Below are 288,358 nucleotides of genomic sequence, written 5' to 3' on the forward strand. Positions count from 1 at the left end.
TGATCTGCAATATGACAGTAATCAGGGCTTCTTAACCTGTTTCCTCATGGTAATATATTAATCATTTCCCTCAGCAACTCTGCTGTGAAAATTAATGTAGCCAAGTATGTTTTCCCTTTAGGCTGCACTTTGATTAATGAGCCAGGTTCATTCTAGGCTTCTCCGCTTTGACGGGGGGGGGGGGGAAGAAAAAAACACACACACACATCCCAATAAAGCAAAAGTTCACAAACTACCCACGTCCATCAATTCCACACAAGTTGACGGCAGAAAGTGAAGCTGTCAAGCGGAGTTAGTGGTGATATACAGGGCTATGGTGGAAGAAAGAGTACGAGATAATCTTTTTGAGGTAATAATGATTCAAACTCGGGAGGCAACACAGTGGAAGCCCCAAGGAAAACAAAGTTTAGAAGAGGGTGGGAGATAAATCCCAGCAGAAGACAAAGCCTATGTTTCTGTGTCCCTGCAGTTTCGCTATAATCTGTCTCTCTCAGCCCCTGTAAGCTATTAAAGGCCAGACAAAGGTGGTCCACTGTTAGGCACCCTGTGGGGAGATTTTCTTTACAGTGTAACTGCCACTTTAACTGGCTGCCACCTCTGTCTTTCCTCGTTTTTCCCCTTCCACCCCCCTTTTCATTCTTCTCCACTTCCATCTGCCGCTGTGGGTTTTTAATCTCAAGTAGGTGAAATTCCATCTTTCAGCTCGGCTTTGAAATGCAACTTCTTGTTTCTGACTCCGCTGCTTAATGGCGGTATTGTTCCGTCCAAGGCCTATCCCATTAGGGGAGGCCAAGAGTGGTATGAAATACAAGTAATAGGAGACCGCTCCGGCCATTTCTTTCACACTTGCCACCATTTCAAAGGCATTTTTCCTCCCCAGCAAAACGACTTTGCAGCAAATTTAGAGACAAGCTTGGAGCTTTGGCACAACTTGATTGAAACTGCCAAACCTTGTGTTCTGTATGTGTTTCTCCCATGGACTGCATATAAAAGTTGTAAGGGGTGGAGGGGGAAAAAAATAAGTTCTCTCCCAGAATAGTGATATTTCTAATAGCTTGTTTAACATAAACTGGTAGCAATTGCCAGCCATGTTCATTTGAAGGCTGTATCATCAGCTAAATGTAGTAGTTGATTATATTATGACCACTCTTCCGTTTAATTTAGATTGATATTTGGTTGAAGGAGGGGGGGGGAATGTAATTATTGATATGATCAAATTGTAACACTTATTATGATATAATAAAAAACATATTTTCACAGCCCTAAAAAAAATTGGTGTAGTCATTTGGTTGCAAAATTCACAAATGTCACTTGCATGCAGACACCTGCCTTACTTCCTGCGCTTCACTTTTTCACACCGAAACACTATGTCCCTTTTTAAATACGGTCTATGAACGCACCTACCTTGTCTTCATCAGCAACCACCTAATAGAGTTTTACTTTATGCTGTCTGGCGGTGAGAATGACTGCAGGTACTTATTTAAGAAATATTCCCCAAGTCCTATGCTTTTAGTTAAAGTACCTACAAGGAAGAAAAATAGTTCCAGCCAAAGCCAGGAGGGAAAAAAGGAAAGAAAAAAAAAAATCAATGTTCTGACACTGAGCTTTTCTCCAAACTGTCAGCAAGAAAATATACCCGGGGAAGAATTCATCATTTGCATAGTGTGGTACCTTAAAACTGCCTGACACAAGTAATAAAAATGTATTAGCCTGGCAGGACATGGGGAGGGAGGCTGTGTTGTGCTGAGTGTGTTGCCTTGCAGTGCTGAATAAGCTCAGGCTACAAAACTTTCCCCCTGGGTTCACGGCATAATTCTACCAGGAACTGATCTTACAATTGTCAAAGTGACACCTCGTGTGCGGTCTTACTGCCAACACATTGAACACCCGGGTGCCTCATGTGTTGCAAGCCTGAAATCGTTTTGTTGCCATTGCACCTCGGGCTACAAGCGCATTGGTAAACAGTCACATTTCACTTATTACTGGGAGAAAAAAAAACTGTCAGGTAGCAGCACTTGGCAGGTAAGAATGTTAAAATGTGCTTTGTGTGTTATAGAGTCGCTCCCTACGGTAAAGTATGAGCACCAAAATAAAAACAGTAATCAGCACTTAGGGCTGTGTCCGCCGACGTGCTTGTTATCAGTGGGCGTGAATAAGTCAGTTAGCATTCAGGCTATCAACGTCATGGTTTCATTATATTTCCATTCTTGCTCAAATAATAGCTAATAAGCATATTTTGAGGCAACGCACACATCAAATTGGCCGAAAGCACAATGCGTGCTGGTGATTTTGTGGCATGAATAGTCAGGAGTATATTTATAGTTGAAATAGGTTGGGAATAAAGATTTTGTGTTTACTTGTTGCTCCACTTCCTTGAAACTGGGAGTATTTCATTGAATTATGCATACACAAAAAAGCTGCAGCATCCATTACACAAACTGTACAAACACTTATTGCTTTGGTGAAGACACATGTGAGCTGATCAAAGGAGGACACTGATGAAGTCATGAAGCGAACATCTGTAAACTAAAAATTCTGTACGATGGGTTGAAAAATATAATTGTACTATAGAGAGCAAATTCTACATCTGGATATCCATTAAAACAAATAATTACTTTTGTAAAGTGCAAACTCGGATCTATCAAGCTCACCAATGTGCATCATTCCTGTAAGTCAATGGCAGAAAGATAGAACAACGTATTCCAGATCCAGCCTTTTGCCCAGATCTATACCTAATTTTAACCAATTGCTTCACTAGCACAGATAGAATTGGGACAACTATGACATATCACAATAAAAAGTCGCTCACAATAAGTTCTATTAATAATCATAAATACATCAAAATTCCATGTGACTCACATACAGTGCTTCATGTGGTTTATTTGTATAAGTGCTACAGGCGAGAGCTTGCATTTGTCCAGCAATACCAGAAGCTCATGTTTGACTTATTTTGTACAACACTTGACACTTTTCTCTATATCTGTAAGCTTTCAGAAAATACTTCTTTTTTTTGGAAGGTCACAGTTACAAATCAAATGAAGGCAGCTGCCCACATGTATAAATCTTTCAAAATAGACATCTTAAGTGACTTTTTTTTAAAAGTATTTGTGAAATATCATCCCACACAGGCCTTAAACAAGAGTAATTTTGACCCAATAGACACAGGGGAGGAGCTAATGATCCAACTCCCAATGATACAACAAAAAAGAAGCTGAAGAAAAAAAAAAAGAAAAAAGGGACCATGGCGCTCTTTTGCTCCCGTCTGTGCCTGCGACATTCATGATGGGCAAGGTCACTAACTGCTTAAACATCAATCACTCAAAATGGCTGTCAACTACACACGGCACCGCTCCTTTATTCTCTCTTTTTTTGGTCTGTATGACAGGAGATCAAAAGGTTGGAAGGGTGCAATACGACAGGTGAATGTGTTATTTTTAACACCAGTGGGTGTGTTTGGACAATGATTTGAAATTAAAATGGTTAAAATGGCAGCAGTGGCACAGTACGCCATATGTTTGCTGCGAAAAAGATTTAAACAAAGCAGAAAATGGAGGACTAACTACATACTGAGTGATTTATGAAGAGGTCAAATGATAGGGAGGCTGGAAAAGCCTCATTTCACTCAAACGATGCCCTGGCTGGTTAAACAATTATTTTATCATTGATGCAATGCCAAACTATGATGATGAAAAGCACAATTCACAAGGAATTATGTGTGAGGGGGCACAGCAATGCACTTGTGTTTCTTTGCTGTATTGATTTAAGGCAAATCAAAACGGGCAAGGACACAAATGGTTTTACTCATTATCAAATAATATGTTCATGGAGTGAACAGAGTGCTGGAAGTCATAGATTAAATGTGATGTCAGTAGACAAATAACTGAAAATATCCTTTATGGAAATGTAATTTTCAGCATTTCATCCTGGAGACGGCTACCACAAAAACTACTAGAGAAAACTCTCAAAAAGAAACTCTTTTAGTTTCCCACAGTGTTAAAACACTCCACTGTCTTATTTGTTTCTTTACGAGCAACAAAATCCCATAATTTCGTCCTTGGGCCATAACCTCCATCTCAAGAACATGTAATCCAAATCAGTTCTTTACTTTGAGTTATGCAGCCAAGTGTGGCCAAATCCACCATTTTCAAGACTTACAAGGACCTATGCCGGAGGCATTTTCCTTATTGATATTTATCTCACCAGGCATCATACAGCATAATCACAACTTGTTCAACATTCATGGAATAAACTGCAGCAAGCAACGCAAGATTGACAGCTTCAGACATGAGCTCAGTCACAGCGTAGGGGTGGAAAGAAGGCAAACGTGGCACGGCGGAGGAAAAGGGCATCATATACGTAAAGATTTGCCTCGCTCTTTTTTTTTTTTTTTTTTTAAATGACTCTTGCCTTTCGTAGGCCGACCTGAAAAAGAAGGTAACGCAGCAGTGCATACATAAACAAAAATGAGCAACAAAGTGAGCAGTTTGTCAGAAAGCTGAAAAAGGAAGCTTTTAAATATGTATTGTTACATTCAAAACCTTGTCTAATTAGTTGGCGCAGTGTTAAGAGCTTGTTTCACTTGACATTCCCACACTGTACACAGGAAGTTATTCATTTAATGTTGCCGCAAACTAAAATTTCTAAATTTTAGCACTAGTAAAATTGAAAGCACTAAGAAGTTCAACCCTTGTCCCCGTCCGTCCCTGCTCTCCTGCTGTATACAAACAAACCTCCATTTTCGGTTCGAGGTACACCACACACAAATGACGTCACGTCATTTCTCTTTACAAAAACCCAACGGAGGCGGACCGAGTCAGAGCTGTCACACAGACACTCACACGGTGTCAGTTCGGTGAAGTCTATGGCGTGGCATCGCACACAAATTAATGGCACATACTGTAATATTGCAACGGGTTCAGTAGGAAAAAAACAACACCTGAAGGGGTCACACAAGCTCAGACTCGAGCCATTTGCACCACAGCACAAAACAGCTCAGGTTAACCAACTAGCTAGCATGTACACAGTGGCCACTAAAACACACACCAACACAAGTATCAGTCTTCACATCAAGCAGAAACACAGCAGCAAAGACAAACAGGGCTCTTGAGGCACGGCAGCCGACGTGTTATAAGCAGAAAACTTAAAAAAAACAAACTTACTTTTGTAGCTCGACTTGAAATCTTTTCACCTTGCCTGTAGGAGTCCTTTTTTTTCACACCACGATCCTCCTTGACAGGTCCAGCTGTTTATTTCCAGGAAAGTTTAAATCCACAAAAAAGAGAATAAACCACACTGCTCACACTGTCAGGTTTGGTCCGTAACTCCTGGTTACTTTGTAGCTCAAAATGTTGACCGTGTCTCTTCCGAATGTTTGTCTTCAGGTTTCCTTCACTCGAGTTAAGTCGATATGAATTATTGACAACAAATCAATGTGGAAACTTTGTAAAACAAGAGTCTGACCCCGTCTCCTACTCGTGTGGTGCACATGTCAAACACAAGCCTTCTCTGCATGCCTCACCTCACTTCCTGTTTGAACAGGAAGTGGACTCATCATCACAGCTGAGGCTGCAATCAAGCAATATGCAAAACACCTGTGGAAGAGAAACCAGTCAATTAAACTTGATTTCATTTCAAAGGAGTTTGAATGCGACCAGGAACACATTTCAGGAGGAATTGCCATTTGATTTATCTCCAGTTTAGCAAATGTTGAGAAATCCTCCAGAGATTAATGCATTTATTCACGGTTTATATTAAATAAAGCTCATTTACCTGATTTACCTGTCTTTGGAGGCAAGAGTGCGCTTTGGTAAATTATTGTGACTACGCCTTTGAGAGATTGTGGGTGAAATGTATTACATCTCATCTCACAGTTCAGCATTTAAAAGAAGTTTTATCACAAAACAAACTTGTAATTGGCCTGTAAATTTGTTGCTTTGGTATTTCATCATGGATGAAGCACTAAGCTTCCTGTGAACATTAAAAATTGCAAGTATTTTAACCGAGGAGACAGTTGGCATGGAAACTGTTCATTGGGAGGTCAATATTACAGCTTAAAAAAAAGAGTCTATTTTTCCCATAATTGTTGATGTAAAATATGGTTATTTTTAATTTTGTAAGTAACAAAAAAGAAAGAAAACAACCCGAGTGAATGTTGGTTTCAGGTAAACACAAAAATACAGATATCTGAAAAACCTTTTTGACAGATATAAATCCTGGCAGTTGATGGGAAGCAATTACTTATATAAATGATATTGTATATGATATATATGCGTATTTCATTTACTCTGAATGGAATTATGTCATTTTTCAGTTTTCCATTAAACGAATCTGATGTTTAATTACAGCCTTAATACTCTCTGTATAAGAATTTTATGAACATCATTAGAGACATTGAATGGGAAATGTACTTGGAGATTGCTTTGTCCTTACAGTAAGCAATCATAAGAAGTGTGCCTTTTGTGGAGCGCAAATTGTAAGAAAAGTTTAGTTTATGAATATAAATTTGCATGTGCTTTTTTTGCAATACACACATTTTTTAATTATTGAGAAAAATCATATTGTTTTGATTATGAAAAATGTGACTCATGATTACTCATGTACGTATTATTGTTGAAATGGAGACAAACTGCACATTTCGCCAGGAACTTTGTCGTATTTATTTCGCAACTGAAATCACAGAAGAAGTGAAAATGCAGACGTTAAATGAAGAATTTAAACCTCGCCTCTATCATTTCCTACACGTCTTCCTACTTTCTTCCATTATATATACCTCTCTAGGTCTCTCTAGGTCCAAACTTGGAAGGATCTGCCGTACTGAGGAAGGATCTTTGACCTTGCGGAACACTAAGGCTGCTTTCACACTGTAGCTGTTGGGTCGGCTTTAAACGGACCAGAGTTTGTTTCCTCCGATAGTCTAGATACTTTTTTTGGGCAAGTGTGACAGAAATCCGGTGCCCCTGACTATCCTGGTGTGAATGCCTTTACATTACCTTTACAGACATGCACACAAACCAGAGGGAAAGCTCCTCCTTGTGGCCGCGTGGAGTGACGTTATCCCACTCTGATGTGAACAGGCATTATGGACCTCTCCGTGTGGTGATAAAAACCCTCCATGCGCGGTAGGGACTGGGGTCGGTGTCAGGAGAGAGGGTGAATGCATATTGTGATGCCACGTTTGCCTTTTTTCTCACAATAAACGTCCTGCTGCACCGGTGCAGATGTCGCTTCGTACATTAGCTGTGGTTGTGCGTCGCACATCTGCTGCGGCTCTTACAAAAGCACTCACACTTTGTTTCGGTCCAACAGCCTCTTTAGAGAAGATAAAAATCCACCTCATCCCGATCCAGTGCTTGATTTTGGACAGATATGAAGACATAAATCAAAGTGTATTACTGATGGGAATTATCTTTTTTTTTTATTTATTTTTTTTTTTTTAACGCTGAACTTCACATCCAGACTATTGTTGGTTAATAGGTTGCATTAAGCCCATCAAATGGTGTGGTGTGTGATAAGCAGTCTCGTGGGCCCAGTAGGGGCCTGAAAAAGCTCTTGTAATGAATGGTTGGAGCACTGCTGATGCACAGCAATCATTAACAGCCTGATAATTACTCTGGATACCTCGGTGGATTGAGAGAATGTGTGTGTGCGAGCGTGTGCACGAAGCAGATAGAGCCATTTTCGATGTGTGAGGCCTCAGAGAGAAACAGATAAGCGCCCGTGTTTGTGTGTGTGGCCTAAAATTGTCCTGCCCTGGCTTTGTATTTATATTCCTGCTTACAATTGCAAATAGGAGCATATTTCCCCTCTGCTTAGTGTGGAGGTATTTTACATCGTCTCTGGTGATGCTGCCCTTTATACAAAATGACGCCAGTCTGATTAGGGAGGAATGATGGATGAAGAAATAACATTTAAGAAAAAAACAATCCTCACTTTTAGCACAAATTAAAACCACTCACTGGAGTCTAATTTCCCCCAGCGCGGGTGTGTGTGTGTGTGTGTGTGTGTGTCTATGATCAAGACAAATGTTTTGATTCAGTGTGTTGATTATTATTCACTTGCTTTTTGTATCACTGATCGAGTGATGTCTCTATGGAAACAAGCCCATCACCCAGCCTAAGTGACAGCGCAGCTTTACAGAAGAAGCAACAATTCTGAGTGCTTCTGTATTGTGTAATGTGATTTCCCGCTTTACTTCTTTATGATAGCACGGCTATTGAGCATCATTTTTCTATTTTTCTTTTGTATATGTGTATACATAATTGAAGGAAAGTTGTTCACATTTGACAGCTTTTGACTGACATTTAAGAAGTTCACCGTGTAGTCTACAAATGTTTTCCACAACCATAAAGGGAAAAAAATAACAATTCTTTTTTTTTTTTACTTTCTTTATGGCTAAATTACACTGCTACATTTGGAAAGTAGCATAGAAGAGGGAATTATGACTATACTGTACCCAACCACTAGGGGGCAGATAGTTTGGCTTTAATTTGTCTTTAATTCTCTTCATCATCAAGTCATATTATTTGTACCTGTATCCTTTGACAAACATTTTACAGCACAGTAAAAAATAAAAAAATATGCAAAACATAGTGTAGTTATTATTATTATAATAATAATAATAATAATATGATTACATTTAAAAAATATACATTTTAAAACTACTTAAAAAGGCTAACATAAAAGTGCTCAAGGCTCCACTAATCACCACTTAAAATACAACGTAAATAACTGAACCAGTGGACCAACACTCGAATAAATACATACAGCAAGAATTCAAATATCTGAATAAACATCTCAATTACTACATACATAAATAACATTCATTTGTTTCACTTTCAACTAATAACTTCATTCAGAACAGTCTCTATGGTTACTGTACACACACACACACACACATATACATATATGTATATATATATATATATATATATATATATATATATGTATATATATATATATATATATATATATATATATATATATATAGTTAAATCTCTCTTGGATACAGATCTGGTGACCTAAATTAACCAGACTGTCCAACCTCACAGCAACAGGTCTCCCCTGTAACCCAAGCACTCGGCACAGTGCCCCATAATTATCATAACAATGTGTAGTAAGTGTCTGAATAACACAAGGAGTGCTTAAATCAATAGGCCAAAGGCAACTGGCTGATGAGGTGTTTGGCTTTTGTAAGCGATATTATAACCCCTTTGAAATGTCGGCAGTATATAGACACTTAACCACTTAATATACAGAACTAACACAGTGTGTTTCAATAGCTTGACTTAACTGTAGATGTTTAATTTGACTACTGTCCTTGTCCCAGTATACAAGCGCTAACTGTAAATCAATTATTTAGCTTACATTTATTTATCAGCTACAGTAGGTGGCATTGAACTATTTACACTTTCACTGGTGGCTGGTTGGTTGGTACATTTTGCCGATGCTGTGTGGTCTTCTTTTCAATCCAAACGTTCACCAGTCTGCATGGTTTTCTCTTGGTCTTCTTCTTCTTCTTCTGTGTGCTTCTTTTACTTTATCCGGGTCCAAGCTTAAGAGTCGGAACTGTGAAATATGCACAGGGCACCAGTTGAACTTAAAGATGCAATAGTAATTTCATTCCCAACCACATGATCCGGAGTATTAGGGTCACAGGAAAAAATAAAAAATAAATCACAGACTTCAAGAATAAAGTCTTAATTTACAAGAATAAAGTCGTAAATTAAGACTTTATTCTCATAAATTTACGACATTATTCTTGTAAATTCACTACTTTAATCTCGTCTGTGATTTCTTTTTTTCTCAATGTGGCCAAAATACTCCAATCGTAATCCGGGTGTGTTAGTCTGATGTTGGGAAATATATAAACAAAATAATTAAACAAAATAAATAAAATAGATTTTCTCCAGTGTCACGTTAACATACAGATTGCCAGTCTTAACTCAACACAAGCGTTGGCTTGTTCACAAGTTAACACAAACTTGTGTACCTGTGTACCTGGGGACACGCTACACAACGTTTACAGTCTTTACCTACATTATTTACATGATCCGTCAAACTGAAGCCAAGTGAACACATCACACCTTCGCGGAAAACTCATGCGAGAGTCTACGAGAGCGACAGTGCGAAGGGTAAACAACAACAATGGACGACAAAAGGCTCGCTGTTGCCGTTGTTAGTGCAGCCATCTGCTATGATCAATCGAAGGAGAGAAGACGAGTTGACGTTAGCATTGTTGTTGAGATATTCCTGCTACTTCCTACTGAGAATTGTGGGTAAAATTGGGCAAAATGGTCTAGTAGTGTGTCCCCAGCTGTGTGTGTCAGTCTCCTACATCGGCTTCAACTTTAACAGACATTTTTTAACGTTGTGAATTTTTATGTACCGACTTAGATTGGGTTTTCTATTTATTACCGCAGAACAACTAAATCAATAGATTGTCATAGTGCACAGCAGTTTTCCCTTTTTCATTCACCTCAAGTTCAGATCAACATCACTGCAATGTTTGATCTGTCTCGACATCGGTGTTTGGCCACTGTCCAGACAGAGGGGCGTGCCACTGACGAAGAGTCCAAACAGTCCCTGCTCCGTTTAGTCTACCAAGGGGTAATTGAATAGCACAAGGCTGCAATAGAACACTGGGCTGGAGAAATGGCTGAGCTGCTGAGCTGCAGGGGGAACATGGAGATGGTTTGAGCCAGCAGCAATTAAACTGAGAAATGATGCATGAAATAGCAAGGAGGAAGGGGTGTTAGTGAAGGAAGAGTAAAAGCACAGAGACTGGAAATGATCATCTAAAGCACATGATGGAGAAAAGAGATTAAAGATGACTAAAACAGAAAAAAGACAAAAGGAAAGAAGAGTGACACACAAAAAAAAAATGCAGCACAAGTCTGTTTTGTTTGTGTCATGTGACAACATATCAGATGAGCTGCGAAATGTGAAAGGATATGTCACACCTGCAATCCTGCGGAACATAAGACCGCAATGAGACCATGAGGGGAAAATATGATCCGTAACTGGCATTTCTAAAAGTCTGGCACAACAACAAAAAAACAGCCGCATCTCAGAACAATGGTTTAGAAACTTTTATTTTCTCTCAGATCAATATTTTCTCAAAAGCTGACCCGTCTATTTGGCAAGAAGCCTAGTGTATTGTAACAGAAACCCTTTTGTTGAGTCTGGGGGAAAAAAAAGACTCAGAGCAACATGAAATTGATAGCTCAAGTTTTTAAGGCTCTGTCTGTTTGCACAGAAGATATATACCACCACCAGATGTTTGTGTTTTTAAATTTAATTTTCTAATAACCATGCTCATAATATTCTTTTTTTTATTCCGACATCAAACTCACCAGACCAGCTAACCTAAAGCATGACCTTCATACTGTATGCGTTTGTTTGTTTTTTTTAAAGGAACAAATAGGGAGTTAATATATACTCATTTCATTTGTTGTTTTCCTGTTTCATTTGTTGGTACAAATTCAATTTCAAGTCACATATGGCAACAAAAAGACATTGTCCATTCTTGTTTGTGAAAATAGTATTGTTGCAAATTACTTTGCAGTGATGGGTGACCATTAGGGGCCGTATCCAGATGTTAGAGACATCTGTGAAGTTGCTATAGGCAAATGTAATTAAGTAAAAGGCATAAATGTACTTTGTTTGCATACTGACCAAATTAGAGACATTGTTTTTGTGAACTTCTGTTGTTTTTTTAGTTTCATTTATTTCGACAAATAAATGTTGTGAAAAGTGGCAACATGATAATGTATTTTAATCTCTTTTTAGGGTCATCATTGTAGTGTTGGAGTTAAGATCAGGAGTTAAGGTAGGTTATTACCCTTATCTAGAAATGAGCCAGACCTATTACCTTTATTTTTATTCTATTTATTCTAAATAAAGCAGTTTTTGGACGGACAAACAATACATCAATTACTTACAATTCAAAACCAAGTTTGGTACAAGCTGTCAGGCCTTGGTGGATGAAAGTTAACATCTGATCCTTGATTGCGGACCCTTGCAGGATGCGGAAGGAGTCAGAATGTTCCAGGTCTTTCTCAATATCAAGAAAGGATCCTCATATGGCTCACTCGTCTTCTGCTGCTTTATCCTGCGAATCCCAGCTGACATACGGTGAAAGGTGGGGTACACCCTGGAAAGGTCCAGGGCCAGGGCCTCAATTTAGTTAGTGTGCAATTTGCCTCATCCCCTCTTCCAATGGCTACATTTCAAAAATATAACATCCATGTCCAAAGACTGTTCCTTGATGCTTCAAATTTCTACAATAGCCTGCTCCACTGATATTCTCCCAGAATGCTCGGAGGTAGTCATCCTCATCTCTGTAGGGTCCTTTAAATTCTAGGTGGTGGGCGGGCCTTATACTTGGTGTCTATCTGAGGTTCGCATAGCAGTGTCATCATAAGAGTGATGTCGCTAACGTTACTAAAGTGACAGTGCCATGGTTGGGTGCACTTTGTCCGACATCGGGGCAACGGGGCGAACAACCTTGTACAACGCCACAGTATTCTAATAGAATACGACTCATTTCAGTTAGCGCCTCCACTGCGTGCGCGGGAATCAGCCATATCGAAGTATCACCGTCAGTGAGAGACATAAATGAAGGAGGTGAGAGCACACAAACTGGAAGCTAGGAGCAGATGGAGAGGGATTCGGTGTCCTGATAAAGGGTTAAAACACTCGGTGATGATTGTGTTTGAGGTGACACCATCTGCTGTGGTTCCCTCATATGGTATAGCTCGAAAATACACGTCATCAGGTAAATGTCACAGATAAACTTCGCAATAGCCTCTCATTTTACCGTGGCTGCCTGTGAGACCTTGACTAGTTTCCACACAAGACGCGCACTTATTACAGGCCCTATTGGTAATTAAGCCCCCAGTCAGCTTTCATCTCTCATTATTAAAGGTTTTAAGCCTGACCACATTTTATGGTAATGGCTCTTGAAACAAATTAACGGTGCAAGTGCTTTCTAAAATGTCATGGTTTCCTACGTCTGGAAAAAAAAAAGTGCGCTCGTTTCGGTTTCGCTGGAAATATTTGGAGCAGCCTGTTGCTCAGAGTTTTGACACTCAAAGGTTGAGTTTCAACAGATGCCAGAGGTTGGAGGAAATGCCTATGAGATGAGAAGCTTCACAAAAAGCTCCTCATCTCTCGCCTCTTCTTGCATATTTGCGCACAGGCATGTTAAAAGTTCATCCAAGCTTCTATCAGCAGCCACAGCTGGAGATCTACTGGGAGCTCTCTATACGCACAACAGCAAGGGATTCAGGGAATTTCAACGGGGGAGAGGTTTTTAAAAGGCATAATGTGGAAACTCTTGAAGTACATTCGAATGTTGGTGACCGGAGCAATGTTCAAGACCTGGATGACTTCTGCAGGGCACTGTAGCTGAGCTTGTGCCGTACATGGGGCCTAATCTGTGAGCCTGCACTGTGGAGAATTCTAAAATTGGGTCTTCAACTCTGAAAATGTTACATGGGCGAGAGGAGACTGTGGCTGTAAATCAAGTTCACACTTCTTTTTTTTTTTTCCACGAGGCCAAAACCTGACTGTTCGTTTTATATACACATACACATTCATGAATCCCAACTTTGAACGCTGACCCCGTTCAGACCTGGTATTAAAATCCACCCCGAGGGATCAGATCCTGTGCAGATCAAGAGCAAGTCTAAACTATTCCTATTATGTCCTGAATATCTTGTGAGATCAGATCACAATAACCTTCCAACGCAATCCGTTCTCAGACTTAAAGGTGACATAGACCGGAAGCTCCAATTAACGCTGCGTTTTTGTGTGTATCTGCGTCATTACCTCGTTTATGAAACCCTAAAGTTTCGGAACAAACAGTTCAGCCACTGCTGAGAAAATAGTGTTGTATTGTTTTCCTGGGCTCTGCGAAGCGGATCGACACTTCCTTAATTTGATGTCGTCATCAGAAATCCTCACCACCGTAGCGCCTCCCGGTGCGGGCACTAGTCCGGGCACATCCGGTTGCGTACATTCAACCGCAGAAGAAGAAGAAGAACTAGTCTCGTTGTAGCTGCTGAGATGCAGAGCATCCACCGTGCCAGAGGGGGAGCTGTGTATCTGAGCGCTGGCCTATCTATTACGTCACTTCCAGGTACCTGGCCAATCACAGGACAGTAGGAAAGCTCTTGTTGGCTGGCCAATCACAGCAACTGTTTGGTCTGAAACAGCGCGGCTGACGAGAGCGTCAGCGAGGAGATATTTTGATCGGCTCGTTTGCAGCGATTAGGAGGTTTTTAATCATGAAAACAAGTTAATATATGTAAGTAGACCTCCATAACTAACATATATGTGTGATACAAGCATTCTATGTCGCCTTTAAAAACTCTTTCTTTCCCACTACCATCAGACTCCTAAACAGCTGACAGGAGACAGGAGACAGGAGTCATTTTGCACATGTTAAGTTGCACATTTTTGCACAATATGCACAGGTTCCATTTGTATCTGTACAGTACAGTTCACCGTTATATTTCTATTACATTGTATAGATTTTTTATTGTATTCTATTGTATATTGTTACATGCTGCCTACTGCCCTTATTGTGTGTTCTTTTTTCATTATTATTATTTAACTATATACTGTACTGTATATACAGTTTTTGTTTGTTTTGTTCTCTCGGCCTTCGTGTGGACAGCAAAGAAAGACTTTTTCGCTGCACAGAGAAACATGTTTTCTTACTCTACACACGACAACCCACACTTTGAATCTTTTTTTTTATTTACACTAATCACTTCTCATCCTGGCCACACGGTGGTGTAGTGGTTAGCACTCTCGCCTTGCAGCGAGAAGACCCGGGTTCGAGCCCCGGTTGGAACAAGGGCCTTTCTGCATGGAGTTTGCATGTTCTCCCCGTGTGTGCGTGGGTTCTCTCCGGGTACTCCGGCTTCCTCCCACAGTCCAAAAACATGCAATGTGGGGATAGGTAAATTGGACACTCCAAATTGACCATAGGAGTGAGTGTGAGAGTGAATGGTTGTTTGTCTCTATCTGTGTGTGGCCCTGCGATGGACTGGCGAACTGTCCAGGGTGTACCCCGCCTATCGCCCGATGTAGCTGAGATTGGCACAGCACCCCCCGCGACCCTCTGGTTGAGGATAAAGCGGTAGATGATGACTGACTGACTTCTCATCCTTCAATTTATATGTAGCCACCAACACAATATCAGCACTCATGCTTAAGACTCTCTTTCTCTTTTTCTCTCTCTCTCTCTCTCACTCACACACACAAACGCACTCGGATTGCATGTCAACACACAGGAGACTCATCAAGGACGCGTTTTAGTGCCAGGTGTGAACAGTCCTACTTAAGGCCGTCCACATGTGATCGGACCACTGAGGATGCATGTTAATACCGAGTCTGAACGGGGCCCTTCTGACACGTGTACAAGCCAAATCCGCAGCACACGTCACAGCTCCCCATTGGACAAATATCTGAAAGGAAAGTAAAACATGCAATTAAACTGAATAAAAGCTGAAATGGTATGGCGTTACAGTGGATCCATGACCTCTGTGAGCAGGAGCTGTCCAGCTGCCCCCACATACTCATCTAGCTACCCCTCCTGCCTTCTCCTTCCTCTCCATCTAATCCTGCCAGAGGAGTTTAATTTACTGCCCAGAGTTCCCCCTCACACAATTTCTTTAAAAGTACATTTAATGAGACTGCAGTTCCATTTCGTCGGGAGGCCTGTACAGTAAATCCTATTTGCGAAGCGTCACGCCCGGTCACATTAACATGACAAAAGCGCCAGTGTGCAGTCCTGTGCTCTGCTCTCGCACATATTATCACCTGCTGAAGCATTTTATAGGATGCCGGAGTGCCAACTTGTGTCCATCAGAGAGGCCGTAGTGGCCACCGCCGGGATATAAGTGTCAGCGGGACGGGAGATAAAAGCAGCTCCGCTGCACAAACAGCAGCAGAAACATAATATGAATCAATAATATCACGGCTCTATCTCCTCCAAACTATCTGCGGCTTAAATGTTGTTTTAGCAAAGTTCAGTGGGATCACAGGAGATTGAGGAGAGAGTACATTTATACAGTGCTTTTGGAATACAAAAAGAAAAGAAAAAAGAAATAAAGAGAAAAAGGTGATCCAGACTGTTTATTCCATTTTCATCAGCCTCAGTGTATATGCACTTAAAGCTTCTGTAATGCAGAATTTGCTCAATGTCAAGTCTGTTGTAAATACAAGTTTTCAAGCTGTAAATCATTTCTGACATCTCGCACCTGCAGGCAATTACAAAGATGTTGTTTTGTTTTGTTTTCTCTCCCACCAAACTTTTTTCTCCACACTGAGCCTCAGCCATCCAAGTTCAGTTAAAATAAGTAACGAGATGTCATTTGACTCCTCTAAATCTTTTCATTAAAACGCCATTACCATATGCCTTTTAAACAGAATCCGTGTGTGGCAAGGTGACAAGGAGCGCAAATCAAATCTGTTCAGTAGCAAACGCAGCAGTGTTTCCCATTAATTATCTAGACCCGCCATCATCTCAATTCGTTGTGAAACAGTTTCATAACATCACACTCTTTTCTGTTGCTCATTGTAGAGCTCGGGCATGTGTTATCTTCTATACAGTCCACACAGACAGCCGTAACTCATAGTTTCATTTCAGTGGCATGTGTATGCGTGCGTGTTATATGGATTATAACGTGGGGTGATTTTTGACCTTTTCATCAAGGTCAGAAGTCGTTTCAGGCCCAGTGGCAAATACAATAAAGGTAAGATTGTCCCTTTATTTTGGAGCGGCCGCAGCTGCCTATAGTGTTCTGTGCAGGTACTGCAGGTGGGTAATGATAGGTCACGGATATAAACAAAAGGAAGAAAAAGTCTATTTTGGAATTAAAACTGCAGTGACTACATTGTAAATACATAAAAAGAAAACATTAACCCATCGGCTCCTGTTTCTCTTGTATAGCTGTGACTAGATCTCATTTTGCTGTGTTACATTTCAGCACTGTGCACAGGAAATGATTCATTTTTATTGGCAAGATGGGTAGATGCAATAACAGCATTACGCTATAGAAAAGCAGGACACCTGCAGACAGGCTGGAGTATAAAGAAGCGCGCACACGAAAGGTTTCAAAAGTGAGGTGCACTGCAGTTTTTCAGCTTGAAATGACCGGAAAATGTGAATAAATAATTTGTAAAAGCTGCTTTGCCAATTGTAACAACAATATAACAATATGCACTGACTAACATGCATCATTTGAAATACAATTTGATAATTATACAGAGCACTCTGGTTTACTTTTGTTTATACTAGATATGAAGAGGCACATTTCCAAGTTCACGTGTGACTTCCTGCTTGTTTTTTCAAATAAGGAAAATCTGCCCCTATATGTTGATCAGAGTTATGATTTATGTTTTTAGTGGGCCAATTTAAAAAGAACAGCAACATTCTTGAGATTGAGAATCAGAATTGTCTGACATTAATTTAAAATTTACATGATATTTCATATGTTTTTTTTGTATTATTATCATTATCATTATCATTATCATCATTATTATTATTATTATTATTATCATTAGTATTATTATTATTACGTTTAAACACATTACTCAGCTTTTCTGGACCTAAATTTAGCATGATGACCAGAGGTAAGGGGAAAGAGCAAATTGGGGACAGTTGGGGTTTAAAGGTCCAGTGCCTAGTAAGCTGAAATAATATATTGTCTTTTAAATAGTCCATACTTAACAGAAGTATCCAATCAGTAGTTTGTGCTTCTGCTTGGAATAATGTTGCAGATTGTTCTGCAGACAAGTTAAATAAAACAACCTTTCACTCTCACACAGACGTGGGGGCCCGTTTCAGACAGCAGGTTTAACAAACTCTGAGGTAAAACCTTAACTCTAGGTAGACCAACTCTGAGCTGTCAAACTCTGAGTTATCGGTTTCAGAACAGCTGATCAGCATTGAGTATGTTAACTCTGAGTTAAGTGTGTGCGTTGGGAATGAAAAAAAGCCATCATCAATGGAGCTCTGATACTACGATTCACCATGGCAACGGGTAAACAAAGAGCACAGCCTCCATTTTAATCCAGTTGAGCAGAAACATTAACGCATGCCAGTGACCATGACATTTATCTTCAAAAACAGGAGTGAAGAGACGAGTCAATAAATGAACACTATTACATTTTATACAGTGTAATCCACTCATTCATCATTTAACAGACTTCATTAATGGATGATGAATGCTGCAGTCCTATCATATGTTACAGTTGATTTGATATTTATTCAGCTATAACCTGACGGGGACAAATGCATGAGACAGAAACTGAAGATGAGAATATGGATCAAACTGAGAAAACAAAGTTTACTTATGGACCTATAATTATAACCAGGCTTCAAGATCCACTTTTTGCTGCGAGGCAACATTGCTGGCCACGATTCCACCTTGTGGCCCAAATAAGCTTATTACTTTTAAATGTTGTGATTTGAATCACTATTATCATGAGTTATTGGCTCACAATTTATAATATCTGCTAACACTGGAAACAGGAATGGACCATCAGTTTTTGCGAGAGAAAACATTTTGTCTCTGCTTTGGATACTATGTGGATAGCTCATCCAAAATATCCATCATCATCAAAAACATGCAGATTAATGTCCAGAAGAGAAATCTGATGGTTTTCACCAAACAAAAAACATCTACCCTTGTGCAGTTTGCTGTCTGGTAATTGAAATGTAGACGTGCAGAGCAACTATTCAATATAATCGATGCCCTCACATGCAAAACAATATATGATCTTGGCCAAAAAAGGTTTGGTATTATTTTAGCTTGGTTTAGCAGAAGGCAGAGGAAAAAACATGGCACGCTAAGCCAGCAATCAAAAGTTCAAAAAGTGCTGCCTGTGCAAGTTTACAATGGTAACCTTCCGATGTGTGACAGTATTTACATAAAGGATTCAGGCTTGGTTGGAATATTAATTATTGATGTGAACTGTAATGAATGATTTATAACCAAAGCCAATCAGAAGCTGCTGTCTCCCGGTGCCAGCTGAAGGATATTATATATTTATAACTCAAGGACATGCTGTCATTGTTTAGACCCGCCTACTTACTCATGGGTTACAATGGAGCAAAGCTTTTGTTTCCCCCCTTCCATTGTACTTCGCCTTCAAAGAAAGTTGCTATTGGCTGTTCACCAGAAAATGTACTCAGGAGACAACTTGTAACCTTTCTTTCAAGTGCGCTCTTGTAGGGTTGTGCACATACAAATTAAGTCGACGCTCTTTTCCTCAGGCTGCACTAGTCCCGAACCCTTTTTTTCCCGGCAAAAACAAAAAAAAAAATACGATTTCACACAATCACCGGTGACCTTTACTTCTGAGAGGTGTGGACTGTGCTTTATATTTTCATTTTCTCGGCACATTTGAATGGAAATGTTAGTATTTTGTGGTGCAATGAGTCACGGGCACATTTGGTTGTGATAATTTGCAGTGAAGGGAAACGTTCTGATCGAGACCGTACCAAGGATAAACACCCCCACATTGGTGAGCAAACGCATATCAAGTCAGCACAGGACCATCTACCAGTCATAGTGCATTTAGCAGCGTGCTATCAACACTGCATTTAGAGACAAAAGTCGTTCATTTAATGTATTCTATTAAGAGAGACAGTAAAACAAGCCACTGTGTTGATGTGGGCAGGATGGAAACACATTTGCATGCAACTCAGTGACTCATTCACCCATGGGAGCCGAACAAAATGATTGGGCCAAATTGATTGTCGCTTGGAATTAACCCCACTCTGATTGGTGCTATTGTAATTTGAGGTCAGGTGGGTTACTGTAATACAGGACGTACAATTGATAATTAGGAGCCTTCTGATATACGGAGAGTAAATTAATTCCTATGAATGAGTTCCCACAAAGTGCAGGTTCATAGGTGGATAATGAGGCCAGGCTCTCCTTGTATGGAGGCTGAAGAACATACCGCACGGATGATTAACTCTAAACAAAGTCAATTAATATTTCCAAAGAATCAATTTTACAATATTCCCACAGCAAAAACAGCAAAACGGTTCACAATTCAGGAAAGAAAGTGTTCAATTGCTAACACTCATTTCCTTTAGTTGGAATTAACGTTTCTAGTTGTGACTGAGCTATAGTGGATTAAATGCATCATTTGACTTAGTTTCAGTAGTTTCAATTTATCATAATATAACCACTTGTAAATTCTAGCTTTTGCAATCAAAAATAAGGTGTTTTTTTTTAAAAAAAATTTATTTAAAAAAACAGAAAACAAAAAAACCATTTTGCTAGTAAGGTTGGTTTCAGGTTTTATTTTGAATTAACCTGTATTCAATTCAGTTTTAATAATAATAATAAAAAACACTCTTGTAAGGAAATGGCTGACACACATCAAAATGTGGGTGTCACTGCTGGAAGGACATTTTTAAGTGGGTACTAGTTTCCATTGTACAGTGCAGAAAAACTCATTTAAATGTGTTGAAAACAAAACAAGGATAAAAAAAAGGGAATACTGAATGATTGTCATAGGAAATCCTGCCAGAACTCAAAGGTCCCGTTTGCCTTCTATCCCTAGTGTGTGAGAAAATTCTAATCTTCAGCCAACTTCAAGTTTAATTACTCACATATTCTTATAATCAAACCTGGTGTTCAATATACACAGCCATAACTTAGGATAAGACACAAACTAAGCCCCTTTCAAGGTTTCTCTCACTCGATACCAAGGCGCCAGGCATCTGGACATGATACACAATCTCAAGGCTTTTACTAACTATATGTATCAGACCTGGCACTCTCAGTGCTCCTCGTATCCGAGCTGTCTTCAATAAATTCTTTCAACTTAACTCATCACTGACTCTCACCTGACAATCTCCTAGAATTCTCGATTTTTTTTATTTATTTTTTCCTGTGAGGCAACAGCCACATGCACCACCGTGTGGCCCCAGTCACTACCGTGTGGCCCCCGTCACTACCAATGCTGATAAAATATGACTTCACAGGAGTTCTACAGAAGGGGGGGGGTGGGTGTTCGCACACTTGAGTGACAGCCATCTGGTCACCACATGATTTTAATTGAACCAAAACACCTCAAAAAAGTAACCAATCTCCTCTGGGAAGGCGAAAAGATGAAAAGGAAACTATAGCTGTTCATGAGTATCAATATTTTCCACAATTAGCCAAATGTATAACCTTTTCATGGCTGGTGTTTTGGAGGTCACGTCTTCAAACTTCATCTCCAGCTCTGCAAAGACTGCACCGTGGGTGCTATAATTGATAGTTGTATTGTCGAGCACTGAATGCAAACACCTGATCCTGACCCAGGTTTTTAAGACAGCTGAGGACAGTAGAGACTATTTCTTTCGACAGACCTATTTGGATTTTCAACACAATCTGCCAACTTGTTGATGTCAAACTGAGAAGCCAAGGGAAACATCTTTGTGAGTGTCCTTGTTTGAGGCATCTGTTTGTATGGAGAATACAATTCTCAGCACATTTTTGTTTTTTTTTTTCCCTCCACATTTTTGTTTATCACCTCCTTTCACTGCCTTTGGAGCAAGGACATTTGTGACCACTGCCTCAGCTTTTGTCTTCTCTGACAGCTTCTTGGCAGTGCAGCGGTCGCTCAGTGTTCAGCGAGTCAGCTTAAGTGCACAGTCAGAACTGTCTTAGCCGAAGTGACGCCTCACAGCGTGATAGTTTTGTGCTAACTCAGCAGCTGTCACCTGTAAAGACAAAAGGATGCAGCTTTACCGTATAAATTACGCATATATTGTTATATATTATATAATATGCATTACTGGTAGTGTAGTTGTTTGGACTTGGCTCAATCCCATTTTACCCCTTGCCTCTTCCACTTAGCCCTACCCCTCTGTTTTGTGCGTCCTGGTTGCTAAACACTGGGCTCACTCATACATGTCGTTTTAATGCTTGATGATGGGCAGTTAATCTGATGGTTGATGTTAGGGGTAGTTATCAAAGTTTAGTAGTGCAGTGACGTGGCTAACGATGTGTAAAAAAACTTGCTAAAGTGATAGTGATGTGAGCCACCATGCCTGCAACAGCTGGGTACACTTATGGCATGTTTCCACCGAGTGGAATGGTTCAGTTTGGTACGGTACGATTACGTATTTTTAGCACCAAAATAACCGGCCCCAACTGTTCCATATTGTGGTACCATTCCCTTGGTGTACCAGAGTAATGGTATGGTACGGTACACAAACAGCCGCAAACCAAGCAGAAATTTGAACTGCTCCGTTGTCATCTGTCACTTCGCGCTACATATCGCACTCACACGGCGATCGGGCACAGCGCACAGGTACTGTTCTCAGTTGAAACGCAAGTCTGACCGAGTGCCAAACCGTATACTGTACCAAACTGAACAGTAACACGAGGGAAACAGTCAGACAAAAAAACATTACTGACTTATGGGAGCTCTGGTCGCGCTGTGTAGTGTTGCTTTGGCTAAAGCCTGCTGGGATATTTGCATAGTGTGATCTGGTTGGCTGACGCTCCATCTACTGCTGCTGCGAGCAAATCAAAGCAATGGACCCACAATGCAGTTCGGTGACCTGCACTTGACACTGCTCTTTGAAATTAAACTTTTTCAGGGGCACACTTCAAATGGAAGGTGGTACAGTCTTTTCTCAGATAAACAGAATCCAAGGAAACTACCAGATATGAGCATATAACTGGTCTACTAGTATGCCCGGGTGAGGAAGATATTTTTTTTTGCTTTGCTACAGACAAGTGCTTATTAATGCTTATCGCCCATGATTTATTTATTTACTTTGAATGACGGCATGTTGAATCTCTGACAAAACACGTCACATCTGCTTATGTGATGACATACAACAGCCTCTTGAGATGTGTGTCAAGGACAAGGAACTTTGAGTGTCCTCCCTCTGTGTCCAACGCGGCTTCTTGCTCCCCATTTGATTTTCTTCCCGATGCATGTTGTTTGGCGTTACATATTCTGCCATGACTAATGGAGAAAAATGATATGGTTGGCCTTGCACACGTTCTCATTCACATATCCCAGCCAGGAGAAAATAATTTCCCCCTTCCCCTCTGAAATGCTGTAATCTCTTCCCTGTTTCTGCCAGTGGACTACACTAATATACATTGCCATGTTTTTTGTAAATCTTGCACCACTGCCAGGCAATTTGTGGCAATGCTGACAGCAGGTCTTATTAATCTTGAGTCACGACCAATTCTATATTTTGGCTAGAGGAACATAATATGACATAAAGGGTGAAGGGGAGCAGAGGGATTTCTTCCTTGTCAGTCTTTTAAGTCTGACTTACTTTTCTTTTCCATGGACGTGCAAAGAATTGATTCTCAGTGATAAAGTATAAAAAAATATCTCTTTTTATTTCAATAAAAAAAAAATATACCTTATAGGACGGTAAAGCTAACTTTCAAGGCTATGACTACCGTCAACAATTATATGTATCTTTACTATTGTGTGTCAACAGTATACTTGAGGACATTTATTCAGTTTCTGTTGCAGTGTTTGTTTTCTCAACCTTGGGCTTCTCATTTTTCAGGTTTTCAGTTTTGTTAGTTTCCTGTTTTACTTTGTAGTTCTTTCCATAGTGTGTACTAGAGTGTCACTATTGGTGCATCTTTTTGTTTCCATGCATTATTGATCCCTGCTTTCCATTTGTTTTTGTTCAAGTCCTCCTGTCTTGGATTGTGTTGTAATTTATTTGAGTTTAGTTTGACTCATGAAATACTCTTTTAGTTAATTTTACATCCTGCATTTGGGTCCTCACTTTTGTAAAAACCTGATATGGCATTTTGTTCCCCATTGTACACTACTGTTTTTAAAGAGAAGTCAATGAAGAGCATTGCTTGATTGCAAAAAGAGTGTTAACGTCTTAGTTTGTAGAAGTTAGTTTTAGTGTGGTTTCTTACACATAAGATGTAAAGCAAGAATTCAAAGGATTAAATAGAAGTAAATAGTGCAAAACAGTTAATATATAAGTTTTATATAACTTTTAGCTCTCAAAAGCCCTTAAAGGGATATACTGTCAAAGACCTTTCATTTTATCAACTCCAACTTTATTTGTTAACCGCAGTGGACCAAAACAGAATAAATAAAATACATAATAAGTAAAAGATTCAAAATGACCAAGATGATTGAAACAAGTTGATTAAACACTTTTTTCCCACATACGCTTAAACTTAAAATTGCACCAATATTTGTGATTTAAAAAAACCCAGGAGTATCAGGAAGATGACTGCAATTTATTTTCTATTTTACATTTTTGCCTAAAGTAGACACAGATATACCATACATATTCAGAGATGTGTGATATAGCAGGAGAAGACCATGTCATTTAATTTTCAGTTGGATTTCTATGAACAGTACAAGCACTATTGTCCAGTATCATAATTTCCTCCTCTGCCTTTTCACTAATCTTAAATTTACTGTGAGGATTTAATGACTTTTTTTTTAACCAAGGCATCCTGAGCCATAGCATACATAAATAAATCTATGGTACACGCTCTATGTTGAAATGATGCCCACTTCACTTTGGCTGTTGCACAATAAGCCCACACAAATGCTGCCGCCAGTGTATAATCCTCCCTCAAACCCACACACACATACAGCACCCTGTCATTGAGGGGCATACTTTCTTTTCCTTTTCAAGGATTCAGTCCAGAGGAAAGTTCAAGAACGAAAATCAACATCTTCAAAAAGGAGCGGCATTCGCTCCATTTCTGCAACGTTACACATACACTTGTTCGCTTTTGTTGCACTTGTCGTCCCGTGCAGCATCCAGCGAGTTGTTCGTCAGTGTTACACACCAGATGGGCCTGAGCTGCTCGTGAGAAGAAAGCATAAGGGCTGAGATGACACACTAAGACATCGTCACATCAATCTCTTTCAAGAGTCCCATTCATAAATCAATAATCTCCCATCACACAGCAAACTGCAGAGCTGCATGTTTTTCAGCATACAGTGGAGTTCAAAGGCTTTGCATATTTGTGAGAATTATGCAAGCTACACCCTCTCATGGCTAAGCCTTAGTCTCATGATGGTGCTCGAACCTATTGTAAAGGATTCTGCCTGTAGTGGGGGGGTGGGGGAGATTTGGAGTGGCTTTGGCACCAGCTGCTGCAGCTAGGTACCCATTGAAGAAGATCGGCTGGCCCATTGTTGAAAAGCTAGCCAACGAGTTCTTTCTGTATTCGTTTGGACGCTCTGTGGACACGACCATCCTTCTCAACTAGCATGTATGTCCATGGCAACAAGATAAGCCATTGGTGACAAAATTATGGACAGGATAGATGCAACGACGTCCTGCAAGGCAACGGCGAATTTTGCATCGGGTCAGGTCTGACGTGACATTGCAGGGCATTAATGGCAAGAGCCACGTTCAGGTTTTTGCGAAACGGACGTTTCACAGCTATCAACTGCAAGTATGTACTGTACCTATCACAATAACAATCCCAGCTGTCAGTCACACTAGTGTCAAGTCATTATGCTCTGTATTTGCCTCCAATCAGAAACATAATTCAATAAATTTGACAACATATAATATCATATTCTATGATGAAGGTCAAAAATACTGATGTTATAAATCATGCGGGAAATAGGTTCATTTTACCATCGATTTCCATTCAAATGAAGCAGTCAGCCGCCCCCTAGTGGCTGCGCAACATATTCCTATTTCCTTGTTGGTCTTCATGAGGACATATTTACTTTGACAAAATCAATGAAGTGGTCTACATAACATTTAGAATGAGATGGAAATGTGACTTTTTCTGTTGGTTTGTCAAGCCAGGATGTGCTTCATTCCTGACATACTGTGTTATTATTTTAAAAGTGTTAAAAGGATTAAGAGACTCTGCAAACCAGAAGCTACTTCTGAACATGTTTACACTTGATTTATTATGCGCTAAACACTTCTTAATTATATTTGTCTACAAGGAAAGTGGAAGTCACAAGGCTAGCTAGGCTAACTACAGCCCACACTCAAAGTGGAGGGTAACAGGGTTGCAGAGACTTAACAGTATGTTTGTTTGACATTCTGCAGGAATAAATGGATGGAGGACTTTTTACAGGGATATTGTTACAGTAAAGCAGTAACATAGGACATTGTATAGGCTGCCCTCCTTGGAAGTGTCCGATATAGCCTTCCTAAATGATTGAATTTGGCTTTTTGGCCAGTTTTGCTTCATCGCCTGTCACTGTCTATGTAATATGCCAGTCATAGTGTGTATGACGTCAATAAAAACAAATTAATTAATAAATAAAAGTTTGATTTAGTTTGAAGGATATCCATAAATGTCTTTGGATACTCACGACAGTGGGATTATACAGAGGAATTGTCAGTTGATGCAATCACAGAAAGGAGTTTGGCTGCAGCTTTGCTATTGTTGAAACGCAAATTCAATGAAATAAACACATTTGCATTGTAATGAGTCCAATACCTCTGATAATGCTCAACTGAAGTACCATTAGGCTTAGTATTGGCCTTCCTTTAGAAAGACTGTGTGGATTATCATGGTTTACAGAGCCGCTGTCTGCCCTCTTTCTCTGGCATATGTTATCTACAGTCACAGCTGCATGGCACCGAGTACAGAATATCCCCCATCTGCTGATCCAGCCATGCTCTCCTTTATTTCATCCCTCTCGTTCTCCAAAGCCCACCTGATAGACCCAGCAGAGAGGCTGACCTGCTATGAACATGGCATCTCCACAGCGCTGGCAAGATTAAACCCTTCCCATTCCCGAAAGAGGCTTCGCTGTACTGATGTGCCATTGCAATCTGTGTGGACTGGCTGATGGTCACACTAGTTCCACTGCTCTGCGCCAACATTAACGGCTTTTACTGGAACTGCTGAAGACTGTATGCCAGTGCTCCCACTATCCCTAGAATGGCCATGAGGGTATTGTGCCAAAATTGCAGTTTGCCGTTTTGGAATATGCAAATAGCAGCTCTGTTGTTTAAACCAACATCTGCTGCAAATGAGCAAGACTTTAAACTCTTTGATATTTGCTCGATTTCTCTAATATTAACAGCTTTCAATTAGCGACCAGATACAGACAGATGGCAGCAATCAAAATCCTACATTAAAAACACTCACAGAAATATTCTCTTTCTCGTGCCATTTCTGGAATTGTTCTTTGTATTTCTTTGCTTTCAGACTCGTAACAATTGCCATGTAATAATTGTCAGAATATGTAAAATCCCCCTTTAAATACTAATTGTTGAACACAGCAACACAATATCATCTATAGGGGATTTCAACACAATATTGCTGATTAGCAGGGCTATGGAGGTTTCAATTCATTTTTGCATTTGTGCGCTCATCCAAATGCAACACTTGAGCCACAGAACATACCAGAAAATATTTATTTGTTTGCTTTCATGTACTACAATAAGCCATGTTAAAAATAGAGCAATTGTCGTGTCCCATTTCTAAAAAAAAAAAAGGACTGTACAGTAAAATGTTACAAGTTAAGCAAGATAAAAGGGCTGCTATTCCTGTTTGATTAAGTAACTTTCTTTGCCACAGATAAATGTGCAGCATCGACAAAAAAAAACAAAAAAAACTATACGTGGACTATATGTGAAGTTAAAGGGAACACAAGGGACCTATGGTGAGGAGGAAGTCATTGTGCTTTGGCCTGATTAATCAAGCTGAAGTTCAGGCTCTATAACCAGCAAGATATTGTTCTATTAGCATTGTTTAACAAGAAATAAAGCGTTCAGGAAGGATGGGGACGCGAAAGGGTCAAAATGACACGAGGGGGAGTGGGGAAAGAGGGGCAAGGGGGAAGTTGAAGGTCCTGGGCGTCTTTTGAGAAGCCAAAGCCTTTGGGGAGCAAGTGCATACAAGGCAGCAATTATACTTGATGAAGTGCCTCCCTCCGCAGCCGCCTTCAGCAGTCATTTCCCACCAGTGCGCACCACGCCAGAGACACATACATCTTCCTGTTGCAAAAGATCTCATTAACAACAACCAGTGGATGGGACATCACTTATCTTTAACAAAGATATGCATAAGTGCCCCCTTATGATTCGCTTCTCCCTCTATAGCCTCCTCTCCCTCTCTCTCTGCCTCAAACTTGGAACTCATTGTCTTTAAGACAAATCAGCTCCACTTTTCAAAATAAAGGCACATGGAGCGGAGTCCACTGAAATGGAACAACTTTTCTTACAGACAAAATGACAGAGTTTGTATTTCTCCAATGAAGACGGGTGGAGTGGGGATCAGTGACACTGTAATGGGTACACGCGAAGAAGAATGCTGATTTCAGTTGCATACATTTCTCCTTATATATATTAATATGATTAGTTGTTTCTGGTAGTGGCTGGACTCTGGCATAGAAACTCTAGCATGCTCAATTCCACTAAAAAGGTTAATTCATTTTTTTGCAAATCACATGAACATATGACCTTTAGGATCACAAGAGCAAGTAAAAAAAAAAAAAGTGAGAGAGTAGGCAATCTGATGACACAATCAAATGAAACACCATTCTACCCACAGTACGGTGCAGATTTTAAAAGGTGGCAGACCTGCTTAATTACAGTTTCATCCTGCGAATAGATGTACGTTATTCAGCATGTTCGAAATGGTATTAGCATGAGCCAAAAGTGAAATGTCTGCCATCACTCACAGAGTATAAGCCAAAAAAGGAAGGTGTGACGAGACCTGTTTGTTCTGCGTGCCACTTTACACTTCCTCAGGTAACCATCTTTCTTCTGAGGCTCAAACAATAAAGACATTTTCCCCATTTAGATGTCACGGACTGTCTTCTGTGGACCATAATTTTTTTGCTGCCATTGTAGCAGATTAAGGAATCCTGGATGATAACGGTCTTGCCGAGAAGCCCATGTATTTACAGTCTGTCTTCAAGGTAAACAAAAACCTCCATTTCTTGTAGGTAACAAGAACAACTCTCCTTTTTGCTCTTATTCACACATAATGCTATTGCTTTGCTGTGTGCCCCTCATTGCTCGTATGGACGGGAATATGGAGAACTGGCACCGGTGCTGTAAGATTAAAAAGTAATTTTTCCATGAAACACCAAACACTTGTTTTTCTTGAACAAACTAATGGCACAACTTCATTTCCCCTTGTCACTAACCAGTATTCTTTTCCATCTTTTCTCCCATTCCATCCACCTCTCTTCTCTTTTGACTTCAACTACAAAGGTGCCCAGATGCCTCAAATCTCCAGCACTGATCTCCTCCAGCTAAAGGGTGACCCATGTGAGATCCCTCTCACTAATCACTGCCAGAAACCACTCTGGGCTCACAGGCCGAGAGATAAAGACAGCCGTGAGCTTTACTCAGCTTTAGCAGGCCTCAGTGGCTGTCTCTTTTGGGACTGACAAGCAAGAATGTTTCTGAGGTGAAAAATCGCCGCCGGCCAGCCTACTGCGAGCCTCCTTTCCATCTTACCATCCAAAAAGTTCCAGCACAATCAGTGAGACAAGCACAAAGGAATGTCACCTCTGAGCTGATGTAACGCACGGTGCACAGCAGGTTAATGCGGCGCTTACTGGTCCACGTGCATAGTAATTGTTGTGTTCATCGGTTTTTAATGTTTGTTGTCATTATTATTTGTCTCTTTCTTTTCCTCCCTTAAACTCTCAAGAGGCATTTGTGTGATAAACGACAAAAACAGCAAAGGCCTAGAGAGTGAGCTTTGCATGGTTGCACAGAATCTACAATTAGCCATTTCATTAACATCCATTAACATTTCATTTTATTGTGTATATGGGAGCAACAGTAGAGCAGGTGAGAGCAGATGCTGCGTTTTCCCACTGACCCATGAATACACAAGAATGCGCTCTGGTGGCACAGCGGCTCCTGCTTATGCAAATGATGACTGAGAACCAAGTGGAGGCCATTAAGTAACTTTTGAGTAACTTTTTGAAATAGTTGAGAATTAGACCACCAGATTTAATCAACTAATCATATGGCAGCAAAGGAAGGGAAGAAAGGTAAAAGCAGGGGATTTTGAATATTGCATGGATGAGTATTGCCGAAACTGTACATTTTACTGGGATTTTTATGCACAACCATCTCTAGAATGGTTCAAAACTGAGAAAATATCCAGTGAGTTGTACTTCACTCACTCATTGTATCCCACTTTACGCTCCACATGAAGGATATGTTTTTGCGGAGCTGGAGACAATCAGTGTACATCCTGGACAGGTTTGCCACCCCATTGCAGGGCCAACGTACAGAGGTAAACACCTACTGTCAATTTAGAGTGTACAATTAAATGGTCTGCATGTTTTTGGACTGAAGGGAGGCCACAAAGAAAGGCCCTTGGTCCAACCGGGATTTGAACTGCGACCTTATTGCTGCGAGGCAAAATGCTAGCCACACACACAAAGTCTATTTGGTGCCAGAGGTTAGAGGAGAATGGCCACACTGGCAGGAGAAGATGGAGTAGACTAATTACATGATCCAAGTTACGCAGAAGATCACCTGTGACTGTGCATCTTCAAACATAGTCTGGAGACCTTCAAATGAAAAGTTTCCGTAAAAACTGCAGTCATTCTACATTTCAGTGTTGTCAGTGTTTGAAGTTTTGGGTGCAGCAAAACTGCACATTTGGTTAGGTTATAGGGATAAAGGGACATGTTTATGTGAGTGTGTCTGTCTGTGTGGTGTAGTGGTGTAGTGGTAGTTTCAGAGTCTCATCCCGACAGTTTGAAGACACTCATCTACAGAGACAAGCTCAAGGATCTATTAATTTTAGTGAACGCTTGGTCATTACAAAAGGTAAATGCTGACATTTCAGGCAGCGTGTTACTTTGACTGACTGCCTGTTAGGCGGTGTAATGCAGCGCGCAAATGTATACGTCAAGCCTCACTGAGTTAGCAATGAACGGGGAGAGCGGATGACTCAATCTACTGGTCTTTATTTAGCAAGGTCATTCAGGACATTAGTAGGTTTGGACACGGCCACTGCATCAGCCCATTCACACTCCCGACACAGACTTGCAATGACAACGTCGCCGGCAGAACTCTTCCCTCCAAAGAGCAAGATTAAAAGCCTGTCTCCATTTACACTCTATCGGTTGTGTTTGTAGGAAAAGGGACACATAAATCCACTCTTATAGCTTTTTGTCAGCCTCAAGCTTAGGGTAAAGCTCTGAAGTGACAATTTCTGATCATTGATCCTCCCCTCCACCACCTGACAGCTTTTACAGACTGCTTGCTTTTATCGTAAAATGACCAATTGTTGAACACAGAGCTGTGAAATGGAAATCTTTAACCTGCAACTTTACCACCCCAAGAAATGCAAACAATCATGGCTGTGCTTATTTAAAGGAAGGAAGGACTACGATCAAATAATCGGCCTCTCTCTTGAGATGCACCAGGCCCTGTAATTTTGAAAATGCGTATGCTGTGCACTTCACTGCCTGTGTTTTGATAAACCTTCCAATTGTCACCAACTGTGTTCAATTGGTGTTTTCAGTTTCTCAGCCTCTGAGTGAACTTTGTAAGTCAGAGACACTGCAGTTTGCAAAGCAGACAGATTTGTTTTTCCACTGAGAACTAAACGGTCATCGTTGGTTCCTCACAAGTGTCACCCTTTGGGGCATCTCCTCATTCTGAAGTGATTCCCCATCATCTTGCTTTGATAGGAGGGTTTTTTATATCAAGCGATTGGTCTGGGCAGACCCCTCATGAAGCTCACGGATCAGGGAAAATTGAATACTTTCTTACACAGCTAATTGGAACATGACATTGCAGCTATGGTGGCTATTGGATGGGATTAACCCAATGGCTCAGTTGGCTGATTCCGGATGGTACACTATGGACCCAACACAGACACTGCCCTTGTTATCCTGGAGGGAGAGAGAGATGGTGTCTGTGTGTGTGTGTGTGTGTATACGCTCATTCTTATGTGTGTTGCGAGCGTGGGCATGGGTTGGTGGCAGGAGGCAAGAGCCTTGCTCCAAAGTGATTTGTCTCAGCCAGAAGGTTCCCTTGTCCTTCACGGATGGTTGGGCATGCAACTCCTATTAGAGGAAGAAGAGCAAAGGGAACACAGAGGCGAAGACACACCTGTGTGTCTGCTTCCCAAATAAACTTTTGGGGGTGATCCATGTGGAATATTATTTACACTTGAGCACAGACAAGGACACATCGTGGAATACATCCAATGCTGGATCTGGGGGAGAAACATTACAGAGGCAAGCAGAATCCCATGACTCCTTTCATAGAATTAGCAATTTCAGACCGCAGAGAAAAAATGACAAAGCAAGACAGACGGGAGAAGGGAGAAGGACAAAGAAGTGAATAGCGAGAAATTAGATTTCTACAGACTCCATTATGGTTTAGTGTTATAAAATGTTACAAACGCATTCATATGCAATTTTCTTATCCAAAGAGAAGACAAAATGTAGTTGGGCAGTCATCAAAGTGCTTTTTTTGTCTTTCTTCACTCTTCTTTCAGATACTGTATGGTGGATCCGGAAGGGTTGAAACATGTCAATTTGGCACAGTTTCCATCATGTGTTATTTATTGTGGGGGGAACAGTTGGTCACTGGTGTAAAGAGTTCAGAGAGTGTGAGGGGAAGCTCCGAGCAATTTCTTGTGCATCTCACCTCTTTTGCACTCACTCCGACTATTTTCAGCCTTGCCCACAGCCCCCTCTGATGGAGCCCTTCTGTGTATAAATGTACAGTAAAGTCTCATAAGTCTTAATAAAAGATACGGTGAATCTATATTTCAAGGCATGAACACAACTTGATTTAGGTAGATCTCTCAAAGCATTATTATTTTACAAATGGATGACTTTAGGACATTTGAATACCGTATGAAGGCTGCACATTTGTGAGAGTTGCTTTTGTGTGTATTTTCTATATAAATTAAGTTGTAAGAAAAACGACTGTTCACTTTATAACATTGCTACGATTTTTATATTATTGCCATTTAGTCAAGTCACATTTTCTAAATATTTCTCCCAAGTGTTCATTATTAATGGCAGAAATGAGTGTGCTGATTGTGTTTGAGTGCATGATTCCTGTTGAGGTTTGAATCTGTCTTGGTTATTTCTTCATATACAATACGTATACCATTGAGGTTTGCAGTATAAAGTACTTACTAACATAATGACTCTTGGACTATCGCGCAAAAGAGGCAATGAGAAAGGAGAGCGCTCCACAGTCGAGGACATAATTTCATTCAGAAAGTTGTATGAATCGCGAAAGCTAGGAAAGATCACTGATGACCTCACACAACAAAATGTTCCGGAAACTCTCCTTTGGGAAAATATAGAGTTTTATCAGCAACTTTTCTTGCTCTAATTTCTGCCTAAATGCAACCTCTGCTCAAAAAGACACCTGCTCCAATTCTCTGCATGAACTGAGAAACTGCTCCTCCATTTATGTGAGCACAAAGTACCAGTCAGTAAACAGCGTACCACCAGAAATAAAGCCCCAATGTCATGCTTGACCTTATATGAGAAGAACTAATGTAAGTGAAGTGCATGACAGAGAGCCATGGGCTGTGATGGTCCTTAAGTAGATGATAATCGAGAGCTCCCCAGTGGGGCTTTTAAAGGCCATCAGCACCCAACCATAGAGACCATAGATGTACAATGGCAATCATGGTTGACACCTCTTAACTGCACAGGTCAGTGCGGCTAATGGCCTTCACAAAGAGCACTAAAACCACAGAACAAACCGTATATCTAAGTTCACATTCTGGCTTTAAGTCATTTCAGAATAAAAACATGGTGTACTTTTTTATATATTGTATTTTTTTTGGACGTGAGTGGGCCATTTCACTATTTACCGATCCAGTCAAACGGAATTGTGTTCTCTGAGCAAAGTGCTGCAACAGAAAGAGAACAACGTTGTGGGGAGGAAAAATCAGTTGGACATGTTTGGTCAAAGTTTTGTTGGGTAACACTTGAAAGGTGGTGTGCACATTTTTTTTTAATCAATATTTGACTCTTAAAAGAGGCACACTTGCAGTTACCCCCAGTGGCCGTGTGAACAAACAAACATGTAATTTGAGATACTGAAGCTAAAACTCCCTTTCATTGTATCCCCCAACTTTGTTTATCGGATTTTCACAGTTAATAATGTCATCATTAACAGTCAAAAGTTGACAAAACATTTTTTTAGAACTCAACCTAACCAAAAAACTCCCACCCTTCACTGAATGATATACACCCCCACCGACAGTAAAACATTTAGATTAATTGGGTTCATAACTCAGACAGTGAGCGGAAAAGTAATGGCGACAGTGCATCATAATGTCACATTGTCATTACAGCAGTACCGTATACACTTATTAGATCTGGGTTTCCATCAGACATTAGTTCCATAGGGGAATATATTGCATTTACCAAAAAATAAACAAAATGCTTTAACAAACATGCTAATTTGCAATAATCCAGAAAAAGAAGAAGAATACATTTATTTTCACATGGAAAGCTTATCTTGTTAATTCTCAGAAAACAGCTACTATCATCTATTTTTCCCCCCCAGTTCAATTCAATACACCTCTGTAGTTCCGTACTACGGTGGCCCTGAAGTGCAAATCATTAACACAAATAAGACAACACAACATTATTAACTGAACCACAACAACATAAACTAAAACACAACGGCATTAACATCAAACTGGATGGAGCTGGGAAGAAATGACGGCTGAATGTTGGGAAGAACGACGGAACCTTAAGGTCACCGTGCATTTCATCCACTGTCAATCACACCATGGCCACATCCGGGAAGCAATCCTTGTTTTATTGTCTATCTTACTCAAAATGGGACCATAGTTCACAAAGTGGATAGCAGAAATGAACCCAAAAAAGGATTCAGTTTCAGTTGCACAGCAACACGACAATAACTCCTGTAAGTATAATCAGTTTTGTCAGGACTGTGCCAGAATGATGTCGATTTTATTCTGTCATTTTATTACTTCTGTAGTGGGAAACTGCAGAGTGTGATAATAACTACTTTTAAGATGATTAGCTCTCACATTGTACGGGGTCATTTGAGTATGTGCAACTTTAAATTGAACATCTAATTTTCACACACAGCCATGAACCGTCATCAAAGTGTGATTTTGGTAGAATTATAATCAGGTCTGTGTGAAATGCAGCTGCTGTGGTGCGAGTTTCAGCCTCGTCATCAACAGCAGCTAATATCTGTATTTTTTTTTTCTTACTTGAAAAGTCAGAACTTTATTTGTTCTTAGACTTTACTCTTATAGATTTTTTTTTTAAATGATTTTCTTGTACTTGTTTCCTGTTTTGCTTGAGTAGTATAACATGAGTAAAAAGCTTCCAAATATTAAAGTTCATACTTCTTTACTGTCACTGTGCTTTCAGATACAGAATATTTGGGTTCTTATACATTTTATTTTGTGGGTGATTCAGTTGAATTTATATCTCTTCATATATGTTGTGATGCTGCAAATGCTTAGACTATTTTCATCTTCTTATCTTCATTTGTACTTTTCGAAGGCTTTTCTTTTCATTTGACTGTATGAATCCATTATGAATCCATTATTTTTCTCATTCTGCACCTCTGCAACTCGTTCTGCTAATACCCGCTGAGCAATAAAACAGATTTGGGTTGTTTTTGTGAATTTGAAACACAATGAAACACACTGAAAATGAACTTCCAGCATGTTCCTGGAGAAGTGTTCCGGTTGTAACAGTGGTACGGAGATGCTCTCAGCTGTGTTTATATTTCAAGACAAACCAAAGCATGAATACATTATTGGTAATGATGGTTAATTTCCTTCATCCTTTTAATTGCTTACATGTATATTAGTTTGATCTGCATAGCGTTCAATTATCATTGGAAGTCTGCTTCATTAGTTTAATGTTAGAGCGGAATTTAATCAGAATTTATAATAGAGTTAATGAAGTGCGTTCTGTTTCATTTAGGGCAAAAATGATTTGACATGTTTATTTGTTGCAGAGATAGCGTGACCCTCTGATGATTTTTAAGAAATTGTTTGCGCGTAGAGAAACTGTGCAAATTTCCATGTCAGACTGTCCAAACACAATAAAAAAAAATGTCCAAGTCATTACATATTCTCCTCTCAGATAAACCCTAATTAACAGCCTAATAAAGTCATAATTGCTTTTCTTTTTTGTTAATTAATCTGTTTCTTGGGGCAAGACAAGAAGCACACAATTTCTATGAAACTATTGCAAGTGGAATTTCTGAAAAATAAAACTTCTTGAATGTTTTCTGTGATGTGATATTTTTAAAATAAAACTTTTTTTGTTGTATTTGGCATTCAAGTGCATCTTATGTCACATTTAATTGTCAAATGGAAATAGCTTAGTTGATTTTCCTCTGTTTTAGGTTTGGCTAGCACCAGTTGACACCAATAACAATGTTTTGAACAATTCAAATTCTCTTTCAAGACTTTTGCAAATCAGTTGTTTTGTAATATCTGTAGAGTCACCTAGATGTTGTCATTACAACATGAGGCCGCGTAATTTTGAGGCGCTAACAATGGCTGCACTGACGGAGGAATAGTATGGGTGTGTGTGATTATAAAGAATAGAATTCACAGAGCTTAGAATTGGAGGTAAATATCTGATCGATGATGTGATTCAATACTTTAGTTAGATGTTATTGAATGTTCTGTCTCTCCCTTACGTAGTTATTTGTTCATATTTCATGTTATTGAATAATCATCCATCTAGATGGATTCTTGTTTGGTTTATTTCTATTAGATCATTATTATTATATATTTTATAATTATCTGTAGTTTTATGTCTCGCTTTGCTTTATTTATCTCTCTAACAATATCGGCCTTTGTCCTGTTTACACTACATTGTTGAAAATGGGGCTTTTAAAAGGTACTGGCCGTATGTTATTATAATCCCATGTGTCACCATCAAGAGTTATGACATCATTAAAGCATTTATCATACTGTCACGCTGTATGTTTTAACCATAATACATTAAATGATTTCCTATCTATGTAACGATTTGCTCTAAATTACACCAAATGAGAGGAGCGGTGATTTTTTGCAAGTATATTATTTTCATTCACATACTGTATGTGTTGCATTTACATGGGGCCAAGCAACAAACTTGTCCCTTTAGTGTCAGGAGAATCATAAGATAAGCAGCAGCCAGAAAAAACAAGTCAGATTGGCAGAGGAGAGTGTTTTGAGCAGCCAAGGAAGAGAGAGAAGGAACTGCAGAAGCAAGCGTGTAGAGTCCCACACCTGACCTTTAGCTGACCTTTAACAGTGGGTAAACATAGACCAGGAAAGTGGGAAGGGGAAAAAAAAAAAGGATGCAGTGACGACTTCAATGAACAGTTTCGCCAAATTGACATGTTTCTCCCACAGGAAAGGCAAGGCACGCAGAGATCAAATAAAATTGGCCACAATACTTAGGTGAACCTGGCAGGAGGGATTAAATAAGGTAAACATATGTACAACTATTGCGACTCACCCAGCGGCTGAGTAGACCTGCTACTGACACCCAGGCTCCATCTGCGCCGGGACAATTGCAGACAGCCTGTCTGCCTGCAGTGTGAATCGCCTGAGCAATTCTGACAGAATTACCTCCAGCATCAACAAAGCCTGTCTTTTTTAAACCCGAAGGCCTTGCTACTGTAGAACATGTGGATAAACTAGCCGAGTGTGGAGACCAAAGCTGGAGAACGGTAGATGAGAGCTCACACTGAGGTTTTTTACTAATAGTAGCAAACTTCATGGATATTTTTTCTGCCACAAATATCATGACCAATATCATTGCAATTCACAACATCATTAGGGCTGTAAAGTCCCAGTCGACTGGTCGATTTATGAGTCGATACGTTCTGATTTGACTCAAATTCTGATTGGTCGACTTTTTGCCGTGTTCATTTCATACAGTCTATGGTTAATTTGATTTCATCTGGAGCAATGTACCAAGTGCTAATGGTGTTTTCAGAGCACCCCTCTTCTTCAGAGAACACCCCCCTTGTTTTCAGTATTTTGGATTAGCCCAACCCACAAGAGACAAATATATTAAAGAACGTCCGTTAATTTTGAGCATTTTGTTTTAGGCGATAGTCACTCTTCTAACATCCATGTCAAAGACCTCGGCAGTGTGGCAGCATTTTACAAAAATAGAGGGAGGGAAAAAGTCGAATGCAAAGTTTGCATATTACAGCTGGACTACAAACATGGTATATCATATAAAAACAGTAAGCTAACTTGTCTGCTACCTTGTTCAGCCAACATTTCCAGGAGCTAGCTGCCAAGTGTCGGAATTATTACACAACATGGCAGATTAAAAGCCTCTGTAAGGCTCTCAAACAGTCTTCATCAGAGGAGAAGTAAAACAAGAGTCTACCATGAAGACGGGTTATAATATAGATGGCAGAAAGTGGAGAGGAAGTTGTTGACGGACCACGTTGGACATGCCAGTGGACTTTTCTCCCAGACAAGGAAGCAAAAACACACTTTCAATCTCCTTCTGTTGCCGACAGTCTTTCCAAATAGGTTCAGTGTTTATAAGAAATAAAACAGATGGTGTAGCAGATATGTACAGTATGTAAATATGTTTGTGCATAAACACAGTTTAAGTCTGGGTATAAGTGCAGCATCTTATTTTTGTAATGAGTCAAATCTGGCAACACACTTGAACTGGCATTGCCGTAGAGGTTTTACACATTAAAGGATGCTGTTGTTTTTTATTTTACATATGAAATTTAACGTGAAAAACTACATTGCTAAAAACTGACTTTGTTACAAATTAAATATTGCAATATCACAGAAGTTACTAGTAAGTGTTACAAAATGTTATAATGAATATGGTTGAATATGGTTGGTCTGTTGAAATTGTTCTGTTTTGTCTGACAGTAACGGATTATCAGTCCATCAAAAATGTATTCCTAACGTAATAATATGTGTTGTGAAAATTGTTACTTACTTTAGAAATAATTACTAGAGATATCGCGGAGTGTAATGCGACAAATGTGTGCTCCAAAATCTCGCAATATTACAAATACATTTCACTAAAAATGCTACGCATTAAAAACTTACAAAAATGATACATATGAGGCATATTTTATTGTAAAAAAAAACAAACCACAATCTTAAATTAAATGAGATCATTTTAAATCACAAATCCCTTGTAGCACCCAATAATGGAAATCCACTATAATGCTATTTATAGCAATGCAAGATAATGTCATATGTTGTACCATCGCTAATGAATAGCCTGAAAAGTAAGGTAAACATACAATATTGCAAGGAGCTTGCATGCGCGTTATTTCCCCCTCTTAGATTACATTTTTAATTTGTGCCTTCTTACTATGCAGTCTGTTTAGCAGCGCCTCAAGAACTTAAAATAAAACTTCACTAAAAATTGCATAGTGATGTTAGTGTGTGTGTGTGAGTGTGAAGGATGGCCACGAGCAAGTAACAGCTTATGAAAGATGAACTCTTCACCCAAATGAACCGACAGATATGAACTATAGCTCCTTCGTGTTTGAAATTCAAGACAACTTCAGGGGATGCGAAGAAAACTGTTCAGACAGATAATGCATCTCTGCTACTGCAAATCTTTAATCCACAGAGCAAAGGAGTGTTGGGTTGTGACCAAGTTTAAGCTGTTTTTTTTTTTTTTTTGCCACATCTCACTCAGTACAAACAGGCAGAAAAAAAATAGATGACGTGTTCATCTTCAGGTAATCTGGCTGGCAGCCACAGCTGATGATTTAAGTCCCCAGCAGGGGCTGCAAAATGGGATGCAAATGCCGCATCAATTGAGTGTTTTTAATTGTCTGAGATCCAAAAAGATAAGCAAAAAATATATATATATATATTGAGTTCTGAAAAATCCTAAATGGATGCTTCATCATTTCCGCTGCCAGCTCAGAGTTCAAAATCTGGCCGGAATATGACGACACGTAGCTTCTATTTTGGTAGACTTAACCGTCATGCTACGAGAGCTAGGTATAAGTGAATGCTATTACTTGGCTTACAACGTTTTGTGTAGACACTCGTGGTGAGGACTGATGCACTGTTAGTTTCAACTGTAGACTGTATAGCTCACCATAAGTAGAGCCACCGTACCTATATTGCCCTGCCCCACGCCCCCCGGTGGCTGGCTGCAGTCACTTACAGTCGATGATGTAATAAGACGGGACGTGGGCCAAAGGAAAAAAAAAAACATTAAAGTACTGCAGAAGTGTATTGCTGCCACGCCAGAAAAAAAAAAAATGCAAATGAATCACTGTCACATTATAAAGTGCCAAGTTTCACATTATAACAACTTCTTTTTTTGTACCACCCTACGGTATTATGACCTTATCACATCAGAACAAGAAACTGTCAATTATCTCATATTGTGAAATGTTTCACATTATAATGAGGTGAGTTCATCTTGCAGAGGTGGATTCTCATCATTCTAACTTGGGGTTTTGCAATGAAAGAAGTGGCGTCACCATGGACCAAAACATGAACATCCCAGCAAATCAAAGAACTAAAGTTAATTCATTCATTCATCCATTCTCCACACAAGGTTTCCCCCATTTAAACATTTAAGTTGAACATTTCTGCATTAAAAAAAAGGAAAATGTTGTTACTTGTGATAAGATAATTAGGTTGTATGTCATAATAATGTGAAAATATCTTGATATAACGTGAAACTGTTCATGTCATTCTGTGACAGAGAATTGTAGCAAGTCCTTGTAATGTGTCTTAAGGTATTTTAATTAAGTATTTGATGCTGTAAAAACGGGGTGAAACGTTTTAATTAATGGGCCGCTTTGACTCGAAACAAAACTTGTTAATGGTGTTGTTTGATTATCAAGGAGACCCTGTCTTCATCATTTTTAAAACAAAAATCCACAGTCTTTTATGAGAGTAAAAAGCATAATATTTATTCTTTAGGTGCAAATTCAATATTGTTTGTTTTCCCTAGATGAATAAAATCAAGCAGCCTGTAAGCACTGTATTAAGCACTGTGTTAAATTAACATTGCAATATTGAAATACTTTCCCTCCGTTTGGTCTTTCTGAACAGAAACAATGTAAATCTAAAAAATGGTCGCCGTCGAACCTGACTTCCTGTGTGTGCAGCACGGGAACTTCGCCAGGGGACACGAGAACAAAACACTGCTATGCCGAGAATCACGGATATCGCTTTTACACTGGCTGGCACCACATCATCATCATCATCATCATCATCATCTACCGCTTTATCCTCTGCCAGAGGGTCGCGGGGGGTGCTGTGCCAATCTCAGCTACATCGGGCGATAGGCGGGGTACACCCTGGACAGTTCACCAGTCCATCACAGGGCCACACACACATAGAGACAAACAACCATTCACTATCACACTCACTCCTATGGTCAATTTAGAGTGTCCAATTTACCCAATCCCCACATTGCATGTTTTTGGACTGTGGGAGGAAGCCAGAGAACCCGGAGAGAACCCACGCACACACGGGGAAGAACATGCAAACTCCATGCAGAAAGGCCCTTGTTCCAACCGGGGCTCGAACCCGGGTCTTCTCGCTGCAAGGCGAGAGTGCTAACCACTACACGACCGTGTGGCCCCTGGCTGGCACATTCACACTGAAAATAAATGGGTTCAGAACCTGAGAAGAATAATGGAATAATAATAAGTTGTAGATGAGAGGACGAAGGAAAGACAACCAGTGGTGTTTGCTCTAAGACAGGGCTGACAAACTCAATTACAGATAGGGGCCGAAATTAAAAACTGTGTCCAAGTCGAGGGTCAAATAACAAAAATTTCACAACAGATGATTTTCCATTGTCCATTTCCAACACATACAGGCCTGTAGTATGCATGTGTCTTTGCTTCTTAGTAACTGGCTGTACTTAATAATGTTTGCTAGATGTATGAAGCCGAAAGAGGCTTCATACAGGCTATTCATACTGAGCCTCCCCATAACACCCCCCGGTTACGGCTCTGTGTTTTCAAAGTCCACATCTAATTATTTTACTTGTGAGGTAACTTAATAAGTGTGGTACTAACTGGGGAGTCAGTGGAGAAAAAAAACCCTCTATGCTCTAAGATTTTGCCAAAAATCATCTTATGTGATTTCCAACCTGTCCTCCAACTGAAATGTACATATAGGCTGTTTTTTCCAACCCCTGAATATGAAGTAAAGGTATGTTTTTACTAGTATATTTCAACTTGAATACGCACAGGTGTTACTGAGGTTAGGGGTAGGGCAAAAAGGTGGTATAGTTAGGAATCGAACCCTTGTCGACCGCACTCGGGCGCAGTGTTCTTGTCACTGAGCGGACTGCCGGTGGCAAAATCAGCAAAGCTACTAGATACCAGTTCCAAGGTGGAAATGGCTGCTGTCATGTATACAACCGCTAGGGGGCGCTGGTTTTGAAAATGTAAACAAAGGTCGTAATTCCTGCAAACGACCTATATGTACGTTTCATTGGAGGACAGTCTCGTGATTTCCTTATTCCCGTAGCAGGCCGACATTAAGACACTTCAACTGTTCTCTATGGGATGGCACAGAAGCAGAGCCCTAATGGCACTTGCATTTGTGAGAGTATGTGAGCTCATTTCACAATGGTTTCTTACATTTCAAAACGACATAATGCAGTTTTAACATAAAGATAACAGAGTGCAAAACAATCTCTTCCCAGCAGCGTGTGCCTGCCTTACTGCAGCTCATCCCGGGCCTCACTCCCCTTTAAATAAAAGCGGCTCCGTAGTTTCAGCGCGTCACGAACATCTGAACATGACCAGGAAGATGTGGAGTAATCCGGGGGTTAACGTGTGCGGTCAGGTGGAAATCCCGCTCAGATTGCAAAGCAGCATGGGTGCCGATCTGCCTGTCTGTCTGCAACACGAGACAAGCTGCCAAACACGGTTAAGATCACTGGTATACATCAGGTCCAATATAACATCACAGCAGAGTGTGATTATGGACGACAGCTGTGTACAGGTACGCTCGTCCTCTGCTTGCACAGCTGCAGCGCTCTCAAGCCTCTCGTCTTGTTTGGATGTGTGACACCAAAGACCCGCGTTACCTCAGGAGCACAGAAGCTACGCACACCTGGCAGGAGAAGCATTCAGAGCTCTTAATATTTCCTTACCAGTGGGGAGGAGGCGGGGGGGAGAAACGTGACAGTTAATTACAATGGAGGGAATGAGTCTCCTCAATCTTATCTTTGCCGCGGGGCGTTTCAGTGCTCCCCGACTCCATCGCTGGAAAGAGACACAAATGAGAGAGTTGGGACGAAAACAACATCGCACAAAAGGCGGCTGAACGCCCCCGCTGCGGTGGCACGTGAGCCCATAGTGATAATTCACTCTTAAGTCACTGGTTGTGTAAACTCTGTTACCTGTTAAGTGTGACAAATTGCTCCGTGGGTTGCTCAGAGAGCCTTCATATATTTAAAAGGTATTTACATTGTGTGAGGAAGTCTTTTTCCCAGTATGATTTCTACAAAGACACAGTTTATATTCTTGCACTCATGAAACAAACAATCTGGTCGATAAGTGAACTCTGAGGTGCCGACAGTGGGTTCCGTTCGTTTTGGAGAGGTGCAGGCCAAATATTTCCTCTGCTTTAACCACTTTAACCTTTTTATGAAGCAGATACACAGGAGAATTATCTCATTCAGCGTTATGTTTCCTTACAGTAGCATGCTAACAGCTTTTCACTCCTGAGGTTGGTTCATTTTCATTTTGACCTTAACTTTTTGGGATTTTATTATTATTATTATTCTGCCTCTGTTTGGACTTTGTGAAGAGAATGAAGAGAATGCTGCGCCCGGCAGCTGCGAACAGGCGCTGTCATGCATTACTCTCAGACCTGACTGAGGGTGTGTGTGTGTGTGTGTGTATTAGGGCTGTTGGAACGAAATTGCAGGAGTCAAATATAATTGGAATATTAAAAAAATCAATAATCAAATGCTGTAACTGCTGTTCGTATGTGTAGTTTTTTTTACACATAATACACATAAGGTGGCGACTCTTTCCTCTGCCTCTTTCCGTGTGAAAAACAAAATGCTTCGGTCATGTATGGAGGCCCGTTCTTAAAGGGTGCCACCCTAGCAGTCTCATGTAAAGAAGAAGATAGGAATCATCTAAAATAATTTACATGTTGTATAGTCCGTGACTTCCGTGTGTAACCTGCATTCAAATGTAGTTTAAAAACACTAACTTCTCTCACTCATTTACAGCAAGAGAGAAGAATATTACGACTTTATTCTCATAAATTAAAGACTTTATTTAGTTTTAAATATTCATATTTTATTTATTTTAACTTGAATTTTAGATTTACAATAAAGTCGCAGTGCGAGACCACGGCCGAGCGGACATGGCCTGGTGCCGGCGGAAAGTTGTGTAAGTTGTGCTAACTAAAAACTAAAACAAAAACTTTTTGTTGTATTTGTATTTTTATTTATGGTGTCATTTAAGTGAATCTTTTAAAATAATGGTATCAGACATGAGAATAGCAGAAGCACAGCGGTGGACGGGGACAAGAAGCGGACAGGATTCACTTCTTAAAAGTTCCAGGGACGGTTCGTTTATGTACTAAATGGTCGTTTTCTAGTCTTGATGACCACTCAACGCTGCTTTACACTATAGTTTTTGCCAATCACTCAAACATTCTTACAGTACATCTATGTGCAGCTTTTTTCTATCACATCTTTCACACACTGCCAGCACAGTCACCAAAAAAAAAAATTGGGCCAAAAATGATGTAAAGGTACATTGAAAACAATGTCTATGTGTCTATAAATGGTGTAAACTGCACAGTATCTGACAAATGCACTTGACTGAAGAACTTAAATATACTTCATTACATGCAATTTACCCTCACATGTACAGGTTGACCGTTTACTTCAAGGGCGTTTGTTGAAAACAGATTCACACCTCTGAGAGTTGTGTGGGCATCTCTCTGGACGACGCAGCCCCAAAATAAGTGGAACATTTTGGGGCTTGGGTGCTTAATGAATTCTTTGGGCGTCAAATCCGGAGCAGGGACAAACCTACGGGGAGCCAGGGCCCTTTATTCTGGCCAATTCCTTAGGTGGCTGAAACTCTGCCGGCGGCGCGACACCTACGCCGGGCTGGAGCAAAGTCACAGGGAACACCGGGGCAACTCTTGATGTTCCGAGTGACTGGAGAGAACAAGAGCAACACGGAGTCGGCTGTGCCAATACATTCATCATACTCTGGTGTCCCCCTGTGCCCCCCCATCCCCCCCACACACACACACACGGACCGAGTTCACTCCCACAGATTTTTGTACTGTGGCCATTGGAGCACAACCAGAATATCAACTTAAACTTTATTCCTTCTTGTCGCTCGTGTCACTTTTCCCCCCCCCCCAACTTTGACGAAAATGCTAACAGGGTTTTTAGATGTATTAACAAATACCGCACATATTTCCCATTATCTTGCCTTATTTTCTTCAATTGCATATATCCTGGCAAATATACGGCCACTTAATGAATGTCTATTTTAGTAGCGCGCACTTGCATTGCCCCCATTACAGTGGTATTATGTCAAACTGCTCCACTTGCCTATATGGAGTGTAAAAAAGAATGTCTAAGCCAATTTTCTGTGGAACAGGAGCCTCAAGAACATGTCTCTGTTAGATAAGTTAATTACCTCGTATCCTACGGCAACACACCATTCTTCCTCCTCCCTCCTCCCACCTCCCTCCTCCTCCTCCCCTCGCTTCATATGGGAGGAATGAAAAACACCATAACAGGGTCCAGGCGTACTACACGTTAATGCTAATTCACTTTGGCACAATTATCTTCAACACGTAACATGTGTCGGCGATTGCACGCGATCATCAACTCCCGGGTCTCACTGGTGTGAGATACCGTATATCACGGGCCTCATTTACTTCACAGAGGTTCAGCAGAGGATTTAAGGATGCAAAGGGGGGATTTGCGTGTGCGCACGTGCGCTCACAAAGCTCAATAATAATAGAATTTTAATTCCAGTGTTTTCACAAGCCGGTTAATGGTCTTCATTTCCACATTACAATCCACAATGGGGAAAAATCAAGCCGGTATCTGTACAGGAAACAAGACATTGAATGTCTTTGCCAAAGGAACTAACTAAAATGACTTTGTTCCTGTACTTAAGTAGATTGTTCAGTAGCTGTCGTTTACTTTTTTAGTTCCGCTCCCTACATTTGAACACAAATATCTGTTCTTTTCACGCTTATATTCTGAAAACAGGCTCATTACTTTGGTCGTGTGTACACAAAGGGGAACTATCAATCGTTTTTATTTTGGTCTCGGCATGCCACCTTCCACGTGTTACCAACAGCAACAGCGAAACGAGACTTTTCCAACTGTGCAGGTTGTTAATAATCAAATAATCTATTTTGCACATCTTCGCCTTGAACTGTGTTCTTGATTTTGCCGAATTTAAAAAAGACGTATCATGTGAAAGGCTGACTCACGACTTCTACTTTCACCAGAGTCTCATTGAAGTAAAGAATGAAATTGTGTGATTTCGCCATCTTTGTTTTATCCCGTCTGTAATTATGAACATTTTCCAGTGTATTGTAGAAGTTTCATCAACTAAAAACCTGCACAACGATAGGTCAACCTTGAATCGGCCCGACTATAAAACGAGTGTCTGTGATTCAAACCATGTTTCGCGTTCTGAATATGAACTATTACCATCAAGCCACAGACACAGGGTGCCGTGATTTAATATGGACAGATTAAAGCTCATAAATTCATCCTAAAAACCTAATGAAAAACTTCAGTCAAGGTCAAATACACAAAGACTTTTTCTTTTCTTTTTTTTTGTCATTGCTGTGATTGTTTTGTGTGGTTCATTGCGACGTGTCTAATTCATTTTTGTCGTTTTATGTTGTTATCACTTGGAGCGAATGGAGCTCAATAACATTTTCGACATTTGTCTCACCATCTTTGTGACATATGACCTTGACAGTGAAAGTGGCTTAACGTCCTTGGAAGGCTTAATTAAATGTTATTGTTTTTGCGAAAATTATGAAGGATCTCCATGATCCCCTTAATAAAAAGACAACTAATATCTATCGTTGCAGCAAATAATGAAACTGCAGATGTTAAGGACGACTGCCTCGGTGCAATAGTTTATGTTATTTCATGTCTTGCATATCCCTGTCATTGTAAATGAATTGTATGTTAAAGTTATAGCCACAATACACATTATAATCAGGTCATTCTATGAAAAAAAAAAAATGTTACTGCTCATTTTTTATGATCTCTTTGAAAAATGGATATCTTTGAGAGGAAGAAATGGGCTGGAGGGAGATTTATTGGGAGTACGGTCAACATTTATTTAACTTGTGGTCTTTGTTTTTAATTGGACTTGCTGACGATAACTAAAATAAAATATTGTAACAATAACGTTCGCTTGTGTGTATAGGCTCAAACGCAGAGCGGCTGTAACTGGGATCATTAAGAGTCAGTGTGGAAACGCCTCGGCTGTGCTGCAAGAGGCTTATGTATCCGAGTGTTGGACATAAGCACAGTGCAAGATAGTGGTCTCTGGTTGTTATGGAAACGACTCCATCTGTTTAGTGCTTTTTTTGACAAAAGAAAATAAATAAATAAACACAAATAAATCAGTCCTTGACAAGAAAGTGTTTGGTTTTATCACTTAAGAATTCGGCATGTTGCATAAACACACTCAATCCAGCAAAAAAAACAAAAAAAAAACATAATCCAAAGTCTAAATATTGAGAATTGACATATTTACTGAGCAGCATTTCAAATGTTTTTAAATGTTTTCAGCTGAAGTGTTGATACCTGACTTAGAGCGGCACATAATCCTGTGTGTCAGTGCTGCTTTGCTTGGAAGCTGTCTGGTAGGACGCCGCTGTTTTGCACTCCAGTTGCTCTGCAAATACACCCAGAACCCTTTCTGTACACACACACACGTCTACTGAGGAGGAAAGTCGGCGTGACGCCTCAGCATGGCCTCGTGTTTTTTGACTGGATTATCCCAGGCTCCACCTCACCTCTCCAAAAAAAAGCTTGTGGAAAAATACTTCCCCTTCTCCCTTGATATCTTGTTCGCTTAATGACCCTTAAACCCTCTCGCTGCAGCTCAAAAATCAAAGTTGAAAATGAATAGTGCTAAATGAAACCCTTAGAAGCCACAAGTGAAAAGGCTTGAAGAGCACAAAAGGGCACATGGTTATTTTTTATTTTTTTTTTTAACTGATAATTAAAATAAAGGGTATTTTTTTTGGTGGAATGCAGCTGGAAATCAGCCTCTGCCTCTTCAGTGTATCTTTACTCCCCTCTGCTGGTGAACGGAGGCACCTGTGAGCTCCACACACACACACACACACACACACACAGGGGAAGTGTATTTAAAACATCTTCACCACCTCATTGCTACAACCCAAACACATTCTGCCGCGGTGTCAAACAAACAGGCGGAACCGTCCAACATGTGCTGAGAGATTTTATTATTCGAGCGCAGAGATGTGTCAGCCGCCGCCGTTTCAGTGTGTGCGTGTGATGTGCCGTTCCTCCGAGTGTGAATCCGTTCCTCCTCCTCCCTCTCTCTCTCTTTCTTTCTTTCTTTCTTTCTTTCCCTCACCCTACTTCTCACTCATTCATTGGCAGCTAAATGCATTAGCTTTGACGCCGTGCTGCAAATGTGTGAAGGGACAAATTGTGGTGGCAGAACAGTTACCAACAGACTAACAACGACAGTGACGGTATCAGGCCGGGAAACATAATATTCAAAAACCTGGTCCAGACGCACTTCTTCTCTCTCTTATAGTTATAGCTTCTCATTCCATCCTCCTTCCCCATGGCTCTTCTGTACCTCCGTCACACTTGGCCTCCTCCGGCACCATTATGCTTTGTTTTGTGTCAAGCCCGTGGTGAATGGATCATTTTAATCCGTCTCAGGAACCACATCCACCTCTCCTCCGGCCTTTGCATCACACAGACATCTGGGTGATCTTGTTTATCTCCATTATCGCTTAGTTTTCAAACCTCCACCTCTGCTAATACACCAACAGCTGGACTAAAACCACAATGGTATGTATTCAAAACTTATTTTCACCTGGTGTTAACATCCAATCTACTAAGCACTGGTCAATAACCAGCTTCAAGGCCGTGTTGGTATTTGCATTAAACTCAAATAAATTGGGTATGGGTGAACAAATCTGGCCCACGTCAACTTCCACCGTCTCCAATGATTTTATGTACAAATTCAATTCAGTTCAACAACATACAATATATCAAGCCACCTTTAACACAACACCGTAATTATGCAACGGTTTCTGAAAGCTGAGAAGTTGCGCGTCACGTGGTTATTACGGTAATTTCACTGTCGCTGTTGAAGGAAGCCGGGGAATCACCACCGTCTTTGTCACCAGAGAGAGAGTTGGAAAAACGCCTATAAATATACAGTAGTTTCCATTTTTGGACATTGAGACAAAGACTCAAACATATGTTACTTTAAATATGTGTTATACTGTTCAAATTTCTAATTTCTAACACGCAAAATCTGGTGTTCATGTACAACTAAAGTGTGTTTTTTTCTGAATAAAACTTTGTTGCTGTTGTTTTTCAATTTAAATTGTTAATACACTATTTCAACATGCCGGAAATTGTAAATGTCTGCCAGATATTGAAAGTTATTCTGGAAAAATGCACAAAAGCACTTACTCACAGGACATTTTCTGGTCCTTTTATGGTTAAATAAGCGAGTCCATTTGAGGGTAAGGTGTTAAAGGGTTAACATAGCAAGGTCAAGACCGGATGTTGCCGTCTGGTTGACAGAAAAACCTCAGTTTGAATGAAAGTCTGTGTGAAAGTTACCTTTTACTTCCCCCTTGATTTATAATGTCAATAAACATTTCCAGAGTTAATGGTCTGTATCGCTAGAAAATGTCAATTTTGTAAACTATACTTTCATTTAGAGGAAAATAAACAATAATGCATGACACACACCAGTGGACACCAGCGTGATTGACAGCTGATGTCATTCATTAGGAGCCACGAGGCGAACAAGAAGACCTCCTTAAGGGAAGTCTTTACTGGCATACAAGCTCCGTCTACCCTTATGAAGAGGGATCACATGTCAATACCAGGTGTAGATTGGGTGGGAGTGATTGAGATCGGGAACTTGCTCACCTGAATTGACTGCATGGAAAACGTTAAATAATGAACACATTTGTGACTAACGAGTGACTCATGAATGTTCTCTCCGCGGGAACCTCATGAGCGTTTGTCAGCGCGTCTCGCACGTGGACGCCGATGCTCCCCGGTTTCTCCATCTCTCTCGTGCTTTTGTCGTCGAGCACCGGTTGCTCTGGCTGCATGGCTTTGCCTTCTCCTGAGAGATTTAACTTCCCTCCGCATCCTCCCTCCCCCTCTGCCTCCTCCACCCAGTCTCAGGAATCAGACACAGGTTTGCCACTGCTGAGGAAGCAACCATGATAATCCTCAGGCTCAACTTCAAAAAGAACCTCTAAAGACTACACTCTCTATGGCTCTGGCAACTCAGCCTGTTACCTCTGCTGAGAGAGGGAGAAAAACACACACACACACACACACACACTTTCCCCTCTCACCTGTCTGTTTCTCCTCTTTCCAGATACTTCACTCAACTCGCTTCTTCTTTATCAGCACTAAATGTTCTCCAGCTCAACTCCTCAACTCCCCTCGCAACGTATGCTCCCATTTCCCCCCCCCCCAGCCCTTATCAGCACACATCTCTGCAAGGCAAGGGAAGGGGGGGCAAGTGGAAGGGAAATGAAAACTGAAAGCAGGAGTAAAATAATAGGGTGGCGGGGCGGGAACTGTGGAGGACAATGCAAAGCAGACGGCTGGCAGAGAGGAAAAAGCAGCTGGTGAGGAGCGAAAGAGACTGATAGAGAGAGAGAGAGAGCGAAGGGAATGAGAGAGAAGATAGAGTCCCCAGTTCTGCGCGGGGTCTCGGAGGGGGAACTGGCTTGTTGTCAGCAGATCTTTATACAGCTCTGCTGTGCAGGAACAGCAGCAGTCGGTTATGAGAGCAGTCGTCACCATTCAGTCCTTCCTGAAGAAAGATTTGCTACAACATGTACACGGTTAACGCTGAAGTGCGGATGCGAGAGGGATTCAAAGGTTCCAGTATGTAGGGTAACATTTTAAGGTTTATGGAAAGACATGGAATAAATATCCCACATGTATGTTTTGCTTGGTGGCCCTTTTATGTCAACTTCAGGCAAGGGCCTTGCCAAGTGTTACAGTAAAAGATATCAATTCAAGAATAAGTAAGGTTAAAGGGCTAGTGCAAATTCCAGAACTGGATTTCTGCCCACAGCTTTTACCTCATCCTGGTCTCTGATTGGCTGCAGGTGGCTTGAATTGTCACCAAAGCTGAAGTAACAACATGAGAGGTTCATCATAAAAAACTAAACATAAGGCAAGCACAGTGTAACATAAAAGTAGACATGTTCAAAATACCTGTGGAACGTGAGGAGCAGGAGCCGGGAACCAAGCAGAGCAGAGGAGAGCAGGAACGATCGGTCACAGGTGAGACACATCAGGCGATCAACACAGAGAGAAGCAAGACAGGAAGTAAAACAAGACACGACAAAATAAAACAGGAAACTGAGAAGACGGTAACCTGAAGTCCATAAAAACAACAAAAAAAAACGATACAATACACCTTATTGTCCCCATAGGGAAATTAACTTTGGGCTCAGCGATGCATCACGATCAATAATAGCTACTCATATCACAGTTCATAATTAATGATATAAGATAAGAAGAATTATATACATTAGAAGAAGTAACTCTCTGCTGTCTAGCATGCATATCTTTTGATCCTTCTAATAATATACCCATATGTGTGTGTGTGTGTGTTTGTGCTAATTCTGTGGATTTTACCTGGAGTTATAACTGTACTGCGGGCTGCGCCCGGTTGCCAGGAAGGAAATGCAACTCCACTCCCCCCCCCCCCGGTCTTACAATCACCCATCGCTTATGTGTCATTAACTTAATCTGTCCCCGTAGATGGTATGCTCCAACAGTATGAATTATTTATTTCATTACCACAAGTCTTGCTCGCCCTGCTGAATAAAACAGCCATGAATTAAGTTGGCGCTTTGATTCTGCTGATGGCACAACACAGGGCCTCCTTCCCCGAGAAAGCTGGGAAGGTTTTATTTTCTGCTTTCACTGGGGAGGAGGAGGAGGAGGAGGAGGAGGAGGCGGCGGTAACTTTCGGAGGCGGAAGAACTCAAACAGGCACTGCTTAAACATTTAAAATGGAGGAGGCCAACTTCAAAGGAATGGCCCTGCACAATCAGTGTAGCCCCCCCTCCCTTCTTTCTTTTCTTTTCTTTTTTTTCAAATAGTACACAGTGTGCCAGGCTGGCATGCTCACCTGAGGGTCAGGCTAAGCCTGTGGAATATTGATGGCTGCTTCTTCTAGGAAGTGAGGGGAATGCGTTATGCTTCTTTCCCCTGGGCAAGTTTATGTATTTAGGGCTTTTTTTTGATGGCAGCCAACAGAACTTTTTTTTTTTTTATCGTAACTGCTTTTATGAAAACTATTCTTTGCAGGACCATTTGAAAACTTTGTTATGTAGGAAATGCATTATATTAAGTCATCCGATATGTCATCAGAAATGAAGGGCAGTTTGGTACAGCCAGCCAATTCACCATTTCACTTTTGTTTATTTGTGGGCCTCAAACTCTATTAATATTTTTGGTTTGGCATATTTCGGTTGTTGCGCCACCCAAGCAATAACGCAGCTCATAAACCCTCTGTACTGGGATGCGATAAGAGATGACAACTATGGGTCGGTAATGCCCGAATGTTACTACCCCTTTAAAAAGTCTCACTACTGCTCTCAAAAATGTCTTGACTAGATGAGAAAAGGTTTGTATTCGCCTCGCAGCTTGTGAACGCAGGCTATAAGCAGTGCTACCGCTAAATAAAACAGACTCCTCTGTTAAATGATGAGATTTGAGACATTTCTTTGCTAAATGTTGCCGATTTTTTTTAACTGATCTACAGTTTGTTATTGCTCAGTTCAGTTTGATTCTTCTTTGATTCTTCCTGTGACGGCAATGAGTGCACGACAGGCTGACAACGTAACGTACTTTCCCTGGTTATGACGTCACAAGTCGAGCAAGTGGAAACACGCCATATTTCACTTAAGCCACTACAATAATAATAACAACAATAATAACAATAAGCCCATTATGCAGGGCCATGTTCAGGGCCTAAATAAATCACACTGTTTGGCACCTTACTTGAATGCCTTATTGAATGTTTCTTAACAATGAACATTTCGATATGTGAAAGAATCGTGCCAAAAACATTTTTTTCCAGAATTATTCTGCCCTCGATTGCAGTAACTATTTTAACCCTTCTGTTACCAATCCTGTCGTCGGATTTGGCATGCGTGCTTCTCATTACCGTAACTAAGACCTATAAAATTCAAAAACTATGGACTGGCGATCTGTCCAGGGTGTGACCCCTCCTTTCGCCCTTTGTTAGCTGAGACTGGCACAGCACCCCGTGTGACCCTCATGTGGAGGATAAAGCGGTAGAAGATGGATGGATGGATGGATGGATGGATAACGGTAAAGCAGAGAAATAGATCTTGGTGCCCATATACCTGTCATTACGGTAACCCTCAGGACTTCCGCGGAATGACCGTCCAATCACAGACAAGATTCACCGGATATCGAAACTTATCTTGAAAAATGGAGCAGAAGCACTCACTCATTGGACACATTGTTGATAATACTACAGCCATAAAATCAATAAAAATCCATGCAGCGTGATTATCATGATGGTCATAAGAGGGTTAAATGCTAAAGGTACATATTTGTACTTCCGCATACATATTTTATACTATAAAAGGTTTACAATTTGCTTGTATTCTTGTATTAATTCTTTATATATGTTGCTGCACAGCACCTTGAATCTGTGTATGAAAAGTGCTCTATAAATATAAACTGCCTTGCCTTAAACAGGTGATTTGTTTGTGAGACACACTGGTGGTGGATCACTCAACAATTCAATCACAAAAATCTAACTCAGCAACACAACAACTTAACTCATTGTTCATTTAAAAGAGAATGAATCCCATCGCTCCCTCTCTCACCTCCTCTTTCCTCAGCCTGAGAACGATATTTGGTTATTTTCTGCAGTATTTAAAAAAAAAAAGAATTAAAAGAAAAAGAAATCTAAATAAATCAATCCTCGGTGTTCCACCTTTCTAAATTGTAAATTCAGAGAGGGCAACTTTCATAGGAATCAAAGCTCTATCGCCTGTAATCGCTGCTAAACAAGACCTCATTATTTTTGACTGTGTGATCCTGCAATCACTGGGGATGCACAGCAGACATCTGCACTGGTTAATTGCACTGGCTCATCTGTTCAGCACTCTAACATTGGAAAATTGTTCATCTTAACATGTCGAAAATTGTTATACTTTGGTCTTGATTTCTGGTTTTTTTCGTGTCTGTTTAGTTATCGTTGCGAAGTGTTTTAGGAGGTTTTGTGATTAACTTTGGATTTGGTTTTTTTCTCTCCTCCTCGCTAACAAACGTTTAAAGTCGAGTGTTTATTGATCTCGATGACATGCCACAGAGCTTTGTCAGAGTTTGAAGGCCTCAGGGGGAGAGAGGATGTAAATGAATTAACCCAAAAATAAGTGAAATGCTCAGTTCTGACTTGTCAGCACATGCAAAAGTACAAATTGGCCTTTTCCGAACTCTGACATGCATCATACTTCTACAAAGACATCCTCCCTTTTTCTTTTTTTTTCCAGGATATGGGGCTGAAGACTCCGATTGAATGTGATATTGGTTCAGGGTGAGGCGAGTGGAGATGTTTTATACTTAGTCATACAATGACATCGCTCCTAATGGGCCAGAGAAGCGATGCACTGATATCCTTAATTGATGGATTAGAAGCGTGTAAGTCCCTGCAGAGAGAGGATGATCAAGAGTAGAGAAGGAGAGGAGGTTGAGTAGGCATGGGGAGGCAAGAACATGACCTGAACGGATAATTGAATAGGGAAGTACTGAATAGGGATATTTTATTTAAATGAGGCTAAAAAGAACAAATGAGGAAGAGCAAGAGGGGAAAGGGAGATGAAGAGAAGAGCAATTTGAAGGTTTAAATGGGAAAACAAGCAGTAAATAAGAGACTAGTTGCACAAATTGTGTTGGAAAGAAGACCTGGTGCTAACATCCATCCAGAGTGGTTCGATCATGTGCACATTGTGCGACACTCAGGTCTGAACGTATGTGTCCACAGTATTTAAAAAATAATGACACTAATCCAAGTTTATACATTGATTTATTTAAAGCCACCACCCATAATATCATTTTTTTTTTCTAATGCAACTCAGAAGAATTCAGCACAAGCAGATAAAGCTTCCTGTGTTTTATTTCCAGAATAAAAGCCCCCATGTTGACACCATATTTGGTATTTTGCTTAACCACGTCAACAACACTCTTGTAAATCCAGTGTCCTCTTCGCCAGACCAACACACCCGGATAATACAAGGCCTGGGCCTTCTGTGCATGTTCCAGAAGGCCCATAATAATAATAATAAGAGGCTGAATAAGACAACAGTGAGAAAAACCTGGCGTAATCCAGGGAGCAGTGCATTTTTGGACGAAACGAGAGCAAATGTACACTCTGTCAGCATTGAGATGGCAGAGACGTGTTAATGACAAGCTGCCAGTTAAAGCTGCTGTCATCTGCGGCAGAGAACGTTCCATTCTCACATCCGGTGGAGCCGAGTTGGACGCACGTTGTTCAATAAATCGATTCCCTGTTAGTGCTTTCATACTGAGGCGAGGACAGTCGTCCAATTAAATGGCACAGTCAAGACACATCTGTACAGTCAGATTTGTTGGAATCAACATTTTCTCCTCTGTGACAGACACGCTGTCAGCCTGCGTTTGAGTCAAGGGTGGGGAGGACCAGATCTGATCTCATGCGGTCACAGGAGACACATGCAGGACAGACACACATACTTTGTGCTTTCCACATGCTATCGGATCACACATGACAGATGTTAATGCTTGATCTGAATGGGGCTTATAAGTAATAGCACTGTTAATGGGGACAAAGCTCAAGGGAGGTGGCTTTTGTTCAATGACTAGCCATGTTGATGGATGATGGACAGCATAACGCAACGGAGAAAAAGGACCTGGAAGTGAATAAACACCGTAGCATGACATTTATACATCGAAAGTGAAAGGTAGATCCACAGTGGAGACATGGATGGATGGGTGGAGGAGAGGGAAGAGACCTCTCTGGAGGAAAGCAGCAGATCCCTGTCTAAACTCCACCTTTCATCTGGCCCACACAGTGCCAGATCAATCTCAACGCCCGCCCATCATTAGGCATCAAAGGCTTGTAGGAGGGAGATCCTGTCTGCACACGGCTAATCCCCTTTAAATGCGCTGTTTCTCAAGGAACAAAGCCGCCATTACACCCACAATGCATTTCTCGAGGAGCTACACTTTCTTACTTGTGATGATCATCAAAGCAAGGGAGGTGGTGGAAAAGTTGGTGGGGAAGACTCTGAATTTCAGTGGGAATGTGTTTAATCGCAAGCACTCTGGGGCAAAATGGTCAGAAATCATGTATTGTGCCAGCTCAGTTTTTAAAAAATAGAAAATTCACACACTGGTGTCCACACATATGTGTCATACTTTACTTTGTCACCTATGTTCCTCAAAAGGGGAACAAAATGAACTAAATCAATGTCATCTTCTGGTAAAGAAGACTTGCAACTAGTGATTGAATAACTCTTTGGGAAAATGTTTACTGCCATAATAAATTAAGGCACTCACGCTGAGTTATATTTGCAGCCAGCTGTATTTACCCCTGGTGATTATTCAGTAAATTGTAACTCACACTGCAAACTGGAGGACCACACATTCTATTTCTATACTAATGCAAGACCTGGATGAAGACGTTACTCTCCTCTTCACACATTCATTTTCATCCTATTAGCATAGCTGTTACCTATGAGTGATTGTCGCCCAACCTTACTTTTTAACACTTGGGATCATGCTTAATATTTTTGCATCATCATCGTCACCATTAAACAGATCAATTAAAAGATTATTTGAAGCAGGGATTAGGAGAAAAGACACAGAGGAGTTACAAAATCCCAGGAATACACTCATTTTAGTGTGAAAGAGCCTATAAGCATCTCCGGAGAGGTAGTCCCTGTATGTAAACGTCTCCATTTTTAGCCCAGAACACTTGGATCACATTGATAAATGTTCTTGCACAGACTTGGGGGACATGTAAAACAAAGGTCAGCCCATGTTCACTTCGAGTCAAATCATTTCCACGGCAACACATGACAAATGGAGTCGGTTTCTTGCGTTATTGCCAGGGGACGTTGCTTTTGGAGTCCTCTCGTTCTGTGTCCCACTGTTCCTCCCTGAAATCCATGAATAAATAATTCAAGCCACAGATTTCTCTCATTTTATGACTTGAATATCATATTCATCGTGTACCCGAACTCTCCGCCGAGTCGCCTCTGTGAAGGAGTGCATAAAACTCTTGAGTCTCTTCACCTGATACTCAAATATGACTTTGTAAAAGCTCTATTGCAGCTCCACGGTCATCTCGTGAGCCCCAGAGTGTTGTCTCAGCCCCACCTGAGTTGCTTTATTGTCCTCTTAAGTATCCACTTCGTCTCATCCCCACCCTCTCGTCCCTGCGTTGCCCTCGTCTCGGGAACCGTGCCGTGAATCTGAGACAGTTACAAACTCTGACAAGAACAGCCCCACGACCTTAATACCTCTCTTTGCATCTCAATTACAGAGCAGCTTGATATGAAAACCTTGTTATCAGGGCCCTCGTGGCTCAGTCCATGTTGTAGCCCATTCGTCATTTGACAAAAGGGGGGGGCGAAAGAAACGAGGGGAACGCAAGTGAGGAGAAGGAAAGAAGAGGGCTATGGTTCGGTTATCACAGCAGTGGGATTAATGGATGTGTGGGGTTTAAATTGGCTCTTGATGACTGCAGAGGCCTCACCGTGTCTCTATCAGTTATCGGCAGGTTTCCTCCCTCATTACTCAGTCTCTTTCTCTCCGTCTCGTTCCACCTCTCGTACCATTCCTGTCTGAACCTCGACACACGTGAAACATCAGCCCCCCCCCGACAGCATGATGTCCAAATTAAAGAATGAGACGGTCGCCAGTTACAGAACGTGGTGCAATGCGACAGCTGCGCGTGTGGACTGAATTAACGGTTTCGATATAGGATGGCATAAAACGTAACAAAACATTTTTATATTATACTGAGTCAGGGAATAATGTACTACACTTTCATTCATTTTACATAAATGTGATGTCTATTGAGCCAGAAACAAAGGAAGGAAGAAGAAAACAACAACTTAATGGAGCTCGCTGACAGTTTTACAGCTGGGCTATTCTGTATATTCTACTTCATTCCCTCATTCAAGGAGAATGAACATTTTTTAATTCACTAATAAAGTGAAATGAGATTAAGTAAGAAAAGACAAACTATTGAGTGCTGGAGCAAAGTTGTAAAATGTATGGTTTGCTAAAAACATTCAGGGATAACAACTATGATAACGCATCTCTGCATGTCAATAAAGCTCTGCTAATGCCATCCCATCATGCAACAGTCACAAACAAGGTATGATGTAAGTATGTTTAAAACATTTTAGTGAAAAAACAAAGGTGTTAACTTTCTTTTGATTGACAGGGATCTGTCAGCTGTTTCCAAATCCTGCCTCAAGCTGAAAGTTGACCTGGCTTTTGCGGTCAAGTCTCCTCAGAAGCGGAGGATCTGAGGCTTGAAGAGGCAGCCACCTTTTTTTTAAAAAAATGACCACTTATTACACATAATATTGTCTCTGTTATTGTTTTCCTTTAAAAATAAATGTTGCATTGTTTTTAATCTTTGATCTACTTTAACTTAAACTTGTTTTTTGTTAAATAACACTATTTATTGTTGTCCTTGTGAGTGCGGAGGGCATTTTGAGGCTCTATTTCCCCTTTGGAGTTATACGTAATTCCTACAAACCTGCTGCACAACAGAGGAAAAAAAACATGTATATATTGCATATTACCTTTACCCATCAGCGCTATTTATCATTAGCTGTAAAATTGCAGCTGTTAATCCACTGCATTTAGCCCCAACAAACTATTTCAGCCATTTAATCATTATTTTGACCTTACATATTTCAGAGCATTGCCTTTAGGTGACTACTTCCAAGCATTTCACTATTATTAATTACACTTGCCTCAGTCCATGACATGTTGTTAATCACTGTTCGTTGGCTAATGAATTTACTTTTACTCAACTATTTTAACTATTCTGCTCACTATTTAGATCTCATGCAGTCTCACGGGCAGAACAAGCCCATATGTGGCTGGTAAACTCCTGCATGTGTGATAAGACGCTGATCAGAAGTCATTAACTGGATTAAAGTGGCAGATCGATGCATTTTCGTCTTATAGAAGGCAATGGGAAAATAACTGAAACTATGAACTTTAAATCAAATCATGGGTGGGTCAGAATAAGCAATTTCAAAGCTGCAGAGACACCAATAAGTCACAACTTTAAAAATCTGTTTTAATATTTTAATTTAGCTCAGCTGCTCCACATTCTTCCACTTGCCACTGCACAAGTTTCCCCCAGGAACCAATATTTCTCAATGAAAACAGAACCAGGGCACACATTACTTCCACAACCGCTGAATAGACACAAACCCAGCAGGTGCAGTTCCATATTATTTCACTTTAAACTTTTACACTGAAGCCGGTCTTACACTTCTTCCAAGTGCTTGCTGTATCTATTAGCAAGAAGGACTTTGACGGAGATTTTCATTCATTACTCACTTTGGTTCAAAAAGGTTTATTCAACTGAAAGGAAGTCACGCTCACGGAGCAGATGGGCTCGGAAGGAAGAAACGCCATGATCAAAATTAAAATAAATAAATAAAAATATCAGATTACTTCTCACTCATGTCAGTGTTTTACAATAAGAGAATGGGAGGAAGAGGCTTTAACATGGAAAAATAAAGCTCATAAAATACAGTCATTTTTCCTGCCACTGATTTGGCTCACAGTGACAGAAGCTGCAAACTATGAGACATCCTCAATCGTCACAGAGGGCCCGTGTTGATCATCTCGGTCCTCCTTTTGTGATGCCTGCTTTCTTTATGTCCCACATCCTCTCTGTCGCAAAGGTCCCCCGTAGGTTTCCATTATCCCTTTTGCTGAACCCTATCAGTTCCAAAACACGACCGGGTTATTGCATAAAGATGTTTGGAAGTGCGCACTGATTCAATTTTCTTCATTTTCATGGCAAATACTGTGAGTAGGGTGTGTCATTCAGACATGCATGTGGATTCACTAACATCTGCTGCAGCTGATGGAAAGGATATCCACAGGAGGAGGTCGGCCAACAGTAGATTTTTAAAGACCAGTAGAATAACTGGCAATTTACTGGCAAACTGCCCCTAACCCCCATAAAACCTTAATCAGAAACAAAACCAATTCCAAGAAAATTAGCAAATAAAAATATTCATACTGTAAGTGTATTTGCACTCTTCTCCAGAGACCTAATGACTATGTCCCCAGTGTGGGATCACTAAAGTCTAGGCTAATCAATTTCTAGTGCATCTATGTCATCAAGTATTTTGTTACTGAACTACATGTAAGTTTGCAGGGGTGTTGATATTTGTGATGGTCATTGACTGCACCTCATAGAAGCTCATCTCAGCTTAACACACTGTGGAGCCTGAATTATTCTGAAGAAGAAATTGCACTGCATTACGCAAGCAATTAACATGCACACACATTAATGAATGCACCCCACTGTAAGTCACTGTCCAGGCCTTTACAGCACCATGGACAGCAACCCCCTAGTTTTGTAATAAGTAGAGCAGTATCTTCAGAACCATGGACAGCCACATCATTGTACTCATGTATCTAAAGAGAGGGGGTGTCTTCAGCACCATGGACAGCAACCTCACTAAATCACAGTATACAAAATGAGTGACTATCTTCAGCACCATGGACAGCAACCTCCCCGAATCACAGTATATAAAATGAGTGAATATGTTCAGCACCATGGACAGCAACCTGAATACAACCCAGTTTATACTACAGTGAAGGAATGCCTTCAGCACCATGGACATCGACTCGATTGGAAGACTGAGCCTACAGTGATTGAGTGTTTTCAGCACCATGGACAGCAACCTCGTTATATCAGGGTATATACGGTGAAGGAGTGTCTTCAGGACCATGGACAGTGAACCCTTTCTATACGGTTCTGATTATTTCAGAAACTGCTGTCCTCGTGGGATTTTCACTCACTACCATCTCTCGGATTTACAGAGAATGGTAAGAAAAGGAAGAAAATATCCAGTGATAAAATATCCACAACTTCTCTGGGATAAAATACCTTGTTGATGCCAGAGGTCAGAGGACAATGGACAGACTGAAATGAAACCTCAATAGGTGTCCCCTGTACCGAATAAAGTGGCCAGTGATTGTACAGCATATTTCAGAACTATGGACACGGACTGTACTTCAAATGACATATAATAATTATGTTATCATTATCATTATTATTATTATTATTATTATAACAATAATAATAATAATAACAATAATAATGGTGTCTGGAAAACAGTGACCAATATTCAGAGATTTATGTTGCAAAGGAAAAAAAATCACCAACAACATATTTCTCTGGACACAGAAGGGAGAGCCCTCTGTTATCTATTTTCCTTTAAGCAAAAAAGTTCCAAGTAAATTATCTAAACTTCAGCAAACAGCCGAAGATGTATTTTATCGCCTCCATCTTTTATTTTTGTTTGTGGATTTAATTCTCTCTGTCACCCCCTTCATCCCCCTCTGATGATTTGTTGCGATTTCAGGAGACAAAACATGGAAATTGCACAGAGGGGATCAGGATTTTACTTCTTGATAGCATCTGCTGCTAACTATTCTGCTCAGCATGCAGAATCCATTCTCTCTGTGGACCCGTTTTTCCCCTTTATCTTATTTATTTGTAGAAAGGCTTATATTGTCTCGTACACCACAAGGTGCACCTAGGAACCTCTTTGCATGGCTAAACGGGAACTTTTATAGCCGTCCCTACCCAGAATGGCAATTAGCCACGGTAAACTGGGGGGAAAAAACACAGAGCGGAGTTGGTATGCAGAGAGCTCTGCAAAGTTAATGGACTTTTAAATCGACACTGTGAGTTAAATTCCCTCATTAATGCCGTCCCCAGTCCCTGCCTACGCCACTGTTTGATTCCAAAGGTCAATTCTCAAATGTCAACATCGGAACGGTAAATAGAGTAAACCTTTATGATGCGAGCACTGTGTGTTCAATGTATATGGAATAAAGGAGAAGTGGAGTGAAGCGGAGAGGAGACCTATTGACATTTCTTTTTAATTTCCTATTTCACACGTATTTATCTTGCCACACATGGCATGGTTTTTAATCTTCGCTGATCTACTGTCACTGAGCTACATCACTGCAGAAGTGCCTTGCTCAAAGGCCCCTTAAAGCTGAAGAACTCGTTTGGCAATGGTTTGGATGTAACTGACATTACACTATGGTTTTAATTGTACAGCTTTTGGTTGGGTTGTATTGACATCAAATTCAATTTATGTCCTTTTTCTGAACACAGTCAATGTAAATGTCAGAATCATTCAGATTCCATGAATGATGCTGGACAATAACAGCTCAGGTTGTCATAAAAAAAAAAAGACAGAGAGAGAGAGGAATCACGATGATGGACATCTTGTGACATCGCCCTCGGTGAAGGAAGGCTGCGCCACACTGCACATCTTTGCGTGCAGCCTGCGGCTATCTGCTGCGAGTTTTGACCCTTAGACCACAGAGCAAGTAATGCCACGGGCGATAGTTGCCGGACACACAGAGAATAGAGTCATATAATGGAAATGCCACATTATTTTTGGCTTAAAAAAAAAAAAGAAGAAACCCACCCAGACAGACACGGATCCATTAATCTGTTGAAGATGTGCTGCTGTGGACACATTTTCTCCGTATCGATTGCACTGATGTCACTCGAGGTGCAGCGGGACACATGAATTAAAAGAGTAAAAAGAATAAGAAATAAAAGGATAGTGGGGAGGCAGAATTACAAAATGGCCTCCAGCAAACACACTGTGTCTGCCTATTTTAATTTGCTTTCATAATTATCTGATTGCCCCCTGTGTTTGTGGATCCATTCCTTTCTCTAAATATAGGCCTCAGTTGATCCAAAACTCGGCTCAAAAATTCTCTTTGATTGTTCAGTGTTGAAAAGCTTCCATGCAGTGATTGGCCCCCCACTGCAGGAGCCCCTTACTCAATACTTTTCTTTTTTTATACGCCTTGAAGGCAAAATCATTTTAATCTCCTGCCATTTAAACTACTTGCTCTGTTGTCAACAAAACAGCTTAGTCAGGTATTTGTCCCATTAATTGTTTGCTGTCCATCTTCATGTGATGATTTTGACTCAGATGCAGTGTCCATACGTTCGTACAAATAAGAGCTAGAAGTAAGTAAGAGCTTCAAGTAAATCAAACTATGAAGTGCTAGTCATAAGTGCGATATATAGTTGTTTTTTTTTTGTGTCGTCGTCGTTATCGTCTTAGTCGAGGTAGAGTCGGAAGAAATGTGTTTTTAGTCGGCGGCGGAAGATGTGGAGGCTTTCTGCTGTGGACCTAAATGCACAGTGTGTCATTCCTGTCTCTCTTTCTCTAAATCTGAACAATAACAAAAGACCAAGTTTGATTATGTCAGGGCGGAGCGCGGGCTCATGAGCTTCGGCTCACTCGCTGATGAAGTGACCGATCGTCTCGGGCTTTTTCCTCCAAAGTCGTTTTTTCAAAGTTACATACACCCCATGAACAGGATCAGCTGTTTTATTTTATAAAGTTTGACACTGACCGACTCCTCTCTCTCTCTTTCTCATGTGTCACAAACACAAACGTCCGGTGACCCTTTCAAAATAAAAGCATTCAGGCATTTTTGTTCCGTTTTCTAAACACATCCAAACCCTATGACATTTTTTAACATGTTTAACAACACAAAGACTACACTAATTGTGTCTTTAGTGATGAGCACTGTGAGTGTGTCAGCGGCAGCTAAGAAACACGGAGTCCGTGGTTCCTGGACATATCACTGTGGTCATGAAAGTGTGAAAATCCACACGTCTGAGATTATACATGTGGCAGATTGTGCTAAATGTTTGCCTGCACATTGATTTCCTGTTCCTCCCGTGTTGATTGATAATCCCGGCGGCATACATTTATTAGTTTTGATCCTCACAAGCAACTACTCAAGAAGTGTGTGTGTGTGTGTGTGTGTACTTGTATTTATATCTTTGTGAGGTCCAAACAAACCTATCTTTGTGGGGACATTGGGCTTTTTCAGGGTTATGACCTGGTCTCAGGGTTAGGGTTAGTGTGTGATGGTTAAGATTAGGGTAAGGGACCATGGGGGATGTATGATGTCTATGATGTGTCCTCACTGAAATATAAAACCAAGTTTGTGTGTGCGTGCTGCCTGTCCACTATTGTCTAGACAGAATCATGTGCCTGCATACTGAGCGGAGAGGTGACACGCCGAAAGCTGCCCGCGCTGATCATTCTCCACGACACTCCTTAGTTGCAGAACTTTGTGAAAATTAATAAATAAAGCTTTACAGGGATTTTCAAGCAAAAATGGCCTTTTCCTTCGCATAAATTACTAAAGAAACAGGCAGTCAGTAAAAGGGGATTATGACTCTAAGGTTCAACACAGTTCTATCAACAGTGTGCACACCCTGCTGTGTCTTGTTTGGATATTTTCCAGCAACATGAGGCAGAACGGATGTGAGGAACTAGCACGGCATATTAAATTCACCTGATTATTATTTTAAATTTTTTTTTTTTAAATCAAGAAAATTATTAATTAATTGATTAATTAATCAATGAATTCATTGTTTTTTTTCTTTTGTAATTTAACACATTTAAGTTGTAATGAGTTACCTTAAATGGTCTTTAAAAGCAGTATGCCATTGCTGCCACTAGGGGTCTCTCAATCAAAAAAATTACACATATTCTACACTTAAAACTCCGATATTTACGCTTTAATTCACCTCTACGCAGCTCAGTTTGACGGCGGCTAACGTGTGACGCTTCATTAGTTCAATCTACTTTTACTTTGTTTTGGACCACTGCCTAACTTCGATATAACTCTGGAAAGAAAATTCACCGGTTCCACTTTTATTCCGATCGATAAACTCATTCAAATTGAAAAGAAGCCAAAAACACAAACAAGGCCTCGCTCTCACTGTGACAACAAGCTGCAACAATTATCTTATTAAATCAGTCAACAAGTGAGCTCTTTAATGTTATAATAAGTTTCTGTAACACACTCATGCTCATTATTCACTGTATGAAAAAACCCAGTCGACACACTGTCGACGTTTCTGCACGGAAAAAAAAGAACGAAAAAAGTCGGAGACACTTTCCTCTCTGCGTTTCCTCTCCATCTTTAATGGAAGCGCCACACATGCCATCACTAGTCAGCCCCCATAATGCCTTGCTGCCTGCGTGCCCCCCGGTTATGACTGTGCCGCGCTATAATGGTCCTCCCCTTATCTGACACACAGTTATGCAAATATTAGGTTCCACCCTGAATATCTGGTGACAGGAGTTTCGCTCACTCTTTCCCCCCGCTGATTATGCGGCGATAGACTCGCTCGGCCTGGAATAGACTCCCTCGCGTATAATCGTGATTAGTCATATCTGGTGTTCGCAGTGATGTAAAAACCCATCGTCGCCTGGGTTTTATTGTGTCCCTCTCTCTCTCTCTCTCTCTCTCCATTTGTGTGTCAGAGACACACTGATGGACAGTCAGAGACACGTGGAAAATGGTTTTCATGCTGCTCAGATGTTGGATGTAATATGCTTTTCGCCGCTAATGGTGACTTGTTGATGCGGCCATTTCCACATTCAGGTGAGCAGATAATTAGCTCCATAAGCTTCTCTGTAGATACATTTTTTTTTTCTTCTTCTTCTTTGCTCCGCTCTGGTCATAATGTAATATTTAAGACACTGATGCACCCCTGCACAGGCAGAACTGCTACTGTATGGACTGTAGAGGTAAAGGAGAAACTGAAACCCTGTATTCAAACCGCACGCCTCAGCGGGCTTTCAGTCAGCAGCAGCTGCGTGTAATACACACCGACATGCCGCTGCTGCCTGTGACAGCATGAGGTGACTGTAAGTCACAAATATTGGTTGACAGTATCACCAGAAAAAAAAAAAGGGTATCCTGATTCGGTTCACACAATAATTTGTCAACATAATTTAAATTAAATCTATTATAGCTTGTTGTGGTTTCTTTGTAAAGTGAACATCTTTGATTCTTGGGCAAGAAAAGTTTTCCTTCCATTCGGTTTTTGGGCAGGACCAGTGAGTTTATTATCTTCTTGAAAAGAAGGATAGTTAAACAATGCTAAATGCTAAAGCTATTATATGAGCTTGACATTGGGTCTGGCAGTGATACTCTGAATGTGCCAGTAGAATCAAAGTTTACATCTGATCGTGAACTGGGCTTTCCACTGCGGCTGAGAATGAAATCAAGCAAACAAACAAGCAAGCAGTGTATAGAAATGACAGCGGAGAGGTCACGACCCTGCACTCAGCAGCACAGACAGCGAGTCAGACGCCAAGCTGAAATACCCATTTTGGAAACAGTCCGGTTTGTGGTCAGTCGACAGCCTTGAGAACACGTTGCTATGGAAGCGAAGCACATTCAGCTTATTACTACTCCAATGCTGAGGCAGTGTCTCGGAAACAAACTAAATAGATCTGCAGTGAACAAATACTGTCAAAAAGTAAACCCAGCATTTTGAGTGGTTAAACATTCTAATGCCACTTGAGTTAAAGCTGTAGTGTGTAAGTTTCAATCAAATATTCATTCATTTCCTTTGTGCACACAGAGTGATGCAGTTTACGTTACGACAGTATAGTAAAGCGAAAAGACAGTTTTACTGTGGCCAAAATGCCAAGAAGCTCTCATTTAAAAAAAAAAAATCAGAAGTGGATTCTACTCCTAAAAACCTGGACGTTCAGTAGGACTTTGAAGTTGCATTTTATTCACAATCAACTTTTTTCAAGTCAAGCTTGGATTCAACAATCACTGAGTGGTATATTTTCAATAGATTTTAAAGAGATTGCGACGCATCGCCACTAAACATCATGAAAACGGCAACTTCAAATAACAAAAATAAAGATTTCTTTCCAACATGTATGATATATATTATTTTCTTTTCCATTTGCACTAAACAGGTTAAACAAATCAGAATCAGAATCGTCGGAATGGAAATACTCTATGTAAGATACAGTTGCAAGAAAGAAAGTACCACATTTTACAAAAAATAGAAGTAATTACATATATATATACACATACTGTATATGTATATATATATATATATAAGTATGTAAGTAAGTATGTAAGTATCAATATAATAAGTATCAATAAGAACATGAGTAGCAGTGCATCACTTACTAAAAATTTGTGTCATTGTTTGTGCAAAAATTCCAACAGTTCCTGAAAACTAAGAAGTTGCACGTCAAAGCCAAACATGTGGTTATTACGGTAATTGTACTTGCGCTGTTGCAGGAAGTCGTCTCTGTCGCCACAGAGGAGAGAGTTGGAAAAATGACTGTGCATAGTTTCCATAGTTTTTTTGGCCTGTTTTTGCACACTGAGACATAAACTAAATTTTTTTATTGTAAATATGTTTTATACTGTTGAAAATTCAAATTTATCACACAAAATCTGTTGTTCGTGTGCAACTGCAGTGTTTTTTTTCCAAAATCCTTTTTGTTTGTCTTCATTTTAAATTTTAAAAAAGCACCATAGCATGCAGTAAATGTTAATTATATTAAATGTAAAAAAAGGTAAAACTTCTCCATTTTCTGGTCCTTTTGTGGATAAAATCCAGACAGACATGTTGAGGGTTCAGTGTTAAAGGGTTACAATTTTCACATTAGCAGTTCATTTCTAACCTGAACTCTGCATGTCGTGTGTGACCCAAATTTGACCCCGCTCCTGTTAGAAATGGAGCAACTGTGCTTTAACAAGGTAGAAGAAGAGACGCGTTTACTTTTTGTTTTATCCAACAGACAAACCACAGCGAGATTATCAGGAGGCATCAGTTAAAAGAACACATTTGTTCCATTACAATGAAAGAATACAATAAATCAGAGCTGAATAAAAGCTGTAATTTATGTCACTTTTTTTCTTATTTAGCACAGAAAATAGGTGTAACCCAAGGATTCTGGCATTGACATGAATTTTTCATAGATCACCACTCAACAAGGCTCTGATGGTAAATTTGTATTAACATAAAACAGTCGCTGTGATACTCATTACGATGTGGGAGAAACGCTGCGGTGCCGAATGCGAAAAGGCGACGTGAATTTACACTTCATTCCCGCAGATTTTTTTTTTTTTTTTATGGAGAGACAGTGGGTGAAAGTTGTCCTCCACAGATATGATCAAGTGTTTGATGAAATGTGCTCCGTCTATTATTTTCGGCGCGTGTCTCTGATGTAAATTTGCACATCTTTATAATTTAAAAAAAAAAAAAAGCTGAGACACCACAAACCCCCCCCCCCCACGGCTCGCCTCACACCACCTCCCCCTCCTCGTTTTATTATCAACTGAGGAAAGAGCAGAACAGATTCAATTTGAGGAGAGGAAGTGGATCATGAAGCCATTTCACCATTCGGGAACAAATTTGATATCCGTCTGGAAGTCAGGACCCAGAACGGTAGTGTTGTCAGGAGAAGAACAAAATGTTGCTTTATTTGCCGTTTCAGCTGCAATTTCACATCATAGCTCAAACTTTGTTTCTTTTCTTTAGATCTTATCACTTCTTTTGGAGTGTTTTTATCCATCTGACAGTCACTTACTCATATTCACCTTTACGTTATCTTATACAGTATTACCTCTCCAGAATCTTTGTACGGTGATGACGCCTGACAGAGAAGGACAAACTAAATGTCATCTAGTGTTTTTCTTTTCGGAGGGATGGAGGGTTTTGTGCGACGGCGGTCACTGTGATGAACAAACACATGAGTGAAGATGTGTAACGCTGACAGGGTCTGTTTCATCTTTTGTCATCAATAACAGATTGTGTATCAGTGTCGCACTCGTGTGCTGATAATGCAACAAAGACGCTATTGAATTTCTCCCATGTGCTTTTTTTCCTCCCCCCACATCTTTAAAATAAAAAAGTTCTTTCAGCGGACGGTTGACGATTTGTATTTACTCTGTTACACTTAAGCTATTGCACTTAAAAAGGTTACAATGAATTAATTGATCCTTGAACCGCGGATGCTCTAAACATTGTGCGTCGCTTAAGATGCGTCAATTTTACTCTACATGACTTTTTTGCACTGAAATTTTTCTTCTCAAATGTGAAGTTCGTTCCTTCTATAATAAATGGTACATGCACACATATCTTGCTTATGTTGATATTAACCGCTCATACGGATTCATTTAAGTATTTATTATTGCACTTCGCTGAACACTAGGCTGCTCAGCTATTCAGTTACGCTAAACACTCCCTCCATTGCACTCCAAAGGAACAGGCGGTTGTTGTATTTCGGCAGTTTCAATAGAGGAAAGTGTGAAACTGCAAAGCAGAACAACACATAAACTTAACAGGCGCTTTAATACAAAAGCTGAGTAAGTTAGCTAGTAAGTTAACACCATGACTAGCATGCGAACAAAATAATTGCTATTTTTAACATGCTGGGGAAAATAATACATTTCAATATATAAAACAATGAAGTACTGCAACAAACAGACAAGGCAGTGTCAGGCTTTGACAGAGACAAGGATGATATGGTCTGATCTGAACTGCAGAGGTATGGAAAAGCAAAAAACTAAAAAAGAGCGAGTATAGACTCGAGTCGTGCCGAGCCGCGGGGAGGTAGTTAAAAGTTTTTTAATGACATATAAAATATGCACCTTTCTACAAAAAAGTAAACATGTTAAAGGTGCAGCAACACAGGATTGTTGCACTGAAATGGTGAACATTCAGGAAGACTGCTGCGTCCAATGACGTGTGTCAAATCAGCCTAAAATCAGAAGGCACCCACGATTGTTGGAAGGGCCATATCAGGACTGAAAATCCGGCCAATTCTACTCGATATACAAACATTACTCCAACAACGAACTGAACCAGATAACACACAGCTATGGGCTCTCTTTATTTACATCATCAAGTTACACCTTATTATCCTTCTGTGGCAACGTGGACTTTGGAGCCACTTCATTCACTTCAAATATTCCCTGTAATGTTGCATTTTCTTCTACTGAATCTTTGAAAATTCTGCTAAAATCTGCAATAAAATGTTTATAAAAACGTATATTTTAATGTGTGGACACTTGACTTCAAGCTACAAACTATTAATGCCCACACACGCACACACACACACACACACACGCCTGTAGTGATAATGCATCACTACAGGCAATGGAAACTGCATGGAGGATGTTTTTTGGTAAATTCTTTTTCTTGGACAGTGCAGAGAGCATTATTTTCGTCGCACCTGTGCGACTGTTTCTTTCCTTTTTGTAACCAATTACTGGCCTTTTAAATCTGTTTTTGTCCCCACTTGCGTTCATTCCTTCCATCAAAGCTGGGGAAAGCAACGGATGACAAGATATGGAGAGTAGCATGGAGGTTGGCACAGTGCCCGGTAAACTGGGAGAAGTAGAGGTGAAAAGAAATGGAGTGTGGGGAGACGGGATGAGTGAAAAATGTGATTGCAGCGAAGGCACCACTGGGAGTCCACAGATGCAAAACGAAAGCATAACAACAGGAGAGAGAGTGAGGAGAGGAAGAAGGAGCGGAGTGAGTGAGTGAGACGTGTTTAACTGCAGGAGTTTGTGTAGGAGTGATGGGAGACCCTGCAGGACCCGGAGGTAATCTGCAGGTTTCATACACTGGATCTCCAGGACCTTGCAGGTGTGCTGCCACAGAGACAGCACACTTGTTTTATTGTTGTTTTTTTTAACACAGGAATAAGCAGGTGGGCAAAGTGTTCCATTGTAGACTTTAACCCTGCGGTCACAGCGTCTCACCCTCTCATCTCAAAATGCACCGATTTCTTTTCTTGCTTGTTTTTTTTTTCTTTTTGAAATAAAATAAAAATATGGATAACAATAATAATAACAATAATAGCCTAGTTAACAGAGACAAAGACAGTATAGTAAAGAATAGAAAGAGAGAGAGTCGCGGACATTGGCTACTACAGTGTAGGTCAGACAGAGTGTAGTTATATAAGAAAGGTGTTGCTACAATAATTCATAATGTGGAAAAACAATGGATTAATGGCTATCACGTGATCGAAATGTACCCATTTCAACTGCGGAATAATACGTGTAAAAATAGACCTACTTTCCCAGGTTTTGAAAGTGAAAGAAATAGCAATTACCACGGATTACAATCTCTGTTGGAATCTTTAGATCTTCTTCAGTTGAACTTATCAAAACAGACGACAAAGCACGGCATACATTAGTGGACACCAGTGTGAGCCTGATTTCATGGTATCTCGAATAACATAACATAACATAACATAACGATTCACCTGCTCGCTCACCTAGCAAAGCGAGTGGAATAAACTTGAAGCGCCGTCATAAGCAAAGACATGTAAACAGCGTCTCTCATTGAGACAAACAATGCACAGTGTACCGAGAGCAAAGTGTCCTTGGCTGTCTGTCTTTATGCCGCTTAGACTATTTCATCACATGCCGCCGTGTGAAACGTGAGTCTGTTGTGCGGTTTTGTTTATCCCAAAAAAGTCGCACACACTTCCTCAAAGAGACACTCGCGGGAAGGATTTTCATACATACATGCATTCCTGCATTGCACCGACTCTCTTCCCCTATGGTCTGTTTCCATTGTTCAGAGGGAGATGCAAAACAAGGAGATTTAATCATTCCATTCTCCCTTTGCAAACAATTAGATCATGGCTTTGTTTTTCTTTCATTTTGACGAGGGAGCTTCACAATGCTCTTCTTCCTGCATTATGGAGACGCTGGAGCGTGCGCCAGTTAATAGGAATTGACGGGAACGGCTGCACAACACAAAAAAAAAGGAGCTGACTTCTCCCCAAGTCTCAGGCCCCACCCAAAACACTGCACCTCCCCACACACACACGGTGACACACACGTGCACGCAGACGTGCCGCCATCAATGCACAACAGCAGTGGGACATCAGCGAGACATCCTCATCAATTATGAAGGAGCTCTGAGTACCATCCATTACACCCAATCAGCTGGAGAAATCACTGTTTTACCACCATTAGCATTCCTCTATTCATTAGGAAAACCACACACACACTCTCACATATACTCTCTCTCACACACACAATGCACCCGATAAGCCAGGATGAATATGGAGGAACTAAACAGTTCTCAGAATGCAAAAGAAACCAGTTCCAGTCCCTAGTTTATTCATGACCTGAATAGCATTCCTGCACAAACAAGCCCTGACTAATGTTAATTAAGCAGAAAAGAGGCTCGTTAGAAAGAGAGAGAGAGAGAGAGAGAGAATGGATTAATCCAAGGACGGCGGGGAGGAAATGTTCAATTCGAGTTGGAAGTAAGAAAAAAAAACATTGGTGAACTTTTTTAACTCGAAAAGAGGAAGTTTTGTGGAAAAGAAAATGGTAAAATCAGCAAACAGGGGGATTCAGATTTAGCTAGTTTACATAAATGTGAGTGAATGCGCTGAATGCCCTGGTGAAACCACGTTCATATACTGTATCTGTCAGTTCAACAGTGTGTTGCTTGAAAGTCTACAGGAATAGATCTCTGTGACCAGCCAAATCTGATTTAACCCTTTAACAAATCTTTTTTTATTTACAATTTACTGCATGTTAAGAGTGGTTTAACAGTTTGAAGTCAAGAAAAACAAAAAATGTAATTTGATTTTAGAGTTTTATTTAGAAAAAGGACTGTCTTTTTACACAAATAAGAGATTTTGCATTGTAACTTTGAAATTTGAACAGTATGAAACATATTTCCAATAGAATTTTTCAATTATTTGTCCCAAAATTTGATATTTATGCTCTCTGTTCCATTTTCCACTACTCTGAGTGTGTGTCAGTGAAATCACTGTGATAACCGTTGGCATTGAAGCGCCATTTCTTAGCTTTTTTCGACAGCACAAACCATCGCGTAATTACGGCAATGCAAAGAGCGCTTGCCCAAACGTGTCACCGGCGATACGCTCAGTGTTAAAGGGTTAAACTATGAAGATTTTTGTTGGGTAAAACTGTAATATTTAGTCTGGAGGAAGAGGTTTCCCCTGCAAGACAAATGGAACAAATGACAGGAAACATGAAAGGAACCCAAAAGAGCAAAAAAACTGAGAAGATAATGCTGCAGGGGCGAAAACAAAGAAAACTTTGTCTGGAGAATCAGCCATTGTGCGGGATTGGCTCATCACATATGTATGGGTCAGATGTGTTCACAACAGCAGTCGAATGTTCAGCACATCCAGACGTCTAGGTCAAGCATTGGGTAGGCAGGACACTCGCCCACTCGCTGGCTGTGAATTAATGTGAGAAGCTTCTCCTGCTGCTGCTGCTGCTTCTCAAATGAGCTCACTCAGCCATTTCCGGGCGATTTGACGGAAAATACGAGTTCTCACATACCTTGTCCAGCCTACAGGAGGAAAGCACTACAAGGTTTTATCCCAGACCAGGAACCATAAGCTACTCCTTATAGCAGAATATGCAGGTGTGCAGCAGAAATGCCGGATTAAACTGAACTAAACTGTTGAAATTTGACTTCTTCTTTGTTTCCTGCTTCTTCTTTTTTTTTTTTTTAATTCAGCTTCATTATGTGTGCCAAGCTGAGACAAAACAATAGCTATCAAATATTCATTGGGACACATTTCGCTGGAGGACATACCAACAGTCAAAGCAGCAGGGACACAACAAAGCCAGCCGCTCTCGTCAGTGTGTATCAGAAATGGAGCAGAGACAGACGACGCAGACCTCGTTCAGGCCTCGTATTCGCGTACGTCTTCGGTAATCACGTGTGCGAGTTAAGTTTGACTGCGCACACTCGGTATTAAAACGCGTCCTGGATGGGTCGGCGGTGACCACACGAGATCAAATCCGGCTTCCTCTGGCCCTCTTTTCGTCTGCGGGGGAATGAGAGAAGACTAAAGAGTCGGGAGGAAACTGAGGCAATCGAGGCTCTGCTCGTGCTGCTGTAACGTGATATGATTTTCACCATTACAGGAAACTAATTATGAAGCCAGTGTTCATTTTGTCCATCCATCTTCTACCGCTTTATCCTCCACAGGAGGGTCGTGGGGGGGCGATAAGCGGGGTAGGGGGGGGCTAAATAAAAACCACTGACGTCCATGAGGTGGAACAGCTCAATCATCGCTGCCTTTGTTTTCATCTGTCCCTCTCGTCTCTTTCCCTGCGTCTCACTAGAGCACTTGCCTCTCACCCTTGGTCAATCTCTATCTCTTTTATATCCTCCGGTGGGAAATCAAGCACATGCACATAAACAGAGTGCGTGTGCACGCACACACACTGACTCGCACCGCGGCGCAGGAACAAAACTTCTATCAGCATCGCTTTGTCTTTCAAGTGGTAATTAGCAGTCATTGTTGTTGTTCGGCTAATCAGAAATATCACACAGCAATGAGGGTCATTATCTCACCATCAGGAAAAAATATGAAAAAATAAAACAAAAAAACAAAAAAACAAAAAAAGCCTGGCATGGGGAAAGATGTGTGTGTTATGTGATTCTGCATGTATAATGATAAGAGTTCACAGCTTTATCAAATTAAATAGCCAAGATTGGATCTGTTTCAATCATTTGGATGTAGACGAAGGGCTTGATATCAATTATGAGATGGGGATTCTGCGATTGTTTCTTTCTCTGGCTAATTGCACCTTCAGACTTATGGGCACATTACTGGGAGAAGGCTTTGAGGCTTGGGCGACGGCGTGAAGAAAGAGGCGCTGATAATGGCGGGAGTTCAGGGGGGTTAAACAAAGCTGACTACAGTTGGAAATGGGGGGAAAATGGCTGCATAAATAATTCAATGGCCTCCAACTGCCACAGAGAACAGACACATTCACTCATTCAGGCCATATTTCTGACAATGGCGTTGTTCAAATTAAGCCGAGACAGAACCAAACTGATTGCAGCCAGGTGAAATTTAAAAATAATAAGATTTATATGTCTATAAAAGCTGCTTTACAACACACACACACACACACACATAAAACTGCGACAATTGGAACCGGAATTGTCTCTTTCATTCTTTCTTTTACCAAGCGAAACCCTGCTTTCCGAATAATTTGAATAATGTAATAAAACGCTTTTAAATCACTGAATGGTGGCCATTGTCGCCACTGCAGCAAGTTGTGAATGCTAAAACAGATATATGCTGCGACTACAACAAAAGAATGGAGAAATACTTGTCACACAATTTGCTTTGGTCCTCGCCAAAGCAGGTTCTTAAAAAAAAAGTACCAGGTACCAAGTACTATCCCTAATACACAAGCAAAAAAACAAGTAGAGAACTAGAACTAGAACTGCTAGAACTGTGCAATGGAAAAAAAAAATAAGGATATAAAGTAAACGCGACAGAAACAACAGCACATTTTATTTCACATGTGATTTGAAAATATATAAATCGGTGTGCTTGACAGCTGACAGCTACCTAAATGCACCACAATGATAAAGGGCAGGCTTTCATATTGACTCACTAATACCTTTCAATTACTTTTATGCAATAATGATGAGAAGTCTGAGCTCTGCGATTGGAGGCTTTGGGGTGTGCATATAGACAGTAAATCAGATATTAGCAATACCAAACAGCCGACCAAGGACACTTCAACTTCGGAGGACGACTGCTTAGTAGAAACTCTGTGCATCCCTTTCAGTTCGCTGCTTTCTGTTCTTGCCCTCGTGTTGATAAAGTGATATAGAACAAACAAACTCGAGATGAAGGTTACCGAGGATTCCAGATTATAAAGGGATAAATAAATAATGGAGCACAGAATGAGGCAACAAATGATGCTTCGTCTCCACCAATTCAAATCAATGGTGTTCAATCTATACACTATCTGTGTCCTTGGGATGGAGAGCCGGGGGGCATGATGGTGCACAACAAATTGCTGACTGTCTTGTGCGGTTTGCTGCTGCTGGTCACTCCAGGGAGCTGGCCGCCTGCTCTAATAGGGTGGTCAAGGTCCAACACATGAACAGGAAGCCAATACAGGAACTGTGGATTCAGAGGTCAAGACATCGGGAGCATTATCCCTGTCTCTGTCTCTCTCTTTTTTTTTTTTTTTTTTTTTAATAATACACTTTACTTTTTTGCTGCGTTAAAGGCTCAGGTATATGCAATCTTGCCTTTTCAATTACGGCACACATTTTCCCACTCATTTCCTTCCGTCTTGTTCCTCTCCTGCTCACACCTGCCCACTCCTTTGCTTCGCCCCCTCACGAGCTAGTCCATCGGACGGCGGTGTGCAGAGGTCGGCTCAGCCTCGCTTCTCATTCCACCTCTGGAGTGGATTACTAAATGGAAATGACCGCAGGGTTCGCAGGGTCCACACTGATCACCTCGCAGCTTGTTCCCTCTCTTTCTCCGACCGCCTCAAAACCCTTGCACCTTTTCCAAAAAAAAAAAAACAAACAAAAAAAACACTGGACCATCACTAAGTCCCAAAGACACTCACATAGAGCTTTCCAGTCGGAGGTTATTTGCCAGTTTTAGTTGTATCAATATTATCATTCTCTTCCACCGCAGTGCACAATATTCACAGTGGTGCGACGGTGTTTCTAGTGCAAGATTAAACCCTGGGATTTATTTTTCATCTTAAAGGGTTATAGGGTTGGACTTGTTAAGTAAGACTCTCTTTTTTTTTTTTTTTTTAATATGGAATTGTGAAAAGCTGCGTAGCAAGAGCTTACATGTCTTGACTTTTAGTCCCAGGGCTGAGTGAAGCTAAGACAACAACTAAAGCAACAATTCTCATGATTCTACTTAATATATGACACTTTGTTATAGTCTCCATTTCCTGTAAACACCTGCGTCTTTCAAACGCACAGCACATTTCTGCAGAGATTCTCCCGGAGCCACATGATATTAAAGTACGTCAAGAATAATAAGGTCCACTGTGACAGAATTACTGACATCTAATGGTGAGACTCAGGAAACTACAGTGGAAACTACAGTGGCCTTTGCATAAGAGAAGTTCCTTTTACCTACTTTTCCACTCTCTCTGCCATTCCGCACATCTTCTTTGTTGTTTTGTTTTATCAGGTTCATGCCGTTCTTCTTCATTTGTGTGGGAAGTGCCTGCTTGTGATGATCATGATAATCAAGCCACCTGGATTTATTTTGATTTTATGGCTGTAGAAATGTCTAAAAAAAATGTTCAGTGAGTGGGTGCTTCTGCCCCAACTTCAACTTTCGATATCCGTCAGTTATTGAACCGTTTGGGAATTACGGTACTGATAAGCTGACGTCACAAACGTGTGACACGCTGGTGAATCTTGTCCGTGATTGGACGGCCGTATTCTACGGCTAATAAAAAACTAATTTACAGCAATCTTACACTTCCAGAAACATATTTAGGGGTTATATAATTTGTTTCTGCCAATAAAACCGACTAAATCTTAACACGGTAGACCTTAAACAACAAACAGTTGTCCTGCAAAATGTCCAACTTGCATCGACAAATGTATCGCTGCAAACTTTCCATTGCTCGGATGTTGATCAGATACTATAGTTCGTACAGACCCCTTTTGTTTTTTGACACACTGAACTTTAAAATAGACATAGTGTTGCACTGAACAACAGCAACTGCTGCTTCCGTGACTATAAAAACAAGCCAATTAGATCTTAAAAGGTGGAAGGGCAAAGAAAAAAAAAACTCTTCTCGAGCTCATTGTCTTTAGGCAAGCAAGTACAGGTCGTCTCTGCAGGCTGTCACGCTAACCCGCCTTTGTCTGGTGACCTTTTTGAAGAGCTCACCTCTTTGTCTTTCGCGCGGCTCTCTACCTGCCTCTGCCCATTTTCCACTTGGTTAACTCGCCTCTCCGTTGCCTTGTTTCCTTCTCTGAGAGACCTTATCGCCGTGATTGCAGAGGAGAGGGCATTTCTGAAGGCCCGGCAGAGTTTCACGCAGCTGGCCAACACTGCTTTGGGAGAGCTCGAACATGGATTTGGCCCCAGTTCCTGAAAATAGAAACATACAGTACGATGCGGTTAATGACCAGACCTTCAAAGTCAAAGAGAGTTTCAGAGTTTAAGCAATTTTGTTATCATGACATTTTTATTTTATCAGATGGAGGGAAATAAAAAAAAAAAAATCGGTCAATATTTGAATGTAGTGATTTGTATGAATTGGCTTTGGCCATAAAAGAAAGCAGTACTGGTCTGCTTCTAGCACAGATATTTCATCATATAATAATAATAATAATAATAAGATGCTTTATCTGTTTCACATTCTGTCGGCAAGTTATATGCAATGTTCTGAAGCATTAACACAATCTTTTGTTTTAGTCCAGGACAAAGAAAAAATGACTCTTGAGTTCTCAACTCTGATATACGAATAGAGAACAGTTAAAAACAAAACTGGGGTGATTTTGAAATAGCGAATCAGAATCAGAACAGTAAAGACCAAATCATTTGAATAAATACAAATAGAAACACAACACATTTTGTAAAAGAGACGTCCTTATTAGGATTTGTACTAAAACTAAAATGGGTGTCGGTTGGCCGCACATGCCTATTATTACAAACACAGACCATGTACAAGGTCGACTCAGTCTTAATACACATTTTAAGACACCAACAAGAGTAAATGAAGAGGACATTTAGTGTCTTTCCTCTTTTGAGCATGCTCTCCAAGCTGAAGCTGGAAGCTGAAAGGAGGAAGAAAACATCGCTGTGCTCCATTTCTCAGTAAATGTATCTCCAAAGACTCATTCACACTAGACGATTCTCGCCTTCACAGAATTTGAGAGGACTTCCGGTGTAAATCATCATCTTGTTACAGTGAACTTACATTGCCAGAACCTTTTTTATTTCTTTTCTTTTTTTAAAAGCTGTGAACGGCTTGTTTGATGTTGAGCAATGAGTGTTGGGATCAGAATCTCTGAAAGTTGATATTTTACTTGCAGGATCTTCAAAGTATATACAGCATAATCTAAGACACACTGATGGTGAACCTTGCTGTGGTTCATTTAGACTCAGAGATTTACGTATGAACATATTAAGGTCGTAACTTCTCACATTTGAGAGAGAGGAGTAATTCCACTGTCAGACTCTGCTGGCCCTGAGGCTACGTTCTAAATAAGGTTAAATGTGGTTAAAAAAAAACGAAATAATAAGACAATTTGTACATGCAAATATTTAATTCTTCTGTCAAATTTTTTGAATTGTGCTGCAGGGATCTGTGCACTGCTTTTTGTGTGAATTTGCATGAAATTGTCCCAAAACTGTCTGTATGGTTAAGAGAAGGTGACATGCTGGGACTGTGTGACACTTAAACGAACACGCCTGACAAAATAGTTTCTTTCTAAATTTGGTTCACGGTATTTAGGCTGAAATAAGTTGCCTTTGCTCTGCCAGAATAATTATTAAATAAACCAAAAGTGAAAATGTATCGTGTTATTAACACCCCAGTCAGTATATCACCCTCAAATTGAGCAAGGCAAGGCAGTGGCTGCATAATAATTTAATATACTGGTGCCGATTAGTGTTAAAAAAAAAAAAAGGGCAGCCAGCAGTGGGGTGTATATTACTGTTGTTATGATTATAAGAAGAAAAACATAACATAAAAATAAATACATAGACAAAAACACTAGTCTTTCAAAAGCTTCATATAGAGGTTTTTTTTATACTTATTTTGTATAAACGGGTTTCTTTGGGGGTGACATTTTTAAAAATTCACATTCGTGAATGTGCTATTTAGCACACAGTATAAAGATTGTAACAACACAATTAATAATGCACCTCTTTGTGTGGACTCGGCCTCAGTTTACTCAAGCAAAAAATGGTGCGGAATCACTTTAATTCACTGGCTCAGTGGAGTAACTAATATCTCAACACTATGCCTACAGTCATATGCAAATGCACAAAACAGTTTGGGGAAGAAAGAAAAAAAGGCTTCAGCTTCACACATCAAAGGTTACCACCCAAACAAATATGGGTTATTGCTGAGGTGACCTCCTCCATCTGGCAGCCTTCCTATAATTCCAACAACGGGGAAAGATGAATTCGATCTGCGGCCTTTTACGTCCGCAGCATTTAATTGGAATGTTCAACATTCCCTTCTTTATTGGCTCTGCAGTGACTCGCTGCTTTTCCTCCCTCTGCTGGAGAATGGGTGGGGGGGGGGCCACTGATTGAGGTTTTAAAGACTAAGTCCCAGTTGAAGCGCAATTGCGGAGGCTTTTAATTAGATAAAGCTTGGCTGGTTTGAACATATACTTTACAGCCGTGTCAGGCTAAGAGGGTCCATGTGTCGTAAATATCGCCGGAGACATTAATAGAATTGAGATTAGAGGGCCGAATGTGTGGATCAGCGTTAAAAAAAAAGAAAAAAGAGAGAGCCAGCCAGCAGTGGGACGAGTTCATGCACTGACCTATTTATAGCTGCTAAAATGGATGGTCCCATTAATATAAGGCTTACCCTTTCTGGAAATGTAAATCACCATGGCCAGAGCTGGACGTGTGTGTTGTACAGCTGCAGTATGTCAGAGTTAACAGTACAGTTTCTCTTGATTTACAGTGGCCTGGGAAGCAAAGATGGCTTAATTTGTGTGGGTGTGTGTTTGAGTTTCTTTTCCCCCAAATAAAAGAAATGGACATCACAACACTAATTATGTCGATGCCAAATCAGAACAGCTGTTTGAAGGCTCTATGAAATGACACTCAAAACTCACTGAAAACACATTGACTCTTTCCGTTCCAGCGGCGGTCTATTTTTCTTCAAACTAACTTCAACAAGACCTTTATTAGGTTTCTACAACTTATAGTTTAAAATAAGAGGCAAGTTCTCCACAAAACAAACTCCAGTGCGTGAGACCTAGTGGAATTAGTGCATTCAGTGACCCTAGTAAATGTACTCGTCTGTGAGACTATTAAAACCTTAAAAAAATATCCCTGCAAGGCAATTGCCCTTAATTGCTTTAAGTAAAGGCAGCGTGAGGACAAGCTACTTCCTCGCTCGCCAGAATATCGATGTCTGAAGTGGTATTAGGATCATGTTGGAGTCCTGTCACTCATCTGCTCTCCTCTCATTTCTGCCCTTGGTGTTTAGATTATTCACAGACGGAGACATAGTGAGTGAACACCAAAAGACGAAGGGAACCAGTGGGAAGAAAGGTCCAATTGCTGCCTCGGTGGACACTTCCACAAGGCCGAGGGCTGATCGATAACCTTCACATTTCAAAACTGCATCAGATCAATTCAAACATGCCCTGCTTCAAAAAATAAAAAAAATAAATAAGGCTCTAGGGCATAAATAGAGAAGCATCTCACATCATAAATCAGAGGATTAATGTCTGTTGTTTTTAAATGACTTGTCATTCTCTCTGCATTTCTCAAGCATTTCAGCTTATTTTCACTCTAATCCCACCTCTACTGTAAAGCTACTGTACAACTCTGCATGCATGTGGCGTAGAAGACAAACCACACAGATAACCTGAAGGCAAAATGAATATAATACAGCACATTATTTTTTACTAGTAATGGAGACTATGTGCTGTAAACACAGAACTATAAGTTATAAGCAATGAAATAAAGGTTCATTAAATATACAGCACATTATTTTTTACTAGTAATGGAGACTATGTGCTGTAAACACAGAACTATAAGTTATAAGCAATGAAATAAAGGTTCATTAAAGGGGCACCTGTGTGTTTTTGAGGATTGGCTTCTGTGGATTGTTGTGGACCAGGGGGTTACAGCAGGTTGTCCACCGGTCGGGTCATGAGTCAATTCCCTGGCTCCTGCACGTTGATGTGTCCTTGGACAAGACACACTGAATGGCTTCTTCATTGGTTTGTGAAATGAATGAGAGACAGCAAAGACCAATACACTAAATACTGTAGAAGCACTATATGAACGGGTGAACTCATTTTGGCTTATCATTGAGAAAAGTATCTCAAAATTGCACTTCAGGGCTTAACCCTTCCAACACCTAAGCCTCAAAATGTCCGTCTGGACTTCAGACTTATTTTCACAATAACAGGGTCAGAAAATGATCCTGTGAGTAAGTGTTTTTGCCCATTTTTTCAGAATAACCTTAAATATGTGGCAGTTATTTACAATTCAGTACACGCTAAAGTAGTGTATTAACAGTTTAAAATGAAGAAAAACAAAAAGTTGTATTTAGAAAAAACACTGTAGTACATGAACACCAGATTTTGCGTGTTAAATTTGAAATTTGAACAGTACATAACATATTTAGAATAACATTCGGTTGAGTCTTTGTCTTAATCTCCAAAAACAGGACAAATAATGGAAGCTATGTACAGGCGTCTCTCCCACTCTCTCCTCTCTGGAGACTCGATTTCGCCAGATTCCTGCAACCACCCGATTGAAATTACCTTAATATCCACATTTTGGCTTTGACTTGCAATTTCTTAGCTTTCAGAAACTGCTGGAATTGTTCCAATAGCACAAACCTGTGGTAATGCAAACTGGGGGTTAAAAGGGTTAAATTGAGTAAATACACTTCGTATTTGTTGAGTATGTAGCTCAATTATGATATACACATGAGCTGCATGTGCGTAACATTGTAGTGCATAACCTTTAAATGTAAACAAATGTCTGTTACAGTCAAACCACTGTCAGTTCACACGACAATGCCCATGTAAAAGCCTGTGAAAAGTTTCCGAACAGAACTCTCATCATTCAGCAGTTTGACGGGATAAACATCAGCCTGTCCTCAGATGAAGGAAGCAGCAGACAAATAATGTTCTCTTTTTTTTGTTCACAAAAGGCAGAATAATAATTAATAATAAATAAAAAAGTTATGCACTACAGCTTTAAATATATAGTTGTACTTACAGTATAGCCACCAGTGCAGGTGTTCATGTTAAGCGAATGTCAACAGATTATTATATTATAATGTTCATGACCCTGCAAAAAGAATACACCCTTAAACAGTATGTGGTGACCTTCATACAGTACAGTACAGGCCTCAGAGGGACGACAAACATGCATGATTATACAAACATAGGGAACCCTAGAAGTAAATACACATACAAACGACAGTCCAAGATAAAAGACAATGTAAAGATAGCATCACATCAGTATAAGTAAACTCATGAGAGACGAGAAGGTGATCTTCATTATTCACCGGACAAAAAAAAAACGTGAGTTTAAAAGGAAAAAAAAATTGACTTTTCGTGTCAAACAATATTCAAAGTCAAAGGCACATGCACTATATCATCAGCTGTTAAGCCTGTTGCCACGCAGGAGCGAGGCTCCGAATTAAGCAGCGACATATTAAGTTCTGCCGCAGAGCAATGAACATTGTAATGTAGGCAAGGAAAGAAAAACACATACACGCTCAGTGCAAACAAGGCCTTAATGCTCAGGCCATGAATGCACAAACATGCCAACTCTATGATGAGAATATAAGGACATGAAACAAAGGGCAAGCAGCTGGTGTGTGAGGCGTAATGAAAATAAAATGTTAATATGAATTTTTCATGGAGGAACCTGTGTGACACTTGCCTACGTGTGCATTTTCTGACTGGCATGCATTATTCAACAAGAGCGCGCGACTCGTGAAGGGGGGGAGTGTTTATTCTCCCATTTCACTCAAGAAAAAAGCATAAGTCGATGAATTCTGCAAGTAAAATAATGACATAATTATATATAAATAAGTCAAAGACGGAGGACGGGGTTTTTTTTCGACTGGAGATCCACATACGATGCGTGAGCTGCATCTATTCAATCTTGCAGATGAGTGTGCAGAAGGAAATCTACTGAATATGATATATCTACATATACTGAGCAGATTTACCTGGTGGGGAGAAAAAAAAAAGCCTGTGATGATATTAATGATTATTACATGTGGGTGCAGGGAGCAGATGCAGCATTAAAATAGATACGAATTGCATATAAAGAGCTCGGAGCAATTTCACAGAAACAAATCCTCAATCCTCATGATGCATAATCAATCTTAAGAAAGGGGGATGGTGGTGATTATCATCAAACAGTGGTTGTGTTTATCACTTTTTGATTTACCACATTTCTATCACGAAACTAGGTGTTTTCATTACCATATTTATTTATGGCTTTACTTGATGTTGTGTTTTATTTTTCTGTACCCAACTGTAATTGCTGGTGCAGCTGTAGTGTCGATGCATTAAAAATGTATGAAGCTTACAATTCCTTGAGAGAAACGCCCCCCCCACCCCCCCAAAGCAATATTTTCTGTGTGTTTTTGCCATTCTGTTACACGCTTCCACCTCCATTGTTCTCACCATCCGCACATACATGCACAGGAATTTTTAGGTTGGTATCGAATTCAAATCTGCAAAAAGTTTCAATAAAGACAAAATCAAAGAGTTTGAGTGAAATGAGCACAAAAAAGCCTTAAATATCCGCCTGTCTAATTCAAATTTTGATTGTTCCTGGTGAAAACAAGGGATTTAACACCTGTGGCTTTAACACCTGTCTTGCTGCTGATTTAAAGATATTAGAGGAACTATGACCTGGATGAATGACAACATACACATCAACATCAAGCATTTAAAATAAACAAGTGTGTCAAATGATGCAAAACGGTTCAAAAACTGTCTTCTTGGTAATATCATTTAGCTTAACTTTCATTCAGTTAGCCAGAAAAAGAAGGTTTTTCAATTACCTTGACATGTTTTCGACTACTTCCTGTGGTCTTCCTCAGAAGGTTCACTTGATGTTGCATGGCCGTGTCTTGCTTCCTGTTTTATACAGGTTGGTCAGACAACTACGGCCCCCTGCTGTAAATATTGAAATATCACATCAACACACCAGTGAAACCACACAGCACCACCATGAGACAGCTACTGAACTGGTCCATCTAAAAAAAAAAAAACCCCAAAAAAAGCCACAGAAAGAAAAAGTGAAGTCATCTATGAAATACACTTGCTGCATGAAAAAGTGAACCCAGATAGACACACACGATTAACATACGATAAAGCAGAAAAAGAAAACTTGAAATTAGCCATATCCGACCACTGTAAAGAGAGAAATCGCATCATGACCTGGGAGGCCAAAGTAATCCGCTCTGAAAGTAACAAACACCACCTCTGGATCAGGGAAGCCATCAAGATCCGGAAATGGCATCCATTTTCTGACACCTCTGGTAACTTGTAGTCGTGTTTAGTCCATTTTATTTATGTATATTTCATATATTAAATGCCCCCCCCCCCCCCCACTTGTCAATTTGCTACTTTGATGCTTCCCTGATACTTTTTAAAGTAACAATAAAAAATGCAATACCCCACACACTTAGGTTTAGGTTTCGGGGGAGAGGCTGGAGTAAATCACAACTGACATCCAGGGAGCGGCAAAGCAGCCAGGACAAGACACCAGTCCATCAATGGACAAAACACTAATTGTGTCTATGTGCAAATCAACGCCTTTTAAGATTGAGAGTCTGTGATAAACCCATCTTGACACATTCTGGACACAAACCAAAGACTTTCTTCCTGCAAGGCAGCACTAACCAGCTCACAAGAGATCACAGAGATCCAAGGCATTTTTTTTTTTTTTTTTTTAACAATAAACACGAAAATACAAGGTACGTAACACATGAGGCAACATTTTGTATAAATTGTGTTGTTATTGCAACAAAACACTGTCTAAAAGGGCAAATAGAAAGGAAATATCATACATTTTTGCATTTTTGATTGAACTTTTTATAATTGAAAGTGTACTTAATGATATTTGAAAACACTGCTCACTACACAGGGGTCAAAAATGTTTACGTTACAAGAAAATAATAAATAATTACACATAAAATTGCCCACCATGTCATGTCTACAAAAATACCAAGCATTAATAGCTAATGGGCCCTTGACTTTCTTACCTCTTTTGTTTGAAATTGCTGTAATGGCTAATGAGCACATTTTTTTTTTTCTGTGGTAATGGCGGACCACATTATGTCAACATGAACATGATGATATTTAAGAGGTCTAACATCATTATACAGCTTTTAGAACATAAGTGCTAGGTTGAAACATAAGCATGAAGCTAGCAGTTCAGTATTTCTAGAAACCTCTAGGTTTTGACAGCTGGATACATACAGTTCATGTTTTTTTTTAAGAGTTTAGAAGAGTGGTGTATACGTCACATTGTTTCTGTAGTGCTTGGGTCAGTGCCATGTCCACCTGAGGTCTGCATGACCTCCAAGATCTCCTGCACCTGTTCTTCCCCTCCACACATGCATCAGCAGTGCTTTATATATCGGAGTTCAAAAGCAGAATCTTCAGGCTATCATCCCCTTCCCCTGCTCTTTTGTTTGTCAGTGTTTCTTTTTTTTTTTCTTACAACTCTCTTCTCTTTGTCTAACAGTTTCACCTTTGGGACTAGTTCTCCTGCTTACTTATCTTCCTCACTGTTCTTGGCACTGCGACCCGTCTTGTTCAGCACCAGGTTCAGTTCATTCATCAGATTTGGTGGCATCATACCCCCCTCCACGGCCAGAACAGGCTTTCTGATGGTGGTTTTACTGGCAGCCTTTGGGAGAATGGGCAAAGCCATGAGCTGGGAGTGTCTGGATGGGGACGGAGAAGGCAACCGTGGGAGTTGGCCAATATCTACGGAACGTGTGGTGTTCCGAACGTCCGGGGTCTTCAGCAAGTTGTTGGGCTTTGGGTAGTTGGTTGTGGCGGTCTTGTGAAGACCAGCATTGTCAGTGGAGCCCTGGTTGGCACCAACAAGAGAAATCCTCTTGTCGGGGACCTGAAATGTAGTAAATGTATTCTGAATCAAAGGGGCACATTTTGCAACAGTTTTTTGAAAGCCTTTGCATTAATAATGCAGCCATGTGAGCAAATAAAATATTTCCACTGCCAGGCCAAAAAAACAAGTACAAGCCTGTGGGGGTTATGATCTAGTGTTGTCTCGGTTGGTCAGGTCTAGGTTCAGCAATGTTATGCGCTCAAAAAATATTACCCGACTACCTTAATATACTTAATATAATATAAGGCCAAGATATTCCAAGATGACAATGTTATGTTAGCAAGAGTTATCATTTCCACACGTAGCTTGGCCATAAAAATCTTGGAGAATCAGTGGAATGTGCTGGAGAAGACTCATCACAACAGTCCAACTCTCCAATCATGAATTCAAGATCTTGGTGAAACACAAATTCAGAATGAAATGAACACGTCATAATCAACGCTACAGATGTGGGCATGGGACTTGTTTTTTGGCCAGGCAGTGTATAAATACTACTTTCCTCACCTGTTTGCTGGTATTATGGTTGCGAGTTGGGAATTTGCGACCATCAGTTGCAGCACGCCGTTTGGAGGATTTGGAATCTGTAGTTTCTTTTGAGTTAATGGACTTTGAACAGAGGCCAGAACCGTACTGGAGACGAAAGACAAACAACAGAAATTAGGAGTAGGTTAAAACCCATTTGCCATGTTTATTCATTGGCTTTTAATTATTATTTTCTCCATTTTTTCTCCATTTTTTCCACACCAAGTACTCTATTTTAGGAAAAATAACAATGTCGAATGTCAAAGGTTTTCTTTGTCTGATGACATTGTCAAGAATATTTCCATGTAAATAGCAGCTTCAAAATATCATTACTTTCTTAAACCCCTGAATTTATTTAGGGGTTATTTTCAGACTAACAAAAGCATTGATATAAATGAGGGAAAGTCAGACAGAGGGTGATAAATTTGTCTTCCGATGCAGCGTTCTGACCGAGTTCAGATCTTTGCTGAGACTTTCTTTTTTAACAATGTCTCCTTTTATATAACTGTGACCCCTTCAAGACCTAAAGCACCATCTCTTTTAAGAACTCTTTGTCATCACTGCCACAACTTGTCTTTGGACCCTCACCCCCCACCCTGACCCTCCAAATACACCAGCACCCAGTCCACCTAGTCTCAAATGGAGGCCCTCCATCCCAGTTGCTATGGAAACTGATAGAGCAGGATGCTTGCCAACAGGTAACAGAGAGTAAATCAAGAACACTGAAGTGCTCTCAGTCTACTTTCTCATCTTCACATCCCCTCTGTCCTTCACACAAGCCCCTGTGTCCTTCCACAATCCCCAGTGTTGGATGCTGACAATCCCGATATTTAGCGGATTTGGGGGGAGAATCCTGGCTCCAGTCTGCTATAGATTTAGTTGATGTGGAGCTAAGAGCTTCTCCAAAGAGCAGAGAGAAGTCACTGAGCACACTGAAGTAAACACCTTGAAACACTTAGAAACAGCAGACAAAAATTGGCTTCCTCTTTAGATCAATCCCTCTCTGACAACATTGGCCTTTTTTACTTGCCAACCCAAAACTATGGCACTAAAAGGCTTTTACTGTAAGCACTGGTGGTAAACAACGCTGCACTGCAGATGGGTTCCCATAAAGGAAGCCAAGCTGCGGGCTAACGCTGACGAAATATGCTGAGCATACAATGCAGAGCTGGGAAATCTTTGTTTGATCTCTTACTGTCGGATGAGCTCGATGTTCCACTTGCAGACATTGACTCGGAAATGAGTAGAAAACAGACACAGGCATTCAACCTAATGAGGAAACAAGAAGCTTTTTTTTTTGCCCGCAAAGACGGCAGCAATAACTGTGAGATTGAAAAATAAGGCAAAAAAATATGACACATCCGTAGCTGCTCCCCTCTGTGTTTGCTTTGTCTTGCATTATTTATGTCATATGTGCTGTGTCAGCGACTGACGGTGACAACGCGAGGCTCCATCTGGGGGCTAAGTACCACAATGTGATTGTTACAGTTTGCCTTGACCTTATTCTCACGGCTTTTCCACATAAAAAGATTTGTGTTATTGCTGAGTGACCTCAAAAACTTCTAAAGTTCTTTTCCTGTTCATGTATTTCATCTGCCTAACAGCAGAGCAGAAATGGATGACTGGGTGAAAATATGATTTATCATACTTTCTTTTTTTCCCCACCCCAAGATATGGATTGCAAAGATACCAACTGTAATCAAATGTATTTTTCACACAAATAGGTTCCTGCAAAGAGTGGAGTCACATTTGCTGATTTTTTTTGGTTGTTTTTTTTTGGTTTACGTCATAAAATGAACCCTTAGAACACGGAGTATTTTGGCTGCTTTTTTCCATGAGTATATACAGAGCCGATAAGAATGTGCTATATAGAGTGTCTTATATCCGTTTTTCAGCACAACCTAGGCAATCTGATGAAACCTTGCTTTCATTTTCACCAACTATATAAACACACCTGAGCAAAAAGTACTCAAAATGTTTAAAATGGCATTGAATTTGTGAAATTTGGAAATACGTCACAGTTCAAAGTTCATTTGGCTCGTTTTTATGAAGAAAAAGAAAAGTACAACGGTCTATTTTTTGACTTCAGCACAATTCTTGCTACTTTATAGCAATAATAATATAATCATAACTTTGACTCATTTTTTTAAAGCCTGAATATGTGACCTATAAACACACACCCCAAGGATGTCCATATAAGGAGTTGTGTATTATTCCCATAGCAAATTACAATGGGTGAATCTGTGAGCACTAAGGGTTAAAAGGGTCACAGAAAAAGAAGCATAGTTTTCCTGCATGCTTGAGCTTCGACTCCCCCACTCTTCCCCTTACATCTCCATTGCGCATCATCTTACCTTCATGCTGATTATGTCCGTCACCCAGCTGACCTGCGTCTCCCTCTTCTCGCAGCACAAATGCCTGAGGAGGGAAAGCTCACTCACATCAGTGCCTGATTTCCACCTTGTCAATTTCAGAATAATTTGCACAGATGACTGGATTTGATGAATCACTGCACTGGACATAGTTTGTGCAGAGGGAAGTTCACGGACCACTCGAAACGCACTTGACGAGCGGTGGGCTGGCCATCATCACCTATGATTACAAGAATCTGCACCAGAAGCCTAGACTAAGTAACAATCTAAGAGGATGGTTTAAATTACACCTTTCATCTAGTCTGGTTTATACAGTATTGCGTGATAAAGGCTCATGTGATACACTGTTATGTTATTATAAAATCTATTCGAAGCAGAACTGTCCTTGACACAAAATAACTAAAGATAATTGTTGAGATGTATTTTTTTTATATATATATATTTTAACAATTACACATAGATAATACTTTCTCTCCTTTTATCAGCTCTTTTAAAGGTGCAGTGTGGCAGACATTTGATATATTTATAACTGAACATCATTTTTAGAAGGGAGGGCTACATAGGTTCTCTAAAACACTAAGGGAACAAAAGGGAAGGGTGAGGTGAGGGGTACTGTGGTAATGTTACTACATTTTACACACTGTACCTTCAAATGAAAATGGCACTACGTTTAAAATGTAGCTTTTGGACAACAAGGTAAAGAAAAAGAAAAGAAAAGAAAAAAATCACAGTATGATTATTGACAGCCCATCATCAGTAACAAAGGTCAAACCAAAACACAGTAGTCTGGTCTAAAGTGGACTTCCCTAACATGTCACCACTTTTCCCGACAGTACAGGTGTCACCTAGCAACAGAACTGGAGATGGACAAAACATATCACTCTTTTTCTTTTTTTTAACATGTCTACCATTTGCTATACACTGACATTGAAGCCTAGTACTGGTATTCCTCAGACCAATATCTTAAAACTAACATTGGCTAACAATTTCATTGTAATACTGTCAAATACTGATGAAGATATTTACCCTTTTTTGCCAAATTACAGAGATTTGCATCAAAGGATAGTTAAGCAGTTAACAAAGAGCTGGTGTTAAAAGTGTAAGCCGGTGTGGTGTACATTTCCTTCAACAGTTTTAACTTTTTATTTAATTTTACTAAGTTTATAGTTAGATTGTGTTGAGTTTTTCCAACATTTAATTTTATTTGGCAACTTAAAAGTTAGCTCTTAATGAGTGGAAACATCAGTTTATGTTGGAGGAATAATGAAGAGCAAATTCATTTTTTTATTTCACTTTCTGCTGAGCAGAAAGCAGGCTTGCCGGTGACCAGAAGTAATAGAATTTGATGTTCCCATTCATAACCCATTTAAATCACGAAGGGCTTGAATCCCAACTTCTGTTTTGGAGACATTTTGGGTGCAACATGCAGAAGTCGCACTCATCAGTGGGAGAACAGGAGAACGTCTGTGTGGCACTCACCATTGCTGTTTGTCAGAGTAGACTGTGAAGCCCCAGCTGTTGAAACGAGAAGGGCAAATTATTGAATTTGAAGCTAACAAAAGTTTCATGCAACCACTTTCTTTTGGAAACAGTTGTAAACGTGTGTATGCCAAAGTATTTCAACTCAAATTTGCAGAGAATGTCATGTTAAAGATAGCAACAGGTCCAAACCTTCTCATTAAAATTTTATAAAGCTCTATTTCAAACCCTAGAAACCAAACAATTGGATTTAATTAGCTTAAGTTATTCAATGCAGCTCCAGCCCACATGTTGACGCCATACCTCAGTAGGCTCCGGGCTAAAGCATCCAAGCTTGTGTTGTTCTCCTATGAACTTTCAGTACAGTTTCCTGAAATGTTTGCAAGACACAATGTATATCGAAAGCATACTTCTGAATGTGGGAGAACGCATCACAACACAATCTTCTGCGTATGGAGTGAATAATCACGCACACTGTTACACATGTTTGTGTTAACCTGTGCGGAGGCACTGCGAGGTGGAAAAAAAAAAACGACCTCTCCTTTGCAGCTGAGGCTGAACAGGAGCGGAGAAGTGAGTGAAGGAAGAATACAGTGTGTGGGAGGGGGGGGCTAAAAGATGGAGAGCCCACAGCCTGAAGCACCACTGCAGCGAGTTGCGTAAGGCAGATCTGACCTGGCAGCAGGCCGCTCTCACAAAGACCTCAGCCTAATGAGGTACTGAAGCTCTGCCTCTTCTCACCCTTCGCAATATGACTCTTCATTCTCCTCAGCACTCTAGCTTTACTTTATTCACCATGCGACTTCTCCCCCAGCTCGCTCAACAGTATATCTATAATACCACGCTGTATCATTCTTTCCTTCGGTCCCCTTTTTTCCCTCTTGTGCTTCATCTCCCATTTCTTTGCTCTTATCCGTTTTTTTGTTTTTTTCTCTCCCCCTAAAGGACTGTGTGTACTGCAGACAGTTGCTCGCCGGGACTCATTTTTCACGCTTCGACAGACTTGAAATTCTGACATTGGGAAAATTATGAGGAATTGTAATTGGGTAATGTGAGATATGGGGTTTTGGCGCCTCAAGACATTTCCTCTTTGTTTGACCAACAAGAACTCCTGTGGGTTTGGCATGTGTCATAAATTACAATCATGGAAGGTCATTAAAATTAAGCAGTGGCTGCAATTTTTTTCAACCCGCAGTAGCAGGGTTTGATAATTTGTATTTGTTAAAATGTGAATGCATGTAATCTGATTAATTATAGTGAAATATAAGATGGGGTCAGAGTGGCTTGGGCGCCCCCACAGTGTGGCTGAACTTTAAGGGAAGCAAAAGTGTACTACATATATATATATATATATATATATATATATATATATATATATATATATATATATATATATATATATAGTACTCTTTTACTATTTTTTTTATAGTTTTGGAGACAGTTCATATCTTTAAGCTTTCATTCGACAGGGTGACGGTAGAGCAAGTCGTCTTTTAACTTGAAGGAAGTGGGTTTGATTCCCAACTCCACTAGCCTACATGCCGATGTGTCTTTGGGCAAGACACTTAACCCCACATTGCTCCTGACGGCTGTCATGATGATAGAAAATGTGCTGCACATAGGTGCGCTGTGTGAAAGTGTGAGTGAATGGGTGTGAATGTGTGAATGGCGGTGTAAAGCAGGTTTGAGCGGTCATCAAAAAGCGAAAAGTGCTATATAAATACAGACCATTTACCATTCCTGTGTTAGAATTATCAGCTAGTGAGAAGAGCTAATAATTGCAATTGTTAATTATCAAACTTAATTACCAGTATACATGAAAATAAAATACCATATTTTTTCCTCATTACTGGCCAATAATGCATTGGCTGCCGATATAATTGTGAAGCCTTATTTTCAATATGTTACTCGGTGAACATTAAGCTTTACTGTGACATCACAAATCTGTTAACAAGTCACAATAAGCTATTATCCCCACATTGCTCTGCCATACTAATAGGTCAGACACAAGCTGTTGTACATTTGCACACAATTAAGGAAAAAATACACCCCAAAAGACACAAGCAATACTTAATAATCACTAACTTGTCTTGATTAAACATTTTAGTTTATGTGCTCTGAATGTGCACCAGCTGTTTTGGTGTTTATGAGTCAAAATATGATGAACTATGAGGCTGCACCACAGGAAAAAATTATGATTTTACACTCCTATTACTTCAGTGTGGTTCAGTGCAGACTGTGTGATGATAATAAGTGGAAATGAATCCTAAACCACCTGATATATTGTTTTATCATAAAATATCCACACATTAATATATGGTACATTATGTGTTGATTTAACCAAATGTACTCCTATTCAATTAGCGCCATGCTGTGTTGTTATATTCTTAATCGAACCTGAATAACTCTTTCATTGTAATCACCTTGTTCATGAGATCTGGGTTTCTTCTCATATTCAATTAAGGACTTTATTCAAAAATGGTGCTTTTAATTAACAACCAGCCTCTTTCACTTGAACGCACTCGTGGCAGAATATGAACCACAGCCGTCAGCCACTTCAAACCGTTGTACAGGTTGCCAACGAGAACGGAAGTTGGACAATGATACGATATCCTGAATTTGCTTCAAGTCCCACAATTGAAATCTGTACGCTGTGGGCAAAAATGTGCTTCTTTTTATTTATGACATTTTATGAACGTGTGTAAAAGTTCAATACAGGTCCAGTGGACAATGTTAACACAAGGGTATGTTAGCGGCATCTTTTTGGTTTGTTGTCAAGGTGATTAGAGAAAATAAACTGACAGATGGATGTTGAGATAGGAATTATTTTGTCAAACTCCAGATATAAGAAATATCTCTCTATATACATTTTTGAATTACTGAATTAAGCTAATTCAATCTAAATGTATCATGTTATCTGAGGACAACTTGCTTACTTTAGCTTGAATGAGCTTAGTTCAATTTGGTTTTATCAATGGAAGTAATATTCTTAAGTTTGTCAATCATTTTCTTTTTTTCAAGTGAAGATTCAAGAAAGATTCTTTTTTTAATTGTGCGTGAGAGAGTACAGTTTACCTGGTTGCTGGTTTGAGCTTTTTCCTCAAGCCGAGGTAACATTTCACAGACTTGAGCAGGATCACTTTTTCCGCTTTAGTGCTCTGAAAAACAACAAAATAAAACAAATGAACATTTTGGATGACTAACTGGGGGAAAGAAACTGGCGAGCAGAAATACACTGCACACACCTTATGAAATAAACTGCGATAAAACAAAATGCCAACAAAAGATTGGTGCCATTTGAAAGCAAACAATCACTGTGAACCATTACCAACGCAACCCCTTCTTCCAAGCAGCAAAGAACAAAGCAGAGGAGACGACAGCAAACTGAATCAAACTTACCGCTCGCCTCTGACACCTACACATCACAGCCCGACCATCCAATTTTGTTTCTTCCAATATAATTTGGACTAAGTATAGACCAAGGAATAATTGTACATGGAGGCTGAAGAATATCAATTAAAGTTACAGTAACACGTCTATTTTCCTTTGCAGCAATTAGGCCCATTCTTGTGCAACCCGATATTTAAAAAACTTTAAGAAAAAAAAAAAAACCTTGCCAACTGTCAGAATCGCTGCACTTCTATCAATGTGTTCAAGTCCCGTGATTCAGCTGAAAGGTAAAAGGGCTTAAGGGAGAAATTAACAATGTGTTCTTTCTTTTCAGAAGAGAGTGGCAAATCCACTGTGTTTTATTCTCCTCCGTTATTTGGAGATTTGGACGGATATGCGGCCATGAAGGTTGGAGTTAAATCTACATATAGTTGCAGTCATGTTGGCTGCATTTTCTTCAGGGAATCTATTGCCTTTTTCAATTCCCTGCACACACTGCTCACAACAGGTACTTTGTGTTTGCATATAAAAACCCACAGCAGAGAGTGTTGCAATAAAAGCAAACTTACTTTGATGTCTCTGTAGAGCAGCAGCTTCTCTTTACGCAGTGCAACATATTTGTCCTGGAATTTGTGCCCTGACAGCAGTTTGGAGGATCCGTCACTGAACTTCAGATAGTCGCCTTTTATGAACTGTTTTTGGTCTTCTGTAAAAACAAATTGAAATGCGGATAAGAGCCCAAAGCCGAGCAAACAACTGGTGCTGAAACAATAAGTGTGTGTTTAATCAATATTTGCAATCTACATCAATTCTGGAAACTGATTTATCGCGACAAGTCGCAAATAACCAAACAAATAACCGATTTGCAGATCTGTAAATGTGATGTTCGCCGTCATCTAAATATGTCGCGACTAATTCTGGGAATTTGTAATGAGCGATTTCCACAATGTTCTGACACTGCTTACTGCTTACAGTTTTTCTCGCAACACATATTTCACCGTCTAGCTAATGAACTTCCATTTTAACATAACTAATGTTTCCAATTTTCAAATTAATTTTAAGCTAATTTAATACATACACCAATACTTGAAGGTGGCTGAGTTTATATGAAACGCAATGTATGTGTAGTATATATATATTTAACCTTTAATAATGTTTTTCAATGATAATGATAATCAAAATTCAATCTACCTTAATTCACTAATAATTTAAGTTTGCTTTTGTATTACAAAATAATGAACCATGATGAACTGACAAACTCAACAACAAAGACTATGTCGTGTGCAAGTGGGCAGTTCTGTACAAAGTTATAAAGGTGCAGGGCTTTGTAACAGAGAGTCTAGATTGTTCTCTGTCAGAAACATGTGTTGTACACTTTTATTGCAGTTGGCAGGAAGGAGCGAAACTGTGAAAGTCTTCACTGTCTCTCCACTGCGCGCGCGGTGGAGAGGGTGGTCTGGGTTATCCATGATCGATAAGAGTTTAAGTGTCCTCCTCTCCACTGACCCTCCACCAGCAGACTGCAGTGAAGAACAGAGTGCTGGCAACAACAGACTGGGAGGACATCGCCAACATTTTGCTGCACACAGTAAAGGATGTCAGCTTCCTCAGGCGATAGTGTCCACTCATCCGCTTCTTGTAGGCAACATTGCTGGTGACCATCTAGATCAGAACCAAATTCAATGTCGACTCCCAAGTATCTCAACGTCGTTACCCAGAATGCACTGAGCCACCTCCCTCCTCTGATGAATAACCATCTCTCTGGTCTTTTCCACTTTTCACAGCAGGTCATTTCATGCAGACTGGTCCACAAAATCATCTATCAGTGCCTTTACTCCTCCTCCGGTCCATTCATTATACACCCAACCACTACAACTTCTGCAGGTGGTGAAACTTAGAATCATACTGATTAGCGGTGTTTGATGGTGCCATCCAGAGTCAGAGGTCATCACCTCCGAGTTGAGAAAGTGGGAGAACCGTGGGCGCACACGCATCTCAGGCTAGCCATAGTTAGCAATATCAATCAATAATAACCCTCTACACAATGTTTTGCCTATACAAACAGCATAGCAACATTTCCACAGATAGACATTGACCAGTACCATGTATAGGACTGATTAACTGTGAAATAAGTGCAATTAAAAGTAAAAGTAGCAGCCAGGGTTGTGAGGTTGCTTCCGGGTTGGAAATTCTGATTTCCAACTATAACTGGAACACACCATAAGGTGAGCAAGAGAGGAACTTCAATGCCAACAACCAGCAACTACTTCAAGCTTTTTTCAGTCTCTTATACAGTCATTATTTAAATTTTGTATGCATTTTATAAGGCTAACTTTTTGTCAATTAGTGCTTGAGTTAGCATTTCCAACTATAGTGTTCCTGTACTATTATTATCATTATTATCATTATTTTAAGTGAACTAATTTGACCTTTTATCCATTTGTATTTAGAGTACCATTTCTCAACTTGACTCAATATTGTGATACATACTATTTTACAAACATAAAATACAGTAGATCATCGGACTAAGTCAGCTGAAACACCTGCATAACATGTGTTGTGATGGAGCTATATTGAATGTATTTGGTATATTTGTAAGCACCACTGCAAAATGTTGACAATAAAAAAGTATGTATGATCACTAAAGTAAAATATAAAGAAAAAACAAACAATTGCAAATAAACCGAATGCGGCATATACAGTATACTGTTAGAGGAATTTACTTTGACAAGGGTTTGGGGTATCAACAGCAACTGCCTTTACCTTTTCCATCAGCCGCTCTTTTAGCCTCGGAAAACTTCTTTATTACAAGAAAAGCAGAACTTGGATAGTCCAAAGAACTCCACTCCAACACCTGTTCAAGAATCTTCTCATTGTGGTGCAAAGGTCGCTCTGTTCAGAATAAACGACATTGTGTCAAATGAAGAAGAATGATTAGCAGGAAAATGTGGCGAGAACAATAGCAATAGTCAAAACTGAAACGGTCAGGCAAGTCAAACACCCACATCACTTATAAATTATTGACATCAAAACACAACCTCTTATCATTAAATCCTAATTCTCGTTAACCCAATAACAAAATGATGTTGTTGTTGTTCTGCCCATTTTTCATTACTGAGTGGTTAAATTTATCAGCAGCACATCAGGACCTGATTATAAAAACACACTCATGTGCAAAATAGACCTATTATCTCTTCCTAATTGGTGAACAGGGTACGTGCTGTCAGCCAGAAAAAAAAGGAGATAATTTGTGTACCACCACGCCTGCTCTGATCCCATCTCTACACTGCCCTGTTTTTCATAACCAAAGGAGGTAAAGAAAGAGCCACAATGGCATAACTTATTCATAACAGTGGGCTTATCTTTCCTCTGGAATCTCCTCAGACATAGGCCATGGAATTAGTTCCTCGTTTCCCAACAAATATTGGCTCCCCTTTTCTGCCTATTGTCCTCGATAACAGTGTTTATCCGGCACTATCCCCTCAAAATGGCTAATTAACGCACTCTTCCCTCCCCTCTTTATGGATTTATGAGCAAAAGCTGTCACGGTACCGCCTTCAAAACAGCTCGACTGTTTACTCTTTTCACAGACATATTGTCGTGGCATGGAAAATATGCTGAACCGACAGCAAATATATTCAGCATTCAACACACCTTGGCTTGTAGAGGAGGACGTCGTGCCCTCTGTAACTTTTGCGAGGAAGAAAACAAAAACAAGAGTGCCGTGTAAACTCTCAGTGAACTGATGAGACGTGCACAGGGACTGTCAGCTGTAGGAAACTCGGTGACAAAGCTAAACTTTGACTTCTCTCGTTTGGTCTGTGCTTCCTGTGCAGTGATCAAATGTGTCTGTGTGAGGCATGAGGTGTCATCGGAGCATATTAATGCAAGATGAGGTGGGTCAGCTCCCTAGGCCGATTATGCAAAGAAGATTGAGGTAATTTATGATATATGATGGTAAAGATGATTAATTCATGTGCATATCATCAAACCAATGGTGGCTAATTTTTCTCTGTGTTCTCTCATGTTCACAGAGACTGCTTCATTAGTGAGATAGCACAGCACAGCAGCATTATGAGGTCATTTGATGAGACAAAGTGTGATCTTAGCATGATGTATGTTTGCAGCGAAGGCTAATACCAATTTAAAAGAATAGAAAACAAAAATCCTGCCTTTGTATATATACATATATACAAAGGCAGAATTTTTATAGAAATGCAGTTTGGTTCATTTGTAGTGACAAATGTGAGGTTACAGTATAAGTTAGGGCAAGGCATATTTTTTCTCTGTTGATTCTGTCGACGTTACAAGAAACTAATGGGCACTTTTAAAACTGTGTGTATGTCGTATGGTGGCAGACAGGACAACTATATGTAGATCTGCCCATCTGCCTTTAACTATCCTGCAACAATTAACATCACTTAAACAATATTTCTTCCTCGATCTGATGCTTCTTCTGAAGTTTTCCAAGCTACTCAAGCTACTCCATGTCTAAATGCATGGAGTAATTATAATGTGATTGGGATAACAAGCAGTTGATCAGTTGTACCTGTGGCCTTGTCAAATGGTACAAAATAGGGTGTACCTACTAAAATGGCTAGAAAGAATATGTTGCTATTGTCTAAAATACAAGAATAGAAAGTGCCAACTTATTTCTGCACAATTGCTGATTTCAGATTAGAATTAGTTTCACGTGGACACATGTCAAAAAATGTAAATAACCAAGTAGTTTGTGAAGTTTTTTTTTTTTACAGACTCAAGGTTTGAAGAGAGATGGGCGGTAAAACTGAACACATGATTTTTTCTGATTTTTAAAGGCATGAAAGTGATTAAGTCAGCACCCAGGACTATGCAATTAAAAAGCAAAGATCTGAGAAAAGTCTTTCCTGCTGAACTGCGGGTGAATACGCCAATGGTCAAATAAAAAAAAACGGTTTGATTTATGATTAAATACTTTTTTTTGGGAATATTTTGTGAATGTTTGACTGGAGGGATACTTCCTTCCTGCATGCATTTACCTAGCTCTCCATTTTCAATGACTTCAAAGGTGGTCCAGAGGTCATTGGCATTGAAGGCAACATTCCTCATTGTCAACGCAGTTTCTGCGAGCTCCAACGAACGCATGCTGGGAGAAACCTACCGCAAACACAAACAACAGATGTAATATAATAATATAATAACTTTTATGTATATGGCAACTTTGCAAAACAGTTTGCTTTGACAGACCAGATTAAGTTAATATGAAGCCAAACAAGACAAAGGACAAGAAACACAGTACAAGTAGAGTATTAATGAGAATAAATAAAGGCATCAAATAATGCAATTAACAAAAACAATGGTTTAAAGGTATACAATGAGAAAAACAATCATGAATGGGTCAAAATTGAATGGTGAAATAAATAAATAATAAAAAAAGACAACGTCACATGAATGCCAGTCAATGATCTCCTCTGGATTTGAGCCTTGACTTTGAAACAACCAAGAAGGCCATGCCTGAGGATCTAGGGCTGCAAGGTGGCTCACATGGGGTCATAATGTCTGACATGTAGCTCGGGGTTAGATCCAGATAAAAGTGATCAGTAAAATCTTAAAATATGGAAAGGGCAGCCAGAATTGGGGTGATGTGATGTTAAAACAACAAAGCAAAAAAGAAACAAACATCTTGAATAAAAAGAGCTGAGATCATAAGCTTTATGGGCCACTAATAACACCACCCTCAACCATTGCTTCGTTTGTAGACACATTCAATATGTAACATTTATTGCACAGATATTTGACTCGCAGCCGTGTACACCATGAACTGATTAAATACTTGCGCCTCTGTCAAGTTATTAAGTGTACCAGAGCGGGATTGAACTAAGCAAATGTTCTACCTCATTCCACAGAGGGAAAGTGAAGTATTAAAGTCGAACTGTGCTGCAGAGCAATTGTCTTTAACCCCATCCCGACTGTGCCACAGCTGTAAAAAAGGAATCCATAACCTACAGCGACCTGCGTGCCTCATAAAACGCAAATACTAACACAATTAAATCAGACATTTCTTTGATTAGTTTGCTTTTGATTTATTTCACTGCTGATAGTCCCCCTCAGGTTTCACCACAAATGTCTCCATTCCATCAACCTCTCCACCTCTCATTCTTGCCTCACCTGCCTTCATCCCACACTCCACCTCCCTCTCTTTTCACCTTACCGCTGAGGGACCAGACACACACATTAACACACACTCCTACCTTGATTAAACAGCAGTTCTCTGGCTCTCTCTTTTCCAGGTACACCTCAAAGATCAAGTCCCCAGCTGGAGAGAACTGAGGTGGAAAAATAGGAAAAAGAAGAACAATAGACTTAAGTAGATCAGTCGAATTACACAAAAAAAGGTAGCTGGATTAATTGGCTTATCTCCAAAATGTGTTGGCTGCGGTGCAGCATGAATCTAAATGGGGAAACGTCTGGAGGATTGATAGAAAACCAAAGGTGTTCCAGCAGCAGCAGCAGCAGCAATAACATGTGAGACTCAAACACACACACACCTGTGTGTTTCACCTACACTAAAAGTGGAATGCCTTCCACAGGTGTTAAATTTTCAGTGTGATGTTTAAAAATATGTCCACACACCTGGAAAATGCTCACAGGTTATTATGGAATTTGAAAAAAAAGGAAACGTGCCAAAATGAACAGTATAGCAGAAGGCAGAGATAAGACCACACAGCATTTACAGATATTTTCTTTACACTAAATGCATCCTCTGTAAAAAAAGAAAACTTGTGGCCTTTCTGCATGAAATCGTCAAATGCTAGACTTCTTGCCACTACATATAATGGTACCTTTCTACAGCAGTAATCTTTACCACTTTTAATTATCGAAACTGTAACCTTTTCGTGAATGATAAATGCCGGGGGAGAAATGAAAGCCTGTCATGCTCACAAAGCCTGGAGAAAAGTACTGAACAACCAAGAGACGTCTACTTGAATCCAGACAAAAATGAGCCCAAAAAGGAGAAAGAAAAACCCTAGGTCCATTTCACAAATGGAAACACACTGGCTTGAAGAGAATACAAGCTTTTGGCAGATTTCTACGAGACTGTGACACCAAGACCTGATCTGACTCGAGCCAAGAAAAATCGACAGGCCCAGAAGGAAAATTATCATTCTGAAGGCACCAGAGTAGAAAAATAATTAATGTAAAGTTAAAGATAGCAAAATTATAGTTGAATATGATGAGTTCATGCTTATATTGCTATATTGTTATAGTGTTTTAGAAGAGAGATGGAGTTATGTGCAACTATGGGGTAAAGTTTAAGTAATAAAGGTGCTCTATGCAAGACCTGCATTATAAAATGTGTGATCTGACATTAAGGAAACATGATAAATCGAAAAACTGGCTTCACTGATAGCAATGACGCAGCCAGTTTATTCACAAAATACATTTTCATTGGTGGGCTGCAAACTCAGTTTGTTTGTTTGTGTTTGGTATTTTGGTCTGTTGCAGCACCTAACTCCACCCACTCAGTAACACATCCCATGACCCATACTGGGGTCGCAACTCCTAGTTTGGGGGCCTCTGTTTTAAGGCACTAAGGCTACATTTCTGGAAGTCCCAAGCTATGGTAAGCCATTACCATGCTATCTGGTCATTTCAGTTAGTTTTCCCATTGTTGTAAAATGTACCTATCACATGATTGGAGAGCACAGAAATTACAGTTATTCAAACTAAGCTGTAATTGTGAAAGTACTCTGTTCCTCTGCCAATTTCAGTGTAATGTGATAGGAAGAAGATCAAGGTACACTCCAACAAAATCCAAGACAGGAAATAAAGACAGGATGTTGATAACTTTCTGGCAAAGCACGCAAATGTAACAGAAGGAAGTGTGAAATCGCCACGACAGCTACCAATGTCATACTCTCCCTGAACTCACCCTGCCTGTAAATGAAACTATTGATTTTGAAGTGCCACTTCTAACTTACAAGGCATGGCATTGCATTCCACCTCATTATAGCGCTGATGTATTTACTCCCCGAGTGTAGTCACTTGCAGGTTGCGGGATCCTTATCATTCCCTGCCTAGCAAAGGAAACAGATGAGGTCAGGACTTTAACCTGCAAAAGGGCCAAGCCATCTCAAGCAAGCTTCCTGCAAATATTATCTTGTGCCACAGAAACAGGCAACATTGTAATATAATCACTGAGCTGAATGGAGTATTGTTTTTTCTTCCTCCAACTTGTTTTGTTTCAGGCACATCCGTGACGTCACAATCCTTGGCAATGGAAATGGGGGTAATCATTTATTTTTTAACAGCTACACCTGGGTTTTATAATTCAGACGGTTTCGACTAATAGATTAATCTTGAATGTGGTGTCTGTGGTGACATTTTGATGTTGGTGCTCCTGTAAGGGTTACTGCTTTGCCAGAGTTTAGCATAGAAGCAAGATGGAGACGATGGGAAATATCAAAGCAGCAGTTAAGAAAAGTATAAGAGGCTTAAAGAGAGGATTGCTCAATATAATAATGAGAGTATGTGTAAGCCTGAAACAATGGGGTGCATATTCCACCTACATTAAAAATGAACAGCTTTGCACAGGTGTTTAATTTTCAGGGTGATGTTTAAACATGTGTTTAAGACGCACCTGGAAAATGTACAGCATTGATAACATAAATGGAAGAAAACTGCAAAACATTTTTTTTACTAATGTTACATCTATATAATTAAATACACAGCCTTTCTGCCTGAAACTCGGGTCAAATCCCTGCCTCGGCCTTTACATTTCTTGATTTTCTTTCATATAGCTGTTGTTTCATAGTAATTATCTTAAAAACTTAAATAGCCTTACTGCTTATCTCAATAAAAGCATCTTCCCCGTAGTGATGTGCAATTACAATAAATCAGCAATTTCCAAAGTTAAGATTACTTTAACATTTTTGAAAATCTTTTGCATTAACATTAGGCAGAAAATTCCAACTTTAAATCAGGCCTCTTCATATTTATACTGCATAATGTAATGTTTTTTTTAAATGTATACAAGTGGTTGCCGTGAAAAAGTTAAAAGTCTTCAGCGTTGTTTACATTATACCTACTTGTGTTCCCTCAAGATTTAGTTGAATTAGTTCCAACTAAATCTCCTCTTGTTGCAGATATTTTCCCTACATGCAAACCACACCACAAGTCAAATTTAGCTACATGTACTGGTGAAGTTGCATGTTGCAGCTGAATATACCTCACCTTATCCCTTTCAAGTGTGTTGGAGAACCTATGTATAGCCTTCAGTTGGCACAATTCAAAAGATGTTCAGTTTGTCCATTGTGGGCTATTGTAATTACATGGTGATCCAAAATAGCAATCTCCGTAGAGCTGAACCAGCTCCTGATAGAATTCCACTGAGTAACCCTCCTGCCCCACAACAGCAGGTCTATGATGACATTGACAGAATGGAGGGTTGGGGGGGCAGAAAGGCGCAGACATCAACAACTCACTTCAGATTCCAACATCAGCAGCAACACGGGCATGTGATTTAATTTATTTCTCCCCAGTTATCTGAACCAAATGTTTTTCTTGGAGGAGGCACCCAGGCATAAAGTACCTGCTGTAAAAGGTTAACAGGAAAAAGGCCCTTTTTTCCTCACCCGCCTTGTCTGCCGCGTGCACACCCCAGCACCCCTACATTCCCCATGCCCTTTGTTTTCTTGTCAGGAAAACAACACCTTTTCAAATTAATCCCTGATGTGAGGGAAAATAACTCAAGCAGGCAAATCAATACAAGCACTCGCACATACAGACAGACAGCACCCACTGGTGATTTCCATTTGGGTTCTGTGGGTCGACTTACTGTGGTGTCCTTCTTGTCATTCCAGCGTGCAATGAAACCATTCTCTATCTCCATCTGTTGCACCTGGTCCTCATTGACCTGTTGGAAATAAAAACACACACAGTTGCACACACGAACACAGTTCAATTCAAACCTTCAATTCAAAAAAGGAGAAACTTTCTGATCATGTCAACATGCGAGAAACTTTAAAACGTTTTACAGTCATTTTCAATACAGTGCAGTACGGGTGATTTTTCCCCGTAATTTTTTTCCTCCGTTTGGTCTTTGTAAACAAAAACACGTTATGTGTATGCTTCATCTGAAGATGGACTCTGTCAAGCTAAATTATCAGTCCTGACTAAGGGAGCATTTGTGTGTGTGTACAGCAGCACAGGGACGCACAGGAACAAGAACTGTTTATCAAACTGCTGATCGACCAGGTTTTTTGAGCAGCAGAATTCACTTCCGGAAACCTTTCGTGAGCACTACTTTGTGTTTTCAGTCAAACTCCAAACCTGTTTGCAGCCGCCTCTCTTTCCTAACATGATGCTGTCGTTGGCTCTATCTGTTCTGACGTAAAACAAATCACTTCCTCTGTGCAGCGCGGGAACGTCGCCAAGTGACACAAGATCACATACTCAGATCAAGCTCAAAACTGACTCGTGTGGAGCTTCATCAGCATTGTGTGAACTCATTTGACAATGGTTTGAATGTAATCGACATGGAAAGTAACACAGGCCTTTCAAACTCATTTTTGAAAGAGAGACTTGGCTGAGTGTTTGACATCAGCACAAGTGAATACTCTTTCCTTTTCTCAAAAATCTGTGTGGTAAAGACATTTTTTTTTTTTACATCATTATGACTTTCAGAGAACAACTTTCTTTGTGAGTTATACGACTGGCAGAGAAGATTGGGGGAAGAAGAAAAAAATCCCAACAAACTCCTTGTGTGTGTTTAGGCCTGATAATGGGGCCTGTCAACAGCATCCAGCACAGAACTAGTCCTTTAATTAGCGAGACGTCTCACTCGTTTTGTGCCCCGGCGTGCATATTCACTGCTTTTGGGCTTATGATTGGTAGAGCTTAATGGCTATTTGTCATGCGAATGATGGCGTCCGGAAACGATTTTGAAGAGAAAATGCACCTCCTTTGACATCGGAAACAAGTGGGATCATCCAGGCGTTCCGCTGGGAATTAGTGTCTTCTCGGTGCTGTGTATCCCATAAGCCAGGCAGCTCTCCAAGGGTAGCATTGATACCACACCCCCCGCCCATCCACACATCCGGAAAGTCAAGCCAATTGTGGAGATTTGGCAACAACAGTTTGGCTCCTCAGATGAGAAGTATAGGAGTGTGAATAAAATCATGCTTGCAATTTGTGTAATATGATAACATCTAAATGCCTTGACGGTTATGTCTTTTTTTCCAAAAGTGATAATTGACAAGATACCTCTTTAGATAAAGTGGTCCAAAAAAAAAAACGAGATTCCATGACTACAATTATATATAAAAAGAGAAATCTTATGGAATACGTGTCCAGAAACTACTTACAGTAATGGATGACTATTAATAAACTATAGATGAAAATATGTCAATAATACACTATAGCTGGATATTTCCCATGACCTCAAAGTAACATACTCATCACAAAACGATATTGTGATACACGATCAGTTTGAAAAATTACGATATTAATATTTAACAGCAAGTGCTAAGGAACAGCTGACCTCGACTGCCACTCACTGGCTTTATTCCGCACTGCCACTAAGGAGATGTTAATGTCTCAAGACTAACATCACAGCGTATCAACTCGGTAACATCTGAATCAATACATGCATCAGTAAGGGTTTTTTTTTTAGCACAGCTCTACAATGTAATGGTAGAGATATTACATATGTATATCATGTATATACTGTATATAACACGTAAATGAAACCTAATAGATGAATGGATTGATGAAAGAATGAATGGCCAGGTTGCTTCTGCTGCAGTAACACATGTAGTTTCAGATTTTGCATTCAAACATGTCTCCTGCATGCCTTGGTTGTAACAAGGTTACTTGAGTTACTGTGGACTTTCTATCATTTTGAACCAGTCAGGCCATTCTCCTCTGACCTCTGCCATTAATAAAGCATGTTTTTGCTCACAGGATCTTTTCTCTTTTTCCAACCATTTTCTGTAAACCCTGGAGATGGTAGTGCATACAAATCCCACTACATAGATCTGCAGTTTCTGAAGTACTCACACCAACTGGTCTGGCACTGATAATCATGTCACATTCAAAGTCACTTGAATCCCCTTTCTTCCTCATTCTGATACTCAATTAACTTCAGCTGCTGTCATGTGATTGGCTGATTTGATTTAACCAGAAGTTAAACAAGTGTATATAATAACAAGAGATGTCTTAATGTCTTACTGATTGACTATTTATTGTCTCCCAATCAGTTATTCGGCTCTTGCCGCAATGTCACATTGTACAGAAAGAAAACATATACTGTGATTTTGACTTACATTGAATAGTGGAATGTAGTTGTTGATGAGGTCATGGACCACACTTATTTCCTGTGGGGTTTGTCCCTGAGTCTGGAACAAGCGGGGGGAGAAGACAGATGCCAATTTTTCACTTGGCATGTGGTTGAGGTGGGAACATTGCTGAATCCTAAATCATAGGGTAAAAAAAAACAACAAAAAAACACACATATAAGAACATTATATTCTTAGTATATAATTTTGGAATAGGGGAAACTAGGCTAATACCATGTAATTTATTTAATAATCACCCATTTAAGGTTAAACAAAATGAACATTTCAACTTTATAATATGGTATTTACTTTCCATTAACAAATATCTTTCATTTAAAGGTGTTTCACTGATGGTAGCCTATAGTTGTCATTTCCAAGCTGGATATTACTTAATAATAACATGATATTATAGTAACATTATCATTTCCCCAAACCTATTTCCATTATTATTAACAAGGTGGAAATTACATTACAAATAACATGATATTACCACAGTATGACCTCCCTTTTACTAAAACCATTACCACATGTTGGTAATGAACTGTAAAATATTAACCTGTCAAAGGAAAATTACAAAAATAAATAAATAAATGTTACAGATTTGGCTGTGCGCTTGCTTGTTGCAGGGGATTTTAATAATAAGCCACTTGAGTAAGTCCAATTTCATTTATCAGAGCATTAAAAAATAACATTTGCAAGCAAGAAAGGGAGGGGGGGCATGCAGGACAGTATAAAAACAGATGAGGGCAAATAAGCTAATCTGCAACTGACAAACAGCAACCTTAAAGCTTCTCAGGGCACATGACGCAGTTTTGGCAGATTTATAAAAGCAGAATGTTTAGCTGTTGTGTATAAATAAAGCAATCCATCAGATGTGGGTACCATCACATTGCTGCAAAAGTGCCCAGTGGCTACATGGATTAGTGAGATTTTTGAACCAAAAACAGGGACCAGTGCTGGTTTCAGAAGGTACAAGAGATAAAAACGGCACAACAATAATAGATAGTGAGTGTGAATTAAAGCTAGATACAGTACAGAGTAAATACAGAAAAAAGCTCCAGTAAATTTAGAGACAAACAGTATAATCGATCAAATTGGAAAGCTATATAAAAGGCCAGTGCATGTACATTCAATGTTTACTTTATTGTACAATAAAGGATTTGTCATACAACACTAATTTCTTGTGTTGCCCAGTAATATATAAATATTCATATCCTGTATTTAATGCTTTAAACATGCTTTACAACAAGCTTTAATGTACCTGAAAGGTTATGTGTGTGTGTTGTGTGTGCATCTGTGCACCTGTACAGATGTTGCAGAAGAGCATCAAGCGTCGACCTGTTGACCTTGGGCAAGCTCTCTATGAAAGTGGAGTACTTCCTCACTCTCCGTCCCTCATCCTTCTCATCTGCAAAACCACACAGACAATAACGACTTCACATCATGCCAAGATTCTTTCAAATTGTTCCGTTCATGTGGATTATTACAGACAATTTATAGATTATTTACATAGTTCTTTGTTTTGTAGTGAACTGTTTGTGACATCACCCATAAGAATCTGAACTCCGGTATTGAAGGCTTGAGATTAAAGATTAGATTTACGCCACGTAGAGGTATTCCAAGTGGAAATTTACAGACATCACCTGCAACCAGGCTCTTATTGGATGATACCAGCTGTCGATTACATTGGTGTCCACTTATATGTACTGTACTTTATCTATGTATTTATTTATTTATCTATTTTCCTTTACACAATTGAAGACCTGAAAGTTCAAATGTAATTTCCTCCCTTTTCAATACTTAGGGTTTAATCTCATCTATTCATCTAAATACCTTTTTATTACACAAAAATAACAATCAAATCATTGTGACAGCACAAAAGATAGGTGATATTTCATCCTATAGTCATAAATCAGGTGCTGGTGAACAGCAGACTGTAATCAGTTTGATAGACTTGCGCCCTTTCCAAGGTGTATCCTGCCTTTTGCCCTATGTCAGGTGGTATTGGGTCCAGCTCTCCCCATGGCCCTCATGTGGAGGATAAAGTGGTAGAAAATGGATGGATGGAAATTGGGCCACAGCATTCCTAAGTTTGGGAATGGCTGTAACGTTGCTAAATTGGATCATGAAGCACCTGTCAATTCCCACCAGCCGTTACCACCTAATTTACCTAGAGCTGACACCCAGTATGGATAGAGCTCCTTGGTCAGCAGCGCGTCCTCAACTTGAGATAAGAAATTCTTCAGGGTGTCAGTCACGTCCTCCAGCTGGTGCTCCTTCTTCCTCAGCTTCACATCCCGGGCGTTGTGGATGAACTCCTGCAGGAGAAGGGCAGCTCTGGCAGGCTCCCCGGGCTTCTGGTAGACTCCCTCCTTACACAAACCTAGTTGGATATTGAAAAGAGAAAAGTTAATACGTACACATCATTCAACTTCCTGTATCTGCTTCAGAAAATGGTAATCCATGGATTCCTATACAAGTAAACAATTATAGGGCAATAGCCTACCAGATACAAAGTCTGATTTGTGGAAATTGATATATATGTTATGTAAACATATTTCAATCTGAATTGTGTATAGAATAAAATGCCTGGTGCAAGGTACATTAGCTCCCTATGCCACTGTAAAGCTCCAATCAAAGTTAAGATTCATATTTTTTTGCATTTCATATTCAGTGACGAGTACAACTTCTATTCTTCTAGGAAATGTGTGGAGAAAAGGGAGATATAATGTAACAGCACTATGCCCAACAACATTAGAAGAATGAATGAAATTCTCATAATGACGCATGCAGCAGTGGATGAATCAGCTCCTCAGGGGAATATCATAATAAAACTCCAGCATAACTTTTTTATTGAAACTTTTCTCTCCATAAATTGAAGGCAACTCACCATACTGAGTGACAAAAGCAAGGCAACTGTCGACGATAATAGGGACTCCATTTTTAGTCAGCTGTTGGTCACTGAGGGCCTTGCCATCTGTGCCAGCAGCCAGTGTGATAGCGGAGTGCCACAGTGCAAAGTCTGTCTTGTTAAAGCCATGGATGTAAACCGTTCTTTAAAAAAGAAAAAGAGAGAGCGAGAGCGAGAGAGAGAGAGAGAGAGAGAGAGAGAGAGAGAGAGAGAGGTGGCATTTTGAATGAAAACTTTAATGACATCTTTCATACAGCAGGAATTGCTCATACATTTGGCCAAACACAGGCAAGACATTACATAAACAGCCGACGAGATTAAAGGAATCCAAAAGTACCTCGGCAGAACACGCATCTATCAACAACCACCGCTGTCCCAAGAGGTTTCAACAAAAACACACAAACGAAAGGCAATTAACTCAGTAAGCATAAAGTCCTGTTGCATTACACTGAAAAGCAGCCTAAAACTGTCAGCTTGTGCAAGGGCTGCAATATGTTAGGTGCCATCTCACCTCTTCTTTCTAACTAAAACAGGCAGTCTAGCATGAGTTTAATTACCCTGAATGGTTACAGTATGTAAAGGGCATTTGGACTAACAAGACAAAGGCAGAATCAAAGCTAACAGTGCTGCGTAATGTGTTGACTTGCTGTATCACAAATATGTTGCCAATTAGCACATCTTTGTATTATTATTATTTTGCTTCAAATACTCACATACCTTCCACCCTCCACCATCAGCAAGACCTGGATCTTCTCCTCGCCCTCACTATGTGTGGAGACAGCTGAGGGAAAAGGGCAAAGAGCTGGAGTGAAGGCAGGTTCCCGACTGGTGTACATTCAAAAGAGGAACACGTTGCGTGTTAATGCACTGCAACATGTTGGGAACACTTAAGATTTGACATTTGGAGTTATTCAATCGGCTGTCAAATGTGAGAACACTTAAAAGCCCTCGCTGTGAAACTGGGAAGTTGACGTATATATTAACTGTCACTGAAAGATCTCTGTTCTCTTATGCATTCATTTATGGCAATCACAGCAAATAATACAGTGCTCATCACAGCGACGTGACAATTTTTTTCAATTACGGGGGAAAAAAACAGAGAATACCTTTCTGAATTCTGATTTTGTGTTGAGGTGAGGAGGTAGAGGGAAGGTAGAATGCAAACACGAGTGCTTAACTAAAAGCTTTACATAGAGCTGGTTTAAATACAACCATAAACAGTATAAATGCACTGAGGGGTAGTATTTCAAACACAGAGTATATTTGATTGATTATGTCAGCTTTTTGAAATTGAAATAACAGTGTAAGGATAGAGGGAAAAACCAGGCGACGAGACTGGAAAGCTCTGCCTTAATCTCTTCTGTAGGTTCAAACAGCTGTCTGGATCACGGCAACAACTACACAAGATCACACAAGAAAAAAGTATCTGTTTTGGCAACAACATCTGGCACTTTCATCAAATTCTCTCTCTGGCTGTGCTTGAATAAACCTAAATGAGCAGATGATTTTTGGAGATTGCTCGCTAAATAAGTACCTGTACAGTATGTGAATATGAAAGTCACGCTCGGGATTAAGAGTGGATTAATTTTTTTTGAAAATATTCCCCAAAAGTAGGGTCAAATAAAGGGGTTTTTGTCTGCATTATACAAACAGAAACAATGCAATTAAAGAACACATGCCAGTCATTGAAGAGCAAAGGCTAGCCTTTTTTACCTGTTCAAACGTTCATGTTGGAACACTTGAAACACTTCTCATTCACTTTACATAGAGGGGGTCATTATATATAATATTTTTTTCCCCTTAATTTTAATAATTCATGTCCCAATCACCTCTGCATCCATTTCTTAAACTCATATTGATAAGAACCACTGGCAGAAAAATAGTATTTGATGCCACAACAAACAAGAGACAAAAGGACAGGGAAAACATTAGACATAACTGTGGTAATTTGGCTACAACAAAGCCTTTGTATTTTGTTTTAAAAGGCAAAACAATTCATTCCCAGGAGTCTCTGTTAACAAATAATTAGCTTTTTAAAATTTTCTTGGGCAGACTTTCAAGGGCACAGTCTTTTATTGCGATAGAACACAGCACATGAAAAAAGTGGAGGACTTCAGAGATTTAAATTGACATGAGAATGGGTTTACTAATTGTATTATCAGGTAAATACAAATCACTTCCCGTCGTTATTTGAACAACCGCACACGTCAATCCTCTTTTATCCATCTCACAGCTCAGTGGGGTTTTCTTTTAAAAAACTTAATGTGCTTGTGCGACAAAGGACAACGTTGTCAGTCTTGTTCTCTGTATAATTTGTACCAGGCATTGTTAAATGTTTTTTCTCTCTCTCTCTATAACTATGAGGAATTTAGCTGGAGCATAATTTCAATGTGTGTATTCAGTAGTAATTTTTTCTGCAGGAGTTCATGTGTGGGAAGCAGGTGAGAGATTCCCTGGATTATGTTTTCCTGACTAAGGAAGGGAATGTTGAGATGATGTGACACAAAGTTCTGGATTACAGAAACTAAAACATATAAAACATTATAGTGGTGGATGGAAATGTTTAATCCTTCTTTACTAAATCAGAAAAAAGAACACATCTACAAAATCAGAAAGAATGTTTTTGTTGTTGTCCTCCAGATTAATGCCTAAAAACAAGGCACTAGAAAGTAGTAGGAAAGATTAGCAGTGTTATCATTTAAAAATGACAAGAGGACACTGTTTACAGCGCATGCTGAGCTATGGCAATATCAATCACAACCAGAGATGACCCAATACATTAGTCAAACTCTACATAAAGGCTTCACTAAGCACTGACTGTGAAAATGTAGGCTTTTTATTTCTTCTCCACTGGAGCAGAGCATTTGTTATACAGTTGGAGCATTAAGTATTTAATATGGCTGTTAAGGCTAGGTAGCGTTAACAGCTTGGTAGCGTAAAGCTGTAATAACCACTGCTTTGGTAGACACTCAGTGTTATGTTATGTCAGAGAAGAAGTGGCGGCAAATCAAAAAATCTTCAAGCAACACTTGGATGTGGTTAGAGAGTGAATAATGTGCAAAACAAATGGAAAAAGTGAACAGAACAGTTTCTGTTGTTGAGAACAGAAACAGAAACTTCAGAAAATGTTAGAAAATGTGAGCTGGAAAAAAATATATAATTTAAATCAACCATTTTTTTCCAAAATGTTTAATATTTGACAACCAAATATGCCCAAAAGCTGATTTGTATGATGTGTATCTTCCTTTTGAGATGATTAGTTTTCACCCCCCCCCCCCCCCTCTATTTTGCCACTGCCTTAAGAGAAATCCACGGAGAAAATTGCACTGAATGAGCTCAGCGTTAATGTGCTAATCTTGTTTGAAAACCCTTAATTTTAGAAAGTTCTGGGCGGGAAGGCTGATTCATGCAGTGTGACAGGTTAATGATCATTCAACTGTATGTGTCATTTTCCACTCATTTTTACTTTGGTGCTGGTTATTTGTGCGGCAGACATCTTAACATGTACAAAAAAAAAAATGAACAATTATCTCTGCAGCTACATTGTTAGGAAGTCATTTTGAGAGTGAGGCACACTTGTTCTGACTCATGTTTACATTTTCCATTTTTATCGGAAAACATTTGAAATAATAAAATGTTATATTGAATACTTGACCAAGATAGATAAAAGGTTTTGAACTGCTGTTCTTAAAGCCTGTAAAAATTGTCCTATTGTACAGTTGAAATGCAGGGGATACAAGACAGGTGAGGCAATTAATGATAAAATGGAAAAGAGGACAATTTGTTTCAAATTCAGTAAGAAAACCGCTCAAAAGCTCTTCTTTTTTGAAAAATGTTTTTCAAATGATAACAACTCCAGTAGCTTGAGGCCAAAAGACTTGGAACAGACTGCACTTGTAATGAACCCCTGATGCATGGAGGAAATGTGTAGCGATTTTAATTGAAAAGTGTATTTATTTAATCCCTCAGTGCTGCACAAGGCCACCTTTCTTGTGGCAGTGTCACTATTAGAGAAAATAACAGTTAATCCCATGTCACAGACTGTGATTCCTCAAGGAGTCCTTTCATTGCTCCAGAACCTACCATCCCCCCCCGACAAAACACAGCCCCTTCTGGCACTAAGGGCTCCCTGGCTGTGACAAATATGCTTTGAGAGAGCCGGGAATAAAAAAAAAATGAACACTGCTACAGTAGTCTTTTATCCTAAGATAGTAGATGGGACAGCAAGTTACGTAATTTGATCCACTGATTCTTCACAGCCCTCTGTTCACTCACCAAAGTGACACAGTCGATTGAAGCAAATCTTTATCATCTCCTAAAATACCTGTGAACCTTTGAGCCCCATGCTACCCCATTCCTCCAAAGGCGAAGATACTAAAATCAACAAAAAAGTTTCTGCATATATTAGAAAAAAACAAGGTTAAGAGAAGCTTGTGTGAGACAGAGCTCTGCTCTACTCTATTTAAAAAAAAAAAATCACAGTGAAACTGCAGTGGGTTGGAGGATATGAGTTGAGGAGGTGGTCTCTAACGAACCTTGAGGATGGATTGTGTGCATGCACGCTCAAGAATGTGGACACATGCATCCTCTAACCACTTCAGAATGAGTGTTTTGCGATCGGATCGAAGGACGCAGTCAGGATGGATTAGTAGTGGTTAGACCTGTAATACTGTGATCGTGCATGGGCATGTGCTCGTATCACTCAGGACAGATGTTGATCCCATCTGTCTGAAAGGGTCTTACACCTTTTATTCCACTAAAATGAATAGGTTTTTTTATACTGCTAGAAAAAAGCAATTGACGCCATTCCTATTTTCTAGTCATGGCCAACCTCACAAATGGAGCAGAAACAAGTGGTAAAGCGGGCTTTTCACTCACTTGACAATGCTGACCTCATATTAACAGGTCTTCTCACATGGATGCCTCTGGCAACTTTTCACTCTCTTACAGTCCTCCCCAAAGCACCAGCCCCTTACAGAATATTATTCTAACACCATTAAGTAATACAATGGAAGTAATGGCAAACTTACTCCATGCAACAAAAACTTTATTGAGGACAACATTTTGATTTGGTGCAGATCTTCCTCAGGTCAGACTCAATAAAGTTGTTGTGGGTGAGTGAGTGTGCAGGTTCTACTTTGCACCTTCAAGGAAAACGGATGATGTGCGTATAATCTCCATATCGCCATTATGTTTTAAAAGGCCAGAAATTACACCACTCACCTCCCCTCCTCTCTGTCATAAACAGAACTGGCCATGTTGTGCTGTAGGATTTTAAAATCAGATTAATTGTAAAATAAAGGCTCTTTTGTGGCTATTTGAGAAGGATGGTTTGCACATTTAAACTCAAATAAATTTATAGATCTGAATAAATGTAATGTGTTTCTTTTATGAAGAAGTTAATAGAAAACGGTCTGAGACTGAAGAAAAAGAAAATCTCATCTCAGTGGACTTGGCAGATCAATAGATTTCCTCAACAAGTACTACATTCTACCAAATACTTTTTCTTGAGCATTGCAAATGAATATATGCATGTGTCTCTTCTTATTTTATGTCTCTCTATGTCTGTAATTTTGATAGGCTGTGTATGGGTTGCTGCCACGGATAAAATAAATCCCTGACGATTGAAAAACTATGAGAAGTGTCTCAAGATTTTTCTTTTTCTTATACAAACAGACTTTGGACAGAATCATCTGTCAAGCAATGAAGCATTAGCACCGTCACAGACACGTCGTGATGAGGAAGGAGAAACAATCAGAGAAAAACCTTTCAACGCCTCCTGAGAGCCAGACAGGAGCGTCTGTGAGTACACCACTGATAACGAAAAGACAAATTAGCTCCTCTTGCAAACATATTTGAGCAAGTGCCACAAATGTGGGATTTGTGTTGCGTTTTAATGGAAGCGTTTTTCTTAATGTTTTCACTGATAATTATGAAAAGGATGGCTTGGTGGAGGCGGACTGTGTTATCTTTGGACGGAAAGTATCGCAAGGAAATTTTTCCAACAGGACTTTAAAGTGTTTCTGTTTTTAAAAAACTTTATATCTGAGCCAACGCAGTCATTTTCATTAAATTAAATTTCATTTTCACACCCTTTCTTCACCACTGAGCTCTCAGTACTTCAGTGATATACAGTAATATAAATTGAGCAATAGGGCTGCACAATTAATTCATGTCAATTAACTACCTGGGTCTATTAGTTTCTTATTTCAACTATCTATCTATTTAATCACAGTCAGATTTTATGTGATAACTGTTTAGAAATGACAAAAGAAATTCCCAATAAAATCATAATTCTTTCCTTATTAATATTGTTTCTGTAGGGCTAATATGTCACTCACACATACATGCAAACTGTTCTGCACTTATTCCTCTCTCTGTTTCCGTTATGTTGATGTTTCTGTGGGATTTTTCTGTTTTGTGCTGATTCATAAAATCAAACACACACATGTTGGAAGCCATCCATACCTTTAAGTTGCCAATATTAGAGTAATTCATAATTTGATGGTATCAAACAGAAATGACATTTCAATATTTTACCAAAACACTTTAGGACTAAAAAGCAACGTTCTTACTGAGCTCCTGTAGCTGTTTGAGTTGAAGAACCTCCTCTTCTTCCTCCTCTTCTCCTGAAGTGAAGTGCAGGGCAGAACCTTCCAGCATGAACCAGCCTGTCCTCCAGTGGTACAGGTCATGGCCCTCTTTGTATTGGAGTCTGCCAATCAGCTCGCTGTCTCTCTGCACCAGGCCCTCGACTTTCGATGGAATGAAGCACTGCAAGTCAGACATACAGTCGATACTATAAACAGTGCAAAACACACGCTAAAAACTTACCTAATTATGAGCATGAAACTTTCTTTTTTTCTTTTTTTTTAACTATAGCACGTCGCCTCGGAACGACAGAAAAACACAACAGGTGCAGGTTTCCTCTCAGAGGTATAAACCTTTGCACAGGGTTTGGTCCTGGGCTGAATTGTTTTCCAAGCACACATCCCTCCCTGCTGCTCAGCTGTCTGGCTATTGTTCTGTGACTCAAATTGAAATACGGAGGTGTGGAAGGGCTACAGTGCAGATGGGAGAGACATAAGGACTAACGCTGCTACACCTCCTACTATCTGTGACTGGGTTGCCTGGGATTACAGAGATAAAAAGGGGGAATTGGGGACATATATTTATGTTGGGTGGCATAACAACATCCTGTCAGCATGTGGGGGAAGAGATAGCAAGACCACTTGTCTCATTGAAAAAAAGCAGTGGGGCTCACTGAGGACAACAACTCTCAGTGTTGCACAGTAGCAGAGAGAATGTAAAAGTATAAGTTAGATGTGTTGTAGTTGAGCATAAGTAACTGTAAGTGAAAAAAACAAACTTACAGAAGGAAACAATGGCAGTAAGCGTGTTAATAAGTGTGTGTGTTTATGTTTATGCAAATAGCTTAATCCCACTGGTCTGAAAATCTGTTTAATTGCGGGTTTGGGGTTTTCAACCAGTGGGAATGTGTCAGCATTCAATCCCATGTTCCGCATTAGTGGGAAATAGGGCTGAAGGGGGGAAGTTCAAACTTGCAACTTATAAATGTGTTTAAGTTCAAAATATACAGCCTAGAAAGTGCATCAGATTGTTTGAAGTAATTATAAAGTTGTCAAGCAGAGTATGCACGGCCTCTTTGTTCTTCAGAAGTGGACAACCAGGACGCACTAAAGCATCTTCTGCACAAAGAGCTTGAGTCAGACCACGGAGCGTAAACAATGGAAAGTGCACTGTTTTACTGTGATCTACTCGGATCCCATGCACTTCCATCGCGCCTGTACCTCGCAGCGCAGAGAGAAATGATCCAGGCTGCGTTGGCTACGGAGAACGGAGGATATGGAGAAACGCACAGTGCAGGAGCGGTGCGCAGAAAAAAACGGCTTGTCTGTCTGCACCAGATGAGGGGCATGCACCCTCGTTGTCTGATATGTTCAATGATATCCTCCTAAATATTTAGATAGATTCTTAATTGATTCATTCTTTGAAGCAAGAGTATTAATCTATACAATTGGTTAAGCCTTGATTTTAGTGAAGTAAGTACACACAGTCCCAGCCATAACAACAAAATTAGATTAAAAAACAATGGTACAGAACATACAGAATAATTTCTTTCTGTGTTTCAGCCGAAAGAAATTATTACATTTTTGAAAATATTTAAACAATTTTAGTAGATATATATGTTGTTGTTCTTTCGGCTTCTCTCTTTAGGGGTGGCCACGGCAGATTATCTGCCTGATAGACACTGTTCTTGTTTAACAAAAGAAATAAAAACTCTAGACACTAGAAACAAACACTAGACTCTCACAAGAATGGGAGAACATCACGTAGTGCGCCGTGAGAGATGATTATTCCCACCCATAATAATGAATTGGACATATAACCAGAGTACCAGCATCCTGTGAGAAGTGCTGGACAGGTGAACATGCTGATTCCGTTTTTCCATCTTTATTTTGTTAAAATAAGCATCATTTCCAAGCGCAATGCTATGACGCACATTCATTGTTCAGCCTCGTATTAAATGATCCTTCTCTGACTTTTTTGTTTCCAGCAGATTTGTTGGGTCAAAATTCACACACATGTGACACAGTAATGATAAGGGTTTTCAAATCCTGGATATTTTACCTTTATCAGTGCCTGGATCCAGTCATGCTGCGTTTCCTGTGTTTCAGCTCCGACAATTAAAACTCGCTCCGTCAGCAGGTACAGTTCCATGGTGAACACGGCCCTGTCAAAGACAACAAATATTAACACACTGTTAGACATCTGCTTACACACACAAGAAAACAGCACACTGACAGGAAAAAATTAAAACGCATACAGTTTATATTTAGCTACAGCATTAGCTTACTTGAGCTTAGCTTTCTTCAGCTTAGCTTACTTGAGCTTTAGGTTACTTTAGCTCAGAAAAATAAGGCCACAGAAGCTACAGAAAAGTAACAATAATACGTTACTTAAAGATGCTGTAAACCAAATTCAGCATTTCTTGCTCTCACACATTGTATCTACATATGTGAAACAAATTACATGTGTAAAGAATTATGGAGTTAAAACTGGAAATAGTTTCTCTCCAGTAGTCTTTTCAAAAATGTTGAGGCATTTCTAAAAATATGGCTTTATGACGCACAGGAGCCATAGTTAGCTCAACTCCTCAAACACTCTTTTTGCTAGCTAGCTGAGATGTCTTTGTCCAACAAATGTGTCTTACCTGGATGTAAAAACACATACAAAACTCAGACACTTTATGTAAAATTCCTAAAGATAAGGAAATGAAGTAGAGAAGAGAAGAACAGAAAGAGGAGCAGACTCCTGCTTTAAGGCTGCAGGTGCTGCTGATTAAGACGAAGAGGGAGAGAGAGGGTGGAGGACTGCTGCTAAACCAGCTCCGTTTATGTGTAATATGTCGTTAAACTACCACCAAAGTGGTAAAACTGTTGCTTCTCTACATTTTATCAGAGTGCTTATGTTAATATTCGGTACAAACACTGACGAACCGGGACGTTTGAGGCACTCTGGTCCCCACTTGAGTGGGTAGACCAGAGCGTGTGTGTGTGTATGAATTGCAATGGCTGCGGTGGCCCCGCCCCACAGTGTCGGAGCAGAGAATGAAGCTGAATGGTTTAAAAATTCTGCAACTTCTTTAATCCCTCCAATTTGGCAAGGTGGTTACAAACATTTTATTGTGTTTGTAAAAAAAAATTGTGTGGGTGAAAAAGTCAGAAATGATATTTATTTATCACTTGAAAGGATCTTTAATATGGTCAGGGTGAATGAACTGGATTCCCTATGCACTGTGCTGTGAAGAAGTTCATTTAATTCAGTTTGGTTTTTTTTTTTGGTTTTTTTTTTATTCTACACACTGGTTTCATCCACAACAATTGAAAATCCATGTTTAGTGCACCAAACATCTTGGGCAATTTGTTTAGCATGGAACATTCTTCTTTTAATATCCACGCAAACTAAAAACTGAATCTATCTGACTCATTGGTAAACAGTCAAGAGTAGTGAATGGCTCAAAATCACATTATTTTAATAGAAGCTGTGGTTACACAGCAAAAAACAGTTTGTCACTTCTAATATTATTGTAAAACATTAATATTGCTTGTTTTTCTTTCATATGTAGCTCCCAATAGAAGCAGAACATGTTTGCATTATGTTGTTGTGACAAATGTATGTAAAAGATTGATTAAATATATGTTTATTGACTTTAGAATATGTACATACATACATATAGTTCAAAGTGTACAAAAATAAGAGCGCTTTTATGGGAACTACTGGTAAAAAGGTGAGGCTTTGAGTGTTTATCCTTGCATTACATGATTAAAGTTAATACTTTAGTGGTATCTTGGTATCTCTTAAACTCAATAATCAAGTTTGAAATCCATAACACATCAATGCTTTAGGGAAACTTGATTTTGACATATATTTTCAAGTAACATTGCAATATCTGTCGGAAAAACTGCAATAAGATCATTCGCCCCTAGTAAGAAGTGTAAATTGTGTAATAAAATGTACTTTGACATGAAATGTGTATTACAGTTCAGCTGGGCAGACACAAATTGCGCATAATTAATTGACTCCGTCAGGGGCATTCACCCCCGTGGTCTACAAATCGCATGTAAGCATCATAGGTTATATACGCACCACATGCATAATCCTTCAAAAGATCATAAATCCACTCCGCCACATTCAGCTACACACACTTGCAGACCAAACACTTCCTGTCGGAAGCAAAAAGGCAGCTATTAATCTTCGGTGACCTGTCGCCTCTGAATCCTGAATCGCTCTCTCTCTATGTTTCAGTCTGTGTCTCTCTCTCCGACTCAGTGAAGGTATCGAGGTCAGAGTATCAGTATCTTAATGGTTTGAACACAATGTCGTGCTGTAGCTCCTTTTTCCATCAGTACGCCACAGCAGCGGAGGCTCCAACTGCCTCAACGATGGGTGCTGAAGGTGTTATGTGACCAGAGGTCACGGAAGCGCCGAGTAGCTCTTTCCTCATGCATGTCAGGGGAACAATGGAGACATGGGTGTTTGTGGGTGTTTGTGTGCCCCCGCGTGACCCCCACCTCACTTTCTCCTCGCAGGCAGGTGTGGAAGCGCTTGTTAGAGGGGATTCGCAAAGGGAGGTGAGTAGAGAGTGGGGGGAGGGGTCGGGGCGGTCAGCAATGAGCTGGGGCAAATGGAAAAGGACAGGAGGAGACAACAAGAGGGATAAAAGATGAGTTATGATCATCCCAGAGGGACATGGTGGCTGGAGGGAGGAATGAGTGAGAAAGAGCGCTATGGAGACATCGAAAAAGTCAAAGGTGTTTCAATTTAGAGCTTGTGATAAGAGAAAGAACACATTTTTCAAAGTCATTTCTAATGTGAAAAATAGGCAGTTTATCCCAAAAAAGATTCTATCCGGCTTTGCATACATGCTCTTCACAAGCTCTTTTTTCCTTAAATCGCTTTACTTGTTTTTGTTCAAATGAACAGTTGCAAATTATGAGGAAAGCACCTTCCTGTTGCCTCCTGCACCATAATCCACCGTCATAACAACCAAACGTTTTACTTTGTAGGTGGTTAGCAACTCTAGGCAGCCCATACCTGGACACTAAAAGATATTTTATACCAACATCAAGCAAACGACAAAACTACAGACTGTATAGAAAAATTGGACATTGTCTTCTTAACATTTCGGGATTGGACCAATGCCATTAAAGTTTGGACAGTAGCTGTATGCCATTCATATGTGTCACACTTTAATGTTGGTATTCTTCTAAATGGGACCAAACTGAATTATTTTCATAACCAGTGGAGTCGCCCCCTGATGGCTATTGAATAAATTGCTACTTCCTGCTTAGACTCCCCCTGCAAACTGAAAGCCAATGTTTATGGTCAATATAAGGAGCAAAGGTCTTCAATAGTAGGTGGAATAAATAAAAGCACATTTGCCTGTTGTGTACCAGTTTCTCAAATCCTTTTATTGAAAGTTATTTGTTTTAAATTGTTATTTGGGAAAAAAGAAAGATAGTCAGCCTTTGCCATATATTTTCTTCCTATAATTCAAACCTACATTATTTGAAAATTAACCGAAGTTTGGGTTTATTTAGGTGTGGTAGAAAATAACTTGTTTTTGAGTAAAGCTTGAAAGAGCTTGCAGACACTTCTCTTTGTGGAGGAGTGTGCTGCACAAGACCCACCTGTGGTTTCAACATGCATTGGAGTTATCTATAGTATTTTTTACCTTTCATTTTCTCCTTAAGGACGATGTGTGCTCATAGAGAAAGTCTTAATTCCCCAGCACTTGAATAAATATTTAAAGTTAGCACCCAAACGTCTTGAAAAACTCTGCTATTTCAGTGTGAGTGTGTGAGCGAGAAGAACGTGGTGAGAAAGCGAGTGACAGAGAGAGTGAAATGCTGTGAAAAGCAGCTGTAGAGACAAAAAGTTGAAGAGGAAAAGAGCAGAATGGTTCATTTCCAAGGTTTTTAGTTGCCTTTGAAGGTCAGAACTGACTTCGAAACATTCTTGTGGGGACAGATGAGTCAGGAAAAGTCCCTGGAACTCTCAACTTATCACACACCAACATACTGACTGTCAAGTTAATTCCTTATAAGCGAGGGTTTGTAATATTCATACAACTTTTAGCAAACGTATGCATCGGGGGCCACATTATAATTCGCATTCCGCGCTTCTGCCATGGTGAAATTACCCAAATGCTGTTTTTAATGGAAGCGACACCTACGGCCTCCTGTCGAGTGGCGATAGGCTGCTGGTGGGAGTGTGTCATCTGCATACGTTAATATTCATGAGCAGCAGACAGTCAAAAGGTGAGGTGGATGCTGGGAATGCTGGGAATTGCAGGAGTGAGGCAGAGTTAAATGTAGTGAAACACAATGTGCAGTGCAGAGTACAGGTGGACATTTCGAGCTAAAATGCTAATCGAAAGTCACTGGGGGTATTAGAAACAAGCCATACAACAGAAAATGCAAAAATATAACAAGATACTTGACTGCGAAGTAAATGTCATCCTGGTCTTCATGAGGGAGGGGGAGAAAAAGTGTTCCAGCCAAACAACAAGCTCCAGTAATGCACGGTTCAGGGCATGTTGAGTTAAGAGGAGCAGCTTCAAGATGCATTCAAGAAACCTTGAAACCTTGCACAGTGTGCATCTTTTAAATGTGATCATAAAAAGCTGACATGTTATAATCGATGCTCACACCCACACCTGGCACAGAGTGTTAACAACAGTTATATTTAATTTCTGGGGTGTGATGCCATCACCTTAAGCCGGGATATATGTGCAACAAATGGCACATGTCACAAGTTTGTAGAGATGGGGCACTCTGAATATCGAATACTGTAACGTATCATGTCTGTGTGTGTGTGCGCCCACCTCATTATAAAGGTCATCAATTTAGCTGGCCAGATGTGTTCCTAATAGGTGAATAAATAAGATTTAGAAAAAAACAAAAACAAAAAAAAAACATTGTTCCCTCTTCATAACATCTGCTGCTGTCATTAAGGACCTGGCTTATGCTTTAATCATAAGCCATTATCAGACTCCTCGCTAAGGAACAGACACACACACACACAAATTCGCATGCAGCGCAATCCAGTGGGAGCGGGTGAACAAGAAAGGACCCAGACATCTGGCTTCTGCTTTGACTGTTTGTTATCACTTCCAGAAGAAATAAAGAAAAGTTTGTCTTCAGAGCAACTTCTTTGAAATGGATGACAATCTGAGGGAGGAGTGATTGAGTCGACGCGGGAGGCAGCGCGGTACAGTAAGCGGGAGGGAGGGCAGTTAAAGAAACATCTCTCGCCTGCATCCTCGCTAAAGTAAACAGGGAATATAGCACCAATAAAGCCTTGATAGGCTCTGTTAAATTGAATAATGCTCAAGATCAAATTATGCTAATGAGACAAATGACAACAGAGGAAAAAAACAACAGCAAGTAAACTGTGTTTACTGTGCGTATGTTTATGTCCATAATTCAGGTTGAGGCTCAGTAATATATGAATTAATATGAGCGGAACACCGTAATTTAGCCAAATAAAAGGAAAATAAATCATTCAAAAGGGTTTTGTGTTGGTTTATAACATGCATGTCTTTAAAGCAGGTTCAGCAATTACATATTCATTTTGATTTAGTGGAAAACATGCAAAATATGCATTTCAAATTGGTGTGCGCGAGAGAGCTAATTTAAATACAATTTAAATGCCGTGTGCAAAAGAGTGGCTTAAAAGCTCTGCCGTTTGATTTATGTGTGAATTACCTTTCAATGCAATGGATTTAAATGAATATTAAATGCTATATTTTAATATTCAAACTTTAATTACCATAGCGAGTCTGATAGGGGTGATTTAAAAGAGGTTTAACTTTAATCTTGCAAACCATTCGATACCCATTGGCTGAGGGGAAGAAAATGCTTTCTTGAACAGAAAACACTTCAGCTTCTGCCTTATATAATGTGTTTATGCCACATGTGAATGTTTTTGTCCTTACCCAGCTCCGGTCATTGTCTCGGTGTTGTTTACAGCCATGGTAACCACCGTGTTGACATCCACTCTGCCGATGGCCGACGAGCTTCTCTCGTTCTCGTAGTAACTCAGGAAGCCGCCTTCCAAGGTACACCAACGGCGTGCCATGTCTGAAATGTACACATTTATTATTATTTAAAAGACAAAATGATGATTTAGTGTCTGCTAAATGACATCTAATGTAATGTAAAGACAGATCAGATGTGTTTTGATTTGAGGCTACTTCACGCTAAAACTAGCACGCATATCCAGCACTTAAGATTTGGAACATTTAATGTTCAAAAAACATAAAAATATTATTTATTATATATAATATAATATCACAATTTGTAGATCTCTTTCTGGAAGAATAAAAACATTCTTTTCCCTGTACCAGCTTTGGATTATTGCTTTGGGAACAAATGTACCAATTTCGCAAACCACTATTCATTGTGGAATAAGGGAAGACAAAAAGACATAAATAGAGCCTCCATTGGTGGTGCTTGGTCTGAAAACAATTCCAACACTAACACAGCAAACAACTCTGCAGACTAAATCCACAGTCAGATTTCGCACATTCGTGGATGTACGAAGTCGTGAGGCCCTCATGTTTCTTTGTGAAGACGCTGTTAAGTCAAAAAACACTTTTCAGACTCACCATCCAACACATGAACAGTGTGAAGGTGAGGGAACTTTTGTCATGAACCAACGACAAATCTAAACATTTGTTCTGGAAAAAAAGATTTGTTGACCGTACCTCAAATTCCCATCCATTAGAGGACAACTGAGTCATGAAAACAGCACCGGCAGAGGAATTAAAAGTGATAAAGAGACTCCAGATACGGAGCACATTTCAATCAACAAACACAATCTCAGCGGAGAAGCTGGTGAAACACACAACATTGTCTTTCACGACTGTCTGACTGTACGATTTGCATAGCCAATGAGCATGAAGTTCGTGAAAACATGCCTAATTTTGGATTTTCAAAGTCACCGTGCCATCTGCTTTTTTGTTCCGCAACAAACACCCACACAGCGACGGCCCACCGCCACCCACTCCCACCCCCTGTCGCTCCAACTCCAAAGTTGCCACTGTTTTCGTCTCATGAATATGCTAATTATGCATTCCTCTGCCAAATGTGTGATGTTTCTGAAGGAACAGATATAGTTCCAATAAAAAAAAGGAAGTGTCTACAACTGGCTGTTAAAAGAAAGAAAGAAAAAAAAAAGATGTGATAAGCATAGGGAGGGAGGATGTTAGATGTGCTCTTTTCACCTATGAACGACTGTTTCTGACTCTTTCTTTGTCTTTTGCGCTCTCAAAAAGAAAGAAAAACCCTAAAACATCTGGACATCATCCTGTCAACAGCACTTCAACCACAAAATGACTAATATCTAGTTGCTGCTTACTGTGGCATTTAAGAATACGTTTGACCCCCTTGAAGAAAATAATTATTCAAGCAGCTGAAGAATCATCATTGCTATCTGAAACCAGCCCTCCATGAATGAGTGTACATATATATGTGTGTGTGTGTGTGTGTGTGGGAGAGAGAGTGAAAGAATGACTGTGTGGTATTTAAAGTCATTACCAATCCAATCTATCCAAAAGAACATGTTGTTGTCTAGGTGACAGAAAAGAAAAAAACAAAACAAAGAAAAAACTGTAATGCACTTCACTTCCATTGACAATGTGTCCCTGGATCGCAAAGGTTTTTGCAGAAAATGTCATGTCCATCATTCCACACCACTGGAGGATAGTTGCGTTCTTGTTATTTGTCATATTTTCCAGTAAATCCGTCTCCCTTCCCTACAGTCGACCTTTAATCGTGTAATAACTGAACAATTTCTGTGGCGCGATCCGAGAGTCTCAGACAATCATCGTCTTAAGAGGCGCACTTGATTTCCTAATTGAAGTCAATTGCTATCATAAGCTGCTAGAAAGCCATAATGTCATTGATTATCTAAACCTCCTCCTTTATAATGGTTCCTGAAGAGGTTATTAAGGAATTATGTAACCCAATGTAATGGCAAATATAAACAGGTACTGTCTGGTGTCATGAACTTTAAGCAGGGGATGTGAGAGACACAGTTAAAGCAGAAGATATTTATTTTTTAATGTGTTCCTTTGCCTTTTCAAGCTGACATCAAAGCATTGCTCTATATTTCCCGTCCAGGTGATGTTTGTGTTTTAAAGGCTGAGTGGGAGATCATTTTCGTTTTTACTGCTTAAAATCCTCTTCACACCCTGATTGTAACCAATGAATTAATGCATTGCCCGCGACGTGGTGGAAGGTGTTGGTCGCAATCAAAAGACAGTTTTTGGGAAAGCTGCTGCCAAGGAAAAGGCTGACGTAGAGCGATCCAAGACCAGAGAGAACGGTGCTGTGTATGAACGGTGGCGACAACTGAAAGCCAAGAAAAGGCTGCAAAGTCATGCCATGGTGGCTCTGTTTCTACTGGACAATACACATGCAAAGGTAGAATCATAATGATTGACTTTTAGCAATATAAACTATCTGGGCAACAGTATTTGGCCACACCCTGTTGAGTATTGAATGCAGGTGTTTCAATGTGGCGTTGGATTAGGCCCAATGAAGGACAATCTTAACACTTCAGCATACCAACTCATTTCGGACAATGCCATGCTTCCAACTTTGTGGCAACAGTTTGAGGAAGGAGCCTTTTCCAATCATTCCAACATGACTGTGCCCCAGTTCACAAAACAAGGACTACAAAGACATGGTTTGATGTAGAGCTGCAACTAACGATTATTTTCATAATCGATGAATTGTTTGGTCCATAAAATATCAGTAAACCTTAACAAATGTTGATTAATGTTTGTCAAACCTGGAAATGATGATGTTCTCAAATGTCTTGTTTTGTCCACAATCCAAAATGATTCACCTTTAATGATTTCTTTGTTATCCAGAGCAAAGAAATGAAGAACATATTTACATTTAAGAAGCTTAAACAATTAGAAATCTTGTTTTAATCATGAAAAAAACTTCAAACCGATTATCGATTATCAAAATAGTTGTCGATTAATTTAGTAATCGATTAATAATCAATTCATCGATTAACTGTTTCAGCTCTAGTTTGATGAGTTTGGTGTGGAAGAACTTGACTGGCCTGCACAGAGCCCTGACCTCAACAACCATCGAGCACCTCTGGGATGAACCGGAATTTCTTGTTCTACAGAATAAACGGGCAAAAATTCCCACAGAAACACTTCAAAATCTTATACTTCTCTTATACTGTAACTGAAACTGTTGGAAACTGCTGGTCAAGGGCATGTAGGGTACCAAAGGGTAAAAACCTTGAAAAATGTATATGAGGGAAATCACCTCATAAGTCCTAATATTCTAAAAATGATTAATAGATCTCTTTGACATCAGAAAATGTGGCATCAGGGTCCTCTCTCCTTGACCGAACTGTGTCTGACAAAACCTTTCATCATTCTCCGCGGTTCAAAAGCAGAACATGTAATGTTTTTAATGTGCTCTCCCTATAAAGGACAAAGGCACTAAAAAAAACAAAACTCTGCAAATCCAGGAACACACAATTGCTGCGGGGTTCATGGGTCCAAACAGTGAGGACACGTAAAAACTGTGTCAGATGCCCACATTCAGTTTTTAAGTCAAAGGGAATTAAGGCCAAACAAAAGACGTAATTTCAGATAAAGATTAGGGCTGTCAAAAAAAATCCAACTTGGATATTAAGCCATGCTAAAAACCAGTATCAGATTTGATACTCATTGTGACAGTATAAAATGCAATCATCTGTAACGTATTATCGAGCAGTGGTATTCGACAGGAAAAACACAATTATTTGTTTGAAATTGTTGTGTATGTCACAAAATCTCTAAATTGAGGCTGAGAAAGGTTGACCTTACCAACTCTTTTTGATCAGCAATAATAATATGGTGCCAAGTCACCAGAAGCAAAGAAAATTAACTTTATATATATATATATATATATATATATATATATATATATATATATATATATATATATATATATATATAAACTACGTCAGACAACTTAAACTTTGTGTTGTCACCATTATGATTGTTTGATTGGCTTTGATGACAGGAATTCAAGAAAACACCAAACGAGGCTACGATTATAACTATTATTCAGTTATGTTGGAATCTATGGCTTCAAGTTTCTTCCTAACACAAAAAAGCGAATGATTCCCATTATGATATTGCACCAGGAAAATTGCTTTTTATTAAAAAAAAAAAAACCTGCACATGACCAAATCACAAGCATCTTTCTTCCCCCTTTGTTTGTAGTTCAATATTTCCTCAGTGGGTGGGATACTCCTTAGCTTCTACACAAGCGCCAGTGCAATGGTGGGAACAATAGTGCTTGATTTACAATCACACAGCTGCGTCCATTGCCAGCTGTTCCCCGCACACAACAATGGCCCCGTGGCCCTGCCGCTCTCCACGGGGGCCCACAAACCAGCCGCCAGAGACAACGCTAGCGGAACTGTGGCACATGCCTCTATCGAGCTAAATTGGGCCAATTATCGCGTGTGCCAAGAGTGCTTCCCGCACAGCTTTTACCAGAGCAAAAAAGGCCTCCAGATACATAGTGTGGAATTTCTCTTTCTCTACTTTCATTTTCACACGAGTAATTCATAAAATATGGCTGATTCATGACCCAGGTTCGAGACCCAGTCGAAAAAAAGGGCCTTTCTGCATCGAGTTTGCATGTTTTCCCTGTATGTGTGTGTGTGTAGACATGCAGATTTGGGGATTAGGTAAATTGGACAGTCTAAATTGACCATAAGTGTGAGTGAGTAGATGGTTGTTTGTCTCTATATGTGGCCCTGTGATGTGCACTGGCGATGTGTCCAGGGTGTGCCCCGCCTATCGCCCTATGTCAGCTGAGGGGCAGAGCGTGACCCTCATGTGGAGGATAAAGCAGTAGAAAATGGACAGATGGATGGATGGCTAATACATGAAATGAACACTCTGATTTGTGGCCACGAAACAGTACTTCGTGGCCATGGAATAAGTATAACATGCCCACGAAATTCATTCCCAAAGGCCCCACGGTTGGTGTAGTTGTTAGCACTCCAAATTTCCAAAAATATGTCTTGCATGTGTTTCAAGAACGTTTCAATGTCTCTCTATCTATACTTTAGTGTCACAGTTTTAAGCAAGGGTGAACTTTGCAAGTTGTTGATGTGAATGATCAACACCCACAAAAATACACATATTATTATTGGTGTTCGTCCAACTAAAAAGGAGACGTACAAATGTAAACATGTTAGTTTGGCTAAATTTCCCAGGTTGACCCACCCAAAAGTGTTCTGGACATGCACTAAAATTTTCTGCCCCTGCGAATAATGGAAGAATCTGGTATACACAAAGGAAGAAAACAGATAGAATCACATGGATAAATCCAGACTGGTGCATTTTTGGACGGATGAGGGCAAATTTATGGTCTGTCAGCTTAGAGGGTTGGGTGTGGTAAGGCTTTGACATGCGCTGTCAAGGAGAATTTTATAATTCTTTTTGTGGTATGGACCCAAAACCGGATGTTGTATCCGGGGTGCCATTCACCCTGTTGTAAGTTAATGTGCCATCAAGATAATCTTGGAGACAATATTTGATGGAGGAAACGGACTAAAGGAGGCAACTAAACCGCAAGCAAGCAAAGTTATAGAAACATATTTCCACAAAGGTTTTGAGTCCGATTGTGTCTCAGGCTTTATTTTTAGTGTTCAGATTTACCCACAGTTCCTCTAAACTCTTTATCAACAGAGCACAGACGCCCGTCTGAGTATGCATGTGACCTCCTTACGTCGCTCGCTCTCCCGACTCTCCCTCGTTTTCCGCCGATGCTCTGCCTATCTCGGCATCAGACTAAAATATCTGTGATGAAGACATCTGCTGGACAGCTTGTCAGGAGTGCTGGAAATGGAAATGGAGAAACTGAAGGGATCTGAATGATCTGTCTGTGCCAGAATTACAGCCCACTTCATTACCGGGAGGAATGGCATAAGAAAGAAGGAAAAAAAAAAAAAGAAAGAAAAGAAATCTCTAGCAATGGCACTACTCACACATAACTGAAGCCGCAGTAATAAGCACAAAGACATCCATACTATGTGAAACAATACCAAAATGTCCCCGTTTTGGGATCAATAAAGTACATCTATCAATCTAAATGACTTAAACAGTCTTTATGTACTTGTACGAGACAAAACAGAATAACAGAAATGTAATTTCTTAGCTATTCCACTCATATTACATTCTTTGACAACTAATTCTCATTAAAATCCAAAAAGATGTGGTTTGTTATCAAAAAAAAAAAAAAAACTTGACTCCGGCTTTGTAGCTGCAACTAATTGAATTGTTCTTCAGTGCTCAGATTTGTGTCCTCAATAAAAACTGTTAACATAATTCTACTTCTGTTTCTCTGCCTTCTCTCCAGACACACATCCCCGCCCCCCTCATTGCTTCTCTCTCTCTCTCTGTCTGTCTCTCTCTCTCTGGCGAAAAAAAAAACAGATCGCCGCTGATGAGAAAAAGAAAAAACTAATCAAGAATTAAGGGTGCCACGTCCCTGCTGCCACTCACCATTTCAGACAGTCGCTGCTGCCTACTGTCTCTCCAAAATCACACAGAAAACACGCAAAGAAAGTGCTCCGCTCTCAAATGGGAGTGCAGCATGAGTCACTCAACTGCCATTTATTTGATTTCTTTCTTCCGTTTACTTAGAATTAACTGCAGAAGCTCAACAGGAAAAAAAACAATAAATAAAGAGGAAACCAGCCTTGATTTAAGCACAAATAAAACAACAAAGAATCAGGGTTTTTTTTTTTAGATAAACTATTCCAAGCAGCAAATGGACTAAGCATCGGAGTATTTTCTTTTGATTTGGCAGACCAGGACAATGATCTCCCCCCCCAAGCCACTTCTGTCAAGGCCTTTATTAAAACCGCTTTCCAAATGAATTTATATCATACTCTGAATTAAGTCCTCATCAGTGGAAGTATGGACACCTATTGGAGTCTCCAGACAACAAAAAAGGCGAAGTTGTGGCAGAGTGCTTTTATTAAGCCCTGAGCACAGCCTATGAATTATTAAGAACCTGTGTGTATCTATAGACCATCAAACCATTAGCCTGGGAGCGAAAGGCATCCTGGAGTACATTCAAAAATACCTCATCCCTTCATGCTCACAAAGTCCTGATGGCCCTTCCTCGTGATTGAAGAAGTGGGAACGCATCGAGTTTTAAACCCAGCCCCTTTTGAATTTTTCAACAGCTGCCGTTAAAGCACCATTAAAGCGCCAAAGCCAAACTCGTGCGGCTCTCCATAATAGATGAGATAACAAAGGTATTTATTGGCCGAAAATGCTACAAGCACTTATCTGAGGGGAGACAACTTTGCGGTGGTGTGATGTCTGGCATCGAGACAAAATGGACAACAGCGGCTAAAATGCCCCCGCCCCCCCCCGACAAGATGGACACGTGAAGTAGATCACTCATCATAGGTCACATAATAATAAATGCACATAGTCTTCCAGTTCTATCCAATCTTTGAGTAAAACTTCAGCACAAAGCCACCAGGGGGCGACTCCACCGGTGCAAAAAACAAGTCAGTTTGAACAGAAGTTTATGGGGAAGATAATAATTATATGTCTCAGATCAGGTAGATCAGTGGGAGAGCACTACTCCATGGGCAAGACACTTAACCCCACGTTGTTCCTGATAGCTGTGCCGGCAGCGTGCTAATGTGTATGAAAAATGTGTGATGGAAAAATGCACTGCACATAGATGATGCCTGAATGTGTGAGTGAATGGCAAAAATAGTCGTCGAAAGAGAGAGAAATTAAACTGTAAATACAGAGCAGTTAATGGCCTCAATCACGAGTCCTGGGTTTTCTTCAATAGAGTATGATGTCAATTTATAAATGATGTTTCCACTTATAGGAAAATAGATGATTAAGTACGGCACATAGGAGTCAACGCAAGCATGATTGGCAGCTGCTATCGTTGCATGTGTGTGTGTGTATGTAGGGGATGGAAATAATGACACAGTCTTTAATATAAAGCACATTAGGTTCCTTTGTAATAAATGAGCACTATAAAAAGGCAAGTTCCCATCAGTAAGATGAACACTGTACTAGCCAAGATCACAGTTTACCTCCTCATTAATGATTTAGACAAATGGCTTCTTTTAAACCCAACTGACGGTTTGCCCACTTGAACCTCTAAGACCTTGCTGAAACAAGGTCACCGTGTTCCCAGACCAATTACTGTAGCAGAGTATTACCACGACCAATAGAAAGTAGGAGCAGAGAGTGAAATAATTTGGAAAATATCGGAATTATCCTTCAGCAAATTAAATGCAAAGGAAATCCATTTGTGCTGATAATGAAATTTCCAACAGATATCTTCCCCCCCCCCCCATCTCGTCTAAGAGGCAATTTCCTAGACCTCAGCTCTGTTCATTAGCCAACATGTACAACCACCAATGAGAACAGAGCCTTCCTGTGATTTCATTGAAATGGAGATGGATGTCTTAACCCACGATGCTGGAGATTCAGCTCTTTCAAGAAGCAGGTAGCTACATGCTGTCAACCACACATGTGCACCTCCTTTCTTCTGCGCAGCGCCCCCCCGCCTCCTCCACCCCCACTCCTCCTCCTTCTCAATAACCCCATTCCCTGAGGGAGGCATCCAAAGCCAGCTCTTTCTCCTAATTACCCATGGGCCCGTGAAACGCTCCAGCTGTTTGGAGAAGTGGGACCACTGTGGAGCAGGAGGTGCATTGGCAGCAGCTGAAGAGTTTGGGTGTGAAATGTAGCCTGATTAAAAAGTTTTAAAGTGTCTCGTAAGACAAAAGAGTGAACAGAAATTACAGTGCTTGTAGCGTCTTCAAGGGACTGTCAAATTTCACATTTTTATTTTGTTAACCTGGCTTTAATAGTGGTTCAATGCTGGGTCATCTACTTCTGTCTGACAAGCGTTCCCAGAGGATCGATTGCTGAACACATTTGAAAGGCAGATGCATTGATCACTTGGGCTGAAATGTTTAGTTTACGGATTAAATGATTGGCGGTTGGACAACTGACAAACTGACACGGATTGATTGATCAGTGTTTAACTGGTGGAGCCTCTGACAAACACACAGTCTAAATTGCTTACAAGTGGATTGATGGATTGATTGACCTTGCAGGGGGTTTTCAAAAGCGGCATTAACACTAACCGTCTCTTCTGCGGCGCTCCAGCGTTGACTTGGCCGTGCCAGAGGAGATGTAGAGGAAGCCATCCATGAAGAGGGAGACGTCAGACACTGAGGGATCCTCTGACCACTGCTCGAGTCTGGGGAAATCTATAGGGGAGGGAGAGACACAGTCGATGAGGAGAGGAAAATGGTTTTCCCCAAAGAGTATAATGGTGCCTTGGCCCAATTCTGATCCTTTTATTGCACTTTTATATAACCATTTAACGTCCAGCTGCAAACTACCACTTTCTTTCTTTCACCCCAGTCTATCCAAATAGGCATTCACAAGTTTAAACTTTAGAAATAAGTCAAAACAATGGGGAAATAAGAGTGTTGCCACCGTGGCACACATCCACAGCAATGTTTTTTTTTTCTGGGCAAATCCACAGCGCACAAAGTGCAAGTGTGTTCAGTGTCTTCTGATACTCAGGCAAAAGAAGAATATCAAACAGGGTCGTTGTCAACTTGAAAATAAGCTTGCAAATCATCCATATGACGCTCCTGAATCAGTTGCACATAGATATGGCAAATTGACTTCTGCACATCGAGGACGTGCAGTGTTGATTATCCATTGTGTCTTAAAGTTAAAATGAGGACGCAGCAACTTCAGTCATCCCAGGAGCTAACAGTTTTGGATGCTTTGTGATGACGAACACAACAGAAGTGCAAATCTTAAATAATCTCGAAAATAAACAATAAATAATGAATAAGTGACATATACTGGTGAGACTACAGTCACCCTTTCTTTTCCAACAGTGGCCTTAATAGAAATATATTTTTTGGTTTCTGAACTAAGCATCTGTTGTAAAATGCAAAAACTGTTGTTTTGTCTGTTTGAGCTGCTGTGGAAACATAGCACTCGCATCATATCTGGTATGAACACAGTGTAAAGACAAAAACCAAACAATTTCCTTTATTTTAAAGCAACTATACACATATGCAAATTTACTTCTGCGTAGTATATTCAATTTCTGCTCATAAACCCCCATAAATGTTAACACACGGGACCTTTAAGGATAATTTAGAGTAATCTTTAAAAAAAAAATACATATAGCTATTTTCCACTGTTTTGGAGATATACATTTGTAGCAGGACAGTTGGGTTAAGGTTGTTTGAAACTGTCAATATTATGAGTACAATGTTATTGTTTCCACATAGAGAATGATATCTATATTACTGCATCAAACCGGTTGTCCAGCTTCCATTAAAAACCAACTATGCGGTTTTACTACATGACAAAGAAAAGTGGAATGGGGGAATACTCATGGCTTAAGATAGCATAATCCCAACATGTGATTCTGTCTTCATCTCCCGCTCATACTCAAAATCCCAGGCAGTGGCTATCGTCTAAAATGTCAGAAAAATGAATTCCTTGCTCACTGTTGGCGAGCTGATTCATTCATTCAAGTGAGACTCCCTGCCAGCTTTGCAACTGCTGTTCTTCAATCTGCACCCAATACTTTGACTTTGTCACCTGGTCATTTTCCTCACAAATGTCAAAGATAAAGTGTTTTAATGCACCAACCTTCAAGGACTATATTTGTTCAAAATGAGCTCTGCGCTCCCTCCTCTCATCCTCTTTGTCCATTTAAATTACAGTAGTTCTAACTCATTTTCCCTTCTTCCCCATCTACTACTGTCCTGCTAGATTTAAGAGCTCCCCACAATTCAAATTTATAATTCTCAAATTCAATTAGCCTTAATCCTGGAGTTCAATTTTCTGCCAGAGCCTTGGCGATATCTCGGAGATTGCATCTCTGCTACACCTCCATCTCTCTCATCAAGCAAGGTAAAATCTTTTTAAATGAAAACTATTTTAATTGATGGAACAATTACACAGTGTACTGACACCAATGAGGCAACACAGCTCTCCACATTGAGAAAAACAATCAGTTAACTGAGCAAGTTAATGTTGTTCTGAATATTGGTGCGTTCCGTTTTGTATGGGTTAATTCTATCTGTGCTTGTATTCAATAAACTATTGAAATAAATGAATGGCCAATACCAATGCCGAATGTTCTTTGGCAGTTTAAGTAAAAAAGTACTTTTTACTTTAAGTAAATGTAAAAAGTTTTTTTTTTTTTTTTTTAGAATTGTGTTCACTTGAGCACCAGTTACTCTGATATTTCGGTCTCTAAAGCACTTTGAAAGTTATGATCCCTATTTCCTGGTTTGCCTTGCTGCATTACATATTTTATATAAATTGGAACACAGCCCATGCTCTTTTCCCTTATCTGCAGTTGTTGTTATGTTTAGTTATGTATTTCCTTGCTTTCCCTTTTGTGTAGGGACTTGTGTGGTTTCGTTTTAGTCCATCAGCCTCTGTCTATAAGGACAAAAGATGTATTCTGGCAAATTTACTTGATGATGTTCTTTAATGTGCAAGATCCCCATTCAAATAGACAAATATGTTTTAATACTTGCAAGAAAGACACCGTAACTTTCTACTGATATTTATGTCAACAAAATCAAGTGGTTCTTATCAAATTCCATCAATGCTATGTAGAGATAGAGACTTTCTGAATAATCAGCATTTAGTATTTCTCATTAACTGATCAATGATATTGACAGAACAAAATGCGTCGACAATTGTACTTCTATCGTGAAGAAAATCAGTTGAAAAATCTGTTCAAAATTTAAATTTATTTTAACATTTGTATTTGATTAGTACAGTAAACTCAAGGATGCCGTGGCCCACTGTAAATTCTGAAAACTGAAATCGTATACTATTTATTTCACAAACAGTCAGAAAATAACATTTGAATTTTAAATCAGGCCAATGCATTTCTATTTCTGTAGTTTCGGAAGTGTGATTTATTTAAAAAATAATCTAGGGAACTGTGAGGTGTCACAACTTACACATAGCAAGTTTAATTCACTTTAAGTGACTACAAATATTTTTGAAGTTAGTAGAAGCATAATTATGAAACTGAAAATGATTATGTTATATCAATATAATTGTGTGTCGTCTCGCAGCCCAACTACAGTACCTCCGTGGCCCACCAGGAGTCCACAGCCCAGACTTTGGCAAACTGATTCATCAAAACTGTTGATTGATTTTGTTGTTGCAGTAATAGTTGCCAGTGTTATATTTCCTAGTTGTTTTAGCTGTTGCCAATGCTTGATGATGATAAGGTTACCTACCATTTCAAAAAGTGGGAATTTAAAATACCAAATGCACTCAAAGGTGCTAATTGCAATCTAATTAAAATGATTAAGAGTAGCATTAAATATTTTTAGCTGCACCATTTCAATTAGCATCTGTGTGTGTGTGTGACAGAAAGAGAGAGAGAGAGAGAGAGAACCACTGTGTGAATGCATCGTCCTGTGTTGTTATGCTGTTTAGGTAATTTGTTTTCAAATGTGTGATAGAATAGATTCTAATCTCAGCGAGACTTCTTGATTAAATAACCAAAATGAAAATGGATCTCAAACACTGTTATTATAAATGAAGACTGCAAGATATAACAGAATGAAAGGCGGTGTTTATCAAAGGTCCATTAGCTGCAGCATATACAATAAAATCAACAACAACACAATGTCTAACACAACTCTGTAGCCTACAAATGCAATATATCATGCGTATTGAATTCAAATTCTGAGCGGGGTAAACAAAGAACATCTCTGCAAAAGTTTGGAAGACCATAATGCCTCATAAGTAGTCTTATGAATCAGTGTATATTTAACGTATATACAGTATACATCAGCACCTCTGTGTCGTGAACTGAAATCATTTTTTTTCAGTTTTCATGCTCAACTTCGAAAAACGAACCATGTGCCTTCAAGTCAATGATAACTTTGCTCTTCATAACAGAAAGGATTTAAAATAACATCATTAACTAAAATGTAGTTAAAATTTGTTTCCCCTTTACTTATTTTCATTAAATCAAGATTAATGCAGATTATGTAATTGGTCTTAATTCAATGGACCTCTAGCGGATGTCGATTTATAGCCAATTTATTTAATTCAATGAATCGTCTCCAATAGATAATTTTACAACCTATCGGCATCAGCGGACCGTGGCTCCTATTGGGCACAATGGCTGTGCTGCCTTTCCCCCCAATCATGTGGAAACACAGGTTACCACTCTGAATTGAGGCTCCATAGCCATCTTTGCTACTGGTTAGTAGCCACCTAGCAAAAATGATATATATCTCAATGGCTATATTTGCCAATTTGAAAGCCACTTTTGCTGTAAATATGTGTATACGTCATTTTTGGTGATGACAAATAACGAAAACTACAGTTTTGGTCACTCGCTCTCCATGAAATGGCAGTCTTCGCCAAAAATAATGTAAGCGCATAAGAGCTAGTGTGGATAACGCAGGGTCCACAGAGTGTTGAGCTTTGAGACGTATTCAAACACCCTCAGGAATTTCATCACTATTGCTGCTGCTGCTGCTGCTGCCACCTTTTGGTAGTTTTGAGATCTATTAAATTATTTCCTTACGTTTAATAGTCTTTATCTTTTTAACATTGTCAGGAAAATTGTTATTGCAAAAAAATTGTCTTGGAATACAATCCAATTTGTTGGGAATATATGATTAATTCATTCATTGGCCATGGGCTTTTTCTTCAAACTAACGTTATTCCATTGGCCTTTAAACATCAACTAAGTCAGCTGCCATGAAGGCTTGAAAATCCAAACCAAACCCTTCTTCAGAACATGGAAATTATAAGTGAGTTATTGGTTATATGTCATGCAGAACCCTGAGAGGAAGGTTTCTGGTTTCCAAGGAGGCAGAGCCAATCAGGGGACGTACGGGACATGCAGGGCTACTGGAGTACTGTCCAGCCTTTGGGTCGTTACATAGCAACACGTGTTATCTGGCCCTCAATCGAACACACGGAATGTGTCTGCCAGTAGCAGCATCAGGAATACACGGAGTCTGACTTTAATCAGTAAACCGCAGGTAGTCAAGTGTAGCACAGAGACACACAATGCACACATGAACACACTCACAACTGTCCCACCACTCAGGTTGAGGGAATGTAAATAAGGCAGTGGGCTTGATGCTGCGGATCTCTTGCTCGCTGTGTGAGCCTTGTTACAACAGTCCCTCTGGGCCCCTAAAGCTGGACTCCGTTAAGATGGGACCGTGATGTCTGTGGGGGTGGCAGTTGAGATGTCTGGCCTGTGCTGATTGGCTCAGTCCCCAGTGGAGGGAGGTGACATGACAGAGTGCTCAATTAGCCATCTGGTCGCCCACGGCAACGGTCACCAAAGCGGTGCCCGACGAGCAGCGGACAGTGGGGTAATCAGAGACACTCACTCATACACGCACGCACACACACACGCATATAGAAAGGGACTGAGAGTGGATTTTTACAGGAGGATAGAATAACTATAGATTAAAGCAGGGGTGGGCAATTATTTTCCCCCAGGGGCCACATGACAAACAGAAAATATTGTTGAGGGCTGGACCAGTGGGTTACACTAAATTCTGCTCAATATTAATTTAATCTCATAAAAAGCAGTAAATCGTGTTGGTACACAAACTAAATTATTGGCGAGGCAGTCTTTATTTAATTATTACAAAAAAAAGAATAAATGTCTAATGTCACATTCTGTAACGCTGCACTTCACAGAAGACTGAGGAAAGTAAGTAAGGCAGGCAGGGGGTTAAACAGGGTATAATTATCTTGTGTTTTTACGGTATTTTCTTTCACTATTTTACTGTACTTTACCATGTGATGTACGTTTTTTTACTATTGTACCTGTATGTTTGCTCTGTATTGTCTTCTTTCTGTACTGTTGTGGGTGTAGCGTGTCTGTGTATCTCAGGGACTGCAGATGGAAATTAGCTTTGGGAGCTATAATCTGGTACAAAGCATATTTTCCTCTGTGATTAGTGCTGCTGCACATGGTCCAAGTTCAATAAACTAAACTAAACGCAAGTGAAAATATGGAACTACTATACTACTGTAGTGTGGTCTATTATAGTGAGTACAGTAGACCACGCTACTCTCACTAGTATAATGTGGTCTACTGTAGTGAGTATTGTCAGACATTTATGAACGCACGTACATGAAATGTTTTTTAGCGTGATTGTTTGATATAAGCTGCACGCGCTGTGTCTGGAAAGACGGGCAGACCAATCAGCTGCTGGTCTGTGTGTGTGTGTGTGTGGGTGTGAGAGAGGGAGCTGCGGGGCAGGGAGACGAATGAACGGAACGCTCCGTCAGTGGGGATTCTGTAGCCACACATTGATCAATGTAAGGAAACTTTGGAAATACACCAGTGTGACCACTCCACTCCAGGGATGGCCAAAGGGCTGGATGTGGCCCAGGGGCGGTATAATGTCCAGGTCTGGAACAAAGTATTTGAAAGGTGATAGCTGATTTATCAGCCCAATTCCCCAAGAAAACTAAATAAAGCTTGTCCCACACTAGAGGATTTTCAAATCTGACTTGAGAGACTACAGACACAAAACTTTGTAACAGATGTGCAATGTTTTAATCTTGAGAAAGCAACAGACTAGACGATCCAGTCAAGACGCAGGACCACACATGATTTCAGGAAGGAGATTCCATGGATTTGGGACCTCACACAAATTCGCATGATTTAAATGCAAGAAAACTGTGGATTAAGTCATGGCTGAGAAGATGGAATCAAATTGGTTTGTACAAGTTACGATTTTACAACAAAAGTACGCAACATCTGTTTCCCGGTCGGCTCGTGTTTAATAGTTACGATGTGAAGACTCTGATGCATCATCTGATGACGTAAGGATCGCATCTGTTAACCCCTCACCCGACAGGAATCAAATTAGCCTAAAATCGGAAGGCACCCATAAACTGGCAGAAGAGCCAGATCAGGACTAAAATCTGGCAAATTATCTTGTAGTGTTGCAGGCATTAGAAATGAAAAAAAGAGATATTTTTCAATGGAGGACGCAAATATGCTTAATTAATTGTCCTCCTGAACCGATAATCACGACACCAAAGCACCTGCAAAGCAGTGTGTGAAAGTATTTCTGGCTCTACATAACAGATGCAGGGCTGCCAAGTTTTACAAAAATCTTGGAGCGAGATTTGGTGAGGGCGACCGAAATCTTGCCCCACATGCAGCCACACAAGACGGCGGCGGGGGGGTTGTGGGAACACTGTACTTCATTCGAGTATACATGTACCTGTATCCTGGTGGATTTTGGGGTGGCCTGATGGAGATGTGCAATACCTAAACTAATTCAGATTCATAGCCTACATCCTGACTTGCAGGGCCTTCACAAATAAACCTGAGCTGAGCATTCAGCTTAGATCAGCTTAGAGCATTGTAGATGACTGCCTATGTGCCTATAGTGTACTTTATAGACCTGTGTTTCAAGTTCATGGTTGAATATGTTTTGATTAGTAATAAAAACATTCTTGACTCACACGAACTGCCGCAGTATAATAATTTAGCATGAAAAAAGCTTGGACGTAAGACAAGCGCATCCATTCTGCAACCAGTGTATTTATCCAGCAACAAGAAATACTTCTTCCTGATTGGCTGATAGGTGGCTAATTCAAGACAGCTGTATGAATGATCTACGCAGAGCAAACTGCCTTCGCATCATCGATTCATAGATTACTAAATTATGTGCAGTGAATTATATAACTTATCAGCGTGAGAAATGACGTGAGTGGCGTGTGAACCTATTGAAATTTGTGTGCATTGGTGCAGTGCAGTGAGCAGCGGAGTAAGCGGCGCATATGGCGTTAGCTGAGACGTCGCAAACTAGCGTCCTCAAGTCTGTCACACTAAGCAGAGATTGGTAGAAGGCTAGATCACTGAAAAAAAACTCAATGTTGCTCAGCTCCTGTGCAATGACTCAAGAATAACCATTGCACCCCTTTGTAAAATGTTCCATTTCAAGCCAGTTAATCAGCTAAAACGATTGACTGGTCAGCCTCTAACAGAACGACAGCTGCCCACACAAGGGCAAACAGGCAAGGCAAAGCAAAGACATCATCTACAGGTGAGGCCAGAAGTCTAAAAACTTCTACCCATTAAATCACACAATCAGTACAGCAATGAAACCAATTTATTTACTGGCATGTGTAACCAGAGGGCACAAAGACATCGCAGCCACTTTCTATCCCATAACACTCCAAACTAGTTCTTCAAAATGAAAGCCTTTCACAAATAAAGACTCGCCACCAGGGTAAAAAAAAAAAAAAAAACTTTAATTCTCACCGTCTCTCAGCAGCTGCATGTGACCCGTTGAACTTTCTCAGCACGGTGTGTTGCTTTAAAAAAATATATATATAAACAACCTCAATTTGCACTGAAAAGAAGCGAAAGAGCCTTGCAATGTGCAAACAACAAGGTGGAATGGAAGTGCATGAAGAAACGGGTCCTCTGATTTACTGTTTTTGTATATATGTGTGTGTGTGTGTGTGTGTGTGTGTGTGTGTGTGTGTGTGTGTGTGTGGTCTTCGTGTTTTTATTATCCACACAGAAAAGCGTGGTGGATAAATTTTTAATGCGCCGCAAGACTCAGAGATCCAAGGCGTCAGGAACGCCGACAATAAAACTTTGCTGCCTCCAAATCTATGGTGTGTCATCGAAGAAGAAGTGAAATGATGTCAACAGTACGAGGTATTGCTTGTTTAGCTTGTTTTTTTTTTTTTTTTTAAAGCACAATGCCCCCGGGTGGAGCAAAGAGCTGCCATAAAATGCAATTTACATGTTTGTATCGCTGTGTTTACAGTTAAGGCATTAGCGAATACTTTCTCCCAGAGATTTATAGTGGAATAGCTGGCACGGATTGAGCCTTTCGCTTCAAGACATACAAGTGTTTCAGGGCACAAATCAAATCTGCAACTCCGAAAGCCACTAATTGTGCAGGTTTTATGACTAAGGCTTATGAATATTACCGAGTTTCTGTTCCTGGTAAAGTATGAGAGCGCAGGGAAACGGTGGCGCCGCTTTTTGCAAAGACGGATCGCTGAAGATTAAAATGATGCACACAGTAATATAACTCACATGGCCTCTGTATCGTGTATCTCATCCTGAGTTTGTAGGGAACAACAAGCCTTAGTATATTATTTTTTTTGTTTTATTTAAACCAAAACTTGAATGGTTAATGAGTGTAACGTATGGAAAAAATAAAAGAGGAAGCTAAAATTATACAAGAGGCCACCGCAGCAGAAGCCTTTGACTATAAGGGATAGAGCCATCATTGCAGCTGCCCATGGGGTTTACCAAAGTGCAAAAAAACACCACCTCGCAGAGCAGACACTGGCTTTTTCTTTTTTTTTTTATGGAATCTAGGATCGGGATATGCAAATGAACATGCTCCTGCGGTATCCCAGGGTGCTTTGGGGCGAGCAGGTGTGGGCGGTGAGAACAAGGCCCGTCGAGGCCCGTGTACACGCACTCGCATACATACGCGGGGAAGTAGGAGCTAATGAAGTGGCAACGCTCTGGCATGTTTGGATGTCCAAACACTCAAGGTACAAATGAGGCTGCTGTGGAGGGAAGGGACGGCGGAGAAGCTCGGCGAGAGGCAGGCTTGACAGCTTTGTGTTTATTCACTATATCCAAGGAAAGAAGAAGGTTTTTTACCTATTTTTATTTGTAGCCCACAGCCCGGGAGCACGAGTCTCACTGTGAAATGACGCAGCGCCGGTTAAAAACTACGCCAATTTTCGACCGAAGTCGTCAGGGGGGAGCGCTGTTCCGGTGTTCCGTTGCTGGGGCTTCATCCAGCCTCCCACTGGGGGGACGGCGATGTTGGTAAAGTTTGTTGTCATTTTATCCACGGTAGTGTCTGGCTCTTGCAGCCCCACGCAGTGGGAGGGTGGGTGCAGCGTGTTAGTGGATGTGCAAATCATAAGGCAAACAAAAGAGGAAAAGAACAAACAAACACGCCACTCGTACGCACAGTTGTCCTGATGTTACCTCGAATGTGTGCAACCTTTTCTTTCTTGCCGGAACTTCTGCAGTTACCCAAAGCTAAGGTCTTTTTTTTAATTTTTAATTTTTTTTTAATTAACAACCTCTATACTGTTTGCTTCACTGTATCTCCTCTCTGTAAACACCAAGCGATGCAGCGGGAACAGTGCAATGCGGGTATTGAATTGTTCCCGGTTGTTGCCAGACAAAACATTGTGCTCAACAACTGGAAAAAAGTTCACTTTCTGTTTAATTCGGAGTGTTCACGAGTTTCCCTCTGCAAACTAGGTGGGCCACGCGCACAAATAATAAAAAAAAAGTAATGCAGACGCATCTTTCCACGGCGTCGTGTGACGTGACCATCAGAGGGAAAATGTCAAATCGTTGCGGAGACTTAATCTTCCTCATCTGTTTCATCAGTTGTAGTTTTGTATGTGTGTTTTATATTATTATGCAAGCAGCTTTATCAACGCTGATAAAAACAAAACGGTCTACTCTCCCTCTTATTCAGAACTACTAAGGCAGCTGAATGATTTGGAAACATCAAATTCCATTTTTAAATGACACAGTGGAAATATTAATCGCTGTATTCTAACGCTAATGTTTCCTAACACATGTTTAATTTGCGGTCGTGTAGAGAATACAATAAACTGCAGCCTTGTTTTCTTGAAATGTTTCAAACAGTGATTCAAACTTTAAAAATGTTCAAGCCCTACAAAGTAACCTGTGGAAAAATTCTTAAAAGATTGATCATGTTTTTTTTAACTTTACCGAATCATGGTAATTACTGTTGTGTAGGGAATGATCAGACAGACCTCACCTATGTGCCACACTTGTCTCATTTTGACATTATGAGGAAATAACAATATGTTTTTGCAGCAGAAGCAAAAACGTTTTTTTATCCTGGCAAAACGTGGTGTCACCACAGTTTCTTGTACAAACCCAATTATATTTTTAATGTCAATACCGTTAACAGGTAATTTTACTCCGTTACCTACTCTGTTGCAGACTCTGCTGTGATATTGTATTCAAGATGACTTTTAGTGATTTCTGTTTTTGATGAGGCAAATGGTTTTTCTGAAAACAGGCTCTGTTCAGCAATATTTATACTTTTAAGACGGGGACGTGCGATACAGTTTGGATTTACAGGCAATACTCGTTGCTCGTCGTGCCAACTTATCGTTGCTTCTTTTGGGCTTTTCCTGAAATATATCAAAAAACAAACAAACAAAACAATAAAAAAAAAAAATGTCTGCAAACTTTATGTTAACACTATAAGTTCATAACACTGATACCGCGTTAGATGCTTGAGAGGAACCCCGGGGTTACACTCAATGCACACGACAGCGTTTAAAATGATGCATTTCTACAATATCCACACATACAGTAGTTACGGTGAAGAATAAACAACGGGTGTGTTAAATAAACTATAGGGAAAGCAGTTTGTGGTTAGTGTTAGGTAAAGATAAGTATTGAATGTTGATATGACGCGTTACTCATGTGCGGCCGAGTCGTCCACTGTGGATGTCATGTCTCTGTTGCTTCAGGATATGAAGAAAAGTCTGTGTTTCAGTCATAATCTGATCTCTAGTCTTTTATTTAACGTGAAAACGCCTGGTTTTAAGAAGCTGCTGCTGCTGCTTCCTCCTTCCTTTCTGCTTTACAGCACATCCCTCACTTGCAAACACTGACTGTCGTCCCGAAGGCAAGATCTCCGTTACATTTTAAATCTGTCTTGCGTCTCACAGTAAACCCTCTGACCTAGTAGGTCCGTCTCCCCTGCAGTCACTAGCCAGTTTATTTGGGCATCCATCACCGCTGGAGGAGTCTGATAAAGAGGCTGTTTGTTAATAAAGACATAATGAGAGTATGGAGATGCTACACGTCGCCACATGCATGGAGGTGTGTATGTGTCCGTCCGCCTGTGTGTGCGTGTGTGTGTCTGCCCTGTCGCACACCCTCAAGTAATGACCATCACCATGGCAACCAGGTGACCCTTGTCAGCAATTAGGAGTCCCTAACAGACTCGGTGCCGGTGAGTGAGCACAGATGTGCTGCATACATTATGTAAAACACGGTCCCAGAGAAAGTCTCCCCCGGCCCAGGCACCAGCCAGCCAGCGGGCACTTGCTCCTTTAATATAATACATTCTTAACATCAGCAGTGTGTGTGTGTGTGAACGTACACAAATAAAACACATCAAACCAGGAGGAAGACACACAACAAAACACATCTATGCCGTGTCTGCGTTGCCAGGGGAACATGGGTGGTGGGAAATGCAAAGGTGAGTCAAAAGGAAAGTAAGACATTTTAACTAAGAACTTGCTGCTTTTTGAATGTGTATGTGTGTTTTTCTGACTCAATTTCTTATTCATGGCAGTGGCAAAAAAAAAAAAAAAACAGCCTCCCCCCTGTGTTTTTCAGAAATGTGGCGGCACAGCGGTAGTGTGAGCTTTAAACACGATTGGCTTGTTAAAGTACACGGACAATGGGCTGAATGGACGCAGCGCTGTTGGGCATGCGAGTCCAAATAGTACACCTGGTTTAAAGGGCTTTAAAGGTTTTAAAAGCGTCTCGTCTGTGTGTGTTTGTTTAGATCTAACCACAGGTTGCATCACTTTTATGTTCTGTTGTTTTGTTTGTTGTTGTTGTTTTTTTTTTTTTTTTAAATAAAAATGTATGTATGGTAATAATGGGAAAAAAAAAAAAAACCTGCTCATGTCCCTAAACCAGGGACCATTAGAGTTTGTCAGGCATCTTTCGAAGAATGTATTAAATTATGAAACTATTGTGTCGCTCTAACCTTTCTATTTGTTAATTAATTAATCATTGCAGCCCTAGTTTCAACTCTTTAGCTACTGGTTTGCTCACAATAGATCTTAACTGGGTCCATGACACTTTGTTGTTATGTGCATTTTTAATAAAAAAAAAAAAAAAAAAACACTAAATGGAAACATATATTTAAAGAAATCTTGAAATATAACTGAGGGAGGTGGAAAAGTTGGTGAATCGATAAAAAACTAAATGCAAACGAGTGCCGTGGAAACAGATTTTGTGAATAAATGATGGCATTGAGAAATCTTAGAAAAAAAACAGCAGAAATGGCTTTTGTGTGGACGGATGAGGAAGCCATCGTTTCACAATATAGTGCCAGAGCCCAATATTCTGACGACAAGATGGAAGCAGCAAATAAATGTGACAATAAAAGTCACCGTTTAGCCCCAAGTACTGCTTATTACTGTGAACTCATCTTGTCTGATAAAGCTAGAGCGCATATATTTTTGGTGATTGCTGTTGTTGATGTGATTCTGTTTTTTTGTGGGCTCTGTCAAGCAACACTATCAGTCCTGACACACATAAATGCACACTTTCTTTGACCTAACTTCAACACGCAGTCATGTAATCTACATCTTGATGAGCATTCACTTTAATAAGGCACTTTTGTCATCGCACGTCAAGCATCATTTCAGCTATAATGACCCATGATAACGTCCTTCTTCAGGGCTGAAAGTGACAACAAAGTGGCAAAAATGGGCTTCCATGTGTCAGGATAATACACAGACATGTTTTAAAAAATGGGAAAGTATGTGCGGGGCAACAACAAGACAGTTTTGACAGTCGACGCTGCTTACCAGATAGTTTGTTCTGGTGCAGGAGCTCCATCTGTAGCTTCTGTCCGGCGCGTTGAGCTAAGAGGTAGGGGGTGGAGCAGGTGGGATCTCCAGTGGCGCACATAACATCTGCCCCACTGAATAGCAGCATCATGGTCTGCAGCACATCAGGCGACACCACCGCTGCGCACAGGGCCTGTGCACACATAAAGACAGCATACGAGAGCACATGAAGACTTCCTCTCCTCTATTGTGTCTTTTCTTGGCTGACGATGAGCCATTTATTGAATTCTTCACTAGCGCATGAGAGGGATACGTCTGCATTTGTCTGTGATTGTAGTTTGTTTTTTACATTCGATTGTTCCATTTATCTAATATACAGCACTTATTTAAAGCAGCTTTCTGTAGTAGAACATTAACAACATTAACATTAAAAAAGTAAGACAATGTTAAAGATTCACATTCAAAGGACAAAGAGTCTATAAAGTGGCGTCAGCAATCATATAAAGTTTAGAAATTGAGTTCCGCACGCCGATCTCAAAAGAGAAGTAACAATAAGATCAAGCTTTAGTACTCCCTGTGGGAAAAATAAAAGATCTAATCCGTGTGAAAAAAAAAAAAAAAAATGGGAAAACGGCAAATAAGAATGGGACAAATGGGCCATATTAAATATAATGATCCTAACAAGTTTGCAGAAGAGAAATGTAGAAATAACGACGTATGAAACGAGTAAAATAACAGCGGCAGGAAACAGTGAGGGGGAAGGAAAACAATAGTTAAAAGGCTTCATGAAAACAAACGGAGGACTTCACCCTAATGAGAAACACTCAAAGTAAAACCCATTTACTAAATGATCGCGCACACAGTCGCTTTGCCAACTTAAACAGCCCAAGTTATTTTTGTTAAGTGATGTGAAATATACAGTTACACACTATAGGACCTGACATGGCATGACATACAAAATGTTCAGAGCAATGTCGTGGAGGGAAGAGAGACCGATTTAAAGAGAACGATCAACTTCAAGGCTGCAGAAACGCTTCAACTTTTTTTTTTTTTGTCCCCCACGGACTGTGAAATGGCCTCATCTTTCAAACTCCAAGATATTTCCTGAGACTTCAGAAAGCACTTAGAATGAGGGCGAGAGGAAACATTAAAAAACACGGTTTTTACAAGCGGAGTCGGGCACTGCGCGATGAAATGTGCGACCTGTCAAACAGTCAAAATCAACTGCTCACTACACAACTATTTGAGATTGTGCCAGACTTACTCTAGCGCCTAGTTGCCGCTGTCAGGCACCTTTGCACTGACTATAATGGCATAAACCTTTGCTAGTGTACATGGCGTTCAACAATGCAGCATGTGTTTTTATTGCGTCATTCCACCTGTTTCACAGAGAGGGAAGATAAAAGAGTCAAAGGAAAGACCATTTTCTCCCTTACTCCAGTCAATTGACGTGACATTGTGCACGGTGACCCGCATCAAAGTGGATCGACAGAGGAGTCGAGTGGCGAATAGTGGAATTTCAGCCGAGTCAACTCGTCCTTTTCGTAGGACTTCAAACCGAGTCGGCGCGCTGCATCGATCTGCTGCAAACAAGCGAGATCCGTCAGCGAGGCCGCACACACACACACACACACACACAGGGCCAAGAACACACACACGCACTCACACAAAGCACCTGTCAATGTAACCTGGCCACCCACACGGAGGCCCTGCATGGAGATACGGATATCACAGTGCATATGTGTGCCTCTATTTCTATGTATGAGTATATTTTCTGCAATAAAAAGTAAGTTCATCCTCATGACGAGTAAACGATCTCAAAGTGGAAGGTCACCATGTGCCATTCACTCTATTGGCGACATCCATACCACACTGTTTTTGTTCAAAAACACATTCATTCTGCTCCGGACACACCTATCATTCAACATTATTGTAGCGTTTTAGAGACTGGTTGGTAACTTCTACTTCTGCCCTTTTTTCTGGGCATCCCCCAAACTGGAAGAGCACTGGACTAGCTCTACATGGGTAGGTGGGGTAAAGTAATACCAGAGCTTAAAGTCCCAGAGTGATTAAAGTCCCGTCCAAATGTCAGTAATCATCACCGGACGACGTAGGTAAAGATTCTGACGACTTTTACCAAGGGGAAAAACTAGCCCTAGGTAATATTAATCTCCTCTTTGCGTCGTACAAACACGACAACAGAAGGTGATGGCGGTGCTTAAATCGAGTGCCACTCGGTATCCGGGAAGCTGGCGGAGGCGTCTTAGTGGTGCGGTGGGTCTAGGGGCGGCGGGCTCTTGTCGGTGCTCAACTTATTTCTTATCATGTGCGAACCGGCAATTAATATTAGAGATGTCGTGTGGTAGAATTAAATTACTCGACATCTCCATTCAAAACTAACACCGTCCAAATCAGGCCTATGACCGCAACCTGACTCTCAGCTCAACGTTTCAGTTTCCTCTCAAATTTCTGTTGCCAAGCCAACACCTGCAGAGAAGAAACTGAACTTCCTGGTGCACCGAGGAAGATGAGTTTTTCGGCGTGGACGCAGATTTACCAGCTCATTTTTTAAAGGCGACATAGAATGCTTGTATCACACATATATGTTAGTGATGGAGGTCTACTTACATATATTAACTTGTTTTCACGGTAAAAAACCTCCTAATCGCTGCAAACGAGCCGATCAAAATATCTCCTCACTGACGCTCTCATCAGCCGCGCTGTTTCAGACCAAAACCACACCCCCAGAACGTGGACTGTGTTGTGACTGGCCAGCCAACGAGAGCTTTCCTACTGTCCTGTGATTGGCCAGGTACCTGGAAGTGACGTAATAGATAGGCCAGCTCTCAGATACACAGCTCCCCCTCTGGCACGGTGGATGCTCTGCATCTCAGCAGCTACAACGAGAGTAGTTCTTCTTCTTCTGCAGTTGAATGTACGCAACCGGATGTGCCCGGACTAGGAGGAGTGGTGAGGATTTCTGATGACGACATCAAACTACGGAAGTGCCGATCCGCTTCGCAGAGCCCAGGAAAACAATACAACACTATTTTCTCAGCAGTGGCTGAACTGTTGTTCTGAAACTTTAGGGTTTCATAAACGAGGTAATGACGCAGATACACACACACACAAACGCAGCGTTAATTGGAGCTTCCGGTCTATGTGGCCTTTAAATGAAAACATAGCCGCATGCTTTGTCTTTCTCCCTCTAACACAAGCGACGGGGGTCAGATTACGGCAAAATAGTCCCTTGCAACTTGGCCTTATTCCGTATCGTCTCTGGAAATGACCTTCCGTGTCATAGCAATTACCTCAGCCGCTAGAGGGTTTATGTGCGAGAGTGTGTGTGTGTGTGAGCGTGTGTAATGATATAAGGGGGTCCTTTGACACCCCTCTTCTCTCTAGGTCATGTGGCCTGCGGAGACTCTGTGGAGGTCACTGGGATATGAGCTTCTAATGGGGAACATGGGACCAAGTAACAGGGAAAGCGGGGAACGGAGAGAGGGCATGAAATGAAGAAAGCAGATGCCCGAAACAAAACAGCTTAACGGAAAAAGGTGGACACGTTTGAAATAATGCAAGGAGAAGTGCTGACACAATCAAGCTTATACCACCTCAACACCTTTTTAGTTAGTTATATCTCACTATTTGAAGTGACACTTTAAAGAGTGATTTACTGCGTGTAGAGTAGGTTTCATGACCCCGGAGCCAATAGAAAGTGTTAAAACACCAATTGCCATCATTTCAGATTGCATGAATGTCAACGAGCGGATTGCAAGTGTTATTGTCTGTGTTCAAGAGAAGACTCCCAAAGGAGAAAGGTTTTATATAGAATTCTTTCTTTATTCATATTCATACTTGCGTTACCGTAAGTAAATGTGACACAAAAGTGGAAGAACATGTCCACTGAGATTAGCCTCAGTGTCCTTGTTTCCTATATTTTTTTTATTTTTTTCATAGGTTGCTTGTGATTTATTACTTTATGCTAACATTTGCCGAGCCGCTCCAATCAGTATTTATTATCTATTTTAGCGAACACACATGAGTTGAGTCACGGCGTGTTCACAGCCTCCATGACACACTGATCCCTATCAAATCTGCTGAGCCCATTAATAAAGCCAGTCTAGACAGCAGGAAAGCAAACACAACTGCCCAGTAATTCTCCTTCTAGCTTCCTTTCACACACACACACACACTTTGCAATCTTGTGAACTAACTAAGCTTATTTCTGGGGTGATTGTGAGAACCTGGGAATCCAAATCCACCGTTCATCAAGTCCACAGGGGGCTTGAAGCGGGCTTTTTGACTTCACAGGATGACACGAAGGTTTCATACAATAACGATGGGTCCAAACATCGATTTGGTGATATATCGTCGTCCTTCCTTGTGTTATGATGTAGTTGATGCACCAGGGCAAATATCGATACTTTAATTAATAAATGAAGACACTCGTTAGGAGTTAGGAGACCCATCCACGTTCAATAGACAGACTTTATGCACTTTGTTCGTGAATAAATAGAGATATCCGACGTTTTGTTTCCTTCAGTTAGACAGACATCGTGACGCGTCGCTCTATGATTGTCTTGCAATGTATTGATCGCCACCGAATCGCTGTGTCGTGATATTAATGGTATCGCGGACCATGTGTCGCGCATCGTACTGCGAGATACCCTGTGATGATGTTCAACCTTAATTATACGATAAGTAGATTTACCTTTGTCCATTCATACAGCACATTTAAATCATGTTAGAGAATATCATCATGCTGTAGAGACATTGTGGCGCAAAAAGGCTAAGTATAAGTTTGTGTTTGCCTCATATTGCCACATAGATGGATTCTGTTATTTCACTACATTGATTCCCTGTTAGTTACTTGTATACTGGGCTTTGTTGAACTACAACTGTAGGTCGAACTTACTGTGCATAGAAATGCACTGATAGAGCAGGGATTCAATATTTATAGAATGTTAAATTTGAATTTGGCAGCTCATGTATATGGAATATTTTAATTCTCGTTCTGACCCTGTAGCAGATCTGCACATAATCACACGCTAGTTGGTGCTGTATGAATGGCATTTAAAAATATTAATCAAAAGCTTCAATATTAGCAACAGGGTCAGAGATTTCCATTAATCTCCTTTGGAAACACACAAGCTCTTTAAGTCTGCAAGGTCTCCAGGCCACGAGTCCTGCGGGTGGACATTTGGATTCAGTCACGCTGTCCATCTGTCAGTCACACTTTCACTCCCTCATCTCCCGGCAAAAAAAAAAAAAAAACACACTATAATAGCTAACTCACATGTCTCGAGTGGAGCAGCGCACACGTTCACATGCATGTACACACACACCTCACACTCTGACAATCACACACACACAAAAGCCAGAAAAGCCGCAATAAAACCAACCCAAGCGTTTCTGTTTTGACCCTAATCCACTTTTCCACACAGCCAGCTAGTATATCTCTCCCTTATACGTCCCCCTCCCCGTTCCCTCTTTTTCTCTACATCTCCATTCCTCTCTTTCAACTCAGGAAAACAATACAAGGGAGGGCTGATCTGCGTAAATGCTGACACAGGAGGAAACTGGTGGTGCTTTTAAGACCCTCTTTTTTTTTGGAGGCTTTTTTTTTTTTCCTTTGCCGCAGCAATAAACCCTAAACCACAACCTGGCAGACGGCCTAAGCTCCAACTTGCTTATACTAGAGATCAATAAGACGCCACTTTTGGCATCTCTGGACTTATCGTCCAGTTTTACCTGCAGTCAGAAGGTCAGAGAAACAAGAGCTATTTCAGGTTCAGTGGATTCAGCTCACAGACCGTGACATGTGCCATGCTTCTTGGAGGTCCAGACGAGGATATCAGTGCCCACGAGAGAAAGTCACTGAATAGAAAAACATGCTATTTCTTATTGATGTTTCCCTTGCGTACGCTATGTTGCGAGCATAACATGGCACGACCAAATCCTGCTGTGTCAAGAAACGGTGGCCCGACTGACAATGTTATTGTACGTTATTGTATGAATAAAAGCAAACCATGCAGATAAATGTGAAATGCAAGAAAACATATCTTAAAAATGTTACGTGTTAGCAATTTTAAAAGTACAACGATTTTGATAACAGCATTGATAAAATGTAAATAAGTATATTCCCATCCTTCTCCAGTGAATAGTTGTGCATCTATTACCGGAAGGTAGCAGAAGTATTGAAATTTTACGAGGTTCATTGAATAAACCTCTGAGCTTAACATGCTGAGCATTCTGCATTACTCACACTAGCTCTCATGTGCTGGATCCTGTTATGTCATACATACTTTAAAAGGTCAAAGAGCGAAAATTATGTAGTATTCACACTGCAAATGTGGCCCGTAGCTACTGTGATGTAAACATTTGTGACAATCATGTTCCTAGCCAGTAGTAATCATTGCTGTCGGGCCTCCATGTGCAAGCCTCTCCACATGACGCCACTATAGGGTCCACTGATACTGTTAGGCTGTAAAATGTCTTATCAGAAACAATTAATCATCGAAAATGATTAGTTGGTCGACCTCTGCAGAACACCTCAAAATTAAATTTATACAGCATCTGTTTCATTCTTTCTGTCTTTATGAAAATTGCACCTGGTTGAGCTGTTCCAGGTCATTAAAGCCCTCCAGGGCCTTCCGGTACTTCCTCTCCCTGTATTTCCTGCGAATGAAAGTGGCACGCTGCTCCAGTGAGGCTCCGCCATATAGCTCCTCCTCCATAGGAAGATTAGCTGCCCAGAACGTGTTAGCGTTCTTGTTGCCCACCTCCAGGAACAGCTGTCGGATGTAAAAACACAACATCCCAGGTTTATAATTAATATACAGTATGTCAAGCTGCATTGTCTCTTTAATTGAAAAGTGCACTTTATGTTAGTGTCGTGAATTTATACACCTTTGTGACATGGTGAAAATTATGACGTTTTTTGCACGAACCTCCACTAGCTCATTGCTCCAAATACTGCTGTCCAACTTCAGGCTCCGCACTTTGGAAATACTTGGGCCGAGCGAGCGGTGCTGTCCTGGCACACAGAAAGACAGCCATCAGATTGACTGATTGCACGGATACACAAACACGCATGCACATGCAAATTATTACAACCAATCAATACAATCTGTGAGTTCATGAAACCTCTGCTAATTAGATTAAATAAAAAAAAAATAAATAAATGCTGTTAGGCTTTCTGTTGCAAAAAACTTTACATGAAGTCTCCTCCCTGTGCACAAACACATCTAGCGTCAGTGATGGAATAAATTATAAACAGGCAGTAACAAGATGGAGAAACAGAGCATGACTGCAAGCTCATTCTCTCACTCACAGCAGACATATTTGGTCCCCTCAGCACTCCTAATTGGAAATGAAAGCACAGAACGAGGGCCATTAATTGCTAATGAATCATGAGTAATTCATTGTGTTTGCTGGTCGGCCTGTTTATTTGGGTGAACAAGATACTTCTGGGGTTGCTTATGGCCAAAGACAGAGCATACATGCATAATACATTAAGCAGGAACACGCCGTATGAGTGAGGGTGAATTATTGTCCTGTGTGTAATGGCGGGTAATTTTAGATTTAGAATGAACTCATTACGGTTTCTCTATGCTCAAGCGGAGCAGCTGCGAATGAAAATGCAGGGCCCTGAGCTGTGACAGGGCATCCCAAAACAAATCTAGAGGGCATAGACACCAGAAAAATCGGAATTATTTGAGACCCAAGACATTAAAAAAGAATATTTCACTGGGATGTACAAGTCGATGACTGGGTGTTGTACTTACGTGATAAACACTGGTGTTTAAGAACGTCAATACAAAGCACAAAAGTAGGTAGGTCAAGTATATTTTGCTTTCTTTGTTCAATTGTATGCTCTTTTTTTGCCATTTTAAACATGACACCACAAGACTTATTTCTCCTTAATTAGATTTTGACTCTGATAAACCATGCCTTATCTTGTGATCTTATAATCAGACTTGATGTGATCAGATTAATGAATTAAATGAAGGAATAGAGGCAGTCCCAGTTTTCTTGTCACTGCAGTTTTTTCAGCTGCTACTTTTTCTAATTTAGTACATCTAGATTTTATTTCTTTTAAAAATTGACATGTTTTACATTTCAAACGCTGAATATGCAAACAATTATAATCCCATTTTTAACTGCTAAACAATTTAAGAGTGGTGTGGCATCTACAGTGTGTTGATGAAAAGCAACGGACTAAGTATTGAACCCTGTGGGACACCATATGGAATATGACAGGCTTTTGAAACAAGCTCACTCTGATCAGCCTTGTTTATCAAGTGCATCACACATAACACTGATAAAGGTGATAATGGTATGAGCACAAACATTAACTGGCACCGTTAAACATAAGCAATGTCATGTACAACTTCATTTAGAAAGCACTTTGTATCTGGTTTGTTGAAAAAATATTATCAGTATTATATTAATACTCCAGATTATATGCCTCATCAAATGTAGTCTTTTTCTGATAAAGGATTGAGGGGACTATAGTTTGACAATTGATGCAAAAATAAATCTGGGGTTATATGTATATGTTCATAAATACTGTGACTACAAATACAAAAAGGTTCACTACCTAAAGGGTACTTAAAAAACGTGGATAGACAGTAGCCACTATTCTTTAAATATGGTTTCTCCAACCCCAAAGGTCACATTGTAAAGACCGAAATAATCACTGCCTTTATGGCCATAGTTTGATAAATAAGAGCCTTGTGAGCCTTCTCCTGAGCAGGAGTGAACATCTTTCACTCAGAGTGAGTGCCTGCTGCAGTGCTGCAGCCAAGCTTCAACCACTGAGCCACACAGCACCACAGGACGATTTTCACTTGTGTAAGGGTAATGAAGCTTAAAAAAAAAAAAAGAAAAAAGTGTGCACCTTCTGGCACTCTGTGCACATGGTGCCATATAAATAGCCTGTTGTAAATGTCTATCATTCTTGTAAAACCAAAACAACACACACAAAAGGGTATCCCCATCACAGTGGCTTTTCACATAAAAAAAACTAAGGATTTAGTCTACTGTCTGAAACCCTAGTGACCCAAGCAACAGATCAGGGAGCGTATTTCCAGCTCTTAAAGCTAAATGACAAGTCACAAGAAAAGAAGTAGAGCCATAAGCGCTGCATTTCTGTGTTACCATGGCAACCGTTGACACTCCCCAGTGGCCTTATCTAGATATTACACCTTGGTTTGAAGTAGTTTATTGCAATTACACATGTGAAGGTGTCCTCCAGTATTTGAAGCAATGTCTTCCCATCGGGTAGTTACAATGGATGAAGAGAGTTTCAGCAGTTCTCTGGGACTTTCTGTGGGTATTTTTTGGTTTTCCCCCCCGCAGGTTTTGTTTGGAATTTCTCTCCAACAGCAGAAGTTTTCAGTAAAAGGCAAATGTCAAACTCTTTATTTGTTCTTCAGCAAACTGCTCGGCACAAAAGTGGAGTATATATATATATATATATATATATATATATATATATATAAATATATATATAACAACTAGCAACAGAACATACAGTAGAGGGAAAATTATTGATGTGTAACCCAGGAATTGGTGGAGACCAAAACAGGGCATTAAAAATATGGAACAAGGACCTTTCTGCATGGAGTTTGCATGTTCTCTCCTCTGTGGGTTTTCTCCGGGTTCTCCGGGTTCCTCCTAATATGGGGATGAGGTATATTGGTCTCTCTAATGTGAGAGTGAATGGTTGTTTGTCTCTATGTGTGGCCCTGCGATGGACTGGCGAACTGTCCAGGGTGTACCCCACTTATCGCCCTGTGTCAGCCGAGATTGTCACAGCCCGTGACCCTCCTGTGGAGGATAAAGCGGTAGAAAAATGGAAGGATGGTAGTCTTCTAGTTTCCCCACTGAAGCCAACCCAGAAGTGGTAATACGCTGAATGGCCACAAGGGGTTGCTAAATAAAGACCATTTGAATGGAAGTCGATGGGAAACTTGATTTTTTAAAGTCAATTAACATCCCCATGATAAATGAATGATATCAATAACTAGAATCAGTTCTTCTCTAACAGAGCATGACGTTTTGTCCTATTTAGAAGGAAATAGACAATAAAGTACAGCCCACATGAGTGGATGCCAGTGTGATTGACAGCTGGCTATGTCCAATAGGAGCCTGGTTGCAGGTGAAGCAGCTGAACTACCAGTTGCAACTCTCTCCATGCCAGCTAAATCTCTTAAAAAAGCTCTTGTTTTAGCACTCGATCGTTGTTTTATTTAAGTCCTATGTTCACACTTTGTTGCATTATTACCTGTTGGCTATAATATTAAACATTAAATGGAAGAAAAACCCCTGTTTTTATATTATCTAGGCTTTGATGCAATTCGTCTGTTCGTCTGATGTTAAAATAAAACACTTCTATATTAAGAAAACTGACTTTCAACCCGTCACGACTTCATAAAGAGAGAATATTACCATTTAAACTTGCTCTTAAACAGAAAGTGGGGCTGCAGGACTATTAAAATTCATTCCATCTTGGCAAGAAAAGAGGAAAGCCTGGGATCAGTTTTACCATTAGCCATCTCATTACTTCTTCCCTCTTCCTCTTGTTCAGCATTTCTCTTTATTGTCCATGACATGAGAGTGCTAATTAAAAGCGTTAGCACTCATTGGTATTCCAAATGGACCACCACCTAGTTTAAGGGGAGCACAGTGTGAGGACAGCTTCCTCATTGCAGATATTCACCCCGTCTCTCTCGCAAGCACGTCGGGAAAATGTAATATTAAAACACCCCTGCAAATGGAATCATTTAAGGGTGTTTGAAAAGGGATGTCGGATATATGATGCGTACCAATTACATGGGCTTTTTGCAGAGGTGAGGTGAAGGACGGTATTAAAAGTTATGACAAATCTCGAGCTTGGAGAGGATCTGAGGGAGGAGGGAGTGTAGAGTAGCATGCAAGAGTACAAAAAAAAAAGAAGACACCCCCGAACATTCTCCACATCGAGCACGGCTGCCATGTCTCTTTAATCATGTTTGGCGGGTCAAATAGCAGTTTGGGATTCCCCAAGTTCCCAACCGTGGCTTAATCTTTGTTGTCATTTCATCTGTGACATCCAGCACAGCCAAACAGATTAGAGAGTCCAGAGGCCAGACACCAGCTCCCATAAGTAGCTTATCACCTGAGATCTTATAGAAGAAGAGCCTCTGGGTCAGAGCACACACACCCAGGCAAACAGCACAGCACACCACACATACAGATTAACTGACATGCTTTTTAGCAGGATTTTAAGTCGCGTTCATAAAGTTTAATCAGCGTCGCCTTTTGTTTTATGACCCTTTATAGCCAACATGAATTTCTGTTCAATGAGATCTGAGCCGGTCAACTGAAGAATAACGTTCCCTTTCCAGATACAGACCTGCAATTCTTCTGTATCTGTCTTCGATGTACACATGTATATTATTACCTTCTTAATAACTGTACTGGCACATTTTAATTTCAATAATCTGACAATTATTACACATGATGCACTTTTGTTCTGCGGACGCTTCATAAAACGCTTTGGTGACGCATTTCATGTATTTAATATTTAGTTTATACATTCGTGAGTGCAGATACAAAATGCAGCTTGTGTTGTTCAATTAATTATTTAAGTCATCCTTAAATTTATTAATTAATAAATAATAATAAATTAATTTTATATTGCATTATATTGCGGGAGTAGCGATAATTGTGCAAAAGTCACGAAATAGACAGTTTTTCTGCGGACTTTGACATATTTCTAAAGTACTTTTTGCTTAGGTGCGTTAAATTTTTTTAATCAGATTGTTTATAGCTTGTGCTAACAAAAAAATGGATATGACACTCTATATTGCACATTCTTATACCCTCTCTATATATGTTTTAACATAGTAATGGAAAAAAAAGTAGCCTATAAGCTCTGTGTTCTAAGGGTTTGTGTGTTGTTACTATTAAAATGTTATATTTTATCAGATGAAATTGGCAAAGACAGGAAACATTTGTTACACGGATATGAAGGCTGAAGTTTGAAGTGAGAAGGAGATGATTAACAGCTGAGGTTAAATGCCACTGCAAAACAGAAAAAAACAAAACGCATGTGAACATGACATTTTGAAGCTGAAAGTAAGAATCTTTTCTTCCTGTAATTAGCAGCAAATCATAGCTTTTATAAACGAATGACAACTTCTTTTCCCTTCTGGTGTTTATCAAAAACTCTAAAATCCTTTTCTGTTGTCTTATGACGACTTGGGGTCTCCGCTGCTGTAAGAGTGTGAGTGTTTTTTTTTTTTCCAGTGTGTAGCTTACTGTGTGTGTCGTTTATGTCTGCATCACTGCAAATACCGACCAAGGTTGCTCTGCTTTTTCTGTCTCTGTGTTTGGTTTGTGATAACGTCATTTAGCAATTGTGCTTATTCCAGCACATTTGAATTGATGCTTTCTGCTGATTTGTTGACACTAACCCAGCATACTGTATATTGTGTGATATGTAACAGTGTTTGTTTGTCCCTTACCTGCACATTTCTTGCAGATGACCACCCCCAGATTGACTGATGCCCACTCCGGCTGCGGTGCGCGACAGTCGGCACAGCTCCTGTTGGCCTCGTCGAACCAAATCTTCTCCGCCACTTCATAGTCGGAGAGTGTCTCGGCGATCGATTCTTGGATTGCTTCAATCCACTCCTCCTTCTCCCATTCTGACTCGGCTGTGAAGCTGCAACAATCGATTTTTTTTATTTATTTATTTTTTTTTTTTTACCCCCCACCACCCCAAACACATGTCTCACTGTTATTGATTTGATTTGAGAGAGCAAATTAAACAGCATAGTAGCTTGACAGGGTTATGGGTATGTGCAGTGTTTGGAGAAGTTTTGGGGTCATTGCAATAGATCTGGTGGAAGTGATAGGGGGAGGGACAACGGGGCAGTTAGAGCAATCTGTCTCACCTTACACCACTAAAGTCTTTTTTTTCCCCCAGGATATTATTTCTATATTAGAATCAGCAGAGTTGAGAAATGGTGATGGAAAAAAGATTAGAGGCATAACCCATTTACAGTTCGGACATGCGTCAAAAAATAAGGGGTAAAAACAACGTTTAACGACCTGTATTCAGAGCAGCGTCACTTTGAAAGAGAAAGGAGGAAAGATTTGGATGTAACTTTAAACAAGGATGTTTACTGGTGTGTAATTGGTCTGCACTGACGCATTATAATATATGAAAAGCCGCTACAGGACATGACCTTTTTCAAACTGAGTAGTTTTCCTTTCCACAAAGCAAAGGCCATTAAGTGCAGAGTTTTGTGAAGCAGAACCTGAAAGCCCAGATTTAAACCCAAATCTGTTACCTTTCTGTCTGTTTTTATGAGGCCCTACAGAGATATAGAGAAATGACTGCGTGGATATTATTCTCTAATTAGTTCCTGCAGAAAGCACGCCATTTACGTATGAAAGGGTTTTTAAAACATCCGGATCAGTAAAAGCGTATGCTGAGAGCTCAAGTGAACTCAGGCATCAGATGAGAAAACAACAGAGGCAGACATAGTATATAAAACGGAGAGTCCTAGCTCGACTGAAAGGAGCACTTAGAAAGGAGAATTGGGACCACCGGTCTCCATAGCAACCGGAGCGACTGGTGTAAAGTACGACTTAAGATGAGGAGGGAAGGAGACAGTGAGGGGAGGGGGGAAGCTTTCACCAGGAGCAGAGGATGTGCACTAGGGCCCGCTTCACCCAAACAAGCCGGCACAGATCGATAGGTTGATTGGGTTCAGCTGTTCCGTGCCCACTGGTCTCTGCCCAGGGCCCGTCTAAAGAGATGACTGCGCACATCGTCTGCTGAACTGCAGCGTGGCCTCCAGAACCACAGAGGAGCAAAGCGAGGCAAAAAGGCAGAATGCAGCAGAAGTGGATGTGGAGGTTCCCCAGCTGCAGAGTTTTTAGATGTGTTAAGTGAAGGCCTGTGTCAGACTAGGCCATGAAATACACGCCGGCTTTTAAGCCACACAGGTAGTAAGGGGGGGGGGGGGGGGTTAAAGACGATCTGGAGTGAAAACACTCTCTTTGCTCTGATTATATGCCAGAAGCTGCATTTCCACTGCATAGTTCTGGGAATTGTATTTTTTTTCTGAGAATTAAATGGTTTCTGCCACATACGCACAACAACAAAAAAAACCTCAGATGAATGTGCCAAAAACTGTGGATAGGAAGTTGCTCACAGAAGAACAAACTTATTGTCCTCGACCATGACAACATAAAAAGTAATTAGCCCTTTTGTTAACTCTGGTGCAGCCAAGAAGCTGAACAGCGTCCCCGTCAAATAAGGTAATAAATGGAATAAGAAAGTAAACGGGACAGATATTCAAGTCAAGCAGCTAAAAGAGTTTGAAGCGCTGAAACCTCCACTGTGGAAACACACGTAATTCGTGGGGAAGTCTCCTTAGTTCCAGGTACTAATACTATTTTTCACCAAAAAAAAAAAAAAAAGCTTATCTCATGCAGTCCACTGCACTGTAGATGTATTATCTTCACAAACACAGGCTTCAAGCTCCCATTACTCCCCTCTATGTTCTCTAAACTGCAATTACAGAGCTCCTATAGAAATCCACACCACTCATTATCTGCAAAGTCATCAAAGCTGAAATGAACACAGTGGTCCACAGATCCCGAGTGTCGAAGCTTGTATGATTTACAGAACAGGGATTTGCCGTTTGTTTCATGGCTAAATTGGACTGTGAAAAACGTAGTTGTTCCTCATGTTTGACATAAGATGAGAAGATTGATACAACGTCCATGTCAATCCTTTAACTAGCTGTTTCTTGGCTGAATTAAGAAACTATGAAATCCTGAAATGTTCTGACAATGACAGAAAGGCTGTTTAAGTAAAAAAAAAAAAAAAAAGAAAAAGAAACTTCAGATGGGTTCATTTCCTTAGTATAATTGACATTTGGTCATATTTTCTATTACATCTGAAAGATATTGTGACTTAAAGTTGAAGTTTCAAGCCTCGGACCAAGTGTCACTGGTGGGCACGTAACAAAGAAAAGAATGAAGATATTTCTCGACTCAGGGGAAACTGAGGTTGAGAAGCTACATTTTTCAAAAATACTATCACTATTCCAGTAATACAAAGCTAAATGCAAAGTATATTAAAGGTGAAGTAGTTTAAATTGGCGATAGCACTGTGATAAGCATTACTACCACACCATCAGAAACATGAACTACTCTCATGCAAGGATGACAACTTAAAATATGAATGGGTTCCAACATTTGTATCACACTTTTTTTTAATCGACATATAGAAGAACTAATTGCAGCCTTTCGAGTTTGCATCGTTTCAAACGATGTCAGCGATTAACTTATTTTTTATATAATAAAATGCATAAATTGTGTAATTTTTCAGCCCTATTTCATATGCACGACAATCAATCATTTTCCAAACACTTTACATTCCGCTCCACGTGTGAGTGGAATTAAAATCTTGTCATCTAACCCTCAGCCAGGGAGCAAATCAGCACGTTCTCCAAAAATTGTCACACTTTTCCTTATTTGAAAAGCACATATGACATTCAAACTTCAATTGGCCAATGTGGGAACTTCATGAAAAAAAATTGCTCTTCACAAAAAAAGCTTCAGGGTTTTCCATTCACCAAGGACCTAAAAACCAGTCCCGACTCATGAAAATGTATTTTTTATCATGTAAAAAAAAAAAATGTGGTAATCCAATTTCAAATACAGTAACTTCACACTGAAATTCTGGGTTGTGGTCACCACTGCATCCCAAGTTTACACCCAGTGGTGTCTCTCATCCTATTTACTGTGCAGCACTTTGAAAAATGGCATGAAGGTCACATGGAGCACATGGTGTGAGGATTAAGTATAAAGTGGTTTGTATTATTAATTAGACTTTTATCTTTTATCAGTTCAACTGAAACCTAGAAATCATTACAAATGACCTCAATACTGACCCTGGTGTCGAACAGTGTGGGCAGCTAAACTAAAACTAAGAAACTATTTATCCTAATTCAGTGTTTGTTAAAACGTAAAAAAAATATATATATTTATACAAAGCACAACTATGAGATCAAAACACAAATGACAAATATTCAATCAATCAGACATTTTACCCAAGGAGAGGTTCTGTCTGTTTAAAGAGGTTTTCAGGGAAGTAATAAAGGCAAAATAATAACATTCAAGAAAACAGCCTCGCCAAATCCTGCAGTGTAAACAGCTTAATTTGGAGGTTGCCATCACAAGTTTTCATGAGGTTATGAGTATGACTCACGCCTGCTGATACTGTATATCTACTGTCGGTGCATGTGTGTGTGTGTGTGCGTGTTCATCTAATCAGCTAAGTGTGTGCACGTGCAAGAGGGTCAGAGAAAAGAGAGTGAGTGGAAAGAGACCTGGAGCTGGAATGAATCAAAGCCCAACTTATGCTGTTTTCGACAAGGAAAACATAAATTATATCGCAACCAATGTCAACATTGTGGCAGGGGCTACAAATAAATGAACGTACAAGTACTGATGTCAGTTGAGGGGGTGGTCTCTCATCTGTGGCCACCAGGGACGTGCAGTCAGGGAGGGAGTTCTACGTATGGTCATATCATTTTTTGGGGGGATTTTCATACTCAAAATACCATCATTTGCGCATTCCCAGTTCAAATACAGGGAATAATTGTGAGGTGTGGATTGATGCATGCATGCCTGTTTTCTCGCTCTCTTTGAACTTTGAATTTAGATTTATATTAAAGTCCCACGGTCATTGTATCTGTATTTAAATATAATATGTACATATATGTATATATAATATACATATAATATAATATGTACATATATGTATGTATATATATATATATATATATATATATATGTATATACATATATATGTATATATATATATATATATATATATATATATATATATATGTATATATATATATGTATATACACATACATACACTGTAGGTGGCGGTAATGAGGCTTAAGCACTTGGCGCCACCCGCCATTCAAACAGTAGAACAAGGAAGTATGCCGCTGTTCCAATTGAAGAAATCATACTTGTGTACTCCCGTCATTGGCGAGTATGTACGTAATTCTCACGTACGTACTTCCCAAGTACACAAGTACATACTTGCATACTTGTTTTTTGCAGACTAGTTCTCAACGGGTCGGGCCAGTTCTGGCTGAAAAACTGTCCGAATGAGGCGGGTTGGGTCTCGGGTTTCCTGTTTTCTGCCCATGAAACACGTTTCTTGCAGTTTGTAAATGAGATGTTGTTTGTTAGAGTAAATCTGCTGCCTGCTTGATGGACAGGGACAGACCTGACGCTGCTGCGTGCGGAACCCCTGACACCTTAGGCATTAGTGTTAGTTAGTTTAGTTAGTGTAATTTCGGAGGCCTTTTATGATGCTCAGCGTGGGGGGACAAATATCTCACTCTGCATCCTGCCGGTACCAGTATGCCAGCAAAATGCCAACGATACTACAGAGAGCGCGTCGAGCTGCTCCAACTCCTGATATAAACTTAAAAGGCTCATTCAGGGGTAAAGAAAAACAATAATTCACAAACTGGACCTTTAAGAACACGTGGGGGTCATGGTTTCAGTTAAACAACCCAGACAAACATGGATTTTCTTTACCATGCCGTCAACCTGCGACTCCACTTTACTTGAAATGGTTTGTGACCAAGTACATCAAGTTTTGTTTTTTTTCCTTCTCTACACACCAGCATCTCTCCTCTCAGCCTCTAAACTGTCATTCTCTCTCTCTCCCGTTAAACGTCAGCGATTGTATCTACCACGGTGGACTGAGCGCTCTGTCCATTTAATGGCAGCAAGACAACAGAAAAGCCAAAGTGAGTCTCCACAGCTTAAAGCGATTAGATGACTTTCTGACTAATCCCCACCTTGGGCAGGTAAGAGAACGCTCCCAGGGAAACAGATCGATTTGATACACACACACACACGCGCAAACGCACAAAGGCAAAAATAAAGCCCTTTCAGCAATCACCTCATCAAAACAATTCAGGAGACCTGAGCTCATTTTAATTCCACTCCTCTTTTCTTTTCTTTTTTTTTGTTGCACACAAAATGGCAATTACATCCAGCGTATTAACAGAGCTGCCAAACGATGGGACCATTAAGGGAGCTGACACAAACAGATCGATCTGGCATACAGCAGACTGGTAGAGGAATGAGGTACAAAAAAAAAAGGTCTTTGCACAAGGCGAACAAAACAAAAAAAAGAGGAAGGGATGAAAAAGAATCTAGTGAACAAGTGCATACGAACAAACAAGCCATGCTTTGCCCAGGCAGCTGTGACGGTTGTATTCTAAATGGGCCATTACGGCACAAACAAGCAGCGCGCTCATTGATCGTCGGCCCTCTGGGACTGGAGTCTCCTGAAAGGCTTTGTGCCCTACAGAGGCAGAGATACCTGCATGAAGCTCCCTCCCATGGGGAGACCTCAGTAAAAAGGGAGAGAGAGAGAAAAAAAAAGAATCCTGATCGATAATTAGCGATTCCTGTACGGCACACTGTTCACATGTAGAGCGGGTCCTGCCGTGGAGGTGAGCGGCGGTCGAAAGGGGAGGCTTCTTGACACCACCGGAAGGCGGGGGGGGGAGACTAAAACGGAGCGGAAAACAAACTTGCCAGAAGATTCTCTTTGTCTCATTAGAGGCGAATGTTGACCGCACGACCTGCCTGCTCATTAGTTTCCCGGCTTGCATCTCGGAGGGGAAACACGACTCAAATGTGTACGTAATAATAAAAAGTAGAAAAAAGTGAATCTCACTTAATAAATCTGAAAAATTCACGGCGTGTTTTGGGCGAAGTGAGGTACAAAGGGCGACCTAGACTTTACAGATGTTCCATGTTTTTGCAGGAGATATATACTGCACACATACAGTATATAATATGTGGGCTGTGGGTTTTATCATGTACTTGTTAGTGGTGGATCAGTTTATGAATCTGCACAACGCACGTACCTAAACAACAATGTTAACATTCATTTCTTTGGCTTGAGCTAATCTTGAAACTACATCTCATTACTATCCCATCGAGTGCAACCAAAGGTACTTAACTACTTGTTGGTGATTCCTAAGGCTTTAGTTGTGGTTCAGTAGCTACTACATCCTGATTTTAGCGAACACGTGCACCTTATTGGTTCAGCACCACCCAGGAACCTGACCGTGCACATGTCCTTCATTGTTCCTAGAGTCATAAAAAGCATTGGGGAGGTAATTAAAGAGAAAAAGACAAATATTTGTAATTTAAGAAAAACACTATTTGTCATTTCATTGGGCAATATCCCCTCAGAAATGGGAAGAGAAGGAGACGAATAAACCTTTCTACAATATGATGCACATAGCTACGGAGTTTTGTAATCTTTTCTTGACATTTACAAGAAACACAATACAAGTGCCACTTATTCACAACTGGAAACTGAAAGCATTTGATAAAAACAGAGGCGAATTTAAAAACTCGGGATCCAGAAATGAATGCAGTCGAAGAGCGACATGTAAATGTCTGACGTTTGATGTGGAATTGTATTTAATTGTGAATTTCCCAATCCTTTTCTTTGTTTAAGGTAAAATATTAAAATGTAGCAGGACGATTGCGACAAATAATAATTAAGAAATAAAAGACGTGAATGAAGGAAATAAAAGTTTTCTGCCGAGAGAGAAACTGTCAGACAATTTTCTAAAATGTCATGCACTAAAATATGAATTAGGTTTGTTGTGGTTAATAGGAAGTTTTCTAAACGACGTGGAATGATGCAGTGGGAGAGTGCACTTTTCTCTCTAAAACGTGCATAAAATTACACACCATGGGCCAATCCATTAGCATTAACAGCTCTAAAATGTGTTATGGAAGAAGTGGAAAGTAAAGTACAACACGTACCAGAAGTTTTTGAAGGGGGTGTTGATTTCAAAGGCCCTGCGGTCCATGTCTCGAATATTGGCAGCAGTGAGTTCCAGGTCGGTGATCGCCAGTCCCGCTCTATGGTCCTGGAGAAACGGTGACAAACAAAATGGAGGGGCCATACGTTTAATGAAAATGAAGTGTGAGGGAGCAGCATGCTAACTCCAATAAATCATCAACGATTTATCACACTTTTTTCCTCACAAAAATAAGCCAAATATTATTCACTCTCTTTTCCTAAAGTTAGACAAGAAGATGGATGTACTCTCGTGCCCGTCTGTTAAGCAGGGAGTTGCAGCCAGGAGGAAATTAGCCTAGCTTGGCAGAAATGAATAATGTTGCTCTGCGGAGGGAATTAAAAAACATACCTATTTTTATAATTAAAATGCTGAAAACATATTTGGGTTTTTTTCCAGTAGCTTCAATGGTTTATGATCGACACACCAACCAATGCATGGCTTTCCTGTGGAATCATCTTTGAATTACTTTCAGTTTTCACAACTTTATCTAACAAATTCCTGAGTGTTTCATTAAAGGTAGAGTGTGTAGGAATTAGTGACATCTAGTGGTCAGAGTGCCGTTACAAAACTCAAATCATCCTTCTCGCTTTCATGCAGGTACAGTGGCTATCGCCAATCAGAGAGATTCATGTACTATTTTATTTCTTGGGTATCACATATATATTGGGTATATACTGTATGTATGTATATATATATATATATATATATATATATATATATATATATATATATATATATATATACCTATACACATACACATATATATATATATATATATATATATATATATACATACATACATATATACATACATACATATATATATATACATATATATACATACATACACATATATACATATATACATACATATACATATACACATACATATACACATATATATACATATATACACATACATATACACACCTATATGAATCAGTTCTGCCAAGGGCAAAAGTACATCTGGTGAATCCAGACCAACCCGAGGTTCAGCCATTTCAGAAATACACGTGTTAGATACCCGTCCTCCCTCCTCCACTTCTTCCTCAATACTCAGAGCAGTTTAGGCTATTTTGCTATAGCCTAGAGCTCTTGGTGTTCAGCATTATAAAAAAGAAAAATAGACTCTTTATTCCATTACTGAAGTGCAAAAAGAAGGTCTTGGTAATCTTCAGTGAGAGTGGGTGAGATGGGCGAGGGGTCAGCTGAGCAGTTTAGAGAAAGAGAGTGCACGGAGCCAGAATAAAACAGGATCTGTGCCAGTGCACTAAAGTGAATCACATATACAGCCTTGGCGAGGAGCTCCAACTGCTGCCACGCTGTGCCAGATATGAAAAGAAATACAGAAAAAAAGAAGAAAAAGTGCGCATTTCCGGCACGGACTGCTCTTCACCAGCAAAACAATTTACACTAATTACACCCAACAAAGATGAGAAGATAAATCAACACCATCTTTGTTGATGAGGCTTTTTTTTTTTTTTTTTGTTAAATACATGGCCTACTGTGGCACTGGTAGTGCAAGAAAACGTGTGAGGGGAACACTGCTGTCACATTTCGTTGCGAAATCCTAAAGCTAATTGGCGACGAAATTCTCCCTGCATCCAGATTTAGCAGATTACAAAAGAAGGGAGGATTCACTTAAAAATATTTGCCTGCTGCAAGATTTCCAACCTGAACTTTTCACGTTTGGTTCAGTTGGAGGTGTCAAACTCTTAATTTGACAGTCATTAGCCCCAATTAGACTAATTCAGACAAATTCCAAGGACTGTGGTGGAAACCTTAATTATTCTCCTTCCTGCACAAGGATACTGAGGCAAAGTGAGTGGACTAGAAAGAAAGCCAGAAAGTGTGGAATGATGTTGTGAAGCGTTATGAGCAATTAAGACACTATGTGAAGGGGGGTGGGGGGGTGACATTACAGATAAGAAAGATTAAAACATATAGAACCACAAAAGGCATGCGAGTGAGACATTTGAGATAAAGTTTTGATAAGAGGGTTCGGCGGAAACTCGCCTCTCCATCCTATCAATTATAACTTTGCACAGTCATTGATCTTTCAAGTTCTATAGCTTCTGAGGTTTGGAGATGCATGACGAGATAATGAGAGAACTGGGGTGACGGAGTCCAAGCCAACCTCATTCAAAGCTCATTCCGGCACTAACCGTTTAGCGCAGCCCGAGGATCTTAACTCTGCTGCGGCAGTAATTCCAACAGAGGAAGACAAATGGTTTACAAATGCTATAGCATAATTGTTCGGTTTCATACACCGGCTATGCAAGGAGGAGGGAAGCGCCTGCATTTCAAGTGCGCACACACATGCATGAGCGCTTCTGCCTGTCGGAAATGCACATGTGAGGGAGTGACTGCGCGGAGAGGGCAAGGCAGTCACCTATACCTAATGACCCTCATCCCACTCAGGCAGCCAATTAGAGCGTCGGGTTTTAGCCGCCGTCCAGCCCTCGCCACTAGTTACCCGCGCGATATGTGCCGCGGCCTCCTGCCCTCTCCAATTAATCCACCAAGGATGGAGAGAAGGAGGGATGGAAAGGCATTAGAGGTAAAAATAACTCGCCCAATTACATCAGCCAAAGGGTAGATAGCAATAATGGCACTAACAGGGGCAGAGACAAGAAAGCCCTTTGGCAAATGTCTGCATGTTATTTTTCTTTCTTCCGCACGTGGATTCTATTTGTTTAGGCCAATTAATTGGCGCTGATAGCACATTTTACAACCTATCAGCAACGGTGGACACTGGCTATGGCAAAGGACTGTTCCACAAGAGGCTCCGCAGCTTGGTTACTACTGACTAGTAGCAGGACCAGCCAAAAGTGGCGCCGAAAGGACTTGGCATGCGTACTTCTCATTTCCGTGACTCCTAGACCGCATTGTGATATAAAAAAAAAAAGTGTGTGATCTTTCCAGGGTGTACGCCACCTTTCGCTATATGTCAGCTGAGATTGGCACAGCACCCAGCGTGACCCTCATGTGGAGGATAAAGTGGTAGAAGACAGGGGAAATTGAGCTCTGCGCCCACTTGTAGTCCTAGTAGGACTTCCGTGGAACGACCGTCCAATCACAGACAAGATTCGCCAGCGCGTCGCACGTTTGGGACGTCAGCTTCTCGGGACCGTAATTCCTAAACGGTTGAATAAATGCCAGATATCGAAAGTGAAAGTTATCTTGGTAAAAAGGGGCAGAAACACTCACTGAACATTATTTGACAATACAGCCATCAAGAATAATTATCAGACCGAACAAGACCTGACTGAGGGAGGATTTGTATGTATAGGTCATTTTCTGCTGATAACAAAGAACACAAACAACTGTAAAAAAAAAAAGTCCATGAGACAAAATAACGCCGACTGCTTGAATATAAAAACATAAAAACACTTCTGCAAACACACACGCAAATGTAACTATCGTCTTCCTTCCCAGCCAAAGGTAGTCCACAAAAAAAACGACATAAACCACACATACAAACATTTTGATTTTTCTTAATGACTGAAATAAATGACCTGAACCAGGTCAGTGCTGAGCGGCCGGCCTTCTGTAAATATTCAAGCTATGCATCCAATTAAAAATAATTTTCAAAGCTTTCCAAGCTCTTATTGTGTGAGTCAGTTACTCCAGAGTAACAATTCTGTCACTGAGTTCTAAAAGATGCCAGACAAACAGAGGCAGCCTCTGCTTCCATCTCCACTTCCATATCCACTCAACCACTTAAGATGCTCTCAAAGCATGCTGGGTAAGACGGCCTCACTCAGGGTTGGGTGAGGTGAAAAGAGCCCACACTCAATGAAGACAAAAGACTTTGGATTATTTGAAACAACAGGTCGTAAAGAAGGGAGGCCAAGGCTGGTGAGGGCACGAGAGACGTGGACGAAGACCCAGAAATAAAATGTGAGACAAAGTGATAAATGTGCTTCCTCTTTAACGAAAGAGTCACACATTTATAGTCTGAAAAATATATCTAAAAAACCAAGCTCTTCATTGTGGAGAGACTCTAAAATGTAACTGGCAGCCAGTGAAAGTCACTCCATCACATTTGTTCAAAAATATTTCATAAAACTTTACTGTGCATGTGGAACACGGCTATAAAGGCTTTATGAGTCAGACTGCTGCTTCAGGGCGAGTCAAGCTGCGATGGTTAAAGGGGTTTGGCAAAAATAAAGCTCCACTTTAGAGTGAAGCTCCGAGCTGGTTGGATGTTAGTGTGAATCCATTGATATGTTGAGGTTAAAGTTTGTCAACGCGATTCAAATGTGCACTAATAAACGACTTCTACCAAAGAAGAATGAAAAGCATCGACCCCCAGAGTCAAATTAAAAATGAAACATTGACTGACGGCAATAATCACTTTTGTGAAAACAACCGATGGATGCTTACATTCTATAATTTGTAATATAAATATATAGAGAATTTGTTTGTTAATTTAACTTTAGTGAATGAAACCAAAAGGACGACCCCAGCCCTCTTTCATACATTCCTATCTGGGCTAGCAATAAGTCAGTGTCACACATGACTGGTTACCATTAAATATATTGGAAACTCTATCCAAATGTCTTAAAATGCTGTAAAAAAACAACAACTGTTAAATTACAGTAAAATACTGGCCGCTACCGTGCCCTGCATTTCTACAGTGTCACTACTGTAATCACAAACAGTTTATTACTGTAAATAATATTACAGTACAGTGCTGTACAGAATACACACAGTGGAGTTATGTTGATGCTTCTGTCCTTTATTACAGTAATATTTGCTTCTTGAACTAAGTCGAGGAACGTTGGGGTTCTGGATGTCTACCTCAAATTGCTGACTCAGTTTCCAATGTACTTTTGCATTTACTTTCTATAAAGACACAACCAATACCGATATCATGTATCGTATCGGCTCATCCCTACTTGTAAACAGCATGATGGTCACCAGAGGAAAAATCCCAATGGTTTTAGTGAAGCCTGATTTTTTTTTACTTTGTCTTGGACTTTGGTTTGGATCCAAAGTGGCACTAGATTTTAAATGTTCAAATATTGGCTTTTCTATCTAAGCTGAACCACAATTGTGAATATTATACCTGCTAAATAATAAGGGTATGGTTTGCTGCCTCCAAGTAAAAGGAAGTGCACTCAATGCATACCAAATTTTAGCAACAGTATTTTAAAATGACTCTTTGAGCTGTGTCAGGAATGATTAAAGAAGGAAGAGAGGGGGCCTGCGGAGTCACAAATTCAACAAAATGGCCCTGCAGTCGTCGGATGCCGCTAACCGCTGCAAAGAAGATCTTGCGACGAGCAAATGAGAAAGAAATTTAATTAAAGCAGAGATTAATTAAATCCTCAGTCTCCCATTTATTGTATACTTAATACCTTTCCAACAGAGAAGGCTGTACTTCTACGTGTCACTTTTGCCTGAGCATGGACGAAAGAAAAGGGGAAATACAGAGAAGAAAAATATCTGGTAAGCATTTTTTTCCCCCCCCATTCAGCCAATGAGAAGACAAGCCTGTGGGAAGATGGTTTACATACAAGATGACAGCAAGAAATATGGCCGTCCAACAAACAATCAATCAGCCGCTGCGGTGAAGACAAACCAGATAACACCTGTGATGTATGAGATGATACCGCATGAAACAAGTTGCTCCGGCTGTAGCGATGAGCCTATGCAGCCGATGGCAGGCTGATCATTCTCGGAGTAAATGCGTCTCTGTGACACACGTTGTGCTCCGTCTGTCTTTCTTTACCTTTGTGTTTAAATGGCCTTAAACACAGCTCCATCACAAGGCTTACAGTGCGTGAGGAATGGGGTGGAGGGGGGGGCGGTAAAGGCGGAGCTGGGAGGATGATGTTTCCAATAGCTCGTTCATCACGTTAGATTAAATACTCCACTCCGCTGAACTTGAACGGGGCAACGCTCCACCTCCCTCTTGCTCTCAATCACTCTCCTCTTCTTATAAACTACCAGCGCTCATTTCTCACTCATGCGACCCTTGCACTGAAGCGCTCCCGCCGTCCCGTTCCTCTACATCTCTCCACTTCCTTTGTTTTCGGTCTGGTCTCTCATTTCATTCCTTCCTCCGTGCAAAATGCACAGCTGCACGTCTTGGATCGAGGACGTGAAAACGCGCTGACAAGCAGCGATAACCCAAAAGAGAATTCGAATGAAGATGTTTGTTCACCTGAATGAAGGCAATAATGAACGGTAAACAACAAATCTACAGGAGTGAGCAAAGTGAAAATGAGAGCCAATGAGGGATAGAAATTAGCTTTTGTCCGATGTGCTCACAAATACGTACGAGGAAAGTCAGGAAATAAATATTAGTATAACTGCAATTAGGTGTCTTTCCATCTTGGATTGGTCGCCTTGCTGCTGTAGCCAAATAAAAAATAGCATGAGCATCTCTCCTGTGTTTCACAGCTTAAAAAAAACAACACACGTAAGGTGTGAAAAAGAGTGATAATTAATGAAAAACAAATTACTACAGGCTACGTATTTATTTGACACTTTAATCCCCCAAGTATCCCAAAACTTTGTCGTCTGTGTTGCAAATTGAGGTACTAAAAGTGTCATTATATAGCGTGACAACCAGGTCTAAGGTAAATGAACGGTTAGGATTTAGTAAGCGGTGTCCCAAAAGTTGCCAAAATTTATGGCCCTAAAACACCGAGTCAGAAGTCAGAATGTCCCAATGTCAGCTGGGAAAAGTATCCTGGATAGATGGCATTTTTTTAGACCATTGATCAGAAAAGGAATTGCTGTATCCATCTTTTAGACGCTTTAAACCCTGAGCTCTGAGCCCTATATATACATATATATATATATATATATACACATATATATATATATATATACACATATATATATATATATATATATACACATATATATATACACACATATATGTACATATATATACATATATACATATACATATATACATATACATATATACATATATATATACATATACATACATATATACATATACATATACATATACATATATATACATGTAAAATTCAAATTGTTTTGTTTGCATAGATATGCTTGAATTTAATAAAATATTTGCTGTAGCAGAAGTTGTTTTTAAAAACTAGATAGTGTAAAAAAACTAAACAAATGGCTTTTAAATCCAAACAGATCCATGTGACTCTCTCGGTCGCCCGGCAACATTCCCTTTCTGCACACAGGAAGTGATTTGTTTTCCATGAAGACAGACGGTCACGGAAGCAGCAGCAACCAAGTGAAGCGAGAGGACTCCAAACAGGTCGGAGTATGACTGAAAGCGCAAAGAAGCAGCGAGGAAAAGTTTGACAAGTGAACTGTACTGCTCCAAAACATGGCCACTCAGCAGTTTGTTTGGATTAATGCTTCTTGCCCCTGCCCACCTCTGCACTGCTGCTATATACACACAAACACTCCCTCAGTCAGGTCTGATATTGCTTGACAGAGCTCATTTTCAGATGATGGACACAGCAAAAAAAAAAAAAAAAGAAAACTGCAGGTTTAAGTTTGAATGTCATTTAGCAAACTTTCTCTTATTGCAATTTAGGACTTGGTATCTGAAGCAGGGGTGGTCTATTAAAATTTCAGAAGGTCCTCTCACACAAATTAGCCTCATAGAAAAATCGGCTCATTAAAATAGCTTAAATATCGCGTTTAAAAAAAGAAACAAGGAACATAATTAAAACTTCTGAAAGGTTACTATAACTGCATAAATATTCACTGATTACACTGATAATAGTTACAGAGTTTTCTTTGAAGTTTCTTAAAAAACAAACCCCAAAAAAAAAAACAAGTGCACATTTAAGCCTTTGCCAAAATAAGATGCTTCACTCCTGCTATTAGGTATTCACTCATTAAATTAAAAGATTCAGTCATGGCGAGTATAAATGGAGGAGGATTGGCCTGAGGTCACATTAGCCGAGTGTCAGTCATCCCTCAAGGCTCCCATTCAACGTGAGAAAACGTGGAAACTGTTGTAAATAGTGTTCCAACAATATTTTGGACCTTGACAAATTGAAACTGGTGCATTTGTCAATTAGGAATCATGTCATTTACCGTCCGCGTGCTGCTTCTCCCTCCACGTCTTGCTGTTCTGGGCCTTCACAAAAAGATGCGAACGGACAAGGCGCTGCATTCGGAGGATCCTCGCATACTAATAACATTGTGACACCTGTCTGCTTCTGACAGCTCACATCCAGTCGGACGAAATTGCAGTTGTTCAGGGACAATTGTGGGTTTCAGCTCACGTCCGCAAAAAAAAAAAAAAACGGAAACGCTGACAGCCATCGATCGTTGCTGCACCCGTGTATGGACAGTCAGTACTTAACTTTATAAATTTAAGCAGGCAACACACACACACACACACACACACACACACACACACACACACACACAGACAAGTCAGAGTGCAACTCTCTTTTTTTTTCCACCCTCTCACATCAATCTTCTGTTCCTTTTGCAGCAATTGTAATAATAACTGCAAAGTGCCACTCAAAAGGAATTAGGGAAAACAAAGAGCAGACCACGTTTCCGAAAACAATAAGGAGAATTACATTACTGCATATTACTACAATCCATCTGCGGCATATTAAAAACATGTCCACAGTTTGACATACATATCCTCCAAATAGCCATCAGCTGTCACTCATGTCTGTCACGTCAGGATAGATGTTACGGCTAATGACTGCCTGAAAATAAAATGGAGATGCTCAAAGTAATCTCAGTACAAGCAATTCACAGAACATATACCTCCTGCTACAGTATATCTTACAACAGACTTTGAATGGAATGGTGTAAAGTGTTGACGAATAGCATTTCAAGTCCACTGCGTCACTTTGTTAGCGTCGCACGTGTCAGAGGTTGAGAAATATCCAACTTTCCATGTAGCAATGCAAGTATCGCCACAGTGTCGCCAGATGGAAAATACAGAATTGTCATACTGTGACTTCAAAATGTTCCTATTTTGACAAATATTATCCAACACACTGCAGCAACTTGCAAAAGGGCCCGAATACTATATTTAATAGCAAAACTATGCTATTGACAATTTGAATAGAAGGCAACGGTTCATTGCTTCCCACAGCAAAAGGTCTGTGCGTCACACAGCAGTCACATCTGATCTTACCTTCAAAATAAAGTGCCACTGATGTTTACGAAAGTGACGCAACTCAGAGCCGTGAAAAGGCAACTCAGTAAAAACAGCCTACAATATCTTTCACATGAATATTCACAGTCAAACAACTCCCAAAGTATATACATTAAGGCGATTAACACCTGCTGCAGAACACACAGAAGAGCACAAACACAATAATGCCAACCATACTGAAGAATAATTGCACTGCATAAATTACTTAAAAGTTCAATTTAAACAAAAAAAAAAATGCTGTTTTTACCATTTACTGAAATAAACTGGCAACTGTTGCTCCAAAGTGGTCAACCCTCATTTTTTAGTATGAATGGAATGACAGACACAGAACACGGACTGTAGGACACAGGCTAACCCACCATCTTAAGTACCCTGATACCATACCCAGAGGAAAGCCATGCACACACATGAAGAACATGCAAACTGCACACAGGCATGAAAGGCCATGGTTGACCATGGGGAACCTATATTCCGTGAGGCACCAGTGTTGTCCTTCCATGTACAACAACAGCAAAAGTCTAAAAATAAAAAGACAGTTTTGCGATTTCTCTGACGCTTCATAATCCATCAGCACTTGTGTAGTTTGTTAAATGCCTGATACCATGCTACTGTGACAAGAATTCCCCTGTTTTTTGGGATCGGTGTAGTATTTAAAGTACATAATCTGGACTTGTATGGCTGTGCTTTGTTGTCTTGTTAATGAAGTTGCTCCAATACCTTGGTAACAAACAGCTATTCCTTCGTGCTACCATCTGGTTGTCGGCATCAAAAATACAGAATACTGCATCTCAATAAACCCCAGAAGTATTGTCACACGTATAAGCCTATATTTACTTTGTGCACCGCACATGTATGAACACCTCATCCCTTTTTTATGATCGCTGCCTCATTTGCTTCAAATAGGCTCTGATTATTATCTTTTTCAAACAGGAAGCTGTCATCCTGTAGAGAGGAAGTCCCAGTGGTGTTGGATGTACCTGTTCTGTTTTGCAGAGCCTGACTTTACTTCCCGCCAGGGACACCAGCACTCTGCCTTTGTAACCGCGCAGTTCCAGCAAACCTCGCTTGTTTGTGGAGGAAGCGTAGAGGAGGCTGTCGGAAGGCTTCTGGGAGCCGGAGGCAGGGGGGTGCACGGCTGACTGAAGAGTTTCCATCCACTCCTGGCGCTCCCCTGTGGACACGTGTGTGAGGGAGAGACAGAGACAAAGAAGAGTGGTACATGGTGAATGCTATTTCAGCTGTGACTGTATCAAAGAGATTAAACAGCGGGAAAGAAAACAAGTTGGTCAACAACCAACCAGGCCTGCCATCTAAAACTTCCTCCCTACGTACGTTAACTGCCAATGTCAGTCTATGGCTTCAAGAGTGTGAATTCACCAGAATTGGCTGCATTTAAGATACAACACAATTATAAAACAGTGTGATGTACCACAGAATCATTTTTGTGCGATTCCGGTTCATTCAATTTGTTGTGCAGGTGACGTGATTTATAGAATGTGGCGTAATTGTGCCGTAAAAGAAGAGAGGAGGAGGGGCTATATCTTATACCTTGTGTCGAAGAGCACAAGGTGTTTTCATTTGTGGTCTTGCACATATTTAATAGTATTTAATCGTCTTTATTTGCTTATCTTATTTCTACTTTTCAACTTTGCTGTGATTGTTGGCTGCTGAAAACTTCTCCATCTGGGATGAATAAAGGATTATCTTAACCACACACCGCAATGTGATAAATCGGACTAAATTTGTCACGATTCTCCAAATCCTTGATTCAATTTGATTCCCGGTGTATTTTTCTCTCTTTTAGCACAGATGGGTCTGCCATTTTTAGACTTGTCTACTTTAGTTTAGGATCATCGGTTTGATGTCGTAACTTATTTTTTATTTTTAATTCACATTTTGATTGCCTACAATGGTGTCATGGAGTGATATAATGTCCATCTTTTGTTTGCAATGTACTACACTCAGGCCTTATTGTCAAAATTTAAATTAATTATTAACCATATGAATCTAACAATAACTAGCGATAGTTATCACTGCAGTGCCAATTGAATTTTATATATATATATATATATATATATATATATATATATATATATATACACACACACACACACACATATTTGTATATATACATATACACATATATACATACATACTTATATACATATATACATACATATTTATATATATATATACTGTATATATATATATATATATATATATATATATACATACATATATATATATATATATATATACATATACATCGCTTTGCACTGTGAAAAAGAAAAACAAAGCTTGAGGTCAGCTGCACCTATGGTTACTAAGCTCTGACAGGACAATCTCTGCTCAAGTGGGGAAATTTAGCAAACTGTCCTTTGCCATTATCTTCACAGGTCCACAGCAGCACCCTCTGTGGGAACTGTTCACAGTATGAAACGGAAACAGATCAAGAAAGAAAAAAAAAAAAAAAAGGCAAAGAGCATCAAGGAAAGATTGCAAACAGATATGGAAAGTTAGATGAACTTGATCTGAGAACAAGGCATCGTTTTAAATACACACGTAAACCTCACGATCAGCTCATCATCCGATAAACTAAAAAAGCACTTCTCTGACAGATTGACAGACACCGTTGTTGAAACGCACAAACCGACAAAGTCAGAACAAGAGCAAACATTTTGTGTAGTCACATAAAGAGCATCACGCCTCCATGATTTACAGGAAATGTATTTTTGGACAACAACGAAATTTGAATGATCCACAGGACTTGAGGTTCCTGATGTGTTTTCTTTTAAGTGTCTAGGTTGGAATAAAAGTTTTTACACGAGTATTCACATCTTGGCTCCTTTTTATTATCCATTTTTATGCTTAATTAAATGTGTAGCAATTCTTTGTCAAAACAAAATAATGTGCTCCAAAATAAATTGAATTTGCTCTCAGGAAGCAGCTGGAAATATTTGTATTTATTTTAGGCAAACCAAAATGTTGGAGGTCAAGAATTTAAAACGTTTTTTGGATTGGGTAATTATTGATCCCCTTGATGAAATTTTTTTGTCTTGTCATCCTTTTCTAAAGAACAAGGCCACAGACAAACGGACTTTGAAGGCACCACTTCACATCTTCTTCAGGCCCTCCTTCGAATCCACATGGGTAACTTCCAAGGTCTAGAAGTCACGCTCAGTCTCCAGTTTATTGGGAACTCATAATCACTTCTTCAGTCTGTCCTTCATGATAGCTCGTCACTCCCATCATTAATCAATTGACACAATAATTAGACATTTCGTAAGCAGAGTATCCTCCTATTCAGTCCGTAAACAATGAACAACAACTACTTTGATCATCAAATAATTGTGTGCACCTGTCTGTATAGTATGTATTTTGATTTAGAGAACCGCGATAGAACAAATCTATATGAAATACTCGATCATTTAGAACAAAAAAATCTTTTAAAAGTAAATGTCCTACCCTGTTGGCCAGTGGTTTTAATAAGAAATAAAATATATGTAGAAACAAAATCCAAAAAATAATTACAATAAAAGAAGACGTGCTTCGTACTGTATAACAATTATAACAATGCACTGTGTGAATCATCATTTAAGCGACACCCACTAGTTTGAGACTGGCTTTTCTTTTTGCTTTTACAATGATTTTACACTGCAAAGTGAAGGGACACGTCTTTGCGGCTCTTTTTGACCACGGGCGCTTGTTAATTGGAGGCTCATCACGCCTCCTCAGGTATTGCTTTATCTCTCTGTTCGGGTCTTGCCAGTTGGACCACTCTTGGTCATAATTATCCTCAAGTCTATTTGGGTCAGGTACGACTGTCTTCAATTCTCTTTTTTTCCTCCCCTCCTTCTTTCATTATACATTTTTGCAATGGTTCAGACAAGGTCATTAGAGGATGAAAAGGCTTAATTAGGAGTTTCCCACTCATTGGATTTTTTTTTTTTTCCTCCTTCCTGTCTGCGCTGACAGAGCCATCTTAGCGATTCCGTTACTTCCACAGTGACATGCTGCTGTGGACTCACCACACTTCCCTTCAGTAGAGTAACGGGGGAGGAAGGGGGAATTCCGGTGACCTGTCAATCACTCTACAGCCACTGTACAACCTGATATTGTTGGAAAATGTACCTTAATCAACCTCTTGCCTGTAACTCCATGACCTTCTTTGACCTGTTCTACAAACAAATCTGCCATCAGCTCTACTTCTGAAGAAAAAGTCCCTCCTCTCTTGGCATCCCATTACTACACTCTACCCCCTGAGCTCCCAAATACTGTATCCGCTGCCTGCCTGGTCCCAAACTGAGCTCTGGTCTCTCTGCCCCCCAGATTCATATGAATTCACAAAGAGCTTGTATGAATAATGAAATGCCTACTCAATTATTGACTGCTCTTTACATCACGAGGCCTTACTGTTTCGTTCCCACCCTGTTTCTCTGACTTCCATTACCTGCCCTGCGCTCACTTATTTGCCTGTTCTTTTATTCAGGGTCGGTCGATCCCTCTCCGACTCTCATCACTCGCTCGCTCTTTTTCTCTCTCCAATCTCTGTTGCATGCAGGCTGTCAGTCTGAGCATGGGAGGGAGCAGGTTGAGAGGAACTTCACACAAAAAAGTAGACAGTATTGTGCCCATACGCCTGTGTGGGCATCTGACTCGTGCCAGAATTCGCCTCGTATAAATTTATATTTGTGCACACAGTCTGGCACAAAAACACACAAGCACATTTTGCCAAAGGAGTTCATATAGTTGCAAACGTGTTCTCACCTCTGCATGCAGACTAAAAAAAAAACTCTAAAAGCTGCAGTGCGTACATTTTAGTTTAGTTTTGTTGTTACTTTTACATGCTTACATTCACGGACATTATTTGTGTGCTGCATCCTTCAGGGGTGTCAAACTCATTGTAAGTCAGGGGCCACAAACAGTGCAGTCTGATCTCAAGTGGGCCAGAGGAGTAAAATAATAGCACAACAACCTATACGTAAACAACAAGAACTCCACTGTTTTCTGTTACTGTTTTACATTTAAGGAATCTTTTCGCAAAACATAATGTGTAAAACCTGAAAATGTGAACTAAAGATTCTAGTATTTCAAATGATCTAGATTTTATTTTACTATGTAGTATTCCTGAAACTAAAGTGGGAGCTAATAAAACAGGAATTACTGTGTGTATAACTAGTAGTATAGTATAGTTCTCTCTCGCCATGCACGTACACATGCCCCTGGCTCTAAAAGTGTTACTTTAGCGTGTAAGTGTTCGTCTTAATTTTTTTTTTTTTTAAAAGACTGTCATAGAGCTGATATCAGCACTGTTTGAACTCATTTAAGAATGGCTTAAATGTACAGTAACAGACATGTGTTTACATTTAAAAGATAATAATAGACCATATATAAAACGAGGCTACTGTATATGCTTCTGGTTGAAAAACTAAAATCCCATCGTGAAGCTTGAAGACTGGACGATATAAACTGTCATCCACACTGGTGTCCACTCATATGTGCCGTTTACAATATCTACACTTGTTTGGAGAAGACCTGAAACTAGCGATTGAGACTGATGGTATAAATCAAATTTGGCTATTCTGTCATAGAATTCCCTTCAAATGGAGGTCTTTGCAAACAGCAATGGCTGTTCAATAAGTCCTTTCATCTTGGGTCGGACTCACCATGCCAGCCTGAGGACTAGGTCACCAATTTAAATGCAGTCCATCAGAGAAATACAGCATATCTATACAAAGCCATGTATTTCAAAGACAAAATCCACTTTACATGAAGATGAGGGCCAGGTCCACTCAGAGCTCAACAGAGGTCTCCATCAACAGGAATAGTAAAAAACAATAAGCAGAGGATTTGTTTTGTCTCATGTCTGCTGTTTAAGTGCATTCAGAAAGTATTCAAACCTCTTGTGCTAAAATTGTTGGAATCGCATTCACTAAAAGAAAAAGAAGAAGAAATTCACGTCCAGCTTTAGGAGCCTTCAACTTGAACGTCATTCAGTCCCCAGATATGTGATTTTGGATCACTGCTGTTTCCAGAAAGCAGTATTCGGTGAAAATGATTTGATAAACCTGATGTACCTACATCCATAATCAAGCAATTGGCTGCTTAACGGTCACATGTTTGTTTCAAGAGACGATAGGGACAGAAATAGTATAACTAATCCCATGGCAGCGACACAACTCCAAACTTGCTAATGCTGCTTAATGTTTTCTAATTATCAAGCTTCTGGTCCGTGAAAATAGGCCAGTGTTTGCGAACATGTGAAAAATGGCAGTTGAAATATGTTCTGCCGTTTATACAACTCGACTCCCACTCTGTATCCTCCTGACTTAATATTTTGTCAGCATTTTCTCTCTTGGCCTGTTCCCAACCATTTTATTTTCTTCCTTTACAGCTTTTTTTCCACTTTAACTCTGTTTCCTGTCATCTCAGACAAAATCCGAGATGTGTTACAAGCAGGTTTGTGGAAAGGGCAACGGCGGGAATACAAATCATCAACACTTCTTTTCACAATTAATTCCAACTTCTTTCTCGCAGCGTGTTCATCCGCACCTCACAAACACCTCTCTCCCTCGCGCCGTGTCCCGACCGTTTTCCATCACTCTCTTCCTGCCAAACTCTCCTTGCCTCTTGCTTTCTTCTCCCCACCGTCTTGCCACTCCCCACCACATCACTCCCTTCTTCTCCTCTCTTCTCCCCTTGCCCACCTTCCGCCTTCCTTCCATCTCTCCTCGCTCAAGCTGACAGGACCTGAGGGAAGAGGCCACCTGCAGACCAAGTGGAGAATCACCCGACAGCTGTGTGCACACACTCTCTCCGGTGGCCTTCAATTATTCACTCACTTCTCCCTCCTCCTTTCCCCTCCTCTCCATCCTCACTCTGCCCTTTTCATCTCTCCCTGCTGTCTGTGCCGTTACCTCTCTGTTGCTTTTTTGCACCAAGCGCACTTGTCTCGCTCTATCATTCCTGTTCTTCCCATCGCTTTTTTAATCCCTTCCTTTCCACGTTGCTCCGATCCCGTCTTCCTTTAACCTTCCCGGATGGCCCCTAGCGCTCTCCCACACTCTTCTGACCATCACTCCATCACCCTCTCCCCCCTCATACACACACACACAAACACACCCACCCCTGGAGCATCAGGCCTGCAGCTCCTTAACTGCACTTCACTATCCTACTCCCTTCTCGTTGCCTCCGTCTCCTCATGTCTCCCCCTTTCTCGTGCGCTTCCCCAAAGATTGATGACTCTCCACCACAAGGCAAGTGGGCCTGTTTAAAGTTGCATGAGGTGATGAGGCCAAGTTTTCTCCTCCTCCTTCTATCTTCAGCCCTTTTTTTCCTCAGCCACCCACTGATCCCAGGCGAGATCAGAGGCCACCTCTGAATCTCACAGCCCTCCCCCAGCTCTTGTCAAGACAGCTGAGTGTGACGTATGATGATCAAGCAATGGACAGGGTGATGAATGATACTGCTGAAGATCCACAACTCATAAATGGAAAAAAGAAAGGGAAAAAAAAAAAAGCGTCAGCCATCAATATGACGATGTGTTGAGTCGTCGGAGAGAGAGCGAGAGACGAGCTGGTGTTGAGTGTGGCGAGAGAGAGAAAAAAGTGCTAATGGCAAATTGGTTGTTCAGCTACATTTAATCAACTGATGGTGATGCACAGTCCTATTAAAAGGACATATGATGAAATATTCAGCAGGGTAAGGAACATTATTAAATATATTCATTTAATTATGCTACAAACCCCATTTGCAAAGAAGCGACCAATAATATACTCCCCGAGGGCTCAGCGTTCATTCACACATTCAGAACATTTTCACAATATCATGTACTATAAATGGTGAAAGACCTAAATTCTTGGCAATGTTGTCCTGAGAAACGTTGCATTCAAACTCCCACAAAGATTGGCACAACACAGTGAGCCCAAAAACCCATCCTTGCTTACACAATCCAAGCCTTCAGTCAACCTACAAACGGTGGAACCTTCCAGAACAGTTACGTGTCCAACTTTTTTTAGTCTTACAAGCTGTCCCAACTTTTTGAGAGCGTATATTTTCAAAATCCACTGCTTTATCCACCACATAAGGGTCACAGGGCTGTTGGCGCCAACCGGGGTACTCAAACACAGGGAGAACATGCAAATTCCGCAAAGAAAGGCCCAGACCGGGAAGCAAACCGTCTAGCTGTGAGGCGACAGTGACTGAAACGGGCGCCTTTTCAAAGTACAATTAGATCAAACCACAAGTAGACAACCAAATTAGGTTTTCATGTAAATGGGTTGTATAGGAGAACACCTGCAGACTACACCTGCTTATTATTCTTTCAGTCAATCATGTTGCGGCAGATGCACCCAGACTTGTAATGTCAAACGGACAGTTATGAAAGTGATTATCTCCAGAGATTTGTGACAAAGAAAGGTGTATCTGTTAATTATAATGTTTGTCAGTATTGGGTTGTTGTTTTTTTAAAGAAGTAAATGGCGGTTCTGTGAATAGAAGTGTTTCAGGAGGTCAGATAACTACAGTTAAGTAAGTCCAGTTTGAGTTTGTAATTTGGCTGCAACAGAGGACATGAGTTCATAAGTTCAAAGCCTGGGCAAAAAATTAAATCAAATGGCATCTGTTCGGAATGATGAGCTCAAATGACAAAAAAAAAAACTGTTAAATGAGAGAAAATAATTATGCAAGAGAAATGAAAGTGAGAAGAATCAACTTGCTACACTCATTTTGACTAGCGGCTATACAGTGAGGAGTCTACAGACACCCAACTCTACAAACATCAAGGTAAACAGACGAAAAAAAAGTGTTGCAGTTCAGGTAGAGTTGAAATGTATTCTCTATACAACTTTGTAAGGTGCACAGTGTGATCACCGACACTCCTCGTCCTAATAATGTGTGTGTGTTCGCTGGGTCAAACAAAGTCGTGTGTTCAGGGATGCTGGAAGCAGAGAAACTGAGACTGTGCTGAGATTTAGTCTATATCAATGAAGTATGGGCTGCAGCTCCCTGTTGGGCCATAAAAAGTACTGCAGGAGGGCCACGAGGGGTCATAGCAATAAATAAATCCAAACGACTTTTGATTTTCATGTGTTGTAAAGGAGTACTAAATATTTCTTATTCGTTTAAAGAATAGCTTTGCATTGTTTTGTATCCTAGGCCTGATTCAAAGTTACAAAATAAGTAATTAACATAGAAATACTGGATCTTATAGTCTTCTGTGCATCATGATTTAAGGATTTGTTGGGCCAGAAAAGATATTTCACAATGGGCAACAAAAAAAAAGACTGAAAATTATGATAATGGGTTTCTTTAAATTATGGTTTTGGCCTTGCAGTTGCATAACCTCATCAAGAGGGGGTGACACCGCCCCCATGACACATGACAACCTTTACAAATTGCTAACATCACACATGTGATTATAGCTTTCTATAATGCCCTTTTATATAGTGCTGCAAACCTCAAATGACAGGCTACATCTGAATATTAACGATTATTCATGAAAGCCTTTATGCATGGCCATTTGTGAAAAAAAAAGAAAAGAAAAAATAATCAAATCGTGAGTAGTAGTGGTAGCTGAAGCTTTTGACCATTAATAGCCTCGCTAAAGACCAATCCAGCCACGTCTGGATTATTTTTCTGCATCCATTATTCCTTTAATAACCATTTCAGTGCTGGCGTACAATAAATTATTCAAAGTAATGTCATAAGTCCGGTCTGATGTATTATTATCACATCTATTTTTTAACTAAGCATTGATGAATGCACATCCCGTACAGTTTTTCATCAAGTGCAATAAGTTGATGCTCAGTACCGGTGATGGGTGGGTCAAATATTGATGGTTCTATTCCTGGCTCAGCAGATGTCAATATGTCAATAACTTGCATTGAGGTCTCCGTGCTCTTGTCGATACAGGGTTCTGAGTCCAGTCTGTTCTCAACTATTCACACCGGACCACACAATGAGTCAAGAGGCACTCATCACAGTCATCATGCAAAATTCAATTTCTCCAATTTCGCTCATTCACACGATTCAGTGTGTGGCCGGTCTCTGACCTCCCAGATATGGACCTTGATTAGTAAACGAGCGGCTTGATCTCAGCGGCCTAATGGGCTGCCATCAAACAGGCAGGAGGTAAGGAGTGGAGAGATTCTCTTTCCTCCCTCATTAAAGCCGACGCAGACAAAGCTTCCAGCTGAAAGACAATAAGCAATGACGACTCCAACTCCCGTCTGTCTGACAGGGGGATGAGGAGAGGAAGGAGGAAGGAGATAATTAAAAAGGACAGTTCTTGAGATCTGAGAGTTTCTTCATTTACTCTAACCTTACAGATAGACTTCAAAGGTTTTAGGCCATCAGTGCCAGTGACATTCCCCTGAGCTCCCTATAGCATCACATTCAAAGAGAATGTATAGCGTGTAAACAAATGGTTTTTCTTTAGATTTGCTGTTTCTGATTGAGATGAGACTTACACACAAAGCTCAAATCAGGGTTCTTGTAACCTAGCTGGAGTAAAATAAAATGACTCCTAATAAATGGTTAAGCCAAATATAAAAAATGTAGGAGTGGAATGGACGTGACAACACAGAAAAAGAATGCCTCTGACTACCGCTGACACTTTAATTGAATTTTGCTTACGTTCAAGAGAGCAAAGCTTGCCAGTTACAGGTAGTGTGTAACATTTAAAATGATGTATTAGCAGAAATTAAATACAAAACCACAGGTATGGTTAAGGTACGGCCCATTTTTTATAGCCCACAGCTCCAGTTTTCTAATCTATTATTTATGGCCGGGGACGGACTGAGACAGAAAATCGACCCTGGCAAACACCGCCCCCTGCTGGTAAGGAGTTGCGCTCTGAGTCCAGGGTTCGCATTCCTGGCCATGACAGGCAGGTGCATGCATTCACCACTTATTATGTAATCATTTTATCTGACTCCAGATGTTTTTTTTCTTTCATTTGTTCACTCCTGTGCGGCTTAGATTTGGTTACAGTGCCATTTAAAAATTATGAAAATAAAATTGTTAGAAAACAGTGCACTTGTATGTAACTTCTACTGTTAAAAATGTCTAAAAGGGACCACTGGGCCCCCGGGAATCTTCTCATTATCAAATATGGCCCTATTTAGATTGGAAAAAAAAAGATTGGAAACCCCTGACCTATAAATATGTTAGTTTAGGCATATCATGTTTCTGTAGCCTTTGAAACACGCTGCGTTCCATTTACATCAAAACTCTGAAGTTGGAACAGAGAGCGAGGTCATCCCCAAGTTCACTGTGTTCCACATGAGAAGTCAGAAACGCAAGCGTATGCAGGGCAAGCCACTGACGGAACCCATTGGAAGAAGTCAATAACACATTACATGGTGTATTTTGTGCACCCAAACAGCGTAGTTTCCAAGTTGGAAATCGAAGTTCCAACCACAAGTCTTATACATGCACTTTGGGGCAAGGGCTTTGCTTTACAGAGGCATCTTGTGCCCACATGTTTCTACAGCGGGCTTAATGGATGTACATTTCACTTACTATGCAAACAAAGAAGAGCAGCTACGCCTAATTAAATCTGATGCATAAACCTATGCAGTTGGAAACAGAGGAAACACTAGGACTGGCAGTGCAATGTCTCACCATTAAATGTCATTCTCACACAATGGAATTTTAAATCACAGATGCAAGAAAGATTGTTTAACTCATTAACATCCGCCACACTGGCAATGTCCTTTGTATGGGAGAGCAGCAGCAAAAATAAATGTCAGCGACTGAGAGAGACAAACAGAGAGGAAGGGGGAGACGAAAGGACGGTCCTGAGGAAACAGAAGGAAGAGAGGAAGAGAAACAAGGCCAGACAGGGAATCAGATGGTCAGAGCAACTGAGGCAGACTGACAAGCAGATAGAAGGCTGTGTAATACTGGACAGAAGAAGGTGAAAATGTCCACTCGTTGTACCTTCTCTATCAGCCCGGAATACGAAGGTCCGAAGGGAGGTGACCACCTCAAACTTGTTGTCACCCTGTCCCCGTAACTGTCTGATAGCACTGGTCAGGATCATTCCTTTGGAATACATCTCCTGCAACAGAGAGACACATAAAGATGGATGAAAGCTGCCAACACACACTCCAAATAGATATACGAACACAAGCGAGACGCAGCTTCATGCATGACTATAATGTTATTGATGCTTAACTCTTATCATCTGCCTCCGCAGACCTTTTTCCACTGTTTTCCAGCATACTGCCGCATCAGTGGATGTGTGATACGGAGTTGTCTCGCCGTCAGCTACAATCACTTTCAATTTGAAAAGCCACTGACAGGTATCCTCAAACGAGAGCCATAGCCCATCAATACAGCGTCAAATTTATTTGCTGAAATAGCTTCCCCTGTTTGCTTTCAAACAATAACTTTGATAAATGGCACAGAGCTCTTGGATGAGACGCATTTGAATCAAGGAACTGCTGCGGGAACATAAACAGCAAACTTTCCATATGAGCCGCAGACAATTTACCAAGCAGTGCACCGATCTGATCTTTGACATTAGGGTTAAAAACGACATAAATGTTCAAATGCAGATGAAGGGTAATGATCGACCAAAATAAACCCACATTTAATTAAATGTGCCTATCGAAACCAAAAGCATAAATCACTGGGGTCATATCTCGGTGTTAGGAGATATAATAAAACAAATCTACATGCTGAAAACAAACCTGTGAAATATTTAAAATGAGACATACACACTGTTCTGGGGATTTGGGTAAGGCACAGGAAGTGCTTGTTGGCTGAAGTGGGATTTGTCTGTGTATGTGTGTATTGTCTCATTACCCCATGTTTTCCCCCAGCAACTCTAGTGGAGGCATCCAAATAAGGAGGATGTTGCACTAGAGGCTTCATGACCCTCTTTACAGTCTCCCCTGACAATGGCAATTAAAGTATTGGGTCATTGTGGATGTGAAAAAGAGACAGTGGGGGCAAAATAAAAAAAAAAGAGAATCAAACTTAAATATTATCACTTTTAACGAAGCTGGGACTGAACTGAACAGCCACTGGATCAGTATTCAATCCATGAGGCGACAAATGTAACAGAGAAATGTCTTTAAAGTGGTTGGAAAATGCAAAGAACATCTCAGATTATAATGCTCTCGCAGTAGAGTGACTGGGGACAGTACATTATGCTTCTGCAGTGATGTGAAAATCGCTGGGTTATGATAAAAAAAAAAGGCTGGGTCGTTGCAGACATTACATTATTCATGTCCATAATGTCATTATCATTGCAAAGAATTCAAAAAACAGACATGTCTCTCTTTTTTTTTTCCTTTTTTTCCCTTTTGCTCTCTGTTGCTCTTCTGCAGGCTGGACCAGAATTTTGATTGTCTGCAAGTGAATGTCGTGTGCAATACTGTACATTTGCTGGATTTTATCTCCTCGGTCATATCCTCCAATGACACAGTGAGTGTGAAGTAAACGAAGGAAGGACGAATGGAGGAAAAGGAGTGAACTTTTGACTCCTCTCTCACTGTTCTTAATTAAGTCCATGACCTTGTCATCCACACAGGTCTATTTCTTTAGACTGTACAGCCAAAAATATAGCAGTCGGTTTGGGTGACAGAGCAGGGGTGAATGGATGGATGGATGGATGGCTAGATGGATGGATGGATAAAAGGTTTGAATTAAAAAAAAACATGGAGAAGACAAAGTGAATGGAAGTGAGCATGGTAATATACAATGGATGGACAGATGGATGATGGACAGACGGGTAGTAAAAAGGTTTGAATTCCAAAAATCATGGCAAAGACAAAATGAATGGAAGTAGCATGGAAATATACAATGGATGGCCGGACGGAAAAATGGATGGAAGGACAGACGGATGGATGGATGGATGGATGGATGGATGGATGGATGGTGTCCTCTAAAGGGAGAGATCCATGACCCTAATTTAGGTGTGCATAAAAGCCTCAGGTGAGGGCTGAAAGACAGAGAATGGAAACTGTGAGGCAAGATACACTTTTGGCAAAAAAAAAAAAAAAAAAGCATGAATCCATAATCACCACCGGCCAGGAACAGATGAAACAAAGGAAGGGAAAAAAAAGGGGGAGGGATGTGTGGGAAAGAGAGACATTATGAAGAAATGAAGATACCTACAAGGGTCACTGAGGGGTCCTTCTCATATTAAAGCAGGATGTTAACAGTGGCAAGAAGTGGCTCAACCTAATTACCGACAGCCAGCCTTGTGCATTCCTCTCCCCAGGAGCGTCACACTAATATCTCCCTGCCTTCTCTATCTAAATTTAGATAGAAGTTAAGAGAAGGTGAGGAAAGGAGAAACTACGTGTGTGTGTGTGCGCGCAGCTTTGTCGCCGCACTGTTGGTAATTATAACCCGGTACGAGTTAACGGTAATTAATTGTTTTGCTTCTAGTTTGGGGTCACGAAGGAGAGAGTTGTTTAACTGTGAGACGTGCATCTGTAAATACTGTGACGGCAGAGTCGACGGAGGCATGATGAGAAGGAGCGGTCAGCGATAAGTCGACTGATTCAAATACATCACCCACACACTCACTATGTTTATAGACCAATCTCAAGAGGACGGACTGCCAAGGAAGCAATGAAGCCTAACTATCTCTCTTTCTCCAATAACAGACACACCTGACTCACCTCCCCCTGCCAAAGATCTCCTCCACACTCATTTCCTCTCACTCCTCCTACCTTCACCTCCCTCCCACTGTCAGTTCTTCTCACAGCCCACGTTTTCTCTCACTCTTGCTGCTCCCATATCACACTAACCTCCCATTTCTACCCTTCCAAACATTTGTCAAACCATGTCATTCTGCCCGGGTGGCTCCTCGTGTTTTTGTTCGTTTTTTTTTTTTGCCCCTTTCTTCCTTTCGCCCATACTGCATGAATAACGACCGTCTCCTTTCTTTTTCGAAAACAAACCAGTAAAACTTCAGGAAACAATTAAAGCGTACAGTGATGGAGGCGCTGTGTGGAAAAGGAAAAAAAAAAAGCAGGGGGAGGAGGTTGACAAGGTTGGAGACGATTACCACCAGCATGGAGTGGAGGCTCTTGTGTCTCCAAAGCATCAGTGGAGGGATGGGGACACCAGCTGGTTGGAGCACAGAACTGCACCTTTAAGTCTCAGAAAATGCTTGTGGGCAATAAAGAAATGCAGCCTTACTCAGTGTTTCACTGAGTGGCGATGCCTTAAGGATTTTGTAGATAATACACTCGGGGCAAAGCTAAGCCTAAGACTTCTCAAAGTAAGCTACAACTCTCAAGGCCTTGCGGGCAAGTCCAGAAAGTCAGTTGCAAATCTTACCTGTTTTTGTATTCCGACCAAATTTAAAAATGACACTGATATATAAGTATTTTTTTTTTTTTTTTAAACACTCGACCATGGCTTTACATGCTCGTGTTTAGTGAGCTGCACTCTCAGAGCTCGGAATGGAGTTCTCAGGAACACTAAAATGTATTCTTGTATTCTCGGTTGCCATTAATATTAACACTGACAAACACGTGACGTCTTTATCTGATGTTAAAACAGCTTCAGTAGCACTTTGATTCACTCAGTCCCTCCAGACTCTTTCTTTCTCTCATTCCCTATCCCTCGTATGCGCACCATTCAGCTCAAATAAAAAACGGGCATATGATTTTTAGTCGCTGGGATTTAAGGGACCAATTTTGATGCAGGGAGGAAAACCCACACAGACACACAGGGAGAATATCATTTTGACATGGACTCGCAGGAAAATGCAGGTGTTACTGAAGATGTCCAAGAATAATCCTAATTGTTTAGGTTCAGCCTCAATTTATGTGATAAGTAACACCCATCAAATATCAAATGTCCCATTTTTTTTTACTGCTCCAGTGTTTAACAACGCTCAGCTTTGGTAACTGTCCCGTATTTACAGCATAAAGCACTTTTTTCTAATACTGCTGAGCACACAGTTTTGCCATTCACCCATTCATACAGTAGACACGCACCGGTGTTCTATCTCACATCTATCGTGTCCCTTCACACGCTGCCGGCACAGCTGTGAGGGGCAACATGGGGTCAAGTGTCTTGTGCAGGAATCGAGTCTTTCTTTTTTTTTTTTCCTGTGAATCATGTAACTTTATAAAGCTGAGTTTGTTTACTTTGCCAGGAAGTCTGATCTAAAGCTCATCATCCAACAGCTCAGTGGGACTGTTCCATTAGTCTTGGTTATACTGTATGTCAAACTGTTGGGGAAAATGTAGAAAATGTTGTTCTGTGGACTGTGGATACTAATTGCCACGACAAGCAAGCAAGCCCCCCAACATGATCCTTTGTTTACATAAAAAATATTGAATCTTCGCAAAGCTTTAAGGGAAAAAAAAAAAAAAAAAAAATTAAGCTTGTTCTTGTTTCGATTTCTCATGGAATACCTCGAGCAATTTTCGAATTACACCGATTCTTATTCTCGGGTATTAACATGTATTCAGGTGAAGCATAAAATCCAATGCGTCAAAACGGCACACACTGACGGCGAAGAGAATGTATGTAAGGAATGTAAGAACGTACGCTGGGCAGAGGTCTGCTGATCAGAACGGGAAGAGAAAAAAAATAAATAAACGAGAAAAAGAAACAGTGAGTGTGTTACTGAAAACAGGGGTATCTTGGGAAGACACAGAGGGGAGTGAGCAGAGGAGCTTTCAGGCTTGGCGAGAGAGAGCTTTGCAGTGCCAGATAGACAGACAATCAGCCAGACTGACACTCTCAGACTGATCCCCAATCCTAAAACCTCATCTCCCCTTTGGCCTCCTCTCCAGCCTCACCTCCCTCCCCCATCCTCTCATCCCTTCATCCCTCGCAGTCATCCTCCTCACTTCCTCCCCTCAATACCCTGAAGCCAGGATTTGGACCAGTTTTTTTTTTTTTTCAGAAACACACACACACACACACACACACGACACCACAGCGGGGCCCCGAAGACAACGCCGTTCACCAAAGTCGATCCCAGTCGTTGACGAAATCGGGCGAAAGGGTGCGATTGATGAGAAGGATTGGACACAACGCTGTAGAGGGAGAAGTGAGACTGAGGATTTTGCCTCTCTCCCACGCCACCTCAGATGACGACATCAGCGCAGACAGAAACCTTCAAGCTGCGACTGCGATCAAGTGCGATTAGTTCAGCCTGGCGCCGGCGGATCGCACGGGATTTAAAAATAGAAGTAAGTTCTGTTGTTGAAAGTTTAAAAAAAAAGTCCAAGAATGGAAACTTCAACGACAAGTTAAAGACGAGCATGTTCACATCATAGGAGATCAAAAAAAATCTACAAATATTGCATAAAAAGTTTGAGGCTTGGGGAAGGCGGAAACGTCTTAGCATTAAAAAGGAGGTACGATTAAATGCAGTGGAAACAGATTCAGCAAAGAAGGAATTAAGAAATCAAACTGAAATGTCTGTCCAGCTTCTGCATTTCACTGCACTGGCAAAACTGCAGAATGACAAAAATGGGGGACCCGGCGGTTAAGAGGAGGTTTAGGTGGACTGATGAGAAAAATTCCTCAACTGAGCACAAGACGCAAATGTTGCAATAGTTGTTTGGAAGCAGCAACAAAGCGCGACCAAATAAACAGCTGCTGACAGCTATTTGTTATTGATATTGTCAAGTCCAGGTCACTTCAGTGGTGGACTAGGACTTTTACTAAGTCTCAATATTAACAGCGGTGGGTAGAAATGTAAATTTTCGTTTACCGAATATTTGAAAAATGATGTTAAAATTTGCGATATCTTGTAAAAACAGATAATCACAAAACTTGTTTGAGTCATTTCGAGTGTATAGCATATTCACATGTGCACACTGAGTATCTGCCGAGTCAGTAAAACTCTTCTGAGATCGGTTGTGCAGATTTTGATTTTGTTGAAAAAAAAACAACAAGACACAAAAAAAGATCTTGTGGCACAGCAATCTTTGCAACCACACACACACACACACACACACACACACACACACACACACACACACACACACACACACACACACACACACACACACACACACACACACACACACACACACACACACACACACACACACACACACACACACACACACACACACGCAAGCCCCCAATTCATATTTCAATTTCCAACATAAAGCAGACAGTGCTGACAGATTTTCCTGCAATCTTCCTCTACTCGTGCACTCACCCTGTGGAGGTGGCACAGGCCGGCACACAGGGGGGTAACGGGGTGTCAGCCGGACACATAAAACACAGATGACAGAGAGATTGTACTCGACCTCTCCGCTCACCCGAAACATGATGTAGCCCCTGTGCTTTCTTGGAGAGGAGTCACATTGGCAGGATGACTTTAAAAAGTCTAAACAACAACCCCTGTTCCCTCACAAACACACACACACACACACACAAAAAGGCAAACTTTTCATCTTTCCCCAAAAAAAAAAAAAGTGTCATGCCTACGCAAACAGTGACACCAACGACAAAGTGCTGACTCGGTGGCCTCCCTGCCGGTTTGTGCTCCGCTGGCAACAGAGCGTGTCCTGATAAATAAAGCGACAAATGCAATGGACAGAGAAAGTGAGGGGAAAGGGGGAGAGAGAGAGACAGAGCGAGAGAGCATGGAGAGCTATAATTAGTAAGTGATTAACGAGCAGGCATTAGACAGGTCCCACGTCATTGATTGTGATGTTGTGCGCTGCTGCTGCTGCTGCAGCGACAACAAGAAGGGACACACAGGTCGCCACTCTCACACACACACACACAGCAGTGTTGTGTGTTTGTTCTTCCTGACAGACACAGCCAACAAACATTACGTCAAACAAGTTGTAGTGGCTATAGATTTATGTTCTCACTTTTTATCCAGAAATCTGATTTTATTTGGGGGGGGGGGGGTTTAAGGGTTCAAATTCAAACCTTAAGAACTTGTGCAGCCTGGACGCGCAACATATCGTCTGAAGTAATTACCACGGGACCCAGCAGAGGGCGTCCTGAGTGCAAATTGACCTGGGATCCACTTTGAATGAACTTTCGGCCCATGAGAACAATAGGACGGTGATGTTATGTCGTTGTGCTGTGAAAATGGAGGACCCAAGTCATGTGGAAGTATTTCTGGTTCTACACCTGACAAATCTGCTGAGTCACCTGTTAGCTCAGGCGTTCTACCTGAGTGAGGCAGTGGAGACATCACCACAGAAAAGCAGAAAACAAGTTTTCAACCGAGCATGACTACGAGTGCGAGTAATATAATCAATAATTTCAATTTTTGTTTTTTTAGGTTTTTTTGTTTTTTAAACTGACAGCCAGACTTCTGGCTCATTCAAAAAACCTAAATAAAATGGAATATTTATGTAGCTTTTCCCGTAAAAATCATTAACGGTTCAGCCAAGAAAGGCAAAAAGCTGATTCTGATACACTTGTTTTAGTGGGAATTCAATTAGATTTTTTTTTTTTATTAGCACACTTGCTCAGGAATGTGATCTTCATTCCAGTCCAGTTTATAAATACTAGTGTATTTCTAGGTCTAATGGAAAAAAAAACAAACAAAAAAAAAAGCATCTGTGTCTGGACTACACAGTCTGAACTGCCATCTTGCTGAAAGCCTCCTTCTGCCTTTCCAACCCCCGTGCTCGCACACTAGGCCTACTCGTTCTCCCTCCAGACTCTTCCTCCCTCTGAAGATAAGACGGGAGACATTCAGGGGAATTTCAAGCTCAACTCTCAGACACAAGGAGTATGCAGTGAAGAGAATTGTGGGGAGGGAAAAAAAAAATGCTGAGCGAGGCGAATGAAGAGCAAAGTGCTGTCCCTTCCTTTTCCTGCACCTTCTGCCTGTCTCTGAGAACTGGTCAGGTGCCAACACCGATGTACTTATTGTACGGCTGGGCGGGCACAGAGAGTGCCGGCCCATCATGCCTGGCATAACAGCGCTCTGTCCTTGCTTCCGCTTTTTTTTTTGCCTGCCAAGCTAATCACGATAATGATGACAATGAGAAGGAGGAGGACGAGAAACAAGAACACTTAGGGACTTGGCTCAGCTGCCTGTTCTATAGATTTCTACAATGGAGGGATGGAATTGGATGTGCATGCATAAGGTTTTAGGTTATTTCGATCACTGGCTTGCACATTTGCATGTGTTTTTCTCACACCTACCTTGTCGTTGTTGTAGTAGGCCAGACTCTCGCCGTCGAAGCGCACCCACCGCCGTTGGAAGACACAGTTTCTGCGAGGAAGAGTTGAGAGACAAAAATGTGTTTCACTGTGGTGTAAAAGAGATTATCTCCAAAAACATCAACACAGTAAACCCAGCCAGGGACTAACTCTGCTCTAAACAGGTACAGGCACTGATTCATTAATGTCAAGAGTTGTATTAACAGCTGCCAATTAACATAATCAAAACAAATGGTTACTTTCAGGTTTGAATATTCAACAGCCTGAACTCACTTTGCCAAACCTATGCAAATCAGGTGGTGAAGGAGGATAAAGAGAGAGGTCAGTGATAGATGGCTCTGGCATTGAGGAACATGCAGCACCAAAGACACTGTGGGTAGAAAACCTAAGTGCATCTAATTGATACAAATGCATCTCCCATTTTCTTTTCCCGCTCTTTCAATATTGCTCTGCATTATGAAAAGAGCTCCTCCAGGCGAATTCTATTTAAATAATCATCACAGTTAGAAGACAACGTGAGAAACAGAGGAATGAGCGGAATAAAAAATAAATTAAAAAAAAAACGGCCCGCAAAGACAGAGGAGGCTGTGTGGCATATTTTTTTTTCCCGACAGCTGAGGTGAAAAGTTGAACAATACAAATAATTGGAACCATGCACGGATCTTAACAGTCTATATTTATTTACGCCTACTAATACCTCTGCAGTGAGGAGCCGTAAATAAAGCTGGCAATCATAAGGATTTCATGCAGATCAGCGCATCATTACATCGGATAACGAAGGAATGTCTCGCGTCTCATAATCGCAGCTGAATCTCCATCTAAGCTGCACTTTAACTTACCCTTGAGGCGACAGTTTGTCCAGCCAGCCCACTTTGAGCACCTGGTGTTTGGGGGCTCCATAAAAGCATGCATAAGGAGAGATGTCAGGCAAGGCAGTCCTGCTTGCACCCGCCACAATGTCTGCAGGCTCTGAATAGAGGTCACACTCCACCATCATCAAGGACCCATCTTTGGGGCGAGAGGCAGTTGCACTGATAACTGGTTTTTCGGCGGGCGCGGCAAAACCTTGGTCCAGAGTGGCCTGTGACGAAATCCTGGTGCACTCTTTCACTGTTGAATACTCGTCTTCGCAGGCATTTGGGATGACAGGAGCCGGCGGAGAATCATTTTCCTTTGGCGCCTTCTGCTTTTTCCTGAATGAGATCACATTGGTGATAGGGATTTCTATTAACAATGAGTCTAACTGGTGACTTCATATCGGGTTTTCAACGGCATTGTTATTAGGTATGGTTGAGTGTAACCACACCTTTAAAGTGAAGTCACAGGCCTTAAAGCTCACTTCTTTGTTACTGCACTGAGAAGTAAAACAACCAGATACACACACACACACACACACATATATATGAATATAAAAAGAAAAAACATCGAAACGTAGTAACATTACTTACTCTCCGCTCATACTTCAGCGATTTGCATTTAGCTTTGTATTACTAGAATAGGTAGTAGTATTTTGGAAAAATTGTGCTTCCCAACCTCAGTTTCCCCCAAATTTAGAAATATCTAATAGCTAACAGGGCCAAGTGTCACTGGTGGGCACGTAACAAAGACAAGAATGAAGATATTTCTCGACTCAGGGGAAACTGAGGTTTGGAAGCACAATTTCTATTCTAGTAATACAAAGCTAAATACAAATCGGTGAAGTATTCCTTTAACCCAGCACTTCTCAAATAGTGGGGTGTGAGAGGCAGGGCTGGACAACTCATACAGATAAATAAATAACTATTAACAGGTTCTCAATTAGTATCAATTCAGGGGGGGCATGACAGAAAATAATTGAGAACCACTGTTTTAACCAATGCTCCAAAAAACAGATTTAAAAACTTATATCTGTAATTCTGCTGCCATAATGCTTACATTGTAAAAAAAAATTTCAAGTACAAATACCATAACGTCTGAGCCAAAAATAAAAACAGTTCCACTTTTTGCAGTAAACAATTTTTTCTATTCGTGGCACAAGGTAGCTGAATATCTTAACACCATAGAGAGCAGCTGCGAGGCTCCTTCTGTAAGCCAACACATATCACCTCTCCTTATAAACAAGACATCAGTGTCCACATCAAACAACCGAGATAAAAACATGTTAATAACTACGCTTTAGAGATTTTACTTTGCTTTAGTTTTGAATTTTAAGAAAGCCAGGCCAGTTGCTTCTGCATTCTACCCCTCTGTATGCTATGCTATTCATTGCCTAGCTCCATAAACAGCATTAAAACATGAGCGTGGTATTGACCTTTCCCTCAAGACTTTTAAAAGACCAAACTATTTCTTAGCAAGAGCTAATACTGCACTCCAGGGACCGGATATGTAGAATAATTCCTGTCAAATCACCCTGACTGCTCTTACTGTAAAGATTGCACATGCAGACAGAGCTTTGTCGTGCAGTGCAACGCGCCTCGACAAGGTGTGATCACACATCTTGAGTATGAATATTGACCGATATTAAAATTAAATTAAATTAAATTAAATTAATGCATGTTATAAGTCAGATGAAGGAGCTCCGATGTTGCTTTCACACGTATGTGATGGAGGTGTCAACTAAGATGCTGCTCATACAAATTAGCACCTATTCAATCTTAACGGTGCGCCTATCGCTTCACTTGGTTCATGCAGCATAAAGTAGACGTTGAGGAATGTTTAACTATATGCTAAACAACTTTATGCGTTTAAAAGGTGCAGTATGTGACTTCGGATGTTCTACATGCTGTAGATGCCTGTGCACGTTCAACATGAAGCAACAAAGAACAGTAGTGGAGACGTTCCGGTTCTCAATATTTGAATGTCTATTTATAAACCTCAAGGTGTGAAACGGCAGTACTACATCAGAACACCATACCTCTGTTTCTTCTGCTTTATCTTGTCTTTGAAAGCAAGTTGTAACCCTTCCTTAGCTCCTTGGTCCTACAGAGCATGGAAGAGATTAGCATCAGATGAATCCGTCTTTCAGTCAGACTCCGTTATCATGCTGCTGCGCTAAGCTATGTTAACTTTAGTGGTTAGGGTGACATTTCTATTAACCCCAAGGGGCAAACTTTAAACAAGCACATTTTTTTTTCTACTCTTTTAATGTGATCATGGTGACAATTTTAACACAGAGAGGAAAGTCTGGTGTGTGTGATCTGTGGCTGAAGATCTCAGAAGTGTCTGTTCCTCTTTGGTAAGATGCTATTCACTATCCACTAGTGGGATTATATAGTCTCTTACCGGTGCTCTTTCAGGGTTGTTGTACAGGAACGTTTCTCCGTAGGGAGCAATAGGCATCAAGGTCTTTTGTGGTGAAGCTAAAAGGGACACAGGGACAACACAACAGTGGTTTTGTCATGTACTGAAACAGAAGACAGTGTAAAGGCCTATGAAGGTAGGGATTTAAACAGCTTTGTGCCAGTAAGATTTTAAATCACTTGCTAGGTATAATTGTGCCCTTTGATTAAACGAAATCACTGATCCAAGAAAATTTGCCAACCGCTGATCCATGCAAGCATTAAAATCCTGTTTTAAAATGCACATCTCTCTGCCTCAACCCCTTTCCTCGCCAAACTTAAAGTATGATCCTTCTATTCTGCCAGTATCTGCCATGGCCATTTCTGTATTGGCTCCTGCAGCGAGTATGATCAGTGGAAGACATGAGAAGGGGCAAAGGAAGACTGTGGCCAGACGCTATTAGTCTGGAGACCCGAGGCCACCCTGCGTAGGATGCTTTCTGTCTCTGTGAAAAATGACACCACCTTCTCCTGAGGACTGAGAGGGTCAGAAGACAACACCGCAGGGCTAGACACACACATAAACACCAGCGGAGGAACGGACACGCACAAAGACTTTGGTGTACAAAGATCGAAACACTCTCAGACACATAACGTTGCCTTGAGAGAAACGCAGGCATAGAAGGATGGATGTTCAAATAAGCAGAGTCTCAGATTTATGCCCTTACAGACATGAATGTACTACTTTTTAAAGCTTTACAGACACCTACTTCCAAAACAATACAGGCCATTACAGAGTGTCACAAAGGCCATGTCCACAGCTTGGTACACTTTATGAAGGGGTCTGTTTATTTGATGATAAAATCCGCAGAAACACAGCGGCCCTCTCCATGGACAGGCTCAGTGGGCAGATGGCAACCATCGATCATCATCTATTAGCCGACCTTCAGGCCACTCGTGAGTCTCTCCCAAGGCCAGTGGACCAGGCTGCACTCAATTCCTGTCTGATTCCCTCTATTCTTCCCTCACTGGCTCTGTCCCGCCTTTTGTTTCTCCTCAGTCGACTGCGGTGCCATTTTATCTGCTCCCGCTCTGACTCACACTCTGCTCGCAATCTGAGGAGCGACCTAGATGCAGCCGCCGGCTCGAAGTTAGCGAGGAGATTGATTGAGGAGAGATCAAGGAGACAGATTACTTTCTGACGCCTTCCTGTTTTTGAATCGGGGATCATGTTGATGATATCACTTATCTGCGTTAAGCACGGTGGACACAAAACTGCTGCCAGTGCTGTCACTACAGACACTGATTCGCCAAATATACTTATGAATTGTCAGGGTTTTTATGTGCATAACAGCTGTGATTGTTATAATTATGTAGGTAAGTTGCTTTTGTGATACAACTGTAATGCTAAACATTTAAAAGGCGCTATATGTAACATATATACAACAGCAACCCTTCACATTTGGAACAGGGTGCTCATTCCCAGTTGAAAACATTGTGTTTAAAGTTGGGTTGCCAAGGTTTCACATAGGGGTGTCAAATTATCGCGTTCATTGCAATGAATTAATTACAGTCATATTTAGCGTGTTATGTATTTTAATGGTGTTAATCTAATTTGTAATCTCCAACTTTACTGTTCCTGTATTACATTTCAAAAATGCCCCGACGGCACCATTGACAAAGGTGAGTGATATGCCTTCTTCTATGTAAGAAGGAGTTAGCTTACCACCCAAAGCAGCTCAAGTTTAGCCTACCACGTCAATGCAAAGCACCCAGTCGCGAGTGCAGCGACGGCTAACGTTAGCAGCGAAGACGTTAGCAAGTTAGCGAGCCATAGCAAAGCTCTTCGCCAAACTAAACTGGAGGAGAACACCCCAGTAGTCTGCGACCGACAGGCTACTTTATATGGACCTGATGTTTTATTTTTAATTTGTATTTTCTAATTAATTGGAGTTTGATAAAAGAACACAGTGGAATGTAAATGGCTGCATCTGTTCAAGTTTGTTAAAACAATAAATGACTTTATAAAGACACTTTTTTTGTTACATATCAATCCTTTGATCTGCCACAATAATGTAATAATGAATTTAAATGAAAATACCTCAAGTTGAGGGCTTTTCTAAGTAATTTTTAGGTGCGATTAAAAGGAGATTAATTTGTTACAATCATAATTAAAGATCATAACTAATTAATCACTTGACAGCACTAGTTTCACAAACACTAAACTGTACTTTTTAAGTGTTAGACATAGTGGTAATCAACCGTAACAATTAATCAAGCTAATAGTTGCCATTTTGTATTGACTGGCATTGGCCAATTATAGTCATTAGTCGGCCAATAATAAAAAAAATTTGTTCTGAGAAACTTAAAACTTTCATTTGCATCCAAAGGTGTTCTTTTTGTTTTTCATGCATTTAATATTTAGACTTAATTATAGGAAATCCTGTATATAAAATGTAGAGTGTTGTTCAGCTAAATACTGTATATGTGCCAAAAAGTCGCCATCAATTATTGGCAATGGTCAACAGTCAACCATTGAAAAATCCACATCGGTTGGCCCTACTTTTACACAGCATTACACTGTGTTAATACACATTCTTAAATGTCCCACCATCTGATATATTTATAAAAACACAAACATTATTTGCTTAATGTAGGTGAAAATGTGTCTACCCAAGGTGGCAGCAGCAGAGAATTATCACATGGAGGAGGAGAAGACAAGGTGACAAACACAAACTGTAAAAACCTTACAAGTTAAATATCCATTGACAACGTGTAACAGAGAGATAGAGAGAGTGAGAGTGTGTGTTAGTTCTGTCTTCAACAACCTCTGCATTCAGCCGTCTATTTTAACACATCTCCACTGCTGACTTTTTCCTTCTCCTGTGGTTGAAATATTGTTGTGACAAGTATAGTGAGGCTTTTTAGGTTTGGTAACTTTCAGTGTTTTTGACAAATAGCTGCAGCTAGCTGTGGGTGCTGTGTTATTGTGTGGGTGGCACGACAGACCAAAACATTATATTTAAATATACTGGCTGCACCATTGCACATAATATGTAATTTATAGTTGTCTCCCTAAAAATCTAGCATGACAACATACAACATACAAATATCAGCCCCCAATATATGCTTTCTGGTTTGTGCCAATTAGCAAAATGATGCATGCTAATAAGCCAAATAATATTCAGAGTAAACAAATATCTGTGTATAGCACTGTGCTTGTGAGGGTGTTGGCATGCTGAGCTAAGCATTTCACTCAAAACACCACCGTGCATTAGCGCAGCCTCACAGAGCTGCTATCATGTCATAATTAATCTGGGGGTTTTGATGTTGCCTTTGTTTGTTTTTGTATGTTTTTTCTTTTTTTCATGAAACAAGCTAATCAGAAAAAGATGAGTGCTAGGTGATGTCTTCCAAACACACTAATGACTGAATATCTTCCCAGTTTGCTGAGTTGGAGAAGCAACACAGAGAAGAAAGTGAAACTTATTCACAAGAACATGTGATGGTGTTAATTAAAATTCTGCCAGCCTCCGGTTGCAAGTTTTTTAATGGAATACAGCAACCACTCTGTGAGATTACACTGTTAGATTACAAGTCCTGGATCTCATCTCAGAATACACTCTTCAAATGCACTTGGGTAAAATGAAAAGTGAAATAACGTCTTGCTAGACCTTGCTGTGAAAGAAGATTTGAGATTCTAGTCAAGCTCCCCTTTTCCCTGCTCTGGGTCTGGTTTGCCTCCCTCTACTCCACCAGCTCTCTTCCCATCCATCTTCCTCTTCCTTCCTCCCAAACCACTTCACTGTCTTGACTTTTTTCTCTGGTCTCACTCCTCATCTTGTTACATACAGATAAGAAGTTGGCAAAACAAGGCCTGCCAAGAGACTGCAGCAGTGAAGGTACACGTAACAGAGGAGGAAGAGGAAGCCGTAACGGAAGCATGAAGGGAGTTAAAGGGGAGCCTTTCAAATGCAGCGTATTCTCCATGCAATAATACATTCTTTGTAATGGAAACACACGCCTGCACAAATGAGAACGGTGCTGTTGAGATGCACATCCACGTCGCACCGAGATGAGAAGTTCTCAACTATTACGTATGCAGTATGCCATTTCTGCACGTCTACACATAAATCAAAAGGGCACAGCCAGGGTGGTCTAATTTGGTAATTCAGTGATGCTGCAGCAATTCCAGTCACCTCAGCAGCTGCCTGGTTTTTCGGTTGCATCTTAATGATGCAAGGACAGAAAAGAAAACCCATAAAGGCTCTGGTTAAGAGCACCTTTGTCTCCGTCCATGCCTTTCCAGGCACCTTTCGACATCGCATGATAACTCGGATAGAAATCTGCAGGTGTTGAAACAGGTGTTCAAATATATTCACATGAAGATGTGCCACGCATTCTTTCAAATTGTAATCATTGAAAGGCAGCACATGGAGAACAAATTGACCTTGGTACAGAAAGCAGCTCACGTACAGAGTGCATCAAGTAGTGCAAAATCAAATGAGACATGAGGGTCTACTAAGCCCAGTAAATTGAGCTGAGGGAGTGTCAAAATAATTCAGACATTTGTGCTGGTTGAACTACAAGCCAGTGTGTTGTTAGCAAAGTCTAATAACTTCTTAAAAAAAAACAAAAAACTTTGGAGAGCTATACAACAGGCGTACACACTGAGGTCCTGCTCAGGGACAAGATGTGAGAGAGCTCGTTCCCCGTGTGAAGAGCACTTGAAACAGGGGGAACGTTGCGCCACACAACTCTGCCACTCAATTCCCCAAACCCAGGTACAACCCTCATCTCTTCTCCCTTCTTTCATCCGGGCAAACAACAGCACCAGAGACTCCACAGACAAATGAAATATGCATGGCAGATATGAAGCGGATGCAGGTGAAAGACTGCATGTACCTTGTATGCCGTTTGCACCGGTGGGACCTTCGGAGGCAGTTAGGTGTTCAGGGCTGGTTGTTTGCACTGGTGGTGTGCACCTGAGAAAGAGAAACCAAGGGTTGAGAACCACCAATTCAGCATGAGGAGGGGCATCATGTTGATGTTCAGGCTGTTAGAATAGAGATGTGGAATGTGAGTTTCACACTTCACTGAACAGTGGATAACGTGGTTTCTCGGAATGGAGAACTGCATAGGAGGTTTGGGGATCTCCGTGAGTGTAAATCGAAAACAAAGTGAGAAAGTCATGCATTCATGTGATGTCAGCCTGCAGGTTAGGGCTGAAGGATTAATTGCATTTGTGATAATATTGCTAAACACAATTTTCTGACCACAAATGCTGCGGTTACACCCACTCGACTTGAAAACAAGAGCGTGGCTGAAGGAGGGAAGAGGCTACAGAAACTGGCACCATGTGTCACATTTGTGTCAAAAAATTAACAGTACATGGTTGTGTGGAACTATTTCAACTTTAAAAATAAGTGTACTACACAGCGACACGTGCCTTGCTACTGTTTCTGCTTCAAGGCGTGCATGAGTTTCTCTGTGAGATGAATAAAGTATCTATCTATCTATCTATCTATCTATCTATCTATGAGCAAGAAAGACGGAGAGAGTGTATTTGTTACCTCTTTAAGCCCTGTTCTGGCATAAACACTGACCTCGTAAGGTCCAGTGGTCTTAAAACCTGATCCTAATGAATCAGAACCTGGATAAGCTTAGTGGTACATGGTTGTGGTTCGGTCAAAGTTAGGGTGAGGCATTAACTGGTTATGGTTAAGGTTAAGGATAACGCTTAATTTCGGCTGCCCAAATGAATGGAAGACAATGCAGTGTCCTAAGAAGAATAGCTGTATAAACCTGTGTGTGTGAAGACATATGTGTCATAATGATAGCACTGTATCAACTAAAATTGTAGGAATTACGCAATCTTTATTTCTATAAGTTAAGAAAAAGGCAAGAGCAACAGGGCTGTGTAAGAACCTGGTAGGACACTTATTTCAAAGTTGGAAAAAGAAGGCAACATTAACGGAGGCTCAAACTGCTGAATAATATAGAAGATAAGTTGAAAAAAATTGCATTTTAAAGCTTAACTAAACTCCTAATTCACTTCTTTCAGCAGAAAACCAAGGTATACAGGCATGTTGTTTATTGATCCAGGTCCAGATCTTGGCAGTGTAAATAATTTGAATTATGCTTTTTGTGTTGAAAATATGCGCATCTACTCTCTCTTTCTCGCCAAACATCGACTATTACAGTCGAATTTCTGTCATGCGCCAGCATAAGAGCCTTTTTTCCCTCAATCCTATGCTCTTTTGTCACGGACTGTCCTCTACTGGCCCCGCCCATCCCTAATACAAAACCCCGGCTCCCACTCATTCAAAGTCATGGACAGTAGAGAATGAATGGATGGCATTGAGGAGAGTAGAGAGCAGATTGAGCGAGTTGCATAGATTGACTCGAGGGGAGGAAAGTCCTCAACATCGAACACACTTTCACTCACAAAAGTATCAGCACTGCTGCCACTGGAGTCGTCTCTCATGGCAAATGTTTTTTTGGAAAGAATGCTATCACACTCAAAATGGCTGTGAACGACAGCCAAAGGCACGCATGTCGCGTTTTGCCACTTCATTGTACAGACGACCAACTGCATGCTGCAATGTTGAATAATCATTGCGATTGCTTACTCTACAGCATTGGTTATTGCTCGCTCAGCTGCTAATTGGCTTTAAAATCCCAAATTTCACATGATACTTGAAAAAATGAAAAAAAAAGGAACTACATATTTACCTTTCCTGCAATAGTAGTATGGTCTGAATCGGGATCTCAGGAACAGGCCGGTGTCTCAGCTTGTAGGAGCGAGTAAGCCGTGGACCTGTAGAAGCCTTAAAACTGGACTGTGTCCCATAAATGGAGTTTTCGACCATTTCACAGAGAAATCCATCCTGGTCTTCAGTCGCTGATGGGTTGGGGTTTTCAGCTGAATGGGGCGCAGTGTCTGTGCTTGGCAGTAACTGGTCCTCGGAGGAAATCTCCCAGTCTGAAGGTATCTCTGAAATTGGAAGGGACTCGGTGCTGCTGCTGGAGGACACGGATTGAGGGATGTAGGTATGTTGGGACACGGATGTTTGGATGTTCTGGGGATTACGTGGGGCAGGTTGAGGTGGGCGGAAGTATCTGTCCTCGGTCATTGTTCCCAGTCCTGCTCCTGGAGGCAAAGTTTGACTCCCCTCCACATCATTGTAGTTCCTCTCCTTTGGCTGAGGGTGCTGATATGAAGCTCCCCTCTTTTTGTCCTTTAGGAAGATATACCTCGGGTGTGGTACTGGCTTCCTCCGACGCCTCCCATTCTGTACCCCTAACTCTTCTTCCTCATCCTCCCCACCACTCTGAAGCTTCACCCCTAGAGCTTCCAGACTGCGGAGAATGCGCCTTCGATGGCCTGTGGGGAGGACTCCAAGCTCATGGAGGTGCTCATCTGTGAGATCCTTACAGTCTTCCAGATCTTGGTACCCTCCCTGCTGGAAACAGGTGACATACTGGGACAGACGAAGGGTATACAGCCAATCCACAATCTCCTGGCCTGGTTCTGGAGGCTCCAACATGGTGTTCTGATTTCACATCTGCTGCATCTGGACAACCTTTAGAAATCGTAGTGGTCCAGCCTTAAACCCAAGACACAAAGACATAAAAAATATGTGACGGTTGAAGATGAATGGTCCAATCTTAGGAAGCTGTATGCACTACCAAACAGAATTTAATCTTTCACTTGAGAACCAAGTTCACGACTCCACTCTTGTCCCATAGACAAGATTATTAACCTTTGAAACAACCATTATGTCTAACAGGAATAATTTCAAATATCAGCAAGGCTCTGTTGACATGCATTTTTCTACCAGGCCAAATCGTCTCGAGTGGATATCGATTTTGACAGAAAATAAAGTTTTGCACTTTTTTCAGCTTAAGATCTAACCGTGATGGCATTAATTATCTCTAGCAGTGGAGTTATTACCCTTCATTAACAGTAAGAATTTCGGAAATTATTTTGTTACTGCGAGGTAGAGTCATGTCTATCAGGTAAATATGAAACTAGGGCCAGGCAATTGACAGCATACAGTATATTACAGCATAACTTGAAATGTTTGTGTTTTCTATCAATAAAGAAATAGTTTATCTTTCTTAATCTATATAACTAATTAACATTCTTTTGAGATGATTATCAATATCCACTGATTTGAGTCAATTCATTTAGCTGGAGACAAGAAAGGTTACAGCCCGCACAGTCCTTGTGAATTAAAAAATTGTAAAATAAAAAAAGACACAGAAATGTATAAGCATTATCATTATAAATTAAGCTTGGGTAACTGTTTATTGTGTTCATGCAAAGCCAAGCCAATTATCTGCTAGCTGCAGCTCAGCCTATAGACAATTCACTTAGCTTAGCATAAAGACAGGGAAGAACATGGCTAGCTTAGCCCCTGAAGTTTAAAAATGTGCAATGTGAAATATATATTTTATATTAATATGGAAATATAGAGTAACAATTGTATTATTATTATCATCATTACCTGAATTCATTCATGAGGCAAGGGTAGCTGTTTCCCGAGCTGTTCACTGTGTTTATGTTAACCTAAGCTAACTATCAGCAAACCTAAGCTAACTATCAGCAAACAGCAGCATTACATTTGGCAATGACATACGAGAGCTGTTGATATTTACCTTAATCAATGTGGCTAAGTTTTCAGTGTGGTCTGTCTCTCTGTCTGTGTGCCTATTAAATGGATTAGCAGAAAAATCTACTGAGCTAATAATTTAAAACTTGAAGGTTTGAAGTTTAAGGTTGGGGCCAAGGACAAACCCATTCACTTTTGAAGTAGATCTGAGGGGGATGATACAGGATTATTTTTTTTTCCTTCACAATGTAAAATAGTGTAATTCTTTTATATTTTTCTGAATTTGTCAATAAAAACGCAGACATATTAAATAACAACAAGCACATGTATTGTCAAGTGAAGTGACTTTTGTGATGATAAACTATGTGCTCTCTCTTCTATTCATAGCCTAATAAAATAAACAAGCTTATTTCACACACACACACACACACACACACACACACACACACACACACACACACGCCAGCTGACAAAAGACAACATCAATTTATGACACCCCTGAATGAGACAGCAGGGAACAGCAATAGTTGTTAGGAAACAGCATGCCATTGACAGTCAGGTTTCGGTAAGAAATTAACCTAGAGGTCAAAGGCCAGCTGACATCACCTTCTTACATTAAAGGCTTACTAGCAACATGACACAACCCAGCTAATAGCAAACTATCTTTGATAGTCTTTTTGCCTTTGCACAACTTATCTTTCTCTTTCTTCCTCCACCATTATATCTTTACTTTTCACACTTGAAACTCACAGGAAGATACATAATCATTAACATCTTCGCATGTCCACTTCTCCTTTGCATACAATACACAAGGTGTTACTTCTGCTTTCATGCATGTACAATCTTTGGTGCGCGTGTATTCTCGTAGTTCACAGAAATGCTGCTCCTGCAGCCAATTTGAATACGAGCTGAATGTACTTTGCGACACCTTGGTTGCTGCACTGCATTACATTTGAACAAAATGAACGTCACTGCTCAATACGTGACAATATCGAGTGCTGAAATATGAAGAGGCCTCTTAAGTGCATCAGACAGGCCCAGCTGTGTGTTCCAGTGTTAACATGCAGGGACCCATGTTGGCTAAAAGCCAGTGCAGGCACACGCCAAAGCCTTCTCCTGCATTTGACCCACCCTGCTCCGCATCTCTGCCTCTTATGTGCCTCCACACCCACTCACGCAGCTACACGCCAACACAAAGCACAAACTACAGAGTACAAACCCAGAGAAGACATTATTAAAATGCTGGATATAGTAGTTTTGAGCCACGGCTACTGCCCACTAAAGTGTCAAAAGCCCACAGTGCGTGGTGATCATCAGATAGAGAGAGATTAACAGTACACTCACTGGCCAATTTATTAGGGTACACTCGTTCAAACCGCTTGTTAATAGCTATACAACCACGGCATTTAACTGCTGCACTTTCCACACACACACAACACTGGATGATAGCAAGTATGTCATGCGAGGTGCACCACAAAATCCGCTGCCTGCTATCTAAGCTGAAAAAGAAGTTCCCAACCGACATACTATAGAATAGAACTTTATCATTCAGCCATCATCTCATCATCAGATATACACACATACATAATTGAGCAAACAAACCACTTATCAAAATAGTTGACGATTAATTCACCATGATTCAACCACTGGCTACAACCAAGGTTTGCAGAAGACCGCCTCTGAACCCACAACATGTTGAACCTTGAAAATGATAACTTTGTGATATTTGTGCAGACGTTTTCTTCAGTCTGCAGAATAAGACGCGTACAGGTCAGGACAATATTTAATCTAAAATGTGTGTAATAAGAAATTTGAAAATTGTGATTCCAATAAAATGTAGATTGATTGTCCAGCTATGAGGCACTACTCGCACAGCAACACATGCATCATGCACACAAGTCAGTGTCATACAATAAAAGCAACATATTCCTCTATATCAGTGGTTCTCAAACTGTTCGTACAGCCTGAGAAAACACTGAGCTTTTCGAAGGAACACCAAAACGTCTCAAACATAACGGGAACCTCTGCGAACTCCCGCAAGACTGTTGGAAAACCGATCCAGGTATCTACATATGAAGCGGGTGGAGAGAATGCCAAGAGTGTGCAAAGCTGTCATCAAAACAAAAGGTGGCTATACTTTGAAGAATCTTAAAATATAAAACATATTCTGGTTTCTTTAACACTTTCTTTTTGTTTACTACGTAATCCCACATAGGATTATAACAGACATAGTTTGGATGCCTTCAGTATTAATCTACAATGTAGAAAATAAAGAACGTCACTGTTAAAAAATTGAACTTAAGTAATGTTAAATGTGTATTGTCATGCGTTTCAGCTCCACTTACCCTTCCCTACAGTAGAACAGTATTTCTGATTTCCCTCCAAGTACCACCAGAGGAAGCACGCGTGCCTCAGTAGTCCTCATGGAGACCAAATCCTGGTTCAAATGAGGCAGCATTTATTTCCTGAGGAAGTGTTTAAGATTAGAGCTACTATTTGACTTATCGTTAGGTTCAGGTTAAGGTTGCTGATCACGGGTGGCTGCCCAAACATGTGTGTATGTGTACGTGTGTGTGTGTTCCACCCACTCCTCTCTGTCCTCTTCAGTGATTCAGGTATGCTTTGGACAGGAGTGAGTCATGCAAGCACGCCCATGCATGCACAGCAGCACCCAGCACACACACCTACCTCATATTTCTGTTCCCCTCACAGCCAACCAACTGTGAACAAAGTCCAAAGTGGCTCCCCTTCCTGGTTTGATATAAAACACACACACACACACACACACACAGAGAGAGAGAGAGACACCAGTGAATTTCTATTTTATTTACACTCCTTCAACTCACAAGTGTTGTACGTGTCACTGCTGCGAGAGGCTGATTTGTGTGTGTTTCATCACTGGCTCGCACACGTGTGTGTGTGTACACATACGGGAAAAGGCTGTTACACCACCGTGGACACAATAACGCAAGAGGCCGAATAATGTCTGGTTGATTTCACTTTCCTTTTTTTACAAAACAAAAACCGACAACAGTGAAATGTAAGGAGACAAAAAACAGGTAGCGCTTCAATGACATAATGCAGTTACACATATCACGCGCACACGTTAAATGTCAGGCGCGTGCCAACTTCAGTTTGGTTTAGTTGAGCTTTCAAAAGTGAAAATAAGAAAAAGGAAGAAACACCTGCAGTAGGGAGGTTTAGGCGTCACGCGCTGATCTTACCTGCTGGTTTGAAACAGGAGTCAAAACAAAACTAAATGTCTCATCCGCACAACTTGTTTGCTCTTTCTGTCATATTGTTGTGCAGCCGGCTCCGAGTTTCCCTCGCGGCGCTCGTTTCCGTTCCCCCTTGTGTGCGCGCACAAGTCCACGCCCACTTTTGGCTGTTTTACGCACAGGTTGCACAAGAGCACCCTGGTCCCCTGGGTTCTTTAATCTCTAATCCTAACACTTTATCTCTGTAATTTGAGATTCCTCTTTCACTAAAGTTTGTTTATGTGTTAGACGGGGGAGGGGCATGTGCATGTGCATGCATGTGATCAGGAGGAGGAGGAGGAGGGAGGGAGAAGGTGAGGGAGGCTTTGGGTGCCTACATGTCCCAGCTTGATCTCAAAAGCCACAGGCTGCACATTCAGCACAGAGAGGAATGCAGAAGGAAGCCTGGCACCTTCAATGAGGAGAGTTCTCAGAGGTGCATCAAGGGACTTTGGAGGCCTTGGGGGGGTCTGACATTGAACGAGACCCACCAGAGGATCCCTGCTGGGGCACCACACCAGTGCACTGACTTAAATTAAGATACTCCGCTATGATCAGATCTGAAAGAATCTGTTCGAGCCTCAAGTGTCCAAACCCTTACTCCAAAAACCTACAGGTCCGTCATTACCTATCACATGACAATGAAAACTGCAAAAACTTGCATTTAGCTCACTAGCTCCAATTAAGCTCGCTCCCTGGTGTCTTTTTCCTGCAGTGCTCTCATCTCAAACGGCACCTTTACTGCGACTTAAAACATAAGCGTGGACAAATGGCACATTTCAGCAAAACCTAGACAGCGTATGAGTGCTCGTTTAAAAAGCATACATCTTTGAAAATGTCATTGGAAGTCACCTCTCCATGCGGGACAGGATGGGTGCGGCCCTAGTGCCCCCTACTGACGAGCCACCGCTGCAGACCTCCATCTGAAAACAAAGGCTCGTTATACCTGTCCTTTGTCAAGATTGTGGAATACGGGGATAATATTCACCATGTAAGTGTGTACAGACAAACTCAAACACAGGACATTGACAGGTAATGTGATGTAACAAGAAGAAGAGACGTGTAGGGAGTAAGGTGTAGGTAGAAACAAAAAATGGTAAAAAAGGTAGAACGGTTTAAGGAGTTTGGTCTGTTTGGGTTTGAATAACACATACAAATATATCATTATATATCATATTTGATATGATGTATCATACATATCATGATACATATCATTGTATCATGATATGTAATGGTGCACTGTGTAACATTTTACCTTTTGTCCTGCTCACAAGTCAATCAGATAATGAGGTACAGTTTGCAGAGTGAGCCACATGGTGGCAGCAGAGTTCCACAGCACCACTGTGGGTCCTAGGCAACAATGGCTGTAATCCATTCATGCGTCTGACTCTGGACAGGTCATTCGTCCATCGGAATATACAACAATTCATGCTCACATTAATGAACTTAACCCCAGTCTGCTTCTCTGTGGCCTGTGGGAGGAAGCTGGAGAACATGAAGACACACACACACACACACACATATATATATATAAGGAGTAGAAGCAAACTCCAAACAGAAAGACTGACATTTTGTTTGCTGTGAGACAAGAGTGTGAAAGAAATGCACCGTCCACGATGACTGTAATGTCCGAGGGAAACAAAGTGAAGCTCTTTTGACTTGTCGCAGTGCAAGCTACCGTCTGTCAACATACTTCAAGTTATACTTGCTATTCCTTAAAGCTGCAGTGCGCAACCTTTTGTTATTATTCTGCCTCTGTTTGGTCTTCGTGAACGGACTCGACGTAACGTTATTTGTATGCCGTGTCCACACCGGACTGAGGGAGTGTCTGTGTGTATGCAGCAGCAACGCAGAAGTCACTTCAGAGACTTTTCGTTGGTCATGCAATGTTGCTGTCTGTTGCTGACTTCCTGTGTGCAGGACGACATGAGATGTCAAACCCGCTGTAGCGAGCTGATTTGACAACGGCTTGGTTAACGGGCGTTTGTTTGTATTTAAAAGTCACACCCTTCAGCTTTAAGTGCGATTCTTTTTGTGCACTTACACTATAAACATGTCCTGCAAATGCATCATTTACTGTCTGTCACGGGACTGTAAAATCAGGAATTCCATTGAAGTGCCATAAACTTGTAAACTGTGTCTGTCGCTGAGCTGCTGTTAAGCTCACAGTTTAATTCTACATCGCTCTCCAAACGAATGAGACGGAGCATGCCTGGTATTTTTAAAGAATATGATGCAAAAATCGTCACCCGGTCGCTGTTTCTGTACGACTGCTGACGCCTTTCTTTTTTGTTTTTCTTTTCATGTCGCAGTAAAACGAGCGACAGGAGAATGGAGGAGAGGGATGGAACGCCCGGAGAACAACACTCACTCTCGTCCTGCGTGTCTCTGGCCCTCCCTTTGTGTCTCCCTGCCACGCCTCCAGGGGTCGCCTTGGCAACATGTTTTACTTCTGGCAGCCATATAAATACAGCATTGGCTCCTGTAAAGTAGGATAGCTGTACACTGCAACAGTCCATGCCAAGGACACAGAATTGCAAACACGGGGGAGCCTCAAGCTTTGGATCTAAATCGAGGCCCATGAGGAAAAAAACAACTTATTTTAGTGAATACTTTTTATGTATTTCACATCATATTTTGTGAATAGAGTAAATTGCTTTTCTAGATGCAACATAAACTAAAAAAGGGGAAGAAAACAGGCCAGATTAGACCCTCTTGACTCTTCTATATTGTATCTTTCAGCTTCTGATGGATGGAAATCTGTATTTCAGTGAAGAAATGGATGATGAGTCTCCTCAAGGCACAAAGAGGGAGGACAGCCTCCTCAGCAAGTTGACTGGAACTGCTGAAGACGTCCATCCTGAGGTAAAAGCAGGTAGGAAGAGATGCATAGGAGAGGATTCAGGAGAGGAAGTGCAGACAAGGAGCGGCGAAGGGGTGCTCGGTCCAGTGGGACACGAGAAAAAGGACGAAGGAAGAGGGAGGAGCGCAGATGAAGAGCAGTGTGAGCAGAAAGCTTTGCTGGTGCTGGAGGAGATGAGGATTTTTCATTCAGAGACAGTGGCGGCGTGGAGAGATGCCCTCAGGGAGTGTGGCTGCATGTTCAACAAGTCTCCAGCAGGGGGCAGTGGTCAGCAGCGTCCATCTACAACAGGTAGGCAGAGTCATTTCAAAAAGGGAGAAAATTAAAACACTCATATGCAAGTTGATGAATGGGATGACATTAAAGAGAGTTGTTAAATAACCTAAAATGACCTCTTCAAATATACATATATGTATATATGTATATATATATATATATATATATATATATATATACATATATATATACACACATATATACATATATATGTATATATGTGTGTATATATATATATACATATATATATACACACATATATACATATATATGTATATATATATTGGCTTGATAAACAGCACAATTCTCTGGTTCTGTATCAAAATCAGAATCAAATGTTGTTTTTAGTGAAAATTAGTTCTTAACATATGAGGAATTTCCTTTGGTCTTTTGGCGCAGAACAAACACAGTAAAAAAGAAAATTATGAATAAAGATGAAAAAGACTCGAGAATAAAGATTAAAGCAGATTAAATCAATAAAAGAAAATCAGTTGCTTTACAAGAATTAATAAAAAAGTAAGTAGAACAGGAGTAGAACAAATACAATGCAATGGTATACAATGGTATTTATGGGATTTGCAGTACAGAACAACAAGGAACAAACATCTGATTTACCTTGTCCAGATTCCTTCAGTGATCATTTTCAGAGTGTGGTGGAGGACGTGGAGAAGATTATGCAAAAACTGAGCACAATCATAACCAAACTGGATGTTAACTGGATGGAAGGTTCTGCTGGAAGAACCTCAGCTTGTCAGGAAACCAGTGATCCACAAACTCCGGCGGAACCTGAAGATGGCAACAGTCACCTGAGCGTCAGTGATCCACATGAAACCGAGTCCTTGGAACATCAACGGGAAGTTGAGGAAGAGCGTGGTTCAGGGCCGTCACCGGACACTGAACAGACCACAGACTTTACAGTCAGGAGCTCGGGCTGCGACGACGTGGGTGAGACTGGGGAAGAAACAGAGGTCAAAGTTCAATTGAGTGATAATGAGGATTGTGCCTCTCCAGCGAGTCACGGGGATCTACTGGCGGAGACAGAAAAGGATGAAGAGGCGAGAAACGTCAACGTCAAGGAGGAGAAAAAGAGTGACTGGATCACAGTTGGGTAAGTTAATAAAAGCAACAAACAACAAAAGTTCTTCCTCAATGTGTTTCCTCTGTAACTGTTGGAATCATTATACCGTAACATTTATTGATGTGTGTTGTACTTCACTCTCCAGATTGTTCAGATTAACTTCAACAACTACAGTGTTACACTTTGTTTTGCTTTACATTCTTAGTCTAATAGTGCAGTGGAATCTTGTTTTGTTTGTAAAAGGTTGGAAATTAACTTCAAAACACAAGCTAAAATGAAAGTTGACCACTTGGACAATAAGTCAAGACAATGGCATAAAACTTAATAAATATCCACTGTGGTTTAAAGATAATATAAGGTTGTAAGATATAATACAGTTCATCAAAAGCAGAAGACTTTTTCACATAATAGATTTTTAAGACAGCAGAACACATCAATAATTCTTCTTGCTATAGCTGTTCATCGCTTTCATTTGATCTGGCTTATGAGTCTGGACATGATTCGATTCCTTCCCCTCATTTCCCCTGTTCACTCATTCACAGTCAATATCTCTGCAGGGATTTCTCACAAGATGCGTGCATTCTGACCACCTGGCCTCCCTGCTGTCGGCTATTTCATGCATATCACTGACAAGTCAGTGCGCACAGAGGGAGAGGTCAATTTCGACGGAGGCTAAGATGCTTCATTTCCCTTTTCTTTTTCATTCAAATGAATTTCTGCTTCAACTGTAAAAGTAACTTCTGCATATTTGTGTTTTTTTTTTGGAATAACATCCAGGCTCACTGGTAAAATGGAGGACGGTGACTCACATGTGCCGGACGCATGCTTTATCAGAGCCCCTGAGGGTGCGGCGGGAGGCCTGAGGTGTGAAATGGCCGACGCCTGCAGCTGTCTCATGGTGACCAGCTCAGAGGAGCTGGTCAGCAGAGTGATCAGGGTCACAGTTCATGGCAGAGCCAAATTCCCCTTCCCCGTGACCGTGGTCGTGCCGTTTTGTGCACGTTACCGCGGCAACTACAGGGACGTTGCTGTCAAGATAATCGATGGGGAGAGGAGGGTGAGCTACGTCACTCCTGTAGCAACAGAGGGAATATATGGAGGACAGAGGGTAAGGTCTTCTAGACTATGTTACTATCATATTACGAATATCTTAACTCTTTCTGTTTTGCAATACAGACACATTTTTATTTTTATTTTAATTGGCTAATTTTTTTTTTTAATAACACTTGGGTGACAATAATAGCCTGATTTAATCATTAATTCATTCATCTTCTGCCGCTTTGTCCTCCGCATGAGGGTCGCGGGCCAGAGACACATCCACTCTCAAACCTATGGTCAGTTTAGAGTGTCTAATTTACCTAATCCCCAAATCAGGGTGGGAGGAAACCAGAGAACCCAGAGTAAGCCCCCACACGGGCAAACTGGGTCAGAAACCAGTGCTAACCACTACACCAACCGGGTGGCCCCTCAATGAATCAGTGTTGAATTACAGAGTATTGTCTGCATATAGCGTAACGAAAACTCACAAGGCTCTACATTAGAGCCTTGTGGTGCACCTGTTGTGATTTTTAGCATTACCGAGCTAACTAATGTACTCCTATTTTTGCAGATCAGGGTGATTATCACACCCAGTGTCTCGACAGGCTTCATCAGGGTTCTCTTCAACACGATGTCATTTTGAGTCAACAGTGATATTATTTGAAAGATTGTGAGATTCATACACTTCGGCTGTTAAAGGTCTTTTCATCTATATCTTTGCAGGGCTCGTTTGCAGAGGTGAGAGTCTACTCCCTGGGTCTCTTTGCGGTTGTCTCCTGTCTAAAAAAAGAAAACTACACAATCCCCAGAAGAGGTTTGTCCTTAAAGCTCTCCATGGACCACCGCGTTTGCCTCAACTACCCCCCGGGAGCTTTCACTGTTCCAGTAATGGCACAAACCATGGTACATGATCAATCTGTATTCTACTTTATAGCACGTTATGTTATGGTCTGTTTGGGATGTGTTTAAAAGTCAGGGAAAAGAGACATAAGAAGAAAGAGACCCATTATAAATGCACAGACTTTCATTTTTAACAGATTTTTTGCCGCGAGGTAGGAAACAGAACAGCTGTGTTGGTTATTTAAACAGACGTATGACTCCGATCACTGCGGCAGTTTGCTGCTTGCTCTTATGTCAAAAAAACCAACATCTCATACTCTGCATGGCTCTCAGCGACAGCGCAGCACGCTGTTGGCAACGCACAAGTGTTGGTTTAAAAAAAGAAACTCCATCCTAACTGCTGCCTGAACAAATTCAGAACAGCTGTTTCCTCATCTGCTGCAGATCCAGCCTGTAGAAGCCATCCTCCTGGCTTCCGTCAAGTCAAGACGCGACGTCTTTCACTCAGTGGTGTCTACGAGCCCACTGCTCGACCTCACCCACCCGACCTTGCGGCCCATGAGGAGACCCCTGACTGTGACTCTACCCTGTCCCCCAAACCCTGAAAAGAAGAGGGGCACGAGGGGACAAGGGAAACGCACGGAGCAACATCACACCGGTCCTGTGGCTACATCATGGGATCAACCCGCTTCCCCAAGAGTAAGGTAATTAAAAGCCGGTTTGCCTTTGCATTCAGTCAAATCGTCTGTTGTGGTGGCCAAGAGCACCTAAAAAACATGAAAACCATGAAAATTGATGTAGCAGTTAGCCACAAGGGGGCGACTACACTGGTTCAAAAAGAACATGGTGTGATTGGAAGTCTCTGAGAAAGTAAGTCAGTAAGACATTTTCTTGAGTAGTTAGTAGTTTCATATCTTCTTCAATCAAACATGATGATAATTCGATTTTGGAATCTCTAGCAACACAAGCAAATTGACAAAAGCACTGCAATGCGTGTGTCCATGCGTGTCAGCCATGAATCCATTGGCTATCGTTTGGGGTCAGGTACTAATATCTCAGATGACACAAACAACATAAGACAACAGACAACATAAGAGTCATGAATGTCTTTCGGTCTGTAAGACAACAGCACCAACCACTGATCCACTGGTCTGCTAAGGTTCTAAGTCATCCAGGTCAGTTAGAGCTCTTGGATGAGACGTCTGCACTTCACGTCTCAAGCAACCACACTGCTACACCTCTGTGTTTTTACATTAGTTTTACTGTCTCCGTCAGAATACTGGGCGCCTCTTTGACGTCCGTGAAGGAAATGTCCACTGAGCTGCTGATCGCTCTGGGTTCGCTGGACAAACAGTGGAGCGTCCTGGAGAAGGTCACAGTCAGAAGCCAGCAGAGCGGACTGGTGTCCTTCGAGCTGACAGAGAATTTCGACAGGTTTGCAACATCGGGTTTCCTCCTCCCATGCAAAAAAAAATATCTGTATCTGACGTCAATAATGTATGCATTTATCTAGACATATCGTTCTCTGTAAGGTTGATTTACAGAACACGGAATATAGAGCATTTTTAAAAAGGGACGTCCTCTCACACCACAAATGAGGATATAATAAATCCTGCATCTGACCACAGAAACAAAAAAGGGTTGTAATTCCACTATAGTGTTGACTCCTCCTGTACCTCTCAGTGAAGTAAAGGCTTTCCGTCACTTGCCGTGTTTTGGGCAACTAAAGAAAGATCTGGAGTATTTTCATTTAATTGAGAAATCCTATTTTTAACAAGAGATAAATGTGTGTTTCTCACAAAACACATCGGGCGCCTGAGGCCCAGATGTCGGGAGAGGATGTTTGACAGGTGCAGGAGCTCAACAGGGTTCTGGGCCATTTGCACGGCCACATCCACACACTGACCGCCAGCAGTGACTGTCGTGAGGATTCCTCCAACCACGTAGAGGAGGAAGAAGACGTTGCCGCTGCCGATACAGAAAACTAAAAATGAGGAAACTGTCATGTTTGAGAACAATCCTTTGTGAGGTCTGACTCTCATGTGTTCCTCACTTGACAATCAGCACAAACCACTCAAGCACTGATGGTGTTACAGGAAGACAGACACTTTAAATACACGCACAAATGTGTCAAAGACTGGCGGCCTCCATAAAGCAAGAGTCTTACCTACAGCTCATGTAAAAGGCTTTTTCCAAGGCTACATGTGAAAGCAATTATGCACTTACTATAAAATAAAGAAAAACAACACTGCCTGCTACTACTACATCTTAATAAAGGATCTTAATCCTTTTTAAAATGAAGATTAGTTTAGTTCTGTGGCTAAATCTGCTGTTTCTCGTTAGTTTGATTCAAAAATCTTTAGTTCTGGTTTCTGGGAAAAAGTCTTCAAAAGTAAAAAGTGTAAATTTGAATAAAGAACTTGAACTCACCACTTGCGCCACTTCTGATCCACCTCTTGGTTTTTCTAATTTTGGAGGTACAACCCTTTTGTTTGAGCGTGTTTCAGTGTAAGGGGGACAGACGGCATGACAAGAAATGAAACGCATAACGCCGCAAACAGACTTTGAGTGGGATTTCCTCTACGTAAGGGGTTTAAAAAGAAATGGGCAGTATGGGGTGAGAGGGTGAGAGTAAATACTTTGAATTCCAGCCCGCAGCTTTTCTGTGACACAAAATAATTGCACATATATGGTAAAATGTCTGCTGGGAAATAATCCTGAAAAAAAACTGTAAATTGTACAATACATTTCCATTTTGCAGGCTTAGCATTTTATTTTGAAATTTCTATAGGTGGCTACCACAGGAAACACACCTGAAGTGATGTTTTTAAAGTGTCACCTATACAGTAAAATACTGTATTTATACAGGAAAATGTTACTACATCACAGTGATATAACAGCACCACTGTGGAAAATACTGCTTAATCACAGTAATTTATGGCTCAACTGGGAAATTATCCTTAAAAAACCTTCAAGAATAGTCAATTTACAATAGTGTTCCCATAAAATTAAGCTATAGTTAAACACAATGTAAGAAATTAATGTATCATGTAAGTAGAATCCAGTAACATCAAATATTTTACAGTACACCTGTTTGAAAAAGGGAATATTAGTTTTAGATTGTGAACTGATTCTTTCATAAGAAAGAAACCTCATTATTTCCCTCCTGAGCTTTAATAACTTTCACTAGAATACATGTTTTTTTAATCTAAATCTAAGTCTCCGCAGGGAATATTAAATGTACTGGGGATTGCATGAATTATTTATTCTGTCTTAAGTGTATTAAGTCTAACAGATAACAGACTCATCTCTTCTTTACCTTCGTCTCTTCACTGAGCTCGTCTTCTTACCGTCGGTGTCCCTCTCTCCTCAGACTGCTGGTGGTTCGCCTCCTCTCACCACTGCAGCCTTGTCACCTGGTCTCACTGGCGGAGGAGCTGGAGGAGTCGGTCGGCTGCCACGGGGTCACGGTCGTCCTCCAGCGCCGGCAGGATGACCCTCACACCGCTCTGGTGGCTGCGCTGCCCAGCAGAGACCTCAGCTGGGAGCTGAGCAAACTGAGAGCGCGGGGCAACGGCGGCCTCCTGGAGACCTCGTCTGATATCTCCATGTGCGAGGGAGACCAGCTTCTGCTGCGGTTCAGTGGCAACATCACCTCCACAAGTATGGAGTGAAGCCATGACACAGACATTCATGTCTTGCTGCTCATGTAGTTGCTGATGCTGATCCACAACCTCAATGATTCCCAGACATTTTCCTGTACTTACCCAGCATGGATTGATCCTCTTGTTTTCCAGATAATAGCATTAAGGCTAAAGCATTAAGCCTAGGGCTTAAAATAAATTATTTTATATGCCATTTTTTATACAACGGCTTTTGCACGACTTAATTACCAGAGTCACACATACAACTATAAATAGATATTGTAGTGCAGAATATGCAAACACATGTTTCATCATGGTGCAAACCTTCCGTTCAGATTTGCCCACAGTTTTTTATCCAGATCAAAACAAACACTTTATTATGAATTATTATTATTGTTTAATGTAATTATCCAGAAGGCCTTGTGTCCCTTGAGATGTGGAACCACACGTTGGTTACCATACGCGCACCTTCTTAGAAAGAGCACAGTCCATCTTCTACCGCTTTATCTTCCACATGAGGTCACAGGCGATGTGTCAATCTCAGCTAACATGGGGCGATAGGCAAGGTACACCCTGGACAGTTCACCAGTCCATCACAGGGCCACTAGGGGTCGCTCGCGGACCGCCAGTGGTCCGGGAACCACACTTAGAGAAAGGCTGCACTACACCAACCAACCGTGTGGCACCAATAGCAGGACTACTCAACATACTCCTCCCTTTCCCGAGCCTGTCAGGAAACTACGGTGGCCTTCGCGTACCAGAAAGGATTTATTTCTCAATCTTTCTCACAGGGCTTTACTTCCCTGCCAAAACAAGTGATATAGTGAAGGCAATTCTATGTTTTCACTTTTCTCTGCGACATCCTCCTCAAACATTATCAATGCTTATTGTGCTGGACACACCGGCTATTATATATATATATAAGTTTTCTTTCTTCCATTTTTGATTTCTATCATTTGTTTGTGTCAATAGGGAGTCGTGGTAACCAAAACGACGTCCCACTCGAGCGACTCACCTTCCACACTCAGCGCATGAATCGCCTCCAGGTGCATCTCACTGAAGTGGACCCGTTTGGGAACTACAGCTCCCCTCACTACAAAGGCATGGCTCTCTTTTATAAAGTGACCAGGGGGGAGCTGCAGTGGCGGGGCGACACGGAGGCCGTCCCGAAGGACGCTAAGCACCGGGGGGATCCCGTGTGCGCGCTGCCTCTGACTTTACCCAAGGTGAAAGAGTGTTAAAAGTGTCGAATTGTGCTTTGTACTTTCACAATAAAAGCCCACTCTGTCATGATTTCAGTTTGATGTCTTTTCAGAGAGCGAGGAGCATAAATCGGCCCGTCTCGGCGAGGGTGAAGTTGTGTGATGAGACAGGTGTGTGTGTGTCTTTCATTTATCATACAACAAACCATCAAGCCGCCACCCACAGTCCTTAATCCCCACAATTCACAACAAGCAATTAAGAACATTCAGACGTGCACTATACCGATTTACACCCCTGCACTTGTGTCTACCTGTTTTCAAAATAGGAATATGTCAGCAGCATTTGCCTCAGATGTTGTTGTTTCAATGACACTGATTCTTTGAACCTCTCTCTCACCCAGCAGACACCCTGTCAGACTCTCTTCTTCTCTGGCTGGCCGGGGAGCTTTCAGAGGAGGAAACAGCCGCGCTGGTGTCGCCCCTGCGTCTCCGTCGCAGCACCGCACAGCTGGTGAAGCTGCGGGCTGGTGACAGCGTGTCCATGCAGGCCTTCCACATCCTGGCCATGTGGAGGAGAGGACAACCAGCTCACCCCCACCAGCCCAAGGCCTCTCATTTGGCTCAGTGCCTGGCAAAGAGTGGCCGGCCAGACCTGGCCCGAGAGCTGCTGCTGCGGCAGGCTGCAGCCGCCAGGCAACAGGCTCATTGAAATTGGGGGAGATCACATTGGTTTTCAATGCTTCTGTGTGCAACAGGGAGGCCACATGAGTTGCTTGCAATGCTTGATTTAATCCACAAGGGGGCAGCATTGGTCTATGAGAGTTTGTGCTCTTTTCAACATTATTCAAAGTTCATGTCCTGTCTTGTTAAACATCTTATACTTCGTTGTCTTTCGACACTAATATGTGTATCTGGGATCATCTACATGTATAATACAGACCATTTGCCATTTAATTATGATTCTATTTCATATAACTGTATATAAAAAAATACATGTAGACTACTGGATGCTGAACAAAGTCCCGTTTTGAAGCCTCAAAATTTGAGATTTGACCAGCACCAAGTCAGTTTTTGCAGTTTTTTGTAATATTCTCTCTAAATTGCAATATCATTTACCAAACAGACTTATTCTATTGAAGAAGACCTGAAAATAGCGATCACAGGTAAATGTTTACTGATATTATAAATCAAGTGAGAGTTATTTTTGCAACCAGCGGAGTCGCCCCCTGGTGGCTTTACTTTTTTTTTTAAAAATCAGAAGGTTTCATTGCCCTCCAATACACAGACTTTCAATAACTGTAGGTTCACAGAATAATAAGACACTGAGAAACATGGTCATACACTCACAGTCAACCAAAGACCTCATGATACAATACAATTATATCCATTACAGTCATTTATAATTGATCATTTACTTCAAACGACATATTGCTATGCAATAAACCCGCCGTACATGTCCAGATAACTCAATTTTGGATTGTTACATTACAATACTGTATACGTGTTGTCGTATTTGGTCTGTGTTCATTTTCTCGGGATACTTTCAATTTTTGGAGGCATTCATCACTGTCAACACCTTCATTTTTCACTTCCTTTTGGGGCGGACATTTGAACAAACGCCATGACACAGACGCCGTGTCCTCTTTAAGACTTGATGGAGTCTGTGGATGATGACTGAAGCTTTTCTTGCAGCAAACTAAAAACTCTGTTTTCTCTTATGCAAGTTCCAAAACTTGATAAATATATGTATATTTGTGGGTTGTCTTTTTTTGTGTTGTTTTTTACTGGATATTTTGTATGCGTAGGCATTTAAAAACTATGGTAGTACACTGTATTTAGTAGCTAATCTGGTCCATTCAAACATATTATAAAGCCTCTTTTTTTCATATTTTTCCTGTAAATAATGAATATAAATGTGAACTTGACTTAGGGCAGGAGCAAGCAGCTTGATTATTAACATCCAATGACTCACAGACATAGGTTTAGTCTTCTTCCCACTCCTTTTCAAATATGTTAACCCTTACACAGAGCATTTTGGCTGCTTTCTCCCATTATTACGTTTAAACATACAGTATATGCAGAGGCTATAAGAAGGTGCAATATAGAGTTTCTTATATCCTTGTTTTCAGCAAAACCTATAGGCAATATGATGAAAGAAAAAGGTTCATTTTCACCAACCATATAAACCCACTTGTCCAAAACCTACTCAAAACGTTTAAAATCGGATTGAATTCGTGAAATTTGGAAACACATCACATTTCAAATTTCACTTGGCTCGTTTCTATGAACAAAAAGAAAAGAAAAACAGTCAATTTTGTGACTTATGCTCGGAAACCCAATTTGTTAAAGCCTGAATATGTGACCTATAAGAACAAACCCCCAGGATGTCCATATAAGGAGTTGTGTATTACTCCCATGGCAAATTACCATGGGTGCACAGGTCCGTGCCACGTGAACATGAAGGGTTAACAAGCGTTTACGTGTTTGTTGGTGACTCTTATCTTTCTTGTGTTTTAACATGTACGAAATCACACACTTCAGCGCTTTACTTATGATAATCGTGTCATATGTCTGAAAGCAACAAGGCTGCTAACAAAACAAAGAGACCACGTTGTGTTCCGTCAGAAAACTGAAGCTCTGTGTCTTCTTAATGTCATTCACTGTTTTTTTTTTTTCTTTTTCATCCGTCTTCAGAGCCTCACGCTCCAGCTGCGTGACATTCTGCAGGCCCAGAGCACAAGTATGGGGGTAATGATCGATGCCATGTGTCCAGGTTGGGGGGTGAGGGACTCCCCGTGGTGACGGAGAAGACCGCCCGCTGCTGGGGGGGGGCAGTTAATGAAGTATGAAATGGTAACAGGTGGAGGTGACGGATTAAACAGGATGATCCTTCTGTGGCGGACAAAAAGGTGGCGTTTCCAGCCGGCTGTTTTTTGTTCGCGCGTTCAATTTGGGACAAACAATCCTGTGTCTTCAAGGAATATTTCACCGTTGGAAAGATGAACGTCTATTAAAGCGGGGTCATCTACGTAGTAGAAATGTGAAATATTATGTGAAGCAAGTGCCTCGTTGGCCGAGAGAGGCAGAAAAATGTCATTTTGGCTCACGTAGATGAGCGACGACAACTCCCAGCATGCACTGCGCTCGCTGCGCCCCCGCGAGAGTCTCGCTGTCTCAAGCTTCAGAGCCGACAGCGCGAGTCGTGTAAACACACAAATCCCCGTGAGGAATTAAATATATAATAAATATGAAGATACAAAACAAAATACTCGCTAGTTTTCACTGAAATGATCATTAGCGTTCTCAGTTTACTCTGCAGGGCAAGAGCTGGTTAGCGTAACTGCTAGCAAAGATGCCGGACACCGTGTTTACATCCCCACCTATGGGGGAGTCTAAAAAGTGCGGAACTGGCGTTGTAGTTTCAAACCTTGAACCAATGTTTGCCAAACGTTGGAAAGGGGAAAACAGATTTTTTTACAACTCAGTGGAAAACTGAAGGAGGTAAAAAAATATTACTGCTATTCTAGCAATACAAAGCCACATGTAAGTATTCCTTTAAATGTCACTGGAGCTTATTCGTTAGAGAGAGAGAACAAAATGGCGACAGACACAAAAAAGTAATGCATGCCGAGGGACATGAGGAGGAGGCGGCGGCGGTGGCAACTCTCCGTTCCATTAATACTCTGCCTGACCTTACAAGGCTGTGAGGGCAGTGTTATGACGCGAGGTGGCTTCAGTCGGTCAGACCTGTGTTCAGCTACCTGAGCGGGCCCAAAAAACATCGAGGTCAGCTGACGACCTCAATGTACCGAAGGGCCAGGTTTTTCTGGCATATCTCAAGACGACAGTGTCAGGATTCATCAGGATCAAACTGTGAAACAAACGGAGGGAGCGGGAGTCATAGGTTTCACACAAGAAATGACAACCGCAGACCCACAACCATCCAACTCCATCGTAAAAACAAGAGAAGAGAAATTCCATACAGTATCGATATGAATATTTGGACTTTTATTTCATATTTCTTTCAGAATGTGACATTTTCTCACAGAGTGACTGTCTGCTCTCACAAATGACAAATATAATGTTGACAGTTCATTCACGGACCCACTTTCTGTCATACAGTAGTCCACGAAATTGGCTGGTTTACTTATTCAAAATAATAGAAAGTGCGACAGAAATGAGAGTAAAAATCGTCAGGAACATTATGTTGGGCAGAAAATGTCATCCTGCCATGATATACTGTATATATACTGCAATATTATGAGTGGGGTCATGATGGGCTGGGGGAAGTCTGAATAAACGTAAAAATAACATAAGCACGGACAGAAAATACTCCACTACATTTCCTCTAACTAGCTTTGTTACTCGTTACTACCAAATAAAATCAGAAGAAGAAGAGTTGGTATCGTCCTGTATTGTAATACAGTGATTTTCTAGTCTTGATGAACTGCTTTAAACTACAGTTTTGCCATTCAACCATTCACACATCCTTTATACCCATTCACACGCTGCAACATGGGGTTAAGTGTCTAGCTCAAGGACAAACATAGACTAGCAGGGCCAGGAATTGAACCCACAACCTTCCAGTTGAAAGAAGTTTTAATACTTTAACTTCTAAAACTTCAGTACATTTAGTATCAGAAAATTACGTTGGATACTTCAGTACAGTAAATGTCATATTATTTTAAGACTTTCTCTTAAAGGAATAGTTCACCGATTTGCATTTAGCTTTATATTACTACACCTCCTTCCCAGAAAGTAAACAGTGTCCGCCATTTTTGCTAACAGTTACGCTAACGGGATATTTCTCAACTGAGTTTGGGAAGCACAAAAACACTATCCCTATTCTAGCAAATGCAAATCGGGGAAGTATTCCTTTAAGTAATATTACAAAAAAGTGACGTCAACTTCTACCAAAGTCATTTTCTGGTAGAATGCCTTTCAGGGACAACAACAAGAGTAACTTGTAACATTTGCACAATAGCTTTATAATAGCAGCTTTTCCTCTCCCATTTTTATTTTCTTTAACCTTCCCTTTTTCCTTAATGTCTTGCCCTTCTAACATCCCCCTGCTTCACACTTAGGTGGGGCTATTGCTCTTATATTTCTCTCTCAAACTCTTTATACCCCTGCTTGCCGTTATCTCCCCCATCATTCGTCCTTTTTTCCCCTCAGTCTGATTCTAAAAGGACACGTGTGGCATCACTAGCAGGAGAGTTTTGTGTTGGGAGAGTGTGTGCCAGAGGGGGGTATCATTAGTGTGGCGCAGGGCCATCAAACACACACACACACACACACACACATTGAGGGCTCTGCTCAAGGTAAATGTCACAGAGGGGGCTCCCACAGTGCCAGGAAATCGTTTCCGCTCTCATTTTATCTCCCTTCTCTCCCCCAATACATTATTGAAAAGGCCACGCAGCAAGGCACTCTGGGTGGTTGCCCATCATCCAGCGAGGGTGGATACCGAACGGGATGATGAGGTGAGGTATTCCCACGAAGTGTCAGCAATGCATAAAGAGATTCTGATTAAAACCCTCCGCTTGTTTCATCATTCATTTCATCAGCCGCCCTCGTCTTCGCTCTCAAAGCCGTCAAGGTAGAAACCGGCTGATGTGGCGAAGGCGTGAAGAAAGAGTCGAGCACGAGCCGTCGCGGCTCATGTTGAGAGTTCTCAGACCATAATATTCATCACTTTCTTACCGTCACGCAAAGATTGCACTTACGGAACAAATGAATCGTGTGAGCCTTTAAAGCAAAGGCCTCAAACTCGCGGCCTGTGGGCCACATGCAGCCCTCCAATTGATTTCATGTATTTCATCATAAATAATTTCTATTGGAAACTATACATCCAACATCAACAAACTTTTATTTTGAAATTTTGTGAAACATCATCTCAAGGCTATATCATGATGGAAAAAAAGCATGATATCATTTCACTCTCTCTCCTGTCATGTCTGTAGACACTCTGCCCTCTGTTGGAGTCCAGCTGAATAGCAACTCATCCCTGTCTTCCATCTTTCAGCCTTTCTTATTGATTTTTTTTTCCCAGTGAGGACTTTGCAGGCTGGAAAAAACAAAACCAGGGGCCGTATCCAGCCTGGGGGGCCATATGTTGTTCCCATGTGTGAAATAAATACGAATATAGTAGGGCAAGTGTGTCAAGACCCCTGGGTTACTTATTGAGTTTGTGTTGTAGTATTGTTCTTTGTTTTCCTTTGGGTTATTTTTTTTTTTTAGTTCTTCGTTTCTGTTTACCTTGTTAGTTTCCAGTTGTATATTGTAGTTTTTCCTTGTGTGTGTACCTTTGTTAGTTTAACTTATTTACCTTGGTTCCCGTGTTCTGTGGGTATTTTTGTATTTTTTTCCCTTTACCATCTAGTATTTCACCTCTTTTGTTTAGTTTTATTTGTTTTAAAAGATTATTTCGTTTCGGTCCAGCATTTGGGTCTCAAAAATGTGTGCTTCAGTGTTGTTTTTAAAATCATGAAGCTGAAAAACATCCATTGAAGAGGGCAAATTAGTGTCCAATTAAAAGGCATAAAAAGAGTGGCAAACTCATCGATTGCTCGTCTAAAAACAAAAGGTTTTAGCTGTTTTTCAAAGGAACTTGCATGTCTGATAAAACTGGACCATTTTGGTGCGTAGAGATGAAAACAGTTTATTATATTCAGGGGAAAAAAGAGAGAAAAAAAAAAACAACGTACAAAATGCCTGGAAATCCATACCGTGAATCAAGGGTCTGTTCTATATCTGAGTGGATATACTGCTGTGAGAGCACGCTCCATGTCCTGTGGGTGCGGCGGATCATTGTGTGGTGAGTGAAAAATGAAGACAGCTCCTGTGTGGCTGCCCGTTCACACAAAAACAAGGATAGATCAAATCTCGGGGGGGTGATTCTCTGACTCACACTCTGGCCCTGACTTCATCCCTGTGTGTGTGTGTGTGTGTGTGTGTAGGTGTGGATATGTGCATGGCAGGGAAGCAGGCTGAAGTGCACTGGTCCATGGAAAACTCTTCATTTGTCCCTCATTTCAGTGGCAGACTGGGCAGACGGGCTGGGTGCTTCTGTGGCCCGTGGGGGCCTGATTTTTTATTGCGAGACAACAGACAGACTTCATTTTAATCTTTCCACCCCATTCGGAATATTTCAAATCTATTTACATGCATGTTGAAGGCATGCAGTTTTTCCTGTCTGATACTGAGTCTGATGGGGGAATCGAAGTGAAGAGGGCAGGGATGGAGAATCTGGTCAAGCAGGCTACATTTTGAATTCAAAAGTCCAAGCCCCTTCCTTCAGACTAATGGTCAGCAAATAAGTTGATGAGGCCAGCAGCTCAAGCTTGGACCGGCTGGCTGTGGAAGCCGATGAGCTGACGCCAGCAGTGCGTAAGTCTACGTCATGACAATGACTCCAGGACCATGGAATCAAACCACCGGACTTGTGGTTCGAGAGCAACCACATTACAAGATCAACCATTTAGAGCTGAAGTGAAGCGGAAAGCCACATTTTTCCCTGGAGATATTTCAACAAGTGCCAGAAGTCACTTAACGCCTCAGACTGAAGGATGGTAGATCTCAGAGCCTATAATAGAGCAAAAATGCACATACAGTAATTGTTTAGTGAGTTAGCACGTCTCTGAAATACACTGCCCATGAGGATATCCTTTCAACCACAGTCTAAAGTGAGAGCAACCAATTGCAAAACATTGTCCAAATCAAATCTAATGAGAAACTGGTCATACTGATCATTTCAGATTGACCACATGGGCCAAAATACAAGCCAGTTTTTGTCATGAGTTGGAGCTGACAGTAGTGATTCACAATTCCACAGCAGTAGAGAGTGCAGAGAGTGGTAAAGACAGCTGAGAGGATCACCAGGTCCCCACTGCCCTCACTGCACAGCATCTACCACCGCAGAGTCCACAGGAGAGCTGCCACCATCATCAAAGACAGCACCCACCCACAACATGGACTGTTTACACTCCTGCCCTCAGGACGGAGGTACAGGAGTGCCAAATGCAGGACAACCCGTCTAAAGAACTCTTTTTACCCCACTGCCATCAGAATCCTCAACAGCTGAACGGGACTACAATAATCCTGTCACCTGGTTACACTGTCACTTTAATCTGTTACCGTCACTTTAAAACCTGAAACATTGTCACTTTAAATCTGTGTGTCACTTTAAATCTGTGTTCACTTTATGTACAGTTCATATTTTTACACTTATTTTATGCATATATGTTATTTTAGTCTCTTGTAATATTTATATTTTTCTTATGTATATTTATACTTTTTTTACAAAAGCATCTCTTTTTTACTTTTTTACTTTTTACTTTATGCTGGTGTTTTTTGAGTGGACAGCAAAGTAAGAATTTCATTGTACAGGGAAACGTGTTTCTTTACTGTGCATATGACAATAAACACTTTGAATCTTGAATCTTGAATGTAGACTCTGATCTTTTGTGGCTCAGAAAATTAAAATTGTAGTCATTTCTATTGGCTCAATTGGACAACTGTCCTTGTCCAAGTATTCAAGCACTACATTCAGCTCATCCCTAATTGTCTTCACGTTGACTTCAAAGTCAAACGTGTCCGCGCATGGACACGCGGGGCTCATGTGTGCAGACAGGTGCGACTCGGGCAGCAAACATGGCCTTGTTGTTGCCATTTTCTGATGGAACTAAATTGGTATTGTTTACTCTGGAAATCCCTCCAAGATTGCGTGTGATGTTGTGAGACAGAGTGGGAGGGTGGATAAAATTGGGTGAAAAAAGCTTGGGATGATGCCGAGAGGAACGGAGGGAGCAGCAGGGGGGTGGGGGGTTGTCAAAGAGGTGTTGGTGATGATGGAAGACCGAATAAACAGAGAGATGGGACGAGAAGAGGGCCGCGGATAAGAGGGTGCGACATGATGGGAGAGGGTGAGACGTGAGGGAGAGAAGGTGTTGCAACGGTGTGTCCGCCGGAGTGTGAAAACGCCATGACATACGGAGGGTGTGTTTCTACACACGGGCACAACGCAAGGGAGAGGAATGGACTTTATTTGACCTTCAAGCGCACACACACACACACACACCTACAGAAAGAAAACACTCGGGCTCTCGGGATCTTTGCAGGGTTAAAAAGTCAAAAGCATTGAGCTGCTTGGCATCTCCCAACAGACAGTCATATTTTACCCATGAAAACACATGACACTAACACACGTTACCTATACAATGCTTTCAAGCTCTGGACTAACACGGAAACTACATAATTTGATATTTGGTCTATTTATGACATCCCTCAATTTTTAAATTGAATTGTCTCTTTTATTGTCTGTCTTAGCCTTCATAGAAAATACTGCACCTTCAAACCATTAAATGTATATAAAAACTCATCATAGTCATAGGAAGGAGCAATATTTTGAATACCCAGCAGGGGGCGACTCTAATGGTGGGTGAAAATAACTTGAATTTGAAAGTCTATGGGAGAAATGAGCTTCTACTTCCCACTTTCCTGGAGAGTTAATGGTCTCAATTAGGAGTTCCAGGTCTTTTTCAACATAACCTGATGACAATTTTGTAAATTGTATTCCCCTTGAGAAGAGAACAGAAGATGATGCATATGAGTGGAGCCTGCATGGTCACAAGTGACATGTGTGGATTCTGCTTTCAGAACCTGACGTAGCGCGGGGCGAATCACAATAATACGTACTACCCTCTTAAGTCATTAGGGACAAAAATGTCCACTTTTAAAAACTGCTCGAAATCATTTTGATCAACTTCTGTCCTGAACTAAAACTATCAAATATATAATACTGAATAATTATCAGGATCTCGAGGCGTCACAATGGAAGTACATTTTGCAAGCCATTTTAGGCTGGAAAAAAAAAAAACCTGCAGCTGCAGACTGAGGTTTAAATTGGGTGCCAAATGCACTATTCAGTCTGATAAAACTGGATGTCAGACTGTCTGAAACATGACATTTCTGCACCTTGGCAGCACAGATGTATGATTTGTCTAAAGCAACTATCTGACTAAAGCCTTGGATTAGATCAGTCTGTCTGTCTGTCTGTCTGTCTGTCCTCTTTATTCTTCAGCGTTATATTCCCCGCCCATCAAAATGTGTGTGACATGAATAATTGAAGCAACCACGGCTTCCAATCTACACCGTATTCATAGGAATGAGTGGGATTTTACAAATATAAGATCAGGTTCAGGTAGATAAGTGAAAAACAACAAACATCCTTATGATATTGTTTATTTTCTTACTTACATCTGATGTCGTATGACAATCAGGGTATTTTCGGGCAGTGTGAAGGTGTTACAAGTTGTTGGATACAGCACTGCGGGTGACCTTGCAGCCAAAATGTGGCCACTGGAGTGAAGGTGACGGTTGAGTTTCCGGATAAACTGATTCATTGTGTTCCACTTTAAAGTCGAAAGCGTGATAGTTTCTGTTCCTTTTGGCGCTAGAGGTTGTCTTGTAAAGTTGTGGATAACTACACCAATTAAATGGAAAGAGGAAACGACAAAAGAGATGAACTATTCCGACGAGAGACAAACACGGCACACTTCTCCCAGTGGATAGCAATTTCCCATTTTCACTAAGATGACCACACGTATAATAAAGTGGCTAACTGCTCACAGTGCAACACAGAAACTTTAAGTGTGACCACATTTGGAAAAGCAATTCATTATATCTCATTATGCTGCAAGTTTGGAGCCTTTGGCTATCCATGCAGCAAATCCAAAATCTTGGGTTGTGCTCAGGCGACAGGGTTTTTATGTGGCCATTTAAATTGAAATTTTTTTTGAGTCTGGATCCTGAACGGCAAACAATGTGTGGAGTTTGGTTTGCCTCTCCCTGTGCTCTGATTTCTTTTCCCAGCTGCAAAGAGACACGAAGCAAGCCTGCAGATTTTCCTCGGTGAGTGCGGCTGACCATGAAATATTAGGAGCCACGAAACTTTCTACAATACGATGACTTATGTATCTGCTGTGGTCGTGCTGTTCAGAGGACAGCTATACTGCATATGTGCCTGAGATTCAAATTCAGTTTGCCAAAAAAAGATATTCTGTGAGAGCAGAGCAAACATTTGCAAAACGATGAAAAACATTTTACACTCACAGACTTAATGACATGTATTGAAATTAAACCATGGTCAATGCATATGTGCTTATCTTACAAAGTGGATTTAGTTTGAGTTTTCTTAAACATTTGCTGGCTTGACTAATGAGTGGCCATTTTATCATGATTATGGTAATATAGAGTACATAATAGTGATTTTGTGGCCTGTCAGAAAGTATGTATACTTGGGAAGTCATTGCAATTAGAACAGGAGCATACTTCCTGCTCCTTCAGTTTGAATGACGGGTGGGTGGCCTCATTACCGCCACCTACAGTAAAATACTAAATACAGTAAAAATGTGTAGGATAACTTTGATAAAAGCACATAATGTATATCATTTTAAAATCAAAAAGGACTTATAAAAGCTTATGTTTATTTCATTTTACTTGAAATAAAGTAAAGTATAATATAGTATATGCAATATTTGAGGGAAAAAAAACAGGCAAACCATGTGATCGACAGTGCACCAGTGCAATTGTAATAGCAATCTAAAATAAATGAGTTAAATATTAATAAAATAGTAACTTTAATTCAGGGCAAAGCTTTTTCATTAATAAACTAAATAATGCAACAAAAACACCAAATCTATTGGTCACACCAAGGATCTAATAACAGAGTCAGTTCAACAACGTCCAACAAAACCACATTATCAAATTCTAAATAGCTTTTTTGGTCGCCTCAAATGATCTCAAAACTGCATTCAACGAGGCAGAAAAAGTTTTATTTGGAAGGAATACTTCACTGATTAGCATTTAGCTTTGTATTACTAGAATAGGGGTAAGTATTTTTGAAAAATTGTGCTTCCCAACCTACAAATATCTTCATTATTTTTTTTGTTACGTGCCCACCAGTGACATGCAGCGCTAATTCCACACTTTTTAGACCCACTCGTAGGAGGACGGGACCTCATTCCCAGAATGTAAACAGTGTCCGCCATCTTTGCTAACAGTAATGCTAACAGGACCAAGTGTCACTGGTGGGCACGTAACACGTGTTGGGATTAGGGGCGTGATTGGTTATGAATTTAGAATATTAATAATTGATTAATTATGGAATAATTAATTTCTTATAAATAGTTGAGTCAAACTCAAATCGGGGCACCACTCCTCTCAAACAGAGGAGAACAATCGGTTCTGAATGAACCATTAATTCATAACCTCCAAAAACAGTCTCATAAATTAAGCGGACTACCAATTTGGATTATGATTAATAATTAACTTAATAATTGATAAATCACAATACTACATCAATAGTTAGGTGAATTGAAGGATTGGAATTCTACAGGGAAGAGGTTGGCAATATACACACTTGTGCAATATTAATCAGACCAGACTGTATATTTTATAAAACATTTATTAAAAAGACATCAAAGATATAAACAAGAATATTTACTAAATGTAACAATATACAGTGTATGTGTGTGAAAAAGAGAGAGTCTGTGTGTATGCAGGTCAAATGGTCAAGTCAGATAGAGGTAGACTACAAATCAAGATGGCGGTTGACAAAGAAACTACAACAAGATGGCGGAATCAAAGATGGCTTCTTGACCGCATGGCTGCTGTGTTTCTTGGTTAACTACTTTTCTAAAGTGAGATGTCAGGTTAGATGAGAGGTTAGAAGCATGCACATCTAGAGCTGAGAGCTAAGAAGCATGGACATCACTAACATCATATTAACCTAAATCTAGGCATTACAACAACACTTTATGTGAGCAAGTAAGCTCAGTATAACATTTCATCTATGCTTAGCCAAGTAGTGTAATGCTATGCTAGGCCCAGTTACGTTACCAAGTTCTTAAAAGATGCAAAAGTGTCCTTTTGAGGTGCTGTCTGTTGGTCCAGGAACAGTAGATGGTTGACTGTGTTTCTGGTGTCTGTGGCTCAGGTTCCTCCTCACAAAGTTAGCTAGTTGGAGCTAACTTGGCTCTGGATCCTTGGTTGATCCTTAGGCAGGCTCTGGTGTCGCTGCCTCTGATGGGAGGATAGCAGGCTGCTGTGAGCGGGCCTGCTCGAAGATCAGCAGAGAGGGTCTCTTGCTGCTGGAAGCTTGTTAAGCTCTGTGCTGAAGGGTCTTCAGTCGAAGAGCTGACGTCTGTGTCCTTCCTGCACCCAGAAGGGCAGGGGAGAGCAGAGGAGCCTGTGTCCTCCGGTGAGATGGAGACGAGAAGCGCGAAGAAGAGAGAGAGAAGGAGGGGAAACCTGGCTTTTGTATTGCCTGTTACATGGGGGTCACATGTCCAAAAGTGACCACTGAGGTGGGTTTCCCACTGATGTGTGGAAGATAAGGGATCTTTATTGACTGAGTTTTATGACACTCTTTGTCTCTGAGCAAAGGGCCATGTGTTCTCCATCCAAGATGCATGTGACTCCATCTTGAATGAGCTGATCCCCAACAATCCCCCCTTGGACTCAGGATCTCACTCCATGTGTGATCCTGAGTGCACAGTGTACAGTCCAGAGGAAAATCAGTTCATTCACTTTGTAACATCTGGGCATTGATTAACTCTAATTTGGCTAAGCAGTAATATTACAAATGAAGAACATACAAAAATGGCATTGTACAAAAATACCTAACTTTATCAGGTTAGTAAAAAGAGGAAGGTTAGATGTGTTAACATGGTAAATACCAAGAGTGGCAACTGTAAATGGATATCAGTGTGATCATAACTAGCCCTGCATGGTCATAACAAGATGTCCTTGACTAGTGTACAAAACTTATCCTACAGCTGGAAGGGTACAAACAAAAAGTAAAAAAACAAAGTTCGCCCAAGAATACAAAGTTGAGCAGTGGTTTTCTTAAGTGACGTAATAAGTCTGGTTATTACAGTGTTAAGAATCACTGAAATTGTCATATGTGCGTACCCAAAATCCGGATACCTACTCATCTAATAAAACTAAGAAAAATTTAAAATAAACAAGGAATGGACATTCTTCAGGACAGATTGGATTGTGTCCTAAGGGTTTGTTCCAGTGTGGAGCTCTAGTATCTAAAGCTTTCTGGAACTTGTGGCTTAGGGCTATAACACCTGTAGCTGGAGAAGCGGTGGGATTCACTGTTACTGTCAAATCGGTCATGATCATGTTCTGAACTGTACTCTGAGATACTGCGGTCATCATCAGAGTAATTTAGTGGCTGATCATGTCTTTGGGCCAGAATCTCTGAGTATGGTCTCCAACAACTTCTGTTGTGGGAGTGCCTGTCTCGGGGCAGCCAGTGGACATGGCGGTTATGCTTTCTGTCCCTAGGCTTGTTTTTGTCACCCCCCTTTGTTCTGTTGTGAGGATGAGATTTTGAAATTGTTTGTCTGGGTGACACTTTTGGAGTTGACCTGTCAGGTTTAAAGATTTTATCTCTCGCCTGTGGTGGGACAACCGATTCCCAAGCCATCTGAGATATTTTCTTTATCTCAAGCATGGAAAGTTTACCTTGGCTTGTCTGAAACACAACGTGAGTGCGTATGCATGGGTGAAGGTTGCGCACGAACAGGGACTTAAAATTTGGATTTTCTTCCAAGCTAGGGGCATTTCTTCCCTGAAAATACACCTTTCTCAAACGTTGGAAATAATCACGCGGATGTTCGCGACGAGTATGTTTAACTTGAAGGGCTGCAGCCATGGAAGTAATCTCGTCCACACTTGAGGAGAATTCTTCTATGAGAGCTTGACGAAGCTCTGTGTAGTTATTTCTAACTCTGAGGGAAAGTTCCTGTATAAACTTGCGGACTGCTTTAGAGCTGCTTTTCTCTACAAGTTTAATCTTCTCCCTCTCGGTTGCATAGGGAAGGTCCATAAGGGCTTGGTCTATCTCAGTAAAATAATTGTCAATGTTGTGATCACAGTTGTCTGGATCAAAATGATCAATGTCTTTTGCAAGAGATTCCAGTACCTTAAAACGAAAACATTCTGAGGTTTGAGCATGTCTTTCATGTGCTCCTGCTGTTCTCTCTGGGGGGTAGGTGAAGCCTGCATGGCTGTTATCACCATGATGCTGCAGAGAGGAGCCTGAAAAGGGGGAGGGATAGTCCTGAACTGACCTAACCCCCTCTCCATTGAGGTGAGCATGGAAAGCAGTGTCATGCATGTGTGAATAAAAGGGGTTCTGGGTAGAAATTCTACCAGAGACTGAACTGCCTTTATCAGAAATGTCAGATCTATATGACTTTGTTCCCAAAGAGTTAAGCTCATTGAGAAACTTTTCACCACTCTTGTGTGGTGGAGTTAAACGCTCACTACAGTGAGGCTGTGAGTCCGAATAACCAGAGTCACATCTGCTGGACAACTCTGGTGTCGAGAGATGTTCTGATCTAAGCTTTAACAATTCTTCCTTGTGGAAGCAAAGATCTGATTCTGCAGAGTGTAGGTCTAATAAATAGCGCACAGCTTTCTTATTGGCCTTATTTACCTCTTGGAGGAGGCAAGCATTCTGCACTCTTAGCGACTCAACGTCTTTCTCTAGAGCTGCTTTGCTCTGAAGTGAAAGGCTGGCCTGTCTGTGGAAATTCAGCAGCAAGCATTCCAACAATGATGCTTTGGATGCATTCTTAGCATCAACACTGTTATAGATGAGAGCGTTTATTTCCTCCTTGCACTCATTTAAACTTAACCTGTTGATGAACTCAACATAACCAGTCTTTAGGTTCTGTGCAAGAGATGAAACAAACAGTTCTACACAGGGATTCTCCATTTTTAGGTCTAGAGAAGAAGGAGTTTAAGCAAGTTGTAAAATACAACAAACAAATCAATTTGTTATTATTTTAACCTGAGGAACACTGTGTAGTGTCGCTACCCTTGGCTAACAACAATATAGATGTCTACCACATGGAAAGGAGCTTTCTTTGAAGCAGCTAAAGCACGGACTAGTAGCTATATTAGGCTTCAGAAATGTGGGAGCAGGGTTTAAGAAAATATTTAGGGGAAAATATCTTAAACTTAACTCAAGCTGAAACACATGAATGTTACAGCAAGGTACACAATTTTCACAGGGCTGTATAGCACACTGTGGCTCTATTTCAATTCTCACTTTGGCTGAAATGCACGGCAGTAACAGCACAAAATACAAGCTTTATGACACAGGGTTGTGGCACGCTGTGTGTTATTTAAAGAAAGAGCGCTTAATTTACCAACCAGATTTTCAGTGTCGAGTTTCTACAGATCAAGTTAACTGGACAGTTAGCAACATTAGCAAGCTGAAAGACAAGTTAAAATCATAGGACTCAATATGATAACAATAACCAAAATGTTTTTTTTTTTTGTTAAATGTAGTAAACCTAATTTGTACTCAAGGTACTTCCTGTATAACTGAAGTCTACTCCAGTCGAGGATTAGTGAAACGCCAAAGTCAAAGTCTGGGGAATCTACCTGGTGTATTGACCAAAATGATGGTCAATTAATATTACACAATTATGAATAAATTGCCAACAGTACCCTTCCTCACACGGGGCACCAATTATGTTGGGATTAGGGGCGTGATTGGTTATGAATTTAGAATATTAATAATTGATTAATTATGGAATAATTAATTTCTTATAAATAGTTGAGTCAAACTCAAATCGGGGCACCACTCCTCTCAAACAGAGGAGAACAATCGGTTCTGAATGAACCATTAATTCATAACCTCCAAAAACAGTCTCATAAATTAAGCGGACTACCAATTTGGATTATGATTAATAATTAACTTAATAATTGATAAATCACAATACTACATCAATAGTTAGGTGAATTGAAGGATTGGAATTCTACAGGGAAGAGGTTGGCAATATACACACTTGTGCAATATTAATCAGACCAGACTGTATATTTTATAAAACATTTATTAAAAAGACATCAAAGATATAAACAAGAATATTTACTAAATGTAACAATATACAGTGTATGTGTGTGAAAAAGAGAGAGTCTGTGTGTATGCAGGTCAAATGGTCAAGTCAGATAGAGGTAGACTACAAATCAAGATGGCGGTTGACAAAGAAACTACAACAAGATGGCGGAATCAAAGATGGCTTCTTGACCGCATGGCTGCTGTGTTTCTTGGTTAACTACTTTTCTAAAGTGAGATGTCAGGTTAGATGAGAGGTTAGAAGCATGCACATCTAGAGCTGAGAGCTAAGAAGCATGGACATCACTAACATCATATTAACCTAAATCTAGGCATTACAACAACACTTTATGTGAGCAAGTAAGCTCAGTATAACATTTCATCTATGCTTAGCCAAGTAGTGTAATGCTATGCTAGGCCCAGTTACGTTACCAAGTTCTTAAAAGATGCAAAAGTGTCCTTTTGAGGTGCTGTCTGTTGGTCCAGGAACAGTAGATGGTTGACTGTGTTTCTGGTGTCTGTGGCTCAGGTTCCTCCTCACAAAGTTAGCTAGTTGGAGCTAACTTGGCTCTGGATCCTTGGTTGATCCTTAGGCAGGCTCTGGTGTCGCTGCCTCTGATGGGAGGATAGCAGGCTGCTGTGAGCGGGCCTGCTCGAAGATCAGCAGAGAGGGTCTCTTGCTGCTGGAAGCTTGTTAAGCTCTGTGCTGAAGGGTCTTCAGTCGAAGAGCTGACGTCTGTGTCCTTCCTGCACCCAGAAGGGCAGGGGAGAGCAGAGGAGCCTGTGTCCTCCGGTGAGATGGAGACGAGAAGCGCGAAGAAGAGAGAGAGAAGGAGGGGAAACCTGGCTTTTGTATTGCCTGTTACATGGGGGTCACATGTCCAAAAGTGACCACTGAGGTGGGTTTCCCACTGATGTGTGGAAGATAAGGGATCTTTATTGACTGAGTTTTATGACACTCTTTGTCTCTGAGCAAAGGGCCATGTGTTCTCCATCCAAGATGCATGTGACTCCATCTTGAATGAGCTGATCCCCAACACACGAAAAAAGGACGTAGTAATACAAAGCTAAATTCAAATCAGTCAAGTATTCCTTTAAGTTTTTACTTCTTTACAGTTGTGTGTTTTCTCTGCCGAAACGCATTATCGGGATACATACTATACTACATAAAAAAGGTACTCATCTTCTCATCTCATTCTGGGCAGCATAGTGAAAGAAAATGATATTTCTCAAATTAGCTTGGTGTGTAATACGGTCAAGTTTCTGATATTTTAAGTAAAGTCTCGTTGTCAAGTCAGGAAAATAAGGGAAGTTATCACAGTTTTGCTATAGCAGTATAGCTCCTCATTTATTGATAATTCTCCCTTTGTGTCTTGCAGTAGTAAATGAAGGGGGCATTGTCGGGTTACAAGCGCTCATAAACTGTAACAGTTACGCTGATGATAATTGGGTGCGCTGAAAACATGGGGTAGGTCGGTGTTGTGCTCCCTCATCCTGTGGCGTGCTTGTGTGCATAATGCATGTGAACTGACGTGTACTTGGTTAATGTTGTCAGTGTTTGGCGAGAGTGTGCGCGCGCGCGTGTTTGTAAAATACTAAATGCCACAGTTGAGATGTTAACTGCCGCGGGCAATCACACAGCAAGCGTAGTAGTAGTAGTAGCGGGAGAACAACAGTAAATATTCACATCATAATCATCGTAACGAGCAGTGGCACCAGAGCAATTTGGGAGTGCTGCGAGGTCTCTCCCTCCTCCTGTCTGATTTTCAAACACTCCGAACTGCTTCTCCCCCTGCATACCATTCACTTAATATGCCACATTTCTCAGCTGTCATTAGTCTTCCCTTAAAAGCATCCGAGTGGTTGCACAGCTCGGCCTTAATATGAGTAAAAAACGATTGTGAGGCAACCGACAGAGGGAATGGGAAATCTGTGGGGCTGATGCTGGTGAGCTGTCTTGACACAGGCCTCAAACTAAATATCTGTAAAGATTTAGATCCTTGAACTGTCCAGGGTGTGACCCCGCCTTTCGCCCTATGTCAGCTGGGATTGGCACCAGCGCCTCCCGCGACCCTCATGAGGAGGATTAAACGGTAGACGACGGGTAGATAGATGGATTTAGATCAGGTGTCAAACTGGTGGCCCATGGGCCACATGTGGACCCCCCGATTGATTACATGCGGTTCACCTCTTAATATCTTGTAATTTTCACATTATTAAATGTATTGCATTGCAACATAAAATTATATGTAAAGCAGAGGTTTCAAACTGGCGGCCCGCGGGCCACAGGTGGCCCTCCAACCCACTTCATGTGGCCCACCACTTAATATAAATTTTTTTTAGTTGAAGATTAATTATGCATCATAAATTAATCGTGAAATATAAATATATATATATATATATTTTATTTTGAAATGTATCTGTCATTGTGATATCATGATGGAATGAAGGTCATTTGAGTTTGAGAGCCCTGATATAAAGTATATATAGTATGTATATATATACATATATATATATACATACAATATATACTTTATACTTATATAAATGAGGTTATTAGGTGTTTTTTTTAATTACAGTTGATTTCAGAACAGACAGACACCGTTCCATATCAAAGCAAGCACTTTTACTACATTCAGTGAAATATCATCGGGAATATTTATTTATTTATTTTTCCCCCACTTGTTTTCTCTAGTCCAGCCCCCATCTTGACCAGAGTAGACACTCAATGGACCCCGCGTCATTTGAGTTTAACACCCTGATTTAGATCCTTCATCAGCTGACAAACTCATCCAATCAGCTGTAAAAAAAAAAACTAAAAAAAAACCACAGTGCTATAAGACATCGTCATTAAAAATTTCACTTCATTTTCTTGCTTCCACACCATTGACTATTGGAGACATTCTGTTTTCAGGTTGTCCAAGTATGGTGGGAAATAAGTGTCAATCACTGTGGGTCATCTGTTCAATGAACACCAGCTGACTTTAGTCATAACAGTTAAAATTGTATAGGAGCCTCTATGATATTGCACTCAGTAACCCCAGACTCACTGTCCAAGTCCCTCTCAGTTGTAAATGGAGCCAGTCCAAAACATCTCTCCTGTAATTCCCTCTTGGATGACTTCAAGCAAGGTGCAAACAAAATAAACTCAGACGGGATGATGCTGATGCATGGGAAATACTCTATCTGTTGAGCTGTAAAGTCATAAACAGTCCAGACGGCCAACGAGTAAAAAGGATGTCTTCTTGGAAGTCAGCCAGACGGAAGCTCAAGTGAACGAGCTTGATTGAGAAACATCATGTCGGCTCGGTGTCTCTTGTAAGCACCAGGCATATGCTCCCTCATCTGCATTTGGCTGTGGCTCGTGTATGCTTTGTGGGTTTCGTGTTCCCCAATATGCTGTGCCTAGTTCTGTTTGCTTTGCATTTGTCGTCAGACAATCTCTCGGATTCTTTTATTTTCTCCCCCTTTTCTCCTTGCTGTATCAGAGAGACTGCGTTTGCCCGTAAGAGGAGAAAATGTGAGTTTCCCGGATGTGTGCGCGTCTGCCAGCACCATTTGGCATTTCTCAAACAGCCGTCGGCTTCAGCCAAAGTGTTTCAGCTGACTGATCCACAAATGGGGCCAATAAGTTCCCACACAGAACCCCACACTCCCTGCTCGTGGACACTTTGGGAATATTGTTGCATCTAATGCAGCACATCACTCTCCATTCTGTCATCCATCACTCTCTCTAACCATCTCCCTTCTCCCCACTCAATTGCTTATACTTTCTCCTTTTCTGCCTCTCTTTCTCCAGTCTGCCAAACCGCAGTGTGAGGTGCTGGAGCACATCTGAAAGTTACGATGCTCGTCTTCAACTGCTTCCAAGGCCGCTATCTTCTCTGGCGTGTTTCGACAGCAGCGGGTACGAAGAAAGCAGCCCGAGCTTGGGTTTCATGTGACATGATGCATACAATAAGGACAAAGAACGATGAAATGGAAGAGACTGGACCGTTAGAGAGAGAGGGAGAGAGAGTTCTGTGGAGATCTGCAGTCTCACCATTAGATGTCACAAATTCTTACACGGTGGAGATTAAACCTTTAAGCCAAACCATTAATCTTAGCAAATTGTGTCTAGTCATACTGGTATATACTGTCCATTTATTATATACGGATCCGCACTGCTTTTTATCGAGGCGTATAATTATTGAGGGGTAAGTGCAATTTTTTTGTCTGCATAAGTGCATAAGAAATTAGAAATAAAGGAAATCACACGCCAAAGAACATCTCTCAACAAGACATCAAAAGCTTAGTAGACGGCGGTTGTTGAAGAAACACTGGTCGCAAGGGACTCGCGATTTTCTGTCGCCCAATCAGCTGACTGTTCTAGCTCCTCCCAGATTGCACCGCACCGTTTTTACTGTGGTAAACCCGAGGGAAGGTACTGAAAAATGGCTTTAGTTCTTTTCATCGAGCCACCAGGGGTTTTTTGTTGTTGGCTTTTGGGACACCAGTAGGAGGAGCAGGAGGAATGGTCACATGTAAAGGTGTCAGTGGCATCACATCTGTGCAGATCCACAGATCACACACACGTTGTGTTTGGCCTGTCAACGTGCGACGTATGTACGTCTCGCCGTTCCTGTGGTGTGGACACGCCAGGAAGGAGAACATTTGATTAGACATCCCCGAAAGAGTGACTGAAAAAACAGGACAGTCAAACAATTTCCATTCCTCAGCAAAGAATCAAATCTGACAGTAATTTATTATCTTTGACCAGATTGAATTGACCATATTCATTAAACTGAACGAATCAAGTCATGTGTGCACCAGTGAGCATGTCTTCTGTAAATATGACTCTGCATTTGAGTCTATGAGTGTGTGTGTGTGTGTGTGTGTGCTGGAGGCGAGAAGCATGACAGAGCTGAACCATACAGCATCTCCTCTGGTCCCCACCCCCTGCCCTCCAACTACCCCCCAAGGACGGCCAGCCCATTACAGTAATTAACTAGAGGGGGTTGATGGGATGGAGCGAAAGAAAGAAGGAGGTTTAGGAGAGAGAGAGAGACACACACACACACACACACAGAAAGAGGTATGAGAGATAGAGAAAGTGGTTTTGAGTGAGAGAGGAAAGAGAGATGGGGGTAGAGGAAGGAGGTGGTGGTGGTGGGCTCTTTTTTTTCTGCCGAGGCAGCAAGTGGGTGGGAGCCGTTGCCGTCCTGCCTGCCGTTAATCCCTGAGTGACTTTCACTGCGTACAGTAAGCAGTGCAGTGCAGTGCAGGCCAGCGGGCCCCTGCAAATTAATCTAGCAAAAAGCCTGGGATGTGGCCGCGCTGAACCCCAAGCTTCTCCACCCTCCATCTCTCTCTCCCCCCCCCCTCCTCCTCCTCCTCCTACTACGAAAAGACTTGGAAGAAGAGAGAGAAAGAGAGGAAAAGGAAGAGAGAGGGGAGACAAACAGCAGGAAGCTCGTTCCGGAGATAAGCCTCCTCCGCTGTATTGTTCAGCGAGCAGAGGAAGAAAATGAGGGAGATGGAAGGCAAAGGGGACAAATGAGTGAATGAAGGAATGACAAGGGAGTGGGTAAGGAAAAGTGGGGGAGATAAGCAAAACAGTGGACTATTTAAAGCACAGGGAAATGAAGACTGTGCGCCCTTGCTTCAGTGACATCATCATGAAGTCACTGACTGTGGGGTGCTTTTCTGCCACTGCATGATGATGTCATTTTCCTCCAGCTTTCACCCCTGTTTACCCCATCACACCCTCTGTGTTTATATCAAAACAATGTGTTCAGTTGCTTTCATTTGTTGATATTTAATGAGAAGAATATCCCACAGTTCCCGTGATGTTATGTTTAGCTTAGCATGAACACAACATGCTCAAGACATTCACTGTCGCTTTATCCAGTCTAAAGTCTAAAGTTGTCTTATTTAGTGCTCAACCCACACAATTACAGTGTCGGGCAGAGATGGAAGAGACACTGTGCAATCGTAATGCTAAGCTTAGCTAACAAAAGCTAACTGTTACACTAATGTTTTATTAAGGTTTATATATTACTAAGTAAAAAATAATGTTTTCTCATATGTGTCTCTTTATTTCTCAGTGTAGCTTTGTTCAGATCTCGTGTCACCTGGTAATTTTACCTCGTTGCACACAGAAAGTGTACATTTGTTTTATGTCAACGCAGATGGAGGCAACAGCAACATTGCGCTAGCAAAGCGAGACGACTGTGAACAGGACGGAGTACAACACAAATCACCAAAGGTTATACACCGCAGCCGATTGTTGTTGAGTAATTCATTGTGCCTGAGAATACTCTAAGGCTTTTGACATATAGGACCGACTATAGGTACTATTGCCGCGTTTTGCTTTTCCATTAGCGATAGTATCTGGGGCCTGGTACTTTCTTTAGTAACTGTTCTGGTGAGGGGGCCACACGGTTGGTGTAGTGGTTAGCACTCTTGCTTTTGCAACAAGAAGACCCGGGTTCGAGCCCTGGGTTGAAACAAGGGCCTTTCTGCATGGAGTTTGCATGTTCTCCTCGTGTGTGCGTGGGTTTTCTCCGGGTTCTCCGACATCCTCCCACAGTCCAAAAACATGCAATATGGGGATTAGGTCAATTGGTCACTCTAAATTGACCATAGGTGTGAATGTGAGAGTGAATGGTTGTTTGTCTCTATGTGTGGCCCTGTGATGGACTGGCGAACTGTCCAGGGTGTACCCCGCCTATCACCCTATGTCAGCTGAGATTGGCACAGCACCCATAAAGTAGTAGATAATGGATGGATGGATGTTCTGGCGAGGTATCTCACTTACTAACTTGTAACGTATTCACTTAATGTTAGGCGTATCTGGCTTTTTAACCAACTTGTGCCACATAATACATCATCTTCTGCTGTTGAACTATTGTCTTAAAGGGTTAAGTTCTTCATGGTTGTTGCTCCTCTGGTTAAAATGATTTGTGAAGGGAAGCACTCTGGAAGGTTTTAATCAGTTGTTTGGGCAGCAGTGCCAAACAAGTCCGAGTGGGTGTGAGAAATGGGAAATAACAGAAATGACCATTTTATCATCGTGTTAGCTGTGGTATTTCGTCTTCATCGTACTCTGGAATGGCAATGAGTCTGTATTATGGCTCGTGACCTTCACAAACCATTCACCTTTTGCTTTGTTCGTGCCTCGCTCCCTCGCACAGAGCAGTTCGCATTCACAGATCTACACAAAGAGACTATTCTGTTGATCGCATCTAAACCGTGACACTTAAATATGCTGGCATTGATGACATTTTAAAGTTCTTGTGCTGCTCCATGGTGGTTGCCATGTCTTTCAATGGAACGAGGCAGTGGCTGCGGCGGCTGTGCTCTGTCGCTGCATCAGCTTCTCTGAGGAGAAGGTGGGTGGTGCTTTATGAAATGAAGTTCTTTGTAATCCTCAGCCTCTCTCTTCTGCTGCTGCTGCCTCCCGGGTGCTCAGGCAGAACTAGTCTGTTTATCCCCCTCCTCACCACCAGTGCATCTGACCTGCAGTCACCATTTTAGTGCTGCCTCACCAGCAACAGAAGAGCCACAGCTAATTGATTGGAGCCACGTGGTGAAGAGATGGGGGATTGCCAAGCCAGAGTCTGTCCTCTCATTAATATTTCTCCTTACTTCACACTTTGTGTGTGTGTGTCTGTCTATTCCCTAAAGCTGCAGAGCGTAACTTTTGCGATTTTATTTAATTGTTATTTTTGCCTCTGTTTGGTCTTTGTGAACAGAAACAATGCAACATTACAACGTCCTTCATATGAAAAGAGGCTTTGTGAAGCAAGACTATCAGACCTGACTGAAGGAGCATTTGTGCGCGTATATACTGGCACCCAAGGGGTGGGCGGGGACAAGATGTTTATCCCATCACTCACTGTTTTTGGAGCAGTAAAATTCACCTCGGGGACCTTTTTTTTGTGTGTTTTCAGTCATACTGCAGTCGTCTCGCTTTACTGGCACAATGTTGCTGTCTTGACGTGAAACAAATCACTTCCTGTGCGCAGCGCGGATACGTTGATGGCAAAAACCTATGCTGTGCTGAGAAACACAGAGGGAGGATCATGGGGAGCTGGTACGCTTGATCAGCACCGCATGAACTCGCTGGTTTGAATTTGTTGACATGAAACTTGCACACAAGTTTTCAAACACTCACACACACACACACACACATGCAATTTTTGTCTCTCCCTAATCGCTCCAATCTGCTCATACTGTATTTCTTTATCAGTGGCAGCTGTTAGTCTTGCTCGGGGGGAGCACAATAAACCAAGCGCCATATTGTTACAACCAACTGAGGAACGATGATGAACGATGATAATACTACACAATCTCCCAAATACCCTCTTTCATTTAGTAAGCTGCCCCTGGGGGCAACAGACACTTATTGAGCTCTGTACAACAGCATTTAGCCTCAGGGCCCCCGCACTCCTACAGTGCGCCCTGATTGACCCGATACCTCATGAGGATGTCGGGGGCTGCTGTCTCATTTGTTACTGCAGCTCCTCTTCATGCCGATGCTGATTGCCGGACAAATCACGCCTGGGGGGGCGGTAGCGTATTTGTTTTATCCTACGGAACGCTATAAGCCGCACACATCACTCACGTCGACAAATCCTATCTCAGCTTCAGCACAAACGCGTGGCTCGTCGCCGCCTGTAGACTCACGTTATCAGGCATTTGACTGAGCATGTGTGAGCGAGTGAGACAAAAAGCTTCCGCGTCACACCCACGTGAAATTAATTCTATTCTCAAATTTTTAATCTTGGGAACTTCAAAAAACTTTGATTATTTAGATTAGTATAAATTAACATTGAAATAGTTTTTGGGGAAACTGCGTGGATGTGCTAATCAGTGCTAAAAACTTGTGATGTATGCTGTTCAAAATGTTCTTAAATCTTGAGAAAAAGCATATCAATTATCCACTACAGTGCATTTTGCTTTTTTTTGTAGTGATTTTATAAGCAGTCAGATCTTGTAAATAAATGAGGCTATTATATTATGCCACACAATGAAGTTGCTAATTTATAAAACCCAGTTACCAACAGTTATCACACCACAGGTGAAATAAATGTCAATTAAAATGTGACCTTTTCTTGATATTCTTGAACTAACCGTGACCCTTTGGCTTGTTTTCCTTTTCCTTTCGCGTTGCCTTGGTCTGTGAAGAACAAACACTGTCAGATCTCTCCACCGCTCTGTAGTGTTACATGTTGAAATGGAAAAATCCGCGCACTCATTAAACAGAGAAACAAAAATAACCCAGGGACAAAGTGAAATTATTTACATATTGGCCTAAATGAATATGTATATTACAATTCTGTGTCTCTGTGTTTTTTACCTTCAGGACTTCAGGTCAAAAGTGAATCATTTCTTTTAAAAACCCAATTGAATTCCGTAATATACTGTATGTGTATGCACAAAACCAAATATTGTAATCTGAAAGTCTAAAATGTGTTTCTTTGGGAGTTATTCGCTATTTTTAGTATGTCTTCCTTCTTTAACTTGTTTGTGCTAAGCTACAAACTGTAGCTGTAATTTAAAGCCAACATGGAAGTACCTAAAACTTGAAACTTTTGAATGACCATCAGGGGGGTGACTCCACTGGTTTGTATTTGACTATAAGTGTAATCAGATCAAATTTATTTAGATTTTCATGTTTTTTTTCAATACAGCATGATGTCAATTATGAGCCAAATAGACAATAAAGCAGAGTATTGTATTGCATTTTCCAATGGATTGATGCTTGCAGGTGCAGTTAGGATGAGGCCTTTTTGTAACAGAGTTACTTTTGGTTACAAAAACATTCCTCTGGCCGAAAACACGAGGCTAAAGTCGAGGTTTCAACATGGCAGTACACAAACCAGTGGGTGATGTCGCACTAAGTTGTAACAAATCCTTATCCTTTAGGGGAAAAAAAGGAAAATTCTCATGTGTGTTAATTAATGTCTACTCTAATAGCCCATTTTGCACTGAACAATAATATCTCTATCAACCTTTTTGATTCAACAGAAAACACACTTTAAGAACATGACAGATAATTACAAAGTGGATGGCGTTGTAAAGCAGAGTAACATTACTCCCACTGAGCTCCTTCAGTGAGCACTCGAGACTAATTACACCTGAAAGTTATCTCCAGAGAAGCGATAAGCTGCCAGTGACACCACTCGAAGGGCTGGCTATCGGACGTCAACACATGACCTTCCTCTGTATCCGCTGAATATCAAAGATGTGTTACCATTCTTGTCATAGAAAATCATCATCTAAATTGATATGCATGTATGCTCATTGTTCTGGTACCAGCTGACCTTCTGTACCCTCTTGATAATGTCCATCCTGTGAGTTGGCAGCCGGATAGATATAACCCCTGACCTCATAAAGTGTGTGGTTTGTTCCTTCTTGCAAGAATAATAAAATATAGAAAGACGGCTGCAAGTCCCTATCTATGCACACACCACAATTTTACTTCAGATGTTGGTATCTAAGGTTCACCTCATCAGCATCAGTGAGCCAAGCATGCAGCATTCTGTTTGACTGAGTGTGCTTGTGATTGGCCGTAAGAGGTAAAAACAAAGGCAAAAAACTGGGCTTTGATGCAGAGTCCAGATTCAATATCAGTATCTCATGTTTCAATTTAACTGACTATAACGACAATAAAGATCCTTCTGATTCTGGAAATGTTGGACAGGATGCCAACTTGAAAACTATAGTCAAGAGGGCCGCAAAACAAGAACAAAAAACAAATATAATATTTGAGAGTCCTGACGTAGCTGAGATGTGGAGGTGCTGAGAGAGGAAAAATGGATGTGTGGGTGAGAAAAGTAAGAAAGCAGCCCTGGATGGTTCTGTGTGCTCTAATTGGCTCCTCTGGCTTTCACCTTCACAGGTCAACGAGGCTGAGCATAAATGGAGCGTAGTCCTGGGGAAAACTGAGGCCAAGAGGTCACGTGGTACTCCGAGTGCTCTGAGCTCTTGTGTCGGTTCTTGGCTGCAGATACTGTACATCTATGGGCATGTGACCGTGGGTTTATGTGTGAAAGAGTGGGCGCGCGAGTCCCTGCATGTGTGTATTTCTCTTGTTAAACCTTTCTCCCTTATTTCTGGTCTAATGTGATCGACATATTTTAACCACGAGCTACAAAAATAACCAATCTGAAAAGGGGCTTAAATAGTGTACCATGTAGTGGTTAGCATGTGTAATTACAAGACACAAAGTAAGCTTTTAGACTATACTTCCTGATTATTTGTGACATTCATTCATTCATTCATTCATTCATTGTCTACTACCAGAAGTCAGTCCCAGCTGACAGAGGCAAACCAGATAAACAACCATTCATTCTCACACTCTCACCTCATTTAAAGAGATCAAAAACACAATTTGCTTCATGGAATTATAAAACGGGTCAGATTAGGCCGAACACTGGAGAATGGTTGAGATCACTTTCTGACCTTTTGCTGTTGTGGAAAAAAAAAAAGTCTGTATAAGAAGGAAAACATAACAAATGGAAGTGAGGGGGAAAAAATCTCCATAATGTGCTGGCTGCTTTACTAATTGAGCTACCACAGCACTTCTCAAGAGGCTGGCTTGCTAGGAGATTGGATGGATATGCCTGTGAGTGTGTAGACACACACACACACACACACACATAGAGGGGGACAAAGGCAGCTCTGCACACACACACACACACACACACACACACACACACACACACACACACACACACACACACACACACACACACACAAATGCCTCAGACAAGCTTTCATCTGTTGTTTTCTCCGACAAATTCGATTAAGTTCTGCACAGGCAAAACAGAAGAGAGGGTGGCTTGCACTTAAAAGCTCCAAGAAATCCAGCGCTGTGTCACCGAGTGCCGTTTTATTAGTCCACAAAGGTGCATCTCATTGTTGGAGAGACATTTATTCCACATGTCTCACAGTTTTTCTCCCCCCCCCGTGCGATTCAGGCGCCTTGACATCATCAAAGAACCTTGAGGTGAAGAATATAGCTGCAAAAAAAATTCCCCATAATATACATTCAATAGCTTCTGCTCTTGCCTGAAAGCTGGAAACGGATGCAAGAAATATTCCAATAATATACGCACTAAAGAAATCACGGGAGCAAAGAAGGGCAAGAGAGACCTCAAGCTTTACACAAGCAAATAAATCTCTGCATTGTTGTTATTAATCCCGTGTCAAACAGGAAGGCTCCGGCGTCAACCGCAAAGGCAAATGGGTAAATTCCAGTGTACGCAGATGAGCACATCATTTCAGATTTAGTTACACAAGACAAGGCCATTTCTGTCGTCTTCTTTTTTTTTTTTTTTGATGTTGCAAAGGCACACATTTTATTTCTGGCCATGTAGAGTGTGTCAGCATTATGCTTAACTGCTGAAATTGTGTTTGTTTTCCAATTAGTTGGCACCTTATAGCTGTCCAAATTAATATCAAATCAAATTAGTCAAATCTTACGATAAACACATTCATTTTGACTAAAAGAATTATTGCTCATTTGTTTAGGGACCCAAAAAAAAATCTCAATCTGTGGGTCAGTCTTTGGGAACGACTTCAATAAATTGTTTACCATGGATGTTTTAGCTTATTGGGCACCTGAATAAGGGCGCACTGTCCGAATATCTGCTTTACAACATGTCAGTGTAGGATATCATAGGGTATGGTTTAACAAACCCACATCCTGGTTTGTTTGGTAGTTTCCGGCTCATGGTTTTGGTTTGTTTTGCACTCGGGGGAGGAAAATAATTCAATTAGAATCTGGTGTAAAAAGAAAAATGTAAGAAAAAGACAGCCATGTTTACCCTGAAGCACCTTTTATCCTCTCCTACAAAAATTGAACCATGAAAGGAAGAAAAACTCATCACCATTAAGTATATTGTCTCTCACTCTTGAGCTAATTTAGCCGTCAGCCACTAGCCTGAACAGCCTGATATGCTAATTATCATTAGATATGGGAACCAAGTGAGAAGCCGGCGAGGGCGAGCTCCCACACATTTGCACAACTTAATCGCTGACTTTAATTCCTCCACTTGGACAAACTGCTTGTCCAATGGCTTCTCATACGAGCAGATTAGCAAATAACAAGTGAGACGTCGCGTTATTAGCCACAACGGTGTATTGTGATTGTAGAACATGAATTTGGCCCCGGGAAAAACCCATTTTAGAAGTAATTAACACAACCACTGAGTGTCATTTCATTTTATGAATTAGCTGCAGTGAAAGTGAGGCGTTCAATCACAGTCAATACCAAGACATATTACAGCCTGACAAAATTGAGATAGCATAAGTGGCCGGTTCACTCCTTCCGTTTCCTGGATACATCATTACCTTTTACCCCCGAGACAGTGATGTGACGTGCAGTAAATTACTGGTATAAGCACAGACAAACACTTACTGCGGTTATATATCAATATCTTTTGTTTTTATTCGTCGTTAAATTATTTACGCTATGATGCACCATTACCTTTCCCCACTGGGTCGTGAATGACATTTGTTTTTTTTGAAATGTCTGAGGATCATCTGGCGAAAATAATGGAGGTTTTACTCACCTCAGGGGCCATCTCAGACTGTATTAGTGATGACAGCTGGGCCTCAAGGCTCACAGCGGCTGTATTTAGCCGGAATATGCCGGCAGGAATGATAACAAGGCCGGGCCAGAGACCAATCATGATCATCCTCACCAAACTACATCGCTGTATACCAGATTGTCACGCTAAATAATGCATTTAATTGAGCAGCAAATGTGACGAGTAGCAGTCTGAACTGGCGTCGCAGAAGCAACAAACACGAAAACAACGTTTCCCTATCAAGTCGTCTTGGCCTTGTTTTTGCGTGGACGTCCGAGCGTTCCTCGTCTTTGAACACGCGCGCCTGCGGTTTTAAGGGTCTGTTGCTCGGATTCACAAATGGGGATAATTAGTAAGCTGGCAGTGCCTTGTTCTCCGTCTGAACTATGTGTTTTCTCCAGCAGCACAAACAATCTAATCATAGTCTCCAGTTGCCATGTTGGGTGCATCAGTGTCGGGGGGGGGGGGGGGGGGGCTTTAAGCAACTGACAAGTGTAAAGAAGTCAGTTTGGCACATGTCTGAGACAGCACCCTGTTGTGTTAATGCATGTGTTTGTTTTCGGGTCTGGGGGCTGTTTCCTGGAACCAAAATATCTAAATTTGCACGTATGTATATATCCATGTGCTTTTCTGGAGGTCAAGCTCGATTGTTGGACAGAAACGTGCAATTTGTTGACGTAGAAATGAGCTTTACAGTGGATTAGTTTCAATTTCACGTTCACCTCGTGTGTGCGGCAAGAGACACTGACATTTTATGATGAGTTCATCCAGTGACAAATCCTTGAGCAAGCCGTACGCCTGCATGACAGCCCCCACTGTGACTTTACAAGACGTGGGGACATTTTTAGCTCTCAGCCGGAGGAACAGCGATCGCATAAATCCAACTTTGATTGGATTTCTCTGACAGTGACGTCTTCAGTCGCTATTTAAATTGTTAATGGTCCGTCTCCGAATGAAGTCATCAGTTCAACTTTTACTCCGCTGAATTTCGAGGGATTTGCCGTCACTGTAACTGTCCAAAATGAAAGTACAACTCAAATCTGAAGTGCATGCTTATTACTGATATTCATGTGAAACTATATGTCATGTTTACGATATGTAACTATATGTAAATTGTACACCAATGTGAGCTTTTTCCGATTAAAAAAGGGCATCATCCACTCACTGGCCGCTTTATTAGGTACACTCGTCACAAAAGTCGTTTGAATCTCCCCGTTTTTTTGCCTGATTCTGATGCTCGGTTTGAACTTCAGTAGGTTATCTGGCTATGTCTGCATGCCTAAAGTAGCTGCCATAAAATCAGACATCTGCAGTAACAAGCAGTTGAACAGGTGTACCTAATAAAGTGGTTGGAGGATATACCACTGTCCTTTACGTAAACAACAAACAACACGTAATACATAATCCAATGGTTTATTTTGGGGTTGTTGTGGAGGAAAAGGCCAGAATCCACTGCGGATGGCGTATATTGCTTACGTTGCGTTCAAGGTGCCGTCGTACATACGTCGTAAACCCCAGTTCTAACCTGAGATAACTTTACTCATTATCATTTTCTACACACTCAGCTCACATACCCTGGTATATACATCAGAATAGTATTTCTGATAAATACCCCCAGAGGAAGCTTGTGTACCAATGGTGTGCCACAGTTTGAGAACCATGGCTCTAGATGAAACAAAAGACTGTCAAGGTTGTCCTATTGGTAATGGTACCGGACATGAGAAAGTTTGATCGAGCCATCCCTGAATCTCTTATCAATTAAGCATTTCTCCTTCTTACATCAACACACGTAAGATATTTGTGCAACGGGATCCCTACTAACGAGGACAGAGGGAATCTGTCAAGATTGCTGCCCTCACAAATCATCGACGCTGAAGGGATAAAAGGATGCTGTGGTTGGACACAATAAAGGGAGAAAGAAATAATGAGACAATATTAAGGGTCGTCTCACGTCCTGCTCATCAACGGGCTGATTTGTCGACCGCGTTGTGTTTGTGTTGGAAGCTGTGATGTCAGCTGACTGCGGATTAATTCATTACAGTCACCGTGGGGATGCGGCAAAATAGTTGTTCATCACTATCAAAGTAGGTGTCCGTACCTGCTGTGGTGTAGAGGAAATCCTTGTTTCCATATTTTCCTGTGATAATCTCATCACACTATGGTCGATATACAACATAGGGATGCATATCAAGCTATTAACGGTGCACTCATAATATTTTGGTGTATGAATGACGTCTTTTTTTTATTAAATGTGATGAAAAGGCTCGACGTGACGAGCACATCCTGAACACGCCAGGCGCTAAAAAATGTAATTGGATGCGAGCTGGTGTGACATATTGTGTCAAATGAAAGCTTTACACATGCTGCATCACTGCTTAGTCAACAGAGATGGAGTACGACGGTCAGAGCGCGGTCGGGTCCCTATGGCGGATATTTCTCTCAGTTTCCTCCAGGTGGATAATCGCAGCGTGGCTGGATGATGCGAGGGGAAGCCACACAGTCTTCTGCCCGTGTGGGTGTGTGTGATCACACAGTGTGTTGAGTGTGACCGGGAACTGTATATTCATCCTCATGAGATTATGCGTGTCGTTTTGCGAAGGTACGAGTGTGTGTGTGTGTGTGTGTGTGTGCATATAGGGGAAAGTCACATTGCAGTATTTCAGCGGGAGCGTCTGCTCGTATATTGACTTTGCCCAAGAATCCCTTGTGATCAAGTCCAATTCAGAGCCGCTCTGCCCTAATAAGGCCTGTACATCAAGGCTTTTTTCTCTCTCCGCCTCATTCCTTCGCTCTTATCCTTCCCTCCTGCTCTCTCATTGACTGCCACCCATTAGCCAGCCCGGGCCACACAATGGAACTCAATCACATCTGGCAATTCAAATTAGCCCCATTTTCTCTCGTCTCTCGCACTTTTCAAACACCGACCCATGAATGGAATGGCCTCCACGCTCACGCTGCACCTTGCTTATTGAGATTTGCTGCGCGCACAAGGGTGCGTGTGATTATTCCTGAAGGCTTTTCTGAGCGTTAAAACAAAAGGAACAAAGAGACCGGAGCCCAGCATTGACAGGGCCACACTCATTAGGCTTTTTTTTACATATACTATAGCAGCATTCCGGCACTATTCTGTTGAGGGCAATTAGCTGTTGGAAATGTACATTATGCCTTGGTGATTGTGCTGGTGTACATGAAGAGACAGCTTGTCATTCCTTTTGAGCAGCTGTGCAGAGGAGGCGAGCTAAACCTCTGTCTTTTTCACACACACACACACAGACACACACACAGAAGGGTTATTAAGACCTAAATACCATGTTGGAGCGATTTTTATGTAACCGCATCATGGGTGAGTGTTTGTGTACGTTGTGCCAGAGTTTGGATTGGGCTGCCACGCAGGCTACTCAGGCTTGTATCCCAGCATGCCTCGGGACGGCACGATTCTGTGACAGCAGAGCTACGAGGTAAACACATTAGTCCTAACAAGCTGATCATGCAGGGACGGGAAGGAAAAACTGCCTCAATTATAGAGTGACGCTAATGCTGTGTTCTGCTGCTCACACACATATTTTTTTTTTGACACACACGCGCGCACACACACACACCATCACAAGGTCTTTCTTTTAAGAGAAAGCTTGGCAGACAAACAGTTGAGAGAGCCTTGGACCTCGCTGTGACGGATTGGGAGTGTATTCCACTCTGAAGGCAGTGACGCCTCCAACTCGGGGGACAAATAAATCAACATGGTGAAGAGAAAGAGAAGCAGATGGAGAATAAAAATAAAGAAGTCTTGCTGTGTGGGTAACAGCACAGCTCTGCCATGCCAGAGAAATCAATTAGACTGATGTGTGCTGTACATATTAAAGGCTGTTTTAATGTATACAAATGTCTGGGGTAGACATGTTACATACATGCACTGTACATTTGAACTCCAGTTTTTTAAACTGGTGGCAGGTGGCCGAAATTGTAAACACTGACATAACGTACTATTATATTATCGCACAATGCTGAAATATTAGGAAAAAACATGCCAGGTCCAATATTTGGTCCTTTTGGCTCAGGTTTGCTCTCCATCACCACAGAACCTCAAGGTTCAGTGTGTCACATTTTGGCATTTAGCTTGAATGGAATAAACCAGACCTGGGCATCTTACGGCCAGTCATAAACACAGATGAACAAGTATTTATGCTGCACATGCAATACAACTGTGTTGCTTTTATTTTGAAAAGCCTGACGTATGGACGCATGTATCTGCGTCTGTCTGCACAGCGACAGGTGACGCTAGCCAGTCAACCCCTGGCCCCCTAAAAATGTCGGAAAAGTTAATTCTGAATGGCGCGTTTTCAAGACATGGACTGCTAAATATTTCTTTACAGGCGTCAATGGTAACTTGCACTGCGCTACACCACAGTATATAGTATAATAGTACTCTATATATACTATAGTATACTATATATATACTATATTATATAGTGTAATTTGATATTTTTAAAAGCATTGGTTAGTAATTGTGTTTATTGTGTGTTTGTATGCTGCCAAATTTACACCAAAACAATACAATTGATTGCTTTTTTAGATAAAAGAGATACAATTTTATTTAAATTAATTCAAATTTGGCCTGGCCCTAAACAATATCTTTTGTTTCTCATGTGGCCCCTTGGGCAAAATAATTGCCCACCCCTGGAATAAACTGATGGTTTTATGTCTCTCTATGTGACCCTGCGATGGACCGGTGATCTGTCCAGGGTGTACCCCGCCCATCACCCTATGTTAGCTGAGCTTAGCACAGCACCCCCTGCGACTCTCATGTGGAGGATAAAGCGCTAAAATCGATTGTATTACCCTAAATTTTGTTTCTTTGTGTATCACTTTAATAATATTATATTAATATTAATGGCCAATTCGCATGGGGATAAGAAATATCAGTAAAACGTCCACATTTGGGAGGGGTAAATCATTCAGTCTGTAAGGAGCCCTTTACTGGGCCCATTCGTGGAGCCAGGACTACGTCTAGATCAGTGCGCCATGTCCTGCCACCATCCAGGGCAAAGACAATGGATGGTGACTGATGTACCCACCCACTGCCAATGAACTTAGACAGTTGTCATTAGCTGCGTTGCAAACCTGACTACAATGAGGCAGTCATGAGTGAGCTTTTTCTTCCTCACAAGTTAATAAAACATTTGGTGTCTGTCATAGTCTAGTGTCGTTTTAGTGTCACGAGCCCGCTTGTGAATTTGCCCAACACGATGTTTACAATCTCCGTTACAGCTAATGAGCCAAGTGATGGCTCATTACATTTGCGTCTATTTTGGGGGAGGGAGCACTGTTGTCTTTCAGTAAGCACACACACGCACGCGTCCTCTCCTCGTTTTTTCTCTTTACTTTGTCATGTCTGCGTTGATTAAGCGGCGCGCTGAGCAGCTGGGGAGCGGCAGTGTTCGGGAGTGATAAAATCCCTTCAGGTAGAACTCTGTCAACACCTGCCATCTCCGCTCGCAGCAGTCGCAGGCAGACAGACGCATTAGGCCCGAGCGGAGAGAGGAACAGCAAGCGCAGCAGTGCAGCGCGACAGCACTTCTGCCGTCTGTTTGCATCCCTGGACAGCTGGGTACCAAGGACAGGTCAAGTGTGTGTGTGTGTGTGTGTGTGTGTGTAAATAATAAAGAGGAGTGTGTGAATGCATCAACCAAGTCTGAGCTTTTCCTCGAGAGCGGATATGTTTCCACTTTTCTCCTGGCCTCCACTTGAATTTGAATTTCTGGCCTACGGGTGATTCCTGTTAGCTCCGTTAGCCATAATCCTCCTGCTCTCTTGACAGCTCTCTTTCCGTCACTCCTCTGTTTAGAGAGCAAGTCATTTCCTCTCGTCTTTTGGGGATGGGGCTTCTTTCGCCAGCCGCTCTCCTTCAATAAATGATGGTGCCTTTGCTTCTGACAGACACTAACAGCTGCATATATATGGACTCAAATGAGGCCAGGCAAGGTTTTTATGGATCTTTATGATATATTAATATTTATGCCCCTGCCAACCATGATAACGATAGTATTTGAATTTAGTGCTCGCAATTAACAAGTTCCAGCTGCCACACTTGGGGTTTGTGCACATGTGTGTGTGTGTGTGTGTGTGCATTCAGTGAGTGCTTACATGAGAGGGCATGAGGAGGGAGAGTTAAATGTTCCATTTAAATGTTAAGTCACGAACCGACGAGCTAATTGAATCAGTCCTGTCAAAACACTGAGGATTTTTTTTCCTGCTGTAAACATGATGCAGACAATTAAAAGAACTCTATATTGCAAAACAAACCGACGCTTTGATGCCGCAACTCTGGCAGAATCTCACAGATTTTACCAGAGTTGTAGTGATCGAGACCATTTACTCCACCACCACCACAGGAGTTGCCCCCTGGTGGGCTCCAAACTGTGACTCCAAACCTTCTCTCGAGGATTCACTTCTCAAACCGGGAGACTATGTCTACTATTTTCATAATCGTCTATGATTGCACGCCACCTTTGTCCAATTTTTCAAACGCCCTTGTTCTCATAGAGCAACCATGCTCTGCATATTCAGGGTACGATCCAAAAATAGAAACATGAAATTAAATAAAGGTATTATTTATATCCTGCTGTCAAGAGCCAAGAGCATACCCTGCTTGATGTCATGGGGCTTTCCTCTGTGAAATAAATCAAGCTCGCCCGCGTGTGTGTGTGTGTGTGTATTAGTGAGAGCGTGCGTGAGCATGCGTCATAGACTCAGTGACATCTACAGAGTTAAACAGTCTTAGTCATCCCTGCCAGACGTGGTGTGGACAAAAAAGGACAATGCATGACAGCCGCCATGACTCACTCCCGCATATCGATGGGCGGCAACACGAAACCCACAGACATGAGTGATGACAAGCGCGGCGGCAGACCACAGGTTGGACAAATTTGTGTCTTCCACCTGTGTGTCTGTATATCGTTATATGATGTGTGTGTGTGTGGTGCTTAAATTAATCTGAGGACATCGACTAAAAGCCGTGTTTTCAATCCTGTATATATTCTGATCGACCTGCATCAGCTGATGCAGTACGTGTGTGTGTGTGTGTGTGTGTGTGTGTGTGTCAAAGCCACGTCAGTAAACTACGGTGGCCTTCGCATACCAGAAAGGATTTAAACACTCTCTTTCTTTCTGTGGGTGGAGCCTTTCATTCTGCTTCAAAATGTGGAATACACATCCTTTCAGGCTGCTGTAAAAACAACCTTTTCCTTTTTGTTTGATTCATGAATTGTATCTAGAGTTGTTTCACACAATCCACAAATTGTTTTATTTTTTTGCTAAAAGTGGTCTAAGGGTCTTTGACTTTGTAAAATTGCTAGTTTGTGGATCTTGTTGGTGTTAATCAGAGATGCTCATCTGTTCTCACTTCTCATGCTAGGCTAAGCTTAGCGGTGGTGCTTTTCCACTATACAGGCTCCACTTTTTTTTTTGTTTTTTTGCTTTTCCATTAGGGATAGTACCTAGTGCCTGGTGCTTTTTCAGGTCAGAGAGTGTCGTCACCGGAAGAGTCATGAGCGCGACGTCCGACACAAGAATCAAACCGAACAATGCTGAACTGTAGATCAGTTACAAAGATTTAAAAATCCTGAAAACATGCGTTAATCTCCAACATTTCACAAGGACATTTCTAAAATCTCAGGATTTAATAGAGGACTCTTTGCTTGTCACTAAGTTTGTGTGTTTTTTTGTCGCGTATAAACGACATCACAGTAGTTTAATGCAGCCATGCTATGACGATCCCACGCACGTTGAGCACATGCTATAGTAATGGAAAACAACGTATCTGAGCAAAGGTGGCCGTAAGAGTTATTACATTTGTTGATATTAGTATCCACCGGAGACATTGTGCAAAAATTAGCTGAAAAACCTAAAAACCTGTATTTAAATGCTGTTTTAGCTTCAATTTGTTGTTGTTTTTGTTTTAAAGACCTTGCCACACAAACTTGAAACTGGATGCAGGATTCGAAAAAAATAAATACCATGCAAATAAACTGCCCAAAAATGGTGGATAAAGACTGTTACTCTGGCGACTGGCTTTGGGGAAAGTGAACTCACACATTGCTCTCAAAGCAGCTGTTGAGTTCTTATCGTCAGATCGATTGTGACACGTCAGAGAGACTGAAAGCACGTAGGTAAATTATTCTGAAGGATAGAGAGTCAAACAACACAGCAGGACAGTCCACAGAAAAGAGGCATAAATCCTGCAAATGACTCATAACATTAGCATAATCCATTCTAACCATCTTTCAAAAACCAAACCCAAACGCCCATAGATATCTATGGAAATGCTTAAAAGTCAATTTCCTGCTGGCAGCTCAGTCAACAAGTAATGAAGCCATTTCTGGTCGCACACATACAAAAGTACAAAGAGGTGGCGCGTCTGTCGCATGCTTTGAAATTCTAATCCAACTTTGCCACCTTCGATTTTCCTCGTCAAATCCTGCCTGGCTGACTTTTACAGCACTAATAAGGTATCCAGTGTATCTCTAGAGTCCAGGCCTGACATGTCTTTGTGACTGCCGGGTTATTCTGGATAAATACCTGAGGATAATGAGAGCTCGGGCTGCAGGCGAGTGAAGACATCCAGTCAGTCAGCAGAGGAGATGGATGTAGCTGGCTGGGCCCAGTCGCTCATTAGAGAACAGATCCAGTTATCCTTCCTGACCAGTCAAAGATGTCTAACCTCGACACAGCATCGCATTATTCCTCACATTTCTTGACCGGTCAGGCACAATGGAGAGAAAAAAAGAAAGATGACATTGTCATTCATTTATAACTTTTGTATTGTGTTTCATTCCAGTTGTACTCATTTATTGTGGTACCATACAACTTTAAACTAAACTAACTATAAAAGCTTTGTTAAATTTGAACTTTTATTCTCTATTTTAAAGAGTTTCGACTAATTTGTAGCCATCACATTTATTTTACATGAACTTCCATGTTTAATATGAACTTTTTGTTTTTGTTCTTTTCATTAACATATTTTACTTTTATACCGTTTTATCCTCTACTCATTGGGGGCTTTATTTGTTAAATATTAAATTTAAACATTTTTTTTATTATTTTCCCATAATTTAGCAGTGATCATTTTGTGTATTTTATATTAACGTCAATGTTTAATATCAACATTTAAAGTAAAATATGTGAATGAAAAAATAGAATATAGTGTTTTATCCTAATTTTATTGGTGTTGTGCTCATTTTATTACTATTTACCCTATTTTATTTATTATGCATTCATTTTGAATTTTTTTTTTCTATTTTACTTTAATAATGTTTTATCCCAATTTTATAGTAAGTATTGTGTTTGGTTATTTTCAACTTCAATGCTCTAAAGTACTCTAATAGTGTGTTGTCTTAATTGTATGTTTATTATAGCACTCGTTTTTGTACAATTGAGTTAGTAGTCAATACTGTTGGATACACATTAACATAGATGTGTTATTTATTGCACACATTTTGTTCATTGTCCTCAAGAAGTGGGTCTCCAGAGTGTTCTCTGGATCAACTCAAATAACGACAAAAGCAACGTGGTCCATACAAAAAGCTTCATTACAGTTTTAGGTTCAATAGAAGCTGGAAGACAGACGGGAAAAATCCATCAAAAGTTCCTCGATGCTAACAGATGTCCCTGTCCTCCCACTGCACACACCTGCTCTCTCTCCCATGTGTCGTCTGCATTTGTCTCTTTACCAGTGTTGGGGGGGGGGGACAGTTCTCACCCTCAAACTGAATTAGGTGAGACAGGGGACAGGGGACACCATAAAAGCCATTTTTAAGTCACTCTAGCAGCAGCGCTGGGTAAGTGTGTTCCTATCCTGACAGTGGAGAGGTGAGAGTTTGTCATTTGCAGCTGTAAATGTGAAGGGTTGTACTTGAACTCACCAAGTGAATCCCTTTTAAGCAGTCCTTCCCAGAAACTGGGTCAAGACCGACCGGTAAATCAGGGAAGAGTTTTTTTTTTTGGTACAAACTTTTACTCAAAATGTATCAAACAAGATGTGCATGTGATGAAGTTGCGATTCATAAATATAATCTGGAAAATGTTTCCCTGTTGAAAATGTTATTTGGTGTTATAGAAAGTAAAAATAGTCAGTGGCACTTTATTTTCAAAGGGACTTTGCAGACATCTATCCGTCCATCATCTGCCACTTTATCCTCCACGAGGGTTGCAGGTTACTGGAGCCAATTTCGACCCGGGTTGTGTTTTTGCTGCAAGGCAACAGCGGCAACCACAACTCCACCATGTGTCCAATAACGGACGTCATTGACCAGATCTAATTATGAACAACGTGGGGGAACTGCCATGACTTCATTGTACACCTGAACATGAGTTTCCTCCATATTTGTGCAGTAAGATTGCTTCATTCAAACCATGATCTCCAGACCTGAAGCCTCTGCTAACTTCTTTTGTCCATACGGTAATATCTATGTATTTAAAATGTGTCGTGTTACGTCTTTTGTGTCATTCATTCATTGTCATTCTCCACATGAGGGTTGCGAGGAGCTGGAGCCAATCGCAGCTGATGTGAGGTGTAAGGCGGGGTCACAGCGTCGGCAAACAACCATTCACGCTCACATTAACAACAAGGCAACAGTGGCAGCCACTGCACCGCCACGTGCCCCCCCCCCCCCTTTGTGTCATCACTCTCAAATAAATTGCCCGGAGTGATGTCGCTTGAATCTTTGTCGCTTGGATCGGCACCATCGGGCGACTGTGTGAACGGTAAATCTCTTGTGTTTGGCAAAGATCCCTCCGTCACCGTTGCCGTCCAGTTTATTTGACAACATAACTCGAGCGCTTGTATTCAGGTGAGCATTTTTCTCCAACTCTCTGAGGGGGAGTTCATTGTCTGCTGGTGGCAGAAAACCTATTGACGGGTACATTTCTCCTGCTCCGTCAGAAACAGCCTCCGCAGACAAGTCGTTATTTATTTCTCACTCTGCGGCTACAGGGCCTGACATTGATGTATGGGCATCCCATTGGGGGGGGGGGGGGGGGGGAATTCTCCATGTCGACCCTCTGAATCTAAACTCAAACTAGCAGGTGAGAATCTAATCGAAAGTGATTAAAAACATAACGAATAAATCCAGACGGAGGGGATGAAAACAACACACTGCGTCAGAGCCAACTCAGATGTTGATGTCAGGAAAGGATGGGTAACAATGAGAATGCAGCAGATTTCTACTCCCATTTGCTAATTGAGGAGATAATGTAAATCATTTTCTGAGTCGGAAGAATAAACAGCCCTGAGTAAATGACGAGTGAATCAGCATCTCGGGGGAGAAGGATCTCATCCCCGGAGAGTCGCTTTGCTTTTTGCCTGTAAAACATTAGAGCATTTAAACTGCGCTAAAGGTTAATAAATCTACATGTTGAAGCAAAGCGAGTCACAGCTGTGTGAGTAGTCACTTATTTGTTCAGAACAACAATTAAACCTTGCATTTCTCTTCCCTTGTTACCGTTCGCTCTCCTGCATAAATGTTGGCGCCGCCCCCTCTGTGTTGACACAAAACTAATCACTTCCTGTGTGCAGCGCGAGAATGTTGGGCAACACAAGAGCTATAAACATTGCTATGCTGAGAAACACAGAGAGAGTCGCGTGCGGAGCAACGTGTGAACTAACGACAATGATTTTTGAATTGAATTGGTTTGGTTTTGCCCATTATGATTAGCTAATTCATTGGCAAGGATTTGCTAATAGATCAGCAAATACTAGATTTATAAAGACATCTTTACCTTTAATCCTTTATCAGTTTCCTGGTAGCTGGAAAAGGTGGACCTTTAATGCATGTCCAGGTTTTTACCTCTACCTCACTAGAAGTCTCCACATGTTGTGTGGCACTAAAACAGACCATATACTGTATATATATTACGACAGTCGCTTAAAGGAATAATTCACCGATTTGCATTTAGCTTTGTATTACTAGAATGGAATATTTTTGAAAAATTGTGCTTCCCAACCTCAGTTTCCCCTGAGTAGAGAAATAACTTCATTCTAGCAAAGATGGGCGGACACTGTTTACATTCTGGGAATGAGGTCCTGTCCCCCTACGAGTGGGTCTAAAACACATGTGTCAAACTGGTGGCCCGGGGGGCGACATGTGGCCCTCCAATCGATTACATATGGCCCGCCCACCACTGTGCAAGGTGATGGAATAGAGACAGAATATAAGACTAAATGTATTTGCCGGCAATATTTTTATAATAGTAATAAAACATTAGGTTGTAATCATTGCTTTATTAAATGTATTACACTCAACATGAAATTACATGTATTTAAGCTGTTTTAATCACAATTATCCTCGTCGTTATTTGCTAAATTTTCAATTTAATTCTCCGTTTTTGTGAATCATTTTATATCAAAACAAGCACTTTTACTTTGCAATTCTGTCTAATATCATAATGAATATCTTATATTGCCCACCGGCTACTAAATAGTTGTTTTTTCCACTTTTTTTCCTCTATGTCGGCCCCCGCTTGACCAGACTAGATGCTCATTGGCCCCCGGGTCATTTGAGTTTGACAGCCCTGGTCTAAAAAGTGCAGAATTAGCGTTGCAGTTTCAAGCTTCGGACAAAGGCTGGGACCAAGTGTCACTGGTGGACACGTAACAAAAAAAAAAGATATTTCTCGACTCAGGGGAAACTGAGGTTGTGAAGCACATTTTTTTCAAAAATACTACCCAAAGCTAAATGCAAATCGGTGAAGTATTCCTTTAATGAGAGAAGACACAGGTTAAAGCTCTGGTGTGCGACTTCTGTCGCACCTCTGAGGAATTCTGAATAGTGACTAAAACTCAGCCAGTGCCTCAACATGACATAGGTGACTTCGTACGATCCAACAACCCCTCCTCTTTTCATTTGCCAGAAGCATTTATCACACCAAACTGCTGTGCATTCATTTTGAACATTCCTTTTCCTTTTTTAAAAAAAAAAAGTTATGCACGACAGCAAGACGGAAGTCCTTTGTTGACTACGTTTTCTGAGAAAAGTGTTTTAAAAGGATTGGCAAATTGCAGAATTTAGTAAAAGAATGAGCTTTGCTTCTGTGATTAATCCATTTAGAAGAGGGAAATAAAATGAATTTGACCTTTTTGACGATCCTTGAATGAACCACCGCGCTGAAAAGGCGCCGTCCTTATCTTTCATTCTTGCTTTGAAAACAATCAATAGAAAACGTCCGTCTGCCGTTATCATCAGAAGGTCCTTGGTGTGACTGCATTGGAAAGGAACAAGCGTACACGCCGCTTCATGAGAGAGCGGGAGGAAGTCTCCTGAGATCATTTAATCATTGGTCCTCATACACTCACTCATCACGCCAGGGCAAAACTAGCTTTAATGGCCTGGCTCTTCCAGGCAGGATAATATTTCATACATGAGGGAATTAAATGATAATACCTTGAATGAAATATTGGATTTGTTAATGAATGGAGGCAGTTGACTGTGTGGCGATGAAAAGATTAGGCAAATAAAGGGAGTAAACACACAGAAACGGAGAGACCGTCTACGGCGAACACCCCTTTTCCAACACATTACAACCGACGTACGCGAGGAGCGACACAGCTCTGGAAATGCAACCACACAGCAGCTTTCACACTCTCCCCAGTGGAGGGTTTAGATGAAGGTCACCCGTTGTTTCCTTAGCGCTGTCATCATCTGACAAGGAGGGAGAGATAAGAGGTCGCCAATAACAAATGCTGCGGCATGATTGGAAATAATCCTGACAAGAGCCTCTCCAAACAGTCCAGGAAAGTCCGTCAATGAACAGGATCGAGTATGACATGTTTTTCTTCTGCGGCGGCCTCGCACAATATGAGCTGGCCACGATTTCAGATAAAAATGCGAGTGTAGCAGCCAACGGGGGGGTTTGGTTTAATGCAAGTGCTGTAAGCGTCACTGCCTCTCACGAGATATAACACTTGTTTACATCGGAGTGAGGAGATGAAAGCGGTGATCTGTGGATCCGTTTCCACTTTTATATTCTAAGACTGAAAGAAAGAAAGACAACTTAAACTACAAAGAAGAGAAATGTGTGAAGAGATGAAACACAAATGTGCATGTATACAGTAGAAATGACAGCTCCAATGGCAGCTAGCCTTGACACAATTAGGTAATGACATGTTCTTCTCCTACAGGCTGCTGCTCCGAGTCAAAACTTCATTTTTGTACGAGTGTATAATTACTCATCGTCGTCTTCTGCTTATCTGGGTCAGGGGTCGCGGGGGCAGCAGCCTCAGCAAGGAAGCCCAGACAGAACCTCTCCCCAGCCATTTCTGTCACTTCCTCCAGGGGGATTCCAAGACGTTCCCATGCCAGACAAGAGATACAATCCCTCCAGCCTGTCTTTGGTTGGCCCTGAGGTCTCCTCCCAGAAGGACATGGCCAAAACTCCTCCCCGGGGAGATGCCCAAACCACCTCAGCTGGCTCCTCTTGACATGAAGGGCATGAAGGGCTCAAAGTGGTTCTACTTTGAGCCCTTCCTGCATGTCTGAGCTACTCTATCTCTGAGGTCACCGGGCACCATGCGGAGGAAACTCGTTTCAGTCACGACCCAAATCTCATGACCAAAGGTGAGGGTTGGAACTTAGATCTTCTTTCTGGGTTACCTCCCTCTACACCACAACCGACTGGTTGAGCATCCGCATCACTTCATCCATGTTTTTACAGCGACCTGAATAGACAACCAGCGAGTGTGCACGTACGATTTTAAAGGAGAAGCTTTTTGAACAAACAAAGAAGAACGACATCCTTTCTGGTGTGCGATGGCCACCGTAGCTCCCTGACGCAATAAGGAAAGGGAGTCCTCCATTTGTTCAGGTCTGTAGTCTCACCACTAGATGTCACAAATTCTTACTCACTGGACCTTTAAATGTTCGTTATTCCTATTTCGTATTCCTTCATGACACTTAGCTTAGATGTGATGAAAAAGGCAAAAAGTTCTAAAACCCTCACCTGCACAATATTCCTCTCAGCCTTTGGAGTTGAAACTCAGCACTTTAACCAAAGTCTCATTGTTTGACTTCAAATGCAATTGTTCTCAAGTACAAAACTAAATCAATAGAAAATTTGTCACTGTCCAAAACCCTTGAGTCCGCACTTTGTACTCCGGTCCATAAAGATGTTATGTGAACATCAGTGTTAAAAATATTCAGGAAGTGGCTGCATGAGGGTCAGGTTGTTCATTGTGCGGACTGATTTTTTTAATATATATATATATATATATATATAAAAAAAAAAAAATATATATATATATATATACACACACATACATATATATCTATATGCCATTTTGTGTCATTTGATAAACGATCTATAATTTAAAGGAACTGTTTGTCAGTCAAAAGAGCAAAAACCGAGTAGAGTCTAACAAAAGCCGCATACTATTAAATTGCGCCGTGAAGTGGGACAAAAAATTTGTTCCAACATAGTGGACGAGTCATTATTTGATATCATCAAACCTGTCTCCTCTTATCCCGGGGAAATCTGCATAATGAGATTTTTGAGCTATCAGCGGAAAACTGATGAGAAGACAAGGTTCCTGGGGGAAAGTGCTCATGGAGAAGATGAGCTGTAACACCATAACAATCACGAAATTCTGCAGAGTTTTGTCGGTAGTTTTCTGAAAAGAGCACGGCCCCAGTATGTAAAGTGCATGCTAAAGTTACACAACGACAATCGAACTTTCAGAGGCTTGTGTTTGGGTTTTGGAGGCAAACTTGCAAGGGGGAGGCCATTAATCTGTGTTTTCTCCAGTCAAAACTGAGGATTACAATCAATACTTTTTATCACTGTGTGGCACAGCCGGGGCACAGGACGACGCAGGGGCTCAGACGTGGTGCAAACAACAATCCTTGTCGGTTTGATTTTATTGACCGGAAAAAAAACGAGGAAAGCTCGAGGTGCCTTTGAGTTGTGCTGGTGGTTCAGTCCCCTTGCAGCTGTTTATACAGCCTCCAGGAGCAATTTTGCTAAAATTGTTATTGCAACAGATGTGTAGCGAACGACAGCGTTCATTTGGAGTTATGACTCAGGCCTAAAAAATAATTAAGTCTAATTTTCAATCCTCCTGGAAATTGTTAATCTGCTTAAGGATTGAGCTGACAGACATTAACCCTTCAACACCAAGTGTATTTAAGTGCACTTTTGCAAATTCCAGCGGTTTCTGAAAGCTGAGAAGTTGCACGTCAAAGCCGACGTGGTTATTGTGGTCATTTCGCTGTTGCAGGAAGCGTCTTTGGTGTGTCTTTGTCACCAGAAAGTTGAAAAAACGGCTGTAGTTTCAACTTTTTGGCCTGTTTTTGGACATTGAGACAAAAACTTAAACAAATGTTACTTTAAATATGTTTTATACTGTTCAAATTTCTAATTTAATTTATTTATTTATTTTTTTTTTTTTAATAAAACGTTTGTTTTTCTTAATTTTAAATTGTTAATACACTATTTTAACATGCAGTAAATTGTAAATAACTGCCAGATATAGAAAGTTATTCAGGAAAAATAGGCAAATTAATCTGCGTAAGTATTGAGCTGACATTCTTCACTGAAATGTAAATAAGCACAATTTAAAAAAAAAAAAATTATTATAAAAATGAAAAGTTTAAGATAAAGAAGCAAAAATGCATTTCAAAATTAAAAAATAGTTGTGAAGAATGTACTGAATTGAGGAAATGAGGAAGGTAATCCTGTTAACAGCGTGGGTGTTAGTTGGCATCCATCATGTATCCGCGCTCCGTCCTTCACGTTAGCGTTACTAAATGTGATTGAATAGCTTTTGTTGTTTACATGATCATGTTTGCAAAAGCTATAGTAAACCTTTTTTTTTGTGTGTGTGCAACCTCTGTCAGTGAAGCACGAGGCTCAGCGTTCATCGTCAAGTTAACTGCCTCTGTCCTTCGTCCATTCATCCATTCACTGTGTCTTTGAATCACTCTGGAGCTGTTCCATAATGCATATAGTGTCTATAGATGCAATAAATGAGATTTTGACTGCGTGTCTCGGCGTGGCTGTCGCTGGCCTTGGTGCTGAACTCGCTCCATCATCACAGCATCTGCTGGTAAACAAACTGACAACCTGACGCAGATTGATGTCAGACCTGAGCGGCACTTTGCATGTAAAACGAGTCCAAAGTGGGAGAGCGGACACGTTCGAGTACAGAAGCGAAATGTTGACCAATCCACTTTTCAGACAAGTGTCATCAACACACACAACAACACAAACACGCGGTTAATGAGCCGCCCTGCAACTCAGGCCGCAGCCGTAGCAGATTGAGTCAGCGCTGCTCTTGTCCTCTCTTTTCCCTCTCCGAGCATTATCGTGGTTTTATGTTGTGTAAAATAAAGGTGTGTAAAATACGGCATAATTCACTGGTGAAGTTACATGTTTGATCAAAATGAAAATGATTCGTGCAACACTAAATCGTCTTTTCATCCCAGGCGACAGGAACTCCTCTCTTCTTTCTTTTCACTTTTCACTTTTCACGCGCATAGTTTTCATTGAGTCTTGGATGCCTGAGTGTACTTGCTGCAGCTTAAGAGAAATTGAGAATTCGGTCTCAGAGTGCAGGTGAAATAAAAGGAATTGGCACAACTCGCCTGAACAAATGCAGAGAACAAATGAGAGCAAAGTGACGCACTGATGGAAGCGATGAGCCGAGAGAGGCGAGGGGAGGGTGAGGAATGAGGGGAGAGAGTATGGAAGGGTGTGAAAGATGAAAGCCAACGCGTGATAGTGGAAAGAAAAGAGACGGGCTGACATATTAACTAGCAGCCAAAGAGTATTCACTCCTTTTTGGCTGATTTTTACTCTGTGTGCTCACTGTCACTCTTTTACAATCCCTCTTTTCTCCTCTTAACTCATTCTTCAGTTCTCCTTTATCTGCCCGTCTCTCCATATACACTCTTTCCTCCCTTTTTCTTCCTGGCCATTGGAATTCAATCATTCCTGACAGCTTTGGTGGATCCAGACTGTGCCTGGGATTTATGTGCATGTTTTAATAACATGAATGAAATGAAGTCGGCTCTAAGTGTTGTGCTGTTTGTCCTCTTCAAAATAATATCAGGTGTCACTGAGGAGACATTGCGTCGGGACAGTTTGTCATATATTTGAAAAGAGAAATTGTCGGACATTTTGTTGACATATCACCACTAACAATAGATAGCAAAAAAAAATCGAGCGAAAATTACAGGCCATCACTTTTAATTTGTGGGTCCTCAAATCATTCCACATTCTCACAGCACGGATAACCACACATATACGGTTCGAGTTTTTACATTTATAGTCAACCTCCCCCCCCTACCAACACTCTTAATCAGCCAAGAATACATGGGGGAAAAAAACAACCCACCTGTGTGGGTGTGATGGGCCTTGAATGTGTGGTATAATTAAAATGCATGAACACATACGAGCGCACACACAGTCTGGTCCCTCAGACAAATGCAGGGAATTGTTGCAAACACAGAGCCATAAATAATCTATGCTAATTTGTTATGGCGTAGATGCACACCAAGTGTTTTTTTTTGTTTTGCTTTTTTTTTTTTTGCCATTTGCACACAATGCAGTTCCCCGTGCTGATTTACGCAAATGCACATTCACACAAACTGCCACAGTAAGCTAAGAGAGACATGGAATGTACTGAGACAAACAAAAACACACGCAGACAAAATCCTCGCTTCGCAAAACGGAATTAAACCTGCAGTATTGTAACTTTTGGTGATTTTGGTTGATGGTATTATTTTGCCTCTGTTTGATGGTTATGAATAGAAACGATGGAGCATCAGTTGTATGCAGCGCCAGTTCAGTTTCATTGTCCGGGTCTGTGACACAATTCCTCCAGGGGAGGTCTCCTCCTGGAAAGGACATGCTGTCCGAGCTTCTCATCCTATCTCTAAAGACCATGGTTGTGTGTCTGGGGAATCCCTCACTAGGTGTGTGTGTGTGTGTGAGAGAGAGAGAGAGTGTGTGCTGGCATCTGATACATATTTTCCAGCTTAAACTCTGACCTTGTCAGGACCGCACACAGCATGCACAGAGTTCCATGAGTGTGTACACACACACACACACACACACACACACAAACTGACCACAGCATGCAAGCATCTGAGGAGATTTATTAACAGAAGCAGACAGGAGAGAGGAAATCTGCCTTGCTAAAGGGCCTAATGACCTCATCTGTGGCCAGCAGCCGACATGACGGATAACAATCTAAAAACACACACACACACACACACTGAGACACACACAGCCAGAGGCTTGTCCTTTCCCTGCCCTCTCCAACACGGTTCTCACTGCGTTGTAAGGGTTTAATTTTACAACACGCTACACTGCACCCTGATCAGCAGTGGGCTGCACCTTCGTTTCAACATTTCTCACTCTCGTAGAGCTGCTGCTTTGTGTGATGTGTGTTATGTTGCATTATGAGAGCGGATGTGTTTGTTGGCATGACGTGAAACCTTGGGACAAGGCCAGAGCTCAGTCAGCTAATGATGATGATGATGATGATACCAGCTCACACACTATTCTTTATCTCCTTTCTATTTAATTTCAATTGACACTTTGTTTTCTGGGGTTTTCTCTTTTAAAAACATACAATATGTAAGAAATGTATTGCATTAAGTCATGAAAGCAGCACTGGCTTTACTAATAACAAATGTAGCTCACATTTATGGGCCACCAAGTCACATGTTTTGTTTTGGCCTGTTCATCCTATGACGTGGCATATAGATTTCCAGTAGAGGCATTTAAAGACATGAGAACACCCAAAGAGCCTCGCTATCCTTCTCAAAAATGTCTCTACCGAAGGTGGAAAGAGGGTCTGCAGACATAGAGCAGAATTATACCGATGAATGTAAACTTTTAAAGCAACACAATGTAGGATTTCAACCTTAAAATAATGCCACCGAGATTGTTTTGATGGCAAATCGACTTACAACAGGCTGAATGGCGCCCTTGTCAAAGCCTATAACCAGGTCTGCATCACCTGCATTGGCAGTATGGGACTTCGGGTCAATGCCTCAAAAAGAACTACAAACAACGCGGTTTTACCAACTATAGGGGGAGCCTGAGAGCAAATCCTACATTGTGGTACTTTAAACCACTTCTTTTGTTCTTATATGTATTGTTAAAGTGATTTATGTCCCAGTTACTGGTGATCGGAATAAACAAATCGAAAATGTTCCATGGTACAGGGAAGTATGTGTATCGTCACCGTGTAACACTGGGTACAAGTATGGCTCCTTGTTTCTGTCTTATGGAGAACTCGTAGCATCCCACGAGACACTTGAGCTACTGCAACGACTGTGTATTCTGTTCCTATCAAGGCTTATTTCGTAGAGACAATAAAGTCCAGCGAAACGCCTCTACAAGTGGAGTCTTCCCCGCTCTTCGCCATCCACCTCCAGCTCCAACCATCTCCTGATCCAGGCTATGAACTGTACAAAACTGAAAATATGCATTTCTGGATGTAAATAAATCTGTTAACTTCCCCGGTGGCTCAATTCATTAGCTCTCGCAGCATTCAGGCGCGTTCTTTTGCCGAGTGCTTCAATGCAGCAGAAAAAAGGAAGGAAGGAGGGAGAGAGGGCAGAGAAATGTGTCAGGTTGCTCTTCGGAGGTTTGAGTGTGATTAGAGGAGGGAAATGCTTTTAGAAGTCAGTGCAGCGTTTGCATGGGGGTTAACTGTGTGTAACCGCAGTACTGTCCAATCTGTTACCTCATCCCTGGATGTGTTTGCTTATGATCGACTGGATGTAATTATTGTGTCCGGAGATCTCTCTCTCTCTCTCTTTCTGCACTGTTGAAGGATTGATTTGAGCAGCGTGCGCGCAACAGCTGCTGAAACATACACTACTTTGTGTTTGCACCGACATCATTTACATTGTCTTTGTTTGTTTTGCTGCCACATGCTTGTGCACCAGTTTTCCAACACACACCAAAGCCTCTCAAAGTTTCACATGCTATAGTTGTCTAATCTAAGCTACGGCGATGAAGCACCGAGCAGAGCACAGGCTTGTGACCCTCTTTAAGTCAAAACTATATAGCTGTAATAAATGGCGTTCTAAAAGTGAAAATCTAGTCTTAAATCTTAATGTAGCACTCAGGAAAGAAAAGAAGGATAAGATTCAGAAAACACAATACTAGAAACAATACATTTATTTTATATTTAGATTAGATTTTGATTTTGCAGGCGATATTATTACATAAATTAAAAAAAAATTCTCACTGAAACATGTGCCTAAAGAGCGATAAGTGTTATTTGCACAATGAAAAATGGGATTACTTTGCTTTTGACTACATTTCCACGATACAGCTCTAGCACGACTCAGTACGGCTTGACTCTACTGGGTTTTTTTTTTTGCTTTTCCTGTTTCATGTTTCTATAGAAAAACTGCATGAACTTTGCATTTGAAAGTGGAAACCTACAATGCAAACAAAGAAAATAGGTGTAGTTCCTTGATTCACTTGGGAAATGGAGTGACAGAGTGGAGGAGTCATGTCACTCATTATTACACACTGGACCTTTAATTGAATACAATCAATTATCTAAGCTTTATATAAAATAGAAACACTTTTTCTATTATGAAACACTTGATAGATGTAGACTGAACACTACACTACATCTTATCCTCCTCAATAGAGAGTTTTTCAGTTTCCTGCTGACTCAGCGTGAAATACTCTTTTGGGCTTTGAGGTGAAACCTTCAGGTGCTTTTCCACTTAAGTGTTACCATGATAAGGTGCTCTGATCCTCTGAGGGAAACAGTGACAAAGTGGATTTTTATCGGGGTAGCGGTGTTGTTCTTGAGGTGTGGCTCGACACGGAGAGGAGGAAATCAGCCTCAGACATAATCGCGCCATTCACAACTCATGAATATTACATTAAAATAAGAGGTACTCTAAGAAATTAAAAGTAAAAACTGCTGCAGCGAGTTCATTATCTCCACCACGTGGCGGTCTAACGCGCATTGATATGCAAGAGCAGTGTTTTGGATCAATATTAGAATAATGCCGGTAAGCTCATTACAAGGCTATAATGTACTTACAGTTCAGTGCCTTACGAGCTCAACGGCTCACAAATGCTGTTCCGACTAAATCCAAGTTCACGCTACATGACTTTCTCAGTCATGTGATCCCTGTGCAGCTTGCACTACACGACTGATGAGCAGAGGGTCACGCACTGAGCTACATGACGTTTCACCAGGAGGAACCCACGACTGCTGCACGTCTCTTCTTCAAACATTACGGTTCAGTGTGTGACACGTTTGGATAAGTCAACAACAAACACATCCTTTAGGTTTTTCGCAGCCTTAGAATCGGCATATTATATGTGCTTTGCTTGACGGAGGCATTACACAACACCATGTTTGCACAGCAGCACAGCGTGTGTTGAAGCAGAAGCTTAAAATACACAAACAAAGAAACACAACATCCTCTGATGCTCCTGGGAATGAGTGAGCGGAGCCTGCAGTCTGCAATCTCACCATTAGATGTCACTAATTCTTACACACTGGACCTTTGAGCTCGTAACTTTTATTTGTGCACTTTTCAAAAACAAAACCTGGCCTCAAACACTGTTTTATAGAATCCTATTTCTCATTGGAATCGGGAGCAGACCGTTCCCACCGCAGGAACCTTGAAAAAACAGAAAAGACGACCCATCTGTTGGAGTTACGTAAATGTCTGTTTTTACATTTAACACAATTGTTTCACATTCTGAGGCTAAATGTAAAAGTATAGTGTGGAAACTACATTATATGCAGAGAGAATTCTGCTCATTTCGGCATAAAGTAAGTCAATCACATGTATTCTCTCGCGATATTCCGCGCAATCGGGCATTACGTGCAATGCATTGCTGGGAGAAGATAGACTTCACGTCCATGGACATGCAGGCAGCACGCCATCATCTTGGTAATCAGCTCAGCTTGGTAAGTATGGACGGTGGGAATAGATTTTAATATTAGCAGATGCATGACATTAGTTTAATGTGATAAGAGTCGATAACATAGGTTAATGTAGTGAGTTTAATTGTTCGCACGCTGCTACGTTTCATCTGTGAAAATTTACAAGATGACGCCATTACCCGACACCATTAACGTTATTGTTGAATAACGTTAACGTCCCTAATTGAATCAACACAAAGTACTTATGTTGATTTAACATACATAGTTTGTGTTGATTTGACACAATTCTATAAATTATAAACTATAAATATAACAAACAGTGTGCAACCGATGTCCACTATTGAATTGAGTAAATCCAACATGTTTTTTTTTTACAGTGCAGCAACTCGTACTCGTACTCGACGTGAAAGCCCATATAGATTCAAAGGTCTTTGTTCGCTGGACAAGACGAAAGTGCGAATAATTCGGATGCAAAACATGACACACCCTCCCATGGACATCAAGCGCGGCACAAAGAAACAAATAAATTATGAGGACAAGGGAGAAAAGTCTGTCTGCAAACAGAGAAAGTTTCCTTTCAACAAACAACGGTGAAAAAACAAGAACTTTGAGGTTTGTTGGAAACTCAAACCAAACAAAATCGGCAACAGATGCCATTTATGCCTTAACAGTTCTTGCAGGCTCCGAGCTAATTGCATGTCTGCTAACGTGGTTTGTGTTGCCGCTAACAACTGGCAACGCACAGTTTGTTCAACTGTGTGTTGTTGACAAGCCCCAGATTTACACTGGTTTTATTTTTAGTTCTGTGACAGATTTTGGGAATTCCATGTATTGTCATCTCATCTGCATCTCAAACAGATTACATCTCAAAGACACCAGGAAATGAACAAGATGGGTCAGCGTAGATCAGTAATGAGTTTGAACTGCGAGGTCAGGCTGAGGAATCCGCGCAGTGATAACTCAGGATGAGGGCTGCATCCTCGGTGAGGCTCTGCTGCTTCGCCGTCCCTTCCTGTGGCTTTTGTAATGAGAAGGAAGGAGGTAACGGAGGAAGGAGACTTCAGGAGTCAAGAAGGAGTCAGGGTGTGAAAAGTGAATGACTAATAAATGAATAAATGGGTCAGATTATATCTAATGATGATTCATCGTCTTGTAAATGGTACTCGCATGAAAAGTCACTTTATTAGGTACACCTGTTCAAATCAAATATCACATCGGAAAGAGGAGCAAAGTGGATTGAAGTGACTAGTATATTAGTACCTGCTGATCAACTGGGGTTTACGAACAAATGTATCCATGTGTTACTTAGAAGTGCCTGCACATGCTGTCTTTTTCACTTATTTCTTGAAAATATGTGTGTCGTAGTGACCTTTGTCAATTTGAACATCTAAAGACGACCAGTTTAGACCAGTTCTCTCATCACTTGTTTGTTGCACCAATATTCAGTCTGACTATCTACTCCTTTGAATTCTCATAAGCGTTGTAACTTAGGAAAAACCCAATTTTATCTTTAAAACCGTGGTGCGTAATGTTTGCATACAAATGTCCATTACATTCAACCATTTTCAACCAATTAGCTCCACACAATTCTCTTGCATGTTGCCCAGCGACACCCCTGCGCTGCACACAGGAAGTGATTAGATGAAGGCAACAGCAGCCTTGTGCAGGTAAAGCAGGGCACCTGCTTCTTATCCCTGCCCGCCCATGCTCTGCACCTGTATACAGACAAACACTCCCTCAGTAGTTGAACAGTGCAGCATATAAATAATGTAAGAAAAAGAGGTGTTAGGGAGGTGTTTTGTGTACCTAATAAAGTGACCAGTGACTGTATAACAGTGGCAAATGGCATGGTTCACGCTGCATTAAATTTTCAAATGCAACTCTCCCTTCAAAAAAAGGGACTGTGGCCCATCTGTCAAATCCTGTCTTGTGTCATTCTGCTGTGCTGGTCTTCCATCACTTGCCTTCATCTGCTTCTTAGGCAAAAACACAAAGAGACACTGCTTTGTGTGACACTCACAAAAACCCTGAGACGGTGCATCCCCACTTTCCCCCAAAAAAACACGTTACATAATAGATGGGCTACCGCAACGGCAGCACAAAAGAGTGAGAGAGAGAGAGAGAGAGAAAGAGAGAGAAAGTGCATGTGTTGGATGGAAGGAGGGACGGAGAGAAAAGTCATTAGCGCAGCACTTTAAGCATCACGGGCCACAGACTGCTGCGAGTGGGGACTGCCGGAGACAATCCCAGTCAATTTTCCCACTCAGTGGAGAGAGCTGAGGCATGCTCTGACATTGTGTTTTATCTCAGCGGGCCTCGGCACTCACGTCAAGAGCTGGAGAGAGACAGAAAGGAATTAAGAAGGAAAAAGAAGAGGAGGAGGAGGAGGAATAGAGAGAGAGGCAGGCAAAGTTGTTGTCTGTTGAATTCAAATAGACAAAGAAACGGAGTAAATGACTGGGGGTTATTTAAAAAGGCAGCAGCTCAAAAACACCGGTGGTCTGCTGACAATGGAGGAGTGTCGCTCACTCGCGGGAAGGCAGGGAGGGTGTGCAACTCAATTTGCTCGTGGGCAATGCATGGAAGTGACACCAACGGTTGCCTCAGATTGTTTTTGGTTTCCCAGCAGAGTCTGTGTCTGTGCGTGTGTGTTTTGGGGCTGTCAGGTTTTTTTTTTTTATCTGAAGTTTGGATATCCATTTGAAATTTGAATCTGTTTCGCATTCAGAATGTACAGCCTAGAAGCACATCAGACTGTCTGCCGTAATTACTGTGTGGCCTTAGATTCACTTTGAATCCTTCTAGAGCCTTGGGTGTCAAAAATGAAATAATAATAATTAGAGTCACCGTATCTCTCGCTCTATCTTAATCTAATTTCACTATACCAGTGTGTGAAGTATATCATTGGGAATAAACCTGCCTCCTGTCCGTAGCTGACCTTGCACCACTGTATTTTAACGTTGGCGATAATACTTGGAGAGCTTAATATTTTCTCAGGTGGTACTTGGTATAAACGGTTTGAGAACCACTATTCTTGTGTAATAACACAATGATGTTGTTTGTTGTTCTCATAACCAGGGTGTATTTCTTACTGTGGAAAAGGACACAATATCCAAATACTGTATCTTTGAAGGAATAGCATGTCACGTAGTGTCTGTTTCAACTTGGGTTTTGGATAAAAGTGACTGTAGTTCGACGCTATAGTTTGATGAAAGGTGTCCTGATGCTCCGTCTGCACAGTCTTAGTAAAAAAAAAAAAACAATAATATATATCATAGTGGTGCAAAGGTATGCAGCATACAGAGAGAGAGAGACCAGTTAAGTTGTTATCTCCGTCCATATGGCTGCTGCATACAGTATGTACTCACATCTCATCTGAATGAATCATTGTATGAGACAGCATTTGTGCATTAACTGCTCAGTAAGAATAATAATAATAAGAAGAAGTGTGAGAAAGTGAGAATGCAACCTGTAACTAATGGAGGACTCCTCTGCTCGACCCGTGCTTCAGGCAGCTACGGTGGCCTTTGAATATCAGAGAGTATGACATTCAAATCAAGGCCCTTGCCTAAACTACTTATAAAAGCTGATTCTAAGGCTACAAGAACCAACACTTTTTTTTTTAATGCAGATACAACTTTAAGCACACAATGTTTTCTCACTGCAGAGCTTTAAAATGTCGGTTTCCAGCGTCTCAAACGCGCAAACAAACTCAAATTGATTAAAATACACAAGAAGAACATGTTTACTTCCAATAAATCAAGCTTATGAGAGATAGGTGAAAGCCTCTTAGTGCAGATGTCTTACTAATAGAAATATTAAAAGAGTTGTTTTGTTTTTTAGGTGAATGCAATAGCTTTTAAAACAAGATGTCAAAGCAGAATAATTGATGTCTGGATTCCGGTATCCCTGATCCATGTTCAATGTTTTCTTTTCTTCTCTTGACACTCAAACAAAGCAAAAAAGAAAAAAGCAAGAGTGCTTTCTCTTTCTTTCTCCCTCTCCTTCGCCACCTCTCTTTCTCCATTTCACACGCACAGATTTTGATCTGTGGGAATTCATTAGCTAGCGACTGATTTATGGCGTACTGTTGTCAGCGCATAATTAGCAGTTGGGGATTGTTTATGATGGCTTCGCAGAGTGTAGTAGAAGGCGTGTGGCGAGGCGTGTGGTCCAAGGTCGAGACAGGACGGTGGAGGAAAGGAAAGAAGGAAGGAAGGAAGGAAGGAGCAAAGGACTTAAAAGGGTAAAAAAAAGGTTTTCTTTCTCAATTTTTAGAAACATAATGTTAAAATTAAACATTAAAAAAAAAAGAAACAATTCTCTCACAAAATATTATGTGATTGTAATTGCACCGTGCTCACAAGGAAACAAAACAAGTGGCAATTATCCTCAGTGGTCTCCTTAACATCCCGTTATGTGGAGTTACATAATTACAGTCCAATCTCATCCAAGGTTCAGGTCATGATGAGACAGACCATGACATGCATCGCAACAACAATAATAATAATAATAATACTAAAAAAAGCAGACTTCAGAGGCAGAGGCAGTTGAAATAAATAGTATATTGTGTTTGGATGATTTAAAAAAATAAAATAAAAATGGTCCGCTGTGAAAGAATTAGTGACATCGAATGGGGATTGAAGGAACTACTGTCACCTTTATATAGTAGGAAACATGTCATTGTCCTTTTTTTATTTATTTATTTTTTTAATTTCATTGTCCTTTATTTGTGTCAGCGTCAAAACCTGAAACCAACATTGTAGAAACATACCGGCACAAAATGGCGGCCCTTGTCTGAAGTACATATAAAAGGATTTAATGTTGGTTTAAAAACAGGAAACAAACCTATAAAGTCTAATATTTTGTTGAGCAATCCATCCACGAGACCTACATGAATATTCCTTTGTTGTTCTTGAACAAAAAAAGCCTCTATTACCTCCTGGGTGGGTGGGTCTCACTGAAAACGATATACTCCTTTATACTATATATAATCTGATAGTGATCCTTGCATGTCGTGGATGGATTTTTCTAATGGAAAAGCGCCATAAATCACTCACTACCACACTCACACGGCTGTCAGCAGAGACAGAAGAAAAAACTGATTTTAACTCCCTAAACAAAAGAATGTCTCACCATGAAAAACTGCTCACTCCCCAAGGTCCACAGAGAAAATCAGCGATTTTAAATCATATTACACAGAAGGTGGTTTTTTTACCCAAGTAACAGAAACCTACCGGACAAGGCAGCAGTGTCACTGGGAAGCTTTGCCTTTGAACATAATTGGACAAACTCTATCTCACACTGTCATTGGTAGAGTACTATGGGGCACCGCGTTTGAAAGAAAGGTCAGTCGGTTCAATCCACTGACCTTTCTTTCAAACCCGGTCCATTCAAATCAAAATACAGTATAAAATACATAAAATACAGTATAAAATACATAAAATACAGTATAAAATACAGTATCAGTGTGCACACCTCTGCATGTGGGACTCAGAGGCAGCAGCCATTATGATGCTGCTCTCACCCCTTAACCAGTGCAGACACACAAACACACACACGCACTCATGGGAAATCATGAGAGAGGGGAATCAGTGTCTAATCTGATCTCAGGTCAGCGGGCCACCCTTCAGCAGGTAAGTGTGTGTGTGTGTGTGTGTGTGTGTCTGATCAATACCCAGTTACAGACTGCTAAGCCCCGCCCCCGTCTCAGTGCTTTGAGAACAGGGGGAAAAGAACCTAACACACACACACACACACACACAAACTTGCTTTCATATCTTTGTGAGGACACACCGTAGACATAATGCATTCCCTAACCCAGGTGTCAAACTGGCGGCCCGTGGGCCACATGTGGCCCCCCACCACTGACTGTCATGGTGACAATGAAAACATGACTGACAACCCTCTTCTTCCTCCAAACACAGCACGTGTGGCCAAGGCAACATAGTGTATATATTTGCTATATTTTTAATCATAATAATAACATTCATATTTATTTCCGTCAGTTTTTGATATTAGTAGATTTATTCCGTCTTTATTGTGAAGTATATGAATCGTTCTATATGAAAAGAAGCACTTTTACTTTGAAATTCTGTGAAACATAACCATAAAAGATCTTTATTGCAATCTCATGATGGAATATTGTGTTATGATTTTAACTCATATTGCCCACCCACTACTATTGTTGTTGTTTTCTACTATTTTTCCTCTACTGTAGACCAGACTAGATACTCATTGGCCCCGCAGGTCATTTGATTTTGACACCGCTGTCTAACCCTAACTCCAAAACCAGGTATTAACCTCAAGGTCAACATTTCTTGTTTGGACCTGACAATGATATAAATGCAAGTACACACACACACACAGGTTTGTACACTTATTCTTCTTAGGACGCTACATTGATTTCCATACATTTGCACAGCCTGCACAAAGCTATCATCTATAACCAGTTTCTGCCTAACCCTAACTTTAACTGAACCAGAGAATACAAATGACAGATAAGGAATCTGAGCAACAGAGAGACAGAGAAAGCAGGGGAATAAAGTAATGAATGCAGACTGTGGGAAAAAAAAATAAAAAATATAAAAAATAAACAATAAAAAAATGTGAATAGATGTCCTTTTCCCTGCCTTAGCAGAAATGACAGTGTGACACACCAACTTCGTTGCGATTTACCAATTCCCTCATCATGTTGTGACAGTATGGCAGTGGATTTGTTCCGCGCTGCGCTCGCCTGTGCTTAAAAGCACTTCCCTCTCACTCCATTTGTGCATTTTACGACGCTCTTTTATTAGCAACCGTCTGAAAGTCTTGAGTTAGTGCGAGATCAAGAGACAAAGACAAAAAGAAAAAGGGAACAAGTGCGAGGGAAGAGAATTCCTTCAGGCGGCGGCTCCACTCGACACGTCGTCGTAAGGTGTTAATTGAGAGGGAAATCTGATTTGACTTTGATTAGTATCAGCTTTTTAATATTTCACATTCTCTCCAGGATGAGACGGTTATTATTCAATATTTTTTGAGAAAGCTCAGCCATAAACTTCAGAAAGCCAGGGCCCAATTAAAATAAAAAAAAAAGAAATCTAATCAACACAAAATTATGAAACAAATCTGTTATACTATAAAAAAAGTACAAGTAAAGAGAATATTTTTTTTTATTACTTTTGATGACTATAAATTTATTAACTGACGTAAATATTTTACATTTTCACTTACAAAAGAGAAAATTAAAAACTTTTATTCATTTATTGATGTTCTTTCATGGCCCATTTCCAGAAGTCAGACATCTAACAACAAGAAAAATGGATTTCTTGAAATGCTATAATATTTATCTGCGCATAGGTTTTCCCCTTTTCTTTTGTTGTTTTTTAATGACGGTTACTAATATTTGAAGCAGTCATACATCATGCACACGACCAAACTCGTTCCGTGGAAACAAATGAGCTCTTAACGCAATTATTGATCAGATGCCTCACTTTCTGGAATATTCTCAGCGTGACAGCGCGAGGGGGGCGTCTCAGAGACTCCATCCATCAATAAATCGCTCTGATTCCACCCACGGGCAACACAGCCTCCGCCTTATCAAAGCACAAACCACTGTCAGATGAAGAGGAATGGATTTAAAAGTCAGTTTCTTTCTCGCTCAGTCCAGATTTTTTCTTTTTTTTCTTCTTCGTCTTTATTGATTGCCTTCCCTTTTCTGTCTCCCTCCATTCCTTCACTTCCTTCTCTGTGAAACCACTGTAATCACCGGCAATTTGTGGAGCGCCCACTGCTGACAGAGTGTAAGCTTGTCAGTGAGTGAAGATACTGTATGTGTGTGAGTGAGTGAGTGAGTGAGTGAGTGAGTGAGTGAGGCTGGAAGAATGAAAAATGACCGTTTTTATGTGCATATCTTGGAAAATAATCAGTTTTTTTGGGGAAAGGGGGCAGCATCTCCGAATTGGATCTGGTGATAGTCTTGTGCTAGACTTCCACAGAGGGACAAAGCGAGCTTTTTATATATAGATATATAGATAGATTGTTGATTACCTTGGGGGCTCCCTCGACTTAAATTGAGTTTGGGATCAAATGTGCGTGTGCACAGTGATACAGGTGTACGTTTCCGGCACATGCAGCGACTCTGGTGCCTCTGGGAGTCTCTAACCTCATCTCGTGCTTTAGTGGCACCTGTGTAAGTCTTGGCATGGCGCATTAAAGGGGTTATATGTAACTTCTGCACATGAGAATTAAAGGTCCAGTATGTTTTGGTTTTTTTTTAAGGGTTTTGGGCATAAATTGAACTTACATAAAGCCCAAAGATGATAGCAGCTGTCAGTCTCACTGGTGTCCACTCATATAATATGTCGTACTTTATCATCCATTTCCCTCTAAATGACAACCCCAATTTACAAAAGTGACATCATGCTCTGTACTAAAGAAGACCTGAGACCTTTGATTCCAAATGTTTATTGACATTATGAAACACAAAGCGGGCTCATTTTCCCATAGATTTCCATTTAAATGGATGTTGTTAATGCCTCCAGTATAGCTGCCGACCCAAGCAAGCTCTCATCTCTTCTTCACCCTGAGCTGTAATTGGGTATTTTTCCCCTGGTTTATTTTTTTCCAGTAAACTGAGCCCCAGCTCATCATCACTAGACTCTGACTCCGCCCCCCCCACCGCCCCCCGTTCCTTCCAGTGACATGATTGTTTTCCTGGTCCTTATTTTGAGCCGAGAAGGTGCGTCAGAACTAATCTATGAATTATTTTGTGCTGCGGTGTTTTCACAGCAGCCCTAATACCGTTCACATAATATTGAAGCGGAAGCTTTGACAATTTCTGAAGTCGCTGTCGAGTAATCGGCCAATTTCCCAATCTCAAAATGACAACATTCATAAACATCTCCTGTTTTGTCAAGACATTAAATATCAGAAGTAGAAAAGATCTAAAAAAAAAAACATTTTTACATAATACATTGCAACTGGCTGAGAGGACGCATGTTAAATCATAAATACATTGATAAATGCTTATATCATGCATTTTAATGCTGTGGTATTTATTGTGCAGTCTTGTACAATATGTCCATTTGTTCATATACATATATACTGTATATTCAAACAATCTTTGATGGCACTGTTTTTGATAATTTTGTATTGATTTACCCTTCTTTACTTTTCTGTTACACTTTACTGGCAGTTGTTATGAAATGAATAGGACTGTTTTAAGTCTTGGTTGTGCTGTGTCTTTATTGCCCTATGTCCTTGTTTCTTATGTTTATTGTGCGTCTTCAATTGATTTGAATTGCTTTATTCAACTGCAAAACAAATTTCCCGTTGATGAACAATAAAGCTGAACTGATAATTAAATGAAATGGTATTTGTTGAAATATATTCAGCATATTCCAGGGAGAGCTGAGGGTTGAATGGTTTGGAAAGAAGATGGAGCTGCTGGGCAGGAGGAAAAGAAAGAGCCCACAGAGAAGGTTCATGGATGTTGTGAAGGACATGAGGACAGTTGGTGTAACAGAAGAGGACAGATGATCTGCGGTGGCGACCCCTGAAGGGAGAAGCTGAAAGACGGAGATGAATGTTAAAATATATAGTGATTTTCTGTCTGAAATGGAAGATAATATCCAGCCACAGTCTGCTTAACCAGCCACAGCACATGTGAGACAAACCATAGCTGGTGCTGCTCATGCTGAAAGGCTGCCACGGCTGTCACTGCCTCAACTTTTAAAAACCACTCTGTCCGACAGCGGCTGGAAATCCTGCTGACATCAGATGAAAGAGCACAAAAGGCCTAACAAACTGCAGCTCTGGTTAAATGTGATATGATATGGAGAGCATTGCTGGCTGGAAAGTGAAAAGTACAAACGTCTCTCGCAATTTCCTGCTGTGCCATTTCCATTTGGTCAGACAAATTGAGGATGAAATTGACAAGAAATCCCACAATGGAGCATGTAATATCATATTATTACGAAATTATCGTCGAGAGGCTGTGGATTATTAGGACCTTTTGTTGTCACGGATGTCGTGAGAACCATTGCGAAGCATAATTGCATCCCGTTCATTTCCAGTCCGGCCTGAGAGTTTCGTTTCTGTCATTTATTTCTTTTTTATTATCATTATTATTATTATTATTATGTATCTGCACAGTATCATTATGAGAAGTGTCAGTCTATTGGCATTGCAATGACGGCTATTACTATAGGAAAAATGTCGATAAGGAATAATAATGTATGACTTCATTTATTCACACTGACAGCAAACGGGACCCTGAGCTTTATTTGAGCAAAGACTGGAACAGGAATAGAAGTTTATGCAACGACAGAAGAAGTGATTCCACAGACACATCAGTGACACTGCCACATAGGCAAAAAGGATATTTTGAGTGGGACAGTGTAAAAGCGGTGCAGTTTATACAACCAAATTTTGATGCATGCGCAGAACGTCCAGGTCCGTCTCTAGTCCGGCTAAGTGTATACACGCAGGCGTAATCGGACTATGAATCCCATTATCCGAGTATGTTAGTCCGACTAAGAGTCGCTGGATTTTAGTCGGACTGAGTTTACATGACATTAAGAAAACCAAATTATTGTCTTAGTCTGACTAAAAACAGACTTTTAACATGCATGTAAACCCACTGAATGACTTTTATAAGACGGGCACCTATGTTGGTCCAAAATATTTACACTAAAAAAAAAAAGATGTTAATCATGTTAACATGTCATGTTAATAGCCAAACTTGGCTATTTGAATGAAGACAACTTGCTTAATTCAGTTTGAATGAACTGATCCATTTTGTCATCTTCCACTCACATTTCCACCAACATAACAAGGTCATAGTGTATATGTAGTGCCTTTCTGTAAGGAAATGGAGGAAACACAAGAATTGCTGTGTGTGTGTGTGTGTTAGTCATTAAGACAAATTGCAGGAGACTACCTCTGGGGACAAGGAGGACACACTCCACAAAACCTAAGCAAACAGAGTGGGCTCTGATCTGCACGAGTGGGTGTGTAAAACTTGTTTGCGTGTCTGTCTAATCTACATGCAAAATTGTTTCAGAGGACGCCGCAAAATCACTCGTGGAGTTCTCCTCAAACACGGTCGTCATGTGTGTCTGTGAGACAACAGCTGAACAATTAGACCTTAACCACACGCAGAAGGGTATCGGTGAAAATGGAGGTTTTAGCACTCCGATAATCCACATGAAAACACAAAAAACCAGTGGTAAATGCCATCAAAAGTGCTGCCAAGTCAACAGGTGGCGACATGACTGTAGCTATAAAGCCTTTTTTGGCCAATCGGAAGACAGGGTTGGAGTCGCCCCTGTAACATAGAGATAATGTAATGATGCTTGTCTTAAAAAAATGGATCACAATGGACTGGCAAGCGACTAAGGACAACAGTGTGTGCAGTGTGGTAGAAATGCAACAGGTATCTCACACTATGAGCCATTTGCTCAGTCAGTTGATGACCTAAGATGAGGGGACTGGGCTAGTACTATGTATAGTCATTATGTCCAACTGTGTCCATTTACAAGCAGTGGGATTACTGGGATCTTTTTTTTTTTCCCCTTTGTTTAATTCCAACAACAATAAGTCGTGGACAAAAACAAGTCAAAACACACACACAAAATACAGGCAAACCGATTACATCTACGTCGCAGGTCTTGAGTTTCGGATAACGGCTTTTATTAGATACCGGAAAACCTTGCTGCAGCCTCACTTACACACAATCTTGATTTATTGCAAGGCTATTTTTAGACTCCCGGGGATCTTCATTTCATATCAGGTCGTGAGCTCAGACTCGAGGAGGAGCCTTTTCAAAACCGGGAGGATTCTTCACAAGCATGCGAATCGGAAGGATGCATCAGTCTGGGAACATGAGATGGCTGTGTTTCTAATTTTAGCTTCTTTACTACGCCATGTTAATGGCCTGCAGGCAAATGCATCTGTAAATAGAATTTACATGAGGCTTGGTTTGGGAAATAGATATTATTGGAGCTCATACATCCACAGCACATGCAGCCATACACTGTGATAGCCCCATCAATCAGGAGAGACATAACTGCTGCTATTACACCGACGCTGTACTTTCACTCCCCTGTGTACAGTACACGCGCGTGCGTGCATGTGTGTGTGTGTATATCTGTTAGTGTCTCTACGAGTGACAGGCTTTTCAACACAGCACAGCGTTTAACGAGAAAAAGCGGGGAGGGCTCGTGACAGGTTGCAGCGGTCAGGGGTTTATTTGACAGGTGCCCCCCTCACAACGCCATCAAATGACTGAGTGCTGGGAATGATGGTCGACATCAGTGTAGAAACTAAGCAACGGCCTGG

The 288,358-nt window shown here is 40.8% G+C and overlaps 2 protein-coding genes across 7 annotated transcripts; one reads left to right on the top strand and one right to left on the bottom strand.

Annotated features, from left to right (window-relative positions):
* Positions 1-85,956: 85,956 nt before the first annotated feature.
* arap2 (ArfGAP with RhoGAP domain, ankyrin repeat and PH domain 2) lies at positions 85,957-212,562 on the bottom strand. 5 transcript variants are annotated; one of them, XM_058625725.1, is made up of 35 exons: positions 212,509-212,562; positions 211,088-211,150; positions 210,745-210,864; positions 206,517-207,391; positions 204,687-204,766; positions 199,786-199,862; positions 199,418-199,482; positions 197,364-197,717; positions 196,507-196,576; positions 188,326-188,446; positions 177,360-177,553; positions 167,194-167,300; positions 159,806-160,005; positions 154,241-154,326; positions 153,902-154,084; positions 147,306-147,480; positions 133,772-133,897; positions 124,530-124,674; positions 118,658-118,760; positions 116,581-116,779; positions 110,723-110,786; positions 109,985-110,148; positions 109,265-109,477; positions 108,397-108,502; positions 107,083-107,230; positions 104,595-104,672; positions 101,008-101,082; positions 99,796-99,913; positions 97,541-97,669; positions 95,347-95,483; positions 94,463-94,545; positions 91,388-91,423; positions 89,891-89,954; positions 87,519-87,644; positions 85,957-87,014 (listed from the first exon to the last, which is right to left on the bottom strand). In XM_058625725.1, the coding sequence occupies exons 4-35, from the start codon at positions 207,329-207,331 to the stop codon at positions 86,652-86,654; spliced, it is 5,004 nt and encodes a 1,667-aa protein (XP_058481708.1). In that variant the 5' UTR covers positions 207,332-207,391; positions 210,745-210,864; positions 211,088-211,150; positions 212,509-212,562; the 3' UTR covers positions 85,957-86,651. The 5 variants fall into 5 exon arrangements, with proteins under 5 accessions (XP_058481708.1, XP_058481709.1, XP_058481707.1 ...); XM_058625726.1 differs by lacking the exon at positions 212,509-212,562 and adding an exon at positions 211,624-211,931 and having other exon boundaries at positions 210,745-210,836; XM_058625724.1 differs by lacking the exon at positions 212,509-212,562 and adding an exon at positions 211,624-211,931.
* Positions 212,563-214,712: 2,150 nt separating this feature from the next.
* On the top strand, positions 214,713-224,354 carry dthd1 (death domain containing 1). Of its 2 annotated transcripts, none has more exons than XM_058623780.1 (8): positions 214,713-214,810; positions 215,420-215,903; positions 216,651-216,981; positions 217,635-217,814; positions 218,196-218,455; positions 219,027-219,185; positions 221,125-221,414; positions 222,368-222,637. In XM_058623780.1, exons 1-8 carry the CDS (start codon positions 214,756-214,758, stop codon positions 222,634-222,636), a joined length of 2,028 nt encoding a protein of 675 aa, XP_058479763.1. In that variant the 5' UTR covers positions 214,713-214,755; the 3' UTR covers position 222,637. The 2 variants fall into 2 exon arrangements, with proteins under 2 accessions (XP_058479763.1, XP_058479764.1); XM_058623781.1 differs by lacking the exon at positions 214,713-214,810 and adding exons at positions 222,711-222,768; positions 222,999-224,354 and having other exon boundaries at positions 215,822-216,981; positions 222,368-222,621.
* The last annotated feature ends 64,004 nt before the right edge of the window (positions 224,355-288,358 follow it).

This window comes from Solea solea, chromosome 3 (genome assembly GCF_958295425.1).
Source record: "Solea solea chromosome 3, fSolSol10.1, whole genome shotgun sequence".
NCBI lineage: Eukaryota > Metazoa > Chordata > Actinopteri > Pleuronectiformes > Soleidae > Solea > Solea solea.

What these genes read in the sequence shown, in the direction of transcription:
- arap2 (XM_058625725.1), bottom strand. Translation starts at nt 207,331, where the DNA reads ATGTTGGAGCCTCCAGAACCAGGCCAGGAGATTGTGGATTGGCTGTAT. An exon ending in GGAGCGCCGCAGAAGAGACG is followed by an intron (nt 124,675 to 133,771) that starts GTTAGTGTTAAT and finishes TGTACATTTCAG; the next exon opens with ACATGGCACGCCGTTGGTGT. An exon ending in AAGAGCGGCTGATGGAAAAG is followed by an intron (nt 95,484 to 97,540) that starts GTAAAGGCAGTT and finishes TTGTTTTTACAG; the next exon opens with AAGACCAAAAACAGTTCATA.
- dthd1 (XM_058623780.1), top strand. Translation starts at nt 214,756, where the DNA reads ATGTTCAACAAGTCTCCAGCAGGGGGCAGTGGTCAGCAGCGTCCATCT. An exon ending in GCAGCGTCCATCTACAACAG is followed by an intron (nt 214,811 to 215,419) that starts GTAGGCAGAGTC and finishes TACCTTGTCCAG; the next exon opens with ATTCCTTCAGTGATCATTTT. An exon ending in CCCGCTTCCCCAAGAGTAAG is followed by an intron (nt 218,456 to 219,026) that starts GTAATTAAAAGC and finishes TGTCTCCGTCAG; the next exon opens with AATACTGGGCGCCTCTTTGA.